The sequence below is a fragment of the Sphaeramia orbicularis genome, chromosome 24 (genome assembly GCF_902148855.1).
Source record: "Sphaeramia orbicularis chromosome 24, fSphaOr1.1, whole genome shotgun sequence".
NCBI lineage: Eukaryota > Metazoa > Chordata > Actinopteri > Kurtiformes > Apogonidae > Sphaeramia > Sphaeramia orbicularis.
The window spans coordinates 6173974-6462331 of NC_043979.1; the positions used below are offsets into that span (position 1 = coordinate 6173974).

At 37.9% G+C, this 288358-nt stretch overlaps 1 protein-coding gene and 1 non-coding gene across 6 annotated transcripts; one reads left to right on the forward strand and one right to left on the reverse strand.

The window, feature by feature from the left end:
- Positions 1 to 25840: 25840 nt before the first annotated feature.
- Positions 25841 to 147191, forward strand: epha7 (eph receptor A7). 5 transcript variants are annotated; one of them, XM_030128480.1, is made up of 17 exons: positions 25841 to 26022; positions 27426 to 27490; positions 28017 to 28686; positions 52078 to 52233; positions 65680 to 66015; positions 114026 to 114150; positions 118934 to 119108; positions 122148 to 122292; positions 124334 to 124389; positions 130251 to 130376; positions 130812 to 130997; positions 132177 to 132238; positions 132456 to 132665; positions 134147 to 134362; positions 140412 to 140605; positions 141251 to 141406; positions 142778 to 147191. In XM_030128480.1, the coding sequence occupies exons 1-17, from the start codon at positions 25929 to 25931 to the stop codon at positions 142890 to 142892; spliced, it is 3087 nt and encodes a 1028-aa protein (XP_029984340.1). In that variant the 5' UTR covers positions 25841 to 25928; the 3' UTR covers positions 142893 to 147191. The 5 variants fall into 5 exon arrangements, with proteins under 5 accessions (XP_029984340.1, XP_029984341.1, XP_029984343.1 ...); XM_030128481.1 differs by having other exon boundaries at positions 122148 to 122256; XM_030128483.1 differs by having other exon boundaries at positions 122148 to 122256; positions 134213 to 134362; positions 142778 to 142892.
- Positions 147192 to 162298: 15107 nt separating this feature from the next.
- Positions 162299 to 162409, reverse strand: trnal-caa (transfer RNA leucine (anticodon CAA)). Its single transcript has 2 exons — positions 162372 to 162409; positions 162299 to 162344 (listed from the first exon to the last, which is right to left on the reverse strand). It is a non-coding gene; the product is annotated as a tRNA-Leu (tRNA).
- Between the last annotated feature and the right edge of the window lie 125949 nt (positions 162410 to 288358).

Below are 288358 nucleotides of genomic sequence, written 5' to 3' on the forward strand. Positions count from 1 at the left end.
CTACATCAAATCAGAAAATAATGAGGAAAAAGTGACTTTTTCAGTCAAATATATTATAAACTGAACATAAACCAAGTGTGTCCATCCACTGTCATTTATCCTCGTTCACTATGGAACCTCTGAAAGTCCAAATGGGTCATATCTGATGGCCATGAAAAGACGACAAACTGCATTTTACACCAGTTATTTAAGTACTGATAGAATTAGTGGATCAACAGGTATTAAACATTTACATCAGTAGATGATTTTGGTCGATGGTGGATATTAATGTCTTTGAGTGTTAAAGAAAATATAACAACATAACTGATTATTTAACACAACTTTAACTAATAATTAATTAATATGTATCATCATCTTAAGTGATGGTTATTAATGCACTCTTACTGTCCAGTGTTGTGTATCTTCATAAACTGACTACGTTCTTCTTCTTCTGCTTTTTATGCTAATTGGCTACGCTAACTGTGTCCTCCTTCCTGACTGTATTTAGTCCTCTCCAATACTTTAGAGCCATGTATGAGTTCTGTCTCAATCAGAAGATGAAACGGAGCAGAGGGGCAGCGGCGAGATGTGGCCCGATCCCTTTAAATCTTACATAATCCCCTTTGTTTCCCTAAAGGGGAAAGAGAACTGAATGTGGAGTCAAAAGTGCACACCGGGCGTTTTAATGACAGAGATGAGCTGGAAAAGTTTGGAGCTCGCCAGTGGCGTCTCATTAATATATACACAGAGGCTGGAGCTGGTGTTAAAGGATGACTACCTGCTTCCATATGCCGCCTCAGTCAGTGCTGATGTACGGCAGCCGAAGCCGGTGGTGATGAGGAAGGCGTTTATGAGAGCCGAGCGGCGATTGATGTTCTAATGATAGCAGGTTTCTCCCAGGGCTGCTGCCTCGCTGCAGGAAAGCTGGAGGCCTGACTGAAATCTGCTGAGGATTTTACACTTTTCTCAGACCTGTCGAGTGATGAAGACATTTTTTTTCCACAGCTGAATTCCTGGCATAGAAGTAACATACAGATAAGAAAAGATTGCAGGCTTGTAACAGTAAAACTCTATCCAATTACTTTTAATTTATGAGGGTGTAATTGGACCAGGGAGCCGTCTTTAGCCATGCATCTGCCACTTTTTGCCAAAAGTGGTGGAAATTATTACTGGGTAACATTTCCAAGATTGTTTTATAACTTGAAATTTGACTCAATGCGGTCATCATTCCAACAATAACGACTTCTATGTATGAGTCTTAACTTTGTACCGTTTAATTAGCGCTGACAAGTGCAAAGGCCCTCGTGAAACTGGGTGGATCATTCTTCATCAAAATGAATTGCATTTTTGAGGGGCTACTTGAAAATTCATGAAACCCTGTTCATGTATTTGACATGACAAATAAATCATACTTAAAGGAATTTTGTCATCTATGGAACAAAAGAGCTCAATGGCGCCCTCTAGAAAAACTCAACTATTGCATCCTTGCATGAAAATTCACCTCTATTTACTCATTAAATTCCATTCCTTTGGCGCAGACATCGGCCACGTTGCCTGGTTTTTGCCATTTCCAGATATTCTATTTCTAGAGCGGGGGTTCCTAAACTTTTAAACTTGTGACCTTCAAAATAATGGTGCCAGAGATTGGCGACCCTGATCCCTGAAGTGACTGAAACATTAAGAAGACATGAGCACAGGATTCATGCAACGATACTGTGGCATACTTGCCACATTGCATTGTGGGTACTAGACATTTTACTCATTGTATTGTACTTTATGTGCAAGGGTCTCGGGGGGGGGGTTAATGTTTATGTAAGTTAAAGTCTCTGTTTTACAATGTTTACTGGCCTTTTTATGTTTATTTTTATATTTATTAATGTGACACCATTAGTCAAACCTGTAGGAACAGTGCCTTACCTGTTCGTCACTATGAAAATAGCGCTAATGTGCCATTTCAAAGTAAAAGCGCTTCCTTTGTTACTAACCCTGACCCCTCTTGATGTCCCCACTTTTGTGACCCCTATTCTAGAAAATTAACCAAATTGGGTTCATTTATTAAAAACCGTGATGAAAAATGATTGGAACAGTGAGTTTTTACTGAATTGTGTGGATATAACATAGTGAATATGGATGTTTTATCAGATGCCCCCCCCCCCACACACACACACACACACACACACACACACACGCCTTCACCCGTTGATAGCTGGAACAGGCTCCGATCCTCCTAACCTCCCCTCGACCCTCTCAGGGAATTTAAAGGACTTAAGATGTCTAGATGCCTTCAACAGAACTGCTAAAATACAGTAAATAAAACAGGTTAATGAATAACAAAGTATATTTGATTGACTGGATTGAACTTTATTACCACATTAAGCAAAAATATACAAAATGTCACATTCACAAAAGTCATTTTCTATTTTTTTGTAAATGCATTGAAGCATTATTATTCCTTCTGCAGAATCTCAGTATCTGTCAGCCTAGTGTGTGCACATGGCTTTGAGGAGCCCGACCGTTTTCAAGATTTCATGGTTATTAACAGCATTCTGAATAGAACATTTAATGTATTTTTCATTTATATTTCTTCTTACTAATAGGAATAAGATTGACAGAGCAGATGTGTGTGTCCTTCAAGAGGTGTTGAGAACTGTTTATTTCAGAAATAAAATTTAAACATTTTACTGTTGATCACATACCCATGACCCTGTGTCCTAGTACAAGGAAATGAATGCAACGGCTGCAGTACTTATACATATCAGTCGGTCTGACAACTGTTTCTTTGTCAAGCACAAGTAATTGAAAATTCTTCTTCAGATTTAAATCAGTTATTAAATGTCATAATCAAACACCAGCATGACTTTGTTGAATAGAAATGATATTCACAATTGCAAATATTTTATGTTTGAAACCTAGTACTGGTTCCATTATGCTTCATTTATACAAAATAATTATACTGTATGTTGAATAATATAATTTCAAAGTAACAAAAAGTGACACACAAAACCTAAATGTAAAGCTATTTCATTCCATCCAAAGGTTAACCGACTCCACTTAACTTGTAGAAAGCTTGTATTAATGCACCTTTGTGTGTCAGTTCTATGTGTACTTGTACATGTACATATACACGCTGCCACATACAGTTTGAGTTAGTGGCATTTGTGTCAATATGATTAATGTTGGCCAGGTTCTCACTCTCCTTTAGCTCTGTTTTGATTTCCACCAGGCATTGAAGAGAAAATATCAGGCTCTTTATCAGCTCAGTGTTGTTCAGAGCTCCTTCACTAAAGCTGGAAATGAGGTCAATTAAAGAAGTAAACGTTAAAGGTGCAGACTGTAAAAAAACACAATGAGCTGAAGTCATCACAATGCTCAGTAAAACTGCAGGAGCTGAGTCTTTCTATTGTTTTATTATTGTAATTACAGCTACACTTTTCGCATTACTTGTTATTTTTTTCCCTTTTTATTTAATGCCTGTGGAAATCTAAATGTACAGTAACATTTAGGGTCTTACATACATAATAGTAAACACCAAAAATGATTAGACAAGATAAATAATAAGATAAGATACACTTTACTGCTAAAGTGACTAAAAATGACATAAATAGTAATGACATGTAGATAAGTGACACTGACCACATGTAAAAGCCTGAAAATAAAAATAAAAAAAGTTTCAATCCAAATTTGATATACTACTACTACTACCACTACTACTACTACTACTACTACTACTACTACTATTACTACTACTACTACTACTACTACTACTACTAATAATAATAATAATAATAATAATAATAATAATAATACATTTAGAACATAACCACTGTGACACATACATTTTCTATCAAAGTTTTATACATACATATATATATATATATATATATATATATATATATATATATATATATATATATATATATATATATATATATATATATATATATGTATATATATATGTATTTAGGCATACATGGAATGGCATAACCAGGTAGCAGGCATAGTGTACAGGAATATCTGTACCGAGTATGGACTGGAGGTCCCAGGATCCAGATGGGAGACACCCCCGAAGGTGACAGAGAACAAACAAACCAAGGTCCTGTGGGACTTCCAGATCCAGACCGACAAGATGGTGATGGCCAATCAGCCTGACACAGGGGTGGTGGATAAACATCGGAAGACAGTGGTAGTGATAGATGCAGCAATCCCAAGTGATAGCAATATCAGAAAGAAAGCGTATGTGAAGCTCGAGAAATACCAAGGGCTGAAAGAGGAGACAGAGAAAATGTGGGGTGTGAGGGCAACAGTGGTGCCAGTAGTGATCGGGGCACTAGGGGCAGTGACCCCCAAACTGAGAGGATGGCTCCAGCAGACACCAAGAACAACATCAGAGATCTCTGTCCAAAAGAGCGCAATCCTAGGAACAGCTAATGCTGCGTTTCCACTATGTGGAACCGGCTCAACTTGGCTCGGTTCAACTCGACTCGGGTACCAGGTCCTATTCCTGGAGACCGTTTCCATTACAGGATACTGCCTACTTTACAGTACCTGGACGTCATAGCGATGTGGTGCGTTACTTCCGTGTTGTCTGCTCAGAGAGTTGCTGATAAACTCGCTCGTTGCGTGTTGTCTAGTCAAACTCTTACTGAATTATTACGTCTGAACCTCCTTGACAAACCATGGTGTAGTTTTGCGGGCTGTCATTATGTGGATTAACCTACTGCTATATTTACTGTAAACTTACGCATCTGTTTTTTGTAAAATGGCAGGTCACAAAGACGACTCTCTGACCAATCAGTGGTCTGCAGTGTTTACACATCATGTTTTAGTATCTGGTCCCCAGTCCTAGAACCTCGGTGGAGGTGATACCAAAAAACTAGTACTGGGTACCAGATTCCAGGTCCTTTTTCGTAATGGAAACGCAAAAAGGTAGAGTCAAGTCGAGCCGGTACCACATAGTGGAAACACGGCATAAAATCCTGCGCAGAACCCTCAGGCTCCCAGGCCTCTCGTAGAGGACTGGAGTCTGAAGGAGACACCGCCCAGGTGGACGAGAAGAAGATTTATATATATATATATACACATATATATATATATATATATATATATATATATATGTGTGTGTGTGTGTGTGTGTGTGTGTGTGTGTGTGTGTGTGTGTGTGTGTGTGTGTGTGTAAAATCATAGACTGTATTTTAACTGGATGTCATCCACTGGTGTCTGAACTGTTTTGAACCAGGAGTTTGCAATTTATCTGTCACCATGTTGGTGTTTTGGAGCCATAAGTGACCATATTTGGACAAAAGGGCAACTGACTGACTCTGATTTGGCCAGTGAACATATACACACCTGTAAAAGATGAAATGACTGAACACGGACCAGATCACTAAATACAGGGTTCTGCTAAAATGAATGAGTCCAGAATGAGTCCTGGGGGAAAAAAAAAAATCCCAGTCTTTATGCTGCAACATTAACATCACATTTTATGACATGCCCACACTTCAGAACATATCAGCAAGTATCAGCAAGTATGATCAGGTGAACGGCTGGAAAATGTGTAGATAGTTAATTTCTGAGGGGCTCAAGGATCTCTTTTCTTTTTATAAAGGAATGTGTCTTTTGCTTGAAGTAAACACTAAAAGAAGCACTGAAGCTCCTTTCATTAGAATTCAGAGAACATGAACCACTGTTCATTCATTCATTCATTCATTCATTCATTCATTTCGTTCATGGATGTGCAGTTCATCAACAGACATTCAATAATCATCAGGTGAACAAACATTTACACACCCATGCTTGAAAAGGAGCAGGATGAAAAAAAACCTTGTTGTTGGCCCTTCTTGGTCAAATCACTCATTAGAATCCAAACAGGACTGTTCATATGCATGCATGGTCCAATGGCAGAGTGGGCTGTTTCTGGACGGGGTTTTCTAATACAGACGCATTTGTACTATTTCACATTAAATTTCAGATGCTTTAATGGAAAGGAATGCTAAATAAACCTGTGACCCCCAAACAGCTGAGTAATAAAGGCTGGGGGGGGGGCATTACTCATTGGTCTTATGCCCTTTTTAAACTGCAGACCTTGGTTGAATGTTTAAGTTTGCTGTATTCTATGTGTGTATTACAGTGAAGACTAGTGACTTGAAGTTAATATTTTTGTGCCTCACCAGTATTTGTCAGTGTCTCTGAGCTAAAAGAACAGAGGTCATAAAACTGTGTGTGTTTTTGCTGGATGCAAGGACATTCACATATTTGCTGTTAGCAATGCTAATTCTCTGTGCTTCACAGCAATGAAGTCATTCCATAACCTTTTGCCTGTTGGATGTTATTGCAAAATAGAGAAATACACTTAAATTAACTTTTTTTCTTCCTCCAGTGGCAAAACGCCGGGCACAGAATTTAATTTTCCCATACCTCCAACAGCTTCAGCTGCATGTTAAAACCTCACCCTATTGTGCAGGCAGCTGATTAAAGAGTAATTGTATAGAAAAGAGGACATGTATTTCTCGTGGTGGGGGGGTGGGTGGGTAGACGGGCCAGGGGCCGAGGCTGGGTACAGACAGAAGCCAAACATCGGCAAAACCCGGGCGCTGTCAGCAGTTCAGCACAGGCAGCTGGAGAAACACTGAAATAAAACACCTTTCTGCGAGGCATCCTTTAGATTCAAGAGGGGCCGCCCTCTTCGTTTTCGTGACATTGAAACCCTGACTGACTGGTCCAGGCCTGCACACTGACGAGCCCTCCACCAAGACGGTCATTTATAGGTGACAGTTTGGTAACAAGACACTGTAGCTACATTTGGACCGGTGTGATGTAAAGTCTACCCAACAGGCTGATGTGTTCAGTACCTGAGCACCGTTAATCCCATTTCACTTCATAAAAAGATTTACAGCTGAAAGAGCAGCTGAACAATCCTGTCACGAAACTGTGTTTTCAGTTGGGCCTCGACATCTGCGGCATTATGGAATTCCAAAAGGACCAGTAAAAATACAGACACGAGACTGGATGATACAGCCTTAAAGACACAGTATATATACTTTATATAACATATGTAGACCTCCAACTATCCATTAGTTTTGTAATTGAATAATCTATCAATTATTTTCAATTATTCAATTAAATTTAAGGATTATTTGAATAGGCAAAAACATAATAGTTCAAATGTGAAACAGACATGTCTCAAAATGACAACTTGTCCTTTATTCCAGAACCAGCTGAAACAACCACAAAAAGTATTCATTCATTCACATGTTTATTTCAAACCTGCTACCAGAAAAGTAAAAGGATATATAAAAAATATTGACAGAGAAATAACAGTATAAAAGTATATATAAAAATATCTATAGATATAAACAACAAACAATTTAAATGACATCTACAAACAATATGTGCACTGTAGTCTTCAACACATTCGTATCCAGTGTACTAACTTACTAACAATTTAAGATGGAACAAACATACAACTGAAAAAAATAAAGTCAAATATTTGTAATGTTTGTGTAAAAGCTTAGCGTTTAAAGGAGTAAGTGATGGTTCTCCTGAAATAAAGTGAGCGTATAGATGTTTTCTGCCTTTTTGTCTTCGTCTGTTCTGAGCTACATTGTTTGTGTTGATCCTGGAGTCATGTATGTTACAATAAGCATCCGTGTGAAACACAGCAGTGGAACCAATGTTTTGCAGTACGGAATATAAGAAAATGAAGGTTTGATTCAGGAAAATTGTAATCCATTATTTTTTTTAATCGGTTTAAGTCAATTTATCAATTAATCATTTCAGCTCTAAACATTTCCACATGTTTTTAAAAAAAATAATTAATTAAATAACTAGGGCTACGTCATAAAAATTTTGTAGGCTGATTTAAATTCAGAGACATCAAGAACTTTATTCCATGCTATTTGTCAGCGTTAAAAATCATTTGCTGTTCCATCTTTACAGAAGGAAATGATACTAAATGCACAGAACTGTACACTTTTATGCCTGATGGATTTTCATCTCCCATGATTCCATGCTACTTCACACATCATTTGCCACAAGTCTTTGTCTTTTTCTAGCAGCAGAAGTCGCATATATGTAACAACTATTGCTATAAAACTCATGCTATGAAGAACTTTTTAAATTATACCTGTTCTAAATATTTTAAGAAACCTTTCCAATGGCTTTTTATTTTTTTTCTCTCTCTCATTTTTTCCCAAAGATAATGTAATGTAGATTTTTCCGAAGAGCACCATTTGCATTACTGCGTACATGTATATTACCATGTACTAGCCAGATAGTTCAAAATGTACTTATTATTTCCTACTAATAATACTTCACATGATGTTCGTGTTTGCATTAGTAAGGAAAAAAAGCATTATTGACAAATGACAATTTTTTATTTTTTAATTCTTTAAATAATGTTACCTAGACAAGTCAACAAAACATATCATAAGCTTGTATTTTTACACAGAAAAGCAAGAAATTATACATTTTTCTTAAGAGCAATATTTTATTGCTACTTAGTAACTGTCCTGTTTGCTTTTACTAGTTAATGTAGCTGCGTAGGTTGTTCAATAAGTTGTCATAATGCTTATTCAGTTATGTGACAGTGAACTATTTGCTTCAGTAAACAGGATGTATCTGGTGGAGTAGAACAATACTACCTAACCTTTCTGTACCTAAAATGAACCACATAACAAACTAAATGGAATTTTTACTTTCAGCTAATGGGAGACAGCTGACTGTCTCAGCAATAAGTCATTTGATGTATTGCATTTGTTAAAATATTGAGGCTTATGTTATGTATTAAAGGCTGCATGAATAGAACAGTTACAACAAAGTGTCATTTTAAGTTATGCCATGTCATCATAAAAGAAATGAGTTAAAATTCCTCTAAATTACCTTGCTAAAACATGTTAAATCTTCATTGATTTTAACCCAGTTATAGTTCAGGGGTGTCAAACATATGGCTGGTGGGCCAAAACCGGCCACCAAAGGGTCCAATCCAGCATGTGGGATGAATTTATGAAATGCAAGAATTACACTGGTGATATTAACAATCAAGGATGTTAAAATAATTTTAGTTCAGGGTCCACATACAGACCGATATGATGTAATGTGGGTCAGACCAGTAAAATACTGTAAAAATAAACTATAAATAATGACAATTCCAATTTTTTCCCTTTGTTTTACTGTGAAGAAGTTAAATTACATCAACATGTTTAAATTTAGAAGCTATCCTTTCATAAAAAAATGTGAATAAAGTGAACAAATATGAACAACCTGAAATGTCTTAAGACAATTAAGTGTAATTTTACCAATATTCTACCTGTGACTAAATGTTTTGTGTATTTGTGGATCCACTGTGATCTGTAAGTTGTAATGCACATGTGTAAATGAAAAACTGAGACACAAAACTATTAAAGTTCACTTATTTTTCAGGTTGTTCATGTTATTCAGATTTTTTTTTAAGGTGCATTGTCATAATGTAATTTTACTTTTTCACCGTAAATTATAGAGAAAATTTGGAGGTGACGATATTTATAGGTTATTATTGTACTGGTTCAATCCATTTGAGATCATATTGGGCTGAATATGGAACCTAAAGTATAATTACTTTGACAGCCCTAGTCTAAGCTTATCATTGCATTATGGTCAGTTTTGAATGTAAAACCCAGTGTTGGGAATGCAGCCAAACCATCTTGAATAAAAAAAATAATAACAAAACAAAAACAACAGTAATAAAACCCTGTTATGAATAGTCCAGTAATATTGTGTAATACTTTTAAAATTATGTTTTATGTCAGTATAGAAAATATGCAACCACAACCAATACGCCCCCCCCCCCCACACACACACACACACACACACACACACACAAGGGAGGAAGGAAGAAATTAAAGTGACTTTTCTCTTTATTTCACAGAAAAGTATATGCTTTTAATTTAACCCTTAACGCAGCAGATGTAACAGAATTTGCTGATTGTATACATACATATATATCAGTTGTTTTGTGTTTTCTGAGAGCTGTACCAAGATCTGTGCTGTGAAAGCAAAGCAAAAAGTTAGAAATGTAAAGTCATGTCTCAGACTATTAATGTACATGACGGCCTTGTGTCATACAGTAGCTGTATAAACTCAGTGCTGATTTATGTTCCACTGAATCCCATCATCCTTCATGTTAGCAGGGTGATTGTCGCTGACACTCGTGCATGAAACCAGAAGTTCCTGACTTCCTCCGGTGCTCAGGTTTCAGCGCCGTCACCGCGAGTCGGCTTTCAGCCTCGACTGTGGGATTTTTAATCACTGCTGAATAAACAAACACAAACACAGCGACGGTGGAAGAGCCCGTCCTGTCCGATGTGCATGGTCGACGCCGGCTGGAACTGACCACATGTTTTCTATAAAATGGAGATGTCTGGATATCTTCATTTGTCAACAGCCGTTTCAGCAAATCCCACAAACAGTCCTGAAAAGAGCCGTGACGCAGGAAAGGAAGCGGTCGTCAAAGCGAACACACTGCAGCGTTGTGACATTCGGCCTGAAAGCAGAAACGACATAGTGTTAGTTTAAAGAGCAGAGCAGGCGTCATCCTGGAATAATATGAAATCGAACTACAAAAGGAGTGTCGTACGCGTGAAAGGCTCACTAATTAGCTCTTTAATTAATTTTCATTTCCATGCTCATATAGAACTAGAATTAAAAGGATTGTCTTCACATGTGGTTTTCTTTAATGTGGATACATCAATTAGTACATTTTTGCTGTATGAATGCTGAAAATATTGAGTCATTTGAGGCTCCATTAGTCTTGTTTTGTGTCTCATTTTCCATTCTGGCTTCTGTTCTTCCTGTAATTACACCATGAAAAAAAAAAAAAAGTTTGTACTGCGGCAAAAAATAGTTGTGTTCACTCTGAAGTTGCAGTATCACACATCTTGTGACCCGTTAACTAAGATGTAACACAGCAGACAGAGCTTAATAAATACAACTGCGTATTTCTCCTTAATTGGATCACACAAAATTGTGGATTCGTTATCGTTTCTTGCTTCCTGATGAACTAGTTTTCATAAGCAAAAAGTATTCTGGTTTATATGTAAAATACACATCATGAATGAAACATTAAACAATAGCTGTATTTCATTACTAAGACTATAATATTTTAGTCAAAGGTTCAACTACGTAATTTGTTTATGCTCGTATGCTAATGCTGTTGGTCATTTGTTGACATTCCCGAGTCCATTTCTAGGCCAAAACTAAATAACACCTAAGGCTAAAAGTAGCAGTGACAGTACTCAAATATGTTTTATTTATTTATTGGTTTATTTAACCGCAACATTGTACATTAAGTCACTTGCTGTAAATGCACCAGTTGGCTATTTTTCATCTGCAGTACCTGCATATGTAACTGTTGCGTACGCTAATATGCTAATACAGAGATTCTGATGGGATCTCAGTTGTGCTGGGATCACTTACATTTAACAGGAGCTAAAACTGTGAGAATGTATTTTGTTAAAGTTTCAGTAGACATTTGTAGGTTCTTGCATGTTTGCATGACATGTATATTAGAGTGTATGTGCTGGAAGATGCTCATTTTTGGACATTAGCCAACTAAATTTGTAGGCTAACTAAGCAAATGGTAGTTGATGCTGTAAAACAAATAATGTCATTAAAGGTGGGGTCTTGCATGCTAATATGAAGTTTGATGCCAGGTGTCGCCGATGAGCCCTCTGGAGGTGGGCCAATCATCGAAACACCAGTGAAGGAGGGTGCCCACCTGATGACCCCAGTGAAGCCAGTGATTCCCTGCACCCAGCCAAAGGCCCCTAAACCCACAACACAAAGATCCCATCACCTCAGGCAACACTGGTCACAAGGTATTGAATCAACTAGTCCTTTCTTTGAACTGTGTCTGTTTTGTCATTTGTTGACATAGATGACTCCATTTCTCAACAAGTAGAAGCAAAAAAACCCAACCTGACCCAAGAAACCAAAGTTCAAGCCATTGCTAGCTAACAAACTAACAAATGAAGTTAGCTAATATCAAGTAGCTCCCAGCCCCCCATACAAAAACCCACTCCAACATGAACATGTGTAAATCGAACCTTCTGAATCATTCGATCAGTTTTCTAAACAGTATTTTCCAACTTATAGCTGCAGACATTTTGCTTCAGTGTTTGCATATGCATCTATGGGCTTGGACTGGTATTACTGTTAATATTGTGACTTGTAGTGGAAAATAACGTTCCCAGCATTCCCGGCTGCAGCTCTGTGTTCTAAAACAATAGGTGTGTGCTTTACCCTCTTTACCCTCGGTCTCCAGTGAAGGAGGCACAGCTGGAACATCTGTCAGTGTTAAATAGCATTATCTGAAGGTTTGAACCACATACTTCTGACATACACTGGCAACACAACATAAACACACACACATGCTGTCATTCACAATTTGACTAATTTGTATTTGCATCATAACACACAAACAAATACAAATGACCGTCTTATGAATGTTTCCTCGGCCCTTAAAATAGAAATTAGTTATATGTTATAATATATGTTTTTACCTGAAAAGAAAGAAAACTAAACAAATGTATTGACAATTATTATATCATAATACTTTTTGTATTTTGTAAAAAAGAAAAAAAAAATTAAATATTAGATGTGTTGACTGTGAACGCGCACTATCACAGATCTGACCTATTAAATGAGATGTAAAACTTTAGATGAAGCCACATTAACTAAAAACTAGAGCATCATTCCAGACAGAGTTAATAAATACAACTGCATATTTCTCTTTAATTGGATTGTACAGAAACGCAGATTTCTTGTACTTCCTCGTCTCCTGATGAACCAATTTTCATAATTGCAGCCCGAGGCATATGTGAGTTTAAACACAGGGGAAATTTTGTATGGAATGATTACTGTTTCTGCAGTGCTTTTGCATTTTCCAACTTCACCAGACTGACTCCGCTAGGAATGTGATTATAACAACAAAACGGTGTCAGGTGCAAATGGCTTTGAGCTGCTCCACAACAATACCAGTTGAATTTTCAACACTTGAGATTTCCTCAGGGACAGGCATTCCATATTGCCCATCTATAAAAAGAAGCAAATTGCCCGGCTACGCGCAACCAAACCGCCGTTTGACAGGGCCTCTGGGCTGCCTCTCACGGCCGCTATTAAAGCTCTGGGTGGTGTTTTTCCTCCGCGGGCCTGACAGGCAGAACCAGACCTGCCCCCACCCTGCCTGAAGTACAGAAGCGAGGATCAGCCCACCACGAACTGGTCCTGACACAGTCTGAGAGCCGCGTTGGATGAAGATAGAACTGTGTACAGAAGTATTTCCCAGTTCTTTACACATCGCAGTCGTCGCTGTAATCCAAGCCTGGAGGGAGGAAACACTGGCAGAGGAGTTAAGAGCTGCCTGCTGATGAGGACCCTGCATGAATGTTGAACAGATCTCTCCAGAAATGAATACAAATTATAAATGTGTCCATGTCTGCTGGTGTATTATCCATATGTTTCCTGACCTGCTGTCTGAGATGTCATTCTTGTGAGAGTAAAAAAAAGGCTTTAAATTACCCTGACAAAGGCCTTCATTCTGTGGATGTGGACGTGTCATGTATACATACTGCAGGGTCATAAACTTCCAAACCACATTCAGACATCTGCCTCCACTCCTGCACATGTGAACACCACGGAAAATGTATGTACATGGAGTGGATCAGGTTATTCCTTGACTCCACAGTGGGAAGGTGAGCAGTGTCATCATGAAACCTGGTTTATCACGATTGCTGAATAAAAACCTACTCAGTTCAACATGAGCTCACCAGTGCTAGTTTACATTTTACAGATTTACAATAAAGCCCATATTTATAATCACATAATTATAATTACACACAACATTTTTTTGCACACTTATTCATGTGCTTTTTTTTTTTTTTATCATATTGATAATATATTGTACAAATTGCTTGTTCTAATTGTGTTTCAATAGAGTGTTTTATTATGTATATTTAGGTATCTATAGATATTTTTGAGCTACATATCTGTATATCTAGCTGTATGTATGTATATATATTTTTGTGATATTGATAATGTCTTTCCTGCTACTTTTTCTTATACTTGCACAGAGCACCTGTAACTACACAGTCTCCTCTGGGATTTATAAAGTATTCTGAATCTATTTAAATACCAATTCTGGTATTTTATCTAATTTTTCACAAAGTAGGCATTGTGATTTTTTATTTTCTTTTTGAATCTGTTTAGCTTTATTTTACATGTGTAATTTTGGGAGAATTCAATCACCTGAGGGAAAGTCTTTATGTTTTTTCTCCTCTATTTAAACTCTACATTTTAAAATTCTGAGGGCTACAGCTTGAGTTTTAATTATTTTAATTAAATATATGCAAATTTCACATTTTTTGGCTACAACAAAGGAAATGACAAGAAGACAAAAAAATTTAATTAGCAGATTTTTTTCCAAGAACCATTACTTAAGAAAATGTATTACACACAAAATAGAAGAACTGAGAAGACCAAGGAGAAAATTCAAGTAAATACTTCATTTAAGAGTTTATTTTTACGTCGGACCTTCTGCTTGTCCTTTAAGGATGATTGACAAGCTAAAGAAATAATAGCAAAAATGTGAAATCAAAAAGAAAAAATAATTGAACAAAGTTTTAGAGAAGTTTTAAAATGTCAAGATGGTGAAGTAATTCAACTTTCTAATCAAAAGCCAGATTGCATGGGTATGTTTCAAGTTGACATGATTAAAAGTGTTGAAACTGTATAATATAATGTAATCTTAGATCACCAGGAAAAATTTCCGAGCAACCCAGACAGAAGCATCATAAAAAGCAGACTTAACAGATTATTTTAACATGGTGTATTTCCTTAAATATACCTTTTGTTCCCTCTAGGTCATGTGAAACTTTCGATAAACAGATTTTCTTTTTTTTTTTTTTATCTGTGTACAACCACACATATGAAGACGATCTGCAGTTGCTTCCAAAGCTTCATAATAAGAGAACAGAAGTAAACAGTGAACATATGCTGCAGCCTCTGGAGTAGTCATTATGGCTAAATGAATATAAGTCGCCATACGGGTCTGCTGGTTTGCTTACATGTGCGAGGCTCCGTTTTTATGGTTGTACTTTGTTCTGAACGGAAAAGCTTTGTGCAACGTTGTATTATCCCATGTACTAAGAAAGTGGAGTCCAAGTTATTTCACTCTGATGGCTATTTTAATTTATTCAAAGCAGAGAGACTGAAGAAAAGGAAAGAACTCACACACACACACAAAAAAAAAAAATGAAGAGGCCTTGGCAAATATGTTTCTGTGATAACACTGATCCCAGTTTTGTTGCTACAACCTCTGACTTTGTGGCAAATCAACATTAGCCTAGAGACTTTGTTGTACGTGGGCAAAATAAACTGGAGGAGATGATTAGGAAGGGGACGATAAGAAGCCAGAAACTTAAATTATGTATTTATCTGACATGACTTCTCCAGGCTGCCATACCTTTGGTGCTAAGATGCAAACAGTGGAAATGATTAATATAAAAGCCATGTTCCTTTGGACAGCTTCAGGAGGATATGTTAATTAACTAGTATCACATAACCAGAGTTATTTCCACACTACATTTGAGTGCTGTAACAGTGCCCTGTTGAACCCATTATGATTTTCTTTTTCATCCAACCTATATTTAATCAGATGAAGCCCCATGGAGATCAAGGTCTCTTTTACAAGGGCGACCTGGCCAAGAGGTCAGCAGCACATGCCATGATAATTACAAGGTCAAAAGACAGGTTAAAGGAATAAATTAAAACACACAATAATGTTGGAAATATAAATTCACAAATTATTACAGTGCAATAGTTGAGGTCAGCAAAAATTTAAACCACAGGCACTGACCAAAGGATTCTCGTGGTCTAGCCAATGGTCCTGGAGGATCCACAAGGTCACTCTGTTCATGAAATCCCCTCAGTTACTACTGGTCATGGATAAAATGTGTTTTCTCACAGTTACAGAGGACCTCTGGAACCTGTAATGGGTGTACTTTTAAATTACATCTCCATTAATAGAATTTTAGAGTTTCCATTCTGAGCTTGCGTTTATTAGATGTGTTCACGTATCTCTACAATAAAGATGTTTTATCTGTCCATGCTCATGAAGGACTGGACAGAATTTCTTCAAACTTGAGGTCAGAGGTCAAGGCCTCATACAAGATGATTTTGGCTCTAAATCAGGATTAGATTCTAATTCATGGAGAGCAAATACCTCTAATTTAACTTCCAGGTCTTGCAAGAAAAAAAAAAAAATCAGCTACACGGCTACAGTTGTCATGGTTACACAAAGAAGATCATCCAAGATTAGCTCAACTAATGTTGGGTCATCCCACCCATCAGCCCCCGTGCTTCCCCACCTTCATCTTCCCATCTAAACTTGGTCTTCTCGAAAAATCTAAGAAGATGCCGCTAAATGAAAAGTTAGAAATTCAAAGCAGATTTTCGAACATCAGTTTGTGGCATCATAGCGGTGTCGTTCTCAGACATGACCACATCAGGACTGATACAAAGAGACTTTAAAATATCCAAGCACCTTATGTAGTTGGACTACACCTACTTTTTGAACCACCATAGATCACTTAAATAACTGTTACACTTAAATCACTGATTTACTTTATATCACTGCTACACTTTATAACACTGTTTGACTTTATATCACTGCCCTGAAATGTGTAAATACAACCAGAAGTCTTTATTTACAGTATTGTACAGGAAGCTCTTTTAGATGTAGTTCTTTAGTTATTTATCAAGTGTCTTTTAGAGTATATAAACCTTAATGTTAACCTGGCTACTAACCCCCTGTTGTGTTGTGTTTTGGTCTGTCTGTTTTTTTGTCTTCTTGTGCTGTATATAAAGCTGCTAAATACTTGAATTTCCCTCGGGATTAATAAAGTATCTATCTATCTATCTATCTATCTATCTATCTATCTATCTATCTATCTATCTATCTATCTATCTATCTATCTATCTATCTATCTATCTATCTATCTATCTATCTATCTATCTGTCTATCTATCTATCTATCTATCTATCTATCTATCTATCTATCTATCTATCTATCTATCTATCTATCTATCTATCTATCTATCTATCTATCTATCTATTTTAATTGATGTTCAGTATTGATGGCAGTGTAGTGGAGCAGTGGTTAGAAAAGATAAAGTAAAAATAAGATAAGATAAGATAATTTTATTTAGCACTGTCAACCTTACAGGTGGAGAGTGTGTAGTTAACATATTATTATGTCATGTGGTTTCCATGTATGCTAGGTTAATTCTCCTCTAAGTGCCTTTGACCAAGGCACTGACAAATAACAGTGGGGTCAAAGGTCACGGTTGAATTTTATTTTTGGGGACAATAAAAGGGAACTTTATTTTATATTTTACCAAAAACAGAAATAACAGTGCACAGCATTAAATACATCTTTCTTATCTTCCAGGCAGCCCTTGATTTTCTAACCATCCTATCAATACAGTGAAATAATTCTTGTAAAATGTAGTTTCTAAGTTTTTCATCAGTATCAAATGTCCGTTTCAGAAGCATCCATAGTCCCTGTAGTGAACATGGAAACACCAGTGTCTTCTGCACCATTGGTTCAACAATAAACCCCATGTAATTTGACAAATGACAGTCTTTGTAGATGCTTGTTCTCCTGTAGAATTAATGATATATTCATTATTCTTCTTTTGTTTTCTCAGTTTTGATATAACCTTTGAATTTACTCTGAGCTTTTGCTAACATCTACATGGTCAGTGAATTAAATGTAGGAAAATATATGATTTACACTGAAAAATGCAAAGGATGATATTAAAATATTAAGGCTAAGTTTATACTTTTTCCTACTCCTTTTCAACCATGCAAAATTCAGACTTGCACGTACTTGAAGACAGATTCTGTTCATTTAAATGTTATTTTGTTTTTGTCTTATTTTGCTTTGTTTTGTTTTATTTTGTTTCTTTGCATGTTTGAAATAAATAAATAAAATATATATTTTTTATTTATTAATTTGGAAGTCACCACAAAAAATACTTCTGGGTCTTTATGGGTTAACATTAACACACTGTAAAAAAAAAAAAAAAAAACCCTGTCAAGTAGATAGTGGATTAATAAAAGGATTAGATACTGCTGAATAGTTGAGTGGTTAATCACTGACAGTAATTGATTCTAATGCTCAGGTTTCAAATCCATGATTGAAGCGACATGCAATTCCATTCATTCTGCACATGTGCATTCCTAAAACCACCAACCGAGTCTGTTAAGTGTCCGTCAGTCCACAGTTTAACTCAACGCTTCCTGTTACAACAGCTGCATCTCCCTGGTCAGCGCTGTTCATTATGACAAAACACCTATCGAATTGAAATTAGCTTGAAACAGGACATCACACACTGACGCAGAGTTTCACAGCTTCAGCTGCCGCTGTGTGACCTTTGACCTGTGGCAGGCTCATACTTTCCTCTGTTAGCCAGTCAATTTGGCAAACAACACGGGAAGACGATACCAGCTTCATTACTGTCAGCGCTGAACATAATACCTCTAATGCTTAGTGTCACTTCCATATGAGGATAACAGGGAAGCTTTAATTAGAGGACGCCATGGCAACAGTGAACACAGTTAGGTTAGCGACAATGAACTGAAACAGACAGCTTCCAATTTACATGGGGATCTCTCATTAGTTAACTGTTAGAGCTGCTGTTAAGATGTTTAGCGTGTTTACAGTAGTCTGGAAGTTTTTGTCCTTCAATGTCCCATATGACGACACAAGAAGACAATAGCGACTGGAAATCCAAACAGTACACTTCTATAACTTAGTTTAACATTATTTTCACTTCTCAAAGGTTGGACTTCAATTCGCTTAAAAGTGTAAACTTAAACATGGTGATTTAATGTTCTTTTCCACATGCTACCCTGAGCAGTCAGAGGAAATACTAATATTACAGAACTGGACAGTTCTATCATAATAACACAAGCAAAGCCTTGGGAAATGAAAATGAACCTGGTGTAAACATGCCAAAAAACCTGAAAATGTATAATATGAAAGTCAACCCCCATAGAACTCCAAGTAAAAATGAACTTTACAGCAGAAATAATCATGTTTTGAAGAAAAAAATTGTTTTGGTTCCTAGTTTCCCAATTTTTGACATCTGTGTTGGATGAGTTTTTATATAACTCACCAATGTTTTGTATTAAGGCTTAAAGTTATGTGTAGTCTAGGGTAAATATGGTTGTAGTTTATAAAGTTTACCACTACGTAATTACAACACCACAGTGTCGGCATACATTTGCTATTTTATCTAATGTTAGCATTCATTCAGTACTGGTTTGCATGGTCTGTCAGTTAGCCTGCTACATAAGCTAGTTAGTGCTAATCAGTGTGTTTTACTCTCCCACTTTCTAGCACAAGAGAACATATTAACATTTATAAAGTATCCAAAATGACTTATTTTTCAATAGTAGTGAATTAGTGGTGGTATTAGTTTCACTCTTCCCTCAGACATTAAACTGGTTTAGAATCATACACATCATGAACAAATGTTGAGGTTTATTCAAGCTGATCTAGAAGAAAAACAGAAGGTAAACAGTAAAATTAACCCAAACTGTCACAACAGTGCGTTATTGTTGTGATTAATGTTAATGTCTGCACTTACTTGAACAATTCTTTGTCCAAACAGAATGGTTTAGGAAAATTGGGATAGATTTCTGACTGCATTTTGCTGCTCATCATAAAAGGCAGAAAAACTAAAACAGGTGCGATTGAAAAGGGAGATTTTCACAACCATGCCACATTCTTTCATGGTTTCTTTGCATATTTCCTGTGAGATAAAGTATTAAATACAGCATCCTATGCTAAGAATATAACTTCATTGTTTTTGTTTGCTTGACAGTAATGCTTTGTCTTTATTGATCAATGACTTTAGCAAAACACATAGTTTGCTAATGTCAAGAAGTATCATGGGAGGTGTTTCTACCACCATCGCCAATGGAAATCTATTTGAGTCACATTTACAGACAAAATAATGTATTAAAGTCTAATTTGCATTGTGTTTAGTGATTTATATTTGCTTTTTGTCATTGTAATTCGTTAGACTCAGGTAACGTTAGCTAATGATACGACCAAATGAAATGTTACAATGTGGAAAACTAGATTTTTCTGAAACATAGACTGTCCCCTGATGGAGGAATGGTGTCATCAGACAGTTTTTCTTAAAGGTAACATTTATCCAAAGCCGTGCACCAGTGAACACTGATTCACTCCCTGTGCATCAAGGGCGTAAAGGATTAGCTCCAATCTGCATAATAAACGGGCCAAACAAACAAAATAAAAGAAAAAAAAAAGAAGAAAAGTAAATAAACCTTGAAGCGAGTCCTTGTCTGCCTCTGTCCATTTGTATGTACACAGTTTATTAATCAATATTTGTGGGCCATAATTACAGCTGTTTTCCTTGTTGGGAGGTAATGGAGATTAATTAGTGACCTGCAACAAATTCTGTATGTATGAAGGGATAATGAGCAACGCTTTATGCTTTAATTTTTAAGTGATATGCCAAGTCATCTGAGAAAGTGGGGAATTAACTTAAGACTTTTTAATAGTGTTTTTTTGTTGTTGTTTATCTGTCTTTGCCCCCAACCCCCACCGGCGCCATCTTTGCGGCAAAAGTCTCTCAAGCAGCAGAGGAATATTGAAAACGGCCGTCGCAGTGGGACTTCACTTTATTTAAGGAAAACTCTCAAGGATTTAAAAAGAAAAAAGGTCATACACACTAAAAGCAACACATACACATATCATTACACTCTTTTAATGTGGTTCTTTATTGTATTTCAGTCACCTTTTTCTCAGTGTCACTCTTCTCTTTCTAATGAAACGATTTTTGTGGAGTTTTACCGTGAAAACAGGGACAAAGGACACATTTGGTCAGGCACTGAACAGCTTGTAAACTCCCCTGAGATGACTTTGTCTCATTTATGAACAAATGTGTCATTAAAACAACATTACAACAAAATCAGTAAAAGAACTGAAGATGCTTGGAAAAAAGTGAACTACACACATTTATAGAACTCATTTGTTGTTGTATTTCACATCTAAAGACCAAAATTGTCACCTTGTGAATTTATTTGGATCAATAGGAAATCTAAAGGGTTATTCTGAAAAGAAGAGAAGCGCTTTTTCAGTCTTAGAGCTGTAAAATCATGACTTCCATTGTACAGGATGTAGATGTTGACCTTTAAACATCCACACTTCACACAGAACCAGAAAACTAGGATTAGAACAGAAAATGTGTGACGTCCAAATGCATTTTAAAGGGAATATTGTCAACATGTGACTGAAACACAAGCTGAATTATATTCTCAGATGAAACTCTAACCCTAAAATTGTACAAAGCAGACCAGATACACTCATCCAGCAAGTAAATATGTTGGACATTATCATTGTCTTCTTCTAGTGTTGTGTGTGTTTGTAATAATAATGTTCAAATTTCCATTTTGTTTCAGAGAAAGTCTTCAGCCACATATAACTTCATGTAGTTTGGGTTGTATTTCAGGCACACTTGGATGCCCCCCCATCTATTTGTTTGCTAGTTTGTTTAGTTTTTCACTTCATTTTCTTCATTTTCGTTTGGTTTTTAACGTCCACTTAGGAGACTACAGGTCACAGTAAAACATGAACATTTTTAACCATAACATTTTTAATTTTTAGTCTACATTAAAAATGTAAATGGACCAAAAAGACACAATAGGAAAAACTATCAATGTCAGTGGGACTTATTTATATTCTGTGACTTATTTTAGACAAACAATATATGTTTTCACACCAGAATCTCCAAAAGTCTCCAATAACTATAGAAAAAATTGATAGATTTGTCACTAGTCACTTTTATAGAATCTTTATAGAGTCTTTTATAGTCTCTAGAGGGACCACTAAATACACCAGTTGGAAACACTGACTTTTACAGCTACAGACAGACCATGGGTTTATATAACTGTGAGAAAGAAAATCATTTGGTGTTATTTAGAGGGACAATGTGTGTGTTTTAATGTTTGAGATAGTTTTCAAAAATTGTTAAAAGTTTCCCAAAAAAATTTCAAAGTAGCTAAATATGTTGCTAAAGTAATCTGGAAAGTAGATAAATATAGCAACAAAAGTGTTAAGTTGGCATCAATGCTAAGAATGATCATAGAAACCACAAAACGTCCATGAAGTCATAAACATCTTACTTTTGCCAATATATTCATTACAAGGCCTAGATTCTCCATATTTTTTTTGCATCATTGTGTTTAAGTTGCATTTTAACATTATTGTTATTATACATTAATTAATTCATAAATGTATATTGAAGTAACATTCTCATTATATAACATCTGCACTTTCTGAAGCCAACAAAAGAAATTAAATGAATAAATCTGTAATCCAAATCCATTTCAGTAATATTTTTTGTGTTGTGTAACTCTGGACTGTGGAGGACTAAAGACAAAAAGTAGAAAAATGAGGTCTGATACAGTCATTCTGATCTTGTACTTCCTCTGTTATAACCCTGATCCTGAAAAGCATGAATTAAATTCCAATTAATTAATTGCTTAAGTTGCAGTTCTAATGTTTCTACCACTGTATAAAACATATCATGTCATATTATATCATATAATATCATATCAGTCTGTGAAAAATAAGGTAAATAAACAGTAGTGAAAAAAGTATCCAGATTTATTTGCTTCTATACAATTAGCAAGTAAGTAAAAGTCTATTTTTATAGCGAGAAAAACACTTTAAAGAGAGAACCACAGATCACACATATTATTAGCATTATTAGTATTAAAGTACTAATACTTGCACAAACATACTTGTAAAATGGTGATTGTACAGTAAAATTGTCCCTGTTTTGGTAAGTGTTTTGATGTTTTGGTCTCATTTCATGTTCATGCTCCATTCTACTGCTGTTCATGGTTAATATTCAGCTCATTGGGACTATGTTATAAACAGATGGTAGTTTAATCTACAGCAGTGCATCATATTCTATCACATCAACATACGCCTATGGATAAAAGCTTTGTAATGACACAAATTTACCCATTGCATAAATGTGATTTATGTTCCAATAAAAGTCTTTGAAACGTACAAAATGCATATATGGGGTAAGGTTGCTGTCAAAATATTCATGTGGCTAAGATAGAAATGTGTGCATATTAGTTTATAGTTGTGCAAAAAATAAATATTTGTAAAGTCTTGAATGAGTTCAGTCGTACATAAAATGTGTTGTGTGAATTTTATGAGCAGAGGATACATCGATTCCACAGATAGTGTACGTGTTCAGGTTCCTTCTCCATGGTCAGAACAACGTACAAATGGTTTGACCTGACCTGATTTCGTTCTCTCACTTCGTCAGCCATCTTGCATAGTGATCCTGCCTTGATCTTGCCGCGGAAAGGGAACCTGAACTCACTCTGTGGATTCAATGTATCTTCTGCTCCATAAATAATGCCTGTGAAGTGGTGACTTATTTTTGACAGTAGAGTCACGTTGGTGAATTCGTAATCATGATGGAGAAAGCGCAAGTTGCTAAAGTTGCATTTCGTGTCTGTAATTGTTGATGTCAAAACTTTGTCATTCATATTCTGACATATAAAATACACACAATACATTTAATATATGATTGAACTCATTGAAGAATTTACAAATATTTCTTTTGTGCACAGCTATATTTATTTTTGCACAGCCACAAGCTAATATGCACGCATGTCTGTCTTATGCACGTAAATATTTTGACAGCTTCCTTACCCCATACTTTTAACTTTATGAAATATCTGGACAAAAATAAATAAATAAATAAATAAATAAATAAAAAATGAGTGTCACTTTCAATTTTCGGCTTTTTCATAATGCAAACTCAATTCACCCTAAACAAAATCAACACATTTAAAAAAAAAAAAAAAGAAAAAAAAAAGGATCTTCACTGAACTGACAATTACACTGAAGCTGTCAGAGAAGTGCAGTGGAGTAAAAAGTACAATATTTGCCTTTGAGGAGTAGAAGTATAAAGATGCAGGAAATGGAAGTCCACTCATTTTTCCTCTGAACACTCACAGATACTGTGGTAAAAGTAGAAACACTGACTCAACTTTACAACAGTGACAATTCTTCTGAAATGTCCAAGTATAAAAGTTCTGCCGGCTTGTGTTGTGTGTAAAATACAAAGAACCTCATGTCATAATTACATAAAGTGAAGACTATTAAACCAGGTTCAAACCAAAAACAGTAAAAAGTAATGAACACTGAATAAATCACTTTTCAATTTCCTCATGACACTTGTTCTCTGTCATTTTCATCTTTTTGTTGAATGTGAAATGCGCTCATTGATTCACCAAGGAATTGTCTTTTCTATTTGTTTTTTCCCCCTTCATTTAGGTTAAAGAAAGTCTTACAGTTGTGAAGACATAATGATAAAGTAACAAGGTAATGGGTCTGTTTTATGCAAGTCTGCACTTCAAGCAGTGTATTATTTCAACCCTTTTCAGGATTTATATGTTTGTTTTAGTCTGATGTAAAATACATTATCTTATTTTATCTTGTCTTAAACGTCAATAACGTTAACATACACCATTGTCATGGACGTTACAGTCAGGCTTAAAACAGAAAAATAAGGGTAACATACATGTAATATAAAACTAAATTAAGGAAAAGGGCACATCCATTTTCTGTGTTTTACATGTGGCTCCAGAAAGTTAAATGACATCAGTCCAAACAAGACCTGAAACAATTAATTGACTGACTAGAAATCGATTTAAAAAGATTTGATTCCAATTTTCCTGAATTAAAGCTGTGGTTTTTTTTTTTTGAATTTCACTGTCGCTAAACATTGGTTCCACTGCTGTGTTTCACACCGACACTTATTGTGATGAACATGACGTCAGGATCAACACAAAGTTGTATGTTCATTCCGTCTTAAGTTGTTAGTCAGTTGGATCCAAATATGTTGAAGACTGCAGTGCACATATTGTTTGTAGATGTCATTTGACTTGTTTGTTGTTGTTTATATCTATAGATGTTTTTTTTATATACTTTTATATTGTTGTTAATGTTGTTGTTATTTCTATATAGATATTTTTTTTTAAATATATGCTGTAACGTTTATATTTTTTGTGGTTGTTTCAGTTGTTTGTCATTTTTAGACATGTCTGTTTCAAATTTCTACTTTTTTTGGCCTATTCAAATAATTGCTTCATCAAAACAAATTTAAAAAAAAATATTGATAGATTAATCGATTACAAAAAGAATCGATAGCTGCAGCTCTAGACATCTGTGCTAAAATGTAGGAAGTAAAAATTATCAGGAAAAATGAAATACTGAAGAAAGGCCAGTACAGACTGTCATGAGAAGTCTGAGAATTCATTCAGACAGGAGAAAAAATGAACAAAACTTAAGTTTCCAGCTCATGCTTTACTACTTCTGTTACCCAGAATCCTCTTGGCAAACACTTCTGCGGAGAGAGTGTGTTTTGTCTGTGTGTGTGTATATTTGTTGAAGCACAAACTACACTCGGGCATCTCTTGCCCTTTTCCTGAAGAAACTCAAAAAACGTCTGATCCAAGTTGTGTGACAACAGTTCCTCCGCCGTGCATTCCCCTCCACAAAAAAAAAACCCTTCCAGACCCCTCCACGCTCCTATTGGCTCTGTACTACTGTGACGTACCCTCCTCTAGTGTCTCATTGGCTGCCTTCACCGCCCGTCTGTTTGACTGACATCCCCTGGGCCACATGCTCCGCCCAGTGGCAGCGGACTCTATTTGAGTGGGAACAGCGGATTGTTGTACATAGAGCCGGTTTAGTGTCGTCAATGGGAAGCACACACACGCGAGACGGTGGCAAAGCGAGTCTAGATTGAATCCACGGCAGCAGCGGCAGCGGTAGCGGCGGTTCCACCATGCTCTCCAGGTCCATTCCGTGTCTGTGGATTACATTTTGCCTTCATTTGTGCTGTTTCGTGGACGGCGGCGACGCGCAGAACGCGAAGGAAGGTAAGTTGGTAAAGTTTGGAACGCATCCTTTTACACGGACGGAGAGGTGTCCAGATCCGACGGACGGTCATGGAGCTTTTTATGTCATTTTTAAACCCCGACAGTAGAATGTGTCGGCGAGTAGAGGCCGGTGTTCGGGGTGACAGATCCGGACTGGTCCCGGAGACTTTTTCGGGGTTTTTACGCACGGATTACGCAGCGTCTTGTTATTTGTTGTTTTTTTTTTTTCTCTGTCGTGCGTTATCGGTCACGGGAGAAGTAGCCCCCCCGTTTAGGTATAGATTAACAATCCATCAGGGCTAAACTATGAGCGGATCGATCGTCCCGGCAGCGGCAGCAGCAGCGGCGGCGGAAGGTGCCCGCTCCGGCCGCCATCCGTACGGGCGAACGCAGCGGCAGCAGCGGCTTCATACGGTTCATGGTTTCTCCAAAGTGGCCTCGTCCGTTTTTAAAGCAAATACAGCAGATGGACGGTGTTCTGTCACCTGCCTCAGACGCACAAGTTACCTCTCATCTTTAAAAGGGACACGAGAAACACTGAGCATTCATAGAACTCCAAAGGGAATTTGGCACTTTTCACTCATTTAAATAAATGACATGAATGCGTAAAATACAGAACATGGCACACAATGTGTTGATTTATTTTTGAGTGTATTACCAACCGGAGCGCGTGTGGATTTTCATTGTAGATCATCGTGTTTTATTTTTTAATGTGGATCCATGGTCATCACACATTTTCTTACTTAACCTTTTTGAATTTCTGCGTTCCTTTCTTTTTCTCTGCGTTCTGTCTCCGTCTATGTCTGATGATGTTAAACATAATTAAAACAACTTAATTTTAAACGCCGCACTTGCCGTTTTGCGCCTTAACGTAATAAAGAAATAAAAATAATAAAAAAATGTACTAACACGGCCTTGTCTCATAATGACAACCTCTCCCACGCCGTCCGTTCCGTCGTTTCTTGGCTTGTCTGGAGCTGAAAATATCCCCAGTTTCAGCGCATGGACGCGCGTTGGGCACCGCTTTGACCTTATCGGATCAAAATGAGTTGTAAAGAACCAATGCGCAGGACAGGCAACGGAAACGCGAGGAAAGCCAGTGCGTAAAAATGAAAGGCTCCAGTCTGAGCCGCGGTTCCGTGTCCAGACGGTTTTATTTGGTTTTTTTTCTCCCTGTCAGTGTCTCCAAAGTTCATCCGCAGACATGTAGACCTGTCTGTCTGCTGCGGCGTCTCTCCGACACTTACTGCGTGTTTTTCTTTCTTTTGCCTTCGCTGCTGCCTCTAGAAATTAGGTCACGGGTGTATATATACTATATAAATGTGCGGTGTGTCAGTAATACCCAGTCACCGGTTCCCTCCGGTGAGATTTAACCACCTGCCTCTCGGTTCTTCTGTCACTAGTGATTCTGCTGGACTCCAAGGCACAGCAGACAGAACTGGAGTGGATCTCCTATCCTCCCAATGGGGTAAGTAGTCTGCACAATCCCTGCATCACTTGCAAAAAAAGAACAAAAAAAAAAAAAAAAAAGCACCTCTGAATCTATATATTTGTCCCCACGCAGCTGTCTGTGATGCCCCACATCTGTGATAGGAATACAAATATTATATTCAAGTAAGAAATATACATATGGATAAGAAGAAGTTGTGGTTGAGTAAAAGATAAAGTGCTGTTTTCAGCTGTAAACTCTCCTGCCTTTTGACATTCAGAGCACAAAGGCCTGAAGCAAACCACTTGGTAGTCTGATTAAAAGCAGGGGAGAAACTTTTTAAATAAATAATGCCAGGAAAGGCAGATAAACTGAGCACAATCATTCTTTAAAGATATTTATGTTCGATAAAAACAAACCAGTAATCTCCTTTTCATTCACTGTTTTACCCAGACTCTATCCTATTTCTGACTTTTGCCAGTGGTTATAGGACTCTATGTCAATCCATGCGTAACTTCAAGATGGTTCCTATATAAACGTGGTCGTCTTCTTCTTCTTCTTACAGTGGGAAGAGATCAGCGGCTTGGATGAAAACTACACGCCGATCCGCACATACCAGGTTTGCCAAGTCATGGAGCCCAATCAGAATAACTGGCTTCGGACTAACTGGATAGAGAAGGGCGATGCCCAGAGAATATTTGTGGAACTGAAGTTCACCTTGAGGGATTGTAACAGTCTACCCGGTGTGGTGGGAACTTGCAAGGAGACGTTCAACTTGTATTACCAGGAAACAGATTCGGAGGTGGGCAGGAGCTTACGGGAGAACCAGTATGTGAAAATTGACACGATTGCCGCTGACGAAAGCTTCACCCAGGGCGACCTGGGCGAGAGGAAGATGAAGCTGAACACAGAGTTGCGTATAATCGGGCCCCTGTCCAGGCGGGGTTTTTACCTGGCCTTCCAGGATGTCGGGGCTTGTATTGCGTTGGTCTCTGTCAAAGTCTATTACAAGAAGTGTTGGTCTATCATCGAGAACCTGGCAACGTTCCCAGACACCGTGACAGGATCAGAGTTCTCCTCGCTCGTGGAGGTTGAGGGCATGTGCGTGAGCGACGCCGAGGAGGAGGCCGACAACTCTCCCAAGATGCACTGCAGCGCCGAAGGGGAATGGCTGGTGCCCATTGGGAAATGTATATGCAGAGCTGGATTCCATCAAAAAGGAGACGCATGTGAACGTGAGTGGTTGAGCTTCCTATTTTTATCACATGGGGTTGGTAGCAGTGGATAAGATTTTTCTAGGCTGTTGTTTCACTTTTAATATAAAACTGAAGGTGCCAAGAATAAACTGTGTTGGAGGAAGTGTTCAGAAGCTTTCCTCATATGAACATATCCAAACAGGAATGAAAAAAAGTAGAGGTCGACGGATAATGAATTTTTAGAGGCCGACACAATAATGACAGTTCACAGCAGTGTAAGGCTGATTGCTGAGTAATCACCCAATATCACCCCATCCACCTTCTCTGGAAACAAGTTTGACATTGACAGTTCGACTTTATTAGCTGCTTTGAACATCAAACTAAAAGTAATAAATCACAACCAACCCTAACCCTGAAAAGTCAATTAATCTAAAAGTCAACATCAAAATGTCGTTGGGAGTGTTTTTATTTTCCCACACTGTTGAGAAGCGTAATGTCAATAATTGGCCAGAATCTATGACAGTTTTTGCCAATATTGAGTAATACTTTATGGCAGATAGTGTCCTGTTGGTGCCCAAAGGATTTAACCACTAAACGTGAAAGAGCTGCATTCAAATCCTACTTCAGTAAACACGCAAATGAAAAAGCACCAAAATATAGTTAAAGCATTGAAGTGAACTCCTGGTCTGATCTCAGATACATTATTATATATGATATTATTAAGCATCAGTGTTAAAGCAGCATATTCCTGTTCAGAGCAGCTGGAGGTTGAACTACTTTTGTGTCCAGTTTTACTACCTAAGAGGAAAGAAGAAAAACAAAGTTACCACACGCAGATCTGCAAAAAATCATACATATTGTACCAGACTGCAAAGGTTTCAATTTGTGGATAATGTGGTTTGATCTTTATATATATATATATATATATATATATATATATATATATATATATATATATATATATATGTGTGTGTGTGTGTATTTCCACTGAAATGAAATGAAATGTGATGAATTTATACGGGTGAGAAGACTCACTTTGGTGAAGCTTTTCAGCCTAAATGTACACCACTGGCATTAGAAGACAAAAAAGTTGGAAACCACCACTTTAATCTTTAACAGTGTGAACAGTTTGTTCCGTTCTATTATCGATTGTGTCAAACTGTACAAATGGACTGGAGTCAGACATACAGTATTCCCTCTAAAGTGGAGTAAGATTAGGGATAAAACCTTAAGTAAAATAAAACCAAAATACTCTTATCTCTAATTTTTACTTTCATACAGTACTTGAGCTAAAGTACTTTTCACTGAAAATAAACTGGGAGCAGATTTGATTATGCAAAATGGGTAAATGATGATTAAGCGTCATTGGCTGAATACTTGTGTTGGCAAATGGGATTAAAGCGGCTGATCTGACAGCAGCAAAGACGGGCGAAGCATCGAGGCCAGACATTCACAGTGTAATAATTGGAATCCCTGTTAATTGATTACGAGGCTCTTAATTTCTAGCACCAGTTCTGTTGACTCTGGGATTAAAGAATAACTCGAGTTGAGCTTCTCATCTTGTGAACGCTCCGTCCTTCTGGCTCTTAACCAAAATAATCAAACTATCAGAATGTGCAGGTCTTAGAGGAAGTCCGGGCCAGCTTTGGGTATCTGTCTGCGCTATGACCCTGACAGAGAAAGAAAAACAAACCGCCGCCGCTGCCACCGGCCATACTGTGGCGTTTCAGCCCGAGGATATTTATGACGGAGCCCAACAGGAAGGACAAATCGAACATCCAAGAGGCTCATTTTTGCAGGATTGCGCTGCTGCAATTAACAATAACCTGCTTCTTTGTGTCAACTCTAAACGCTTCGGGGGATTATTTTCAGTGGCCACCTGACTTGAAAGATAAAAATCACTGTGGATTAAACAGGGGTGACTTAGGTCATACAACTTAAGTGGCCTGCCTTGTCAGCCCAGTGTTTTTTGTTTTTTTTTTGTTTCCCTTGCAAAGTGGGCAACCTCAATCTAAGCAGCTTATGAGGAGCAGCAGCCAGTAATAATTGAACGGAATGCATCTAAGAACAAATTAGTGTCCCTGGCAGACGAGCTTTTATGCCACGCTGTCATCCATTAGGGACCCCACCAAGGGAGGGGTGTTAATGAAATATATTAGGCCATGTAATTTAGAGCAACACAGTCTGCCTGGAGTCGTGCTCTGTCTCTAATGTTAGCAGGCTATCGCTGTTTCAACCCCAACCGAGATCCCTTTTATTGTTCTTGTTGTTTTAATATGCACAGAACCACTCGTGGCCTTAGGTGGGAAAAGAAACCTCTGTTTATTTTCACGGGAAGACTGATGCAGCCGGGCTTGTCAGAGTAATTTTAGCTTGCTTTTATTGTCATGTATCGATGCAAAATGATCTGCATCTTTTCTATTAATTAATCTGTTCATATGGCGACTACAACTAATACCTATAGATAAAGGCAGCCTGTTAGGTTGTGTGAAACCTGGAGAAGAAGAAGAAGAAAAGGAGGAGATGCCTTAATGTGTATCTGGATCAGATTCTTGACACTGCACCTTTATGAGCTTTATCTCCACTGAGGCATGAGAAGCCTTTGTATTAAGGGGTAGTTAATCTAAATAAAATGAGAATGACGGTGCACCATCAGCACTTCTTCCACCGGCTCCACTGACATTAAATTGTCCATTCAGTAGTTTCCCCAAGAACAATCTAAAAGCTATTCAAAGTATTTCTATCACCTCAACAGCAGAGCAATAAGTCCAAGTGGCTGTGACCGTTAAAAATGCAACATCCTGCCTTGCCTGGACTTCGGACCGGCCTGTCTGCGCTGTAAAAATACATCTTCTTCAAGTGAGGTTATTTCCTCTAGTGGTGCCTCCCTGGTCACCTTTTCAACACCTTCCACAAAGAAGTTAATAAAAAGTAACAAAACACATAAAGGTGAAAGTTTACAACTCCAGATGACTGCACTTAAACGTCGAACAAGTACATGTGGGTCGCCCTCTTTGGTTTCCATGAAAAGAAACAGAAGTAGTTGGTAGAGGAAGTGACAAAGACTGGTGTCTCAGAATTAAGGAAAACTGATAAAATAGGAAAAATAGGCTGAGGTGCATCCATATGTATTTAAGAAGGGAAGAAGACTCATCAGTCCAGTATTTAATAAATGTACAATTACTGCCAATCTAACTATTGGCATCAGTGGAAAAACTAAATGTTGGACCTGAGAGTGTCTGAATAACAGGTAACAGAGAAAATGACATGCTACTATAAATGCTATTTGTCAAATTAAAACGAATGCAAATGCTGAAAAGGGTTGAAGTACAGACTTGCATAAATGAAATAATTAAGTAAATTAGTGATTAAACAGTTATAATAATTAAGATAATGATATATGCACTATTAGTATTCAAAAATTATTTATAGTCTATATCTCTTATAGTCTGTTAATGCAGTTTCAGTGGTTAAATGTAATAGATAGGCTAAACATGGTAAAAATTTGTTAAGCTTATGGATAGAGTGGTTAAAATGTACACCCAAATATGTAAAATATCTAAGAGAAAATATGACTTTATTGATCCCATCATGGGGAATTATTATTTATATTACTTGTTCTGTACATACATGCATACATATATATTATTTACATATTTGCATATAGTTGTTCATGATGTTGATACCGACATGATAATGTATGAAAAAATAGCTCAAAGATTATGCTAATGTTAAAAGTACATTTATATGGAAAGCATTTAAAATTATATATATTATAACGGTCCAGGCAAGCAGAGTTTGTGAGGAAAAAAATAAGCACTTAAATGCTAAAATGGACTAAATAGGTTGTTCAAACTGTAAGTGAACATAATTAGACTAGTAGCTGAAATAGCCTGATGTTTGTAAAAGACATTGTAACACCAGGTAATTTCCATGTTGATATAATTATTGAGCTGTATTTAGGAATTTTAAAAATATTATAAAATTATATTAGAATTATTATTATGTTCCAAATGAGCAGAATTTATCAGGTCAGTGAAGGTGCGATCAGCAGCATATGATCCTGTGCTGTTGTTATAGATTTTATCTCCTGACACCTGACAAGATGGTAAAAAAAAAAAATACGACTGATAATTTCCAACATATTTTTTTTACTCTAAAGCTGAGTGAAGTATTGAGCTGGAGGGTGGAGGAAGACTTGAGCTGTCACTCATGTCATCTGAGCCCCCCCTCCCCATGTGGATGCAAAAACGTGTTGTGATCCACTCATTCATCACCGTCAGCGATGAGGGACCCCTTGTCTTTCACATCTATGCCCCCACCTCTCCCTCCCCCTTTCTCTCTTTAACTCTTTGTGTGGCAATCTGTGGCAGTAAATGTGGCTCTTCTTCTCCAGTGTCCGGCTGCTGAAAAAGGCCAGTTGAAGTGTCCTCACAGCCTTGCGCTGCCTTCATTTTGCGAAGAAGTGCGTGTTGTGAAAATAGCAGCCATTCATCGTCCGGGTCCTGTTTAGCGCTGGCTACTGGTTGCACTGGAGCCACAGAGTCGTTTGGACAGAGAGAGGGCCCTTGTGGGAGAACAGTGGCATCTTTGTTCCGCTCAATCCCGGGAATGTATGTTGTCCGATTTTGACACATCGCATCATTGTGCCGCTAAGTAACCAGTGCCTGAGAAATGATTAACTGTTGACCCTCACCCAAAAGACAGGAGAGGCCTCTATGTGGTGTAAAACAGATAAAACCAGGCGGCATCTCGCTGCTATCAGCCCATGCTAACAAGAGAATTAATGAGAGGATACAGGATCCTGTAGGCGCTGGCACCATCCATCTTAACTGTCAGGGAGTTGGACAGAAGTTAGTTGGAGACTGATTGATGATTGAGCCCTTTGGGGAAGGGGCCGAGCCGTCGGGGTCTGACCACGACAGCTAAAGTGTATGATAGCCACCAGGCGGCCTTTGCAGCCCCCAGATCCAGATCCAGATCTAGGCCTGGGGGAGACGGCTGCACTTAGCATTTCAAATGAAGCCAGGAAGCCAACAGTCAGGAGGTCTTCATACATCCTGACGCTCCCTTGATTGATAAGGAGTGAGTTTAATACACCAAATGACTGTCTTTTACGACAGCTCCACAGCTTCATTATGCAAATGACAGGTGTGCTTGGAATCCACAGGAGACCCAAACGGACCTAAATCACTCAAGATGGAAATAAATTGGTGATGGATTGGAGCTTGTCCTGCCATTGCCAGTGAATAGCTGCATTCTTCCACAGCCCAGGGCTTTTCCTACTTGTTGTCGTGGTCTGGCAGGTAGCAGTCGCAGTCGCAGTCACAGATGTAGTATTCTTTGACCAGGATGTAACTATCAATACAGTTGGCAGTGTCCTGGAATTGATCACTTAGGGGGAGGACTCTGGGACGGGGAAACCAAAACCTCAAGCACTTTAGTCGATGAAGTGATTTATAATGCCAGGTTCTGCAGAACTAATGTGAGTGTTTCATTTGCAGAGGTGAAATCTCTTTACATCTTAGACTGTTGTTGGTTTAAACAAGTAATATGAATACATTACCTTTTTTCAGAATTAAAAATTGAATCTAGAGCTTAATGTAAGTATGAAAATGACATCGGTCGAACCAAGTACCATTTATAAATACTCCACATTTGTAAAGGTGTAAGGAAATATTCATCCATTCCAAATTCACAGTATTGTTATGCTGAGTGATCATTTCTGAAAAATAATATACCATTTTAATAGTTAATATTGAAAAATTTACAGTATGTCGCCTTACTATATAGTATAGCAACATATTACAATCCATCGAAACCCCTTTACCATGGTACGTTTATATCCCAATTCTTTCCAATGCACTTTCTCCAGAATCACACAAATTTTTAGGGTTTTTCTTTTAGTAGTTTCTGTATTTGATGCAAACCAAGCCATTTCAGTGCCTTCGGATGGTGTGTATTTTTTTTGATCAGGCTTTATTTCCACTGTCCAACATGCTTCCTGTAGATTCTATCCGATTACCAACATTAGAGGTTTTTTAGTATCATTCTGCAAAGCCTTGTCATGCTCTATATAGGAGGAAAAAACAATTACAGCAGTGTTTGCAAAGGTGCAGGAAAAGGAACAATGGCTGTTGAGATTACACAAAGAGCCAATAAATTTCAGTTGAAGTACGTAGCACTGAGAGGGAGGGAACAGATGTTGTGTTGCCTTCATGGCTGTTGGATACGACTGTACTCCTGTATGTGGTTCTGTCTAATTCCTCCTCATTAGTAAAGACTAAACCACAGTTCCTTCCTCAGATGAGAAATGGGAGGCCAAGCTGCTTAAAGTTGTGTTTTGGCAAGACGTGATAAAAAGTATTTGTTTTGCTTCCACACCCGGTGCCCCCTTTTAAATATACACTCACAAATGAGATGTAGACGCATGGAGGAGTTGTTTCCACAGAGACAAAGACAACTGGCCGACTACACTGCTTTCTGCTGCTCTGTCAACACATCAGATTAAATGCAAATGCTTCATTTGATGCACGGAAAACTTTCACCAGGACGCCCTTCCTCAAGCGGTTGTAAATATATGTTTCAGTGCTGAATCCATATGAGCCGCACATGAAAGAAGATAAAAGTTTGAACAGATGTGACTGGTTTTTAGATGGTGCTGATTTTAACCCTGTAAGACCAACAACTATTTTTGTCACAACTTCCAAATTACTTTTTTTGTCTTTGTGGAAGTGATATATCACCTTTATTATAATATCATCCTCTGCATTTTTAAGTTTTCACTGTCAATCATTTATTTTCCTATATTTAATTCACTGATCCTGTAGATATTCATAAAAGCTCACAGAAAATTCAAAGGTTATTAGATCAAAACAAAAAATACCAAATTACATTATGCTTAACAAATATGTTTTTCATAACAAATGTTCCCGCTGTTGCCTAGAATAGTTTTGTTTGATTTAGACATTTTTGCACATATTTTTATGTAGAAAATGATTAACCTTTGAAACATTTCTGTGGTTAAAGAAGGATGGGAGTTTCCTGTGTTTAGTTACTGGTAATAGGTTCATGTCTCACCTCTGCTGATAAACTACAGCAGCTGACTCATCCACACATGCATATGAAGCAGCTGATGGAAAAGTTCAATGCGCTCAACTGTTACGGGTGCACAAACCCAAAACCAGTATATAGCCAAAGCAAATGTTTGGGAGGATTTTCTCCTCCATATTCTAGCAACTTCACAATTCTTTGCGCTGAGCCCTTCGAACCCATTCTTTATTTACCGACTTGTATTTCCTACATGTCTTTGCCAGCTTTGTGGGTAATATGGGTTTGGTGTAATGCAGTAGTAGCTTGACTTAGCATAAAGAAAAAACATACAGGCAAAAATTACTTCAGAAACTGAATGGAATGTCTGGATCCAATGGTTCTGAGCCGAACAATCTGTAAAGTACACATACTTGTTTCACTGGGTTTCTTCTTCATCTGGTATAGACAGCTTATAGAGGATCTATAATATATAGACATATGGTATATAGAGACATCTGCACATTTTAGTTTAGAGGTGTGAGTGTAGACACTGATGAGGCCAAAGTTTAAAAGCTTTTTTTTTGAGGGGGGGGGGGGCAAAAAGCAAAAAAAGTGCAAGTGATCAGTATCTAGGTTCGTGGAATCTGACCTGCCAGGCTACCTCGGAGACCTATGTTGCATCACATGAATAGACAAAATCCGAGTAAACATTCCTCATTCTCAAACAAAGGCATATGGTGAGCTCAACTGGTACAAGACTTTGTTAAATCTCCAAAAGGGAGACCCCTGTGGACTTTGCTTCAGATAGCGTTATTTCTAAGGTGACACCGAGGTCCACATATGAGCATGCATGAGGTCAGTGGATATTAACTTCATTTACACATGGCTGCAGACCGGCATGGCACCACAATAGAGGCCTGCCGCATGTGTTTAGTAACGTGAGCGCCCTGGTTGACAGGACACTGTCAAGAAAGAAGATGGATGATCGTGGCAGTTGACCCCTGATCGCCAGAAGAGTCACCTCTCCGGCCCCCACTCCCTGCATGACAAAAGAGCCCCCCCCATGGTGCACTGGCCCTCATCTCCACTTGCACTAACAGGTTCAGACATCTCCATCGATCCCCTCTCCCATAGCTCTTGAATTTCTAAGCTTTTGCCCTTTTTAGCTATCCAAACTGTGGCACAAATGTCGTTTTTTGTAATCGCTTGCTCGCTGACTGTTTGAGAGGGATGTGATCAGACAGGCGAACTCCATGTCTTTGGTGTTGTGAGTCGTGTCCCTTTGGCATACGGGTGAAAGTGATCTGTGACCGGGGGTTTGGGCGGGGGGGGTTCGATGCCCCAGGAAGCAGCAGGCAGAGCTGATCCTATGGGAAGATTCAGACCACTGCCTCTGTACTTCAATCTTCCTTTAAGGAGGAAAATCAATAACTTATTACATAACTTCTCACTTTCCCCACTCAAATCCAGAGCAGAGGAAGCAGAACTTAAAATGTGCTTAGGATGGCTCTGTTGCAAGAAACTCTACTACTTTTTTTTTTCCAGAGAGATGGGTTAAAGTGAAGAGTACTGTGAAAGGAATGCAGGTGTGCAGTCTTTATATAACTAAGGTGGCAGAATAAGCACATTTTCGGAGTGAAATTAAATACTATGTTTAAGTGACATTTTATGAACTGCTGTGTGGTGTGCAGAAGAAATGTGTCGTAAAGCCCTCTAATATTCTGGTTTCTTCATCCAAAAATCAATACTTTTTTTTGTATTTATTTAAATAAGGTCTGTGGACTTGAGCTGACCTGATTACGTCACAATAAGAGGTTTTTTAGGTTTTGTCAGAGTCAGGAAGTGGGTAAAAACATATTACAAATCAAATTAAATCAAATTTTACTTAGATAGCGCCAAATCATACGGTAACAAACGTTATCTCATGACACTTTACATATAGAGTTGGTCAGAACCAGACTCTAAGCCAATTTACAGAAACAAACGAAGCTATGTATTGGTGTGGTCAAAGCCATGCAACTGTCGTGGGCATTTTCACATTTTTGTTCCCATTTACACTTCAAAAATCATTTTCATTTGAAGTTTATTGTCTGCTAACCAAAACCTGTTAGTATCATGAACTTTTTGTCATGGATCTTATTTTCATCTGTAACAGCAAAATCCTTTTTGTCAAAGCAAGTGAAGTGATGCTAACTTTCTAGGTCAGGCTAAAAAACTGCTATTGCTACAATACCATATAGTTTAAACATCCTTTCTACATTGTACTTATAGGCATTCCATAGGTACCACTTAGGATATTTTAACCCTTAAAAAACCTTAAAGATATTTAATTTAATCATCATGTAAATGTTCATAAAAGCTCAGTGTAGATTAAAAAGTTATTGTAACAAATCAATTGACTTCTAGGTTTCTAACAATTTAAAATGAGCAAAACCACTTTGTGTAAAACTTTGATTGATAATGTGTAAGAAAAGCTCCTGCTACAGGTTTTTAATCTGCAGTTACTAAAAGTAATAAAATCTGATGAGATGTCAATCTGAACATTTGCTCAATAGTGACATAAAAATGTAGGCTAAACATAGCTTGATAATGTAAGGTTTTTGTTTTTGTAGAGTAAATCCACCTTTAAGTCCTCCATCTGAACAGGCTTTGGATTTCAGACCAGTGTCTTTGTGCTGGGGGAGTTCCTCAGGGCTCTAGACTCAGCATTGATCAGAGACTGCTTTGACATAGTTCCACTCCTTTCTTTCAGAGCTCTGGGACCAGAGATGTCGGTGTAGTGGTGGTGGGGGTGCAGTTTTGGCGGGGGGTGATGGGATCGGGGATTGGTGAGGGTGGGTCAGGAGAGTTGGTGAACGTTGGCACAGTTCAGAGATAATGCTCAGTTGCTGACGGGGACATTTTCAGTGCTGATTTTGCTTTAGTTGCAGGGGCTTTGGAATCAGTCCGACCTTTGGACCCTCTGCTTTCATCCCTAGAATGCAGAGTCCTCGTCTCATCTCATCCCTTTTAGAGTTGACCACTGCATCCATTAAAAGGCAGCCGTCTGGATGGCCTTAAGGGCCTTCGCTCCTGTTTCCATGCGAGTTAAATGAACTAAACAAAAGACGATTAGACGGGGACATTTTCCATGTCAGTGAGGATCCATTTCACAAAACTCCCTCCACGTGATAACTGAAACAAGCAAAGACCTCTGAGGGAGACTTTACACTCGTGCTCAAATACAGTGAGAGGCTATAAATTCTCTCATGTAATAAGTTTAATCTTTAAATGTCCTTCATTTCCCACCCCCAAATCCACACAGTAAATCAGCCAGAGAAATGAAAAGGGAAACAGGTGTTCAAGTGTGTTGTTTGTCATTTGTACGGCTGTCAGTAGTAACTCTAATGCAGCTCAAACAATTGTCTTTTGGAAGCAAAACATCACATCCTCTGTTTCATTCCTCTCATAATGCAAGCACATACATTGATTCAATGGTCTTGGCTTTATTGTAATCTTAGCTATTATCAAAATTCCAGTTTATGGGTGATGATATTTTATATTTTGCACACAACATCATTCAGTAAATCAGTTGGGAACATCTCTTGTCAAATGCCACTTGAACATCAGGGAGTAGTGCATTTTAGGGGAGTTATTTTCAGTTTTCAGTGCATTTTTAGCAATATATTTGTGTGCATTGTAATGTCATATGATAATGTGTGTAAATTACAGTTTGTGCAATTATGACGATCACAACACAAAACTTAAAATAACTCATGCTGTTAGTAGAAATAGAAGTCCAAGAAATTTTATTTGATCCAGTAGCTACATTGCTCATCAATAACCTCATTATTCTACTTAATCCTGACCAAAACAGTCGATAATGTATGAACAGCTTTGCTATATACACTATAAATGTGTTAGCTTGTGTAAATGCATGACAGCAAACATTTCAATGTTGAAATTCTGTGAAATGTGTCATTTTACTCAGTGTAACACTTATTCATGTAGTTGCGTGTCATGTGTATCTTATAAGTTGATCAATAATAATCTTTAGTGTAGATTTCTATTATCTTAGAATTTGCTTTAAGATAGCTGTAGCTTAAAGTTATTTTATAATGAGAGCAGTCTGAGCCAAATAAAAGTGTAGCTTCAGCAACTCACTGTAACCTCGACTTAAACCTGATAGAGTTCTCAAAAGTCTGCTGTTTTATTCTGACTTGTCCCACTTTTGGAATTAACTTACTGGCTGTAGCATTACTTGTAGCACCCATAGCGTGAGCATTAGCTTAAATATAGTATAACTTAATCAGTGTGTGGCTTTGATCTTTTGCTGTGTACAACCGAGCAGCCACTTCCTTTGGGTTTTCGCTGCTTAGAGGGCAAAGCGCCGTGCCCTCCAACACAGTGTAAGGGAATGCTAATCTTCTCTTTGTTTCTCATGGAAAGCTACTTATCTCCCGCTAAGCACAGGTACCTCGGATGAATGGACCGGTTGTCGGTCTGTGTCGGTCTGTGTCTGTGTGGGTCTGTGTGTGTGTCTGTGTGTGTCTGTGAGTGTGTCTGTGTGTTTCTGTGTGTGTGTAGTACAGCAGCAGCCATTCCAAGTATGTGTGGGGTGGAGGCAGAATCCAGAACACTATGAGATCAGATTCTCTAACAGTCTAAATGGATATTTCTTAGTCTCACTGAAGCCGTGTCCTAGCTTTCCTCTTGTCTTCTGAAGCCCATGGGAGGTTTTGGTGCGAAACTCTAGCTCTGTCCCGTCAACAGACTTCTAAGTAGTTTTTTTTTAAATTTTCTTTGTGTGTTCTACCACTATTTGACAGAGCTAGGTAGACACCTCAGCTCTTTAGGTAGGAGATTAACATGTCTGCGGGCAGAAACCCAGCTGCCGGAGCATCTCTTTCTAGTTAAAAAAAAAAAAAAACAGAGATTTTGAGGCTACGCCTGAGAGTGAAAAATCTGACAAATACCTGCTGCTTTCTTTGTTACTCCTGTGATCACTCCCAAAAACTGCAAATGAAATATGAGAATCCACAAAAAATCTTAAGCATTACTTTAATTCTGGCAAGGAGTACTTTAAATGATGCAAAGCTATAAACATAATGTTCACGAGCGCTGCACTAAGCTTAATAAATAAGTCATGGCTTCCTTCGAGGTGCACTTGATTCCTGCAAAACCTTTGCAGCTATGAAAGTCCACACATCACCCACAAGATGAGATCAGCTGAGCCATCCTTTGGCTTCTTCAAAAAATACATCTGCATTTTTTTAAACCAAGGTCTGCCTGCACTTCTTTAAAATTATTCACAAGATGTACTGCCTCTTACATTGCAGGAGAAAACACCACAGGCTTTAGTCCATAAAAGAGATGCAGCCATAGTTGAGCATGCATAAAATGCCAGTAAACAGAGCCTGATGAATGTCCACGGTGAGGCCTACTATTTATTGAGGCAGAGAACATAAGTCACATCTAATCAGAGCAACTCACACACAGGCCTTAGGCTACATTAATGCATAAGAAATAAGCTCTGTGTGAGCTATTGACATCCTTCTCTATAGTCATAACACCCGGTCATGGTCGCTTATTGTACCGCCTGAAAGTAAAACCCAAAAACATAAAGCAGGGGTTGGGTTCTTAAATAGAATTTCATGGTTGTCTAAATATCCAGCTAGACACAAGGCATTTCACAATAGCTTGTGGAGAATGTTTGTGGCAATATTAACATTGGATTGCAGTCTAATAGGAATGGCCAGACACGATTGAGATGAGTGTGTCTGTGTGTGTGTGTGTGTGTGTGTGTGTGTGTGTGGGGGGGTTGTGGTGAAAGATGACACTTTATGTCTGCTTAGATTGGTCTCAGTTCATGTTGATGTACATACTTTAACTATACTTTCCCACTGTCTGTTTGGTGAAAGATTACTGGAATATGGAATATGTACAGTAGCAACTGGTTCAATATACACATTTGGTAACTCTAACTCTAACCTCCTGTATCTGTTGTCTTTAGTCGTGTATATATCAAAATAATTTAATGCTTCAAACGAGCACAAACCGGTTGAACACAGTAAAGCTGGATCTTTTGAGGGAGGGGGGACTTAGGGTTTTTTTAGCCCCAGAAGAGTTGCTGGGTATGCTTGGCTGCTAATCCAGCCTCACATCTGCTGCACATTTTGGCATCTTTTGTTATACAAAGAAAAGGCATTTGTACAAAAACATCCATGAAAAAATATTCCAAATCAGCAGATCTTTCATGTGCTTCTTTGGCAATCCGGTTACCAGAATAAAACGTCCCTATTGTATGTTTCTGCAAATAATGGACGCTTAAAATGTCAACATTTTTGAGCTGTAAATATGTTTCATATTAACAATTTGCATACATACAGTATATATCAGCACTATAGCATTTTAAGGTTTTATGCTGCTTTTCAGCCAAGTCTCTAGTTATTAGGGCTTGGTTTATTACAGAAAAAGTCTTCAAAGATGCGCTAAAAATTACTCACAATGTATTTCTTCATTTTAAAACCCAAAATCCAACCATGATGGTTTCCAAACCCTAAACCTGAACCAAAGTGCTTTAATTTGGTTAAACCTAAAAACTTCCAGGAGTCGCCGTGCATACTCTCATCTCTGCTGGTACTGGATTCTGTAAATCCACCATCCTACCCAACCACCAAAATACTTCTGACATCTGGGTTGGTTTAAAATTCATATACACATATTGAAAAATAGTGCAATTAGAAATAGACCAATGAATCAGTTTCACAGAATGAGTGGTTCTTGTTAAAGTGGCCTGAAGATAATATTAGGCTTCTGAAGTGGAATTAGGGTCTTTGAAGGGAAAAGAAAAAACTCCTCCCATCCTCATCTTACACAGATACCATCATTTTCAGTGATCCAGATTTATTTATTGAAGTCTTCAGTAAAAAATCAGGTATTGTGTTAAGTTCTCCAGTGCCTAATGAATTTATAGATGGTTTATTTCAGATGTGCATATACATTTTTCATTGTTAATTTTTCTTATCTGGGGAGTGATATTAGCTGCTTTACAGGCTATGCTCCGAACAGCTCATAAAAATGGACTACCAGTAGTCCTTTATCTGAAATTGTATTTATATCTTGGATTCCAAACACAGAAATTACACTTGTAGTTTATATCTGTAGTTTGCATCACATTGATATTATTTTCTTGGCGACAGAGTTGCTTGCTCAGCTAGAAAAGCCTATCAAAAGCCGGTTTCAAAGTGGGGGGAAAAAGCACCATCCACTGTATTTTAGTGTTGATATCTAAACTTTATCATGTAGATGAAAATGGGATTTGCAGCCCTAGTAGAAGGCACACATGTAGGCTGGTTTAGCACTAGATTTCAGAATTAGGCAGACAGAGGGAACGATGCTTGGAGGAAACGTATAAACCACAGGCGACAGGATCCACATCTGACCAGGCCTGTGTTTAGAGATGATATTTATAAAGACATTTTACTATTGGAGCGACTATTTCACAGAAAGCAACGGTGGTTATTTGAAATAAGAAAATAAAGTGTTTCCTTTATGGCGCTTGACCCGCTCCACCTGGCATTCATCAGCGGCGGGTTTGCATGTTGGTCCTGTCGGCTGCTCTCCTCCCTCGGCCTCTTTTATCACTCTAATGGGGTGCTATCTCCAGGCTGCTCTCTCTGGGTCTCCACATCCCTTCACCACGCATTCTTTCCACATCCATCCCGACACATGGGCGGATTTAACACATAATCAGGCCGGACGGGAGGGAAGTTAGAGGAAAAAAAATGGGGGAGGCCCGGCCCTGACAGGACCCATCACGCTGAGACCGAAGTCCTCACGAGTCATTCTCACTCTGGATTTGGCAACCTGCAAAAGATGGAGGGATCCTCCTTCATTACCACACTACAGCAGGATGGAGGCAGAAGAGATGAAGAGATGCTGGATATTCCAGCTGCTCAATGCTTAGACCAGTCGCCTCCACGGTCCGTCGTAATGAGGACAGTAACCTTGATTGGATTTGTGCAAGAGCAAGGGCGGGTTGTTGTTTTGCAGCTTCTCTGACTGCTGAGACAGGGCATCATTTGAAGGTTTTTGATTCAAACACCAATGTTGTGACATTTTCTGACATCTAAAACACAAATTATACTTTCCACATATACTTGAAAGTGTGTATCTTGCTTTCCATGTCCATGAGGACATATGCAAAACTCTTCACGGATGTCCATGTACAGCTAAAAATATATTCATGACCTTGTGGACTTTTCTTGGCAGCCAGAGCTTCTTCAAAACATACATCCATGCTGGCACCTACTTAAGTGTAAATAGAGGACACCAAGAATCAGGGCTGCAAGATATTGGGGAAAAAAACTGGCACTGGAATGTATGTTTTTTTTTTTCCTTCCGTATATGAGATGACTTTAAGAACCCCCCAGGAAATCAGAGTATTGTATTAAGTCTATTTGGATAGAATTAATCTCTTTGGAATAATTTTGCAGTGTGGAACATCTGCATGAAAAATAAAAGGGAAAAAAAATGCAGACTATCTATTCTTGATCTTCAGAGCTGTGTAATTGGTTTCAATGCATTTGTAACATTTTCTCTGCATTTATGGTAATTCTGAGAGAATTCTGCTTTTCTGTTAATCTGTAGGATTTTGAGTAAGTGTGTTTTGCTGCTGAAAAAAATTGATAACTGAAACTTATTACGATAATCTCTTTGAGCTGCTGGTGACTGCAGAAGTCATCTGAACTAGTAATCCTAGATGCAATAGTGAAGGAATGATGCAAAATACAAAGTTGGAGAGCTTTTGGATTATCATGACAAATATGTAACTACTTTTGGTTCATTAAAAAAACAATACAAACAAATTAAGCTATGATGAGCCTCTGCAGTTTAGTAGAAATACAGTAATGGCAAACACTCATTACCAACAAAGTCTGTGTATCCAAGAACCATTAAATGTGAGTAAATCATGTTTTGTCTGACAGACCTCTCTTTTAGATTAGTCACAGAGAAAATCATGCAAGTTTGCTTTTAGCATTAAGCAGCAAGCGAGTTACAGCATGACGAGCTGGAGTTAATTTGCCTCACTTGATGTTACACATCCTGCGGTGTAACTATTGCACATGCAAACATGATGATGACAATGACGCTGAAATATATCATAGCAGCCCAACCCCAGGATGTTTCATAGTTGGTGTTAAAGTTCTGTTGTAACACCACAGATATTTCTGTCGTGACTCCGAAAATATAAAGATTTAATAATCTATCCTATTTACTTGAAAACTTGCAAATCACAAAAGAAAATGCCAGTATCAATTTTGGAACCTAATCTCTCAGCAAATGCACAAGAATAACTTAATAAAAAAGTACTATCATACTATCAACAGAGAAGGGACAGAATTCTTTTTTAGTTTGTAGGGCAACTAATGACTATTTCATAAAAAAAGTCGCTCATGCAGTATTTCACTGCACCACCATTAAGTCCAGACTCTAATTTGGGATGTGATGGAGGCTTGATGCAGTGGTCCGATTCTCCATCAGTAATTAAAAATTAATGCAACTATGGATGGAAAAAATATTATAAACTTTGGTGTGACACGACGTAAGCATTATGTGGCAAAAAAATTTCACATTTTTTCCTGTAATTAAAACCAAAGGTGGTGCAGTGAAATATTGCGTGTGCAACTTTTTTTTTTTTTTGGCCGGGCAGTGTATATTAATTACTATTACTTATTACTAGTCTTTGACCCCTGTAGCGACTAGTCAAATTATCAACTGCAAAAAACAATACGAAACAAAACAATGGCTCTTATTTATATTTACTGCAGAAATAAAATATATTTAATTTCCTTTAACATGAAAATTTAGTGCAGAGCAATTAGAATGCATAACAAAGTTTGTTAAAGAAATATTTGATTCAATATTCAACAAATATTGAAGCAACAATGAAACAGTTTTTTCCTTTAAACAAAAGTGAATTTTGTGCATAACAAATGTAGTGTCTAAACTAAATACTTCATACTTGTAATCAGCAATAAAATAAACATTTTTTTTCCCTCAAACAAAAGTGCATGATGTCACTAGTGACCTGACAATGAATATATGAGTCATCGATTAATTTTGCCGTCAACTATTTATCGATTAGTTGACTAGTCGTTTCAGCCCCAATCATATTCATCCCAGACAAGGCAAAGAATTATTTCCTAGTTTGGCCAATAAGGGATTTGTCAGACGGTCATATAAGAGTAATCCCCCCTCTCCCCGTCCCCCTCCCTGTCCCTCACCCACAGTGTCATGACTTTGCCAAAGCGTGAGAGAAACTGGAAGTAATTCAAGAATGTTAAGAAGCTCAGCTTGCAGGAAAAAGAAACAAACTATGTTCTTAGAAAAATATAGAAATCCATTATTCCCAATTTTAGTGTGTGTGCATGTCGGCAAAAGATAAGGAGACTTTGTTTTACTCTGCGGGCCAAAGTCTGCTGTGATTGAGACGCCATCGTCACAGGGGCGTTCGATTATCTCTATCCATGACTCTGAGGACCTTTTCCTTTCTCAGGCTCCTCTTCCTCTCTGTATAAAACTGCTGACTGCAGCTTGTCCCCCCACACATCACTGCATGAAAGTGCACGACCACTGGAAGGAAATTACAGATGCTGCCTCTGTAAGCCTGCAGAGGAGCTGCCATAGAGGACTTGTCTGTGCTTTTTTTCTTAACCTCAACCCGCTTCTCAAAGGGTCGACTAATTTCTCTAAATAAGTCGGCTGTTGTGTCCTCTGCTACCGAGCTTTTCCAACGGAGCTCGTGTCAATAAGCACAAGCCATTAGTGGCTCTTTATCAGCGCCAGAGGAAGAAGCAGACTTACATAAACGGACTGACTCTTACACACTTCGTCCTTACAAATGTAATTACACGTTGTGCTGCAAGTCCTCTCGTCAAAGTCGTTGTCAGTTGTAAAGGTTTTGTGCGGCGCCCTAACATGTTTGTGCCCCAGTCATTATGTCAGGTAAAAGGGCCACTGACTGATCCGACAGTGTAATTGCTTTGTAGATATTTCCACTTGAAAGGAAAGTGTTGCATCAGGGATGGTCGACTGAGAACCTCTCATTCGCTATCAGAGAATTTTGTAGTGCAAGAGTCTCTTCAGTGTCTGGTTCCAGGATCAGAACCAGCCCGGCAGTGAGCAGTGGTTCTGCCGCTGGGACTGGAATGCCGACCCGGGACAGCTGTGTTTGTACTTGTCAGTCAATGCTTTGCCAGTGGTGGGGAGCGCTGAGCAAACACTTAGCTGCCTCTGTCGTTCAGCGTCGGATTCTGAGGCCTTGTTTGACGCCTTGTTGCCTCTGTAAACACCGTCAGACGCACTGATAAACACAAGGGCTGGCGCTAAAGAAAGCAAAGAGAACGAGCTGTGTTTTGATTCTGAACTTTAAGAACACGGTTGTTATTTTTCATGTCTTATCATTTCTATCAGATGTAATAATATTGTGCACTGTTGAGTAAATCCTGGGATATGGGAACATGAAATCCAGGTCAGGAAGCCACATGATCATTCAGGTAGTAAATGGTATCAAAATTGATCTTAACCTTCAGCATCCTCACACATGAGCGATTCACTGAGAGACAGTTTTATGTTGTGTTGACTTCAGTAGGTTTATCTGAAGAGAAAATACTGACCCCGAGCCAGATCCATCCATTTCAATAAGAAACTTTTTTTTTTTTTTTTAAACAATGATATTACTAATTAACAAAGTTTTTCATACTAAATGTTCCTTCCATTCCCTGGAACAGTTTTGTAGAATTTAGACATTTTGCACATATTTATATGTAGAAAATGTTTAATCTTTGAAACATTTCTGGGATTAACTAGTAAAGACCCAGAGATAATTTTGTGTCGATTTCTAAGTGAATTTTTCTCTACATTAACGTTTCCTGTTGATCCACTAATTCTATCAATATATGTAAATAATTGGTGTAAAATGCAGTGTGTCGTCTTTTCATGATCATCAGATATGACCCATTTAGATGTTCCGAGGCTCCATAGTGAACGTGGAAACACTGTCATCTTCTACAACATTGATTCACCAGTAAAACTCATGGAGTTTGATAAAGTTTGACAATGAACGGAAACACTTGGTTTATGTTCAGTTAATGATAGATTTGTTTTCTCTTTTCTGAGATAATAACCTTTGAATATACTCTGAACTTTTATGAACATCTATACGATCAGTAAATTAAATATAGGGAAATACATGATTAACACTGAAAAAAAAAACAAAATACAGAGAATAATATTGTTATAAATTGTCATAAATCACTGAGGAAAGGCTAAATGTTGAGTAAAAAATTAATTTGAAAGTCACCACTAAGGTAGTTCTGAGTCTTTATGGGTTAAAGAGGCAGTATGTAATTCTGGATGATATATTTTGGTGGAAGTAAATTTTTATACAGTTTTCTCTGTTTTGATGTAACCTTTGAATTTACTCTGAACACCATGGACATCTACATGATCTATGAATTAAATGTAAGAAAATACATGATTTATATTGAAAAATGAAAAATACAAGGGATAATGTTATAATAAATGGTGACAAATTATTTAGAAAGGCTAAATGGAGAGAAAAATTAATTTTGAGGTCACCATGAAAAATAGTTCCAGGTCTTTTATGGGTTAATGGTTTGAGATTCATGAGTTCAGTATTGTATTCTACCCTAAACTGTCTACAAGCATCAAATTCATTCATCGAAAGTCATAAAAAAAAAAAACCCAAAAAAAAACATTGACATCAAGACGAGGGATGAGAAGTCGTGAAATGCAAACTCATTCCTTCACAGCTCTATAGAATTTAGACCAGATTGATTTTTTTTATCTTGTTTATTTTGTTAAAGCTGTCGTCCATCCAAGCAGAGTTTCTAATCTTGCAGCTGCGTATCCCTGTCGTTTTCTGGGTGGTGGTCTCGATGGGAGACGGCGGTCTATCCCTTTCCACGTCGCGGCCACCCAGCAGATGAGCTCTGAGAAAAACCCAAAGGCAAACAGACACGGCTGCTTATCAGAGAGTTTAAACAGCCATGACGTGGTGTCTTCAACGGGATGGAGCTGGTCTTCAACCTGCTGGAGGAAGCCCTTCAGCCTCATTATCATCATTCAAGTGGGGAGTGTTTACACAGATACGGAATGGGACAGGGATGCTGTTTGTCCACTGTTATCGCTCATCAGGCCGTACATATAGGCCTATATATATATGTAAAAGCAGAACCATGAACATGTGGGCTCTCCTGTTTCCTCTCGGTCGGCCTTCGCTGATCGCAGCCTCCTCGTGGCTCTGTTTTCAATTACCAGCTGGAAAAGGTAAAGACGGATTAGAGATAAAATCATGTCTTTTTCCTCTTGAAAGAAAAAAAGCTCTTGTTTCATGAGGCAGTGGCAGCGCAATAAATGGAGAATGACAGGGCTTTCATGTCGCTGAAACAGGGATAGCCTCCGATGTATGCTGCAGAGTAAGTGTTAAAACCAGAAAACCTGCTTTCTTCTCATCCTGTCGTAAGAGGTGGCCAACATTTAGCTCATTTACTTTGATAATATAGCAGTAGCACCTGAACCTATATTGCTTATTTCCCCTTCAGTAGTTGATGAAAAATGCATTTTGGGTATAAATTGAAAATATGCAGAGCTGTTTACCCAAGTAGATTTTCTTGCCGATTGTTTAAGGAATCATGTGGCCTAGATCGCAGCATTTCTACCAGGCTTAGTTTTAGTTTGCACACACAGCCAGTCAATGCAGATTAGCCACTAGCTTGGAGGCTAAAATAGACCAATCACTTTACTACTGCTGTTTAACCCTGAAAGACCCAAAAGCATCTACTGATCTAAAATGTTTAAGTGCTCCTCTCAATACATGTAAATAATTCAGATAAAGTACAGTTTGTCAGTGTTTTCAGCAGCATCACGTCTTTTTCAGATGCATCTGTAGTCTCTGTTGTGAACATGGAAAAAACAACCATGTAGTTTGACAAATGACAGTGGCTGTAGATGCTTGTTTTTACGTAGAGTGATATATAATGATATATTTTTCTGAAAATAGTCATGTTTTCTTTAATTTTCTCTGTTTTAATATAATTATCTTTGAATTTACTGAGCTTTAATTAACCTTTACATGGTCCGTAAATGAAATATAGGAAAATACCAGATTTTCAATGAAAATTAATGTAAAGGATACTAGTGTAATAAATGGTGATAAATCACTTGGTAATATTTAAATGTAGAGAGAAATTACTTTTGACATCACCACAAAAATACTTAAACATTGGCTTGTGAGGCGATCCAAATCCCTCAGATCTGTTGGCTGTCATTGTCATTCCTCTGTGTTTTGACTTTTTGGGACCCGCACATGAAGTCTTTCTGATAAAATAGTCGTCGGCTTTGTTTAGCTGCTTGGTCAAAGGTAAATGTTGAAATGATCCATGTGTTTGTGCTCAATATATGGGCTTATCTCCTTTACTTTACTGAAGAATGTCTTCGCTCACAGATAGGACGCTGTTATAAACAAGGTAGACCCCTTTGGTGACCTGAGGATTCATCAGAATAAAAATAGCCTTGTTATTCTCCCCTCAAAGTGAGAGGTTGCATTTTTTTTTCCTACTGCCTGTACATGATATTTGCAGCGTAGTATCATGGCTCAGCCTGTTGATGAAGCCCGAGGGGGGAAAGGTTCAGTCAACTGCCGGCTGCTTCAAGGATGTGAACGCAATTGTTTGTTCTGTCATGCCCTCCTCATGATGGGAATTCAGCTGCGAAGTAAAACACTCTCCCAGAGACAGCCAGTGAGTTGTAATGACTGCTGAGATCATCAGCAGATATAATCATGTGTGAACTTGATTTAGCTGAGCTTTAGTAAATAACATCAAGCCCATAGATATCTTTATTTTTTGCTTTGAGTTGTGTAATAATGTGAATCTTTTCCAAACCAGCATGGCCGTAAGAACAGATTCAGGGGCCTGGGGGCCAAATTCAATGTGGTTCCCACTCGCTCCTAGTCCATATAATTGAATTACTATTATAGAATCTGATCCAGTGGAATAAACCTAGATCTATTTAGCAATGTATGCAAAGAGCTTTCACATATTGTCATATTAACTCAATGAATCAGTTTGGTTTGGTTGTTACGTCTGGGTATTTTTTCCTTATTGTTCATTATCTCCGCCAAGGAGGTTATGTTTTTGCTGGCGTTGGTTTGTCTGTCTGTCTGTCTGTCCGTGTGCAAGATAACTCAAAAAGTTAAGGATGGATTTGGATGACAATTTCAGGAAATGTTGATACTGGCACAAGGAACAAATGGTTAAATTTTGGTGGTGATCAGGGGGGCACTGATCTGCCTCGGCGGAGGTCTGCGCTCTCAGAGTGGTTTTCTAATTTAAAATATAATCTAATTGCAGTATATAAATGACACTTAAAAAACACAGTGAATTGTACATTTTAGTATTTTCTTGGTTTGGGTTTTTTTAATCTGGGGGCAAAATTAAATGTGGGGCTCAACTTATCTGTAAGTACTGAGAAGTTCAAGTACTAGCCTGTAATCTTTGGAGCAGATATTTATCAAGATATACAACTAACTGGCATATTTAACCAATGAACCAGTCAGTTCCTGCAGGATTTCAGTTTTTTTGATTGTTGCTGCCTGAAATGCTGGATTTTACAGTAGCTTGAAATTTTCATAGACTCACTTTTTTTTTTTTAAGTGAAAATTGCAAAATAACTTTTTAAAGAATTTTAAAGAATAACCAAACAAAATAATAATATAGAAAACAATGAATTTGTGTTTGTGTCTTTGAAACCAGAAAAAAGAACTAAGTTGTACAGCTCTCCACTTTGTGTGGAGGACGGCTATGACATTTTCGGTTTAATGTAAAAAAAAAAAAAAAAAAACAACATTATACTGAAACTGAAACACAGTGACTTTTTTGGTGTCTTTCCTTCTTTGGGAAGTTTTCATCCCAGAGAAAAAAACACATGGAAACAAATATTTCATACGTAACAAATGTGATGAGAGTTGATTCATTTCTGTGCCATAAGCATAAAAATATAGTGTAATGGGAAACAAAGCTAAGAATCCTCCTGCTGTTGAGTCTTCTTTGTGTAAATTTTTTTGTTTTAATGCTGAATTTCTGTCTCTGCCTCCGGTAAAGCACATCTGTCTTATTTTCATACTTCTGATCCATATTGCAGTTTGTCCAAATCATGATGATTAATGGGGCTGCTAAACACACGTGGGTTATTCAGGAGTCTCTATCCAAACTCTGCACATTTTTCTTACAATTTTTCAGCCTTGAGCAATGAAACAATGATTGTGAGGGTATAAAATGAACTCTGGGTCATCTTTTTCACCTCCCTTTGCCGCTGTCGTCTTTTCTACAGCATGTGGTCGTGGTTTCTACAAGTCTTCGTCCCAGGACCTTCAGTGTTCTCGCTGTCCGGCGCACAGCTTCAATGACCGCGAGGGATCGTGGCGCTGCGACTGTGAGGATGGATACTACAGAGCGCTGTCCGACCCGCCGTCAGTCGCCTGCACCAGTAAGTCAGCACATACACATACACATACACATGCACATACACAGCGTGGACGGACTACAGCCATGCATGCACACTGGGGGTGAAAACACACTCCCCACTATACTTGTGTCATGAAGCCCACATGTGTTCTTCTGCAGTTCCCTCTGTTCCCAGTTTGTCATTATAATTACGTTTGCAGGCTTTCATGTCTGTTTTGTGTGTTAGTCGGTTGCTAATGATGAGAGGAGCAATTTGCCGTTTCCCATCTGAAAGATTGTAATTCCATTCAGCAGCCTTGGCTGAGGCCTGTGTGTGTTCGTTTGTCCTGGACAGTAGAACAGTTATGATACAGCCGTCGATGGCTTATTTACACAGAAAACTTAAAAAGGTGTACGTGTTTGTTTCCAAATAGGGCAGCAACTAATGACTATTTCAATAGTCGACTCGTCATCGGCTACTGTAACAACTAGTCGACTGCTCAGATTATCAACTGCAAAACAAAAAACAAAAAAACAGTGGCCATTATTTATATTTATTGCAGCAATAAATACATTTTCTTTCCTTTAACAAGAACATTGGGTGCACAACAATTAGAATGCATAGGGAACAACAAATTCAATGTTCAGTACTATGGTAGCTAACTAATTTGTCGATTAGCTGACTAATCGATAAATAATTGACAGCAAAATTAGTCGATGACTAACTTAGTAGTCAACAGGTCATCAATGACAGCATTGTCATCAACTGTAACCATAACATTACATGTAATATTATGCACAAAATGTACTTTTGTTTAAGGAAAAATATTTCCTTAAAGAAAATGTTTGTTTTATTGCTGCAATACAATACTATAAATATACTATAAAATAATGTAATGTTATGCATTCTAATTGACATTCACAAAATGTTTTTGTTAAAGGAAAGAAAATATGTTTTATTGGTGCAATAAATATAAATAAGAGCCTTTCTTTAATTTAACTTGTTGTCTAGTTGTTACAATAATGAAATAGTCATTAGTTGCAGCCCGATTCAATATTCAACAAATAAAATCCTTTTTTACCCTTATGCACAAAATACACTTTTGTGCATTTCCAATTCCAGTGCCTAACAAACTTTGTTAAACAACTAAATACTCAAGAGTTGCAGTCAGCAATAAAATAAACATTTTTCTTTCCTTAAACAAAAGTGCATGACGTCACTAATGACCTGTTGCCGAATAAATAAATACATTTTGCTGTCTATGTGTTGACTACTCTAGTTGTTGAAATCCATTTCAAAGAAATTTTAAAGCGCTGTTGTGTTTTTTTTCCCCCTCCTGTTGCCTTCAGCTACAACAGCATCGTTGCCTTTATCTTTGGAGCTAAACACCACCTCGACACATACCCTGTATACCTTATCTGGGTGTCTTCATTCTACTGATTATGTATCAGAATCCTGCGTCATCCATGTGACAAACACCGAACTGTGACAGTCTTTTTTAAAGAAATAGAACAGATAACATTACAGAATGCTGTTGTATATTTAGTACCATTTTTTGTTGGTTTAAAGTGACATCAACTACTATGAATATGCAGTGAAATCAGCATGTATCGCTCACATCCTGAGCAGTGCCGCTGCCGTTTTTTTTTTCCCATACGCCCAAACTAGGCCAAGTTAGAATCCCTAATGTGTCTGTGTGTGTGTGTGTGTGTGTGTGTGTGTGTGTGTGTTGTGGTGAGAAAACTACTGTTGATGTTATGCAAATAATGGAATTTATAGAGCTGCATTGGCTTGTCTATGCATTAAATCAGAGAATCAAAAAGAGGATTATAAGGATTCGAGTTTGGATTTACTGCTGTACATATCATATGAAAAACTGCCTCTTTGTCGTTTATGAGTGTACGTAATGCAGCTGGTTGAACAACATATCTGTCTCTGCCTGCCCGACAAAATACTCACGTTTATTTTAAAATATCCACCATTTATTACCGTAGCATGTTCCTGGGTTTCATGTAAGTTTTTTTTCCTCCATAAACCTTTTTGGGAGAATTATCTGTTACAGCATCATAAGATAAAACATATTAATTGTGAAATATATTTGACTTAGGACACACTGAACAAGTTCTCATATAAAAGATTCATCCTTTATTTAGAATGATTTTCCAACGCACATTAGTTGACCATTAAGCATTTTTCTACGTTGATTTTTAGTGCATGTAAGTTAGTGAATCATCATGTTTTGTCTCAGGGCTGTGCAAGTGGAAATTACAAATATTTGCACACTTAATTCACGTTTTTGTTTTGTTTTTTAAATATAGCTTTTGTACTACTTCAGGAAAATGACCAACAATGTTAAAGTGTGCAATAAAATGGTAGACAATAAAATGCAGGTGAAACATCTAAGACTGTAATTGATGATGGGTGGTCCAAAAGGCTAATGCTAATGTAGTGCTAGCATTAGCAGCAACTTGAATTTCTGTGACTTTTCAAATGTTACTGGCATTAGGAGGTTATAAGTGAGGCATAAAAACATGACAGGTCCACACTGGTTGAACTAATAAGAAGTGGTTCAGTACAGACTGAGGTTTTCCTGCTTCTCATAGCTTGTTCTGGGTGTAGCTCATGGAAATATTAGCTAACGTTAGGTGTTATGTAAACTGAGGCAGTGAAACTTGGCTCATTAATTTTTTTGTTTTTTATTTTTACAATTAAAGGTTGAAATATGAACCACAAACTAAGCTTTAGTGATGTTCTGTACCTTCAAAAGTTTTCTTGCTAGATTCAGTCTGATAGTAGCTTCTAGAAATGTTAGCTCCTGTTAGCTCATATTTATAGTAAAGCTATGTAACTTATAATAATTAAAAAAAAAAAAAAAAAAATTAAAGCCAGAAATCATTAGAAAGAAAACACTCCTGCAAAGTTCAGGACATTATTTTGTTTTCCCTCTTGAGTCAGGCTTATGGTAGTAGTTTGTAGTGATCTTAACTATGTTATATGGCATGAATTAAAGTGAGGTTATATACATTAAAAACAAATAAATACAGTGACTTTTTCAGACATTAAAGGTTGGAGTAAAAATTTGATAATGATTTCCCAAAGTTATTCTTGTAGTACCATGTAACGTTAAGTGAATTTAAGAGGTTTTGAAAAACTACACTGGTTTATGTTTAATAAACTAAATATTAAAATTATCGGCAACAAAACATACCTTTGCTATTTGCGGTACAATCACAGGCTTTCTTTTTGGTCATAGCTTTGGTCACATTAGCTATGTTCAGCTAGAATTATTTTGCTTTACAGCTTGAAGTTGAAATGGTAACACTTGACCTAAATTTCTTAGTCAGGGGTTTCATAGGGTCAGACTTATTTTGGTAGTAGCTTGTGATAATGTTAGCTGTTGCTAGCTAACGTTCAATAAATGCTACTGACATAACAGTACAAACATTACATATACTTATGCCAAGTTTAGCATGTAGCATGCCACAGTGTAGTCTATTTATAAGTGTGTTGCAGTCTTGGCCAGGGTGCTCTTGCAAAAGAGGCTTTTAATCTCAATGAAAAAGATATTTTTAATCTTAACGAGCTGTTTTTTTTACCTGGTGAAATAAAGGTTAAAAAAAATAATAAATGAGGAATTTGATGGCCCAAAAGTATAACTCTGAAATCACTGACTCTTGGAAATGTAAATGATTATCCTGTAATAAGGAGACAATAAACAGAGCTTTTTGAGTCCAGTTGTGTGTAGAATGCCACTAGAATTACTGAATTACTTAGATACGACCAGTCCGATGCTCTTGCCCCCAGATTCATCTTTTTAACTTGTTTCCTTCACCATCTGACACCGACAAGGACAGAATTAAGGCTAAGCTGACCTAAGAGCAGCCAATGACCACAAACCACCAATCTTTGAGTGCAGCACGAGGGCGACGAAACAGATCCTGTTCTCAAAGACAGGTCCATTACTCACTTCTCCAACCATCCTAATCGTCTGTTAACGCTGTGCTCTAACATCTCCCCCTGATCAAGGGTAGGACTCACCAACAGCAGCAGAAAAGGAGGAAAAAGTTCCTGTTTCTTTGCGTGTCCTCTGGCTGCTGCCTTCACCTTGGCCAAGTCACTCCGTAATTACTGAAGTTGCCTAATGCACACTTTCCATTATTCATTTTCATTAACTAGGGGTCTACACTTGATGACCCCATACCATTATATGTAAATATGTATTTTTAACTTAGCTTTGCCTTCCTACTCAATTACCCGGTACAATTTTTGCGACGCCATCCTGACGTGCATTTCCTCATTCATCGTGGGATTAAGTCAGTGTGACCAATAGTCACTGTGATTTCCTTTTTTTTCAAGTCTTATCCAGAGCAGAAGTGAATAGTAATTGAAAATGAATTTGCACTGCCTGAACAAATATCTTGATTGACAGATTTTTTTTTTTTAATAGGGGTTTGTAAAGCGACCATAGTGTAGACCAGTGAGATGGAGATTAAGAATATGTCTATGAGGATTTGACAGGAAATGAGATGAAGATGTAATATACAGACATGAAAAGCTAAATCTACTCTGAATAAAGATGAGGGAAGAAGTTTCCAACAACACAGCATCCGAATGCATCTTTTCCCCCTGTGGAATGTGTGATTGGAGGTGGGGTGGGGGTGGGGGGGGCGGCGTTTTTTGTTTTTAAAGGGTTTGTCCAGGCCATTCATATGCAAACTTGAGAGGAAAATGAGATATTTGGGGGCCTGGGTATTGGGGAGCATATCTCTGGAGGGAGGGCATTGACCAGAGCTGTTGACAGGTTGGGGAGGGGGCATCAATCATACAACAGCTGTGAGTGATGTATGCTGTAGGCACTGAAAGGGCAGTCGCCTCCCCCTGCCTTCAACCCCCCCCTTTAAAAATGTGCCACCTCAACAAGTTGACATCGGACAGGGAGGGGGTCTGTCCTGCCAGGAGTTGAAGGGGGACTGAGGAAGGGGCCTTGGAACCAGTCTGTTCAGTATCTTAAACTGTTTTCCTGTCAGGCTGAAATTCACATCCAGATTTGTTGAAATGCCAAATCCTCCTGCAGGTTAGGTTTGAGTTTGGAACCAATACGGAACCCATTTTTCCCTGTTACAGCCTGTTTAATCCTGTGGAGCAGTGTCACCCTGTTCCCATATACTCAGGCCAGGACTGGATTAACCCATCAGGGGGTCTGGGGCCGAAGATAATCTGAGGGGCCCTGATCCCTGTTCCGTTCAATCAGACGTTGCACTTAGACTGAAAGGAAAACTTTATATATTTTCTGTTTCATTTCATATATTAAGGTCACTTTCTAGACACGATCTTAAGGAAAGGTGAACTATTCTTTAACCCATAAAGGACCCAAACATCCACCATCGACCAAAAGCATCTACTGATCTAAAATGTTTAATACCTGTTGATCCACTAATCCTATCAATACATGTAAATAATTGGTGTAAAATGTAGTTTGTCATCTTTTCATGGTCATCAGATATGAGCCATTTGCACATTCACAGGCTCTGTAGTGAACATGGAAACATGTCACCTTCTACAATATTAATTCACCAGTAAAACCCACGGAGGTTGGCAAATGGCAGTGGATGGAGACATGTGTTTTTATGCTGAGTAAATGATTTATTTTGCTGAAAAAGTTATGTGTCCTTTAGTTTTCTCTGTTTTGATCTAATAAACTTTGAATTTACTCTGAGCTTTAATGAACATCTGCATGATCAGTGAATGAAATGTAGGAAAATACATGATTTTTATTGAAAAATGCAAAATTCAGAGGATAATGTTTTAAAAAAGGTGATAAATCACTTGGGAAAGAGAAGACAATTATTTAAAAGTTGTGACAAAAATAGGTGTGGGTCTTTAAGGGTTAATAACGTTTTATTCGTCCTCACTACTTATTATACAACAAATTAACACAGAAATCTTGTCAAAAATTACCGTTAGCTAATTGGCTATTAAACATATGTCTGCAGTACTTGGTGTAATCCAAATGTAGAAGCTTACTGGCTAGGTCATAATCATGTATATGTATATTTGATATAAATTACAGTCTGTTTCATCCACATCACACTTAGATCAGCAAATGCAAATAATGTTTTCTGTAACTTGTTCCCTCACAACAAGATTCAAAGGATTTCTGCAGAGTTTTTGTATCGGCATCAGTCATAGTGTGACCATTGATAGCTGCTGTCATTGTTCTAGCACCGACTGTATTCCACAGCACTTTCATCAAGCTTCGGAACTTCCTTTGGGTATATTTTTGCATATATTTCTCTGTGAATCAGAATCAGTGAAAATATTAAGCTCCCAGCAGCGGAGGTGCACAAAATGTGCATAATGTTCTTCTGCTGTCGTGGTGATTCTTTCCTGCAATGTTTTATTCCTGCCCATGTGCCATCACACGTTCTCCAGAGACAAGTCTGAAGTGGAATTTTAGCTTGCAGCACACATTTTGTGCAAGTAGCAATTTCAATATTGAATTCAGTGTAGTATTGAATATTTGGTAACTGCAGTAGCAGCAGCAGTTGGAAAAAAAATCCTTCCTCTTCGAAGTCTTCGTGCCTGGATTTGCTGGTCCAGGTTCTTTTGCTGTAGCCACATCATTAGAAGCTGGGTCACGGGGTCACAACACACATTTGTAAAGTGAGGATTACCTCATGGGCCATTTGAATAGCACTCACCCCCACCATCCCCCTCCCCACAGCTCCCCAATTAGAGCACAGCCGGCTAATAGGCTGTGGAGGGTTAAGGCCGCCCCGAGCTCCTCTCAAGGCCGATAAGCGCTGGATTCTTCTCTCCTAAGCTTGGATTTACTCAGGTCTCACAACTCTACACAGCGCTGAGATGGGCTTTGAATCATGACCTAAAATGATCAGCTACCGTACTATGTTTTTGATGTAGTAGGGTGTTATATCTATGTTAACTTGTACTTTTGTAATGGACGTTACAGTTACAGTCAGGTTTAGAATAGATGAAAAAGGGTACAATGCATGCTAAACTAAATTCACAAGGGAACTTCTATTTTCTGTGTTTAACGTTTGGCTAAAGAAAGTTAAATGACATCATTCCAAGCAAGAGCTGAAATGAGTAATCAATTAAGTAGAACTTGATTAAAAACAAATTTTCTCTATTACAGTTTTTCTAAATCAAAGCCGCATTTCCTTACTTTTGCCGCTGCTAAACATGGTTCCGCTGTTGTGTTTCACACGGACGCTTATTGCGACACACATGACGCCAGGATCAACAAAAAGTTGTACGTTTGTTCTGTCTTAAGTTGTGAGCAAGTTAGTAAGTAGGACCCAAATGTGTTGAAGACTGCAGTGCACATATTGTTCGTAGACGTCATCGGACTTGTTTGTTCTTTATATCTATAGATATTTTTATGTATACTTTTATACTGTTGTTATTGTTTTTGTTATTTCTATATAGATATATATATATATTTTATATATCCTTTAGCTTTATACTTTTTGTGGTTGCTGTTTCAGCTGGTTCAAAAGTAAAGGACAAGTTGTTTGTCATTTTCAGACATGTCTGTTTCACATTTTTACAGTTTTTTTGTGAATTCAAATAATCATTTGATGGAATTGAAGAAAATAATTGGTAGATTCATTGATTACAGAAATAACTGATAGTTGCAGTTCTAAATGTAACTGTTGTGTCTCATGTTATGGGTCACAAACAAACTGACGTCAGGTACCTGACATTTCTGGTACCCATGGGTGGAGTTTTTTACACTTTTTTTTTTCTGATTCCATTTGGAAAACATTGTCACTTTGTATAAACTTACATCTTACTTGTGCCAATATCAAGCTAAAATATTGACATTACACACAAAGTATAGACTGTTACTTACTAGCATAAAATTATCTGACTTATTGGTGGTCAAGATCATCAACATGTACAACTATATGCAAATGTCTTACTGTGTCCAACCTCAGCAGTGACGGCTCATCACAAGAGGCCTTGTTTATGAAGCTCAATAATCCGACCATGTTCAAAGTGAGAAAGCTTTTTTTTGCCTTTGCCATTAGGATGTCATGACACTGTGAATACCTGACAGAATGACATTGAATCCACATTTTTGCATAGATTTTGTCTTTTAAAGGCTGTGGTCTTAAACTTTTGATCAGCTGATGAACAGCCTGTTTCAGTTTAATTGTTGTTTTCATTAAATTGCTTAGTCAATTTTTTTTTTTTGCCGCACTCCAATTTCTTCTTTTTGCATTTTGAAACTCTGCTTAGAACAGGGGTGTCCGATCCGGGTCCTTGAGGGCTGGTCTCCTACATGTTTTGGATATTTCCCTCTTTCCAGCATACCTGATGGTCGTTATCAGGCTTCTGCAGAGCTAGGCCTATGATGGGAATCAGGTGTGTTGGAAGAGGGATTCATCTAAAACATGCAGGATACCGGCCCTCGAGGACCAGGATTGGACACCCCTGACTTAGAACCTTTTAAGATCCAACAGTGCAAAATGTAAATTCATGTAATTTTTCTACTGGTCTTTAAATTTGGATCAGGAGTGTGTATATATGTATATATGAATATTTACATCTATATGTATATATGTTCTGGAATAAAAAACAAGTTATTTGTAATATTCAGATATGTCTGTTTCACATGTTTTGTATTTTTTTGTCTGTTCAAATTATTTTTTTAATAAAATTGAGTCGAAGAAAATAATTGATAGATTAATCAATAGAAAAATATAATTGATACCTGCAGCTGTAGTCCAAATATGGCTCCTATGGAGTCCTAAAATGGATTAAGGTTAGGGTTAAAGAAGTGTAGTTGCCAAAATACATGCATTAGCCAGTCTACATTTGGATCATGACCATAACTACATCAGTTAATTAAATCTAATCCTAACCCTAGTCCTTAAATGCAATGCTGGTGGATGCTAAAGGAGTGAGATTTTAACAAGACTTGTAAACACAGCAGCCTGTTTATTCGATTAAATCATAGATTTGGTTTCAGTCTGTTTCAGTGCCTTGTTAGCATGGCAAACATTTCAGAAGAAGACGTGTATGTTGAATATTTAACAGAAACAGACGACCACACAGGCTCAGCCAGGCTCGGTCACAGCGGTAGCGTTGGAGGGAAGCTAGCGAGTGATTGAGACGTTTGAGGCTGTGGGGGCTCTGGCAGGCTAATCCGTGAAATGAAACTTGACTGGAAGGAGGGGTGAAAGGAGAGGAACATGGGGAAGATAAGACAGAGTGGAGGAGTGAGAGACACTGGGCAAAAAAAAGTCCAAAGAAGGAGAGCGACAAGCCCTTGAGCTATAAGGATGAGCAGACAGACAGCCATGCTGCAGGTGAAGGGGGGTGGGGGGGGTGGGGGGGGTGGATGGGGGGTAGTTTCATATTCCTCCATCCAGACAGAGCATTTTGGGGGGAACAAAAAGGCGCCAAGGCAGAAAAAGACAAGAGGACAGACAGTCAGTAATACTTCAAACTGAAAAAAACAAACTACAGACCACTTGTTCTTTCTTTCTTTCTTTCTTTCTTTTGTAGCATCATTGCAGGAATTACAACTTTCATTGTGATGCAATTTTTAAAAAAAAACGATCCTGCCTACTTCCATAACTCTGCACACCTGGCTTGTTTCTGTGTAAAACAGTGTGGTAGATTGTGAATCATCAAATTTTCAACCCAGTTCCTGAATAGAAAATGTTGCATTTGAGTGTGTTTCTGCAAACCACAGATGCGGAGATAAGATCCATTGCACTGATACAGACAGGCCTGATCATAGGGCTTTAAATCTATGTGTGTCGGACGATACGTTCATATGGAATTAAGCTTTTTAAAGTTTACACATGGCACTTAGAAGTATCAGAGCATGACTCAGAACAGGAAAAAGATTAAAAAATAAAAAATAAAAAATGTGGGTGGTAAAGTCCTGCATTATGTGAAGCCATGGAATAAATAAAACACTAAAATAATCCTAATGTAGAGATGCAGTGTATTTTTGATTCATAGATTTTGACCCAAATTATGGTTTGCAGGCAGAAAAATGACATAAATAATAATAATAATAATAATAATAATAATAATAATTTAACTAACTTATGTAAATATGTATGTAACCTATAGAGTTTTATTACTTACTACTATTACTAATTATTTTTGTCTCTATCCTGTTGCTGCTGTGGGATCAACAAAGTTTAATCTACTCTAAAGTGACAAGTTAGCAGATAATTTGGTGTTTAGTCTGTTTCATGTCATGTTTCTTTTGCAGCACTATCAGAATGATAACAGCTTTTAAGAAACACTCTGCCGTGTGAAAACAGTAGCAATGTTGAATTTCTGAACTTCTAAAATAATTGGCCTTTTCAATTCTGCCTTCATTGGGGCTTTTTTTTTTTTTTTTAGCAAGAAAAGCAATGCAATATTTCGAGTATGTGAAACTTCCAGGGTCTGGCTCATCTAATTTCCTTTCACCTCTTCTTGCCACGAAATCATAGCTTTGATCTGCGGCACCTGAGACCCAAATGAGAGTGGCACGAGCAGCAAAATGAGATATTATCGTGGCTTTGCGGTGGCCATGGAATTGCTCGGATGAAACGTATAGCAGGTGTGTGTGTGTGTGAGTAAAACAAGCTGAATGAGCCGATGCACGTGGGTGTCGAAGTGTGTTTGGGCTGAGACTCACCTTCCCTTTTGTCCGTGAGGAAGATGGAGAATGCGGGTCGAGTGTCGGTACCGGGGCTGAAGTCAAGTGGCACTATCAGCCGTCACTCGCCTGCACTTCACCTGCCACAGGTGGCTCTTTCATCCTCCCAGGACTCCGTAGGCCCCTTATCTTACCTCAGTAATCATGAATATGGATGTCTCTGTTGAGCCCTCACTTCTAATGGCTGCAAACGGGAAAAACAACTAAGTGCTGTATTAATGAGCCTAATATTGCGATTCCAGTTTGGCTCCGATGCATATGCATGACCTATTTTGTTAGTTAATGTGACAAATTTAATGAGTTTAGAGGCCCCTACTCAAGATTCCCTCAAAGAATTATTTCCTGAGAAAGCAGAAGTGTTTAAATCTCCTGGAGAACAAAATGAAGATGTTCTTAAAACATTCATAAACAAAGAATACAGGCCATATAATTTTTATTGCATCGGGGGAGTTTATTTATATCAACATCTGGCCCGTAAAAGCCAACAGCCTGAAATCTGAAAGATTAAAGCAGCAATTTGTTATTCATTGTTTTATGAGGTGAGCTGATCTGTTTGCCATTACGCAGACGTTTTAAAGGGAAATGGTCTGTGGTTCTGTGCACTTCTGATGCCCTGGAACTAGTTATTGTATGTCAAGTGTTATTGTATATGGCAGTTACAGGGCGGCGATAATCCAGCTCTAAATCTCAGTCGTAAATTCTGTTGAGCTTTTTTTGGAAGACATTAACTTTAAGTGTCCTCTGTCTCTGTGATATACCTCTTGAAGCCCAAAAAAAAAAAAAAAAAAACAAGCTGAAGTCTCCAACTGGGATAGTGGTGTATTTTTGGAAAACGGCGACACCGACTAAATGAATGAACGCCTCTGATTCGCTACTGATTCGCTGCTTGGCGTTCCTTTGACCATGTAACCACGTCTCAATCATTTTCATACAGCTGCAGATTTTATACTGTTAACAACTGCCATGTAAATAAAGCTTTGGTCCATCTGGATGAAGCACCAACTGTGAAAACATGAGGCAGTTGAAACAAGTTGACCAGGCAGCACTAGTGAATATTGTATTGTTAATCGAACCGTTTTAATAATAATGAATACACTAGTTTGTTAAGAAACTTACTCTAAAAGAATGCTAATATCTCCCTGTGACTCTTTAATGCATGTATTAAAGTATTTAGAAAAAAGCAAGACTTCCTGGAAATATTACACTAAATTCAATGCAAAGTGAACATATGCATAGGCTCCATTTAACAAAGTTTAATGCTGTAAAAGGTATATATGCCTGCATGTTACCTTTTGACCAGTATCCAGCCCAATACAACTTCTTGGTGGTATTTTGTAGGTTATTTATTATTTTACCAATGAGCCCGCTAACAGTTATAGGTAATTATGGATATTGTTCCACAGGTGAAACTGATCAGTCAAGGCAGACATGACTTATTGGTTTTATTAACAAAGAAGTAAATGAAAAACAAAAAACAAAAAAAAACAAAAAAAAAAAAACAAAGAAGTAAATGTAATGATACTTCCTTATTTAACTTACTGTGTTGAATTATGGGGACGTACTTTTAAAACCACAACTGATAAAATTATTTGCAACAAAAACAAGCCATACATATCATAAATAAAGTAGGATAATTATGATCATACTAATCCATTATTTTTAAATTCTCATGTTTTGAAGTTTAGAGATTTGGTTTAGTATAGAACAATGCAAATCATGTTTAAAGCAAAAAACAAAACACTACCAGATTGTGTGCACAAGTTTTTTATAGTGTCTGAAACTAAATATGAGTTGAGAGATGGATGCAAATTTATGTTACAAAAAGCTAAAAAAGAAGTTAAAAGAAGATATATTTCTGTTAAAGGGGTTCAACTTTAACAACAAAAGTGCTCATTTAAATCTTAAACACTGTACTTCCTTTGTTATGCTCAAAAAAGCATTAGCCTATATGCACCTATATTTGAAAGTTGTGGCTGTAATTGAAAAATGAATAAATACATATATATATATTTTTTTACTTCTTTCTGCATGACACCATGTATTGTGTAGCTTAAGCTATAAAGCAGGCGGGCAGTGAAAATGGATTATTTCTCTTTTCTTCTGTTCTTTTGAAATGCATACATGACTGAAAACAAACTAACTACTAATAAAAATGTGTGAAGTAAAGTTTTTGTGATGATAGTCAAAACGTAATACATTAGCATCATTTATATATTTATATATATAATTTATATATACATTTATTTATATATATATATTTATGATGTTATAAACCCCAGAATGTCATTTAAAACCCTATTCTCAATATGACAGCCTGATGATTTTACATAACCTTGTAAAGAAATACTCATAATCACTGTAATTATTTCCAGTATAATTATGAGGATTTACAGTGTGAATGATGAATGGAGGAGGTATTGAAGCATTAGGTGGAGGTTCTGTCCTTTTAACAACGTTTCATATAAACAGTGCCATAAAGCTGTATGGCATGAATGATCATGACATTGTCCCTTTGAAACTGTGCTCCGTACTCTAACATTGACCTTGGTTCCTGCCAGAGCTGGCTTCTATTCACTGTTCCTCTACTATTTTTTTTTTTCTCGATCTGAATCTTATTATAATTGAGTGTCAGTGTTTGGCTCTAGGGCTGGAGCTCACTTGTCCCATAGTGTTACATTTTCTTTCTTCGAGAACAGTGAAATCACAGATCCAGTCAATGCACACTCTGGGCTGTCACTTTCCTTGGCACTCACTTATTTAATTCCGGCTTCCTCTGTGTCCACCTCTGACAGGACCTCCCTCGGCGCCGCAGAACCTGGTCTACAACATCAACCAGACCACTGTTAGCCTGGAGTGGAGCCCGCCGGCCGACACCGGTGGACGCAATGACGTCACCTACAGGGTTATTTGCCGGCGCTGCAGCTGGGAACCAGAGGAATGTGTTCCATGTGGGCCCAATGTGGGATTCTCCCCTGCACAGTCGGGATTAGTGGACACTTACGTGACCATCGTGGACCTGCTTGCCCACGCTAACTACACTTTTGAAGTGGAGGCGGTCAATGGAGTGTCAGACCTGAGTCGGACGCAGAGGCTGTTTGCGGCGGTTAGCATCGCTACTGGACAAGCAGGTAAGAGTTGATTCAAAACATTGGCTTTCACTTGGAAGAGCTTTCCTCATTGTGCTTCTGTGGAGTAAATGTTGCTTTTGGAGTTGTTTTAGAAGATGAAAACATGATTTTGTCCTCAAGTATGCTGTAATTAATGGCTAGCATGGTTCCGTCCGAAGGATGAGGATGGTCTTTATTAGTCTGACTCACAGGAAGTAGTATCGACGAATAAACCTGTCATTGGCCAGTTCTTTCAGGCAACATTCTTGTTACTGCTACCTCTGTGTTATTGTTATCAAATAACCTCTCAGACCAAACAACTACACTGGGTATTCAGAGTATTGATGAAGACGTGGATTAGTGTATCAGGCCTGTTTGGTTGTTTGTGGAATTTTTTTTGTTGCTGCAATTTTCTGTCTATTTAACCTTTCTTAAGCAATTTATCATCATTTATTGTAATATTATCCCATATATTTTTCATTTTTCAGTGTAAATTATGTATTTTCCTATATTTAATTCACTGATCATGTAGATGTTCTTTAAAGCTCAGATTAAGGTTGAGGGTTATTATATCAGAAACAGAGAAAACTGAAGAAAAAGTGACTGTTTCAGCAAAGATATCAATAACTGAATGTAAAAACAAGAGACTCCATCTACTGTCATGTGTCAAACTCCCTGGGTTTTATTGGTGAATCAATGTTGTAGAAGATTATGGTGTTTCCACGTTCACTACGGAGCCTCTGAACATCTGAACGAAAGATGACAAATTGCATTTTACTCCAATTATTTACATTTATTTATAGAATTAGTGGATCAACAGCTATTAAGTATTTTTGATCAGTAGGTACTTTTGGTTGCCACAGGCTCTTTAGGTCTTTAAGGGTTAAGTACCTGGGGTTTTCTCCCCATGTGCCAATGATCTACCAAAACACTGAAATCCTTGACTTAAAACCGTCTAAGAAAATAATCTTAGAGTTGGTTAAGAAATATTACAAGCAGACAGGTTTTTTTCAGTATTCCTGAACTATAATAGATTCCCAAAACTTTTTTTGCTGGTAGTTAAATCCACTTCTGTACTTGAGGTACAAGCTTTGATGGTTAATGTTCATATTCAGACTAAGTGAGCAGGGTTTGTCTATGTGTTGGCATTGAGTTCTGTCTTTGCTTCATTTCGGAGATCTTCGAGCATTAGCAACTTGGCAATTGACGCTTCAATTTTGAAAACCTCTCATATGCAAACTGAGGTAATGACTTACCATTAGCATTAATACCATAGCTTGATACGATCCATAATATTTCCTGTATGCATGTTACCCAGATTAATTTCATGCGTGTATCGGTGCTGTAGTCTCAAACACTGTAAGCTTAGCAATGATGACAATTCCCAGTGGTACCTTAATAGCGAGAGGTATATTTATAGCTGGGTCTAAAGAAAAAAGCTTAATTAAAATACTGTATGTTGCATTGATACACTCTTTTTATTCATTATTTCTATGGATTCATCCAACAAGATTTCTCTTTCACGCTCAAGCATCCATGAAATACACTTGGCCCAAAATACTGCTCTGAGAATGTTTATTAAAAATACGCCGGGTGGTAAAGAGAAGAGCTTGGTTAATGTTTTCTCCGAACCGCTGATTTACCACACATAGGCCCATCACATCAGTTTTGTCAGTTTTGAGCTTGTGAATTACGTTTGACATCAGTTATTACCACACCACCATTAGTCCTTGTGGCTGATCAATCAAGCAATTGATCAATGCATTTTCTGAGCCTTTGTAGGAGACAGAAAGTCAAAGAAAGGTGTTCATTTGTGAGTTCATGTTTGTAGGATAGGACGGCACAAAGGATGATGTATTTTGTGAGGCCTGATTCTTGACAGAGACGTGTTCTGGAATGAGCCAAGGCATCGTCCGTCCAAGGACACGAGGGTGACCTGCAGGAAAAAAATAGAAGGGAAAAAAAAACAATTAACACATGCTCTTTTAGAATCACTCATAATTACACAGGAAATGTTGACAACAGACAATTACTCATTTAACCCGGCTGAATATTTATCCATTAGCTATTGTGAAGACAGTGGTGTGCTTGGCCAAGAACGTGTCATGTTTTCTATTTTGAGTAAGTGGCATCATTTATAATGGTACAACACAATAATTAGTGTAATAGTCCAAGAAGGATTTAGTTGTTTGGTTGATTCCAATAAGTAATGAACACTATATTATGATAATCATCAATGTATGTGAATTTGAGTTGGTTTTTTTCCCCACTAGATTCCCACCAGTATTTCCTGATGTTTCAGTTGCAGAGCCTTTGCAGTAGTTTTGAGACCATTGTGCTTTGCTAAGACTCCTCGTTGAAACCCAAACTAATCAGATTCCTTCAGGGTTAGCTGCTCTTTTAGGCAGGACGACCCAGTCCATCTGTTCAGGCCTGGGATAGAATGATGGTTTAAATGAAGGCAGGATTCAGTCAAGGATTCAAAAGAATAAATCAGATGTGCAGAAGGAATATCAGCACAGTTTTGTAGTGTTTTCATTATGGACAGTGTAAGTGGCCAATGTATATTTAAAGGAGAGCATTGGCCTGAGGCTAGTCTAGTCAGGTTAGGTCTTTTTACTAGATCATCTAGAACTTCATGTCGTTATGGACACAAGTAGGGGTTTTGTGGCTGGTCCCTTACTGCTGCAGGTGTATGTCAATGGATCCTTCTAGAACTTTGACTTTTTTCCTGCTAGTGGTCACGGTTCATTATTCCAGCGTCAGGGCTGGTAATGTTAGAAGGAAACAGTGATACATAATGAATAGCTTTGACTATTTCAAGGGCTGATGGGTAATTTTTTTTACATAATGCATATGCAAAATTCTGAAACTCTGATTTGGACCTAAATTACCATGACAGCTTTTGGGTCAACACGTAAGTCAGACATAAATATAGAACCAATTCACATGTGTGCAGGTGGTAAAACTAACTGGTTTAGAAGAGACTGTAGAATATTTGGTTGTGGTTGCAAATTTTTGTCGTCTCTGTAAAACAGACCTAACAGATGGTTGATAAGGACTTGAGAAAGGTATTAAAGCTGCAGTCACACCTGTCCAGGTTTCAGATGACCAGTAGTCAGTTGACACGGTTGCTGTTGACCATGATGTGATGAGTCTTTCTTGTTTCAGATGTTAGCTGAGCTCAATGACCCAATCGCTGGACCCTCACAGTGTCCGGCTCCTCTGGGCTATAAGGAGATGCTTGAGCACTTTGTAATTGGAACGTCGGTGCTTCCTAAAACAATCGGTCCTTCCTGGGTGAGCATGCAGGACCACTCATTAGAGAATGACTGCATTATTAAAGCTTTTATGGCTCATCATTCAGAATTGATTAACCTTTGTGTGGTGAAGCAGTAGAGCCCCACAGCACTGAAAGAACCTTAAAAACTGAAGCCCCATCCTCCATCCTCCTGTATCTCTACCTCCTGCATGATAATGAGCATGTGCACGGACTCGTAGCTGGGTTCTATGGGGAATGAACATTCAGTATGTGAATGCAGATGGTGATCCATCTGATGAGGAATTCACACCTCCCTATTTATACCAAAGGAAATGTCTGGAGTGAGGCTGGAGCTACATAAGGTGCTGAGTGCTTATTGTTCCCAGAAATCTAATTACCTCTCAGCTATGTCTTAAATGAGTTTAAGTAGAGGCAGCGAGTTGGTGAGCTTGATTTCTCTAAGCTTGGTCCTTGCTGCAGTTGAATGGAAATCCATTAGATTTTCACACTGCCATATCTTGAAAGTTAAGAGTGTGTTTCAATCAGGACTCCATTGTGAGCAGACAGCGAGAGCAGAGCCGCCCTCGGAAAGCCCTCGGAGGCTTCCGTGCTTTTGCTTTTCCTCAAGCGCACTTGTAAACAAGGCCTTTTGTTCTTGCAGCACACTTGTGAGTGGGCGCCGCTCATAGAGTAACCATTAATATTTATTCAAGTCGGTGTTCGCATCTCAGAGCCAGAAAAATCACTGTGGAAAAGGGCACAGAAATAGGAATTTGAATTGGCTATGGGAAAGGCTACAGGACCTGTGTGTGTTCACATGGAGACCAGCGGAATGGGCTTTAGGTACGATCAGTGAGAGGTAGAAACAATACAATGAGCCGGGATGGGGGGGGTCGGCGTCTGTGGAAATTGATTTTAATGTTGACTGCGTGTTTTAGCCAGCAGCATAAAGCCTGTTACACTCAGATAGCAACTTTTACAATAGTTTAGCTGAGCGCTGAAGAATTCCCAGCCCTGCATGGGTGAGTCAGGCCAGAAAAAGGGGGCGTGACCCAGGCACCCAGGCAGATGTATTATTTATTCAGACTGTGGTTAGATGGACTAGAAACAGCCCAGAATGCAAAGAATGCAATGACGTGTCCTGTCCAAAAAAAGATGTCAAAGCCATTTGCAGACATGGAATTTCTTCCCAAAAATGATTGTTGTCTTTCACATATTAATCCTCCTCCTCATATCCACCAAATTATTTTTTGCACACTTATTCATGAATATTTCTTTATCTTATATTGATTATACTTGTCTAGTAGCCACATGTTGTACAAAATACTTGTTCTAATTGTGTTTTAATATTTCTATATAAATTATCAATGTTACACACACACACATATGTATAAGTGTGTGTGTGTGTATATATATATATATATATATATATGTGTGTGTGTGTGTGTGTGTGTGTGTGCAGTAATATTAGTAATCTCTTCTCTGCTAGTTATTCTTTAAGTGCATGGAGCAACTGTAACACACAGTTTTCCCCTGGGATTAATAAAGTATTCTGAATCTGAGTCTGAATTAATAAACATCTAGAGCTGCAACTATCGATTATTTTTGTAATTGATTAATCTGTCAATTATTTTCTTTGATTGTATTTGATTAAACAATTATTTGAATAGGCGGAAAAAACAACTACAAAAAGTATAAAAGTAAAAGGATATATGAAAAAATATCTATAGAAATAACAACAGTATAAACTATATATAAAAGTATCTATAGATATAACAACAAACAAGTAAAATGACATCTACAAACAATATTCGCTCTGTAGTCTTCAACACATTTGGTTCCAACTTACTAACAACTTAAGATGGAAGTAATCGATTAATTGTTTCAGCTCCACACATATCCCCTACTGAACGAACAAAGACTCATCACTGACTTTTGGGACTACAAATCTCTGAGGCTTTATGAGATGTAAACAGGAAGTGTGCCGTCACCATGGATTCACATCAGCCATTGTTTCAGTTGTTTTAGATGTGTTATTCAGTCATGCCAGACCTGTAAGGTTTGTGCACAAGGAGGTTCCACAGTGAATTTCAAAGCCTTGGTGCAGATCTGTCTTAAACTTCATTTAACGTTTTAATCCATTTCCATCATGAGCTTCCCCTCTGTCTCATATGGGCTAATTACATGTGTACATTTCATTCATTTTAGAATATGAAGTTGAAGGCTTTCATTATTTGTTTGGGATGTGTCATGGAACCTTCTTTTATTCCTGTTGTAGTGACACTTGTTGCAGATTCACTCCATAACATCCCAATTCATCTGATAACACAGATTTTGATTTCATCAATCTGATCAGTGTTTGTGTGAGATCCAAGTTTCACAGGTTTTACATCAGAGCGCTTTAGAAATCAGCAAAGGCGGGTTACTGGTCTGAGTTTATTTTTAGTCATTGTTCGCTTCATTTGTTGTGCAACACTGTGTGAATGTAGGATGATGTTACGGTCCCCTCAAGTATAAACCTACTTAAAGATTCAAAGAGAACAACAGGCTATTCCCTTCTGTACAATCTCTCAGTGTAGAAAGGAAAGCAAAAAAGGGGCATTGAGGCAGTCTGGAATGTAAGCTAAGCATTTTACTTTGATCTGAAAAGTCGCTCTGCCCTCGTATTGCGTGAGAAGCAAATATTGCCATTTTTTTTGACTCTTGTGTCCTGCAGCTGTTATCTGTCTGCAGCACAGAATCAACATAGTACAGTTTCATCATTATTTGTCCATTTAAGACAACTGGAGTAATAAAACCAAACCTACAAACAGTTCTAACAGGGTCCAAGCATGGCCCCTGCAAATGTCAGGTGGATCCAACTGAAACACTCCCATGTACCTGATTACAGTGGTTACTCAAATGTCTTGTCATTACATTACATTTTTTCACAGTGTAACTATGCAACAAGAAAGTCAAGAAAGTGATAAATAGTGTAAACTTTCCAAGGTAGAGACTGAAGTTGAATGAATGACATCAGTTTATGACAATTTAGCACTTGCCATCATCAGTATATATTTAAATAAAAATATTTAATTTTTTTGGGTTTGATTTTAATATGAGGGTGTGGGTCAGTTACAGTGTTTTATCAAAAAATGTCATGCTTCCATACTACAACAGATCTCTTGGCCTCAATATTAGCTCAAGAGATACTTTTTTGATGGCATTTAAAAAAAGTAAAAATAAATACATTTATTGCATATTATAGTACAAATCTTTAAATCTTTTACATAGGCAAAGCGGTTTTATGACCTACAGAATTTACTCCTGCTCTCCTAGTCTAAGAACATAAAAAATAAATACTTCTTAGGACTTGCAGTCCGACTTTGATTACTAATGATAAGTTTGAGTATTTTTCTCAGGGAAAAAACTAAAAGTTTCATTAATGCAGCTAATTGAATGTGGATATTTTTTTTCTTCTATGAATGTTGACTGAATATCTTTTGGTTGTGATCTCAGAACATTTTGGGCTTTGGGAAATACTTTTCTCAGCCCTTGTGAATTTAAGCAAAATCTGCATGAAAACTAAAGTTCCATCTCCATTGATGCTTGGACGCTTAGATGGGACTGTTGTGGAAGTAGGCGATAGTTGCGAACTGAAACCTCATCCCCCTCCATGGTAATCCAGATGGCCACTTTATTGACACTTTATCATTGCTAAATGGATATTGTTCGGTGCATTTGTGAAACTAACACTTGGGGAACAATAAGGCCATTGATTTATTCCTTTTTGTGTTCTAATCTGCCATGGTGGCCTTAAACAGAAAGGATTGATTGATTCGGAGGAGTCCCCACTGACCAGTGCCAGCCAGTGTAATTTTCTAGTTAAGCGGATCCTCCTTTGTAGCATTTGTCCCTGGTTTTACGTTACCTGGAAGCCCATTCTTTCCAGCCCTCCTCCCCTCGGCTCCACATGCTCGCAGTAATTTGATGAGAGCTGGGCAAAGCAGTAAGATTCAACAGCTGCAATAAAACTGTGGTGGTCTCAGAGCAGCAGCTCGGAGCACTTAACCTGTAGCTTTTCTGTAAATGCCTCCTGATTTGTCTGTCACCCAATCCGTCAGCAATGAATAATTTTCATGGAAGGTGCACTTTAATTACTTTCCCATTTAAATGGCATTATCGTGGCCTATCTAGGTAATTAATCTCACCAAGTATCCTGTTTCAGCCTTTTATTGCTGGCAGACGAGCTCCCTAAATCCCCCTGAATCTGCCGTGCTTGAATGAGCCCCCCCCCCATAGAAGCTGGCGTTGCCTCTTTCCCCTTCAGTTGGTCCCTATCGCAGCCGTTGGACGGTCCTTTCTGTCAGAGCAACGGCCTGTTTCACTGCCTTGGAAAGGACACAAGGCGACACATCCAAGCAGCTCCACAGTCAACACAGGGCTGAGGTTTAGCATCTGAGGCTGCTGACGCTCCCATGCACAAGACCCCACACAACAGGCAAGTGATTTTAATAATAATGCTGCCTTCATGGGCTATCGGAAAGATGATCCTTTCCACTTGTGAATTTGAAATTACGTGTGCGTTGTGTGCTTTTGTGCTTTTGTTGTCATAGAGAAATGAAAGATGGCTGACACGATTTATCGTGATCTGCTACTTGGGTAAAACAGTTTTGAACGTGTAAATTAATCTGATACAGCATTTTTTTCTTTTTATGTTTTTTGCTAATTGTTTATACTATAAATGTGTAAAATCGTCAGCTAACCACAATAGAATGTTAATAAAAACATTGTTTATCATTTGTGATTAATCCCTCATTGCTCTCTGCCATGTTGAAAAGTTCAAAGGTTATTTTCATCTCGGCAGCTGCAATGGGATGGGACATTCAGGTGCAACTTTCAGGTTCGTTCATTGTATTTATCATAATTCTCATAGCACATGAAGGCAGCAGAAGAGCACAAATTATGATGTATTAAACCAGGGGTGCCCAACCCTGGTCCTCGAGGGCTACTATCCTGCATGTTTTAGATGTATCCCTCTTCCAACCCACCTGATTCAAATGATAGGCCTATCATCAGGCTCTGCAGAAGCCTGATAATGACCGTCAGGCGTCCTGGGAGAGGGATACATCTAAAACATGCAGGATAGTAGCCCTCGAGGACCAGGGTTGGGCACCCCTGTATTAAACTCTGGTATCTGTTCCTCTCTTCTCCACCGAATCCAAAAACTATTAAAACCACATCAGCGAGCGTTGATGTTTCATTGGGCGACATGTTTCTTTATTCACATGAGCACATCCCCTCTAGTTTATTTTGACACAGTCATATCACAGACATGTTCTGTCTGATATAAATCCTCTCCAGAACACCAAATGTGGGTTCATCTGTGCCTGGTACAGCCTTCTGTTCAGTTGATCTCGACCAAGACCCCCTCGCCCGTTGGACCAAGACTCGACTGTTTGGTTCCCACTGGTGTCACAGGTCTGGGCCAAATGTGTTAGTTGCAAAAAAAAAAAAAAAAAGCCTTAAGATAAGGTATGACTTTATTGATCCCACTGTGGGGAAATTGCAATGTTTACAACAGCAAAATACAGAAAACAAAGTGTAGCAAGACAGGAAAAGACATTTTAAGACTGAAAAAGAAATTTAAAAAGAAAAATCTGCTATTTATATTGCTTGTTCTGTACATATATACATATTATTTACATATTTGCATATAGTTGTACATGATGATGATGTTGATGTTTAAGTCTCACCAAGAAGTCAGATTACAATTTTATGCTAGGAGGTAACAGTCTATATTTTATGTGTAACATCAATATTTTAGTTTGATATTGGCACAAGTAAGTTGTAAGCTGATAAAAATTGGCAATGTTTTCCAAATGCAATCAGAGAAAAAAAGAATGTGTAAAAATTCCCCCGACAGGTACCAGAAATGTCAGGTACCAAAAGTCAGTTTGGTCATGACCTGTAATACGAGACACAATAATTACATTTATAGCTGCAGCTATCAGTTATTTTTGTAATCAATTAATCTGCCAGTTATTTTCTTCGATTCAATTAACGGAGTACAAAGACAAAGAACTTGTCCTTTATTCCAGAACCAGCTGAAACAGCAACCACAATAGGTATAAAAGTAAAAGGATATAAAACAAATATCTGTACAGAAATAGCAACAATAACAGTATAAAAGTATAAATAAAAATATCTCTAGATATAAACAACAACAAACAAGTCAAATGGCATCGAGAAACAATGTGTGCACTGCAGTCTTGTTGATCATGTGCATCACAATAAGTGTCCGTGTGAAACACAACAGTGGAACCAATGCTCAGCCACAATGAAATTAAGGAAGTGAAGCTTCGATTCCGGACAATTCTAATCAAATAAATTGTTTTAATTGATTTAACTTGATTAATCATTTCACCTCTAATTACATTTGCCATAAATATACAGTTTACAGGAGCTTAAATCAGGTCCCTGAGTACATTGTCTCTGTACTGGAAAGATGGAGAGTGAGGGGTGGTTTTACAGAGGAAACAGAACCTTCTGGAACACCTTGAAATGATTGAAAACAGTAGAGTCAGCGTTTATGAGATCCTGTCCACACGACAACGAAATTATGTCAATCCGCAAAAGTTTAATACCGTTTCAGCCTTTCGTCCACATGGCACCAGCGTTGTCGGTGCCCTGAAATGGTATTTTTTGAGAACCAGTCCCATAGCGGAAAAGTCTCACAGTGCCCCCCCTCGCATTGATGTGTGGATAGGTAAAACACCCCTTTTTGGAAATGATGACGCCATACCATGTTACCAGAAGAAGAAAACCCTGGACGTAACATCCGGGAACAATAACAACAACAGTGGCAGATTACAGAGTTGTGTTTGTGCTGCAGGTGTTGCTAAGTTTATTAGCACTACTACAACAAAACATGGTAATGCAGTATCAACTCAACGACTAGCGGAGATGCATAAACAGACACACACGACAGGTACTTTTAAATCCAATGGTGTCCTGCTAGAAGGGCGACCCGGACCCTGCATTCTTCTATGATTTTAGTGTATCCTGTGGCTCTGTCTGTGTTTGTGTACAGCACCATATATAGGTGTGGCATACGTATTACACCGTTTTAACCCAGTTTTCCCGTTTCCATCTGGACGCTGATATTTCTTGAAACAATACATGTATGGATGCAAAACTTTCCGCAAAAGAAAATTGTTGTCATCTGGACATAGCCTTAGTGGACAGAAATAGGTCCTGAAAACATCTCTCTTGTTTTAACCATGTAATGACAACTGGTTGTTAGGCATCATCTTCATGCAAATATCTTGTTTTGAACATGAGACTGAAGCTGAAATCATGGGAAATAAGTGGTGAAGTAATTTTACCAGCACTCTAAATCCAGCTTGTGTACATCATTACCCACGGCAGGCGGATGTTATTATTTGTACTAGTACTTATTACAGTGATGGCCAAAGCCATTTTCATGTGTTCTTTTTTGTTTATTTCCCTCTCAGTCTCTGCTTGTTTGTGTTTTGGTTTGGTCTTTTTTATTAATTTGGAACATTTGCAGAGAACAGTATGATTTCTTTGTGGGAAGCATTGGAGATGTTGCCGTTCTGATGTGTTGGTTCTCAGATGCGAATGTGGAAGTTAAAAAGGCGAGCAGTGATTCGCAGGCAGCTTCATCCTATAGGCTGAGTTCCCCAGGAGCAGACACCGACACGGCTTTAATTATTCAGACCTCTGTGAGGCGGCAGAAAAGAGATTGAGGCGAGATTTTTTTTGGCAGTCGTTCTCACTGTTTACCTTGCACACGGCAACTCAGCTTTTCAGTCAGGCCCTCACCTTTCAGGAATCACTGCTTTATTTTTTCTCCCACAGACGTCAGCAGTACTCATTTATCAGCCCAGACATTTGACAACTTTTTTTTTTCTTGCAGAAGTTGGCCTGAAAACAAGTCCCCCCCTTCCCCATGCATTGTTGCGCTTATCAACATTTCTGGGGATATTAAATAATGTGTGCGTGTGTATTTTACGATATCTTAAACCCTCTGTAAATAAATAAGGATTTGTCTGGCTGTATAAAGCAGGAAGCCCAGACACTGAAGAATGTTTGAGCAGATTGTGGGGCATGTTTCCATGTTGGCGACAGACTGGCCGAGTGGATAGAGTGACGGACGGTCCGATGAGAGGAAGTTCAACTCACTGTTGATCTGAAGAGTCTGAGAGAAAAACTGCTGATCGTCTTTGATTCTGAAAGTCAGACATACAGAAGCCCAGCAATCTACATTTGAATGATTATCATCTGTAAAATGATGACATAAAATGCATTAACTATTGAGTGTGCAACAGGTAATTGTCGTCCATGTAAGGGCTCAGGTCAGGGTTATATTTGTTCCATGTAGTTTCAGTTGTATTTGGTCTTAACGCTTCCAAAGACAGACCATAATCCTTAACTAAAGTCAATGAAAGGGGAGAATTTTATAATATGACCATAATTGCCTAGATATCAGTAAATTTCTCATTTACATAACACATAACAAGTGTTTCTTGCTTTTTGTTTTTAACCCTTAAAGACACACAACTATTTTTGTCTCAACTTCCAAGTGATGTTTTGGTCTCTCCAAAGTGATTTGTCACCATTTATTATAATATTATCCTATGCATTTTTCGTTTTTCAGTGTAGATCATGCATTTTCCTATATTTATGTCACTGTTCATGTGGATGTTCATTAAAGTTCAGAGTAAATTCAAAGCTTATTATATCAAAACAGAGAAAACTGAAGAAAAAGGGACTTTTTCAACTAAATATATCAATAACTGAACATAAAGTGTCTCCATCCACTGTCATTGATCCAACTCCATGGGTTTTACAATGATGGTGTTTCCAAGTTCAAATCCAAAGTCCGTGAACATCCAAATGGGTCATATCTGATGACCATGAAAAGGTGACAAGCTGCCTTTTACACCAATTATTTACATGTATTGATAGGATTAGTAGATCAACAGGTATTAAACAGTTTAGATATGTAGATGGTTTCGGTCAGTGGTGGATGTTTGAGTCTTTAAAGGTTAAGTTCTTGATCTAATTTATTTTTTTTTTTACTTTTGTTAAAAATGTACACATTAGGTGGTTTAATCTAGAAAAATTTAGCACCTTTTTGAGAAGGTTTTAGCTACTTTTCAATGAACGTAGTTAGCGATACTGCTGACGTCTTACAGTGCATTGCTTGGTTTTGTTAGAAAATCAGCTTTATGGTCAGTCTTGTAACATTTACTCAATTTAACCGAGTAGAAGAACCCAACTTAAATTGATGAAAACAGCAAACTAAATAGTCAGTGCTGAATGTGTCTTTAATAATAATGGTTTGGGCTAATTGTGAATTGTAAATTAAACAGTTATTTTCCAGGTCATCATCTCCAGGTCATCATCTCTAGGTTGGATGTGGTATTCATCCATTATTTGACTTAGTAATTTAAGAAGACTGATTTGGATTTCCATTTCTATATTTTCTGCTTCATCGTCTGTTAAGTTTGTAGTCTGTTCCACTCCAAACTGCAGTGGTAATAATGCAGTAACTAACCCTAACAATTTTTCTAAAGATTAAAGAAGAGATAGATTTAAAAACCAATATCTTAAAAAAAAAAAAAATAAAAAATCAATATTTTTCCAGCAATAATTTGTCATTTATAACAAAATAAAAACAGTATTTTTTCTATGGGAAAGCACCCTTAAAATTCACTAGTTGAAGTGTGTAAGAACAAAGTGTGTACATTAGCAGCGTCATCTCAGTCGGATTGTATTATATATGAATACGTACCAGGAGAACCGGACTAGATTAAGGCGTGAGCGCCTGAACCTGCCTCCACCATGGACTGACAGATCACCAGCAAAGAGCGTTCACTCAGTGAAATTACAGACCTGAGGGGTGGTTGATGAGAAATGTCACTGTCGACAAAAATGGAACTCTAATATATTCCATCTCAGGTTTGTTGGACACTTATTAATGTCTCTGTGTGAGTGCCACTAATTAAAGTAGTCAGTCTGCAGCGGCAGATGAAGTGTGGGACAAATAACAGTGTGACCTGAGAACAAAAGAGCTGCAATGAGAATATACATATTTAGCACTGCTGTGAATCCCTCTGAGCACACCGTGTTCTCAAGTCGAGCAACAAAGCCCTCATTGTAGCTCAGAGATGCCCCAGATTATTCCTAATCTTTTCTTTAAAAGCTGCCGGTGAGAGTTTCATTTCTAACAAAGTCTAATTTGACATTTGGCAGCCAGCTGATTCACTAAATGCTTTATGTGCTGCTATGAATCAGTAAAATGCATTATGCACATCATCACACACATAATTAATCTATAATTAATAAATAATGAATCAGAAAATGACAAGTTTAGTATTTGAGTACATTTAGTCATTTAAAGATCAATATGTAAGATTTGCACGAGTACATACGCTGTTTGTTTCCCTCTATGATAATCACAGCCCATTAATATCAAGTTCTTCACTATAGAGTAGAGTAGAATAGAATAGAATAGAATAGAATAGAATAGAATAGAATAGAACCTTTATTGCCACTGTTCCAAGAACAATGAAAATCTGTTTAGCAGCAGATTCTTAATGTGCAAATAGAACACAAATTATACTGAAAATGCATACTGAAAAATACTGACAATATACAAAAATACAAAAAAATACTAAAAATATACAGAAGGCCAATTCTATACCAGAGACATAAGAAATATATGCAACATATAAAGGGACATATAAATTTAAAATAATGTGCTACATTCAGTGTCCAACATTAGCTAGCATTAGCTTAGAAATAAAGTTAGCCAACAACAATGACCAACCTCCCAGCACAATATGCTATTTATGAGGTAAAACTGTCCCATTGTTACATATGTTTTGAATATAACAGGTTGGTGTTTTTTGCTTTTTTTTCTTTCTGCACTTAAATTTTCATTTTTCTGCACTGAATGGAATTGAATGCATTTTAGTGTTTGACTCTCATTAAGGTAAGCATCAAGGCCATAAATTACTTATAAAAGTTGTTAGTTTTGTTGCTCTCTCTCCCTCTTTTTTTTTTTTTTTTTTTTTTTTTTAATAAAGCTGGAAAGGTATTCTGTAAAATGCTGTAAAATTTAATCACTGCATATTTTTATGCAAATGGAGAGGTGTCACATTAGAAGTAATGGATTCCAGTAGCTTTAATCACCCTTTATTGAATTGTTTTTTTGTATTGGGAGTCAATACAAGTAATACGATATAAGGTGATGCTATTCATGTATCAGAGGTAAAATGTTGCTGAAAACAAGCTGGTATGAGTTAAAAGAGGCTAAGAAAAGGCAGGTTTTATGCTGTAATTTGTCTTCCTGTGTTGCAGAATCAATACTAATTTCCATGTATATTACTGTGTTATGTAAAACTATAGACACGTGTGGCATTTTCAAGTCAAAAATATACACCCATCTGGAAGTTATCCATTTTTAGCTTTTAGCACAGGGACAGGCTGATCTCCCTGCTCCCCTGTGTGTTAAAGATGAAATGTGCCCTCTCAAGCTAACATGCTAATACTCTGTGGGCTATGAACAATCCCTCTGCACCAGCGCACAAAATACCATCGCCTGCAGGAAGCAGCAATCAAAGTTTAGCTATTGACTAGGGATCGCTCCTGCTGCTGTGTGTGTGTGTGTGTGTTTGTGTGTCTGTCCGTCCGTGTGTTTTTGTCTGACAGGGGGAATTCACTGCTATTGGGCACCTACGGCATGCACGGCTTGGCTTTTATTACCCTTGGAAGTCCTTTTAACTCCTTCAGCAGGAAATGAAACACTCAAATGGCTCTATTGCAAAGTGGCGGAGCCATTTGCAGCCGGGGCCGTGACATTCCTGAGCATGTGTTCCATATAAAGAGGCTGTGGGAGTCACAGGTGCACGCTGACCGGGAGTGTATGGCATGTGTGTCCATGTATATATGCAAGACGACCAAGCAGATAAAGGGGAGAAGGAAAGAAAGTATTTTGGTGTTTACTGAGGCCTTCCAGTCACCCGTAGGCAGTAAACACAGAGCGGCTGCATTCCACAGTTAAAGCTAGCTGCCTTCACTGACCGCTCAACGCATGGAAACACACATGCCACCACTTTAAATATGGAAGGGTGGCGTTATGGGAGGAAAACAGGTCAATTTTCTTACCGTTTTTGTTTGTACATATGTTTTATATATTACCAGTATTGGCAAAACCTGTCTCTGATAGTGGCTGACTGGAAAAATTTGCCTTCTCACCTGGAAATAATGACTTTGAGGGGAAATAATAGTTCCAAAACCTGCATAGATATTTTATAGTTTTCAGATATTCATATTCATCATTTATGTATGTCATGAATCAGTTGTGTATGTATGTACTTAGAAGTGAAATTAGATAGATAGATAGATAGATAGATAGATAGATAGATAGATAGATAGATAGATAGATAGATAGATAGATAGATAGATAGATAGATAGATAGATAGATAGATAGATAGATAGATAGATAGGTAGGTAGATTGACTTTATTAATCCCTGAGGGGAAATTCAGAACACAAATGCGGTCATCGCTCCACAAACACAGCCATACCACATCAACACTCAATAAATAAATAAATGCAGAGTATAAGTAGCTGTGAATAACTTAGATTAAAAAGAAGTAGACTTAAAAGACAAGATGTGTTTTCTACCTACCACATAACATAAAAACACAAAAGCTATAAAACTTATATGTTCTATACAAGCTGTGTTACGTTTGTTGCGCATGGGTGTTATCATCATATTTCCCTTTATAAATACAATATGGGTCGATCTCTAGTTGGTTAAAACTAAGACTTTTAAATTTAAGTCATTGTATAGAAACATGTACTTTTTACATAGCAAGATATCTTAAAATACATTTATTTTCTACTCATCTACTAATCTCAGCCATTAGTCGAAGTTGATGGATAAAGTTTACGTCTTTTAAATCTCTCGTTTCTGAAACCCCATAAACACAGATTTGTTATATGTTTAGTCCAGTTGTGTTCAGATGTGTTCAGATCTCCAGTCTAGATCATGTTTGTTACAAAGCATCTTCTTTCCAAACAGTTGCTCATTCGTCCTTTTCCAGAGCTCTGTGTAAAAGGTGTAGTGTGATTTCCAAAATGGCAGAGGTTCCCGTTGCGTAACCCGTGGTGGTTTCAGGGTGTGTGTTGGGATTCCTTGGGGCCTGTTAGCGTTGCACAGTGGAGCTTTGAGATAAAAGAATTGGGGGTGTGAAGATTGACAGCTCGGCTTTTTTCCTTCTTTCATTGTCTCATCAACATACTGTCTCCTGCAGTGAGGAAAACTAATTATGTCTTCAACCCCCTGCTTCACCCCCTCCCCTTTTATTCAGATCATCACACTTGGAAATCATAATGAGTTTGTGGCAGACCACTTTGGTGTTGGAGAAAGAGAGAAGGAAAAAAAATGGAGAAAGTCCGTTTGCCACCACTCAAACAGTCCGCTGGTAATCATGTCCAACCTTTTGACCCTGAAAACTGTCGCCTCAGATTCTTTCTGGTCCCGGACATTTTTTAGATGCGTACACCTGCCAGCGTGCTCAGCTGTACTTCATACGCCTTAAACCAGCGCTGGACCAAAACCTGTTTGTTATCAAAGGAGCGGCAGTGGATGACAGCCATCTGGTGGGCTGCTTTTAATTATTTGGTATAAAACAACAGTAAAAAGATTATGGCAGGCCAGGATCGGAGAGGACGTTTGGTATTGGCTGTGGAGCAGATGGGCTCCACATCTGGGCTGGAAGAAGTTAGTGAGGGCGGGAGGGACACTGCGACACCGTGGTGAAGCCTCTGTCCTTCCCTTTGAATGAGATGATCTCCTTCAGTCGTCCGTCCTATGGGCTCATCCTCGGACTGGGAGTCCTGCTGAGTCCAAATAATCACCCATTTAACCTTGAGGTTTAACAGACTGTTGAGAAAATGCAAGAGAACAGCATGTTTTTTGTAGAAATACAGTATATCTGCTGCAATAAAAAAGGTGGAAAGAAGCAGTTGTGGAGTAAAAAGTTTGTTTTCTGGAAATACTTTGCTTAGATTAAATTAAACAAACATCTCTGGACAGATTTCAATCAATGTGATTTTGCATATTTTCCGCAGAGTTTTGCTTCTTTCTTAGGTACCAACTTTCTCTTATCACTTTTTCTTATATTAATAAAGCAAAGAAAAAGCTTATTTTTCAGAAGGACTTCTTTGTATTTATTTAAGCCAGATGCTGTTTGTAGGTTTTCTATATTGTTGGGTGATATTTACAAAGCTCAGAGGCTGGAAATAACATTGTGACAAGGTCTATTTTGACCCAAATCATGGTCTTTTCCAAAAATCCAGTGAAGTAATTTTTGAGACTGAACTGAAACAAACTGCAGGACAGATGAAAATAATAAAAGAAATCTGAAACCACCATTGAACCCTGTATGTGGTTCAGGTACATGTCCAACCCATTCATCCACCAGAACCATCTCACCTTGGACAAGGACTACATACGACATTATTTATTTATTTTTTATACATTATTTTGATAGTATTTTACTTCTCTGACCAACTTGAGATCATATTGTTCTGTATGTGGAACCTGAACTAAAATGATTTAAACAGCATTAACGGTTAATATCTTCAGTGTAATTTTTGTGTTTGATAAATTCATCCCAGGGTCCCAGTCAGACCCTTTCAGACCCTTTAGTGGCCTGTTTTGGCCCAGGTGCCGTATGTTTGACACCCCTAGTTTAGAGCAAAGCAACATGTTAACATTTTATCTATATTTTTTTAGGGCTGGTAAATATGGACTATCTCATTTTCCAGTGTATAAAAGGCACTAAGTGCTCAGTGCTGCGTATTTGTTTTGCTACCAACCCCGGTGAGCATGAAAATTATTGTTGAATTAGCCAAACGCACTCTAATCAGGTCAGTGTTTAAGCGCTGCAGGGCATGCTGGGAGTCTGAACATTTTTGCAGTAGGGCAGTTGTTGGTTTGTTGGCTTTTCCTCTTTCCTTTGGAACAACTTTCATCCACATTAATGAGCCAAGGGGAATCAAGAAACGCAGAAGAAAGTGAACTATCACAAATGTTAAAAGCGACAGAAGCTGCTATAATGTACCTTTATATGTAGAACCTATAAACAAACTCAGGCTGTAATTATCTAGAAACTGAAACAGTGCCATTTTCACTCATGAAACACTTCCGTTTTTTTTCCTGTATTTGTGCTGTTTTCCGTTGCCAGTCCACTCGCTCATCATCTACAACTCGTCACAGAGTGCTGAGACCGAGCGGAGCTATTCTTCTGTGAGCTCAAACGTATTCTCTGAAGAAAGATTACATCTAAATGAAAGTTGGAAGAGCCTGTATCCTTAGAGACCGAGCTAATTAAATTTGTAAATTCCTCCCAAATCGTCTCCCTATCATGCTGGTGACTCGCTGCCGAGATGCTGCCAAAAAGTATGTCACAATGTGTTAAGACCAGTATAGTTTGGCAGCAGCCATGTCGGTGAGAGATGAGATGAAATGAAAGGCCTGCAGAGACCCTGGTGTTTTTTTTTTCCCTCGTAAAAACATTCCAGTATCGGGCAGACAAGATAATCGCTTATTAATGTCATGACGTTATTTGATTTTGTCTACTATGCAAAATTAAATTACATTGAGCTTGCAAGATTCAGTGACTTAATGCGCAGACTGGATGTATTTCAGCTGTATGTGCTTGTTAATCTGACATATTAGAGATAACATCATCTGCTTTCTGGCTGAAATGAAATGGCAGCTGATAAAACCAGATGAATTAAGTGAGGAACTCCAAAGTAAAGCCAGTGGAGACAAACTGTAAAGTCAATGCCTCCACACTCTGAAAGCATCAGTATGATACTGCAGGAAAAGAAGTCTATTCACCCATGACAGTCTGCTTGGTTTTTTTTGTTTTTTTTGTTTTTTTTTTTGTTTTTGTTTTTTTTTTATTTATTCCTCTGTCCCTTGGAGAAAGCTGAAGGTAGCTCACTTTAAATTGTGTGAACATGTCCTGCATTAGCATTAGAATAACTCACCGTTCTCCAATTAACTGGTGACAAAGTGGATGGGAGATACGCTGAGTAAACATGCCGGACGTCTGACACAAAGAGGCAAAAGCCGCTGTCTGTCATTGTCCCAGAGGTAATTGGGATGGGGGGGTTTCTTTACTTGGGGGTAGCTCAGCGCCCTGAAAAGCAAACGTCTTGTCCAGGAGCCCTCCCACTAAGTCTTAAGCCTTGTGTCACACAGAAATCACCAATTACAGTAATGGCAAACTCTGCAAAAAGGCTGACAATGATGTGACACCTTTGGAGCAACTAATCAGGATTTCGGGAGTCATCTCTCAATTTGCTTCATCCCTCTGTCATCGGGTTGGGTTTGCAACTTTTAAGCTGCTTTGGCCCATTTTCACGTTTGGACTTTGTTAGTGGAGAAAGTGTGTTTGTCTGCACATCCTCACAGACATTAACCCAGATTTGGACTTTTTACTTAAAAAAACCTTGATATTTATGTGTGTTTTTTTGGAAAAACTCACAAAATATCTACTTTTCTTCACTATCTGCCCTAAGCTACTGTTTTACAGTTTAACTCTTAAAAACTAAAAAGCATCTACTGATGTAAAATATTTAACACCTGTTGATCCACTTAACCTATCAATACATGAAAATAATTCAGGTGAACTGCTGTTGCATTAGGTGTTTTTCAGATGCATCCATAGTCTCCATAGTGAATGTGGAAACACCATCATTTTCTACAATTTTGAGTCACAAGTAAAACCCATGGAGTTGGATCAATGACAGCGGATGGACAGTTACTGATATATTTTGCTGAAAAAGTCTATTTTTCTTCAGTTTTCTGTTTTCATATAATAACCTTTGAATTTACTCTGAGCTTTTATGAACATTTACATGATCAGTAAATTTAATGTAGGAAAATACATGATTCACACTGAAAAATGCAAAATACAGAAGATAATATTGTAATAAATGGTGGTTGGAGACACTTGTTTTCCATGTAGAATTTTTTTTTTTTTTTTTTTTTTGAAAAGTCATGATTTTCTCAGTGTTTTCTGTTTTGATATAATAACTTTTGGATTCACTGAGCTTTTATTTACACCTACATGGTCAGTTAATTAAATATAGGAAAATACCTGATTTTTCACTGAAAAAAAGTGAAACACGCAGAGGATAACATTAAAATAAATGGTGATAAATAGCTTGATAATGGTTAAATGTAGAAAGAAATTCATTTGGACATCATCACAAAAAGTAGTTCTGGGTCTTTATGGGTTAATAATGTCAAAGTTATTGTTGTATATTCAGCTTTTTTAGAAAATATGGCTAAAATCAGTTAAGTCTGTATGGTATGATTGGACCAATATTTGTATTTCAGAACATAAGATAAGCCAATGCTTTTTTTTATTCTTGTCTAATTATGGATTATTCTTAGTATTTCTGTGTTTCTTGCTTTTTTGCTCTTTTCAAAAGTCATTTTGTCAAATATTAATGCCCAAAAGAGCATAAAGTAGCAGAATCAGTTGGTTCACATAAAATATTTTCATAAAACAGATGCTAACTCAGGCTATATTTTGATGACATTCAGCTCAAGCATTCAGGACGTATTTGGCAAGTTAGTTCCCAGAGCTGTTTTGTCAGTGTGATATTCCTTGTTTGGCTAATGCGCTCATTTTAACCAACTACATAAACTGGTTCGCTGTTAACTGTAATTTTGCATCCATGAGCTTTGTTGTGTACCCTTCTGTTATATCAATATAAACACAATATCATCACAAAACTGAGTTTTAGTTAAAGTTTTCACCTCTGGTTTCATTTCATAAAAATGATGGATGTACGTAAGTAAAGGATATGTGTACTTATTGCATTTTCAGATGATCTAGAGAACAGCTATAGTCAAATTCTCTTAAATTTTGTAGAAAAATGAACAAAATGTCATTGATGAGGCAGCAGAATAACAGGATTGAATGCGATGAATGTGTTGAGTTATTTTTCGAGCATCTCTGACATGTTTTTCTTGATTCTCAGTGTGAGGAAGACATTTCAGTTGCTGTGTGAAAACTATTCTGAGTTAAATCTCAAACCTCCCCCTGTCACATCAGCGGTGGTGGTGGAGGTGGTGGTGGTGACTGGCTGATGTACGATTGTTACCACTGGTCTCGGCTTGATTTACCAAACCTGCAGGCATACTGTACTACTACTACTACAGTTCTGCATAGTAGTGTGTCCCCCTGCTCCGCTGGTGGTCCTTCTTCTAATGGGTTTGGGAATCTGCATCACAAACAGCCATCTCCCCCATAACTCAACCCCCCCCCCCACTTTAGTACACCCCCTGCTGCTTTTTGAGCCTGAATCCACACATCCTTCCTCTGCAGCCGCCGATGTAGATATGAATGGTCCCACCAACTATTCTGGAGTTTAATAGGGAAGGATTAAGGCAATTCAGATAGATTTACAAAGAACACACTGGGGCAGGTTTTTTTTTTTTTTTTTTTTTTTTTTTTTTGTGACTAAAGGCAGTTGCATTAGGCCTGGCATTTTAGGACAACACATTGTGTTTGAGGCATTGACTGTTGATTATTTCCATGTGGAGCATTAGAATTTCTTTGACCACAGTGAGGTATTTGCTGAAAGAATAATAAATAGCTTTCCTTTGTGCCGTACCTGCTTCTTTCCCCTCTTAAAGAACTTAAAAATATGATTCTAAGCTGTAGAAAAACTACAAGATTGAGCTTCTGTGTTTTTTTTTTTTTTGTTTTTTTTTGTCTGGCCAATCTCCCAACTGTAATCACTCAACTTCAAGGAGCTGCACCGCTTCCCACAGGCTATTTTCTTACTCGGTAGGGAAAGCGATTCGTCTGCTCATGCCCACAGTTTTATTTGACCGTTTGCGAGCTTCTGTCGTCTCTTAAAGCAGCTCGCCAGAAAAGCCATGGAACGGCGCTAAATGAGAAAACATTACACATTTAACAGAGCCGCTACACGCACACCAAAAAAAAAAAAAAAAGCTAAAAAAACCAACCTTTCAGGAGTGTTTAAGGCCATGCTGTGCCACTGAGCATGCTCGGTGTTATTATGTGGCTGTTTTGATGTCCCTCTCAATATCGGTGCTATTTTTCTCTGGTGGCTCTACTGATGATCTCTGACATCTCATTAGAGCGTCTGTTATTCGTATTACCAACACCGAGGCAAAGTGATCACGGTGGATATTGTGAAGCAAATTCCTGTTACCAGCCAAAGAAGAAAAGAGTCATTATCAAGTCCAGTATGGATCAGGTTGGCAGCAAAACACAGACACTTTGCTCGCAGGAGAAAGTACAAGCTATGAGATTGTTTCCCAAGATACATTTTCAAGGCTAATTATCTTGCAATAATGACATCATTATAATGATAGTGTACTGAGGCGCAGACTGTCGAAGACTTGATGCTTTGTTCACACCACGTTAATTTATTTCACAGATAAAAAATAATCTCAAACAGCGGTCCGCGAAGATGCAGGCGTTTGTTTTTTTTCTCCTTCAGATTTATGCATTTAAACAGGAAAATACACAGTTTTCCTTCAGTCCATGTGATTTCCTACAATTCCCAGGGTTTGACAGCTCCACAGAGGTGGCGGCGGTGGTCGTGGTCGTGGGGGTGAACTGTCAATTGTGGGGTTTTCTGCACAGGTGGAGAGAACAAAAGTATGCGGGGAAAAATAAAGTCCAGAGAAAAGGAAGAAGTACTTCACAGAAACAGGTTCAGATTGAATCAAATGATCAACTTTGTGTGGATTTTACAATTAATTTAGTGAATTAATTCAAGTACTGGGTGCAGGTTTCTTATGGTTTTATATAAAGAACTTTATTTTATTTATTTATTTATTTATTTATTTAATTTAGAATAGAATAGAATAGAATAGAATAGAATAGAATAGAATAGAATAGAATGCCTTTATTGTCATTATACATATGTACAACGAAATTGTAAGTGACAACTCTCTGGTGATGCATAGTGCAAAAGTTTAAAGAAGAAAGGAAGTGTAAATATATATACAGTATAAAAACAGACATGTCACCAATCGAGAAAAACAAAACAAAAAGGAAACAGTAGAGCTAAGTATATATTGCACTGCATTTAACTTTATTTTAACAAGGTTATTTACACTGATGACTGAATTATACTATAATTCAATGTTTAATTTCAATATTCATTTCAATATTCAATATATAATATTCAGTATTTACTTATGTCACCAGAGCAGGAACAGTGCATGTTGCATAATCCCCTGATCTGCTCTACGAGTTTTTTTAGCACAAATATAATACATCTTCATGACTTTTAAAGGCATTTGTAGCATTCATAAGAGTCATATGATGCATTTTACCAACATATTGTGCTGTTGGTAGATAACTGGTCTGAACTGCATATCAGGAGTCAGTAATTCCACTTGAACAACTAACACAGCAAAAATATTCATAATGTCAGTACAATTATAGTGTTAGCTTTGTTTATAAGCTATTGCTACATAGCTAAAAATATTGTTCATTTTCCAAAAGGTTCAGCCAATAGCCACTTTTCCACCAGATTCTCAGGAACTTTTATTATTGGGAACTTATCCACACTTATCCATTCAAAGTTCCTGGGTAATTTTGGTGAAAACGCACCAAGGTTTTTAAACGTTCCTGGTACAGTAAAATTTGCTACAGTGGAAAAGGGGCTTTTGCTGCCTTTAAGGAGGCTTTTCCTTTCATGTGATTAGCAAAATGATTAGCACTACATGTTGAACTGGATGAGCTACTGATTAACAAGCTTCTTTTCAACACAAGACATTGGTCTCTGGGACATAACATTAAAACTCTTGTTTGTTACACTGTGTCAAAACTAACTAACTAACTAACTAATTTTAAAATGGAAAATATGACAAATTGACCCATAAATTCTGTAGATTTGCATTTCTGATTAGTTTCTCTATCAGTACAAAAACACTTAAAAATTCACATTTTTAACACTATTGAGTTAGTTTGACGAAAACTGGACTTTATAAGTACATGGAAACATGTTAGATTGACTGAATTTGAAGTTCCAATACTGGGACTAACTCCCCCAGACGTTGTGATTAAACTGTATCTACTAGTGCATGCAAACAGACCACTCGGACTGGAACCAGACCAGGTGTTCTGACCCAAATCCTGACCCGGAATCCAACATCATTCATCTGATCTGCACTAAAAGTAGAGCAGACACAAAGTGCCATATGTCCAGATTTGCACCGTTGTCCATTGTGGTTCCAGTTTACCTCTGGGTTGGTGATTATTGGTAACTCACTATTGACTATTGTGTCTGTGACGGCGTAGGCTAACAAGCAGAAAGAGCGACTATCACCACCTGTAGAAGACATGATTTAACAATAAATCGATCCCACTCCTGTGTATGTAGACTGGAACAAAGACAGCAGAACAATTTATCGGTTTAATTGACCTGTGGTTGTAGCTTGACTAATCCGTGCATGTAAACATACTGAATGATTCCATATGTGTGGAACTGCCTTCCCAATGAATGTTGGCGTTGAATGTTGACTTACTGTTTTAAAACTCAACTTATTTCATTGGTCTTTTAGAGACTTAGCTGAATGGGGCTCGACTACTGTTGTATATAGTGTTATATAAATAAAGCTACTTTGATTGATGTGATTTTCTTGAGCACATTTGTTTCAAGACTTGAAATTCTCAGTCGATGATTCATGATTGTCTTGACAGGATAATGATTGGCAGTATCTAGATAGTTTTGGTCGTTTATAATCTCTGGCAGCAAATTGACTGTTTGTCTGTTTTTCTTGTTGTTGGACAAGGTTTTGGACTATTGATGAAAGAAAACACTCGCAGATGTCAGCTTTAATTTGAGGAAAGTGAGACAGATGATTTCTGTGGCAGCAAAAACATTTTTGTAGATGAAAGCAAGAAGCAGCCAACAGGTGAATAATTACCTGTTTCAGTTCTATTGAGAATGTCAAGATGGAAGAATTTTTAACCCATAAAAACCTAGTGCTACTTTTGTGGCAGTTCCTGTTTGAATTTTTCTCTTTATTTAACTTTTCTTAAGTGATTTAGCACCATTTGTTAAAATATTATATATCTTTAATTTACTGATTATGTAGATGTTCATCAAAGCACAGAGTAAATTCAAAGATTATTATATCAAAACAGAGAAAACTGAAGAAAAAGAGAGCAAAATATATCAATAACTGAAGATAGACAGTGTCTCTGTCCACTGTCATTGATCCAACTCCATGGGTTTTACTGGTGAATCAGTGTTGTAGAAGATGACAGTGTTTCTATGTTCACTATGGAGCTTCTGAACGTCCAAATGGTTCATATCTGATGACCATGAAAAGATGACAAACTGCATTTTACACCAATTATTTACATGTATTAATAGGATTAGTGGCTCAACAGGTATTAAACATTTTAGATTAGTGGATGCTTTTGGTTGTTTTTGGATGTTTGGGTCTTTAAGGTACATCTGTGGAAAATGCTGTAAATGTTTTATTATAGATTAAAGAAGTGATTCAATAAACCGTCCTGCAGTTCTGTGTCCTCAGTCAAAGGTCACTATTGGTTCCTCTCTGACGCTTGGCATTTGTGCCATCCTCCAAACATAGAAAACAGAAAAAAAAAAAAAAAAGATCTGGAGTCACTTTTCTCTGGGAGCCCTGGTGTATCCAGCAGGTGTTACAGCATTACTGGGCTTCTCTCCATGCCCTGGATCTGACTCTGTGCCCAGCGATTATGGCTGGTCACCCCCCAACCCCTCCCCACCTCCCCTCGAGGCCGGCGGTGACAGAGGACAGTGCACATGCCATTATGGTTGGGTACAGAGCTGATGTGAGTTCAGCTGAGCAGCCGATCACTCAGCACAGCTCCAGTTCGAGGCCGGGCTTCTGTTCGACGCTGCTGCTTTTTAGCACCGGAAACAGCTTTTACATGACACTTGATAATAAATCATAGTTATGAATTTGATCTAAACAGATTGTTACACACAGTGAGCTGCAGCAAAGCAAAGCCCCAGATATTATTTCAAAAATCCCATGATATCCATAAATCCCACAGAGATGGAGCCACTGCTTGTCTGCGTCTGTGTTTAGTCATTAATCATAATCACTCTGCTGGTTCCATGAGTTAACAAAACATAAAAAGCAAAGATGTGGCGCAGGAGGTCATTGTCCCTGGAAAGTCAATTCAGAGATTTGCTGCTAAATGCTTTTTATCTGATAGAAAATAAAGCTGAAAATATGTGGAACAACTGAACTATGGGGTACACTATGTGGTGTGTTGTGTTTGAATTTTTAAAAAATGGAGCACATTAGCAACTGTGTTTTTCTTATTCAGCTGCATCAGTGTAATAAATTATTACCATTTAGCATTTCAGTATAGTAGTTAAGTTTGCAGAACGCAGAAGTTTGGTGTTTGAAAGTAGTGCTGAAACCATTAATTGATTAATCTATTGGAATCAATTAAAAAAAAAAAAAATTCCCGAATCAAAGCTTCATTTCCTTAATTTCGCTGCCACATTGGTTCCACCATTGTTTCACTCAGACACTTATTGCAACACACATGACACCAGGATCAACACAAAGATGTATGTTAGTTCCATCTTAAGTTCTTAGTAAGTTAATAAGTTGGATCTAGATGTGTTTGTAGATTTGACCATTTGATTTGTTTGTTGTTGTTTATATCTAAAGATATTTTTATATATACTTTTATACTGTTGTTCTATACAGATCATTTTTATGTATCCTTTTACTTTGATACTTTCTGTGGTTGTTGTTTCAGCTGGTTCTGGAATAAAGGACAAGTTGTCATTTTTAGACATGTCTGTTTCAGATTTTTACAATTGTTTCACCTATTCAAATAATTGTTTAATTGAATTGAATACAATATAGCTCAATAGCTGCAACTCTAGTAAAAACTATTTTGAAAGGAAATATAAGTTTAATATGGGCGTAGCACATGGAATCAGTACAAGCCACTTTGTAGCGCCCCCCTACTTTCACCAAACCACATGAACTTTAGTCACATTTGTGTCACATGTAGAATATAAATAAAGTACAAAGCACAAATGAGTTCAACCCAACAGGAAGTGCACTATTTTGAATTCCATGGCTGTTTTTGTCAATAGAACTACTTTACATTTCATTGTCAATAGAACTACTTTACTTTTCATTGTCAATAGAACTACTTTACTTTTCATTGTCAATAGAACTACTTTACTTTTCATTTTCAGAGTTTTCCACAACCTGAGTCAAATGGATAAACAAGGTCATGGATGTTTGGTTTTTTTTCACCCACTCAAATAATTTTAATCATTAAAATTAATCTTAATCAAATAAAAGAAAATACTAGATAAATTAATCAATAACAAGAATAAGAGCTGCAGCTCTATTTGAAAGTGTTAGTTAATGGGTTTAAGGTGGTAGCTGCTGGTGAGTTTGAACCAATTAACCACTAACTTATCACAGTATGAAGCTTAGAAATGGAGTCAGTTAATATTCAAAAATGACAATGACAACAAAACCTCATGTAAGCACAGGATATTGAACCTTTAAAAGGAATAATAATTTTTAGATATTATTATTTTAAGTGGCTAAAATACAGTTTTCTGCTTCCCCTGTCCATAGCAGATTCCGTGCCTGTATTTTTTTTATAGTCTGGGATTTTTTAATCATTCATATTTAACTGACATGTAGATAGACATAAAAGTATTAACCCTTTTTAATGTAGACCATTTTGTTTGTGTGTTTGCGACACACCCATCCATAAGCACCGCCGTCTGCTTCACTTCACATCCTGTCATTTGCTTTTTGTCTGAACATAAAGAAGACGTCAACTGAGCTCATGGCTCCGACAGATGACTGATACGACAGCTCAGCGCCGCTGACAGACACAGAAAAGCCAATCCCCGAAACTACAGTCAGCCACTAAGTGGGCTTTTGTGCAGTGTCTGTTTTTTTCTCTTTTTTTTTTTTGGCTTGTTCCTCATACCGTCTGGAGGCTGGAGGCCTGTCTGGAGTGTCTTGCCTGCGGTTACTCATCACCAGTGCTGGGGCGTCCTCCTGATTACAGGGGCTGTGTTGAGTCGGCTGGGCGGTCACTCTTATCCCTCATCACCAGGTGCTTTTACTCTGTGCTCTTTCCAGTCAAATGAGTTCTCAGCTGGTGTGTAAGGTCACTGTCACTGTTCTGTTTCTGTTTTTCTCTGGAGGATTTATTGTAGGTATTGTAGGAGGAGATATTCATTGACTTTTTTTTTTTAATCAATCCCACACTGATCCAATGTATACCTCAGAGCTACCAGCGTGAATGTGACCTGATCATTAAGTCCTTCAGTATCACATGTCTTTTATTGTGGATTGAAATTCACTCCTACTTTTATGTGCCCAGAAGCCAGGACAAGGCATCTTACGTAGCTGGAGAATCCCAGTTCAGAGGGTTTTTAAATGGCTGAATGTACCCACCAGGGGGCCTCTAGGGCACAAATACACTCTGCCCCCCACTCCCAGCAAGCACAAGTCCATAAATGAATGGACAACAGATGACTCAAAGCATCAGAAAAATGGTACAAATAACACTTGTAACAAGTTTATTATTTACCTGTTATTCTTGTGTATGTGTGTATGTGCATATTTTATTCAGTACTGTTTAGTTAATTTTTCATCATTTTTTAATTATACAGTATTTTTAAATGATTTTATGTCAGTTGTCCTTTTGATAACTCATTATTAATACATTTTTCCTTTTTATTTGTATTAAATTATTTTAGTGATTTTTGTACCTGTATGTGTGACAGGACAGTCATTTATCAAAAAACATGCACATCTGTTAAGTCTATTGTAGACACATATATGTTTCCATGAATCATTTGATTTGTTAATTCTGGAAAATAGTTTTCCAGGTTTCCATAACCCATACTGATCATACTGATGATGACCGTAGTTAAATATTGAAGACGAAAAAAACACAAGTAACTTGCTAGAACCAGTGAAATTGAGGTATTTTTTTGCATTCCAAACAATTAACAGATAGTGAAGAATAGGTTTAGTGACACATATTTTCACTTGTGGAATCTGAATTATAATTTGAAGGGCATTAAATTATCATAAAGTCATGGACACACAGTAAAGCTGACTATAAATTCCTGGCATTTTTGCTAGGTCTACTTTGGCTGCTCTGTTCCACTGCATTATTCCCCAGAAGTTTCAGTTGGCATTTTCGACTTTTTGTGGTTTTTACTGAGGCTGAGTGTGTTTTCTTATCATCTTCAACTATTTTCTTTTTACTTTGGACATTGAGGTTTACTGCTGTAAATGTGTAGAATATTTTACCCAGTGTTTAGGCTTCAGATTGTTTGAAATATCAAACCGGTTGTAATCTGGATTGCATGAATTTCACATGTGCGTTGCTGTGTAGTGAACTTGTAGAAGGTGTTCAGTGACCTGACCTGCAGCACTGGGGGAGGATACCTGCTGATGCTGATGCTGTTGCTGCAACAACTGTTCATGGCAACACAATCGGGGTCATTTTCAGTGTTTGTCAAATTTGTTTGCAGCAGATCTAATGTGGATTTAACTGTATGGGTAGCTGACTGCAGACATGGCCTAGATCTGTTGGCAATCAGGACTAGACTGTTCCATGCAAAACTACAGAGGCAGCTGGAAGGGGCTGATGGGTGTGGGGGGGGGGGGGGTAGGGGTGCTCTGGATGTGATTTCCCTGAGATGGAGCCTGTCCAGGATTGTGATTAAAGAGCATATGAGCAATGATTAATAAGATCATTTTCCTGATGATGGAGATATTTCAATAATAAATGGGCGTTTACGATGCCAGCCCATCATGTCCCCACTTTCTGCAAAATGACGGGGTAATTTCCATTTAAACTTTTAGTATTTCCTGTGCTCTGTGCCAAACATTACACTGACAAAATCCCATTTAAAAGCGGTTATTCAGTTTGCCATCAGGTTAATATGCATGGCTAGTTCTAACTTTTTAACTGTAACATGTCTCTAGGCACAACTGTTTGATCTCCAGAAATTCTAACAACTATTTCTATTTTTAATCAGAACTTACTGATTTTCAAAATTTTCTTATGGATCGACCTAGGATCAACTTAACATCTGAGTATTTCTTGTGTGTTAGCATGATTTTGAACTTACATTCTCCTGTTGCATTTAGTTACCTACTATGTAGGTATTTGTGAGTATCATTTAAGTATAGGTCACTATTTTTTTTACTGAGTTATTACTGAGAACTAATTATATGTACTTCACTGTTTTAGTCAGCAATTAGTATGTATTCATTCATTCATTCATTCATTCCTTCATTATCTGAACCCGCTTTATCCTCACTCGGGTCACGGGGGTCACTTGGAGCCTATCCCAGCTACTTGCGGGCGAAGGCGGGGTACACCCTGGACATTTTGCCAGTTCATCACAGGTCTAACTACTATGTGTTTATGCCATATTATATTTAATAATTAATTTGGCAAAGGAATATTGATAATATGTGCAATTTAAAATTACAGTTAAAATATGTTTTGAATGCTAGTGTGTTTTTTTATTCACATACTTGCTGAGTATTTTACTGACAATTTGAATTAAACTAGTTAACCAGGTGACTCGGGTGGTGGAAAGGCTGAGAATTGAAATATAAAGTAGCTAGTTGTACTGACAAAAACAGCCACAGAATTCAAAATAGTGGACTTCCTGTTGGGTTGAACTCATTTGTGCTTTGGACTTTATTTATATTCTACATGAGACACAAATGTGACTAAATTTCATGTGGTTTGGTGAAAGTAGAGGGCGCTACAGAGTGACTCATACTCCTCCATGTGCTATGCACATATTAAACTTATATTTACTGCCAAAATAGTTTTCATTAGAGCTGCAGCGATTGAGCTATCTTGGATTGGATTCAATTAAACGATTGTTTAAATAGCCAAAAAAAAAAAAAAAAAAAAGTTAAATTGTTAAACATACATGTCTAAAAATGACAAGCAACTTGTCCTTTATTCCAGAACCAGCTGAATCAACAACCACAAAAAATATAAAATTAAAAGGATGTATAAAGAATGTCTGTATAGAAATGACCACGGCAACATCAGTACACACACAACAGCGGGACCAATGTTTAACAGCAGCAAAATTAAGGAAATGAAGCTTCAATTCAGGAAAATTGTAATTGAATGTTTGGTTTTTTTTTTACATCACTTTGAGTCAATTAATAGATTAATTATCTCAGGTGTAGTTTTCATGCAAATAAAAATAACACTATAATTTACAGATGCAATAAAGCCTTGACTCCAGTTTTTCTCTTCCGAATACCACATTTCCATAAAGCTCAGATGTGTTTTCCAGTGTCGATGTATTGACTGATAATAACAGAATGAGAGCTGGAGCTGGATCAGCGTGAAGCCACAGATAAGTGTGACCTCAAAATAATAGCAGCGCCTGGAGATTGTGACCCCGTGTGCACCGCTGCCATGCATTTTGTGAATTATCTCACTTAACAATCGCCATAGAGCTGAGACGTCCAATCAGCTTTCAGATTGGAGCGCGGCGGCCTCAGGCTGTGCTTTGACATTTCGAGGAGAAGTAAAAGAGGTGGAAGGCTGTTTAGCAGCTCCTGCAAATATCCACAGTCACCGCGTCAGGCTCTGTCGCCATAATCGGTTTCTGTGCATTTTTTTTGTCACTCCACGCTCTTTTGTTTTATTAAGATAAACGATAAAGTCACAGCACATGCAAACGCATATCTGTGCTTAGCCTCGCTCATGTATTTGAGAAGACATGCCTCGCAGCTGCTCGTAGCAGAAAGGTCAGTGAGGCAGCGGAGAAGCAAAGCCAAGCATGTACATTATAACAAGTACCAGTGCTTTCATTTCTCATTGGGCCTGAGCCTGTTTGTTTCACTGTGGATTCTGTCTGACAGTGCATGTGCTCAGGAGTTAGATAGCATCATTACAGCACAGCTCCGCGGCAAAAAAAAAGGAGAAAAAAAAGGATTTGGACAGGCTTGGCATATTTTTATGACTTCATCAGGCTGTCTGGGCAATGGAATCTGCAGATCTCAGGAAATTCAGCAATTAAGAATGAGGATATCAGGCTTTATATCATGCAGCCAGGCACTTCGCTGAGATTTACTCTGATTAAGTTGCCACGGATGGAAAAAGGTCTGTGAACCAAAAGCGAGGTTTATTTACAAACTGCTGTGTTTTGGACCCTGTCATTGGTCTGAAATGAGTCGGCCTCTCACATCACAGTGTTGTGTATCGTTTCCATGATTACAGCTGCCAGAGGAAGTCAACAAAGCAGCCTGGGATGTTTATTACCAATAACTGTGTTATGTATGTTAAAGGTGTCAAATCAGAAGGTTCAGTTCAGTCAGACAGTTTGGTTTTTGTTCCCTTTATTTTTCTTTAGCAAATGAACAAAGAAGTAACATTACCCCAATCCTGGCAGAAAAATACAAATCCACACATACAGAATATACATACCTAGAAGTAATAAACATAAATTTGAGGATTTCCTAAGTAAATAGAAATAATAGAAAAAAATAAAAAATAAATGAAACTAAATAAATGAAATGAAATAAAATGGCAATGCAATTATAAAGTTATAAAATCAGACCATAGTAGTGTACAATTGTAGCACGGAATAGGAAGTCAAGTCATACAGAGCTGTGGTTTTCCAAGAAAGCCATATATGGACCCCATAAACAGGCAAATTAGTCACAGTTTTTAATACAGTGGATGATCTGTAACAGCAGTGGACATACAGATGGGGATTTATAGTTTAGAAATGTCACAGGTACTACATGCTTCAGATGATTTATTTAACTGTCAGTCTGTAGAGGCATAAATGATGCAAGTCCAATACTAGACCCCTTGATATGAGGCTGTTGGGTACATCCATTCATACTATGAATGTATTTGTATATGGTGTGTTTGACTACAGCATTATCAGGAAACACAGTCCCTATGTAGAATTAACCAGATCCTTCCATTGGATAATTACTGCAGTGATTAATATGATTCAGTTACAACAGGTTCTTTAACTCTAACTGATGCAGTGAGTAGCTTTGTATTTCTTAACCATCTGTCAGTTTGATGGAAGCATAAAGATTGAATGATGTCAGGATTCATCAGGCTTGAGACCAAATAAATGTTGTGACATGTATTCTGACATCACATAAGCACTGAAAGGCATAAACGATGCAGTAGTGAATGCGTTGACCAGTCAAAGCTAAAGGTGGTCTAAGGAAATATAGTATGTATGCGGGGTTTATGTTTTTGGACCAGGTTTGTGTATATTTACTGTCCATCTGGGGCATTAATGTGCTTTCACTGTTCTAATATTTTGGGATGCTACAGTTTGTGTCCAATGACAACAGTGTTAAAAAGCCAATACTTGGGTAGCAAATAAAGAGTGCTTTTGTTGAAATGATCAACTATCTAGTCATGTTGCATTGATGTAACCTGGATGGTTTTTTACAGTGGTGTAGACCAGAGCAGACTTGTAACTTGCTTCACAGTAAAACTTTGATCCACAAAGAGTTCAAGAATAGGCACTTGTAAAGTTAGAGCTGAATCTAGAATGCTGAGTACCAACTACCTGTTGGAATTTCATTTATTATTACACACAGCAGTTAAATATCTGCTAGGACATGTCTATGCAACCTCATCACACATCAACACAACAGCTTGTCCGTTTGTTTAGATATAAGCAAATATCGCTCATGTTGTAAATGTTTGAATGACAAATCGTGTTAAATTATCAGAAGCTTCACTTCAGAATGCTTGATGCTGATGTATTTTGCTTGTTTTAACAGTTTAAACGGTGTTTTGTTTTGTTTTGTTTTGTTTTTTTTGGGGGTTTTTTTGGTGACTGTGTGTAATGTTTGAGAACTGAATCAGTAGCAGATGGATGTAAAATAATCAGAAGTAGGATGCACTGATCTATCAGCAAAAGTTAGTGGCAGAGCAATGTGAAAACACAGAAAACAACCAAAAAAAACCTTCAGGTTGATGTATGCAAATATAACTGGGACAGGGAATCAATAATCAATAAGAACCACTATGGATACACAGAGTTAGTTGAACATTAATATCTACTAGAGCCTAATGGATTAACCCCCCACACACACACACAGACACACACACTGCCAAACATGGACCGCTATCCCCCCCGCTCCAAAAATCATGGACCGCTATCCCCCCTGTCTTACGAACTATTCCCCCACCCCCCACCCCCATCTGTGCACTTCCTGTGGACTTCACACTTTCATTCTGCAGGCGTGCCTGAGTATTAATACTGTATATTATTTGTCACTTACAGTTTAAAGAATGATTTACCAACAAATGAATTTTTATGTCACTATTTATTAAATATAGACACACCTTTTCCCAAAAGTCTCACCAGCACAAAAACAACCACATCCACAACCCTTGGTTCCCCACGGGTCACATACTTGTCTAATATAAGACTATTATACAGTGTTTTAAAGTTGTGTAAATTATCTTTGTGAGATAAAGAAAGACAAAGACTATTAGATCCTGTGTATATCAATGTTCCTATTTCATATATTGGCCAATATATCGGTTATCAGCCAATATATTGGATATCTGCTGATATATTGGATATCTGCTTATTTTAGCCCCCAGTATCGGTATCTGCATCAGCCCCAAAAATCCCATATCGGTCGAGCTCTAATATCTACCCATTTAAAATATTGTTATACTCATAAGTGGAATATGTGACACTGATCAGTATCAGCCAAACGTGAAATTATCAGCATTAGTGACACATTGTAAATATGTAGAAGCTCAGCTCAGTGGTTCAATGTATCATGGTCATATTTTGAGTGCATTTCAAGCTGTCTACCAGTGAAAAGACACAACTCAGATACATTCTAATGACTAGTATTAACAGGCCCATAATTTCCCTTTCTTACATAGCCATTACAGGCATAAGATTATGTAAATCAGAACTGTAGAGGAAGTGGGTTGGGAAAACTCAAATCCTGCCCCACATGAGGTAAAATAAATATGGCAATCGTGGACCCATTTTGAGCTGAGTTGAAGAAATCAGGGAGTGTGCTGATGATAGGCTGCCAGACACTGACACTGGAAATGGGAGTGCTTCCTGGATAAGTAGAGTCCCTGCTGGCTTAACAATTATGTAACAAAGCTGACCAATGATTTGTGCATCCGTTTCATTGCTGAATGGCATTTGGATATTATATGGGAGCGGAACCATGTGGAACACCAAATGAACTCCCCGTGAGGAGGTGTCGGAGGCCCATCACGCACCGTCGCCTCATATGTGCACGTCAATGTAGCATGAACGCAATTTCCCTTCACTGACCTTCCTCTGTGATTCTGATCGGTGGCTTCGCGGTAACACACAGGGCTGTAGTTCAGCTGTGAGGTGTGGCTGATGCACTCAGCAGATCACACGTCAAAAACATTGACTTTCTAGAATGCAGACAGGACTTGAGGAGGGATGCTATTAAGTGGAGAAACTCTCATTGACACCTAATATAACCTTCTTTTATGGCCAAACACATCCTGCAGTGGTGTGATGAGCATGTCTCAATCAGATTTCAAAAAGCTCTGAGGCAGAAAGAATTAGATTTGATACCTCGCTGTTGATCCAGAGAATTGATGTGAATGTATGATGGTGAGATCCTTGAACTGGGAAATAATGAGGGGGAATCTGATCTCCGTGTTGAGCTGTCAGCACTGAAACATATTAATAATTATCCCATCACCTCTGCCGCTGTCAGCCCCGTAGAACATAAAAGACCCAGCCTAGGTCTCCTTTAAATCAGGCCTAGCTAATTGCTTTCAAACGGCGCAGCCTTTGACCTCCTCCGCATGGTCGCTAAAGGTGTCCCCGCCTCCACCGCCATTGTTATGCAGCGAGCGCTCCGTCCTCTACCGGGCTCTTTTAAACTCTATTTTCAAACACGCTCGGCTCAAGGGTATTTCATACACCTCTGCCCCAAGTGTTGGTGGTGAATAGGAATCATCAGGCTATCAAAATGTTCCAGGAATGGTAGTGTTAGCCTTTGATGGGAGGACCTGCTGCAGCTTTAGCCGCAACGTCAAAATCCACATGATCTTTGTAACAGATTGACTGAGCAGGACTGAGATGGATCAAAATGGACAATGTAATTCTGACCTGGGACAAAGGCAGTGGAATATGGCACTTCATAGAAAACTTAAATACAATTTATTCTACACTTACTTATTCATTATATGTTTATGACAGTTAGGACTGCAAAAACTACTCAAGTAGCATTGAAAAATGTTTATTTTATTGCTGATTTCAACTTAGTTATTTAACAAACTTTGTTAGGCACTGGAATTGTTCTGCATGAATTGCACTTTTGTTTAGGGAGGGGAAAAAAAGGATTTTGTTGCTGTTGCAATATTTGTTAAATATGGAATTGAAAATTTAACAAGCTTGGTTATTCAGTCTGATTGTTGTACAATAAAAGTTCTTGTTAAAGAAAAGGAAATGTAAATGTATTTTATTCCTTCAATAAATAGAAATAAGAGCCTTTTTTGTAGTTCATGATCTGACTAGTCAACTAGTTGTTACAGTAGTCAATATGATATTGTATAAATTACATCCATATATGTAGTTTAGTATTACTGTTTCACTGCCTTACATAATTTTTTTTTATTGGCTGCTTGAAAGAAGCAAAACAGACTAGCACTTGAGCCAATTCCTGACTTTATTATTAAAAAAATAACCAGCTAAAAGAAGCCAAATGCTACCTACACTGAGATGTGCGATAATCATGAATTCACTGTTCACAAAGTGTTCTGAAACACAACCTCCACTCACTTTTTTTTTTAAATTTAATTTTATTTTTTTTTAATAATTGCAATTTATGGCCTTCAGAACCAGCTAGCACTTAAGGAATTCTGGTTATTGAGTTAAATGCTACATACAGTCCACTGTGGGAATGAATAACAATAACAACGCATTGTTACATGTTACATGTTTATTTTATTTGGGGAAAGTGCAGTGTTTATAGCAACAAAATACAAAAAGTTCAAGAGCAAAATAGAAAATATAAAAGATATTTTTCTATTTATTATTTGCCCTGTACATATATACATATTATTTACATTGTTTTTAAAATAAAGAGGGATATCAGCTTTAGATTTTTATGAGTTTTGTGAGTGACTAACAAATTTAAGTCCAATACTCATGTCTGTCTGTACTCTATACTTCTTATTTCATCTGAATTTTTAGCAAACAATTGCCTAATAAGCAGCAAAAACAGGCACTACATTAGAATTACAACAAAACTAGGTCCAATATTCAGTTTATTTCTGGTCACCCGTGAAAGTGATAAAACTGAAAAAATATGATCAGTATAGATTTAATGACAGCTTACTGTATATAAATATATATCTTTACAAAAGTAACACTTTTGGAAAGTTTTTGGGCCTGAAATAGTCTGAAAACCCTCAACTCCAATTGTTCTCAGCTTGTGAAACTGTTGTTGGATTATGGTAATAATTATTCTTATTTTGACAAGCCAGTCAGAGGCATCTTAATCTTTATACATAGTGAATATATCAAGTTGATGTTGTCTGAGTGTATCTTTCAATTAGGCTCCGAAATTCTTCTCTCTAGAAAGTTTCTTTGTGCTCGTTGTCCACATCTACATTAAAGCTTCACAAAACCAGAGGTGTCAGGGACTGCCTGAGCCTTGGTCTAAGCAGAGGGTGACAGGACAGTGGTAGCGGCGGCGGCGGCTGAGACTCGCTGTCATAGGGTCTGAGTAACGGTGGCGAGACGCTGCCTTCATCGGCAGTGAGCGGGTAAGTTGTCAGAGCAGCTTTGACAGTTCTCCACACATTAATGTGAGCCCTGGTCTGTTATTGTCCTCCATCTGCTCGACTCTGACTCACCGAGCACCGATGCCAAAGGGAGTTCTGCTTTTAATTCGAGGATGCTCAAGGTACGTCGGCCACTGAGCGCGTGAACGGCCTTCAGACCAATGCTGGAGGGGAATATTTGTCTTTACAGGGAGACAGGTTTGGAGAAGCCGTTCCAGGAAAACTAAACAGCTCAACAACTTACACAACTAAACCACATAGACATATATGTATCCACAGCTGCAAAAACCAGCTGCAAAGGACACACGAAATTCAGTGGAAGGAACACATTGTCTTAAACCCTGTAAGGACTACCATTATAACAGGGCGCGTAGATTTCTTTGTGTTGTTTTGGTAATAAGTGTCAGAAAATGTCTTTTTTGCCAATTATTTTGCACCTTTTTTAAGGAAGAACTTAACTTTCAATATCAGGCCGATTATTATGTAATAAATGTTTAAAACTGTGTTTTAGAGTAAAAAACGTGGACTTGAATTTTTTTAATCTTATTTATTATGAAAAACAACTATAAATGTACATAATGAAACTGTATGACATTACAGAAAAACATTTTCAGCTATTTTACATGTGCTCAAATATTTTTGTTTGTCTAGAGCATTATATGTCCATGTTACAGCTTCTTTTTTTCTTGTTTAATAATAATAATAATAATAATAATAATAGATTTTATTCATAGGCGCCATTCAGGACACTCAAAGTCACTGTACAAAGTTGTTAAAATAAATAAAACACAACTAAAATTACACATACACATATAAAACACATAGGTACAAATGGCAGCAGATAGTAGTGAAATTTGGAGGCATTTCTTCGCTAAAATGTTGATAAAAGTAATAAAAATCTTCCATCTCTTTGACCAACTGCACTCTACTGCCCTCTGCTCCCCACAATTCCACACTTCCCCCTCAGTTTTTTCAGGCTTCTACCGTAACGTCTTTTACAGTGTTCGAAAGCTCCCAATCTTAGCTTTCAGATGCCATTTGAATTTTGTCAGTAACACAAATGGTTCAGGAGTTATGGTCATTTGAATGATGGTGTATGCAAAATTGTGGCGCTGGAGACATAATCGTCTATAAATGCATCGTCCATGCAGGGGGAGCCAAGCGTTACCTCCGGATGATGATTACAATGAGAAAACACTGAGCAGACAGTAGTTTACCGCGGAGGCCGGCGACGTGGAGGCAGCGCACATCTTCAGCTTCAGCTTCAGCCGCCCATGATTCTCAAGGCGCAAACAAATCCTCTCAGACTGAGTGAAGGCTTTATTTTTCAGCTGAAGTGGTTTTTATTGAGTGTAGGGAAAAACTCAACTGAACTGCGTCACCTTGAACCTAGAGAGTTCTACCGCCATATTACATAATAAAGAGTACTTGTCTGTCTGTTGAAAAAGCTCCTGAAGATGCTGTGAAGGTTATTTATCACATATGCTTTCAGGCAGAAAATAGAATAAAATAGAAAACACATGATCAAGTGGTTTGGGACCATGTACCGAACCAGGGGAGTCAAACTCATTTTAGCTCAGGTTCCACATTCACACAATATGATCTCAAATGCACCGAACCAGTAAAATAATAACATAATAACCCATAAATAATGTCAATGCCACACTTTTCTCTTTCTTGGGTGTGTAAAAATTTAAAAAAAAAAAATACATGATGAAAATCTTTACATCTACAAACTATCCTTTAAAAAATGTGAATAACCTGAACAACCTGGAATTTCTTAACACAACAAGTGAAATTTTAACAATATTCTGCTTCAGTTTATCATTTACACTTGTGCATTACAACTTACAGATCACAGGGGATCTACAAATACACAAAACATTTAGTAACAGGCAGAGTATTGGTAAAATTCCACTTATTTTTTCAGAATAAATTTCAAGTTGTTGGTTGTTCAGGTTATTCACAATTATTGTGAAAGGATAATTTGTAAATGTAAACATTTTTGTAATTTTATGTAATTTTTTACACTAAAACCGAGAGATAAATTTAGAGTTGTCATTATTTATACGTTAAGATATGTATGTTATGTTATTATGGTATTTTACTGGTCTGACCCACTTTAAATCATATTGGTCTGAATGTGGAACCTGAACTTAAAAAAACATTTACACTGAAGATATTAATAATTAAGGATGATTTTAACATTCTTGATTGTTAGTATCTTCAGCGTAATTTTTTTTCATTTCACAGATTCATTCCACGGCTGGATTGGACCCTTCGGTGGCCGGTTTTGGCCCATGGGCTGTATGTTTGGCACCCCTGGACTTAACTTAGATGTAAAAGTCATGATATTTCAAATGTCTTGATTGTGCGACATCACCAGTTTGTTACCAGGTGTAGTTTCCAGTGAGTTGGTCATTGCCTCATGTTGGGTTTGGATACAATACTTGTCATAATTCATTCCGTTTACACCTAAAGTTGGATTTCATGTCACATGAACATCACCAGCCTGAGCTTTGAAAGTGAGTTTTTGTTTTATTTTTGTCTTGTTAAATTAACACTGTGCAAATGCCATCTATAGATTTGTTGCTATGGTGTTTGTATGTCCAACCTACAGTTATACATACATGTGATGAATTCAGTCTAGGGTAAATAACCATCTGCATCATTGGAAGTGTGGAAGTCATTTTTTTTTTTTTTTTTTTTTTTTTTTTTTATCACAATCTGGTATTTTTAAGACGGTAGTCAAATGTGGAAGTGTGAGGAGTACAGTTTTGGGTTTTGCCTTACTACTTTAAATTGCTGGATATTTCAAGCGTTGCAGTGTCTCATTTCATTTTTTGTGCCAGAGCTCCAGCTTAGCACCTTCAACTTCCTGTCTTGTAATCCCCTTTTAAGGATCTCATGCAGAGTCCACCTTTAAACCATCCATTCGTCTTGAACCGCTGCTGTACAGTGAGTTTTTCCACTGTTATGAGAGACTCAATGTTGAGTCGAAGTAATCTTCATTATGTCGTAGCTCATTAGTGTCAGCGCAGACTGGGACCGGAGTGTCACCAGTGTTTTTTTGTTCTAGTCTAATGGAGATGATGTGTCTGACCGTGATGGAGGAAGTAAAGTTGAAGTTTGTGAAAGGCATCAGTACCTGTCAATGTGTGAAATACTTAACCCTTAAATACCCAAACATCCACCATTGACAAAAAGCATCTATTGATATAAACTGTTTAATACCTGTTGATCCACTAATCCTATCAGTAAATAATTGGTGTAAAATGCAGTTTGTCATCTTTTCATGGTCATCAGATATGACCCATTTGGATGTTCAGAGGCTCGGTAGTGAATGTGGAAATACCATCATCTTCTACAACATTGATTCACCAGCAAAACCCATGGAGTTTGATTAATGACAGTTGATGGAGACACTGTTTTTTATGTTCAGTTAATGATAGATTTCGTTTAAAAAGTCACTTTTTCTTCAGTTTTCTATGTTTTGATATAATAACCTTTCCATTTACTCTGAGCTTTAATGGACATCAACATGATCATTAAATTCAATATTGGAAAATACATGATTTTCACTGAAAAAATGGAAAATTAAGAGGATAATATTTTAATAAATGGTGATAAATCACTTGGTAATGGTAAATTCATTTGGATATCACCACAAAAAATAGTTCTGGATCTTTATAGATTCAGATTATCAAAGTTATTGTTGTAAATCCCAGTATCTCAGGAAAACGTGACTGAAGTCAGTGAAGTCTATAGGCTGTAGTATGACTGGACTAATATTGGTATTTCAGAACATAAGATAGACTAATACTTATTTTTGCTAAATCAAATTATGTATTATTCATAGCATATCTGTGCTTTTTCCTTTGTTTTGCTCTCTTTTTTAGATCATTTTGTCAATTTTTAATGGCCAAATTGCATAAAATAGCAGAATCTGGTACTAAATGTGAATAAATCACTTTGTAAAGGTTAAATGGAGAGTAAAATTAATTTGGAAGCTGCCACCAAAATACTGTTTTGGTTTTCAAGACTTAAAATGATAGAGAGCAGAGGTTTGTAAGTATGTTTAAGATTATACGGCCTCTTAGTCATGTGTTAGATTTGCTTTTAAGGTCTTGAATTAGGAGCCCAGTTTTAAAGTGAAAACTGAAAATTCTATTCTATTTGTCCAACTATTTGATTTCCACTCAATGAGAGCCACTGTGTGTTTTTCTCTGTGCCTATATCAGGTCCAAAGCCTCTTTTTTTTATTAATTTCTCAAAGAGATATTGCATTGTATGAAAATTAAAAACCTGTTAAAAACCTTTAGAACACTGTTAAACACCAGCAATCTTGTGCATTTCAACACAGATGGTGCTGTAGGCGTTAAGAGACACAGGCACATCTTGAAAACAGCAGTAATTAATATATGAGTTTATGGCGTTGGTACGGTCCATGAGGCAGGCAGGGAGGCAGAGAAAGACGCTTATATAATGAACTACCTCCGCTCTGCTTTTTTTTTTTTTGCCTCGCAGTCGAAATCAGCCAGCTGAGTGAAAGAAGAGGATATTAAAAAACGCACCGTCTAATGTATTCATAAGATATTCAGATGCGAAGCATGCCAGCAAGTGGCTTCTGGATCAGTTAGCTTTACAGGAGAAGGTGTTCAGGGTCACTAACACATTTTCTAATATTGCAAAATGAATGTGCAAATGGCTGCCAAAACAGTCTCTTTAAGATTGGCAGGACAATTATGCCGTGTTCTGCTGTGCGAAGCCCCACAGGTGTGTTGGAGGTGTACAAGCGGCTGAGTGATTCTGTTGTCCGCGATCTAAAATCAGTCATTAACGGCTGATCCACAGGGAAGGGGAGGGGAAGGGGGAGAAGGGGGGGAAGGGGGGGGAAGGGGGGGGGGGGGAAGGGGGGATCGGCACCACCACATGAGATGCTGTTTCTTTGAGTTAATGCTCAAGAAAGTGAACATGCCTGCTTTTTTTATGGCCTTGTAGTTCGTGGAACACCCCGTCTGCTGATGCCCCGACCTGACTGTCCGGGGAAGGGGGGTTGTTAAAGGGGGTAGAGGTGGTGCGTCAGATTCTGGAGGTGAGAAGTGTGTGGGAAAACAGCTCACTGTACGCACTGTGGCTTCTGCAGCTCAGCCCCAGTGTCTGTGCTGCTGGATGGAGTAGTACACTTGTATTTTAGATCGTGTGTTTGATAGTTTGGAACCAGTTTTGAAGCTTTACTCACACGGGGGACTCCATTCCTCAAGTGAGATAGCGCTTGGCCAAGACATTTGATCTAAGACACAGCTGAGTTGCATCATGGGAGTAGTGAGTTTTTTTGTGCTTCCTCAGACTACAAAACTAAAACAGTCTATCTCAATCATCTAAGGGAAAAAGGTTGGTATGTTGACACTACTCCTTTAGGGATGAAATAAATGTTCATAGACTTGAGTAGACCTGCAGGTATTGATTAATATTGTAATTGATTGATCCACTGATTTATTTCCTTTGATTCAATTAGATTATTATTTAAATAGCCAAGGAAAAAATATAGTAAAAATGTGAAACAGATTTGTTATGTTATGACTTGTCCTTTATTCCAGAACCAGCTGAAACAACCACAAAAAGTATAAAAGTAAAAGATTTTATAAAATATAGAAATAACAGCAATAACAACAGTATTCAAGTATAAATAAACATATTTATAGACGTAAACAACAACAAACAAGTCAAATGACATCTACAAACAATATGTGCACTATAGTGTTCAACATGTTTGGATTCAACTGACTAACAACTTGAGATGGAACTAACATACAACTGTGTGTTGATCCTGGCATCCAACGCATCACAATAAGCATCTGTGTGAAACACAACAGTGGAACCAATGTTTAGCGGCAGAGAAATTAAGGAAACAAAGCTATGATTCAGGAAAATATTTCAATTTGTTAATCCGTTTCATGGAAGTAGTCGGATTAGGGTTTGAAGGTTTGAAGCCATGATACATATGTTAGACTACATCTTCTACAGTCTGTGCTGAACATTTCACTAAAACTACATCAGTTCAGACATGAGTAGAAGATAACCAAGGGTGATTTAAAGAGTTTTAAGCTCAAATGTGGTCTATTGTTTAGTTTGTTGAAACTGCTAATTAGATATGTAAAAGTAAATTAATAGAAGAACACACACACACACACACACACACACACACACACACACACACACATATATATATATATATATATATATATATATATATATATATATATATATATATATATATATGTATATATATATGTATATATATATATATATATATATATATATATATATATATATATATACACACATACATACATACATACATATATGTATGTATGTATGTATGTATGTATGTGTGTGTATATATATATATATATATATATATATATATATATATATATATATATATATATATATATGTGTGTGTGTGTATTTATTTATTTATTTATAATGTGTGTGTGTGTATGAGTATATAAAGTTCAAATTTTATTCTGATTTGATGTACAGTATATGCTTGTGTGTATTCTGTTCAGTGACAGTTTAACTAGAATTACATCAAAAATCATAATCACTTTTGTTATAAAATTGTAATTTACTTCCCTTCAATCCTTATATTCCCAGAGTCCTCCTGATCCTCTGTTCTAGTCCGATATGACCAAATTGTGATTAGTATATTCCAAGCTTGACCAGAACTTCAAGTCAGACTGTTTTACTCTAGTTCTCTTTCCTTTCAAAAATTCTGACAGTGTCTCCAACTTCAAGCAATAGCAATTCTAAAGTAAAGTACCCCTTTTACTTTATAGTCTTCTGTGATCCTCTCAAGGGGGAATTATTTGCATCCGCAGCATTTTTAGGTTATGACAGGCGTGGTATTTGAAACTTTTTCAGTAAGTATGATGCCAAAGTTGCAAAAAAAACAAAAACAAAACAAAAAAAAAAACTAGTGCAACCATTGGAAATAGAAACCTCAGTACAGTACATTGATACATTGGTGATTCTCATGTTGTCAACACAGAATGAGAAACATTTAAATTTAAATTGAACTAATGCTGCAATGAAATACTCAGTCACAAATTATTGAATGATTCTCCCAGTTCAGTCTGACCACTGGGCCGATAAGAATGTCACCATTTGAGTTCCTAGCGGTATAACTCTAAAAGCAGTGTTTCTTCTATGCACGTATAAGGCAGAAAAAGACATCTGCAGGGGATGAAAGCAAATGTCAAATTAAAGCAGTAAACACAGACAAGAAGCATCATTTAGTGCCCATAAACCCAGACCAAAACTGGGATCGGGAAGAGAACGGTCCATATTTCAAGGACGCCGTCTGGATGGGGGCAGAGACAGCAGCCAAATTGGATGAAGTTAAGCTGCACTAACTGCTTGTTGTGACTTCGGAGAGAAAACTCAATCGTCCCTTTGACCGGCCGACTGCTCTGGAAGAAGGATGCATTGTTCCAGTGTTTTGGGTGGATTATGAGGAGACATGTCACAACAACAGGGTTTTGACCAGGTCTTTGCTGTCTGCTGTCGTGGACATTACTGTGAGGAATGCACGATGAGGCCTAATGAGGTTTTAATCCAGCTGGAGTCATTAGTGCAAGGTCATCTTAAAACAATCAGGGGTCAGGTGGTGTTGGGGCTGCAGAGGTAACCCCCTCACAAACCCCCACACCGGGTCACTGAGCATGGACGCACACTTCAACAGTTTCATCTCGGTAACACTGAAAAAATTGGACTTTGTGCACATTCACATCTGTATTTAAAAAAAAAAAAAATCTGATTCCAGACTAATCTCATGAAATTGCTTTGTATGTCATGCCAGTTCTTATAGAATTTGGCATGCTATACGTACACATTTTCGTCCTTTTGCATGTTATTCAACGCCATTTGATCGTATGTCAGTTTACGCCAAGCTCTCTGGTTCATATAATCCTAACCGTAACCCTAAACCTAACCCTAACCCTAATCGTAACCCTAATCCTCAGTGAGTGGTATTTGAACATACACGCGGAAAGCTTATAATGCGTACAGATAACACGGCAGTTAACGCCAATTAAAAGTGGTGTGTATATTTACGCGATTTCATGATATCACATTGCTGATTCAGAAAATGTCAGTACCAATGCTCAAACGTAGTTCCTGCATCCTCTGTAAATTACTGAAGATAATATAATCAAGTGAATTCACAAATACAGTCCCATTTAAGAAACTCTCATCTTCCTCTGTGCTGTGAGTTCTTCATTCACGAGCTCCACTTTCATTCGAAAGTACTTTTTGGATGGGTGAAAAACCTGGGAATCCAAAAATCAAAGCACAGCTCCCGACAAGTGGCTATTACTTTAGAATGGAAGGCATCCCCTGGACGGCTTCTCAAACTTTCTAAGATGCGTTAATTAATATGTTCCTCCCCTAGAGCAGCATGAGTCATCACAATTTCACAGTATGTTTACAGAAAAGATAGTTTAGGGGATGAGCGCAGATCTGCAGTAAGCACATTTTTTGTGAGCATCATCTCTTCGGGGTGAGGTTTAGTTTAACCTGAAGAGCTTTAACTTTTCTGACTTTAGTTTTTCAGAAAAGACCCATAATCGATGGTGATTATAACCTTAGATAAGATGAGGATGATGATGATGATGATGATAGTTTCATTTTCAGTGAGCTTAATACCATATATTAACTAGATTGCCATGCTTGTAAACCTTGTACTTTATTAGCCATTTGCAAAAGACACATTTGACTGGTTTTATACGTGACCACAGCTTCAGTTTCAAGTTTGATCATGTTGCATGTTTCTTAATAGTCTCACATATCCAGACCTGTTTTCACACTTCTTTAGCCCAGTTTCAGAGCTATGGAAACATCTGCACCATCCACTACTGCTTCATCATGGGGCTAAAACTCTCTGAGTGTGTTTGGCGGTTTCTTAATATGAATCACACTTGTTTTGAAAGAAGTACAGGGCAGTATTTAACCAAAGCTGAATTTTCAGCTTGTAGTTGCAACTTGGAGGTTGTTCACATTAAGGATGATGACCATCCGCTGCATAATAAATAGTCCCATTCATCACAGCAGAGGTACATCTTGTCACCTAGACTAAATTCTGATGCTAACAAACCTTTGAGAAACCTTCTGGTTTATTTGCCAAACAAAGTAAAAACAAAAATGGACTTTCATCTAGTAGGAGGACCAAGTTAACTATGGCCTGTAAAGTTAGGGGTGAATGCAGTCGTCCATCAAAGCCAGGCATCGTGTTGATCCGACTACAGCTAAACCCCTAGTTCTAGTACATGTAGCACCAGCTAAAGCCCAGCCTCCATGAAGTAGATTTAAGTGTAGGCAGGAGGCAAAAATGCAAGTGTGTGTCACTGTTTAGCAAATCTGAGTGTGGTAGTGCTTAATCCAAGCAGGCAGACACTTAAGTGAGTCATGCGAAGAGCTGGAGATAATTGTTGAGCATACGTCTGGTGTCAGAGGGTTCCAGGTACAGCCCTCAAACACTGAAAGGCTTTATGAGGAGATCTGCCTCTGCTTGTTCCTCTGCAAATGTTGGAATTAATTGAACTGAACTGTCACTCATCTTGTACATGTTGCACTTTTGGCTATCTTCTGCTGTTTGCACTGTAATTGAAATTTCGATCATGAGTTGTAAACATTTGGAGGCGTCCCTGTGAATATTCATCAGACCGGCTGAACCTGACGTACGCTTCTGTGATATGTTCGTGTATGCAGGGGAGTTTACCTACGGCTTATCGACGTGTTCTTGTCTAAACAGCTCCGTCCCAGGTCAGCGAGGTCATCAAGGAGAAGGTGCAGCAGCGAAGCGTCCAACTGTCCTGGCAGGAGCCTCAGCAGCCCAACGGCGTCATCACCGAATACGAAATCAAATACTACGAAAAGGTGAGTTTGCACTGCTTTTTGGTGTCTTTTTTTCCCCTCTCTCTGCTTCACATTCACTTTTGCAAAGTCTTCAATTTGTGATCTATCTGCACGCTGCAAGATTCTGCGAGTACTGTCTTTGTCTCATAAGTGCAATAATGAATGAAATGCTCATAAGATTTTAATCAGGCTGTAGTCCTTCACAGCCGCCCCCACGCACATGTTAGCACGCCACCACGCACCACAATTAGCAATCTGTTACTGTTATCTCCCCTTCCTCTTCTGCATAGATTAAACTGGTGCTTGCCTGCTTTTCAAGTCTGAACACATCAGCTTTTTACGGCGAGGGTTTAATGGACCAGATTTAACCCAGCGAATCAGAGGCAGGGCAGCTCAGCTCTGATGCCAGTCCTGCCGGCCACAGACTGACAAATCAGCGTCCAATGTCACGTACTGTGGCTGTGGTCTGCCCAGCTGTAAAAGTGGAAAATTGGAAACAACAACTACACCCCTAACAGTCCCTGGCATTCCATTTGGGCTTTAGCTGGGCAAAAACATTTACAGATCAACAGAAAAGCACACAATGCATGCAGCCTGTGCATTCAGATGGCTTCTACGATGGAGAGGATATTTTTATGTGTTTGTCGTCTGTGTGGCAGCTGCGTGATGCTATGAGAGGAATTTTAACATTTTTGTCATCCACCCTTTTAGAGAGGAACTGTTGGGTCAAAATACATGTACTAGAGTCCACTGGAAAGGGAACTTTGTGCACATGAACATTTGGCAAGGGGTGGGCGATGTGGCAAAAATGTCATATCACAATTTTTAAAAAATAAAATTACAATCGCGATTTTATCTCGATTCTTTACATTGAGCTTTGAGACTAATTTGCATATCTTTTGCCAGGTAAAAAGTCACTGCTTCCATTACCTCTTTCCACTGTTTGCTGCTGCTCTCATAAAGAGTGCCTTTACTAAACGCTTGCGTTAAAGTTGTTTGCTTTTGTTTAACGCTACCTGTTGTCTCTGGTTGTGGTGTGGCTGGTCTTCTAGTAGTTAGGCTCTTAGCATACTGTTTGGGCACACATCAGTTCAGGTTTGACAGAGGACTAATAATGTTGTGAGCATGCACGTGCAAAGCTTATAATGCCTACAGATAACACGGCAATTATAAGTGGTGTGTATATTTACGTGAGTCATGTTATCACGTTGCCAGGTGATTGAACAGATTGGTAGTTTTGCCATCCACCGTTGCAAATTACTGTTTTTTACGCTTTGTCCAATTCCATATGATGGAAGTGGAGTTCTTTTTAATTTGAACTTGAATTTAAGTTAAATTTGAAATTTAATTTGAATTTGAACTGACATGATGCATCTGTGCGTCAGGGTATAACTACATCCAGAGCCGTTGAACTCTATGGCTCTGACTACATCATATTAAAGGTCAAGGGTCAAGGTCAAGGTTACTTTATTTATACCAGGAGGTAGATTTGTTTTGCAGCCTAGGTGATTGCCTTGGCATTACAACAACGCATACATTGAATATGCAAGACAGGCACTTGATCACGCTTACAGTCAGGACAAAAAGACAAGACAAAAAGTGCTCAGTGTTCCACCATTCATCAGTATAGCAGCATGGATAAGTAAAAGAATAAAATAAATAAGATCAAATAAATAAAAACAAGATGCAATAAAACACAATAAAAACCAGAAAAGATAAAAACAATCCGGGATAAAAACCAGGATAAGAACATAAAATGTAAAAAAAAAAATAAAAATTTGGAGTCACAATAATAATAAATAGAGCAAAGAAATGGAATAAATAACTAAATAAGTTAGTAAAGTGCAATGTCACTATTTCTTATTGAGCTCAGTGACGGCGACAGGAACAAAACTATTTTTATAACGCTGTGTCCTGCACCTTGGGACTAAGAACCTCCGTCCAGAGGAAAGGAGCTGAAATTCGCCTCGTAAAGGATGGGAGTCATTGTTAAGAACTGATGAAGCCATCCTCTGTACCTGTTTAGTGCACAGGGAGGCGGGACAAGACTGGGACTCACCAATCAGGTGACTGGACCATCTCACTATTTGATTCAGTGAGTTTCTCTCTGCAACTGAGGTCTGACCGAACCACGCCACCAGACAAAAAGATAAAACAGACTCAATAAAGGAACAATAAAACAAAGTTAAAATGGTTTGGTCAATGTGGAAGTGTGCCAGTTTCCTAAGGCAGTGGAGGTGCTGATGGCCCTTTAAAGACGATTCCACGATCTCTCTGCTTTGTTGGATCATCGATATGTTCTAATCCTTCACAATCTAATATCGTCATATCCCACACCCCTACAATTGGCTAAATGTTGAACAAACATGTGGCTGAAGCCTAAACTATATTAAACCCTAATCCATAAACGAGCCACCGGTGAGCGAGTGAATGCTGAAAGGTCAAATAACACAATAAGAAGAAAATGTCTAGTTCCTCTTACAGATATATGAGGAGGCTTCATAAAGTTTGTGGAAAAGGACAGTTGAAAAAAACAGTTTAAATTATAATGTTTATTTTTCTACATATGCTCCATCTAGGTCAATACACTTCTGCAAGTGTTGATACCTGCCTTTAAGTCTGTCTGTGTACAGCTGAGGACCATGTGATTTAAACCATGTCAAAGCTATGTTCTTTTTTCTCTAACTTTTTGAAGCCCCCTCAACACACAAGTCCACACAAGCACATCATTGACTCATTAAAGTGTGCAACCCAGTGTCAAGGCTTTTGTTTGCCTCCAGCTTTACTTTTTGTATTTCCCTACCTTTAAAATTAACTCCATAGCCTAGAGGTGTATATCTTAAGCCTGATGTCATCCTTCATATATCACTAGTTTTTTAATGAAGATTACTGCCAACTTTAACTGCCTTCAGTTTAACCCATAAAGACCCAGAGCTACTTTTGTGGCAGCTCCCAAATGAAGTTTTCTCTACATTTAAAGGTGCCCTGCCGCATTGAATAGCTTTTACTTGTATTTTTTTGAAATATGTGAGCTAGGTCCATAGGTGTTTGTGTTATGTAGTGAATTTGAAAATGAACAGCTACTTCCTTTTGCTGCTATTGCCACCGAAAAGAAATAAGTAGAGAAATCAGGTCAATTCGAATAGCTGGCCAGTGTGACGTGTTAATTCCTGAGCTCATTACTATTCATGAGCTCGCCCGAATGAGACCACGTCCACAGAATTCATCTAGTTCAGTGACAGTTTTTGTATACAGCAAGCTGGGGTGCCATAAAGGAGGGGTAAACATGACAAATTCATGGGACCCTGCATTCCCAGGGGGCCCACAGAGCAGTGGAGGGGGCCCAGTGGGTACAGGTTTGAAGTTGTGAAAATTCCGTGTAAGGTCCGCCGTACAAGTGAGGCATTGAACCCAGCCTCTGAACGTCCATATGGGTCATATCTGATGACTATGAAAAGATGACAAAGTGCATTTTACACCAATTATTTACATGTATTGATAGGATTAATAGATCAACAGGTATTAAACAGTTTAGATCAATAGATTGTTGTTTTTTTTGCCAGTGTCTTTTGGGTCTTTGAGGGTTAAGAAGGTATTCATTTTAATCCATCTTTTGCTGCTTAGTGGGACATCCATGTATCCATGTATATGCTCTGAACTGAAAAAAATCATTTTGCTTCTATGTTATTGTTTTCTACTGCTGTTTGTGTCAGTTGTACTAAAAATACATTTCTCCTTTTCCCTGTGTTAATTATTTATTTTACATTGTTATGTAATATACAGGTATCAACAATAGAAGGTTGCTTTTGAAGTATCTCTATTTTTCTGTCACTGTAACAGTAGTAGTTGATGTTGAACTCATGGACAGTTACATAAATGTGATTTGAGCTGATTTTCTAATCACACTGAGTCTTATTATTAAACCCAACACTGACCTTTTGGGCGTCTAACAAGCAGAGCATCCTAACAGCAGGGATTATACAGGAACAGTCTAATAGCTCTGTTTTGTTCTGTATTCACTGTACCACACCCACAGTTGAGAAATCCAATCTCATCTAAAAGGATTTGATCTAAATCCCCTCTGTAATACAGTCGGCCCACAAACCCAAACACAATTTCAGCGCAGTATAAATAATAATAACTCTGAGCTACAAGTGCAACTCAATACTTCCTCTAGACTTTTCACTTTAAAAGCCTTAAAAGGAGAAGCAGGGATTGTGCTCTGGCTTTACTCTGGACAAATGGTTATGCTGCCATGAACACAAATGCAAAGCAGGACTAGAAATAAAGAAGGGAAACATATATTATTAAATTAAGTTACCATGATGATCATTTTTCCACTACTATGGAACCAGTGTATTAACAGTGGAAAACATTCATACCTAAACGTACATGTGATCATAAAAGAACATATCATGAAATATGGTGTTAAAGCAGAGGTAGATTATGGAGAAGCCTGTTCTATATAAAGGCTGTTTGTTTTTGTAATAAGGACACAGACCACTGTTTGCAAAGCTGTGATACACAGCTTGAATACTAAAATTACTACTAAATGTGAATGTTTTTATCACAATTCTGTGTATCTGTTGGCTGAAAAGTGGTTAAAATCCTTTCATTTATTCACAAAGCTCAGGTAATTACATCCTCTGAAGTCTATCTGCAGTATTTTAGCAGCAAAGGCGTTCAGATAGCGGCACTTCAATAGGACTCAATAATAACCTGAGTTCTCAGTCAGTTACCGCTGTGCTTAGTTTTGACTGAAATATAAAAAAAAAAAAACCAAACTGTTAATTTCCCTGAACAGGATCAAAGTCAGAAGGACCGGATCTACTCCACGGTTCGGTCCAAGTCCACGTCGGCTACCGTCAACAACCTGAAGCCCAGCACAGCTTACGTGTTCCAAATCCGGGCCTTCACAGAGGCTGGATATGGAACCTATGGACCCAGAGTGGAGATCACCACCAAAGAAGAGAACACAGGTACACACACATTTACACACACTTACCCATCACCTCTGCTAGACATTACATTATCATCATGGCTGATGTTATCACTGGTTCAGTTTTTTACCTGCTTGATAAAACTGGTTTCCTTTTCCCATTTTCATCATTTAAAATCATGTTTACATCAGCCTTCTATCATTTTCCTTCAAGATTTCATCAGTGTAATGATTTTATTTTGCATAATGGGATTCTAATCCTCCCAAATACTTATATTTAGGCAGAATATAAATGAAAGTCAGAACATGTTTGTGCAAAAAGCTTTCCTGAAATGGATATGTCGCAGTGTTAGAGGTTTAAAACTGTAGTGGATTGAAAAGAAAATACAAGTATTGTTAGGTTTAGGTTAAGAATGAGCTGTATGGATTGCCATGTGGTTGCATCATATACAAGTTCCATTTAATAGAGTCCTCATCCTCACTTTGCTGAGTTGCGTCTGACCATCTTTTAGGTAAAAACCCCCACCGAGGGTATTAGTATGTCTCATCCAGCGTAGATGGGGGGGTTGACCACAGCTCTACATCTGCACATCATTTTGGAGCTCAAATTTATGCACAACCTGTTAATGTTCCACAGCTACTCTGGTAATAGCCTGGGGAAATTATTTGCTTTCAAGCAAAGCAAACACAAATTGCTTTGACTTTATGCTGACAAAACGTCAAGGGAAAAATCACTAAGCACAAGGACAAGCTACTGTAGTATCAGGAGGATAAACTCAATGAAATTTAATCTGTTATATTAGCTTTAGCTGGAGTGTCACACTGTGTTATTGTGAGGTTTGCTGCTGTGAGGTGCTTGTTATGGATCATAAGACAATCCAAGCATTAGAAGCTAGTGTTAAAATTGAAACATATTGTTCCCTGATTGCCTCTGTCTATGTTTAGGCTAATTTTTTATGATGATGTTTTAGATATGCTTTTACAGAATGTTACTAAGGCATTAGAGTTATGAAATACTCCCATTCACTTTTGCTTGAGAGACTGATATAAGAATTAGAAGCATTCATTTAGGGAACAGTGACAGCAAAGTGTGAGTATGCTAACCAGCGCTTCTGGAAATACTTATTTAACACGTTTTTGATTTATTCATGACGATTTGTGAAAGCATTAGTTTGTGGTTTTAAAACAAGGTAAACATCTTAACTTATTCCCTGTTGGCATACAGATAGTATAAAACAACACTGACATCAGGAATCTGAAAAACTCCACAAAGTCACTTCATCTGGTTATAGTTAGCTTAGCTTAGCTTTAGCTTTAGCTTTAAGGAGAAGAAAAAGGCTTGCTACCAATACCTGTGTTGTGTGTTGTATCATAGTTCCCTTTTTTCAGATGAAACATATGTAAGCATGTCATATGGAACCTTTTTAATTACTTAGGAAAGAAAAATAGAAATATAGAAATATAAAAAGAGCTAAGGTAGCAAGGCTAACTACACACTAACTCCAATTTCACACCAAATGCATAGACACAAGATTGAGACAAATTTCATCTCATCCTTGTGCAGTAAACAATAAAACATGTGAGCTAGAGAATAAAAAATATATATATATATATATATATATATATATATATATATATATATATATATATATATATATATATATATATATATATATATATAAAATATATTCATCTTCATGAATTAACAGGTCAAGTTATTAATAAAGTCTTTGTTTGCTAATGTTGATGATGAATACATTTCCATCCAGATGCTCTGCAAAACTTAACAAGATAAAAAGTTAGAAAGAAAGAAAGAAAACAAGCTGCCTGAATATTATTCAATTGCTTCATTAATAAAAATATCTAGTTGATAATTGAGTTTGTGATAGTATCATAATCATCGTTATTCACCAAGTATGTAAGCAAATACAATGAATTCGTGGCTGGGAGATGTTGCCTCTCTGTTAAATTATAAGAAAATAAGAAAATGTCATATAAGCTCTATATACTTAGAGTATATATGCAATTATATGACTGTATTAAAAATCTGTAATAATAATATGGCAGTATATAAATGTAGCTAATAAATCCAGTTTTCACTGGTTGATGAATAATATTCATCACCTATATATTATAGGTATATATTTTACATGTGAATATGTTTAAACCCAAAGGACCTTTATTGAAAGAGTGATGCTATTTTTACATTTTTCTTCTTTCTTTACTTTTCTTTTAAAGTCACGTAGTTATTCATTAAGGCTTGTCATCCACACTCTAACCCACCCACCCATCATACATGTAAATTTTTTTCACCACCGTTTCTGCATAAAAGAACACATTAATTACTCATACACATGCAGAGCGTGTCCTGTGACAAGGTAAGAAGTTTTCAGTCCAGTCAGAGTGTCCTTGACCAGCTGACTAAAACCTCCATCCTGTTCTGTTCCAGCCTCATGGGGTGAACCTCCGTGTAATGTGACAGTCGAGTGCTGTTAATTTTTTTTCCTAAAATAGCCGATTGGTGCAATACTCAGGCTTGATTGAGTAACAGCTGATCAAGTGTTGCCACATATTCCAGATGAGGCCCGCAGCCCCCTCCTCCTCCTCACCTAAGAAAAAAAAACACTCCCAGTATTTCTACAGCGTATATCCACTTGATTTAAAATGTATGAAATTCCCTGCCTCATACACCGATTGCATTGACTTTATCCGATGCTGTTCTGTGGAGCAATCAGCAGTTTGTCAACGCAAACAGTGAGCTCTATGAGAGCTGTGAATGGGAAACAATCCAACCTGAATGTGTCTTTGTTTGAGATGAAGGGCATCGCCGTCGCCGTCTGGGACTATTAAGCCCACTTTCTGAAACAGTAGAGCCGTGTGTTTAAGGACGGCTCAAAAATAGAACGGTCCCTCCTCCGCTCTCTGAGGGGAGTCGGGGGGGTGGGGGTTATCAATCTCCATGCTGCTCATTGGGCTCAATTATGTCCTGCAGATTGTGGTGTTTGATGTGAAGCTCAAACTGGGCTTTTCTGTCTCTGTGTGTGTGTATGTTTGATGTGTGTGTGTTCCTCTTCATCAGCTACGATCGTGTCCAGCGAGCAGAACCCCGTCATCATCATCGCCGTGGTGGCTGTGGCGGGGACCATCATCCTGGTGTTCATGGTGTTTGGCTTCATCATTGGGAGAAGGTACGCTCTCGCGGGCCCCATTGACTCTCCGCTCCTGTGAGTCTCTGCTTGACCATTAGCCTTTTTGTCAATCACAGGCGTCCACGTCTGTGGACTCGTCCACACTGTCCACACCTGCACCCATCGTCCACTGGCATGCTGTGATAATGGCTTGTGATGTTTGTTTTTTTTTTCCCCATGTCCAACAAATTTTGAAGCCATTTTTGCAGAGCTGTTACAAGAAAAAAGGGCTCCAGAGACATTAAAGCTTGGCTCTACATATACATACACACCATACATACATGTATATGTGAGTGTGAAATCCTGTAAAACACCGTCATTACAAAGCACCTGGACACATGTGCAGCACTGCTTCATGCACTTCATCTGCATGCCATCATTATGCATCTACGCAATTTTTGCTACAAAGGTCAAACCAGAATAAACATATGGACTGAAGAATCAGTGGGACATCTGTGTCTCTTCGGACTGTCTAGAAATAGGTGAAAAAGGTAAATAAAGACAGAGATACACCTTAAAAACCAAAGCTCTACCTTTTAAAATAATCGAATTTCTGCCAGAAGTGGGTTTTTTTAAAACAATCACAAAATATGTAGGTTGACGACATTATGAATGAACCATGGGACGTACTGTTTTCACTATTACTGATGAAAGTACACATGACATGACATAAGGTTATAGTTAAATAATTAATTTATTACATTTAGTGGCACATAATCATGTTATGTTTTTTTTCATGCTAATGAATTAGTTGTTAGTGAAAAATACATCCCCTTTGACCAATGAGCAAATAAAAAGAGCCTTTAAACTGCACTCAGTAAAACTGCAAAGGATAGGACAAATGTCAGCTAAATATACAACACAGGCCTAGTTATTTTTTATTATTTTTATACAGAAACGTTACATTTTATACCTTAAAGCATTAATTGTAACACTTCCTGTTTACATGGATTAAAATTTAAAACTGTTGTGCCAAATGTAAACCTACAAATTCCAAAAACTAAAAAAACAGCTGATGCACTGACAAGTATAATTGTTCAGTTTGTACATCTTCATCTAAATTCATGCTTATGGTCCTTAGCACAAAAACACAGTTATTATTCATCTTCCATTTAGTTACAGAAACATCTCAAAAGCAGTTTGACATTGAAATCTTTAGGTTACGCTTCAACGAATTAATGGTATTTTTGTAATCATCATCATGTTCATCATCCTATCATAGGAAATACTTTGCAGTAAGAAAAAGTATTTGAAAAAGTGACTTGCATGTTCTCATTGCATATTTGCACTTGTTTTATATGTGATCATGCAATACAAATAATTCACTTCTGGCCTTAACAAAGCATTGCAGTTTAATTTTATCAGATATATTATTAAATAAAATGAACTATCCTCCCATGTCCCTTTTCTACTGTTATGATTAGAACCAGGTGAAGAAAATACCCAGTCCATGCTGAAAGTGCAGAAAGTGAACCTTTACATTCGGTCATTTCCTTATGGTCAGTATGGAAGACGCTGTGATATATTTAAGAGCCTCAGGACAAGTCAGGAAGTGTGTCCTGAATATGCATATTTGAGTGTCCAGCTCTAAAATTAGCTTGTAAATGAGTGAAAACCGAGTGATGAAAGGGTTAAATCCATGCAGTAGCAGAGGTTTAGGCTCAGTCCATGTGTTCCTTCATCTACAGTAAGTGCATGTCCATGTCTCATGTCCATCACTGGTGGATTATTTCGCCGTCCCATGTCATCGCGTTTCTTTTTCATTTTGCGCTCAAAGCCGAACCTTCAACATGTTAATGTCACGTATTAATATTCCAAGACATGTTGAACAAGCCTTTACAGTGCATGTATTATTTGATATGTAACATGATTAAAGTCAAGATATTTTCCCATGAGGCTTCGAGGCTGTTGTTGGGTTCACAAAGGCCGCGCTGCTCAGCTGGGGTGTTTTTAGATTTGTCATGTGCGGAATTAAAACACCGCATTTAGATTGTTATTTCCACCACACAATCAGTTGACTCTGCCACTCTGTCAACCCCCCCAAACCCCCCCCCCCCCCCCCCCCCCCTTCTCACAGACACTGTGGATACAGCAAAGCCGATCAGGAGGGAGACGAGGAGCTCTACTTCCAGTGTGAGTAACCAAACCTGCAAAACACACATGAACTAAAATGCTTTCACTGCACATACAGTACAGGTTGGTGTGTTCACCCCTCAGCACTCACAGAACCAGATCTGTTGCATTTTCCTTTAGGGTTTAGGGATATAAGATCAAAATGTAAAAAAATATAAAGTGAAACTGTGCAGCAGAAATATTCCACAAGTTAAAGTTATGCATCAATAATTGCCTCTAAAATTTAGCAGAGTAGAAGCTTAAAACACTTTTTAAAAAATCTGTTTTACTCAATTTAATGTTTGTTTGTTTTTTGTTTTTTTTCTTGTTTTTTGTGTTTTTTTTACTGGTCCAGCATCCTAACAGCAGAATGGTAGTCTGGCTGCCTTTTGGTGCTGAACAAATTTGCTTTGCCAAGGGTAACTTCGTAAAGCTCCCCTTGATATTCTACTGTGTTTATTATGAGTTTTGTTGATCCACATTTCGATGCCGGACCTGACATGTGGGGGGTGGGGGGGTTGAAGGGGAGAGAGCAAGAGAGAAGAAGGTGGCGAAGACCCTCACAAGGAAGTATCAACAATAAAAGCAGTAACAACCATGGTGATAACTATAATGGTAACAGTAACTACAACCAGAACTGAGTAAACTGGGCAGAAGAGAGAAAAAACAAAACAAACAAAACTACAAAAAAGATACAATAAAATACATAAGACCTATTAAATGATGAATACAAGAAAAGAAAGCATGAACAAAATATCGTATACCACGTTCGCACAAATAATACCTGTAACAAATAATGGCAGTAACAAATCCACACATCAGTTGTTCACAGTTGTTAATGTTTGTTTTAAAGCTTTGTGAAGTTCGTTTTCTTTATACAAGTAGAGTTTAAAGAACACAATTGTTAGAGGGAAAGCTCTAACAGAGAAGGCCCAAAGATGAAAATGTGAATTCTGTGGATTGTAGTGAATAACTGAGCTTATGTTCTGTCACTGTAGGCTACATGAACCATAACCACAGTGTTCTGTTTTCATCTCAAGTGGCTGTGGTTTCTTTTCTCAATGATGGGACAGAGGAATAATACAGTTTCCTCATCACAAACTGTTGTTCCAGACATGTTTTATATTGGAATAGCTTTGAAAACAGCTGATAATCATGTGAATTAGATGTTCACTATATTAGAACTTATTGGAAAAAGGTGTTTCCAGTTCAGCCATGTGTAAAACAAAAAATCTCAAGTGAGTGAAACAAGTTTTTGGCAAAATTCTGGAAGTTTGTTTGAATTTTGCCATTTCCATAAATATTTCCCAAGATAAAATGGAAATGCACACATCATATTTGCTCTATAGTCTTAAATTAACTTTTATAATTTTTTTTTTTAAACAAAGTTTCACATGTACTCCTTTGACAACCACTTGTTTCATGCACCTTTAAATATCCTTTAAAAAAAAAAAAAAAGAAATTAATTATAAAGAGACAAAGAACAACTGGAACTAACATGTCTGAATGAAATATATTTTATAAAAGCAGAAGTGGTCAAAATACATGTATTAGACTTGACTTGTGCTTTTAATCGATATGTTGCTAAAATTAAACCCATGCAGAATAAGGCCTGTATTAAACATGCATTATGTGCATGTTAAACCTGTGGATGAAACTCAACTGAAACGACATCAGTAAATATGTGACGCAGCCCTTGGTCTTAAATGTGTTGTTACTGTCGGCCTGGGACACGTTACGAGGTTAAAACTATCAACATCCACAGATATGACATGGTTTATCCCAGTGCATGTGATTTTCCAGAGAATAATGGTTCTAACATCTGGAGCTGATAGGATAGACCGACAGTGCAGATGAAGAAGTCAGAGAACTCCAAACACTAAAATATGACAGCTGTCGAAGAGGGAGAAGCAGAGTCTGACCCGAAAGGAAGGAGTGTTTCAGACAGTTTTTAGCTGGTGACAAACACAGTTTCTAGTGTACACACAGTTTGCTCTGTCGCTCTATCAGAAGGTTTTTTTTTTTTTTTTTGGTCTTTTTTTTTTTTTTTTCCTAACACCGATACACCACCCCTAATGATGCCCCTGGAGATACAGCTGCAGACAGATTCCCCAAGTGGAGCCGTAATGATCCGCGCTGTAGGCAAACTGCTGATTTGGAAACAAAGGGTCAGGGGGTGTCACGAAGCAGAGGCGGCGCCGGTGAGGCCGGGTTGGCCGCCGCTAAGTATCTGACAGATCCAGCTCAGCAGAACCAGGTCCACCTGCTGAGGAAACGTGTATAAAAACCCAGGAAAACACAAACAAGGCCAGGCTTAATAGAGGGAGCCTTTGCACAACATCAAACCGCCAGCGCGACAGAAGCCAGATAGTATGAGACGCCGACGTAGAGGCCCAATTTGTCTGCCATGTAACGCCGAGGAAGTGGCGATAAGACGTGTCCTATCAGATCCGCTGACATCTCGGATGGACGAAGCAATTATGGGAGCAAGTGGAGGGAAATGTGAGCTGCAGCAGCACAATGCATTTGTTGTATTTACACTGGATTGGACCACATGCTTTATTTCAATACACAGAATAAGTGTGTCTCCAGCTGGGTGCACTTGTGTTGTGTGTCCAGTCCACACTTTTTACACACTGTGCTATGATTGTACACTGCAAAAGGAATTTAAGGGATGTTAAAACTCCTTAAGTTTGAGACTTTAGTTGAACATAATCTCATCAAGCTTGTTTTTCATTAGAAGAGTAATCTCAACTCAATATGATGGGTTAGGGTTACATTTGAGGGGTTGTGTTTCAGCCACATTGTCCTTTTCTAATGAAGTCTAACACAAGTATTTTGGCCGTACAGGTGTTGTGTTGTAACCCGAACCCTAGCTTCCATTAGGTTCAATGGAGAGTCCCTTTTAGATTTAATTGGGTGTCGACTGTAGATTTAACCACTGAAAAGCTAAAACAATAGTTTCCATAATATCCCAACAGGTAAGAGTGAAACCACAGCTTCTCAATGTAATAATACTGAGTCTGTGTTAAAGCTGCGTATGACTTTCATCACAAATTATTTTTCACATTTGTAAAACCCGAGTGATAGCCTAATTATCACTAATCCATTTTTCTTTCCGTGCTTATGCACCTGAATCACTTCCCTCATGGTGAACAACTTCGTAGATGACTCCATCATAAACACAGTCCACTTTGTTTACATAACAAACCAAAACGTCACGCTGGCCTTTTCGGAAATTTTGTCGCGAAGTGCATCATGGGAAGCGAAACGGTTTCTCACAGATTCAGCAAGAAGACAACCTAGATTGCTACAGCGTAAAATTATACAGTTCATCAGGGTTATTTTAAAGAAAGAGTGTAGTCGGTGGATGGAGGTAAAGGTGACATTTGGGTTCAGCACTCAAGAAGAGACGACAAAATTGCTGCTGCATGGAATTTTCATTCCCACAGTGCACTTTGCGACAAAATTTCCGAACAAATTTGAAAAAACTATCTTTTATGTTGGCATTTTTTTGGTCTTAATTTAGCTCAGATTAAAATATTTAATTGTTGTTAATCCAATAGCAATATATATTTATAATCAAATCTCGAGTCATTGTTTCATTTCAAAATAAGGAACTGAAAATCAATAACAGTGAAATTTTGTTTTACTGTTTGTGAAAGTTATTGTTGGCTTTGTTTCCGGATCTGAAACTGCAATTAATGTTAAATTTTTTGTAAAATAAAAAAAAAAAAAAAAAATCTGTTTTCACTTTTACAACACTATGCTTACATAAAAACAACAGTCACTGCATGTGATTTTTATTTTTTTGTTTGATTTTTCAGTGGTTATACTCATATTGTAGTTTAAAGAAATCTTCCCCAGCAAAATGTGTTTACGCTCTGTGCAGATTATTCTTATTATTTTTGTTTAATGCAAGATGGTTGCGTTATATTTAGCTTCTTGTATTAGGGCTGTTTTTGCAGTGCAGAATGAGTCTCTCCAGCGTTGTGCACTGATGTTGTTTTATTTGCCCAGTCCAGCCTTTACACAGTGTGTTATGGTTGTAATATCTCATTAAACTTTAAAGTTGACAGGTTTTATTGTTATCAGTAGAATTTAACATTCATAGTGTAATGGCCCCACGAGTGGCCTGTTAACTTAATAGTGCATAATGCTGTAATTTGCTGTTAATTTGGTTCCACTGTGTTGACTGGAACCCCCTACCCTTTCCCTGGCCTTTCTCTCACCTTGTTTGTTTTCCCTATTTTCCTCTAAATGTTTCCACTCTCATCTCATGGATATTCATGAAGTGTTCCCATATCATTGTTATTTGAAAATGCATGAACTTTTTTTCTTTTTTTAAATCCCAAATCTCTTCCCTGAGGCAAACAATTAGAAATGCTGCACCCGACTCTCCAACAAAATCTCATTTAGCTTCATTTATAGACAGACTATATGATAGCTATTGTGTTTGTGCTAAAAATACACATTCCTCCACAACCTAATCTTTGCTGGGTATTGTAATTACACATAGTCAATTATAGATTAACATATAGAGGCAGTAAGCCACATTATGTTTTTCAGCCTTGGGAATTGTTTGCAGGTAACAGCAAACCCACTGCAAAAACAGCCATATTCGGAAAAGGTAAAATGTTCTTGACCAAAGTGTCTTCTATTAAGAAAAAAAAATTGCTAGTGGGGTAAGCACATCTTGCTTTATAAACTGGAGTAAAAGTCTAATCAGATGGGCTTAATAAGCTCCTAAAGTGAGAAGTGATGCATGTGGTTATTTCCCAGAATTATCCAAGTTTGTGTTTTGTTTGTTTTGGGTATTTTTTTTCACTTTCTTGAAATCTTTTTTTTTTTTTTTTTTTGTAATGCAACCACAACCAAATGCAAAGGAACTTCCACATAGCCTGAAAGAATCTATCGAGTCAGGCCTTTATTTGCTCCAAACAGAATTAATCTGACCAATCAGGTTACATTATTTTAGTCACATGATCAAAAGAAAACAATTTAAGTTAGTTAACTGCAATTTCAAAAATACCTGCATCGACTTTTTTTTTTTTTTTTTTTTAAATGATATTGCTCGAAACTAACTGTGGGAAACAAACACAAATTATATTAATCGTCAGTTCAGAGTAAAATGTTTCTGCAATATAATTCCAACAGCATTCAGAAAATAATTAAATCAGTTATTCAGGTTAATTTGTTTCAGTGTTCAGAATGATGCAGTAAACATTTATTCACACTTTTTTTTCAGTGCTACCTTAAAAATGTGTGTCTACTATCTGAGAAGATTATTGTTGGGTTTATTCGCTATTAATATAGAGATTATGTCAACTTTTAAAATAAGAAATAACAACACTCTGTGCGCATTTCTTTATCACGGGCTGTTAATTTTAGTCAGAATTAAAACTGCATAGATTTCAAAATGTGTTTATTTCATTTCATTGTACGGGTGGAATATTTGATCCGTGAAGTGTCACCTAGTGGTGTGATGGAGAATAGCGCTGAGACATTCAACCAAACTGAAATGTTAGAAAATTAGAAACGAACACATCAAGGTCTTATTGTGACATCCTTGTTTGGAATCCACATTGGAAAGGTAGAATTTGGAACATGATACGGTAGCGTAGCTGGTTAGCCCCATTATACTTAAAACAGGAGGTGAAAGGTAACAACAGCCTCATAACAGCTCCTGCACAGGTTACTAAAACCTGGCCTTTTCCTTTTGTGCTGAAATTTCCTGTGTAGAAAACCCCTCTGACACGGCCGCCAACTGTTCAGCAATTCCCTCTGAATCACTGGTCTTAGTAATCGTTTGCCTGTCAAGCACCCGCCGCTGCATACTGTGCATATTTAATCGTAACAGTAATCCTCTTACCTTTCTACAGTTAAATTTCCAGGCACCAAAACGTACATTGACCCTGAAACCTACGAGGACCCGAACAGGGCTGTCCATCAATTTGCCAAGGAGTTGGACGCCTCCTGCATTAAAATCGAGCGGGTTATTGGAGCAGGTGAGCCCATCCTGTGTCTCTCATATATCACACTGACAGCTAAATATTTACACCTTGAGTAGGGACACAGCTTTATGCATTGTATATTGATAGTGCAATTGCAAAGAAGGGAAAAAAGTTCATTGCAATTAATGTGTGGGCTGTGTCTCGTGGAGGCAGTTGCTGAGATTCCCACCGCTGAAAAATTGCTGCCACATGGGTTTTACAGAGGCGGTCAATGACAGTATCTATGCATCTCTAGCATGTCTTATTATAGGTCTCGGTTACACTCCCCTGAGTATAACAAGATGTCGCACTCCAATTTGTATTCCACCTCAGCACAGCTGCTTTGTCTCAAAATACACTAATAAATTTGTCATTGTGAAGTGCTTGATTTTTTTTTTTTTTCTGCTTCTACGCCCGCCCCTCACTCATGGACGGTTTCATTCCTCACAGGAGAGTTCGGGGAGGTGTGCAGCGGCCGACTCAAGCTGCCTGGAAAACGGGACGTGTCAGTCGCCATTAAGACCTTAAAAGTGGGCTACACGGAAAAACAGAGACGGGATTTCCTGTGCGAGGCCAGCATTATGGGACAGTTTGACCATCCCAACGTGGTCCACCTGGAGGGGGTCGTGACAAGAGGTAATTGCAAACATAGACTCAGGACCAAGTGACTGGCATCGGAAAGACTCAAGAGCTGGACTGTAGGAAGGGCAGCCACATTTCAACATCAATGATATGTGAAATTACACTCCATTAACATTTACTGGATGTTACAGACAATAAAATTTCAAAATGATAAATGCACAGTTCCTCAATTTGTTAAGTAATAATTTTATTAATTTGCAGAAATGATGAAAAACTAAATTATATGGTAAAGGTTAGTGCCAGTTAACATTACAGCTTGAATGATGTATAAATAAAAGAATACACGCTAGCTAACCTCATTAGGCATAACAGAACAATTACAGTGTCTAAAAAAACGTGCAAGAGTTTCAATCAGCAATGAAATAAAAAAAAAAAAAAATTCCTTAAACAAAAGTGCATGACGTCACTAATGACCTGTCAACTCAATTATTTTTGGTGTTGACTATTTAACTAGTCAACTAATCATTGCAGCCCTACCGATAACTAAGAAATTTTAAGCACCTGCTAAATGTTAACTTGTATATTCATACTAAGTAGCAGGCTACTTTATGCTAATACTAATTAGGACACTATGTGACAGACCATATAATCCAGTGCTGAATCTATACTAACATGACGTAATGTAGCTAATTTGGTGTAACAGACCAGCTGTTTACATTCATACAAGGGTCTTGTCAAGTGAAACATCTTCCACAGATACTGTAGAAGCAGAAGCTCCAAAAGTCTGAATTATTTATAGAGACTAAAACCATATTTGTAGTGTGTTTTGCTCTGCATTTTGCTGTGGTGGTCTATGGGATTGACTCGATTCCAGTCCTTGAATTATACTTTTCTGGCTCATATTTGAACTCTGATACTTATATCTGGAACTTGCTGTTTGATCTCACAGACAGGAGGGTGACATAAAAAAAATGAAAGTATACTTAGCTTTGGGAGGTAAAAGCGCTGCAGCCGGAGTGACATTCTATCTGATTAAATTAGCCACACTCCCTGTTTAACATTTTCTCATTTAGACACTGTAATAAAAGGAGCAGATGGTAAGTTTTAATTAAAAGCCAATGAAACAGGCTGCTAAAAATAACTGGGAAGCAGTTTCTCTATTTATTGTATAGCATTTTGTAAGCAAACATAATTTAAGTATCAATTAATCATGTCTTTTTTGTCTTTTTGAAGGGAAACCAGTGATGATTGTCATAGAGTACATGGAGAACGGCTCATTAGATGCCTTCCTCAGGGTGAGTATCACCTTCGCGCGTCTTAAAGCTGCCTCTTTTTAAACTTTTCTACTCATTTTCTAAAGTGTCCCATAGAGCAGAGAGTCTGCAGCAGGATCTGTGCATTGCATAAATATCACAAATCTTGTGCTAGAGCTGCTGCAGTGCTGTGACCTACATTTCCCTCATGGTCAGTGGAGATGGCTGACCCGCTTGTGTTTCTTTGTGTCCCTCGCAGAAACACGATGGTCAGTTCACAGTCATCCAGTTGGTCGGTATGCTGCGGGGCATAGCGGCCGGAATGAGATATCTGTCCGATATGGGATACGTCCATCGAGATCTGGCTGCACGAAACATCCTTGTCAACAGCAATCTCGTATGTAAAGTGTCGGACTTCGGCCTGTCAAGGGTGATCGACGATGATCCTGAGGCCGTCTACACAACAACTGTGAGTCAATTAACGCTGCTGCTCACTCTGAATTCACTCATGAAAACGAAAATAGAAACACCAGTGCACACTCATGTGGTCTGCACACATCTGAACAAGTAGCCAATATGTCAGAACCACTTCCTAATAAGACCACCTTTATTAGAGGTTCATAAAAGGCAACTAAATCACATATTGCACATGATTTACAATAAAGAAATCACAGATTTTTTCCTGTAAAAAAATAGTCTTCTTGACTTCTAGTTTAAGTCAGCTCACTAAATCATATTATAATTAAAAATTGTTTATATTCTGTAAAACTCAACATTTACTTAAAAACAGAGAACAAGAATATGTTATGTTCCACAGAAAATAGATGGAAATAGAGGGGAAAGAGAAAATAAATAATATTAGTCCATTTGTTTCTGAAGTGAACTAACAAATGCTAAAACAACAGAATCATTGTCTAAAACTATGCAAAATCTGTAAAAATCTGTGAAAAGCAACAAAAAAAAGCAAAAAAAGAATGAAAACTGCAAATGCACATTGTTATGAATTGTGAAGTTATCTTGTCAAAAAATACAAAAGATATGAGGTCAGATTTCCAAATAGCACTTTTGTGTTTTGTAAAAACACATTGTTTCTTATCTTCTAATTAAGTCGTACAACTCATTCAGGATATCATAAACTGAAATATGACATATTATAACCAGATAATATGACATTTCACATACAGCACATTTCTTGCAATTTCAATAAATTAATATGTTATTTCAAGTAACCACATGGAAAGGCCCATTTACTTTGGAAATTATATTCAACAAATAAATGTTGTTATACTTCATTAGTATTAATAATTCTAGTGTGATCATAGAACAAAATAATCATGTGTGAAATATAAAGAAAGTATATATAAAATGGAACATATGAGGCCTAATATATTATATGACATGTAACACAGATAAATAACAGAGCAGCTGCATTATTATTGCAGCAAACAGCATCCCAGTGGACAGTAAATATTTATAAAACGTTTTCAAATTTAAGCTATAACAGCCAAATAAGAATGGAACATTGAAAATATGGCACAAAAAGTGTGAAACAACACAACAGAAGAAACTATAATAAGGAGCATAATATGAAACTATCAGTCCCACATTATACATTTCAGCATATTCAAAGTATCAGGTAGATGTAAATTCTTACAGTAACCAGGTTTTTATGTGTTTTGTGTCTCTGTGGTCCGGCTTTTTGTGATTAATGTACCTCTAGTAAGTTTTGTTGCCACTACGACCATGCCTCATAAAACAGATACTGTTTCTCTAAAGACTTCCTGTTTAAATAAAGGTTTTATAATCAGACAGGACAGTCTGGTTTAGTGCAGTTGGTCTAAGCAGTGATAAGGTCATCACTTAAAAATATTCACCCTTATTGACGTGTGTTATGAAGCAAAGTTTTCTGACTCTGTGTAATTCTAAAACTCTCTCTAATTGATGTTTTAGGGGAAGATGCAGGATGTAATGAATTTGATGTTTACTCCAGCCACTGACCTGCATTTTACTGAACAGGGCGGAAAAATCCCCGTCCGATGGACTGCTCCAGAAGCCATCCAGTATCGTAAATTCACCTCTGCAAGCGATGTCTGGAGCTATGGTATTGTCATGTGGGAGGTCATGTCGTACGGGGAACGGCCGTACTGGGACATGTCCAATCAGGATGTGAGTTAATCTGTCATTTGAAGACATTCACTGATCACTGGGTTGAATTTGTGACTGCTTTACTATCTTTTCATTGTAGTTGGACTTAGGGTTAAAAACCACCCACACAAACATGAGTTTAAACATGACATAAATATAATCCTGACCCTTTGGGACCAGCGACCTGCTGAATGTTAACAGGTTAAAAAGACATAACTCTAATAATATGAATTAATTACAGGAATTATACCCATGGAAATGCCCATCCCTACTCATCCTTAATGAAGTCATCCCAAAATGGAAAATCAAAACCAACTTTTCCACTTCTTTTCGAGTCTTTCTCACACTTACCCTCGTGAGAACGGCATAACCTTGGGCTTAATTAGTTCAAGAAGTCCTGCTCTAATCATCCAGTTTGAATGCATTTGAAGGGGAAACAGTCCTGAAATGGGACACGCATAGAAATGAAGTCCTGAGACCATGGATTTGATGGCAGTAATAATCTAAACACCAGGAATGGAAAAACACTCGTCATGCATAGCGCTTTTGATCCAAATGTCTTTAAAACTTTATAATGACTTATGGTAATGCGTGAGTATTGGTGTCGAACCAATTACACAGCAAACAACTCATGCATATTCTGCAGCTTGCATATGCTTTGTTTTTGACGTTTAGGTCGAGAATGTAAACACATGAATCTGCTCTGATCTTAAAAGACAAGTATTTAATGTTATCTCAGCTTGGACGAAAACTTTTAACAGAATGTTTGACAGAACTGGGTATGTACTTGAAACGGATCGGTGTACATAGAGATACTGGCAAGTTGCATAGTGGGAAATGTAGGATGCCCCATTTTTCCAGTTTTACTGACACTAGAGACTATAAATCTAGTTATTCATTTATTAATCTTTCTCTAATGAGTCCCTAAACTTTATGCAGCCAACTGCAATACGAACAAAAACTGCACCTCTTCAAATCTCTCTGTTTCCAAACATAACATTAGCATTTTTGTACAAAACCATGGTTGTATTTATATCTGTTGGATCTACTCAGATCAAGTGGGAACAACTGGATCTTGAAATTGAAGCCAGTCATTGTGGAAGTATAGTGTAACAACGACAACACTAACAACACCAGGAACCTATTGGCTTTCTTTGAAATTATTATTTTTTTTCTGGGCTCATTGGCTTTATTTTGATCCTTTTTCTAATTCTAACTTACATATATTTACTCATGTTATTATAAATTCAGTCTTGTATTTTCCCTCCACATCTGTCTGTCAGTTTTGCAATTTGCACGTATGCATATGTGTTTAAACATTTAGCAAATGGCTGAAAGTTACTTGGTAGTGTTTAGCATGATAGTTGCCAGTTACCAGTGCGTCTGTTTTTTTTCCAGAGGTTCGCCATGGCAGTAGTGTTAGCTTCCTCAGTGCCACCCTCTTTTTCTTTTTTTTTTTTTTCTTTTTTTTTATATTCTCTTTTTATGAAAGAATTTAGATTTTTACAAACATGGAAAAATTAGACAGGTACACAAATACATCCAGAGAGTAGGTGTAAAAAACAAAAACATGTTGCAGTTCATTATTGTCTTGGCATACAGGATTTCAGAGTAAAGAATCAATATATAAATAAAAACAGAAAAACATATTTCCTTCAGGTAGAGGATTTTGGGTCCATATTTATGCAGTCATCGCAGCAAAATGGGGTCTCAAAGACCTCACATATCTCACCCATCCCTTCCAGTGTTGCACCAAAAAATCCACCTCCAAAATTACAGTAAAGGTTATTCTTTCCATCCTATAAATTCCCATGGTTATGTCTGTCCAACTATTTATTGTCGGTTCTTGTGTCATCCATTGTTTAGGTATTGTTTTTTTTTTTTCCTGCAGCTAGTAATATGCTGAATAAGTATCTATTTATGTTTTTGACCTCTGGAGAAATGTATCCCAAATACATGATTTTGAAATCAAAGGGTAGATAGGTATTAAGAATAATTTCTATTGCTTTATGTATTTCTTTCCAGTGCCACCCTCTTTTTCATGTATGCTCTGGCTCAAGATGGCTGCAGCTTAAATGGTTACTCAAAGCTTTGAAATGATAACCTGCAAACCGGCAGATGAAGTCATAGTAGCTATCTCCATTTTTTTCTTTTTTTATTACATATTTTCTGTTAAAAAAGATAAAGCCAGCTAATATCAAATGTAGCTTTGTAGCTATAAAACAATGTTACTTGCTCTGAGGCCAGAAAAGTAGTGATGTACACTATAAAACTGTACAGAGTTTGTGTTTACACCCCCCACCACTGCCACCACCACCACCACTGCCACCACCCACTGATGTAAATAAGGAAATAACCTCAAAGCACTTGACCTTGAGAGTATAATTCAGACATTTTGGAGCTCTGTTTAGTCTTATAATCAAATCCACTTACGTCTTTTTAACATGAAGACAGATATGACTAAGTCCCAGACTACTTTTTAAAATGTCACAAATTGCTGTAACGATCGACTCACCCACGGTTCTGAGTGCTGCTGCCTGCTTTCTGCCAACTCCCACTGTGAGAGTCCAACTGAGCCAGACCACTCCAAGCTGTTCCTTATTGTCGGACACTTGACACATCTTTGATTGATGGTGGAAGGCGAGTGCGTTTTCGCTGCAGATTCCTCTATAGTGCCCAGTGTTTAGCACCCACCGTATCAGGGCAAAGCGTGATTAACATTCTCCTGGGCCGCTAAGCACAGGCCTGCTGATTGAACAATCAGATGATAGAAATGCTAAACAAGACGGCTGGGCAGCGAAGTGGCGTTTGTGGTGTTTTGACGCTCCGCTACTTGACAGACATCAATGTCAGAATTTTTTGCGCTTTGTCAAGACGTCAGCAAACATCCTCCGGGGATGCAGGGAGAACATTATTTGCATTTTTCGCAACAGTTTCAGTGTTTTGACACTTTTTCCCCTCCATGACTCATTTTTGTCTGAGCAGTCCTGACAGGAATAGCTGATGAATGTATGCAGGAACAGCAAAGCATAGCCTGTCCGCTCAACCTACTGTTCTCATGCCTCTGACTTTTAATGAACTCTGTGCTAAACTGCATGCATGATGCCAAATGACAGTAAATTAGTTTTAATGGCCATGCAAGAAGGTCTTTTCTCATTATTTATTAGAGCCAGATAAGTACAAGGTTTTGTTTAGACATATGAAAACATGTGAAATGAATCTCAGGAAACAGCAAAGTAGAATGAAAAAGGAGTATCTCAAATGTTGACAGAAGGCTTTAACTTTTAGTTTCCAAAAAGGTATCAATAAAATCTTGAAATTCCTTGTGAATCTCAACCAGTGAAGAAAAATGAGGAATGGAATGTGCTCTCACTGTTAAACAGCTGCACTATGTGTTGCACTGACAGGAGACAAAAGACAAACGCATAACCTGATTAGTGCCAGTAAATGTTAAAATGTACTTCATTTTTTTAACATGTCTAGTTCTGAATAAATTCACTCAACTTTTAAATGGGAACATCACATCAAAGTTAACTGATTTTTTTATGTAATGAATTATGGATCAGATTTCTCAGACTGGACATGTCAGTTCATCGTAGGGTTACCATATGTATATACACGAGCAACCATTCACTTTAATATTTTAGATTAACCCAAATTAGGTGCATGTGTTTGGACGCTCAGAACCTGGACAGAACCCAGTGCTACTGTGCTACCTCCCCGCCCATACTTTAACTCAATTATCTTAACTATTTACCTAAAAATGAATGTAAGGATTAACCTTGTAATGCACATCATACTTGCTAAATTAGGTTTTTTAGAAATACTTTCTCATTCATCTTGGCATACAGTCTGCAAGTGCAAAAAGCTGTACCAAAGACTTGCGGACCAGTTTACCTTCACACTGAGTATGTTCACACGCACAGCTGCAGTTGTAGCTATGTTTGTACATCAACTAAGCTGTTAAATTGTTCTGTTGTCTTTGTCCCGGTCTACACGCAGAGGAGTGTAATCGATTTATTGTTGAAATCATGTCTCCGCTACGATAGGAGTAGATATTTACTCTTTCATATTGTTAGTATTGGACCATTTCCGGTTCGCCAATGACATCACAGACACAACAATAGCCAATAGTGAGCTAGCAAGTTAGCAACTCAGAGATAAACTGGCACAACTCTGGACAACGTTGCACATTTGTACAAAGCTTACTCTCTGTCCACTCTACTTTTTGTGAAGATGAGATGCATGATGTTGGTCTGAAGGGTCAAGACTTGGGTCAGGGCTCCAGAGCATGTGCCAAAAACCTCGATCCACTTTAATCACATTGTCTGGTTGTGTTAGTCTGACTTTTTTTTTTTAATTAAAACTTAGATTTCAGTTGAGCTAACATGTTTCCATCCTCTATTAAAGTCCCATTTTAGTCAGACTAACCTAATCATTAGTTTTTTTAGGTGTCATTTAAACCTACTGATTGACTTCTAAAAACCTGCCTCTTAAACTTTGCCCTCTGTTTGAGCAATTACAGTTAAAGTGGCACGTTGACCCGTGAGGAAGCATGGGTTCTAGATGTGGTAGTTTTTATGCTGGGGAGAGCTGACCTTTGGGAAAAGATGTTAGTCTATATTTTTTAAGTACTGACATAAAAATTGTTTGGTAAATCATTCTGTGAAATTTAAACATTTACTATATTAATACCAATGTCTAGGGATTGAAGTTAGTAAATGCGTCGTTCTTGTTTATACCTTCATTTCCCGTCATGCAGCATGGTACTGCGCTTCCTGTCAACCGTCATGAGCGTAGCAATGTGATTGTAAGGCTATTGTATTCCAAAAGTACTAATCTCCCAAAATATTGGTCCTATCAACTTGTTGTTTTTGATAGTCATACTAAAGTATGCCAAACTGCAGCAGTCAGCTGTTTCGAGATTTTGTGATGCCCGAGACACACACTCAGACACACACACAGAGTCCGCTTCCCGTTTAGATATTTCCATCTCTGGTCTGTTAAAAAAGCAGTACCTCATTTTCTTTGAGGTATTTTTCCTAATTTTTCAAAAAAGGAGTTAACGCTAAAAAATAAAACTATAAACACATTTCTGACAAAAAAATTGACGGTGCAAACATTTAAGACCCAGAACTGATTAGTTGTTTGTGGAATGTTTCCTGGATAATTCCCTTATGCCCACAAATATGCTTGGTCTCATCCATGTGAAACGGTAACACAAGCATTTTAGACAGAAACAGAATACTTTACTTCTATTACTCTGTTTATAACAGCCATTTCAGATGTAGTCTGTAGCGCCACCTTCTGACAGCCTATTTTTTCGCTCTAAACCAGTTGACATAGATGTGACTAGTTGTGTGTTTGGAATTTTTTTTCTTTGTGACATTTCAAAAATTTACTTCAGATTGTGATTAGAAACATAAATAAAATAACATCAACCAATAAGATACAGACTGAGTATAAAATTCATAAGTAGATGTACTTTATTGATTTCAAACTGGAAAGTCAAAGCACAGATGCTATAGAAAAAGGGCTGGTTCCTACATTTCCCATATTTGACACCATACTTAGATTCCCATCTGTCAGACATCACAATCCCAGTTTTGTTAATTGTGTTCAAATCACCAGTATTAACCAGCAGGTCAAGTGAGTTTTTGAAGACATAAAATGGACATAATCCCCTTAACTGTATTAGTAAGTAGTGTTCTGTTAAAAGTACCCACAGATCATTAGCGGTTCTAATAGAAGCTTCATGAAACACTTAATATTTCCTAGATTGGAATGGGTTATGATGAGAAACCTGTTTGAACACATTTACTGCTCAAAGCTCATTAGTGTTGCTACTTGCAGACGGCTGCCCATGATCCAGTTCAGTGAAACAAACCTGGCACAGAACCATCCAGTCTGGTTAGATCATTTCTTCCAACAAACCACATCTGACTCCATGATTAAAGGATGAAATATGCATAAACAGTGACTTATTGACTTTGCCAGGGGTTACGTTAGGGTTGGGGTTCAGGGGAGTGGTCAGTGTGTGCTAATGACTCCATCTGTGTTGTATTTTCAGGTGATAAAGGCGATAGAGGAGGGCTACCGTCTTCCAGCCCCCATGGACTGTCCACCCGGCCTTCATCAGCTGATGCTGGACTGCTGGCAAAAAGACCGGGCAGAACGTCCCAAATTTGATCAGATCGTCGGCATCCTCGATAAGATGATCCGCAACCCCAACACCTTGAAAACCCCAGTGGGAACATGTACACGGTAAGGCCAAACAAACCCAGAAGTCATCAGGTTTTGAAACACAGCTTCATACAGTAAAGAGTTTTACCTTTTATTTCAGCACATTAAGGGGATGATCCAAAGCATCCAGCGGATGATTTAGCTCCTGTAGTTCAGAGATAAAAGATAAATCCCAGGGGATCGATAGCCCAAAGCAGCTTCTATGGCTTTATGGTCAATAGCAGAGCTTTTAAATCAATCTCTATAATGAGTTCCTGGTACTTTAAAGTGCAGAGGGAACTCCAGACCTCACTCTGACGTTTGTCAAATGAATTCTATTTGCAGTCAGAACATTCTTTCCCTGGGTGAGATTGAGACTCAGAGGGTACAACTGGTTAAAGAGCGCTTTAATATACGCAGACTGCATGGGGGTGAATGCATTCAGATTGAAAAGATATTGACAAAAATATTTTTCACAAGCACAAAGATGACATGCTGTATCTGTTTGTGAATTTGGTATTGATTGAAGCCTCCAATCAGCTGCATTTTTCTCTTCTCCTGTTGTAATTTGCCTCACTGCTGGATACCTTTGGTCGCCTCTTTGTCGCATCTCCCGCTTGATTGTGTTTTCAACCAAACGCTTCCTTTTCACATACGACGTAAACATGTTCTGTGCTCATCCCGCAGACCAATTAGTCCACTGTTAGATCAGAGCACACCAGACTTCACCGCTTTCCGCTCAGTGGGAGAGTGGCTGGAAGCCATCAAGATGGAGCGATACCGAGACAACTTCACAGCAGCTGGATACAGTTCCCTGGAATCTGTGGCCAGGATGTCAATCGAGTAAGTAGAAACAAAGAGTCTCCAGGAGTCAAGCATCAGTAGAGAATATTAACACCAGACGTGTTGGGCTGATCTCACCTGCACAGCCCTTTGCTTCAGACAAACCACATTTCAGACTCCGAGTACTCTGAAATGTAATTCAGTGATTCTCAACTATGTCCACCCCAGAGGGTACACAGAGTGGGACTTCTAAAGGAGATTTGATCAAAAATACACATCTACATGCATCTGTTTAGAGCAGGGGTGTCAAACTCATGTTAGTTCAGGGGCTACATTCAGCCCAATATGACCTGAAGTGGGCCGGACCAATAAAATAATAACAGTGGGAAAAAGTTTAACTACATTATAATAAGGTTTACGTCTACAAAGTTTCATTAAAAATGTGAATAACATGAACAACCTGAAATATCTTAAGAAATATAAGTGCAATTTTAACCATATTCTGCCTCAGTTTATCATTTCCATTTACATGTGTATTACAACTCCCAGATCACAGTGGATCTACAAATACACAAAACATTTTGGAGCAGGCAGAATATTGTTAACATTCCTCTTACTTCTCTTAAGACATTTCAGGTTGTTCATATTTGTTCAGATTATTCATATTTTTGGTGAAAGGACTGCTTCTAAATGTAAACATTTTCATGTCATTTTACTGTTTTTATACTAAGACAAAGAGAAAAATTTATAGTTGTCATTATTTATTGGTTATTACAATAGTATTTTACTGGCCTGATCCAATTTTGATCATATTGGTCTGTATGTGGAACCTGAACTAAAATGATTTTGACATCCTTTTGCTTGTTAATATCTTGAGTATAATTTTTGCATTTCACAAATTCACCCCAGGGGTCAGATTGGATCATTTGGTGGGCTGGTTTTGGCCCACGGGCCATATGTTTGACACCTATGGTTTAGAGGGAAAAACAGGATTTTTCTGGCTTGTTTTTAGTAACTGTACAGTGTCTGAGTGTGTTTTCATCATCTAGCAAGCAAAGACATTGAATTAGTTAAATGTAATAGACTTAACCCTTTAACACCTGAATTTATACACAAGTATATTTTTAAGTTAATTATTTGTATTTTTGCTTTCAAGTAGATTTTAAATTAAGTGGATATTTTGACTATAACACATAAAATACATCAAAATTTGCAATTAACATCCACATCCATGTTCCCAGTAAACCAGCAGTCCCAGGTAAAGACAGAACTTTTTTGGTCCATCATCTTTGAAATGGATAAATGGATCATATCGACAAGCTTAAATTTATAGTTGAGGTTCTTTCCTCTTTACTCCCAATAATGAAAAAACCCAAAGGCTGTAAATCTCTGCTGTTTGTGAGCATTGATGGATGTGTCATCTGTTTCCAGGGATGTGATGCGCTTGGGGATCACGCTGGTGGGCCATCAGAAAAAGATCATGAGCAGCATACAGACGACCAGAGCCCAGATGCTGCATCTCCACGGCACCGGTGTCCAGGTGTGACGGACAGCGAGCTCGGAGGGCTGCCTCGGACAAGGGCGGGTTCGAATGAACATCAAAAACTGTAAAAAACAGAACTTATCTGGAGCAGCGCCTGGGATGCGGGCGGGATAATCGTCATAGTAACCGGACATGTGTTGTGTCTGGAGTGAAACCATTCCTTTGTTCCTCAGTGAAGGGTCGTGGTCCGCTTCCTCAAAGGGCACGAAAAAGACGAAAAGGGCAAAAATCAACAATGGAAAAAAGAAACTACCTGAACGTGACGACTTTTCCTTTAATTTTTCTCTTTTTGTTTCTTTTTCCTGAAGCGCTTATGAACACAACCACATATCAAACAGCGCTTTGCAAAGGAGGTTTCTCGATGTTTCTTTAACTTAAGTGAAGACTTTGCTATGGATTTCCTTTAAAAGAACGAAAAATGTCCTCTTGCGGTGTCACTTCTCTCTTGTGTTGATTTGTCTGCCACAGTGACATGTTGTGGCACTTGTTTTTATCTTTTTTGGACTTGACAACAGGGTAAACTCTTTTGTCTAAACACAGAGGGAAACCTTTTTGGGTGCAGAATCAGAAGTAATTTCTGTACTTTCCAGACTCATGGAAAACGTCCATTCAAACTCTACACCAGAGTTGGTTTTGACAAATTTTTTTAACGAGGAATTTTTCAGAACGGTGCACCAACAAGGAGATGCAAGGAGGCTGAATTGTTCTTTGAATCACCAGACTTTTATATCAAGAGTAGCAATATCCTTTGTCCTAGCGTTCACTAAAGGTTGGATTTTGGGAATGTTTTCAGCACTGTTGAAAGATTGTATTGAAACCGCCGCTAACTGTTCTGCCATCATTTTGCCTAAAATGTTGCAAACAGTGTTTTTGTTGTGCAAATCCAATTTCTAAAGGGTGGTTAGAAGAAAGGTCTTGTCGTAATACTGCCTTAAAATGTGTTGGGAAAAACATTGCTGCTGTTTTAGGCACTTCAGTGGCGATGCTTTCTGCGGTTCATTTCAAGGGTGGGTAACAAGACTGAGCTCCCTTTTGTTAGTTTTATTTTTCTTTCCTTGTAGTGTGATGTCTTTTATATCTGGAACTTGAATCAGTGAAATTAAGTGCATGGACACGGTTTAATGCCACGAGTGACACAGTTAGGAGATGGACTAAACAGAGCAATAATTACCAGGTAGAAATGGTCCTCAATTTTTAAGGTGCTAGGTTTTCATGCATGTCGAGTGCTGCACAGACAAGGAACAAGGAAAAGAGAGGAAAGGAATGGACTTCTTTGACCTAAAAGAGACAGTTCTAAAGAGCTCCGAAAACTGCCGAGCCAAGTCATCAAATAAATAATCATGTCGTGTTTTGCTGCTATGATAGGCTAATCATTTGACAGAAATCTAACATGGCGTAAAAATGCTAAATTGAGCGGCTGCACAGATATGAGAAGTACCTTTGGAAACACTAGAAAGGTGCTGGTTATCCACGCCGACGTCATGCTCTGGCATCGATGTGGAATCAAAGAGCGCCTTCGGGGTTCGGGTATGAAAAGGCAGGACCAAACGGTGGCGGATCATGGCGTTAAATCCAACCGCCGCCGCTTCTGGAGGCAGCGACACAGACTGGCTTGTTTATTCATGTGTCTCGGCGGCTCATCCCTCACAGGCGTAGATGTGACGGAACATGCATTAAAGTGTCTCTTAAGATTGTTCCTCTGTTCTTTGCATGAGAAGCAGAGATGAGTTTGGGGGGGTAGTAGGGATGGGGGGGGGGGGGGGGGGGGCTTTGCACAAGACGTGCTAAAAGCCAATCAACCTATTTGGTGCCATCTGTCTACATTTCCAATGCAAAGCGGAAAAAAGAACAGAAAAAAGAGAAAGTTTCAAGTATGTTTGGGTGCAGTATTCTTTGATAAGAACATACAGTTATTCAGAAGTGGTGTTCACACAAAACCATTTTATTTCTCCTGCTGCTGCTGTAACCTAAAAGGGAATTCTATATTTTCAAAGACCTTTCCTTTCCCTGTTTTTGTTGCCCCGTCCACACTCAGCTGGTGTATAGTGGTGTCTACTTCGGAGAATCAGATATACTGCTATAATACTTGATAAAATTTGACTTTCTGAGACTATTTTGGCTGATCTGTTTCACAGATCACACAACACATTTGTCATGTACCTGTTTCCCTAATGTATCTGGATTTGCAAAGAGACAATGTGATTAGAGCTGCAACTGACAACTGCTTATCGCCCAGTTCTTTCTTAGTATTTCCTTGAGCACTTGTCTGTATAATATCAGAAAATACTAACAGGTCCATACAGATTTTGAAGAGTCCAAATCTCAAAGAGTGTCACAAACAACTGACCCTTTGTTAAGCCCTTTCTAAGAATTTCTTATTTGGATGCACACAGACTATCCTCAAAGTCTAGAGGTGGTTGTCACGTTTAAGCCGAAAGGGGTTGGATGTAGATTAGACACTAATGACTGAATCTATAATATGACATATTTTATAACTGACCTTGGCCTCACATTAATAGAGGAAATAAACCAAATGTTTAGGAATAATGTAAAACATCAGTGAGAAGTAGATAAACAGATACACCTGCCATTGGTGGCTAACAACTGTTTACTAAGCTAGTTAAAGTTAGGTAGCATTTGACCTTCGAGCAAAGAGTTTTATCTCAATCAAATTAACTTTGTATCACAGCTCTTAATACATTGCAGTCCATTTTGTTTCCTTCTTTCTGATGTCTCACTTCTATTAGATTATCTCTGGCTAGAGACATGTAGAGAGACATACTAGTAAAGCTTGAGGCCCACCAAAAGGATGATGAGACTTGACAAAGGGTCAATAGTAACAGCATTTGCAGCAGCTGGAAAATGTTTAACAATTGCATTTGTTGTTAATATATCTGGACTGACTGATCAGATAATGATTTTAGCATGTTTGTGAGCGTCACTTTAATCTATCTTTGATTGTCTTAGCGTATTTAAATCTTTTACAAACAGGGTGTCGAGCTGTTGTTAGTTAAATCATGGTTAAGCTGGTTAATTGGGAGGGTGTGTTAAAGAAAACAACCGTAAATGTTCTAAGGGCGTGTTGTTTTCACACTGTGGGTTGGAGTTAACCGGCTTAGTGTGGACACAGAACGCTCAGATCCATTTTCACAGCAGGACTCACCTTTGTGAGAAGACACCAGGAATTAGTCCTGACCGCCTCTGAGCCCCCCCTTCCTTATCCATACAGCAAAGCTCAGCAGCTGGGCCTCAGCCAGACCTTTGAATTACATAAAGTCATACAGTCAGCACAAAACTCCCCAGTTCACAGGCAGACGCTGGCCCCCCCACCCACCTCCTCTCTGCTTGGATTTAAAGGGTTCCTGGCCCCCGGGGGCCCCCCCTCAGACCCCACCTTATAATACCTCTGTCCCTTCTTCTTTACTGTGCTGGGGAGACAGCAGTTTGAGCCAAATTGAGATTAAGGCCAGGATACAATCGATCGAGTCTCCACATCATCTCCAACCTTCACTAACACCAGTCACTCGCTCACTTCATCACGTTTTAGCCTCGTTCATCCCCACGTCTGAACTTCAGGTTGCTCAACTTTGGATAAAAGTTTTGTTGTGGCTCTATATCAGCAAAAAACACAAAAAGAATAAAAAATTTAGAAAAAGACAAAAAATAAACGGACTAAAGTCTGGAGGATGTAAAGGCTGACTGGAATCAGGACGAGCAGATAGAGTATGAAGTTATTTTTCCAATCTTGCCGTTCAGGAGTTGTGTTTCACCGCTTTGGCAGGGTGATGGATAATTCCAAAGAAAGCAGCACTGTTGATTGTTTCAGAAAGAGCCTGGATTGGAGGGAATCTTTGTATATGTTCTAATTGTAAAACTTGTACATTTTATTTATATTGTTTTTTACACCTATTACTCAGTAGAGAGCTCTGAATACATTGAAAATGCACTATATTTTTCTATCTTGCAGAGGAATTATTGTCACCCACAAGATTTCAGTTGTACATAATTTTTCATTTAGGACCAAAGACGGCTGATAGGATTTCCATCTTTTCTTTGACTTTGTCTTTTCTTTTGCCGTTTAGTTGACTGTACAGGAATACAAATTGTTGATTTATTATTTATTTTTCTGTGATGAAAGTATTGAGAATATTCACTGGTCAAAAGTATTTTCCCCAACAGCAGAACTGTAAGATCATTTAATTAGATAATTTCTTGTTACATAGACAATTCTTTTTGCTTTGTAACCTTTGTAATAGACTGTACATATATTTTTGGAAATATAATACAATCTCTATAGAAGTTTGGAGTGTCTTTGGTAGTGTTTTATCATTTCACATATTTCCATGCACACAGGTGGTGTTTTTTTGGTGTGTTTTTGTATGGCGTCAAGATGAGGCCAAATAACATTGTACACGTACGTGAAGTATTGTAAGTGTAAGTGAAGTTTTGTAAACCAAAAGTATATATTTATTTTTTAAAATGCACCTACAACACTTATTTTGCTCCTACAAACCTGTTGTTTTGCTTTTATGAAATGTTTTCTGCATTTACAAAACTTTGTCTGCATTTACAAAACTTCTCTGCAGCAGAGTGAAGTTGGTTCCATTCTTGAAACCAATTCAAAGATCTGTAAATGGAACCAGTTTTGTTTACAGAACTCAGAACCAAGCCGTGCTCTGAGCTCCAAGCTCCGGCTCAAAGCTGGCCATAGTCATGCAGAACCCAGATGTGTGCACAGCAACCCATTGGACTTAAACGGACCTCGGATCCATTTCCGAGTAAGGCTGTTCATCAGCTCCCAGTTACGTTTAATGTAACTGGGACTCATGTGCACGGTGCTGCCGGCTCAGAGCCCCGACTCCCAGTTACGTTAAATGTAACTGGGAGCTCATGGAGAGCCTTACTCAGAACTGGATCCGAGGTCCGTTAAAGTTTCAGTGATTTTAAGCTCTTTTGCAGAATGAACATCAACAACAAAACATTTAGAAGAGCTAAATCTAACATCATTATAATCAAATATAGGCAACACTGCGTGACCTTTGACCTTTGCCCTGCACACTGATTTCTATTAGTCACTTTAACATACAGATTCATTTTCTGAAGAGTAAACTTAGGCAAATCCTTTTGTGTCAAGCTTTTAAAAACTGACATATGCATCATATGATGCATTTTAAAGTCATTTCTTTGTCATATCTTCAGTGTGTGAAGGCCTTTATAAACATCAGAGTTTTAGTCTAATTAAATCTACATCTTGAGATATTTTAGGAGATAACACAGGTATTTTGTGTTGTGGTTCACAAAAAATGTTGTGAATGTGAGGGTGAAAAATTGCTTGTATGTCATATATGTGGGTAAGAAGATGGATGAATGGATGGATGGTTCACAAAGACACTTCCAATAACTAAGTCCACGTTTAGAGAATAGATTTGCGTTTGTTTGTCCGACAGGCCTTGACTTGAACATCGCTGCTGTCGAGTCGACATGCTTTTATGGGTAAAAGAAGCAGCTTCACAAGCATGTGGTCCTCACATTCACCCACAGATACTCAGGTATTTCTAACTCTTACTCTCTGATATTACTTCCATTTTTATTTGTATTTTTAGATCATCAAGAAATGGTTCTTAATACAGTATTGAAATATTGCTAAAATTGTAAAAGATTTATAAAACACTGCAGATGTAAGATGTAAGTATTATTATGACTGTATTTGTTAACTACAAACAGAAAATGGTGCATAAATATATTTATAATATTTGTTCATATATTTGTTCAAAACTGTTTATTACATTTAGCTTTAAAAAGGTTTTCCTCACCGTCTGTTGTGGTCAAGCTCCAGATGTGGCAGAATGCCTGGAAGTCTGACTCCAAGCTTTTACATTTACACCTTAAATACCTATGTCTTCCTACATGACGTTTGATCGTTTTCATGGGTTAAATAATGCTTGGTGATGTTTTGGCCTCATTTCTCATCAACAAAATGGCATCTTGTCCTGGCTAATGGTGTGTTTTCAGTTCTTTATCTCCTCATGTAATATGGTCACAGCTACCACAGTGTGGACATGCTTGAAAACGTGTTTGCACATGCATACATGATAAGATAACCAACAACAGTCCACTAAAACTCCTTCAGTTTTCATTTAATCCTCCAGAAATTCCAATTCAGTGAAGGAGCTTCCATAGACATGTGAGTTCTAATATTGACTTTGGTAAGTCCGATGGCAGCTCACCATGCTGTCGTCAAGGAAACTGTCTGTCAGTACAAAGAGAAGACTTTGGTTTTCCATCAATTTGGCATCTCTCTGTCTTTTATGGTGAGTTGAGCCCTCTGTTTGCATTGAGTCTGTTTCTGCTTCTTTCTGCAATTAACGTCAGAATATTGTGGAATCCACTGAAAAGTTGTGGCAACATCAAATCTAGCCGTAAATGTGAACGTCATAGTCCCAATGGGAATGAGTCATTAAAACCTCTTAATATCAGCTGGGTTAGGATTAGATCTAAAATAAGTGGGAAATAATGCATGTCTGATGCAAAATGTGAAACTTTGCAGCAGTGATTTTTGGGGATTTATGGAGAAAATACAGTTGCAGAAAACATTCTTAGACCACATCTCGGTTTCTTCAATTTCTTGTTAATTTTAATGCCTGGTACAACTAAAGGTACATTTTTTTGGACAAATATAATGATAATAACAAACATGGCTCATTGTAGTTTAATTTCAGAGCTGATATCTATCAATTTTCCATGTTTTTTTTTTATAATAACCAAAATCTGTGAAGCCGGTTACCGGACGTTAGTCTGGGGTTGTCTGTCTTCTATGTTTGTCTGTCATTTCCTGTTTTATTTTGTTAAGTTTTCCTCATGTATCTTGTCTGCTGTCTTTACTTCCCTTCCTGTTTGGTGTTCACCCTTACCCTGATTTCCTGACTCCGCCCTAATTTGTTCCACCTGTGTCTCGTTGTCTTCCCTCCCTTTTGTGTATTTATACCCTGCCTTTTCCCCTGATCAGACGCCAGTTTGTTCTCTCTTGTAGATAACTTACCAGCGTTCTGATCCTGTTTGTTCGTTTGCCTTACCGTGTTCGACCTGTTTTTTGTCGTCCGTTTTACCTGTCTTTTGCCTGCTCCCTGTCGGTTTGTCAGCCTCTATCTGCCTTCCTGGTTTTTTGACGCCTTCGCCTGATTATTCGGTACGTGAGTTTTGCCTTTCCCTATGTCCTGTCGCCTGTCTGATTGCCTTCCTGTGCATGACCTGTTTCCGTCCCTGACCTCCCTCTGCTGTCCCCTAGTCGGCGTTCCGGCAGTAAACCCGGTGCCGAACCGTGGGTTCGTGTTCGAAACCCGGTGGACGGTTCAGACGAGGACTTCCTTGCCCGCTGTCCTCAAGATCCTGTTCTTTATCATTATCGTACTAATTGTATTCAATAAACCCTGTAAACTTTTACATCCGTCTCTGCGTTCTGCATTTGGGTTCTGGGTCTGTGCTGAAAGCATTACAAAATCACTTCAATTCTTACATCAATATCTATGGCATTGTACTGACAAAAACAGTGCTTTTAGGCATTCCATGTTTTCTTTTCTGTTTTAGTCACATGATACACACAGGAGTTAGTACTTTATTGGATAACCATTGTTTTTGATGACTTTTGATGGTCTAATAATTTTTTCTGCAACTGTACTTGATGTGGATTAATGATTTCAAAGAGAGGATTTATCGGACCTTTGACAGAACTCTGGGACTGTTTCTTTTGGACTTCTGTGTTTTGGTGGAGAACTATGAGACTTCATTGGTGAGTTGGATTTGTTCGTTTGTCACTGGTCTAAAAACAAATGCTTACTGATCCTGCTGCTATGTTTGAATATAGGGTTAACAGGTTTCCAACAGAAATATACAATAACAAATAAAGTCTTACCACCTATATTTTAGCCTCACACATTTTTTATAAACGTTAAACCTAGTTTTGGGTCAAGCTTAGGCTTTATAACAGAACTAGTGGCTGGCCAGACTTCACTAGACTCACTAGAGTTGCACTGGCTCTGAGTCTTGAATCTGAACACAAGTGTTGTAGCACTACAGCCTGGTCTTTGTCTTTAGTCTAACCTAAAGGACGCTTTTTGAAGGTTTTCGCCTCAGCTCAGTCTGAGAAGTATTATTGTGTCATCTTGTCTCATCTCAGACAAATAAAACCCAGGATTTTAGGTTAATATCAATCGAGTTTTCAGTGACTGGACATCCTTCTGAATTTTTGGTCCTATATCAGATTTATTTGTAACATGTGTTGTGAAACACTGTGGTGTGAAAAGATCAGTGAAACTTTAATCTGTTGTTTATTCATGTTTCCTCAGGCTGGTAACAGGACTGATCCAACCCTCATACCTTGTCAAGCTGCAATATTTTAGAAACTTGATTGCCATAGCGGTCTTGTTGAATCCCTAGTCTTGTCTGGGTCTTAGCTCAGTGTCATCCTGCCTTGGCCTTGGTCTTGACTTCAGTTTAACTGGTCTTGACTACAACACTACTCAGGACATTAAATCCCAGAATGTGAACTTGTTAATCCAAACTGGATCGGCTTTATAGACCAACTAATAGATCAACCACAATAACATCTTTACTTCTGGACACCTGAAGATGGTAATGATGAGCAGTTGATGCGTTTGAAAACTCAAAATCACCAAAATCTAAGAAATCTGAAATGCTCCAGTCTAAACCATGTTGGAATATTTTTGCTTCTGTTATTGGTGGGATAATACCTGGCATGGAAGCATGAATTCAGGAAGAAACTGTGGTGGTGTGGACCAGTGGAGATTTCTGTTAAAGGTTCATTCACTGGTGACACTAGTAGAGTTAACATTCTCATGCAGATCCCAGAATACAAAGTCCATTAAACCTGAGGTGTTCACCTGGTATTCTGGGTCATATTGAGGTCAGACCAGACTTCATTTGAACTTCATTCCACCTCTTCTAAATTGTTTTGGTCGACGCTAAAATGCAGTGAGTGAATTCACAGCTTCTCAAAAAGAAAAGAACCAATGGGGAATAAGGTTTAAAAAGGAATGGAATAAAAGCAGCTGTGGTGAAAACATCTTTACAAACTCATCAGATCTGTTTGATCCATTAAAACACAAATCTTAAACAGCAGAGTCAAACCTCTGAAAAACATTGAATGTCTGAAGAAAGGGTTTAAAACTTTCTACCGCAAAGAGAAAAAGGCTCAATGGATTATTTTAGACAGTAGTTTAACCTTATTTTTAAATTTTAAATTAGTGTTGTCAAACAATTCAAATTTTGCGTTAGATTAATCACAGGGTTGCTGTGGATTCATTTTGATTAATCAAGATTAAATATCATTCATTTTTAATCTATATTAATAACGTTTCATTTTGCATGTGCAAACAGACTCAAGAACGAAGAGAATATATATGCACTTAATGTGTTTATTAAACACCTTCAACAGTTTCAACAAAACAACTTGAAACAACTGTTCTGTCTTGGGTTTTTTGTTCTCATATTTCCATCCAGAGGGCCAATGTACTGTTTAGCGTCTTCCATCTTTATGGGCTGGTTCTGCTGCCTGTCACTACTGGATCAACTGACCATTTGGGCATGCACGACGATAACTCTACTTGGACAAAATGCCCCAAATGCGTTACCAGAGACGTTCAGAGTCATTCTGCACTGTAGATGGGTTAATTATTAATTAATTAATTAGTTAGTTAGTTAATTAATCAATTAATTAATTAATGCATTAATTTTGACAGTCCTATTTTAAATCTATCTTTTGAACAGTGAACCTTTACTGGAACCTTTCAGAGTCTTTTCTTTTTTTAAAAAAACAAACATGTCCATTTCTGAACTACTTTGGAATGTTAAAGAAAAACAAGTTGAGACAGATAGAGGGAAAGTTTGATTCTGATAGACTGATGACAGTAAATGAATGGATGGGAAACTCTAAGGTAAAAAAAAACAAAACCTCTAAGTTCCTGTTAGAACTCAACATGACTGCTACTGGTGGGAGTCGGACACGAGACCAGGGTCTAAACACCAAAATATTAACAAATGTGTCTATCCTGTACTGACTCTGTACTAACAGACTGAATCATGCTCCAGGTTCTTTAGAGAAGATGAGTTGAAACACATCAACAGAGACAAAAGCCTTTCATTCATCCAAGGCCGTATGTTACTACAGTGACATCAGCACCTGTAAAAACTTGGCCAACAGTGACAGAGTTACCTAAAGCTCTAAGAACTGGAGCCACGTCCAAACAGCGCTTTGTTAAGATTTATCTCATGCAGATTGAGAATCTGATTACGGCCTAATATTTCATTGGTGCTTCCCTTTTGGCTTCAGGCTCAACACATGCACTTTAGCAAAGTGTGATATGTTACAGATAATGAAGCCTCAAAGCCACAAAGAAATCCCCCAATCAACTGTTGTTGAGTAGTTTTGGCACAAGGTTCCACACATATCCTGGACCAGAGGTGTCTAAAATACAGCCCAAAACCGCCCATCCAGAGGGTTCAATCTGGCCCCCGGCATGAATTTGCAAAGTGCAAAAATTACACAGAAGACACTGACAGTCAAAGGTGTTACTAAGTCTTGACAAGTTGTTATGATCACAAAGTTAAATGCAATATTTTAATGTTCCAGATGCCTGCTACTCAATGTTCTGTGACTTTGTAAATCCACTGTGATCTGTAAGTTGTAATGCACATTAGGGATGGAGAGAGTCACCGATTTGAATCGGTGATCCAAGACAGACATTTGCAATGTGACTGCACCGGTAGCTTCTGTGTGCATTGGATACAACTGTCGGCAAAATGTGCAGTGTACCTTTCTGAGCATGTCTGCATCAGTAAAACCCATGGTTACATCAATTATTACATTGTTTATCTCCTCTGCACCTGTGTTTTTGAGGCGCCTTGAACGCACCATCACTGTCTTTTGGCGTTTTGTTATTAAATCATATGGGAGCCGGGTGGCACAGCTGCAGTTAGTAAACAGCAAACAGAGAGAGAAGCAAGACAACAGGTGAAGAGGAGATATTCAGCGTACCTCTGAAGACACACACAATAAACATTTTTTACTTATGATTTAGTGTTTATTAGGAGGAGAACAATCCTCAGTACCATATTGAATTGCATCTTCTTTTTGAGTTGGTTTCATTGGTTTGCTTTATAGAAAACAATCAAGTATCAAGTCCATCCTTCACAGGGAAAGAGAGAGGACTAAATAATTGTGATGCTTAGAAACCAGATGTGGCCTTGTAAATTCTTTGTACTGTGTTGAATCGTTTTGAATTGCATCATGAATCGTATCGACCCGAATCCCAATGTACAAGTTGAATCGTTGTCAAATCATTAATGAATTGCATCGCATCGTGAACAGGGGTGAATCGTATCACATCGTATCAGCAGGGAGTTTCACTGTATTGTTAATGTTTTGTATCACTGGCAGCGTATCGAGATGCATATCGAATCGGCCTCAGTGGTGGGGATTCACATCTCTAATGCACATATTATGCCTCAGATAAGCTGAGGCATAATATTGTTAAAATTGCACTTAATTTCTCAAGAAATTTCAGGTATTTCTTGGACGTTCACATTTTTCACATTTTTTTAAGGATAGTTGGTAAATGTAAACATTTCCATAATGTAATTTTACTCTTTTGCATCTAAAACAAAGACAAAAATTTGGAGTTGACATTATTTAGAGGTTATTATGCTCTTATTTTACTGGTCTGACCCACTTGAGGTCAAATCGGGCTGGATGTGAAGTAAAACAAGTTCAACACCTCTGTCCTAGACCCTGGTGATAGTCCTAGAAACAGCCTGTTATCATGCAGTGACCAAATGTAAAATGTCCCAGTTAGTACAACATCCTAGACACAATCTTTAACTTGTGAATAATGGCCAGACTTTGATATGAGTTCTATCCTTTAATTTCCAAAAGGCAGTTTTATAGTTACTTGCCTGTTTACCTGAACCCCTTCAACCTTTTGTTTTTCATACACACTTTTTAACTAAAACACAAAAACTGAAAAAGACAGAAGTGGAGCTGAAAAAAACCATCTAGAACACTACTTCATATCAGCAGTTGGGTCACATTTAACCTTTAACGACCCCAAAGCATTTACCGATCCAAAATGTTTAATTACTTTTTAATCACTAATCCTGTCAATACACTGAAAAAATCCAGATAAAATGCAGTTTGTCAGCTTTTCAGCAGCATCAGATCTCTTTTTCAGATGCATTCATTGTCTCTGTGGTGAACATGGAAACCGTCATCTTCTACAACACTGATTCATCTGTAAAACCCATATGGTTTGATGAATGACAGCAGATGGACACAATTATTTTTATGTTCAGTTAATGAAATATTTGGCAGAAAAGCTCATTTTTCTTTCAATTTTCTCTGTTTTGATATGATAACCTTTGAATTGACTGAGCTTAACATCTACATCAGGGGTGTCAAACTCATTTTAGTTCAGGGACCACATACAACCTAATATGATCTAAAGTGGGCCGGACCAGTAACATAATATAAATAACAGGATAAAAACTTATAAATAATGTAAACTCCAAAGTATTCTCTGTGTTTGAGTAAAAAAAGTCAAATTCTGTAATGAAAATGTTTACATCTACGAACTGTACTTGAACATAAGATGAACAAATATGAACAACTTGAAAATTCTAAAGAAAAATAAATGCAATTTAAACAATATTATGCCTCAGTTTATCATTTACACATGTACATTATAACTTACAGATCACAGTGGATCTACAAATGCACCAAACATTTAATAACAGGTAGAATATTATTAAAATTCACATACTTCTCTTAAGACATCTCAGGTTGTTCATATTTGTTCTGGTTGTTCACATTTTTTGTAAAAGAGCTAGTCTAAATATAAACATGTTTGTGTATTTGACTTTTTTTTTTTTTACACTAAAACGAAGAGGAAAATTTTTGATTTTCATTATTTATAAGTTATTATTATAGTATTTTACTGGTCTGACCAACTTTAAGTTGAATTGACCTAAAATTATTCTTACATCCTAGATTGTTAATATATTGAGTACAATTTTTGCATTTCACACATTCATCCCACATTCATCCCATCTACATGGTCAGTAAATTAAATTTAAGAAAATATCAGATTTTCACCGGAAAAAATGCAAAGGATAATGTTATGGTGTTAAAATCATTTGATAAGGGTTAAATGTAGAGGAAAAATCAATTTAGTCCCCACAAAAATAGCTCTGGGTCTTCATGGATTAAAAGTTAGTCAGCTCTTCAACATTTTTATGGTAGCTAGGATCAGAAACTTTTTCATTTTCATAATATTGTTATAGATCGCCTGTCTGTCTAAATCTGAGTTTGTTAGCTGTGGTGTAGCTAGGCATCTTTATATTTCTTACTTTAAACAAAGCGACATACTAGTTTGGGGCTAGTTTGAGGGCTAGTTACTGTTCATTACGTCCAATAGACAGCACTTCCAATGGTGGAGATTTTATAGGCTTGTTTCTTTATTCTTTTTGCTTTTTAATAATTATTAGAAAGTCTCTGAAAACAGACAGAAATATGCACAAAATCAACACAGAGGGCAGACAGATGGCTTTGTTTGTATCTTTATCTAATGTTGAGCATAAATGAGCTTTTAGACAGTAGGTGGAAGGCATCTAAAACAGCTCTTATTTTAGACCTAAAATATCAGATTTTTCCTGTTCTAATCCTTTAAAGACCCAGTGTTACTTTAGTGTCATTTCCCAAATGAATTTCTCTCTCTGTTTAACCTTTCTTCAGTGATTTATCACCATTTATTGTACTATTATTTTCTTTATTTTGTGTTTTTTTTTTTTTTTTTGTCAGTGTAAATCATGTATTTTCTTATAATACATTCACTGATAATGTAGATGTTCATAAATCTCAGACTAAAGGTGAGGGTTATTATATCTGAAAACAGAGAAAGCTGAAGAAAAAGGGACTTTTTCAGCAAATATACCATTAACTGAACATAACAAGTGTGTCCGTCCACTGTCATTGATCCAACTCCATGGGTTTTACTGGTGAATCAATGTTTTATCATATCATATCTGATGACCATGAAAAGATGACAAACTGCATTTTACACCAATTATTCACATGTATTAATAGGATTAGTGGATCAGTGGAACAGTTATTAGACATTTAAAACAGTAGATGCGTTTTGTCGGTGGTGGACATTTGGGTCTTTAAGGGTTAAGTCACCAGATGAAAACAACCTCAACATATCTCCATGATGACATTAAACCACAGGTGTTAGAGTAAAACCCTGCTTTAAAGAGATTTCATTTATATCATATTCAGTATACATATTTTAAATTTTGGCAACTAAACAAACGTGATTTGTTGTGGCGTTAGACTCCAGCTGATCAGATCATAGTATTTTTATAATCACCAGCGTGTACTGTACAACAACATGGATCTTTATGTATCAGTGTACAACACGACTTCATCTGCAATAAACTGATGCACAGAAAAAACAGCAGGATGTGGCCGACTGCCAGAGGAAAATAACAGCAAAAGAAAACATTTGCATTTGGTGATTCTGCAATAATCCTGGGCCCTGCTTCTCCATTATTACAGTATCTGACATTTTGCATGTAATATAGAAGTCAAACAGGGATATGGAGATGAATGGTTTTAAACTGTGTAAATTGATTAGAGGGAACGTTTCAGGTCTGACTAATGGTTCGGCTGTTGGACTCCACAGGGAAAACAGATCATGACCCATTTACAAAACAAAGGCTTTGCTTTTCACAGTTCAGGTGTATCCTTTGGGGAAATATAATGTGGTATTTACAGATTCAACAAAGTAGACTTTTCACGCCTAATCTGTTGCTCTTGTCTTGAAGAAAAATTGAGGTGATTTCTGGAGAAAGAGGCCGTAGATCCTAAAAATGGAGTTGGTGCTTCATCAAAAGTTTCATCATTGACTCGCCAGTAACAGGAGAACATAAGTCCTCTCTCACTGGGTTGCAGATACTATGCAAAGTTTTAATTGCTAAGCATTTGCTGCTGTTACATGGACAATGTTTCATTAACACAATTAGAATCATTCTAATCAGAGATTCTAATTTAACTGTTTACAAAGACGCTGAATAAATGGGTCTGATGAGGTGTGTGTTTACATGAACCAAAGCATTTAATCAGAGTTGAACAGTTTTTAACATGTGCAGAGTGGTTCTACTTCTATCCAGGACCAAACCTATAAAAGAAAAATAGGACCAATGGCCCTGTAGCTTACAGGCCAAATCAAAAGCTTTGGGAAATGTATCCAGATGCCATTTATTATCACCCAGTTATGTGTATTTATTCTATTACAGAAATAGTCCATGTTTTGGTCATATTCCAATCAGATCTGTAAGAAATTCAAATTCCAACTTGATATCATTGATACTTACCGATTCAATCCATGTCCTGTCTCTTATAATGGGAACATCTTTCAAAGTCGCACCAAATCCAGAATCGCACAAAATCCGAATCCAGATCGAAATAATTTCAATATCTTGTGTTGACATCATCATACAGAAGCTGTATACCAAGTTTGAAGTCAAGCAGAACTGTAGTTTGGGAGAAAAAGACGATTGAAATTTTTTCCCCATAAGAGCCCATGTTAAATTTTTCGTAAGTTCCCGGATCCAGAAGAAGATCCTGATCAGTATGTGGACATTATGTTTTGGTCATCTCCTGATCAGGGCTGGACTGTAGAAATTTACTCTGGATATCATTTATATTCACTGAGTTATTGCATGGATCCACTTCCTATCTCTTATAATGGGGAAATTTTTCAAAGTTGCACCAAATCCAGAATCAGATCCGGATCCAAATAATTTCATTAACTTTTTTTTGACATCATCATAAAGAAGCTGTATACCAAGTTTGAAGTCAATCGGAATTGTAGTTTTGGAGAAGAAGACGATTGAAATTTTTGTAACGGACGACAGACAACGACGACGACGGACGCCACATGACAACAGTAGCTTACGGCCTGTTGGCCGGTAAGCTAAAAAGCACTTTTTCCCCCATGACGTTATTGGATAGATTGGACGTCTTCCCTAACACTTGCATCACATACCGATGCTCAGTCAGGGTTTCACATTCCTCTGCATGGGGAAACACTGTGGATTTAGGCATTTAACTAGAACTGCAGCTATTGATTATTTTTGTAATCAATTAATCTATTGATTGTTTTCTTTGATTTGATTCATTGATTATTTGAAAAAAAAAAAAGTAAAAATGTGACACAGACATTCTGAAAATGACAACAACTTGTCCTTTATTCCAGAACTAACTGAAACAACAACCACAAAAAGTATAAAACTACAAGGATCAATAAAAATATTTATATAGAAATAACAATAACAACAGTATAAAAGTTTAGATTAAAACATCTACAGGTATAAACAACAAAGAAGTCACATGACATCTACAAACAATATGCTCACTGCAGTCTTCATCACATTTAGATCCAACTTATAACAACTTAAGATGGAACTAACATACAACTTTGTGTTGATCCTGGTGTCATGTGCGCCACAATAAATGTCTGTGGGAAACAACAGCGGAACCAATGTTTAGTGGCAGCGAAACTAAGGAAACGCAGCTTTGATTCATGAAAATTGTAACTGAATAATTCTTTTATACAATTTAAGTCAATTAGTCAATTAATAAATTAATCGTTTCAGCTCTAGTATGTCAGCGACCCAGTCCAGATACATCATGATCTCTTTACGCATTAGAAATAAAAAAAAAGTGATTAATAAGTTACATTTAAATTCCTACACATCTGTTACATATTCCACTTTTAACTCATGCCATACAGCATCTGCTCTTATTAAAGTTAATTATTTTGGCAAAAAAAATTCTTGTGTATGCATTATTTGTTTATTATCATTTAAGGTTTCACCATTTGTAACTAACTGCTACAGAGCTGCTTTACATAGTGAATCCAAGACCAAACTACAGTCTCCAAAAACTAAATAAATCAGCACTAAATAAATCAGCAAATTACTAAATTGCAGGGTAGCTGTGGCTGTGTGTAGCTGTGTCCTTGGGCAAGACACTTGGGCAAGACACTTCACCCTCCAGTGTATGAATGTGTATGAATGTTTGGTGGTGGTCAAAGGGGCCGTTTGGCGCAGACTGGCAGCCACTCTTCCATCAGCCTGCCCCAGGGCAGCTGTGGCTACAGATGTACCGTACTACCATCACTGTGTGAAGGTGAAAATGAATGAATAATGGATCAATAATGTAAAGTGCTTTAGGTGCCTTGAAAAGCACTATAGAAATCCAGTCCATTTTTATTGTTATTATGAATAAATTATTCACAGTCTTCAACACCTATTATTGAGTTTTTCTGGGTGTTGTTTGCACTTAATTTCTTGACCATAGACTTCATGTTGTCAGTTTGGTTTTTCTGTAACTTAACTTAAAGTAAGTCTAGCCATAAAAACCCACACTTTAAGTCCACAACCTGCTTAAAAAAAAGATTATAGCAGTATTTTGTGTACTGGGCGGCTGTGGCTCAGTTGGTGACCGAAGGGTCAGCGGTTCAAATCCTGGCTCTGACTGTCCACATGTCGAAGTATCCTTGGGCAAGACGCTGAACCCTGACTTGCTCCCAGTAGGGCCAGGCAGCGCCTTGCATGGCAGCAGCACCCTGCTGGTGTATGAATGTGTGTGTGAATGGGTGAATGTGAGGAATTGTAAAGAGCTTTGGGCACCATGAAGGTGTAGAAAAAACGCTATGTAAGTTCAGTCCATTTACTGCTATCTTTTATTATTTCCTCTACTGTGCAACCATGGTCAAGAAAGCAAAAACAGAAAAGTCCCCTTAAACACTATTACTGGATATATTTTCACTTTAAAGATATACTTTACACCACAATTAATTAAGATCTTGTCAAACACTGGAACAAGAGAAGATGAATTTAATGACAAGAACCCACTGCCAAATACTGAATATATGTGGAACAGAGTTCTGGTCAAAGGCCTTATTAATGGTGCAGTTTTTTCAGATGCCTTACATATGATCTATTTCTTTTCCAGATCTTTCTAATATCAAAGAGAAATGGTCCAAGAGATGCACTGTACTGCATATGTATTCTCAGTACTCCATAACAAATACATCTCTACCTTTGCTTGTACTTAAATTCATGCAGAGCACTGATGCTGATGAGGTGCTTCAGTATTTTGGAAAATAGCAAAGGTTTGTCCTGATTTTCCTTTAAAAGTTGTGTGTAATCCTGAATAAAACCCCACTCAGCCTCCACGTGTCAGATGTCAACAAAATAATCTGAAAATCAAACACAGCCTCTGCTTAATCTTCTTTTTGGTTTCATCATTAAGAGCGTAAACATCATATTTTCAGTCCATGCGCCTCTGAAACTGCACTCGATCGACAAATCGGGATAAATGATGATGCCGGAGGTAATTAAGAACCCTGAGTGACAGGTACAAGGGCATCCAATGGCAACTTTAATAAAAAGGAGGGAATAATGAGTGGCTGAGTTGCATCAGCAAATCCAATTTCTAAAGAGAAGGTTGACGACTGTGACATCGACACAGCTTGGATATGAATTCAACTCTGAACAAACACCATTACAAAGAATTAAGTCCAAGTATAATATCCTCATAAATGAAGAACAGCGAGGATAATGCAGCCTCGGGTCGTGTGATTTCTCTGAAAGGTTTCATTTATATATTTGTAGACCACAGATATTATTGTAGATATTAGAAACATTCAAGTAAAGCAAAGCACTGGTTCTGTTCATTTATAGATGGCTATGCAGTACATTTACTTCAGAAGTTATGACGAGTGCTGTTACTTCTTAAACTCACAAAACACTGAATTTCCTGCATCTCTGTGGAGTATTCAAGTATCTGTCAATACCACAGACAGACAATAATACAATAATAACAATAATATAATAGTGAAATCGATATAGAATGGAAAGGCAATAACAAGATACCTGATATAATACTTTAGTTCTCATGGCTAATGGAAACAGAATAAAAGAATAGAAAAAAAAACAAACTGTAAAGTCAATAAAATGCATTGATTAGTCATCAACCACACAGACACAGCAGCATTTACTTAATACATAATAATGTACTGACCACAGTTGAAATCCATACTGAAATGCTGTGTGACTGATGGCTGTGATACGAATTAGCTTTGTTTTTTTTTATTATTATCTGCACGAGCCATCAGTCAATAAGATTAATGGAAAACCAATTGTGTTGATGCTGAGATGGAAGCTGTCACTCACCTCAGTTATCCTGTCATTGTTATTATGCAAAACCAAACCTGGCGTTAGAATCAGAGTACTTTATTAATTCCAGGAGAAGTTATTGAGAAAAACAGACATGTCAGGAGTGGGATTTGAACCCACATCTCCATTTGGAGACCAGAAGACCCACTGATTTGGAATGAGTTGATCCTTGAGTCTGGCACCTTAGACCACTCGGCCATCCTGACGGATCAGTGTTCATGTTAGCAACAACAGCTAGCCAGCACTTGAAAGTGAAGCTAATGCAGGAGTGACTGAAAGTGTAATACCACCATTAGACGCTGCTCTCACAGACTTACATGAAACATCTCTCTAATAAAAGTACTAAGTCAATAACTTTCATCCAGGAGTCATTCTGGTCTCATTCGTTTTATTTTAGAACCTCAAATAAGTGATCAAACAAGGTGATCAAATTGTCAGTTATTGTTCAGTTGATAACATCTTTACTGTTAATAAAAGGCTGCAATGTCTGTTGTGACAGGCTTAGATTTTCGAAGTATTGATAGACTGTATACTCACCTACTGAGTTGAATTTTAAGAGCTTCTGGTTATTGAATAAAGCATGTTATATTTCCTAGGCAGCCTAAGTGTACTGTTGGTAATTCTATATAGATTTAAAAAAAAAAAAAAAAAAAAAAAAAAAAAAAAATATATATATATATATATATATATATATATATATATATATATATATATATATATATATGGTTTTACTTTTATACTTTTTGTGGTTGTTGTTTCAAAGGATCTATCTATCTATCTATCTATCTATCTATCTATCTATCTATCTATCTATCTATCTATCTATCTATCTATCTATCTATCTATCTATCTATCTATCTATCTATCTATCTATCTATCTATCTATCTATCTATCCAGATCAGGGGTGTCAAACTCCTTTTAGTTCAGGGGCCACATTAAGCCAAATTTCATCTGCAGTGGGCCAGTGAAATAATAACATAATAATATATACATAATGTCAACTCCAAACTTTCCTCTATGTTTTAGTGAGAAAAAAAGTAAAACTAGAAAAGCACTTGGAGAGCGCAGACCTCCGCCAAGGCAGAACAGTGCCCCTCGCCGATCACCACCAAAATTTAATCATTTGTTTCTTGTGCCAGTATCAACATTTCCTGAAATTTTCATCCAAATCCGTCCATAACTTTTTGAGTTATCTTGCACACGGACAGACACACAGACAAACCAACGCTGGCAAAAACATAACCTCCTTGGTGGAGGTAATTATGCAATGAAAATGTTTACATCTACCAACTATCCTTTAAAACAATGTGAATAACATGAACAAACTGAAATTTCTTAAGAAAACTAAGTGCAATTTTAATAATATTATGTCTCAGTTTATCATTTACACATTAAATTACAATGTACTGTGGATCAACAAATACATGAAACATGTAATAACAAACAGAATGTTGGTGAAATTACACTTCAGACACTTCAAAATATTCATGTTTGTTCAGGTTTTTTGCATTTTTGTGAAATGTTAGTTTGTTTTAGGGTAGATATAGTAAAATGACATGAAAATGTTTACATTTATAAAGGAAAAAATTGGGATTTGTGAGTAATTATAGGTTATTATGATAGTATTTTACTGATCCAACCCACTGGAGATTAAATTGGTCTGTTTGTGGAACCTGAACTAAAATGATTAATATCTTCAGTGTAATTTTTGCATTTCACAAATTCATCCCAGGGGCCAGACTTAACCCTTTTGCGGGCAGGATTTGGCCCCCAGGCCGCATGTTTGACACCTGTGATCTACATGGTTCTGGAATAAATAATGGATAACTGCAGCTCTACTCTGCATCTTCTTAAACATTGGACCTTAAGCAGGAATTCTTGCAGTGGACAAACGCTTTTCACAGCTAATTCAAATAAACTTGATAGTTTTCAGATTAATTTTAGTTTGCCTTCTACTTATTTGGAGTAAACACATTTTTAAAATATTCAGGTCAGGTTTCTCACAGAATTGTAACTTATCCTGTAAAGTGTCACATCACTGCTATCAGGTTGTACTCAGTTCTAGTTTCTAAACCGGTTGTATTCTAGTGTTCTACGCCTACGAGGGTCTGATCTGGACCTGTATCAGCCCTCCGTATCCACACCATCTCTGGATGCTTTCAGCTGATTGAAGCATGGCCTGACCACTGGATTCATGGAGGGGCTTTTATTGCCGGGCCCGCGGCACCCTCCTGCATTAAGTATTTAAGGAGGTAGTAAAATATGCCCCCCAAACCCCCCGCCCCCACCTCACCACGCTTCGTAATCCCCAAGGCAGATGATCAGTTTCACAGGCTGCCAAATGCCTCTGTGGGAAAGGCTGATGGATTTGACAGATACAACGGTTTCTTCAAAGACACACTGCAGTAGAATGAGTTATAGTTGTGCTTCCATTAGCTCAGTGCAGTTCCACAGAGGATCTTAGCGGATACTAGCTGCAAACCTTAGCCTATGCACTTTGTCTTATAATTTGCAGAAAAAGAGGTATTTGTATTACTGAAGAATATTTTAATGTACATGAAATAACTATAACATATTTTGTACATCATGAACTTCCTATTATTGCTTTTTTCCCCCTCTTTTTGTCAAGTGCTTTCTTCTGAACATTAAAGGTGTTAAAGCTAAAGGTACATTATTATCACATTTATTTTTTATGTGAAAACTCGAGGTAGACGTACGCTGACCTTGGTGTAGCTGTTGTTCTGTCTGTGTTACCATGGTAATACAATGTGATGCTAGAAGTAATGTAGACATTCCATGCATCCATGTAGATGAATGTCACACTGTAAAAATCAAAATCTTACCAAGTGTATTTTCCTAATTTCTAGTTAAAATATCTCATCACACTTAAAATAAGACGTAATCACCTAAACAGTAACTTTCCAGCGAGATATAAAAACTTATTTTTAAACAATAGATCTTGAAAATCTTATTTCAAGAAATCTTACCAAGATAATTTTCAGTTGTTCCATTGGCAGATTTTTTGCTTGAATTAAGCAAAAAGAAAATCTTGAATTGAGCAAAAAAAAAAAAAAAATCTGCCAATGGAACAAGTGAAAATGCTGGTGAGTCATAGCTCTACAACCTACACCTAAGTGCAAAATTCGGTGTGGTTCAGAGCAAACACTGTTTTCAGCCCTTCAAAAATAACTGAGATGAAAAATTCAAAGTTCCTTCAGACATAATGGTCTACAAGACCTGGTGCTCAGGCCTTAATAATACAGTTGTGGCCAGAAGTTTTACTTATTTTTTTTCCATGTGGTATTTGAACAATGATTAAAAGCATTTCTGTTTCAAAGACTTTTATTAACAAATAAATCACATTTAACCTCCTACGACCCGGGAAATGTCAGCAAAGTACAAGCTTTTTTTTTTGTTTTTTATTAAATAAGTGCCTATAGTGGAAACATTATGATGCAATAGGTTGTTTGTTTTTTTTTTCAGATACAGTTTTTAATTTTTTATGGAATGTCCTTTGTGGTGGACAGTTTTCCTTTCTTTCTTTCTTTTTTTTTTTTTTGTATAAAGTTGTGAAACTCTTGTCCACAAAAGAATCAATTTGTGCCAAAACTTCTGGCCACAACTACAGAACGTCAAAACTAAACAGAAATAAATGAACTCCAGGTCCCTGAGTCACATGGTTGGATGCAGTAGATGTACAGCATGTGACCCAATATCATTTGGTTGATATTTGGTCAATTCCTAAAGCTTTGGTATATTTTTATATTTGTGTTTCTTTTTTTTTTTTTTTTTTTTTTTTTTTTTGGTATTTCTGATGAGTTCCTGATTTTAGATATATTTTATTAGCTTAACTGCAGCTGCTCTTAATACTCTGGACATTTTCATACCCATCAACCATGGATAGTGACGTCGTCACACCAATCAGGGTTTTCCACTCTGTAGAAGGATTTGGATCGAAATCTAGAGTTTTGACCATCTGCCAACTATTAGTTTGCACTGATGCAGTGGTTCAAAATCTTTTTTGGCTCGTGACTCCATTTTAACATCACAAATTTCTGGTGACCCCCGACATTCAAAACAGAGACATTTTTTTGCTAAAATTAATTTATTTTTGATCATGTAATAGTTTGCTATACTATGTTGCAAATAAACATTAATTTATACGACATTTAGTCTGTATAATGCATATTATTATGGATGGAGTCAGAAAAGCCAAGTTGAGATTACTGCACAAAGAAAGAATTTTATTTTCCTTGGTCAGGATATGTACAGTCAGTCCAGCTTGTATTTACAAGGCTGACAATTAATACTGAATAAACAAGAACTCAAACTATGAATTATGAAAGAGCTGCAGCATCTGAAACTGACTACTATGAACATTTGAAAGATAAACAGTACCACAGTGCTTCAGTTATAGCTTCAGAGTTTGTCATGTCTTTGATGTATGTGATTCTTTCTCAACTCACCATATATTTGTTTATTACTAAGTTGTTGTTTTTTTTGTTTGATTTTTTTTTTTTAATTAATAACTAGAAATTTCAGGCTACCCTATTTGAATTCCAGGTGACCCCACGTGGGGTTCTGACCCAAAGGTTGAAAAACACTGCACTAATATAAATGTAGGTTAGTATGGCAAGACGTTGACTAACATAATATAATCATGAGGATCCTTACTAAGTGGAATGGCATCTCATTATGCATCTTTGAAAGAAAGGGCTTCCCCTGTCAGTGCTGAAACCCCACACCATTTTATTTTTTATGCTTTTACATTGTAAATCTAATCACATTGACAACACAGCAAAACTGGGACAAGGAAGTAATCCAAACCTGTGCACATGGGTGACACATTTGCAGAAAATGGATATATATTAATATGGACCTGCAGTTCAGCCCTTTAGCTGATGAATCCACAGTGAAATCGAGGTAATGCACTTCTGCAAAAGGAGCTCAATGCAAAGGCAGTAGTGCAGAAGGTAGACAGTTGGGTAATATCATTGATTGATTTGTTTAAAGCCTGTTTAAAATAATGAAAGTCTGGGTGTATTGTCAGTAGGTACACATATACTGCAGCCTTCATCAAGTGCTGCCATCTTTACTCACGTCAACAGCTTGCAGAGCAGCCGCCTGTGTTGATGATCAGACTGAGTGACTTTTGTAATACCACCGAGTGAGTTTTTAGAAAAGTTCAACAGATTCACTCGGGCAGCGACGACGACGCACTGACATTTGGAAAAACAGAATGGTTTATGTGTTAATACTGCTGTAACTGTAATTAGAAGTGTTTGATTCAAAGGGGGGTGAATGACTTTTGGAGGAACTTGATTCAGCTGGAACTGTGTCATTATTGAAAAACAGGATAGAAAGTCACGTTTTCAACACAGAACAGGGCACCAGAATGAAACTGAACATCAACAGGCTGAATATTTTAACATCTCATACCTGGTGAAACATTTATAGAGATGGAATGTCTCTCACCCTGTGTTTTCAATAATTTACAGAGATTTGTGCTCCTATTTAAATGATACTGAAATCATATTTCTAATCTTTACCCTTGTCAATATGAGCTATGATGAGTCAAATACAGACTCCTATGGAACTGGTATTTGGTAGTGTTGGTGACGTGTATTGTGTTCCTGCTATGTGTTGGTGTTTGTTTTTTTTGTTTTTGTTTTACCACAAAGTAAAACCAATGAGTGTCCGTAATTAGTGTGTTAAACATTTTGTCGGTGTAGCTACTTATAAGTTGAAGCAACACATTGGTCCAAATGTGTGTCAAGAACCGCCAACTTCATTCATGACCACTAGTTACAAGCAGCAAACTCTGCACTTTATTACAGATATGTTGATGTTCCCAAGCAGGAACTGTTATTGGATGGATCCCTGTCTATATCTACTGTGCAGAACGGTCAAACACTTGTTATTGATATATCGCATCATTGCATATGGTGTAGAACTCTATGACTCTATGAGCAGGAAGGGTAAAAAAAATGGTAATGCTTCTAAATGCAAGTTTTTGTGGTGCTGTCTTTATTCTAGTTGTAGTTGAGTTCATCTGATTATATTGTTTTTACGCTTGGCCCTGCAGGGTATCGTCATCAGTTCGTCTGTCTGTCTGTATGTGCAGAAACTTTGGCGTTGACTGAAGGCCGAAGGATTTCAAGTGCGGGCATGTTATATTTACCTTCAGTGAAGCCTTTACACCATTAGTGAAAACAGTTGCTTGGCTCAAGGTGACTACTAATTTTGTTTAATTCCATGGTATTTTACATATTTGGTATTTTTCCAGTTATGAGTATCCATGTTTTGGAGAGTTTTAGTAGAAATATATGTTTATATTCATTACTGACAAGGGTGATGAAACTAGAAGCATAGGCTACATAAGTATGCAATGACTAGTCAACAAATAGTCGACAACAAAATTAGGTTGTTATTGACATCATTGTCATCAACCCTAACATTGAATGTAATGGTAGACACTAATTGTTCAGCACAAAATGCATAACATTTTGTTAAAGGGAGAAAAAGTATTTCATTGCTGCTGCAATGTTTGTTGAAAACTGAATTGAATATTTCTTTAACAAACTTTATTAATGCATTCTAATTGTTGTCACCAAATATTTTTGTTTAACATAAGAAAATGTATTTTATTGCTTCAATAAATTTTAATAAGAGCCATTGTTTTTTTGTTTTTTTTTTTCAGAAGTTCATAATCTGACTGGTTGACTAGTCATTACAGTAGTTGATGACTACTGAAATAGTCAGTAGTTGCAGCCCTACTCTGCAGTGTGTCTGGAGGTAGAATGATGCTTCCAAAACATTGCCATATTCTCTTGAGACCCATCAAATTTCACAGCTTTAGTTAAAAAAAAATTTCAAAAAAATGACACGTCCACTGCAAAAGATATTCCATGATTTTTTTAATTTTTTTTTTAATGTACCTGAAAAAACGGTTGCATTATGCTGTTGTTTTCTTTTCTTTTCTTTTTTTTTTTACTTAATGTTAGACATCAACACTCCAAATGGGGAGTTACATTTTTCTCTAGTCCTTTGTCTTTTTTACCAGACTCTAGTGAACTCCAGCAACTCTCGCTAAATATATGGAGTCCAGCATGAGGGAGTATCAGTGGCTTCTAGTTGTCCCTGTTGATTTAGCAGTATTGGTCTTACAGTAGTCAGGGCAGACTTCTCATTACATGTTCCTTTTACCCAAAAGTCCACAGTGCCTGTCAGACGTCCTGCGCTTCCCCCTCTCCATCCTCCTCGTACTGATGGAGCCCCTTGTTATCATGATGACTTCTGAGCCAGCTCCATTTTCAGCTGCAGCGTTGAATCATAAAAAAAACTCACAAATGGACTATGAGTTGAGATATTTCTGCACATTCACTGGTCTCACACTCAAGAGGGAATTTCCATGTTTTAGAATGGAGGCAGTGAAGGCGCACTTGTGGGCTGAAGGCCTGGGGTCAGATTTACTAAGGACGACAAATTAGTGTGAAGCCACAATCCAAGAAAAGTACAGATGAGAGAGGCCAGTTCTGTGGCGGATCTATGAATAATGTGAACATTTACACAGATGCAGTTGGCTTGGCTTACATTGCTCTGAATACATAGGTGATCGTTCCATGAGCAAAAATGCAAATTAAAAAAGAAAACGCTGATATACTAATGCATTTTGACATATATTTTAGCACGGACAGTGTGAATACAAGCTGCAGCACATGCACAAAAAAGTTGGAACAGGTGCGATTTAAAGGGTACCTGTAGTGAATTTTCATTGCTAACTATTTCAAAAGATACTGGTTCCATCAGGTAACTTTAATCATAGCCCACTGTCAACTATGTGCGAGTACTAAGTCACTGCTCCATCAGTCAGGCATGGTCAGTGACATGTTGCCTCCTTCACGGGTTGTTCCTGCGCTGGCAGACTCGTTGATATGTCCAATTACCTGTGCTGTGATGGACTGGTCACTGACCCCATGCAGCAGACACCAGTCTAAGATGACACATTATTGGCCAGTGCTGGGTCGTGTCCCTAGGACAATGGCAGAATGCAAAGCTAACGGCACCACAAACTACCTGTTTACTTGCACTCCATCACCTGGAATCAATGTGGGTACATCATTTCTGGCTGGCAATGGCTGCTCACCCACAGGTTCTGCCCCCCGCACATAATTCACATAATAAAAAGGTCCAGTGTGGCGCATTTATGGCGATTTTTTACTGAATTAGCGCCTCTCTTGCTTAAAAGTAATACACAAAGTACATTTAATGTCATGAGCATAACCAGTACAGGTACACTTTAAGGTTAAGGGGAATTCACTTCATTATCCTCATAGGTAAGTTCAGTGTTTGCACTTTATTTACCCAAACACACACCACACTTGGTATTAGCATTAGCATTAGCACACCAGAAGCAGTGACCTGCCATTGATGGTGCTCAGGGACTAAGTCCAGATCTTCATCAGTATCTGGGTCAAGGGTATTGACTGGTACAGTAAACTGCCTATACTTGTTTTTGAGAAATAGAATCACACACAGAATCATCTTGCTGTCTTCTTGCTTCTCTGTTTGTCCATCTTGTTAAGTGGAGTGCATATCATTATGCAAACCAAACTGCTCAATTTGTCAAAATAATAAATGAATATTTATTAATAATAATATAGGACCGAATTAAAAATAATGAAAAAAGGGTATGAAACAGGTGATGTCAACAGCTGATTGCAATCATAGCTCAGTCCAAAAGCAGCTTCCAGTAAAGGTCTGGTCCCTTAAGAGACCCGCCAGTTCAACAACAAATATGTTCCTCAAAGAAACGTACAGAACAGAATGAAAAGGCAAATACAAAAGGTGAGCAAGGCAAGCAACACCTCCACTGAGAATCACACTGGTCAGGATTACTGCGACAAACCTTTGAAAGCCTCTTCAATATGGAGCCACAAATGCCAGTTATACAGGATGTTTGACACTGGATTGAAGAATGGTGACTATTATTTTCCCCCCAAAAAACAGTATTGCTTCATCTGAGTATACTTCATATTTCCACTGAATGCTGGTCCATTCCAGATGTATCCAAGCCTAGTAAAGGCCATTATACTTCTGGACATAGTTAACTTTAGGATTTCTTTGGCTCAGTGAAGTTTGACCTTTCAATTGTGACTCTAACTCCATATTGTAAGATGACCAGCTTTCATGTCCTGATTGCTGTGTTTGGTTTTTCTCTTCCTGTCTTCAGCCCTCGCCCCAAGCCTTTTTTTACTTACCCAAAATCTGATGATGACCAAAAGTTTGTATGTGATGAATTGGGCAAATCTTACACTGGACCTGAACTGTAGTTGCCTAATGTTACTAATATTTCATTCAAATGCATCATTTTCAAAAAAATTTGCAGTCTGAAAAGAAGTCTCTTTCAACAACAGAACAGTCCAAGCTGGCAACCTACACTCTACATATCACATTTTCAGTATTTAAAAGGCTTAATCTGTTTTGTCTGATGCAATTTTGTGAAGTCACTGTCGCTGCATCCTGGGCTCAACATCATCTACAACAAGTGTAACTAGATTAAAGAAATGCAATCATTATCAAAGTTTTTTCCCCTTTTTCAGACTGATAATGCTTTCTGCCAGATCTTTCAGATGCACTGTATAGAGCTTAACGTGTGTGCATCTCTGGTTGTGCTCCAGGAACTACGTGGTGCCAGATCCCCCCAGCCTGTTTGATGGCCACGTCTGGCCCATGTACCTGAAACACAAAAACATCCCAACAGTACCTTCCCATTGCCGGAAGAGGTTTTGCACTATTGCAGACTAGCAAACATGGCCACAAGATGATGAAAGTAACAATGGAAAGATAAGAGTTCCGAGATACATGGACGAAAAACGTGATAATGGTACCATGAGGAATATTGATTCCATGTGCATCTCTGTATAGTCATAATTTCCATATCATAATAGTCAAGACTGTGTTTCCATTGGATAGCAATTTGCACAATTGGTGGATCAAGAGCATAGTTTATTGACAGTGAATGCACTAAACAGTGTGAATTCTTCCCCTAAGCCAACACCGTATCCTGCATTTGGTTCACTGAAAAGCATGAGAACCAGTCCAATCAGAACTGATCAGTAGCATCCTACCAGTCAGAAGTCAACAAGAGTGATTTGTGTGGGTGTATGCCTGTGGAAGGTCAGGACGAGCTTCTCTGCAAATCACCCTCTTACTGAGCAGCAATGTGAGGCATGAAGTGCAGGGAAATCACAGAATGGCCTATTGTAAATTGTGCTGAGCGGGAGATGTGGGGGCCAGCATTGTGACACCATTATCTTTCCATCTGACATGAGATGTGCCACATTATTCATGGTGAACGAATAGATGAAAGATCCCAAAGGCTTGGCTGAGTGGAGACAAAACAATAGATGAGTATTTATGCAGTGGCTGCGGTGGAAGCACTGCCTGGAGATTACTTACAAACTGATCTATAACATGCGTGATGCATCCCTTTAGGAGTGATTAGACTCTGCAGATTTGCAGATTTTCATAAAACGAACAGCAATTGTTAACATCTGTCCCTTCCCTCTTATATTGCACAAACACATTTGCAGATAACATTTGAATGCCTCTGAAATCAGCGATAATTCATTGGAACTCTTACATTGAATCTATAATAGTCTGATGCTACTGGCAAACAGCTGCTTGGCTCGCATATTGCGTGATTTCAATAAACACAGCTGATAAATGCCGTATTCAGTAATCACTGCAGCAATAATAGCCCTCCTGAAGAAGGCATGAAAGCCTAATGCACGTGATGTACCTTTATACTCTGGAAATGAGGGTTTCAAAGGTGTTCTTGAAGGGCTGAGGTTATACCCAGAAGTGTTTACCTCTCAAAGTTTGTCAGTAAAGTTCATGGTCCCATTATAAACCATTTTCTTCCAAAAAAAAAAAAAAAGCATTTTGGAAGAAATAGTCTTTCAAGGGTTCCTGAAATAATTTGTGTTAAATGTTACCCAGTGTCAAATATTCTGATGTTTTACATGGTTTTGTAGCATCCCTGCATTATGGATATACCAGTTTCTGTAACTGAATTTCTGGACAAGAGCAAAACTATTGTACATACAAGTGGATGATTTGTGTTTGCAGTTCTGTTTTACATTATGTTTCATTGACCTTTATGTTCAATTAGTGAAGTTGTAGTATCACCACTACAGTCTGTTTTGCTCAATTAAAAACAGTGCTCAAAAAAGCACCAGAGGTTCTTGGTGGAGCCCTTATAAATGTGGCCATACCCAGAACCAAGAAAGGGTCTCTTATATGGACAAACCAAAGAACTCTTCATGGGTCTGTTTATCACCTTTTTTTCATAGTGTGGGTTGGTGGAAGTGGAGCGGCGAGTTCCACTGCAGCAGCCACTGAGGCCTGTAGGCCGAGGGGGGGTGGGCGGTCGATGCACAAAAGCCAGACCCAATGGGGGTCCCTAATAGGACCTGTATTGATCCTAGCGTGGTGTTCACCCCGTGGGTCTAATGGAAAGAACTGCTGGGGGAAAAAAAAAGAAAAAAAGAGCACTCTCCACGTTCTGAATTTGGATCACATACAGGGACAGAAGTGCTTACTTTGTTATGCCCTTGAGATTGACAAAACTATCCTGTGATGTTTATTTGAAGAGTTGATGCTCAGAGGTGAGCTAATACAGTAAAATGGCAGCAGAGGAGGCTGATGCAGGAAAAGCAGGATGCCCTTCAGAGCTGTGATGTATAGTCTACATGTCCCCTAATGACCATGATGGGATAGAGTAAATGTAAGCCAGGCTTCAGCTTATGTTTGCACATACAGTATGGAACATGATGTTAAAGGGTCATTGTCTCCAGGCCATTTAAACAAACAATCCTATTTTGATTTTAGTCTGACCTGGGTGGAAAAAGATGCAGGCAAAATATTTTGTTTCGGACCATATTATTTGTCTTTTGCTAACATATTACACTTAATGTGTTTTAAACCAGTAAACACTGAAGGGGGGTGGGGGTGGTAGTCACTGTTTATGAAACCTCAAATAAGAATCAGGTCCAGGCTATGGAGTCAGCAGTTAACACTAAAGTCAGACCAAGTCATACACATTGTGTTTTGAGTACTGAACAAGTCACACTGCACACTTCAAACTCGATTCAGTAGAGTCCAGACATCTGATTTAAATACCATTAATTTGGAAGGAAAGCCATTATTAAACAGAACACACCAGTTTCACACAAAACAGCTTTTTTTTTTTTTTTTCCCAAAATCTCATATGCAAACCTTTTGTTTTAGTCAAAATCACATTGGTTCTAAAAAAGTTCTTGACTTCAATACAAGCAGTAGTTAAATAGCATTAACTCAAGCTTTAATCAGTGTTTTGTAGGGCTGCAACTAATGGCTATTTCAATAGTTGACTAGTTATTGACTACTGTAACAACTAGTCAACTAGTCAGATCATGAACTGCAAAAAAAAGAAAACAAAACAAAACAATGGCTCTTCTTTATATTTATTGCAGCAATACAATACATTTTTCTTTCTTTTTACAAGAACATTTGGTGCATAACAATTAGAATGCATAACAAAGTTTGTTAAACACATATTTAATTCAATATTCAATTCTCAACAAATATTGTAGCATCAATAAAATACTTTTTCTCCCTTGATCAAAAGTGCATTTTGTGCATAACAATTAAAGTGCCCAACAAAGTTTGATAAACAAAAAACTAAATACACAAAATTGGCAATCAGCAGTAAAAATAAATATTTGCCTTAAACAAAAGTGCATGATTTCACTAATGATCCATTGACTACTAAATTAGTCATCGACTAATTTTGCCATTGACTTTTTGTCAACTAGTCCCCCAGTCGTTGCAGCCCTACTTTTTTGTGGCTTTTCTATCTAACAAAGCTGGAAGTGGTTGCTTCTCCATCTGTAATCTTTGGGCTACATGTGTTGCATGTTGCTGACTGTGTTATTTATCTCAATCTTTAAAATCAACCTTGATAATGTCTGCAGCCAGGTGATTTACACTGACAAGTTGTCATGAAAAATGATGTTTGTGTGATCTGTTGGAGTTGGGGAAAATATCAAGTTATTTAAAGTTTAGAGAGAAAAATTATGTCATGAGTTAGTAGTGCTAAAGTCCAAGGCAAGCTTGTCTAGTTTTCTCCAGTTATGTAGTCATCTCATTTGGGAGTCCACATGTCTGTATGCTAATATACATTAAAATGCATTAAAATTAATTAAAAACTTCACTTAACAAATGGTGAGTTTCTGTTCAATCAGCTTCAACTCAGAGTCCTTTTGTTAACTTCTTATTGAGCTTTCCCAGGGCTCACAGCGGCCTTCAGCACCAGAATGAGCTCCTGCGAGACCACATAAATATTTATTGTTACAGTATTATAATAATTTAATCCTCACCATTGATATTTCCAGCACAGAATATCTTTAGTTATGTTTTTGGGAAGAGAAACAAGGTAAACTTCCAACGTTGTGTAACACTGGAGTTAGCCAGGGGTGTTGTTTCTTACCAATTCTCTTTGATTGCAAGAATGTGAATAGTCTTTGCAATAGATGGAAAGTTTACTGCTGTTACTTGAGGTGGTTAAAATGACTTTATTTAAATATTTTCCTAGTTTCTTGTTCTTGTTTATGACTTTTTCCTTCAAAGTGCTCCTGTTCATGTTGTCTAAACGCTCAGCTGGGAAACATCCTTTTCTTTGAGTCAATGATAAATGTCTCCAGTTGTCATAATTTATTGCGACTATCATTACTGCAGATTCGCTGATTACCAAATTAACCCTCAGATCACTATTCAACTGTAATTGTTAACAAGAAATGTTTTCCTGCAATTGCTCATTCCATCTGAGGCGGCCATGCAGCTGTCAGCTGTGTTGCACATCTGCAGGGAAATTGAGTCTATAGGAGAAAGAGCACGAAGCAGCCACAACACAAAATAAAAGAGGACACACTGCATTTACACCGCAAACTTTTTCCAAACCCTGCCGAGTTCCACCAGATCACTCAGCTGTGATTTATGGGAAAGGTCAACCCAATACATGATAAAATGATTGCCTGCAGATTAGAGGGATATTCTGTGGATGTTTCCTAAGTCCGGAAGCACACGTTTAACTCACTTCTTTGCAGTCCCAATAAAGGCTTGGTTACAGCTATGACAGGTTATTAATTGAGGATACTGCATCAGCAGATAGTGGTGCAAGAACCATGGACGCATCTGATGAAATGTGATTTTTCTAATATATGTATGTCAGAGTTCCTACAGGTTTCTTCAAGTTAAATTTCAGACTTTTTAAGAACTTTTTAAGACTACTTAGAACAGAATTTAATGTGGTGTGCGATACTGCATATGTTGGCATCAATCCAATACCAAGTAAATACAGGGCCAATATTGTCGATATCAGTACCGAAACGTTTCATTAATTAAGGTGGATGCATTATTGAATTGCTAATTCTCAATTCATTTTTATGACCTTTAAGGGTTTTGTGATGGTTCCTTTTTTTATTACCTCGCCAAGGTTATGTTTTTGCTGGTGTTGGTTTGTCTGTTTGTCTGTCTGTTTGTGTGCAAGATAACTAAAAAAGTTATGAATGGATTTGGATGAAAATGTCAGGAAATGTTGATACTGGCGCAAGGAACAAATGATAAAATTTTGGTGGTGATCGGGGGGAGGGGGGGGCACTGATCTGCCTTGAAAGAGGTCTGCGCTCTCCAAGTGCTTCTAGTTTGTTTGTATGTCTGTCTGTCTGTCTGTGTGCAAGATAACTCAAAAAGTTATGGATGAATTTGGATGACATTTTCAGGAAATGTTGATACTGGCACAAGGAACAAATAATTAAATTTTGGTGGTGATTCGGGTTGGGGGGATCACTGATCTGCCTTGGTGGAGGTCTGTGCTCTCCAAGTGCTTCTAGTTATTAAATAGTTAAAACCCAGGACAGAATTAGGGCAAAGTTTATAAGTAAATAGAAAATACTTTATTATCAAAATAAGTTTTTTTTTCGGAAACAATAGACCAAGAACAAAACAAATTTTCCCCATACATTGTCATGTCTGGATTTTTTTTTTCTTAAATTAACAAAGTGCACAAAATGATCACCAGACAACAAATTAAAACAAGTATTTTTTTTCAGGTAGTGTTCAGAAACTGCAACACAAAAATTAAATCAGAATTATCTGTACCTTATAGCCTTTTTACAAATTATTCAGCTTGCTGTTTTCTCAGTTTTGGCATCAAAACTCAAGAGGGCGGAGGAGAAGCAAACTGTGCCTGCTCCGCACTAAGAGAGAAGCAGCGAGTCCGACATCCAGGCTGTCACCTCTTTGACAAAACTGCAGCAATGTGTAGAAGACAAAAACTCAAACTAAAGTACCGATCTCACCACACTAATATTGATCTGATACTGATACCGACTTGGTATTGTTACAATCGATATTTGGATCGATTCGCTCACCATTAATGCCCATTTCAAAAATCATTCCCAAAGTCAGCTTTCTTGGGCAACGTGTGAATGACTAACGGCTGGACGTGTGTTGGGCTGAATGTTCTGTGATCATTTCTCAGCGGAGGCTGCAAAGTTAGTGATAATTGGTTCCTAATTTCTATATAAATTGTTGGGTTGGAACAGGTGGAACCAAGTAGACTAACATTACTTTCTTTGCAGCTTGGACATTTAACAGACACATTTAAACACAATACAGCCAACAAGTTTATGGCAACATAACTTAAGACCTACCATCTCAAATGTAATACCTTTTAAAGACTTTTTTAAGGTATTCAATGCAAATTTGTAAATTCAGAACTTTTAAGACTTTTTAACCCCACGGGAACCCTGGTATATATAATACCGAGCATTTTCACCAAGTCATTTTGTCAGCCTTATTTTACCTCAACATTAACAACTAGATGTCCAGTTGCATGCCATTAAGAAATCTTTATCACACATCTCTATTATGGATATTCTATAGAAAATCCACATCCTGCCAAAGAAATGTTTGATGATGGTTGGGTTTGTACAGAATTAGCAGGTGATGCAGTTTAACTTCATACCTGTTAAACAAACCGGAGTAAAATTTTCCACCAACAGCTGAACTGGAACATCCACAAGGGTAAAAACAACACATATAACAGCCCATAAACAGCCCATAAATGTAGCATTCATCAAGCACAAAGGGTAGAAAATGATGGATGCAGTGTTAGCAGCAGGGAGAGGGAAGTAGCTTCTTCCTGATCAGGGTGTCAGACCATCAGAGGAGCTGAGGGATGGATGCAATTAACACTGTGTCATTGGTCGCATTATCATAAATATTGTAAGGTGAGAGGTAATTTGCATGATTGATAGAAGGGATGTCTGACCAAAGACTCCTCGAAATATTAGTTTGCATTATAGGTGGCTTGACTTCTAATTTCTTAAACTCAACGAATGTGTTTTGAAAGTTGATCCAACACCGTCAACGTCATCAAAAATACGAAACCACGCTGGACACGTGAGAATTTACATGTCAACAAACATCCAGCTGTTACATTAATCTTTTACAGAATCGACAACAGTAGCTGCAATATATTTAATGAGTTTAAAGACCTTATGAGATCATTGTGGGGAAAAAGAATCGCTAATAGGCCTTTGGAGGCAGCTTACATGTGGTTCTCGAAGTAGTTCTGTTCAGGATTCTTGGAACCTTTGTGCCATCTAGTGTAGCAGCCCACGGTTCCAACTTTTGGGTAGAACTTTTCTAATGGAGGTTGGGTCATTAACGGAGGGTGGTCCACACTCGAACATAATATGAGAGCACACGACCCTGTCATGTCTTGGTTATCCTCACTCGTTCTTTTAGTTTCTTTCTGGTTTGTCAGTCTTCTGCTTTGTTGTCAATATTTTATCCTCTTTTCAACAAACGCAATACGACACAACCACATAATTCACACTTCAAACCTGCCATGTTTTGTTTGCAGCTGGGAACCAACATTCAAGATTCTTAGCCAGGTTATTTTCAGTCAAAACAACCCAAGCAGCTCCAAATTAAGTTTGCAAACTGGAAGGCGAAGTGGAAACATGACACTGGATGACAGACCTTAAAATCTTTCACACCTTAAAATCTGATCCCAGGTCTGCAGGTGGGGCTTTTCTGTCATAGTCCAGTTTTGGGAGTGGTCTTATATATCCTCCCCCTATGGACAGCTGTGTCTGAGGTTAGTGTGTTGCTTTTTTTTTTTTTTTTTGCCTCTGTCTTCAGTTCATTGCTGTTCTGTTTGTTTTTGTGGTGGTGGGGCAGCGGAGATGTAGAAGTGGGTTTCATTTCCAATAAATATGAAATTATAAATAGCTGACATGAAAATCTCCTAATTAATATACAATCTCATCCTTGACACAAAGTGGGAGGTTTTAAAATAATTCCCCTAAGTCTGAGAACAGCCTGTATATGTAAAACTAACACTACTATGTCTTCTGCTGTGTACTTGAGCCCCCTCAAGTTTTATATAATGCCTCTGTGCATATCTGATGAGAACATCTTGATATCCACCTGAACACGAGAAAATTGCGTCATCTCTCACTGCACGTGTTGAAGCTTGCAATTAATCCTCCAAATTTATTTCTGTACATTTGCATAAATGATTACGTTAGTGTGCAGCTCCCATATGTTCCACCTGTGCTAATAGTATAATATTAGTGTGAGCCCCCCCACAGAAAAAGAAAGATGCCCTCTTAAGGGGAACCTCCTGTGTTGGTGCTGATGGTGTCATCTCCAATCAAATGTGGTATTTCCTTTTCTTTTTTTTTTTTAAATACAAGGTCACTCAAACAGCGAAGCCAAGATCAATTGTATTCAAGTGATTTGTGCTGATGCTACTGTTTTATAGAAGGTCTATTCATTGTCTTCTTCAAATGTACACATTCATCTACATTATTCCCCTGTTGCTTCTGATTTGTTGCCCATAAAATAATCACTATAACAACCTACACATAAAAATATCATATATTATTATATGCGCCATCATTTTCAATGCTGTTCAAGTAAAAAGTGGAGGTATTCCAGGAATCCAAAACTGGATTTTTATTATTATTTTGGAATTCATCTCAAAAGGTATTAGTGTGTTAATGAGCAGTTAAGAAAAAAATACCTCGATCAGTAGAAATGAGCACATATTTTATTGATACTTATCAGCCTTGAGAAAGTGAAAACAAAATACAGCTTAATTGCGTAGCCTGCATTTTTTTCTTCCAAAATGAAAAAAAAAATAAAACAACTATCCAGCCCAATTGGCCTTGATCAGTGTGACCCAGTTACACCTGCCATTAGCATGACATAATACACTGACAACTTATTTTTAAAAAAAGCCTTACATCTCTTCATGTCAGTATGGACATAGAGTTCAAGGTTCAAGGTATCTTTATTTTCCCCAAAGGGCAATTTGTTTTGCAGCCAGCAGAACAATCACCAAGCAGAGAACAAGTCAAACCAAATACAACAAGAAAAGCACTGGAAGAGCGCAGACCTCCAAGACAGATCAGTGTCCCCCCCCCCACACACACACACACACACACAAACACAAACACACCCAATCACGACCAAAATGTAATCATTTCTTCCTTGTGCATCAACATTTCCTGAAAATTTCATGAAAATTTGTCCATAACTTTTTGAGTTATCTTGCTAACAAACAAACAAACAAACACGCACACACACAAAGCAAAGTGATCACAATACCTCCTGGTGGAGGTAATAAATACAACAATACAGGTATAAAGAGTACACAAAGTGGTAGTTTTGTTACTTAACAATACCTAAAATAGAAAAGAGCTACTGTATTTATTTGTCATGTAGCGGAAATTACACATGCATTCACTTTTTATAACACAGTACAAATGTTTTATGTACAGGTTAGCTAACAGCTCAGCTTCACATGCAGCACTATGCATTTGCATTTATGGAAAACTGCAAAACTGAAAGTGAAACAAACTGTTTTCTGCTTATATGAGAGGCAGTTGGAATCAGCAGTAATTCTTAAAATTTACCAAAGAAACCAGTGCTGCATAGACAATGATATGACCAGGAATCAGGTTTAGCCTACTCACATTTATAGTTATTTTAAGGCACACTGAGGCCTTGGTTATATTCATCTTGACATTCCAAAAATTAGAACATAACATACACTATTTATATATTGAATTATTTCACACCTTTTATCTACTTTCCTACATTTACTTTAATCAGTTAAGTTGCAGCTCAACAGTTTTTCAGTTAATTCAAAAGTGCATATTTTAAAATTGAGACATAAAACAATTATCTGTGACACTCACCACAGCATAAAGCAAATGAAATGCAGATATTGATGTTTTTAAAAAGTATCTGTGGAAAAAAACAAAAACAAAAACTGACTAACCATGATGCCTTGGGTCTCAGGCTGACTTCCAAACAATATATTAGACAAAACTTCACTCTTTTTACTTTCATGTAAAACATACGTGTCAGGACAAACCAACTAACCCACAGTTCAGTCGTCAGATCCACGGCAGAGGTCATGCACCAGGCCATAACCTGAATTATGAGGAATAATGTGGTTTAATCGCGGTCGTTTAGTTTCTAATGGTGGATATCTCATTTAGATAAGACATGCTTCATTTTAATGAAATGTTGTGTTAACCTGATATCTATGTGACCACATGTTCAGCCCAGTTCAGATGGGCAGAACAAATCCATGAAGGAATTTGGACACATTTGGAGGTCAGTGTAGACACAGAATTCCCCTTTAACTGACACAATCACATGTAATTCATATTTAGAGGACTACACATTCTTAGCAGAATATTTTAATAATGCCAAGGGAAATTGTTGTGTGTTACAGCTGCTCTATTCAAGTAAATATACGTATCAAAAACACTTGATTAAAACAGAATTAGAACAGCAATTTGTACAATATGTACTAGACCACATATTATCAATCTGACAATTAAAAGAAATAAACATAAATAAGTGTGCAAAAATATTGCTGTGTTATTAAAATCCTGTGCTTATACTCAATGTTGGGGAAGCTACTTTGTAAGGGTAAAACTAGAAGTGGTTCAGCATGACAGTAGTTCAAATAAACTACATTTCTACCCCTGGAGAAATGTAGTTTGTAAAGCTATGTCTACAGTAAAATAAAAAGTAGCTGCCAAAACTAAAAAAAAAAGTACTTTTAGCAACTACTTTTTATTTTAAAATAAAAAGTAGTTGCTTATAGTACTTTAAAGTACTTTTTATTTTCAGCGTTAAACTGAGAATGTACATGTGGGTGTATATGAAACAAAATATGGCCATGGTTGGGGTGGCATGTCACTTTTGCAGGTGGCGCTGGTGGGAGGGTTGTCCATGGTGATGATGACCACACGACGTTAGTAAAGATCCCACATCTGCAAAGCATTCAAGTGCTGTCAGGGCAAACCAATCAGAGGCAGTGTTGGCTGTCGTGTCATGACATTGCAGTGAACCTCAGTGAGGGGTTGTGAACGCAGCCCAGGTAGGCCCCTCCCTTAGCCCCTCCTTCTGCCCAGGTGCTGTATAAAAAGGCTGCACGTGACTCAGTTCAGCCTCTTATTGGCAAAACAGATGGGATACAGGAAAAACCGGATGACATCTCTCTGCAGTTCAGTAGCAAGTGGGAACGGGGAGAATAACCAAAAGGAGTACCAAAGAAGAGAACATCTAAACAAGGCTGAGAGTAGGACATACAAGACTGAACAAAACAAGGAAGCTGATAAGGAAGCATCCTACAGGATTATGTAATTTCTGCCAAGAAGAAGAATTAGTTAAACATGTTATTATTCACTGCCAAAAGTACACCCAAGAGTGAAAGATATTCAAAAGGAAGATGAGGAGACTTGGTATGAAACACTTTAATCTTAAAAATGCTATCAAAAGATCAAGGTTTTTATTTCAGTTTGTAGCAGACACGGGGTTGATCAACCAGATTTAAGATATGGAATTTCTTTTTTTTTTTGATGAAAGGGTAGTAGTTAACTGTGGTCCACACTCCATCATACTAGGGGTGATAATGCACCTTAATGCTAGGTGGCACCCGCCGTAAAAACAAAAGAAGAAGTTCAGCCTCTTGCTGGTCCCTGGTGGTGATTGCCCCTGAAGGGGGTGCGTAGGGTCCCCATTTTGTTCCTGACTGTTTTAACATGTGCTTCCTCCCTCAACATGTGCTTTCTTTGTGTTTTAGGTGCACCTGCTGCTGTTTTATGCTGTTTTGTTCTGTTTTTTTTTCTGTTCTTTTCTTGTTGTTGTTTGTTTGGTTTACCGTGTCCTTTCTTTTTGGACCAGCTTTTTCATTGTTTTGGCCGTATTTACACTCCTTGGTTTGTTTGGAGTTCTTTTGTTTTCTTTTTTTCCTAATGTCTACTAGTTTTGATTTGCTCCTTTGGTCCAGAGTTATTAAGTTTGTTTCGTTTAAGTACTGCTTTCTTTGATTCCTTGTTGTTGAGTTGTATGTTGTTTAATTATTGTTTAACTATCAATTGGGTTGTTGTTTTTTGTTAACTTTTTTCCCCCTTAGCTGTGTTTGTTTTGGAGTTTCTTGTGTTCTTTGTTCCGTTCTTTGACTCTCAGTGTGGCCTGGGTGTCGTCAGGTGGGAGACTAGGCACTGTGGTGAGGACCTCACTCCTGTTGCTTGCAAGTAGGTACTGGGGCACTTTTAATACATGTTTTGTAGTGGGGGTTTTTTGTTGTTGTGTTGCACCCCAGGCAAGTGGGAAGGAGCACATAATCCATAGTCTGCCTCCCCCTGAGGCCCCAGTTCAATGATTTTTAGTTTTCTGTTGAATTTATTAGAGTTTTAACATTGTCATAGCTGGCCTTTTAGATTATTTCTGTTAATTATATAACTTCTTGCATATCTAACTTGTGTTCTTTTTTTCCCTTAGTAGTTCCAGTTCTATCTTGATTCATCGTTACTTCATTACATTGGTTTATTTTTCTGCTTTTCAGGTGTAAGCCCCCAGGTGGTGTTGTCGGTCCCTCCTTTGTGATCTCTAAACCCCCCCCTTAATTAATGCAGAAAACTCCACTCCTTGACACAACATGATCATGCATTCAAAGCAATTCAGGATAAAAGAAAAAGGAACTGTCTTGCGATCAGTGGTGAAATACAATTTATGTTACAAACATAAAAAACCTTAATTTTATGTTTTTCAAAATTGTAGTTCGCAAATTGAGTAGTTAAACTACAAAAAGTACTCGAACTACTTGACACAGCACAAAATATGACTGGTTTAACTACCAGCAAGTTACAGCAAAATGTAGTTTAACTACATAGTTCTACTACATGTAGTTTAAATCTCCCCAACACTGGTTATACCGTTGAATTCAAACATCTGATGGCTGCAAAATTCCAACTGATTATACAGCAAAAGGTAATTTTCCTTCTAAAATTACATTATTTTTTAAAGTACTTTTTTGAGGTCACAGTTCTTGTAAAAAGAAAAAAAGTTTATTTAACCTTGTTGAACAGTGAGCATGTTTTCAGCACAGATATTGCAAAAGAACAATTTAAAAAAAAAAAAAAAAAAATACACCAACCAGGTGATCGCAACTGGGGGTTACCACGTTGACACCTTGGCTAAGGTCCAGTATCGATGATGTTCAATGCACTTCAAAACAGTGGTCCACAAACTCTGTGAAATCACAGTGGCTCTATCTAGTTTTCACCATCTAAGGTCTAAGTTTTCAGGTTCAACTGGTTTGAATGATCTGGTTAGTCATTTTTCTCCCACGTGAGGTTGGTTTACAAACTATCTCCATGTTCTCAGTTTGTCCTTATGTTGTATTTGCTGCTGATCCTGTTACAGGTAGAAGAGGCTCCATCTGAAGGTTTTTAGTATCCCCATTCTCAAACCATTTAACAGATTAAAACCTGTGGAACTACATTTCTGCTGCAGAAACTGGATATTCTGGATACTTTATATGGTTATCTGATGGACACCTCAGATGTCAAAGGTATAGATTTAAAGAAAAAGTAAACACAGTTGTATTGACACTTTGATTGAAGGTAAATGACAAAAACTTACAAATCTTTAGGCTGTGATAACTTACTGTCTACCACAAATGCCTTTAAAAATAGACTGGATACATTAACTGGAGGTTGTTTTAACTGATTTAGTTCAGTGACACGACTGTACATGCAAAACCTCCCACATGTTGTAACAGGTCATTTACCCTGAAGTTCAGCAATGAGAAAACTTTCCCAATAAATCTTTGAATCTTTGACCTAAAGTCTGACAGGTTTATTTCTATATTCATAGAGAACACACTTGGTGAGCCAAAGCAACTCAAGCATATTTTAATGATGATGGTATTTTAAGTCAGTCCTGGGAACTATTTTAAGACTGATTTAGTTTGGTGTGTTCAGCTATGTTTGTGTTCATACCCTTGTTCAGGGGTGAGCAATCTGAGGGTCTGGGGCCACATTTGGCTCTTGGGCCCTTTTCAAGTGGCTCCATGGGGCTATGGAAATGAATAATATGATCGTTTTGCTATTATTGTGGCAAACATAGTCATTCTGATATTATGCAGTTAGCAAAAATCTGACTACACTCCAAAAGAATCAAAAAATAGAAGCAGTAACAGTTGTAAAAGTACTTATTTTATGACACTACAATGGAGTATTCAGATAAATACCTTCAAAGAAAGCCGTCACATACCAATCAATTGTCTGTGTTTTCTTTAGTGTAGTTCTGTAAATGCACAGAAACTTTGATTTATTCTCAAAATACAAACAAATCCTAAAGAGCTTCTTAAACAGTTACCACTTTGAGGTAAAACATAAGGATATCTTTTGGCTCCAGACAGTTTTGTTTTTCTATTTCTGTCTATGGCAAAGGTTGCCGACTCATGCCCGAGTTGATTTGACCATCGTTTTGTTTTTTTAAGGCTTTACCTCAGTCCAACACACTTTGGTAAGCATCCACTGAACTACTATTTAATAAACAGCAGCTAGAGTTTAATGTTGTACAATATATGACATGTCCTGCGCTTCTGGTACATAACAGGTGCAATAGTCTCAAGTGTAAGACATGGAGCCTCTTTGATAAGTCAGCAACTTCTATAGAGTTTAAAATGTCATTGTGTTTCTCAGCGGTTGATAAAAACTCACCTTCACAGTTGTCATTTAATGCATTAAATATGGATGAAATTAGTGACAATCAACTTTCCTGGCATTTCTTTAAAGTACTTTTACATAGGTGAGTCAGAGCTGCTTTCACAAAGAAATCAAGTTATGATAGGTGTTTTGGTTGTTCTCAACTTATTTACACGATTCCCAGTGAGATATTGGCTTTATAATGCAAGGGTTAGGTCTATGGAAAACCCAATTTATTAACTTCTTCTGGTGTGAAGACTATTTGTGCTCCTAAAATTGCACACTTCTGTAGTGGCACAGGTGAAAACAGCCTTTATTCTGGCTCAAGTTGGAGGACTAGTCGGCATAGATTTTATAAACTTGATTTTAGAGTTTGAAACCAGGTTATCAGGAAAAAAATTACCACGTGTGGCTGGAGGATGAGGTGGCACTTTGGGGGTAAGGCAGAGGGGCAGTTGGGGTTGTGTCTGGGCAGGAACTGGGACAACAGCTGGTTGGCTGGTTACTGTGCTTCCGTCAAGGCCAAGGCATTGGAACTACGGTGCAGGGCCAAAGATGTCGGCGGTGCAGGTCTGATACCAGCCACAAAACCATACAAACAGTGCAGCATTTCCAGTCTTTAACACAGAGAGAGACAGGAGGGCTTCCTGCAATGACTTAGACAAAACCTATTAGTATAAATTGGTAAAAACAAACATTTGGATTTGGGATTTCTGGAGTGTTCAGGACAGTTATAGAGCTTTGAAACTGACCTACCTTGGTACCGGAGTGTTATAAGAGTCTGATCATATGAAAAACCAGTAATACAGGAAAATAATCCAAACATGGCGAGCGGTAGGTGGACTAATGTAGATGGTGGGTAGAAATTTGGACTGGACTGGGCTGGATGCTTATAAATTCAAGGTGAACACCTTAAAATCCTCTAATCTCTGGAGGATTAAATTGTTAAAGGAGCTGAGTTTGATGCTATATAGATGGATTTGGATGGATTTACAGTTGGCAGGGTTAATTTTACTTGTGTTTAGCAAGAGTTTATTGTTAACTTTTATCCTCTTCATTCCCACCTGATCACCACCTGATCCTGTCACCATTTTGTATTATTCATTCCTTCATTCATCTTCTGAATCACTTTATGCTCAAGACTGTTGCGGGGATGCTGGAGCCATCCCAGCTATGTTTCTGGCAAAGGCAGGGTACACCCTGGATGTGTCGCCAGTTCATCACAGGGCTGACAGAGACGAACAACCATTCACTCTCACATTCATATCTGTGGGCAATTTTTACATTATCCAATCAACCAATTAATGCATGTCTCTGGACAGTTTTCGTAAGAGAATCTGGAGAGAATCCACACAAACATGTAGAAAACATGCAAACTTCGCACAGAAAGGTCCCACCCCCATTAACTTAATCAATCAAACTTATTTAGTGTCACATCATAACAAAAGTTATCACATGACACCTTACATTTAGAACTGGTCTAAACCAGACTCTTAAGCCAATTTACAGAAAACCAACAGACACATGGATGCACTGCAAACTGCACAACAACTCTTAAACATAACATGCACACTTTAAAACCCTCGGCCTGACTTATCAGGTACATTTCTGCCCCCAGTGGCCTGACTTATAAGTGCATGGCAAAGTTTTTGGACAGACGGACGGATGAATGACCAACTGATGACAATACCCTGCGGCCACTGTGGCCGAGGGTAAAAACTAAAAAGCTAGTGCTAGTATAATTACCAATAGCTAGAATTGATTAATAAAAGTATTAACAGTCCATAACTATTAATACTACTGCTCCAAATACAAGTATTAACAGTGGGTGTACTACTACTGAACCTGTTAGTACAAATAACAGAAACCTCTACCATCTGTGTAACTATATAATAAACATTATTACAACTACGTATATGGACTAATGAATTATGATGATGGAAGCAGGAGAGAAGCAGGACCACAGTAGCAGGTCCAGAGATGATCCAGGGAAAACCTGTGAGGTGACAAAGCACAGAGACTCCAGGGAAGTAGTCAAGTCAGTTACATATATTTGCTGCATATGAAAAATGGCAGTTCCAGAGATCAGTTTAATGTGTGAGTTACATGATAAACCCTGATCGAAAATAACCCATTCACAGGGGTTTTGGGCTCCAGGATAATGCAATCCATGGTGACCATTTTACTAGACACTGCATCCCTAAAAGTTTTTGGGCCAAGCACAATGACTTCAGTTTTGTCTGAATTTAATAGCAAAAAGTTGTTGGTCATCCAATTTTTAATCTCTTTACCACACTCCTGTAGTTTAGTTCGCTAATTGGCTTCATCGGGTTTAATGGATAAATATAATTGGGTATCATCAGCCTAACAGTGAAAGTTAACAGGGTGTTTCCTTATTAAGTTACCTAAAGGAAGCATGTATGAGATAAATAATATTGGTTCAAGAACTGAGCCTTGAGGAACTACACAACTAATTGTGGCACACTGAGAAGATTCATTATTAACATTTACAAACTGCAAATGATCTGTTAGATGAGATTTAAGCCACATTAATGCATTAATACCGGTGTTAGAATTGAACCACTGCATCACCGTGTTGCCAAAAGCACCATTCCCTGACTGGGAATCGAACCCGATAAAGATTAAAGTTTCTATAATAAAACCTTTGTCAAAATAGACATGTTATACCTTGTTAGAAGGCATTGATTCTCCACAGTTTAGTCTCTACATTTATTTTACAGTATTCCAGAGCAACAAAACAAAATTAGAGAAAGAATCACTCGGATAACAATCAAAGCTGATAGGACTTCATACCTGTTTGGTGTCATGAGGTTTCATGACTGGTCCATTGCATGATTAATTGTATTCTGATATAGTTCAGGTTGTATTTCATTAACAATAACTAGAAGCTGTTACCTTGTAAATGAGGCGTTACTGATTAATTTAGTCCACGTGATTCTTTAATTATAAGCTTTAGAAGATGGTCAGTAGGTGAAAATTAACACAAATTACATGGGAAAGAACCAGTTAAAGTACAGCTGTTGGGCTGAACCAGTCCAGTTGAACCACTGTCCAGTTGAAGCAAAAACTACTGCACTGACTTTCATGAAACTTCTAAGAACATCATGGGCCAAAGTTGAACATTATATTCAGATCTTATTGTTTGAGCACATGGGTGTTTTTAGCTCATTTTTGGGGTGCTGAAGCACGCTTAACTTGATTCCCAGCACCCCTAAAATATTTTAAGGTTGCTGAAATTTTTCTTTTTTCTTGTTTACTTTATGTCCATTCTTAACATGCTAGAAAATGTCAAAACCATATACAGTACATGGTTTAAATGTAATATTTTAACTAAAATACAGCACCCCCCTACCCATCTAGTCTTGAAAATGGTTTGATCCACTCCATCCGTCTTCCCTTTCCCTGACTTGGCCTCTGGGCTCCACCTGTGTAGAGCAGTGTGCAGGTGCTGCCTTCTACAGTTGGGTTTAGTTGTAGTGGAAGTACCTGGTTTAAACCAGGACATTTGTTTACTTCTACCACTTAAAGCTATACCTACCGATGTGGCATTTCTCTCAGCACTTAGTGAAAGTATGAACATGAACAACCCGCCTCCCTCCAAAGCCCCGCCCCCTTCCCTCTGCCTGAGCTCTGAGGCTCCTCCTCTTCTCTCCTGATGCGCGATGGAAACAGGAGGAAGCAGAGGTGGAGGTCCGGTCCGTTTTGGCGTGTCCGCGGACCCCTCCCTCAGTAATCAGATGCATCATCCACCTGCCGCGGCTCCTGTTCCATCAGTAGACCTGTTCCATCAGTAGACCTGGTCTGTGCAGTACTGGGTCAGGGTCTTCACTGCAGTGCCCAGGGGATGGGCGCGCGCACTGTGAACGCGCGGCCTCCGCGAATTTTCCGTGGACATTTGAGGTTTCATAGTCCATACAATTATCATCCTACATCATCTTACATGTGTGACACCATGTACATGTACCTGTATGAGTCCCACCGTCATAAAAGCTGACCTTTATGCAGACCTGTTCAGTCCAGTACAGCTGACTTCCGGACTTTTATCTCCATCCTTCATTCATCAGACTCCCGTTTGTGCCCCTCAGTTGTCGTTTCTGTTCATAAATCCGTTTAATCCCTTCCACGTGTGCATGTCAGTTCTATCCATACACATCCTAGACAGTAGACTGTGGTCAGTGACAGGAGAAGCAGCGCGAGTGAAGTGTCAGATTCAGAGGGACACATATCGGATGTGAGACGGAGATAATGGATCGGATGCTGGACGGCCGTAATGGATGATTGACAGGAGGCTCAGTCAGGTTCGGCCAATTATTTTACTCGGACCGACTAAAATGATTGGTCTTTTATTAGAAATATATGAGAATTAAACATTTTTGAGTTTCAATATCTGGTGGATTTCTTTTACATTTTAGTTTGACACACACTTATTAGGAGCATTTTAAGATGACAAAAGAAAAGTGTAAAAATGCCACATCATACGGTATAGCTTTAATACCAACACATTATTATCATCGCCAGGCCATATTTTACTGCACTGAAACGTAGATCACTGTTTGTGCTATTAGGTGGGAGTTAGCCGATGTTTTTTCTAGCTAGGAAATGTTCCATGTGGTTCAGGCCACCTCTGTCCTCTGAACTGGACTGAGAGAAGCTGCTGTTGTGTCTGTGCATGTGTTCAGATTAAAGACAAGGTGCTACTGTCTTTATCCGACTGGCTAACTGACTGGATGCCCAATAACTCCTAGTGTGTGTGTGTGTGTGTGTGTGTGTGTGTGTGTGTGTGCGTGCATGCGCGCGAGCGTGCGTGCGTGCCAGCCAGATTCAGGTAAGAGTGTAAGATCAACTTGTGTAACCTCATTTTCCACAGCAACCAAATATTCTATTACAATGATGTTATAAGTTGAATAAATGTACCAGTTTATATCTCTTATTAGATATAAAACACATTGTGTGGTTATTTGCCTTTTGGTTAAAGCACAAAGAGAGTTAAGGGAGCAGAGAGACACTTAACATATACACTGGTCTACAATTTTGTAGAAATTATCTGAGAGAGATTAAATGTGCTAAATGTTACATATTTTAATCAGATAAATTGGAAAACAAATGACAAAAGTGCTGGTTTGCTGATGTTTTGACGGTATATAATGAAGTGATATTCCACATATATATTGGTTTCTGTACATTTATACAACAGATTTATAAATGTTCCACTGACAGAACCTGTAAAGTGAATGTATTGTCGTGTGCAGACAGTGTTTTGTAGTAGATTTGGAAGCTCTGAGACTAATATTCCTCTGGAGTTAAACCCATTCTCTCATAGATGTATATGTTGAGGAGCTGCAGTATCAAAATGGAGGATTGCCTTCCACCAGAAATTAGGGTTTGGGTATATTTCTTTTATGATTCAAATCCATTCCTCTTTTACTATGGCTCAGCATTTAAATAACTTTTATCTGATTTGATGGTTTATAGTCACAGAGTTTGTCATACCCAAAAAATGTTATGCTTTTCTTTCACAAATGTGGGAACAATGGTCCAAAATTGCATTAAAATGTACACAACAGTGAAATTTCTCTAGCCTGGCCAGCCAGCACTCTGGGTGCTCAGCACCCCTAAACCTCTGATCCTAGAATCGCCCCCGTTTGAGCATATTTTACATTAAGGAGATCGTCTTTGAAGACTCGTCTTACTTTATGTGTGTAATGCATCCTGACTTGAAAATTAGGGTTTCACTAGTTGGGTCCTTGCTGTGATCATAGTAGCACATATGCACATGCCCTCTGCTGTGACATGTGGTTAGTATTTGCAGTCATATTAAATGCAGTGACAGTTCGTAAAGTCATTGCTTATGGACTTGTACCAGTCTCTACAACCACATAATATGGGATAACAATGTGATTTTCAAATTTTTATTTGGTTTTGCAACATAAAGAGTGTGTGTGTGTGTGTGTGTGTGTGTGTGTGTGTGTGTGTGTGTGTGTGTGTGTGTGTAGGTGTGCGTGTATGTGTGTTTGTGTGAGTTTGTTTGTTTGTGTGAGTTTCTATGTACTTGTTATGGGTGTAGGTGTGTTACAGAGGAGGCAAAGCAGAAGAAAAACTTAGACTGTTAGACAACTAAATCAGACTTTACATTTTAAGGTTGCAGCCTGAAGATACACTATAGAAAAACTTCCCAGCTCTGCTGTACTGTTAAAGCAGTCAATATATGTGGCTTTAATAGACTCTCATTAAAGGCAGTGTGGTTTCATCTAAAGTAAGTGTTAAAATACTACAAGGCTAGTGCTAGAGTGTGTTAAGAGATGCAGTGAAAGGGAGTCTGTGTCATTTTTTTCCCTCTCAAAGTCCTTCATTGGATGCACACAGTTTGTTCTGGATACAGATGCTAATTGCATTTTAATGTGTCATTAAAAATAAACCCATAAATCAAATGGTAGCACAGTAATTGAGACTTAGCAGCCCCTTAGGAGACATAATCCAGCTTCCAGAGGAGGGGGATGCTTGGCGGGGCGGTGGACTTGTGCACAGTGCTGGATTTTAAGACAAACCCGGATAAATGGCCGGTCTTTCTGTCCGACCACAGTACATTCAATGAGGTGCTATTCGTTGTGGGGGAAGTGCACAGCGGAAACAGCATGGAGATGATCCAGAAGCCACCTTATAGACAATGGAAATGCTTTGACCATGGATGGATGAGGTGACGGCAGTTAATCTATAAGAGAATGTTCTGTTAAACCAACAGGAACTTGTAAGTTAGACTGAGTAGAATGTATGGCTTTGAATAAAGCTAAAAAAGTGTGTGTGTGTGTGTGTGTGTGTGGCCTGGAAAACTTATGTTATGGAGATACTATTTAATGCTGAATTGGCTGATGTAAAAGTTAAAACTTATCTAAAAATTTATGAAATCTAGACCGTTTATTTATTTGCTCACTCAAATAAATTTGTACATAACCTTTTACTGTAGGTTTTTAATCATTGTGTCACACAGTTGAGCCATAGTTTTAGCATTTTGTCACATTTTTGTTCCTTACCTGCTATGAAAATCTTAGGTGAAAAATGAAAAATGACATAGAGGTCTGAAAGTGTGCTTCGGATATGGCAGAATACCTTTTACCTTTATTTGACTGAAGCAGTGGAGAGATTCAGTTGAAGTCATAAAGAGAGCAGAGCTTTCACAATTTTTAAAATAAATCTCTGTTCATTTGCTAACATTTTCCACGTTCATCTTAGTTGGAATCAATTAAATTTAAGGCTTTTTTTTTTTTTTTTTCTTGTGGAAGGACTAACACTAACGAAACCACAGAACCCTAAAACCAATTCAGCTCTACAGAGTCTCACTTTCATTTATTAAAAAGGCCCATTTAACATTTAGCTTTACTCTTGCTTCTGTTGTCTGTTTTATTTTCATTGCATCAGTAAAACATTGTAAATGACCATAGGACAGTTCATTATCAAAAAAGGTGACATATGCAAGCCATAACCACAGAAAATTCCAGTTATAATGATACATTTTATTGATCAATTGATTATATGATTTTCACATTATAACAAAGTCATGATATCATTTTTACCCAATTTTTACACTTTAACACATGAGGGTCTCTATTAAGGCTATTGAGTTTTCATTCATTTTTATGGAAAACCTAAAAAAGTGCAGCTTGCATTGCTTTTTTTTTTGTTGTTATAAATGTGGGGTGAAATCAGGTATTTTAGGCCACATAAATCTCTAATAAAGCCCTGACATTGAAGATAAAATGAAAGCTACTCACTACTGTAAAATACCCCCAAAAAATAGAGTAAAGAAGACTGTCTACACAAGTCTCAACGTGCACACATACATAATGAAAGAATCCAGAGGAAAGCAATATATTTCACATGTATCAGTGGAAAGGTGGAAGATAAGCTGGTGGAATCTTGCCGTCAGACGTGGCTGCCCTGATCTGTTGTTTTAACAGAATTAGGAGGATCTGAGGTGGATTATTGTTGGGGCTGAACCAACACTGTGTAGGACTGCCGCGCTCTGCTTCAGTCTTCCAATGCATTTTGCTCTGTTGTCAGAGTGATGTGACGGGGAATGAAAGGCTTTTCTATGCACACAGGCTGAGACGTCGGAGGAGGAATGTAGCATGCTATTGAACTCTGCTGGAGACACAATGATTAAGAAAAGACATATTACTATTCACCCTATGAATCGCGGATTAAATAAATTCCAAACTGATTACATTTTGGCAAGAGAAACTTTTCCTCTGAAAACTCATGTTGCGTCGGTGCCGTGTCAAGCTAACCCCGTCACGCAACTGTTGTTGAGTGATTTGTCATACAGGCGTTCTTTGGCAGGCCTGCCGTGGAATTAAAACTAATCTGACAACTAACTTCTATTTTACACAGGCACCTGTACACTGTTGGCTTAAGGAAAAGGGGGAATTCCAAAAAGCTGTGCTGCTCTGAAAAAGAGTTATAGGTGACTTACTTAGAATTCATCTCCCTCTTTGATGTTTTTTCTTTTTAGTCGTTGTTCTCTTATATTTGACTTTAATGAGGACAACTTCATGCAGTTGTTCACTTTTCTGTCTTCACTACATCAAAGACAGGCCCAAAGGTAAAAGGTCCTCAAGACAGATGAACGAACACAAAAAGTGTAATTACAGGAGATTTCACTGGATATGATGGATTTATTAAAGACAGCGTTTGTGGTGCAGACTCACACTCCAGGGATGGTATGGACGAAGCTGGATCAAGTCCTAGCAGACCAGTCTGGGGTCCTTGGTGGAGGGTGGAGTTGGGTCAGGGTGAGACAACCAAGATGGACTATGAAGGACGGCTTTGATTTTGATTGGCAGGAAGAGGCTGAAACAAAGACAAAAAAGGTCCCGTCTCATCACTGAACTCCAGCATGCTCTAAAAATGACTGAATGAGTACAGCTTAAAATCAAGAGATTTTTCAGAATTAAAAAGTTGTAGTTCTAGTCTAAATTTTTAGTTCTAGTCTAAAAAAGCTTCTAGTTTTTAACAGTCCCAGTTCAGTTTGCCATTTGTCTCCCCCTATTTTTCCTCTCCCCAATCTCTCTCTCTCTCTCTCTCTCTCTCTCTCCCTTCCTTTAACCTTCTCTCTTTCTAGCCACACCTGGTCAAGGCAGACATCCGTCTTCCAGTAAGGATCTGCTCGATGTTTTTGCCTGTTAAAAGGAAGTCTGGTTTCGATCAGCTCTGTGTGTAAAGTGTCATGAGATGACTTTTGTTACGATTTGGCACCAAATAAATAAAATTTATTTGATTGATTGATTGATTGTTACATGTATGCATTTTGGTTAGTTGATAACTTATTTTTATTTTATTTTATTTTATTTTATATTTGGGTAGGAAGGTAGAAATACCTGGCACAGCTGTGGTTCAGGTCCTAGCTACATTATTTAATAGATGTTTCTTCATATGAATAGTTCATCCACTGTCTTCTCACTTTATCAGGTTTATAAAATATATAAAATACTGGATGTTTGCAACTCTATCTTAGTTGAAGTCATAAAAAATGATTGTGAGAGGACACAAGTCATGGCAAGTAGTAAATTATGTTAAGCCCTCTGGCAAAAATCTTGGTGTCATTCTTGATATAGATTTGAATTTCAAACCTCCGCTAATGAAAGTTGTTCAGTCTTGTTTTTGAGAAATGCAGCAAAGGTTGAGTCTTTTATTTCCCCTGCAGATCTGCATGAACATATTCATGCTTGGATTCTGTCATTCGTCCATCACTGATATACCCTGTACACCTGTCTGGGCCCAGAATCTATCCACCACCTACACTTAATTCAAAATGCATCACCTTGTATTTGAATTCAATCCATGTAAGAGCCATCAGAGGATGCATATGCCCAACTCCCCCAAAAGTGACACTTGTTAGTGATGATCGACTTTTTACTGCAGAGGACTCAAGAAGTATGTTGAATAGTTTACTGGGAAAATACCAAATGTTCTTTTATTAGTTCTGCTCTTGAAATGACATGACAAACGATATGATGAACTCTGCAGGTTTGTGGACAATGCTTTCTGCCAAACTCTCATTTGTACAAAATTTTTAAATACTATAGGAAGAAAACACACAATGCAGCTCACCTCCAAATGCAAGCAGGTGGACTATTACAATGGGGGCCGTAGCAGCGTGTAAAGACCCCATGTAAGGGGCTTCCCTAATCCGAATGACAAATGGCATGGAATAACGAATGACCACTAGAGTTAGGGTTAGGGTTAGGTGTAAAGTTAGGGTTAGGGGTTAGGGTTAGGGTTAGGTCATTTGTCATTCCATGCCATTTGTCATTCGGATTAGGGAGGCCCCCATGTAAACTCCGATGTATAATAGAGGCACATACTCCGAAACCACCACCCTGGTTTACAGATTGAGGTCCATCGTGTTATAGAGGCATATTCACACACACACCCTGTTGCAAATTTGTTTTCGGGGGGCAGCAGGTGGGAAATGATGAGGTGAGAGGGGGCTATATCTACAGAGCTATATAACCCACCATGTGTTAGTTGTACAATAATGTACCCCCCGCTATGAATCAGTTGAGTGTTTGTATTAATGCGCTACACGGTACCTAACATTACAAATGGGAACAGACAAAATAATCTTTTAAGTTTTTTTAAGTTTTGCCTTTAATGTGACAATTTCTCTTTAAATAGAGGAAATTGATAGTAAAGGCCTGCCTCTAATACAAATCTCCTTCAAATAAAGGCCTGGCACCCTCTATATCTCAGAGAAATTAAGGCCTGTGTCAAAGTAATTCTGGACAATTTCATTGCACTGTACAGTTGTATTTTTGCAATGACAAAAATTATTCCTATTCCTGTAATTCCTATTTGAGGAACTACAGTAGTACCATGTTATGCCTCATAAGCATGTTAGTCAAAGTTGCTATGACATTGTATATCCAGAAGTTCAGCGCAATTACTCAGTTGTTTGATGGTGTGTTGCATTATCTTGCTAGATCACATTAGTTATTTCTGTCTGTGGTCAGAATAAGTATAAATGTTGGAATTTATGACTGAAAAACTGCCTGTTAAGCTCTCCTCCTCTTCATACAAATTAATTTATTGTATGCTATTCTCTCAGTGATGTCTGTGTGAGAGTTTCAGCCTGTTTTCACATCCATGCACTGAAAAAAGAAAATATGTGTTTTTGAGAATGTGTCTTTGAGTAGACTGTGGCCCATCCAAATCCAATCTGCAATCCAGGCTTTCATCACGTCTTTCTTGCTCTGTACTGGCAGCATGAGCAGACATAACATGGATGCATACGAAACTAATTGAAATACTCGTTAAAAAAATCCATCTTGAAACATTCTAATAGTTGATATTGGTTTGTTGATATAGTGCAATAATGTCTTTAAATTAGAATTAAATGTCGCTTTAAGTGCATATCTGTGTATTTTGGAAGGAACACGATTACCTTGTGGTTTCAGTTCCATTATGGTTGTGAAGCAGGTGTTCAGTGTTCTGTAGCAGATGACACTGTAGAAGTAGCCCTTCTTAACCCTCATGGTGACTAGTCTGGAATAGAATGAAGCAATACAGCTAATGTGGCTCTTTTAATTCGTAGCGTTTGTTGCATGATGATTTTAAACAATAGGATATAACCTTAATGAACAGCATTAGGTGGTAATGTAATGAGAATTTATGGAGGGTGGATGAGTGAAAAGTAGTCATCTGTGAAAGAAAATCAGCCAAATTATGTCTGAGTGAAAATAAGGATGGAATGATTCACAGAGAGTCTGCTAATGTCTGTTTCTGTGTGACTTCTTCTCATATCTACTTATTTGATGTAAGATTTAAGCAGCAGCGGAAGTAAAAACTGAAGAAAACCAGGAGGATCATACCAAGACACTGTGTAGCTTTAACATTCCAGTGGTTTTCTTTGTCAACTTCCAGTGATATGTCATTGTCTAAAGCTTTATCTGTCAGCTGCACTCTTGTCCACAGTCGGCCCTAGGGGTGGGTCTTCTTCATGAAGGCTTTGCCCCCCCTGTTCCCCTCATGTCAGTCTGTGGCAGGTGTGGAGTCATCACAACTCTATTAGCAGCAGCATGGCAGTAAAAACACATGAACCTGCTCCTGACAGGACCGTGGTCATTACCCTGCTGTCAACGGGGATGGGACAGATGATAATGGAGGGTCTCTGACTCCCATCACCTGAGAAAACATAGAGAAAAGACCCAAAGGGATGACCCAACAGAAATCAAGGAGAATCTAGAGTGATCCAAAAAGACGACATGACAGGTCAGAAAAATAACCCGACAGAACCTAGAGAGATCTGAACACATGACCCGACATAACCCATGGGTCCAACTCCACTGTTTACTTGTTCATATCCTGGATTATAGGATGAACTAGCAACTTGTCAGACTACCTGAGCAACTTTTTTTTTTCTTTTTCAAAAAGCACCTAGCAACAAATTTAGCAACTTTAAAAATTTGTTTTGAAACTTTTTGCAACTTTTGAAAATGGTCTAATACTAAAACATTTTCCCTCTAAATGACACCAAATTATTTTCTCTGTCACAGTCATATAAACACATAGGGCCTGATTTACTAAAGGTTTGTACCAGTAAAAATGTGTTCAAACTTGACTACGATACGCAATATGGGCATTTCTGCCAGAACATGGAAAATTACTGGGAGGAGTAGATGCAAATATTTATCTAGTGCACTTTTTGTGCGCTAGATACCAAACCTGAAACTGATTGCGGTGGCTGATTTTGCGTCTATATTTATCACATCTGAAAGGCAGGTTTTAACTAGCACAGCCCTGTGCAAAATTGGCTGCAATTGTTGTGGTGAGGAGGCGGCATAGGCACAACCAAAGGTAACGCAGAGAACAAATCTTTTCTGCTTGCGCCAACATTTTTGGAACGATGGAAGAAAAAATAATTGCGACATATCACCTACCTAGCAATGCTATGAACATCTAGATGATCAGTGAATTATATATAGGAAATACAGGATTTACACTGAACAAACTCAACATAAAGAGGATAATATAATAAATGGTGATAAATCATTTAAGAAAGGTTAAATATAGAAGAAAAATTCATTGGGAAATGACACAAAAGTAGCACTGGGTCTTTATGGGTTAGAAGAGGGCGATTGGAATTGGGACATTAAAAAAAAAAAAAAAAGACAGTGTATAGTTCATTTGTAGTTCTAAACATATTTAGGGTGTTTTTATACTCAGTTTGGATCTCTCCCACAATGTAATTCCTCTCTTCTACATTCTTCATTACAATTGCATGCACATTTACAATTATGCAAATTAGGAGATGACAACATTTAGCTTCTAACTTCTATTGACTTTTAGGACAGACAATACTTTCTCAACTGAGGAGTTAGAAACACGGTCTTTCTCCTGCCATGTGCTATCTGTTACTAGTTTTTGTTGTAAATACAGTCCAGGTGTTAATGGTTTCCCCTTTCAAACAAACTCTTATACATTCCTTTGACCTTTAGCTCTTCTGCACTAAGTGAAATGGAACTTTCCAGGGTGCCATGTAAAAGGTGGATCTTAAAAGCCTCAGCATCACTGTGTGTTATTATTCACTGTTTGCTGGTGTATTTCACAGCCTTTTATCATTTAGGATAAAGAAACTGACAACTAATCTTAGAAGCTTCATTGAAGCTTGGCAAGACATGAACGGTTTCTGCTTAACCTCCATCTCCAACAACATCTTGAGTTGTTATTTGGCTGTGAGGCTTTGGATTCCCTCCTCCTTTGGAAAAAAAAAAGACCAGAATTAAAGTTGCGACTGTGTAATGTGCTGTGAACCCTTTCAAAACTGGATTCCATGTCCTTTGAAACTGTTCAGTCTTGTCCATTCAGACACTAAGAGGCCTTAGATATGTCACAGGTACTATTGTGGACGTCTAAAGGCCTGTGGTATTAAACGCTCAGCTGGAGTTAGATCACACTCTGCTCTGAGTCCACGTCTGCTTTAGAAAAGATGAAATCCGCTCTCGTTGATATCCCCTCCACAGTCGTCCTGTAACAAAGGACTACTATAATAGGTTTCTCATACCACGGTGGAGTCTCTGCAGGTTTTCCCATCCCACACTGATAAAGACGCCTATTGCTGGACTTGTTGCATGAGGTGGGGGCCAGTCTGGATCACCACAGGGGGTTTGTCCATGTTGCTTGTTGTCCTCCATAATCCTGGACTAATCATAAAAAAGCCCGGCAGGTCCTTCAAGTCCACCCAGGTCAGGGATAATTTGCTTGTAGATTCCTCTTTCACATCTGAGAACAGGCTGTGTAACATTGGCTGGTTCTCAGTGTAATTATGGAGGAACAGAATTCAGGGGTGGGGTGGGGGGGTGTTTGAGGTCAGTGTCCTGTGTCCCCCCACCCAAGCCACCACATCCAAATATTCACCCTTCTTTTTTTTTTTTCCAGAATCTTCAGTGTGTGCTTGGTGATTTGGCACTAATTCCGGTCTTTGTTCTCTTTTCAAACAAAAACACATCCTACTAACATCCAATTTAACACTAACCTGCTCAGTCCTAATCTACTAACTAGTTAGTAAAAACCCTGTATTTAGACATGAACAGGGCTTTGGTTCAGAATATTTTAGTTTAGTTAAACCTTAAACCTTTTAGTATCACTGGAATTGAATGGTGCCAAGTTTTTGGAGCCTAAAGACCATAAAATTGTACATGACCAAAATGTCAAATATTATTGATTTGCTTTAAAGTCTATTACACTGTTTATATAGTTTATATGAGCTTTTAACCCTTAAAGACCCAAACATCGACCTGTGTCTAAAAGCATCCCTTTAATACCTGTTGATCCACTAATCTTATCAATACATGAAAATAATTTATGTAAAATGCAGTTTTACATACATTTAAGAGTTTAGAGACTCCATAGTGAACATGGAAACACTGTCATCTTCTACAGCATTGATTCACCAGTAAAACCCATGGAGTTGGATAAATGACAGTGATCAAGACATTTGTTTTTACGTTCAGTTACTGATATATTTGCTGTAAAAGTGACTTTTTCTTCAGTTTTCTCTGTTTTTGATAAAATATCCCTGGACTTAATTCCAAGCTTTTATGAACATCTAAATCAATTTTTTTTCAAATTGAGAGTTTTGGTTGCCATGATGGTTTTATTATGGGACAGACTTAACAAACAGAATTATTAATGAAAAGGAATAACTTTGGGTTGATTCTATATAAATGATTGATGGTTATACATTTTATTACTTTTTATTATAAGCTTCAGCTAAAAACAAAAGATTAATCATGGTAAATCACAGGAAAGTGTAATTAAGTACTAAACGTTTTTAATTAAAAGCTCTAACATATTATTCAACTGCCACTTCGGGGTCTTTGATTTATACAGTATTGATTGTCGCTAAACTTTTTTTTTTTTGCCAATTGTTTTTTAACTATAACATGTTTTATTTATCATGTTATACGACCACTTTCATTTCAGCTGACGTTGTATCAAACATTTAACCCGTCAGTATAAGTTTGAAGCTGTAGCTGTAGGTCTACAGTGGAATTGATGCTAAAACACTGATAACTGCTCAAACCAACAGTACAGTGCTGAAGCGTAACTCTGCTGTCCAACCATGCGTCTATAGCCGTTCATTCAGCAGCACTAAAAGGAGGTTATTGAAGCTACATTAGTGCTGCTGATAGGACCCCACTCCGAAACCCCTACTTCATCCCCCACCCATTCAAAAATCGCATTAAGGATGCGGAAAGCTGTTCTATTGCTTTTAGCTTTTCAATTAGGCTGGATAATTTGTGTCCACCTCCTTTAGATTAGATTTTAAATGAGAATCATGTTGTGCCATTAATTATCACAATTCTTATTTTGTGGACAAAGCTCTTTAACACTCGAGTTGAAAAAGAAAAGAGGAGAAAAAAAGGGGAGAGACAGGAAAAAAATGCTAATTTGATGAGAGCACAGGGGGCTGCTGGGTAGTGGACAGGCTAAGTGATTAGCTCAGTCATAAAGGGGGGAGGGGCTATGACAGTGACGGCCTTTAAACAGAGGCTACGTCACCCACTGTTGCATCTGTCAGCCTCCACCCAAACATTTAACACCAGGAAAGGAGATGAGTGTAACTGTATGTGTGAGCTCTCAAACATGATCTAGAACTGATGAGATAGAAAGGACAGTACTTCCTTCATCTACTATTATTCGTTCACCAATACCTCTGACCCGCTGAGCAGCAAAATGTTCCAAAGGTGGCTCAGTCCACCTTAAAATGACTTCCAACCTACCTCCACAGCAGCCTCTTGGCTGTGTAATCAGACATGTTACAAACCTAAATCTAGTATGATACAATGATGATATAACTTAAACAAAATTGAGTTGGAATTGTGAACGGATGAAAAAGTCAGATGATTCCCTAAATCAGCTACTGGCAAAGTAGGTACCAACAGGTAATAGCTGCTAGCTAATAATTAAAACAAACTGTGAAATAAAGTGTCTCCATCCACTGTAATTTCTCAGACTCCATGGGTTTTACTGGTGAATCAATGCTGCATGTAACAAACAGCTGTTTGTTACTGTTGAGTATAAATACAGGCATCTTTTCCACTTGACCACTTTAACTTGCACATGTAGTTTTTGATAGCACAGCACTTTAAACAAACATATTTGCACATACAGAAATAATTGCACATGATTGGTTTTAAAAGTAGTTTATTGATGATTTTATTGTCTTTCCTTTTCAGTTTTTACATCCGGTGGTGCTAGCATTTTAACTGATGACTGCTTGGCCCTGGAGAAAAAGGGAGATGTAAATTAGATCCCAAACAAATGTGATGCAATATAAATGTGCAGTATTTAAGTTTAACTTTGTTTAGTGTTAGTGTGTTAGTGGATTTGAAAGTGTTTAGTGAATGGTAGTGATGAGTCCGGCAACACTGATGTGTCGGTGCATGCGTCAAGCTCATAGAGCAAAACCCCGTGTCAGTGCGCGTATCACTTTAAGAAAGTCACGTGACCGATACAGGCACGGTTTCGAACTGACACTGACGCGCCAAACTGTGTTTATAAGGAAGTGCATCTGTCAACAGGATGCATCTGCCAAAAGAATCGCTGATCTTTTCCCGTTCATCATTAATTTCATCATGAATTATGGAGCAGCCTCAAGCGAAAAGAAGGGTTTCTGCCATGTGGGACCATTTTGATGTCATATCAGAAAATAAGGAATTTGTTTTAATTTCCTTGTTGTTTCATCCTGTTCCTCTTAGAGTTTCCACTTGATCTATCTGAATTCAAATTCATTTCAAAGTGACTCTTAGTTTACTATTCATATTATTTTCTGCAGGTTAAATGTTGCATTTGTTCGACAGAACTATCATATTTAAACTAAAGCACCTCCTCAATGCTGAGGCATTCTAGGGCCAGGCATGAGAATGAAGTCCCAGATACACCCAGGATAAACTCAGGTATACAGCCATTCTACAACTTACTCATAGTTGCTTTATTGATAATTAGTTCTTATTAATTTGTTCTTTACTTCATTTTTAACCATCAAGCTTCCAGGAAGTAGATGCTGGATGAGGCTCTGCTGAATTTCATCCTGAAGGACTGCCAGCCCCTCAGCATTGTGGAGAGTGAAGGGTTCAGGGAACTGGTTCAGGTCCTTGAGCCCTCATATGTTTTGCCAACCAGAAAGGTTTGTGTGGAAATTATCTAAAGTAGTAGTTGATATATCCAATTTATTTAATCTTTAATTTAAATATATTGATTTGCTTTTGGTTTGACGTGGTATAATTTTCAGACCATCAAACAAATGGTGGCCAAAAAGTACAAGGAGGAACAGAAACGAGTGAAAATAAAAAGTACAGCGAGCTGTGGCAGTGAGTACAACAGCTGACATGTGGACATCTGTGAACATGGAGGCTTCCTTGGCTCTTACCTGTCACTACATTAATGAGAATTTGCAGTTGTGTGCATCTGTGTTGGGAGTGCAATACTTTCCACAAAGTCACACTGCTGACAATTTGGCCCAAGTCAAAAGGGGCATGATGGAGGACTGGGCCATAACCAATAAAGTAAAGTGTCTTGTGACCGACGCAGCACCAAACATGATTGCATCCACTAGACAGCTCCAAATTCGGCACTCAATTTGCATTGCACATAGTCTCAATTTATTAGTTAGAAAATCATGTGATCAGATCCCCACACTTACATCCATCAGACACAAAGCTAGGCACATTGTCACATACTTCAGATCAAGCACTACAGCCAAGGAGAAGCTTGCTCAAGTGCAGCAACAGATGGGATGACCAACCCTGAAACTTATCAATGAGGTGCCAACACGCTGGAACAGCACATATGAAATGCTGTCAAGGCTACATGATAAGAGGGAACCAGTGTGGGTATCTCTGGTCTCTCTAAAAACAGATTTGACTCCACTTACAGCTGATGAGTATACCATCATAGGAGAAACACTTCTTGTGCTTGCTCCTTTCCATCAAGCTACAGTGGAGTTGTCTGAAGAGAGGCGAGTGTCAGGGTCAAAGGTCATCCTGATGATGAAAATGCTGTATCTTGCACTAGAGCGTAATGCTTCAACCTTGCACACACAGGCAGCCATACACCTACACGAACACCTGAAGCGTCGAGTCACAGACACTGCTTCCAGTCTGGAGTCATTAAGTGTGTTGACCCTAGCAACACTTCTAGACCCCAGATTTAAATCACTCGGGTTCCGCAGTTCCTCCAAATGCAATGAGGCCGTCAGTAGATTGTGGTCAGAATGTGCGTCTGTAATCGGACACACAAATGAGCCCCAGCCGGGACCATCTTCACAACAGCTGTCTGCACCCACTTCAGGTATGTTATTCAGCATTATTTGTTTATTTGTTTGGAAATCATGTACTAAAATGCCAATTTGTTGTTTTTTAGATGACCTTTGGCAACATCTGGACATCGAAGTAGGCAGGCGCCACAAAAGCTGATGCGCCACAGCTGATGCCATCCAGGAGGTGCAGAGATACCTGGCAGAGGGCAATATTGCCAGGTCCCAGGATCCAATGAGATACTGGGACAACCAAACGACAATCTAACCAAACCTCTTCCGGCTTTCCTTACAATTTCTCTGCACTCTAGCCTCATCTGTGCCGTGTGAGCGGGTGTTTTCTACAGCTGGAGAAATTGTATCAAAAAAGCGGAACAGATTCAATTTCAAAACATTGGAAAAACTTATTTTTTTGAATAAAAATTTGTAAAAAAAAAAAAAAAAAATCCCAGTCCACAAGCATCCTCATTCACACCACATTCACTTAGATTTTCACGTTATGATACATGTTCACATTATTTATTGACTGTATTTTTCCACCACACTATAAATATCAAAGATAATTTAAATGAAGATATGAAATAATACAACATAAAAAATGCAATGACTTAAATTATATTATTGTATATTCTAGGTCATCAAATCAGTGTCAGTTCAGTCTGTCAACTAGTTTGCCTGTAGGGATTTTTAGGTCCAGCAGGTGTCAGTATTCAGTGACACAGTATCGACACAGTATCGATACAGTTTGGCAGTGTGTCGAAACGCTTCATGACGCCTCATCTACCCATCAGTAGTGAATGGTGTTTTAGTATTTGTACTTACCCTGTCCTTGTGTTCAGGTCCGTCAGTGAAAAGAGTCCCTGCAGGAACGACAGCCTTAAGAAGGTTCCGGCCTGGACCAAGGCAGGGAAATGTGTAGGGGAGCCAGGGATAGTATTTTATTGGTTTACGGATTTCTGTTTATCTTTGGTGTTTGGGTTTAGAGTTTTAAGTATATAGCTTGGGTTTTATATAGGTTATGGTTGTGGGTTTTGGTTTATCTCCACAGATTTAGATTAGTTTTAACAATTTATGTAGATTTGTAAATCCCCTGGTGAGTTGTATTGGTTTTATCCAGTTGGCTGAACAGTATAAAAGGTGCCCATTTCCATCAGTTGTTATTGTGCTGCTGGAGAAGACACTACTGCTCTGACCTCCAGCTGCACTTGCATTTTTTTGGCATTTGCACCTTTTAGCTCTTGCACTTTGTTTGGAAATAAGGATTATTGAAAATATTTTTAAAATTGTGGACCACGCCCAGGGATGGGAATCATTAAGAATTTAACGATTCTGATTCCATTATCGAGCCGAGTCTATCGATTCTCATTGGGTGAGGGAATAAAAGAGTACAAATGGGTGTGTTTGCATTAACTGTCTTCTATATTTCCATCTCTGCACAGAAAATATAACATATACAGTATGTACAAATAATAATAACAGATGACGCCGGGCCCGGCAGTGAAAGTGAAACTAAAGACGCTTTACTAATTCCTCTATTGCCGCATGTCCACTATGTCGAACCAGTTCGACTCGGCTTTGCCGGTCTCCTGTTGTTGTGCACCTCATTTCCCTTCCCCAACTTTCAGAAACTTGAATTTGGGTACGACATTTGTTCCCTGCACCGGAACCGGAACAGGACCCGGCATTCACTCTGCCACTACATTCACAAGCGTCGCTAAATAATCAAATATGTGACATTCCTGTCAATGAATCACATGCTGTGGACAAATGTTTGAGCATACACCACCCTTTTGAAGACATGGGAGCTTTCCCAGTGTTATAAGTAGACCTGGCATCATCTTTTTAGACCATTTCTGCCTCAATGCCATGTTGGCTATGTTCTGACCAAAACAATGAAGCGTATGCATGACGTCAACGCGCACACACAATGAAGGCAGAATCGATAAGCAGAATCGTTAAGCAGGCAGGCAAACGATTCCAAGGAATCAAGCTTCTGGGATCCAGTTCTCAAAAAGAACCGGTTCTCGATTCCCATCCCTAACCACGCCATCTCCTGCCTCTGCCTCATCTCCTTCCTCATTTCACTTATCTCCAACCACTAAACGACCAGCCTACGTCACACTGCAGAAGATGACAGTGTTTCCAGGTTCACTATGGAGCCTCTGACAGTCTGAGATGAAAAGATGACAGACTGCATTTACACCACTTATTTACATGTAGGATTAGTGGATCAACAGGTATTAGATGGTTTTGGTCGGCAGTGGATGTTTGGGTCTTTAAGGGTTAATGACAGTTTACAACCCTACAATACAATGTGTGACATTTTATAGTCGATCTATGAATGAGAACATTTTTCCTGCCAACAGAACTGATGATTTTTCTGTTTTTCAGTATTTACAGCCTTAACAGTATTGTACTTAAAGATATATTTGAGAGAAGACGCAGCCCTACATTATGTGTCTTTATGCATATATGCTGTCATTTACTTATCTTTAGAGTCCTTGGCGTCTTTACATGTGATAACAACCCCGATGCTGCCACTGGAATTTCAATCAGACGACTGTTGTCTGGAGATGTTCCACACTGGACTCTCCTTTCAAAAGCCTCCTCCTCTTCCTCCTCCTACAACTGAGGAAAAGGAGGAGATGCTTGGGGAAGTCATCGAGGTCTGTTATCTCTGATGTGTTTTTACCTCTAAGGACGTGATTCATGTATGTTTGGGTTTAAATGACAGATACAGATAGAGACCAGCCTCATGTTCTCATCATGTAACACATGGAACATAACCATCCCCAAATCAACGCCTCGTAATGTGGAGAAAATACACTCAAGGGTACACTTTGTTCTACTTAACTGACTAAAAAGAGTTGCAGTAAATCTTTTGTGGCATCTTTAGTTATTGTTACTAGTTATTATTAGAATTTTTAATTATTATTAAGTTCAGCCTTATTCACTAAGCAAAAAGGCCATTAGAAGAACTACACTGGCTTTGTTTTACACTATAAATCATTATTTTACTATTATATTTCCTCATAGAGAAGACTTTATTTTATAGACTTTATAGAACTGGTTTATATCTGTTGCTATGCTAGTCTTTTCATTTGCATTGTCGTTCCCTGGTCAAGGTCTTATGTGCTACCTGGCAATGAGAGGATTAATGTGTATGCTAGTCTTTATAGCACATTTCAATAAACTTGAAGTGATAGCCTTTATTAATCTGATTATTCCTGTAGCCTTAATACATATCGGTCCCCTTTCATCTAAAATGAAGCAGATTTTTAGATAAAACAAACAGGATCATCCACTAAATATGGATACATCCACCTCTGAACACACATTCTAATCCTGTTTCCTTCTCTTGTAATCTTTGTTAGTTTTAGGAAATTACTTTTACCACATAATAAAAAATAGGACCAATGGCCCTGTAGCTTACCGGCCAAATTAAAAGCTTTGGGAAATGTATCCAGATGCCATTTATTATCACCCAGTTATGTGTATTTATTATATTACAGAAATAGCCCATGTTTTGGTCATATTCCAATCAGATCTGCAAAAAAATTCAAATTCCAACTTGATATCTTTGATACTTACTGATTTATTGGATCAATCCACTTCCTATCTCTTATAATGGGAACAAAGTTGCACCAAATCCAGAATCAGATCCAAATCGAAATAATTTCAATACCTTGTGTTGACATTATCATAAAGAAGCTGTATACCAAGTTTGAAGTCAATCAGAACTGGAGTTTCGGAGAAGAAGACGATTGAAGCTTTTTCCCCGTAAGAGCCCATGTTGAATTTTCCGTAAGCTCCCGGATCCAGAAGAAGATTCTGATCAGTATGTGGCTATTATGTTTTGGTCATCTTCCCATCAAGGCTGGACTGTAGAAATTTCAACTTGATTTCATTTATATTTACTGAGTTATTGCATCAATCCACTTCCTATCTGTTATAATGGGGAAATTTTTCAAAGTCGCACCAAATCCAGAATCAGATCCAGATCCAAATAATTTCACTAATTTTTGTTGACATGATCACAAAGAAGCTGTATACCAAGTTTGAAGTCAATCGGAATTGTAGTTTGGGAGAAGAAGACGATTGAAATTTTTGTAACGGACGACAGATGACGACGACGACAAAGGACGCCGCATGACGACAATAGCTTACAGCCTGTTGGCTGGTAAGCTAAAAAACATTAAACATTAAACAAGTGGCGCCAGGCACAACAAACCCCACCCCTCACACGTATTGTAGCTTTTTTTTGGCATTGATCCAGCCGATGTCATCATGTTTATATGCATGTCTGCATAGACATAGACAGCATAGAGAATTTTCAGCCATTATAAGTAAATGGGGAAAAAGAAGGATTTTAAAAATTCATACAAAATTTTACATACTTTTTCCTAAATGTAATCACATCTTTTCTGGGTCACTGGCAATCTATAAACCAAATTTGGTATGAATTCAACCAATAGTTTTGCTAATAAAGTGCTAACTATGAAACAAACCAAACCAAAAACAATCCTCCTTACCTCCCCTTTGGGGGGACGGGTACAAAGGATTCACAATCCTGGGGCTAGTTTCTGCACTCGCTCGTTAAATTGTTAAGCCTAGCGCAAAGCAAAATGCCTCCATTTAACGCATTTTGCGTTATCCCATTTCTGGGCTAGCTGGTTAAATGTCTGCACTCGTTAAGCTCCATGTTACAGGGCTGATTTTAATGCGGACCTTGGAGGTCTGCGTTAGAATGAAGATATATTCTTGTAGCTTCATTTCACTTTATTTATGTCATGTATTTCCTTTGAAATATTATTTACATTTCTAATAAGAAGATTTTAAACAGAAGTTTGACAATATCTTCACATTTTTCCCCTGGACATTTTGCATGAACAAAAATGAATTTACTGTGTGAGGATTGATCCACTCACTGAATTTTATTCTCTGCATTAATTTATGGATAGCAATAGATTACTTCATGCTGTTTGGTGTGGTTATGGCCAACAGTAACCATTTAAAGGTTTGTTAATAAAGTCACCAGTGCGGAATAACTTGGGTCATCCTTAGACGTCCAGTTGGACACACGATATATGTAAATAATTCAATACAATTCAGTTTTATTAATCGAGCCCAAAATCACAACAAAGTCACCCCACAGGGCTTTACAGAAATTGTTGAATTGATTTTATAAAAAAACACCATAATGAAAATAAGCAAACAGCAATCAGTTAGTCAGTGACAAATTAGTGAAGCAAATGGATCAATGTCCCAGGCATCCCCTGTCCTTAGACCCTCCTTCTCAGCAAAGAAAAACTCCAAAAAAAAACCCAGTGGGGAAACAGAGAAACCTCAGGGAGAACCACAGTGAAGGAGAGCTCCACTCCCATGGCTGTAGACGTGACCAGGACTGACGGATATCCATTTGCTGATGTAATTCCACTCTGTAAGGATGCAGCAGGGAGGGGGGACATGCAGACAGCTGAGGGGTACAGATGAGGGTGAAGAGGTCCATCCAGACAGGTGAGGGTAAGGGAGGAGGTCCAGGGTCACAGATATCCTATAATAATTCTTTATTCTAACCATAATGCTGACAGATGAATGGAAACAGCGGGCGTTCATTCTGGGTTAAATAGTGAACACACCAGCATACGCTTCATCGCAAATTGTGAGCTAACAATGGTTTAGCGAGTGCAACGAGCCCAGAAACGGATTGTGTGTTCGTTAAGCCTCTGCATTTGCTGACCCATCATTAGCTCACTATTTGCAATGAAGGGTGCGCTAACAGGTGCGTTCACTGTTTAACCCAGAAACGAGCCCCAGGTCTGTAATAACAGCCAGAGAAAGAGTTGATATGAGTAAAAAATGATACTAATGAACTTACTCATGTTATGTCCTGCAACTTAAACACAACGTTATTCAAGTTTAATATAGGCAAGAATATAATCCGTCTTCAACACTCAGTTGACAGTTGTGGTCACTACAGGTATGTGTAGTACTTTAGCTGAAATGGTACAAGGCTTTATGGAAGTTTTTTGCAGAAAGTATATTGAAAACCAAACATGTGTTGTTGTGAATGAGGTGCTTTATACAAACATTTCTATGTATTAAAGCGAGGAAATAAGAAATAAAGACCTGACTCTAATTCAAGGCCATGGTACCTCCTGCGGCTGAAATAAAGGCCTGGACACTGTTGGAAGAGATGCATGGATTTATTATTAACTATGCCTTAGTCTTATAATTGTATTTCCATTAATTGCCACTGAGCAGTCTTAAAAGGCAGTTTGAGGAGTGGGAGTTTAGGAGCATAAAATAACAAGTAAAACACAAAAGCTACACTTAAGAAATATATAAATGTAACAATACCAAAACCTGAAACCATGCAGGTGTTACCTGCATTATTTTATATCTAAATTATTTTATTTAGATTATATCTAAATATCATTTGCATGACTGCATATCTGACAAAGAGTGATGCCAAAACATTTCAATTTCTGTTCTTTTTGCATCAATCCACTCAGCCTAAAAATCTTAAGCAAGTGAATGTTTCTGCAAACCAAAGATAGACTTAATGTTTATGTGTCTGGACAGAATCAACATTTATGTGGTATTACAGTGAACCTGAACCCAAGTCCATGAACTGTTTTACTTTCCCTCAATATACAGGAGGTAACAAAAATCCAGGATCTGGACACTGAGCAGGTTTTGCATCCCAGTATCCACAAGTATGTAGGTGAATGAGGTGCTTTGTTTAGGGTCACAGAAAGGTCATGGCTTGGTTTAAATGTTGGCTTTTGTTACAGTTTTTCCTGATTGTTTTGAAACCGTCAGCCCATTTTTGCAAAACTCTACACACAAAACCTCATAATAAACCAACAAAACATATTGCATTTCTTGCAAAAGCAAACAGTTTTTGAAAACCGCTTCAAGTGCCTCAGAAAATAGGTGTTTTTGTGTCAGTACATTATCAGCAAAAAACACACAAAGCCATAACTGCACCCTGACACTTTAAATGAAAAACACTTGTGTCTTCTGCTTTTCTGTGCATAATTTAACTATTTCATGTATTAAGCACACACCCAAATGTGCAATGCATTCTTAAATCTACACCCTTTTTTTACTCTTCAAACAACAAAAGCATAGTAGAACAAAACTAAACCATTCACCTACAAAAAGCACAGAAAAATGTAAAAATAGCTTAAATTTCACCTTTGTGTGACCAAACATTCATCCACATGTAATCCACAATAAAGAAACAAATCAATGTTACTGTCGGTAGAAAAATACGAGAAACCCAAACCCTGGCCATTTTTTTTTTTTTTTTTTTTTAAATTGAATCCTATTTATAAACAGTTTAATAATGTTGTTCTGAACACCAGCTAATATTATATTCATTACTCATGCACCTTGTTTCTTTCATTTTACCTTGTATATATCCCATATCTTACATGCATTTCCTCTATCTGTGGTATAGAGTTGGCATTTTCTATATTTTCAGTATTTGTAGTTTTGTAGATTGTCAGTATTTTTCAGTATATATTGTCAGTATAGTGTTTGTGTTATAGTTTTTATATACAATCTTTCTTTTTGCACTTTAAGAATCTGCTGCAGAAAAGAGCTGTTAAATTATTTTCATTGTTCCTGTAACAGTTACAATAAAGATGTATACTTTTCATTGTTATAAATTGGGTGTAATTTTTGGCAATATCATTATTATGTCATCAACTCTAAGACACAGATATGATGACAACAACAAGCAACAACAACAACAACAACAAAACAGCCTGAAATTACAGATGGTGGAAACATTTGATATAATGTGAGTCCAAAATACAAGCTATAGCCCAGCTGTTCAATATTTCATTGTAGAAATGTTTCTAATTTCATGTTTCAGCCACTATGACCTGAACATAAAAAAACACATAAAAGATGTCCACAGAAATACCCAACTCATCCAGAAGACCATTAACATAACTGAGTTCCCCAGACTAAAGATTATCATATGACTGTTTAACTGGGTAAGGCAGCAAACACTTCACTTATTTTACCAACACTCCCAATGTCAGGACCTTAAGGGCTACTCATTTAAAATATTTTAATGTTAATCAGATGGTCAAGACCTCTATTTAATGACCACTGAATTAAGTGATATTCAAAGTCCCATCTAATGTTAGACAGTGATACAAACCAGTACTGTTAAATATTTAATATGATGACAATGAACACTTCAGATACTTCAAGGAACAGATGAATGCACAGGAATTAATGAAGGTCCACTGCAGAAATTGGAATGTTTATTCATATACCCCTGACAGCACAATATTGATCACCAATCATCCTGTGCATGAAAATTGTGGTTGAGAATTGTGTAAGAGTTGAATTTAGGCCATGACATTGTTACAGTGAAGGCTTGGGTTGGGTTTAGGCACAAAAACAACTAGTTAGGATAAAGAAATGACAAATAACAGAACGTTTACTTTCGGTTGGAAATGGGTCATGAACATTTACTTCCACTGTTCAGAAAATCAGCAATCTCTTATTCTGGAAAAAGTATCCCTAGCCACTTAGTTCCAAATGGAAGGACATGACCAGACCTGCTATTGACATTTGAAGGAACAACATCAAGAGTTTACATAAACCCCCTAAATGACCAACTAGCATTCTCATTTTCCCCTAAAGAATACCCTCAACATACCCTCCCTACTCAGGCTTTCCTCATATTCACTTGGGGAGAAGGACAAATGTTCAACTTGACCGCAAAGACACCTTCTATACAACCCCCAAACTCCTGGAAACACCACTAGTTGTAGACACATTAAGGCAGTCGAACCTGAGATTCAGTTTAATGCTCCCCATAAAGAGTTCAAGCAGTTTAATCCATGTTTTGTCACTTTGGCAATCCGGCGTCCAATCAAACACCCCCAGTTACTGGTAATTACTGACAATAATTGAGTTTGTGTCGATGTGGAACTCAGCTTGGGCTGTACGGGGCTGAGTGGGGGGGGGGGGGGGGGTGCATTTGCTGTGCTTGTTTGGCAGATTGACAGTGATCTAGAGCTGCAAAGACAACAACCACAGCACCTATTCAAATGTTTGGTAAAATGAAATTAAATGTGACACAATGAGAGGAAAAGGGGAGTGGACCCCTCAGCCTCACCTGGGGGGGGGGGGTTGTAATTAACTTGCGTGTGCCAGAGACACACAATTAACACACTGCGGTGCTCATGACAGTGCAGTTAGCATTGTGATGTGCCACATTTCCATCAGTAGCCAGTTGGGGGGGTCAATGGTTCACCTGTCGGCTCCTGATTGGGTGAGTCGACCTCAAAACATTCTCTCATTACAGACTCTGCAACTTTTGACTTATTTGCAAGTTCTGCAAGAGACTCATTAAATCAACAAAAGCAAAAACATCCTAGACTCTATATATGAAAGCAGACAAACCCAACATTTCCAGAGTTTCCCTGTTGTTTTTTGGAGTCATACATAATCAGATTTGGAGCCAAAGTCGTGGTTCACTACTGAACTGGTGATTGTTACATTAGCTACTACTTTGCTGAAATATATGCTAATACTGCTAGCATGCAAATCACAACTATTAACCTGCCATAATGCACTATATCTTGCTATCACCTATAATGCACTATAAGCAGAGGTAAAATAAACACACAAGTATCCGAACTGTGTGTCAGGTAATCCAGGAACGTTTTTGCGAACTGCTTATTGAGGCTTATATGTTGAGTGATGTCCTCAATGATGTTTGAAGCTTTGCTGCATGTAGTGACTCATGAAGTGGTTCATGATTTGTTGTAGGCTTCAGTAAGTTGTGATACACGTAAACACATGGTGCGATTTTAGCAATGTCTAAGTCATAGTATATGAGGTGTAGTCTCTTAGCTTGGTGACAACAGCACATGCCAAAAGACTGTAGGTTTGAGACAGGCTTTGTCATTTTCTGCATGTCATATGTCCTGTCTCTTTATTTTTTATTTTTTTAATCATCAATACATCTTTCAAAAAATGCTAAAATTACCCCAAATGAAAAATATGTACAATGTTCCAATGTTTTCAAAGCCACCTTTCATACACATTCATAACTCTTCCAAACTAAATAGTTTCCACTTCCCTCACTGTCGCTGATATTGTTGTACCACAAAAACAGACACTTTGTTTATTGGCATTACCATTTAAGCACAATTCAATTCAATGTGAAACACACCAAAGCCATGGTTTCATTATAGTCACTGCCTGTTTTACATTTATTGTCCACTTGATGGTAAAGTATACTTTAAGTAAGTATACTTACTTAAGTAGAGCTCATGAGCAAACCAAATGGATGAAAAGCTTCAGTGCTTCTTCTCAAAATCATCTCACCATTACATAACTTTAGACATCTCACCGCACGACACAAAGCAAGAAATAAAATCAATCTAGAAGGTTGCCTTTGGCCTTGCAATCATTTTCACTCATTGTGTCATGAACTTTATCATCAGATGATGAACTGATGTACATGCAGAAAAGCATGTAGCATAAAAAACATAACATGCCGACACTTGAAAACCCTCGGCCTTCAGTCCACACCAAAGTTTTTGCACATATTGACGGACAGACGGATGGATGACCATATCCTGCAGTGAGGGCCGAGGGTAAAGGGAACAAAGAAAAGTGATTCTTTAGGGTCCTTCAGTGCTAAAACTTGTTGAATCACTTGAACCAGTAGGAGTTTATGTGATGTGTTTTGATGGTGATGCAAAGTAAAACAAGTTCAGATCACGATCAGCTGCAGATATGTTGCCATGTGGTGAATCGTGGGTGTGTCAGTGTTTCAGCTGAGATATGGTGTGAATAGAATACTCGACAGTTTAGAACAATAAGGACTATGATGAGGCGATGTTATTCTTATGTTCCTATAGGAGTAAACTAATACCCGAGAGCAAGCATCCATATAGAGTGGGTAAGTCAGTGCTAGAGCCAACATAAAAGAGTAGCAGCCTCACTGCTGTCACATAAACACTGTTATGCTGAATGTCATCAAGTATTTTCAGGTAACAGATCAATATAAAAACATTTATAAAAACGGTATGATACCAGTAATGCCAACTTTGTGTGATATTTGCTACAAAAATGCTAATTGGTACTGGCTGGACTAATTAGCAGGTTAAACAGACCATATACTCCAACTCAATACCAATTAAGATTTAACATTACCTAATGTAGCTAGGTTATCTGCTTTAAACTATTACTGTGACAGAATCTTCTCGTTTTGTTAGTGTTACTTCTTGCAAAGTTAGAGGAAAGTCTTTGGAGACAAAAAGTTTTGAAAATGTTAACCCCTTGAGGAGCTCATAAAATTAACTACAGGGACCAAAATAGTTCTTCTACCATGCATGTGCATGTATAATTCTGCTGTAAAGATGGAAATTTTCACACTGGGGGTTTATTGGGGTTGGTGTCTCAAGTAGCCATTCGGGGAACTGCAGGTTTTGGCATTTCTTTGTTGGCTTCATTTTTCAACCTTGGAGGTTTCCTCTAGGGATCAAACCATTGGTAGTTTGATTCTTTTGGATAAAACAACTCAAGACAACAAACCTGCAACTGCTTCTGTAAGAAAAACAGCAAAGTATGAAAAGCATAAAGCAATGGCTGTATCAGGCAGCTCCCTGATGTAATTCTGTAGAACAAAGTGAGTGTGTACAACAGGCAAGTTTGTGCTCAGCAGACCTAGCACGTGTAAATACAGGTAAAAAATCACAGAGGCGTTGGGTTGCTGGATCTGGCATCGTCCTTGTTTACTCTTACATTTACAGTATGTTTTTAGAGGCTCTGCTCTGCTGCAGCCACGACATCTCTTGGATTTCTGCCTGGACTCTGAGCAGTAGTGGGGCCAGGTCTGGGGGGAGTCCATGCAGGGCCACAGGTCAGAGCTTTGGCCGACCACCGGGCCGGTCCCGGTGTCCTCTAGAGCTGTCCAGCTGTGCAAATGAGCGCCAGAGCAAGACTGCCAACAGACAGGCCTATTTCCACAGATGTAACCAATGCAGTGTCCTTCCTTGGTGAGTGTTTGTTCTCAGGCTTTGTCACAGCCAGTTTCATTTGTGTGATGTGTTGCAAACAGCTTCCTCCACTGGAGCCATCTGTTTGGCCCCGGCCAGCTGGAAGGACGGGAGCCAGTGAGGTGCAAACCCGGACCGCCGACCTCTGATTCATTCCCTGAACCTCTGCAGGCTGCAGGGGAACAGGAGCAAATCAGAAGGGAAACCTGGAAGTGAGCTCCAGAATATAGGGTTTGTGTCTGTATGTTCACACAGAGAGCCTTCAATCCCCCCCAGGTGCAGCTATTGTGCATTTTCAGCCAGGGCCTCTTAGATCTGGAACAATGTCTCTGTTGAAAATCTCCTCACAACCTCAGTCATTTTATGTTGACAAACTGCTTTTTATTACATGCATTCTCGCAATAGTGGACATTTTTAATTGATGCTTTGACAGGTCTACCACCTTTATTAGTCTTGCCAAGCCTGTGGAACACAATAACAGAACTGCTATTGTATTTCATAACTGTTAATATGCTTACTTATAACTTTATAAGTAAGCATATTAACAGTTATGAAATGGTAAAGAAAGATCCATAAATAGGACAGCAAGAGCTACATAAACAAAATATGTTATAACAATATGTAAAATGTTTTTTTGGTCCACAAAACATCTTTTGTTTGTGCATTAACTAAAGTTAGCAAGATTAGTACACATTATCAAACTATTCACCTTTTTTCCTCTGATAATAAAATCTCAGTGCAAATAAAAACTATGATGTTCTTCAAGTTGAACTTTGACAGGTCTCTTTGATAGATTGCTCACCTGTGAAGTTGGACAGTTTAGAGTTTTTAATAAAACATATTTTTCCTGACAGACTGTGTGAATAGCTTCCACTAACGAGACCGTAAAATGAGCACACACTAAGTTAATTGTTACTGAGTCAGTATGGCAGCACTAGTACTACTATTTTATGGATGTTTGACAAATATGGATCACATTAAATGAAGTTATTGACCTTTTACAAAATCAAAATAATATCAGTCAGAGTAATTCTAGATAATATGTTTATTTTTCTTGAGATTTTTAATGCAATCACTCCTATTTTTCCACCAGTGTAATTACTCTTGATTGGACTGGCCTTTTATATAATGATAACCTTTTTTATACTTAGCTCCAGTCATACATTCTCTCTGAACCTGTGCAGTACGTCTGTGTGATCCTTGAGGGGCTGAAAAGTCTCGGGCCTGTCATATTTAGTCCATCTCCCATGGGCTCTGATATTTTTTGCCATGTGCTTCCTGTGTGTAGGGTATTAATCCTCATTAGGCTGTAGTGAGGCTCCCATTGACTGCATCCAGGATCTTTGAACCTGGGGGATACCTTCTGTTTTCTGTGGTTGTGGAAATCGGCCCAGTTCTGTCCGGGGAACGCTGCCCTGAGGAGACAAGATGAGAACAGACTGGAAACACTACTTTTCCACTGAGGATGTACTCACTACTGTCCAAATAAGGATCCGGTCTACCTCATTTATATTATGTATTTGCATGAAAATAAAAGTTTTTTTTCTGTCAGTACAGCTGAAGTTCAACTGTGTATGTACTTCTTTTAAAGGTATATATAATATTGAACTTTACTCACTTAAAAATATATATATTTCTAAAATTGTGTATTTATTTGACTTGTATAACTGCCAATATTTCCAACAATGGTCAGATTTAGAGAAATCCATCATTCAGAGTACCAGTTTCATTTGGTCATCTGTCATGTCAAACACAAAAGACGTCTAGCTTATTATGTCATACAATCAACTGATTATGCTACTAAATTATTGTGAACTGTAGCAAGATGTTAAATGCTATCTTAACATAAAAATAAGACAACTAATACTGTTTATTTATAAACTATTTATTTATATCCTATTTCTAAGATGTGCATTTTCAGTATTAGGTTATTACAGTTACTACAAAATTATTTCATTGGGACCAGCTACAACAAACACGAGTAATTAATTAAAAAATAATGCAACATCAAATCATTTTCTGCAGTTATAATATTTTGATATTTGAAGTGTAATGTGTGACAGGTAGTAACATCTAATGGTGACGTTGCATTATTAATATAGATGTAGATTAACTCTGAGGGGAAATTTACTTTTCTCATCAGCTCAATATAAAAAGAAAGAAAACCAATCCAAAAATTATGAATGAGAGAGCAATCGTCAGACTGCGGTGTAGTCAAGATGAAGGATCTTCTAAATCTCTCAGTCCCGAATCTTAATAAGGTAAGTCGTCCCCTGAAAATACTTCTCAGAATTGTCAGAATAGGATGAAGAGGATGATGTCCTCCATCGTCCACAGTGTCCAATTTCACTCCAAAAACAGAAGCAGGTTTTATTCATCAGGCCATTTTGAGTTCCTTATTCAAACCAACTGAATACCGCTGGTTGCAGTGGATAGCGCTGTCGCCTTACAGCAAGAAGGTCCTGGGTTTGATTCCAGCCAGGGTTCTTTCTGTGTGGAGTTTGCACGTTCTCCCTGTGTTTGTGTTGGTTCTCTCCGGCTTCCTCCCACCATCCAAAGACATGCACTGATAGGTTCATTGGTTAATCTAAATTGCTCATAGGTGTCAATGTGAGAGTGATTGGTTGTTCGTCTCTGTCAGCCCTGCGATGAGCTGGTGACTCGTCCAGGGTGTACTCCGCCTTTGCCCATAGGAAGCTGGGATAGGCTCCAGCACCCCTGCAACCCTAGTGAGGATAAAGTGGGTTCAGAAGATGAGTGAATGAATACCGTTTAATACACTGTCCACAAAACTGAACTGAGTTGAGCGTGGAAGATCCAGGGAAATAACATGACTAATTAAGCTTTAATCAGGAGCTAAAAGTCTGGAATATTTGAACTTTGCTTCTTGAATCATCAAGTTGCTACTTTAATTTCTCAGACCGAAGAGCAAAGAGAGTTCTCAGAGAAAAGAAGCTGTGTTTTTAGCCAGGAAAAGGCTGCAGGCTTCTAACAGACTTTAAAATGCTTATCTTGGCTAGACAACATGTTACAAAAACCCAGTTTGTTTGATCCACACTGAGGCCTTGAGGCTGATAAAAGGTATCAAATGAACTGTTTACAAAAATCCTAAAGAAAGGCTGTACCAATGCTGAACTTTTGAGGGCTTTCAATGCCATTCCTGTGCTATATAATTAGGAATTTGTTCATTCACAGGTCCCTCAGAGACTCATGTACCTGTGCCCAAATCCCCAGAGGGGTCAAGGCGACCTTCTACCAGGACGGTCAGTCCACCCACCTGGGTATCCCGCTATCTGCAACCCCAATTCAGACCTGGAAATGTAGAATAAGTCTGTAGTATTTGGTATCTTCCATGATGCATCAGAGGTGAACTGACTGTGATGTTCATCTCTAGAGGCAGCTGAATCCCTGGGCCAGAGAGCAAAGTGATAATTCACTTCTATAGCCATTTTAGCACATACTACATTACTAGGCTGAAAAGATTGCTATGTCCGTCTTTGGGTCCAATGCACCTAGACAATTACAAAAGTAAGCCATGCATATCAGTCATGTGCTGGCTTGAAATAAAGCCCAGCCATCACTTCTCACATTATGCACCCATATAACCTTGTTTGGGAAAATGGACAGTGTGGCAGTTATTTATTACTCATCACAGCTAACTCATTATAGACTGGTGTCACCTTTCATTTATGAAAATCTCCATATTCTATTTCACTTCATAATACAATGATGAGCATGGGCAGGGTGGTCTGTGGACGCATTCAGATGCTGTTTTCACTTTTTTTTCCCTCATACTTTGTGTGTTACAAGTAATGAAGCAGGAATGCCTGACGGAATATATCAGCATCCTACTGCCTATTGTCACAATTTCAAAAGATGTGGTTGTATTGAAACACATGACCTTCTACATGGGTCTTGTTCTTCCATTATATCCGAGGACACTATAGGAACACATACAACAAGCTTTCAACAAAGATACAACTCTGTCAATTTTGTGGTTAATATTTTTAATTGGTAATGAGATTAACAGCACCTTTCTGAAGTTAGTACTGAAGGAAGAAAGACACTTGTGCAAGTTTTTTTTTTTTTTTTTTTTTTTTTTAACATTGAGAACCCAACCATTAAGTGAATACTGTTTAATGTTAAAATGGCTAGTCATTACCTCTGAAAATATCCTTTATAAGAGTAAAAGCAGCAATTCTATGTAAAAAGGTGAAACTATAAAAAAAACAACAACTTTGTATTAACTGGATATATTTTAAATGTTAATATTGATCATTTCTTCCCTGCTGCTTGTTCTTATGCTTGGAACAACTATCATTACACAGTTTCATGTGAGGTAAATAAAGTATTCTGAATCTGACTGAGTATTTAAAAGTCCAGCATCTAACATTTGGGAGGATTCAATTACAGAAATGGAATGTACTATTTATAGTTACGTCCTTATTAATAAATAATTACATGAAAAAGGACCAGCCCTGTTTTCTTTGTCTTAACCCTATAACACCAAACATATCATATTTGATACATGAGTTTTGAAGCCCTCTTCATGATTAGTGTGATTTTTTTTCTTGAAAAACCTGATGCATACAATTACATACATGCAATACACAGATAATCCACCAGGGGGGAGGAATTCATTCACCAGAGGCCTTTCCAGTGACACTACAAGATTGTCATTAAGGAGGAAGGAGGCCAAACTTTGCCAATTTTTAAAAGGAATTACCAATTTGTTAGACATGTTTGTGTTATATTATGTTTTAGTTTGTTCAAAAATAATAATGTTTGAGCATTGCGACCTGATGTATCAAATATGATACAAAACCGAAACTCATACATGGAAATTGATATTTGAAAAAAAAAAAAATGTTTTGGTTGTTTAGAAGGACCAATAAAGGCTCCAGTTTCAAAGAACTTGAATTTTCTGTCAATGATTTAATGGTTCAGGCTTTACAGAGTTAATATGAGCATCTGAAAGACCATCCAAAGAAAATTTACTGTGGATTTAATCAAGAAAATGCTTGTGTGATTAATGTTTCAGTTGTAACAGGTTCTTTAACCCATTAACTGATGCAGTAGCTTTTCATTTCTTAAACATCCATCAGTTTGATAGAGATCATCAAGACTGGACCGTGTAATGGTCATGCGGTAAGATGAGTCCAGACTGACCCTGCTCCAGAATGATGGAGGAAGTAATTACCCATCATGCCTAGTGCCTACAGTCCAAGCCTGTGGGGGCAGTGTTATGATCTGGGGTCGGTTCAGTTGGTTCAGGTGGTCTGGTCTGGGTTCAGTAACGTTATGTGTCCAAAGAATGAGGTCAGCTCGACCTGAATGTATTGAATGATTAAGATGACAACACCAGGACTGATCAGGTTCCAGTAATGAAGGAGTGGTTCAGGATTTATCATATTCTGCTTCTTGGTTATGAGCCTTTAGCGTCAGTTTTAACACTTCAGAGTCCCTGGACACGCCCTCATGTCCAAATCATAAACTGATTTAAGATGACGTATCAGCAGACAGAGCCTCGCTGAGTCTTCATCTCAATTTATGCAGATGTCAAAGTAATACTGTGAAGTCAGTTGTGTTGAAAGGCCAAGTAAAAAGCAGACATTTTTATGTAACTAGTTGTACATGATTTAGTTATTCGCTAAATTTGTTTTTTTGTTTTTTTTTAAGTTTTCAAATTATATGCTCATTCTAAGTTATAAAAATTGTTTGTTCAACATGTTTTTTAGTAACAAACAGTAAAGAATCTCTTTCATACTCAGATTTCATGTTTTTTTTGTGTGAGTTTAGGTTCAGTGTGTTAATACAGCATGTCCAATGAAAAAAATAACTGGAAAGTCACACAGATGAGGTTGTGCTGGAAAAAAGTGATACCAAACAAGCCAAGGAAAACAGTATTCAAAAATGGTCAAACTATACTCAGACTCTTAAGAGTTAAAACTTATTTACTATTTTGGTGCAGGTATCATTTAATTTTCACTCATCAAGCTTTAAGGTTATTCATCTTATATTTATATCCTGATATGGTCATTTTGATTGTAGGGTCGTTCTCTTCCAAGGGGAAAGAACTTGGCTCTAAACTGAAGCCAATTCACAGGTATCTTTAGTACTATTCATGACTTCTGCTGCTGCCCCAAAAAGACTAACATTACATTCTCTCTAAAGATTCTGCATCAGTCTTTCTTTTCCAGGAGTTATTCTGTACTCTGTCATTTTGTTTAGACCTTCAAAAAGTGCTCTGATCCATCTTTCAATTATTCCTCTGTTAATAAGATTTTACGATGAATATAAGTCTTTGTTATGTGCTGTGTCAGGCTTTGACAGATTGACAGCTGGTATTCCTGCCAATTCTGAAATTAAACATGTTTTTTCATGATAGGTGGGTTGATTGCAATTGTGCTTACAAGATGCTCCAATGACTTTGTTGTGCAAGTTTTTGGATGAGTTAGACTGTTTAACTGTTTCAGTAAGTTAGTGTTTAACATTAGCTCACCCATTACCATTAATTCTCCCTATAAACTCCAGCTAGAGCTTTGTATTTATAACTTTAGGATTTCCACAGGCTATGCTCAGATGTGATAATGTTTGATTCTTTGTGCTAGGACTGTATAGGTCCCTGTACATTGGTAGAGTGGTATCCTTATAAAGCTCAAACTTAAACAGATACAGAAAATAATAATATGAGGTCATTAGCAATTAATCTATTGACAATGTCCTGCTGCAACTCATGTCTGCTAACTGAATTGCCCCAAGGGGATAAATAAAGTTATCTGAATCTGAATGTGAATGTGCTGAAAAATTTAAATGATGGAATAAAGCACCTCTGAGATATGACAGAAAAGAACCCCTCTGGGTTCTATCACTTGGTAGGGTGTTTCTTAACCTTTTTTGAACAAAGGGCCACTAACGTCATTATGAGCCTCCTGCCCCCCCCATTGAAACAATGGGGACTGGGGGTTTATTCTACAAGTAGCGAATGAGACAATCCTGTATGTGGAGGGTGGAGGACATGGTAGGTTATATATGGAACCCGCTTAGTAAGGGTTAAATGTGTATTTTTTATGCATTCTCATCATTATTTCTTTTCATTTTAATGTTTATATGCAGTTTGGCTTTTATTTTGAAAAACAAAAATTTATTTTGGCTGAAACCGGAAGTGGAATGCTGATAGTACTCATCGAACTTAACATGGGGAATTGACGAGTTGAACGCCGCATCTTTACTTCCGTGCGTGGCAAAGAAAATTAGGAGAAAAAAAGTATGAAAACCTGCTTGTTTCACACCCGAACTAAGAAATTATTTAGGAAATGATAAAATCTGATGAAAATTTTGTTTTAGAGGGTGGAGAACAGTCGAGAAAGCACTTGTATTTGTCCTGACTTGTCCTGTAGGAAACTCTTATTGGTAAGCTAGTTCTAGCATGTTCTTAATGTGTGTACGTGGTGATACCACGAGGTGGTTTTGCTAGTCACACTTGAGTGTATTTTGTACAATTTGTTTGTTTCAAAGGATGTATTTTACTTTAAAGCAATTAATTGATTGGTGAAAAGGAAATTCATATTGATATGTTTCATTATAATAAGCAGTGTGAATCTTTTACACTGTGAAGTGCCTAGTTCCACATCTGTGACTGGGGTAAAGTAGCATGCATTTGAGAGGAAAATTGTCATTTTAAGTAAATTAAAATGAGTAGAAAGCAGCAAAGCTGCAATTTACGTTGGTGTTGTTAATTAAAACAATGTATTTCAATTATTTTGTTTAAAATCTAAATCTTAAGTTAAATAAGGTAAAAAAAAAAAGAAAGAAAGATAGTACCCATGAAGAAAATACAAGTTATGTTTTACTTTAAAGGGTAATGTGTTCGTCATGAAATGAGTGAATTCATTGGTAAAATTTGGTCATATAATTGCATTTCATGTAGTTGTAAAGAGTTAAAATGATATATTTTGACACTAAGACTTTTATTGTGAAGGTATCAGTAGTAAACATAGTTTTACTATACTAAACTATTTTCCTAATTGATAAAATACAATGTTGTACAGCACTTTGAATGAACCTGATTTACGTGATTAGATATTGTATCAGAATATATAAAAATGTAAAATGCAGGTCAGGTTTTTTGTGATGCGAGGAAAAAAGTAGTCTTCAGTCCTTATGTTCAACAAGGAAGACCATTGATCCAGTTGATGGCGAGCCTCCCAGTTGAACTTTGAGCCTCCACCCTACAACACAGCGGATCCTGCGGGAGGATTGTATCTGTCTCTCTGACAGATACCAACGAAAGTCCCCTTTGGACATTTTCCTGACTTGACTATTTCCCTGACTTACTGACTTGAACATTTATTGGATCCACAAAAGAACATTCCTAGAAAGGAACATCTTTAAAAGGACATTTCACTTTATTTTATTAGGTTGTTGGGCCCATAGGTATTGTATTGTATTGTGTATTTTCTGAATATTGTTCTAACTAAAAGTTCACAATAACTACATTTACCTGTGTCTATCGGTTATTGATGTAACTCTTAGCTCCTACGAACCTAGGTAGTGACATGTACACACTCAGAAGTGGGTTACATATAGCTCTATAGGAAAAGTCCCCCCCCCCCCACCACCACCTCATCCCTCCCCATGACCTGTGGGGGGGGGTATGTGCCTCTTTTATATGTCGGAGCTTACATGGGGTCTTTAACATGGGGGGAACTGCCCCCGTTGACAAACACTGTAATAGTCCTACTGCTTGCATTTCAACATGGGAGGAATCTGTTGAATCTCTTTTGTACTAACAGCCAATGAGTGATTGTGATTTTTGAGAACCACTGGACTGACCCATAAAGACCTAAAAATCTATAGTTATGAATAACTTGGCTTCATTTGTACATTTGTTGATTTTTTTCCTCTCATATCTTGATTATATATGATTTTATTAATAAACTACTTCAAAATGAGTAGCACTTTAATTCATAAATGTGATCTAACAAAGACAAAAGGCAAATATTAAACATATATGCTTTTTTATATTGCTTGTAATTGGGATGAAGTAAACATCTGTTGAGTATTTTTACAGAAAATTGTTTGATTATGTTAAATTAAAAACCCACAAATGCAGCAGGTCCACCATACCCACCAACACTGGCTTAATAACAAAAATATGAACACCACACAAGGATTAAATATTAGAATTACCTGATTTTCACTGAAAAAAGATGCAAATTCCAGAGGATAATATTGTACTAAATAATGATAAATCATTTGAGAAAGGTTATATATAGAGAAAAATTCATTTGTGAACTAAAAAGTAGCAGTCTTTATGGGTTAAAAATGGGAGTCACACTAATTAATTAGTCATCCCCAAACCCCTCATCACAGATAAGTTAGACTCACTTTTCATCTACGAGAAAACAAACAGTCTCTATCTAATCCTCCAAGTACAAAACAATAGCAGCAGCACACCAGGAGTGACCCATGCAAAATGTACTTAAATAAAAATATGACTCAATTAAGGCATAATGGCCACATCCCCCAAACCATCCTTGACATTCAACTGAGCTAAAACTGGAAGCATTGTGATAAATCCTATTAGCTCCTGTTCAATGCTAATCCATGAAACCAATAAGCAGCTATTAAAAGTTCAAAAATTCACTGGCATGAAAAATAACGGGATTATAATACATGTCAGCTCCACATGTTCACAGACGACCAATGGTGTCAAGCGTTCAGCCAAAAATGTATGTTTAAAGGTCAGAATAGATGATTTAGAAAGAAAAGTGGGAAAAGAAAAAAGAAGCATATCGTATATACACACACAGAAACAAAGCCAGGAAAGAAATAGTTGATCTGACCTGTGTGTGTGTGTGTGTGTATATATATATATATATATATATATATATATATATATATATATATATATATATATATATGTACGTACGTACGTACGTACGTACATACACACACACACACACACTGTAGATATTTATGTATTTATTTTTCTTTTAATTGTTTAGTTTTTTTTTGCTGCTGCATTACATCACCTATGATATCTCACATATTTAATACCAGTGTGGGTTGCCCTTTGGTAATACATCTTTTTTTCTTAATACAGGAAAATTTTAAGTTTTGCTGCACAATATTTTGGAAAGTGAATTTAAAACATAGACACAAAATGACTACAAAAGCAAGAAAACAACAGCTATGTCCCTGTGTTTACCATTCTGAGACTGACAGATGTCTAGTTTTGTAGCTAATGTTTATCCCACATTGAACAAATATTACCAGTGAAGTCTGTTGCTGTTGTTGTTAGTCAATATCTAAAAGAAACATATTTTCAGGAAGAATTATAAAATACATGAAAATATGCATGGTTCCTTCACTGACTTTGACAAACCCAGTCATATTTTTGGGGAATAATAATATGATTTCATTGCACTTATTGTAGTTCCTGCGTGATCTGTCACACCCTGACAATTAGTGCCAATAGAGCCCTGGTCTAATTAGGCTGTCAGAAAGCATGTATTCATGATTTGCCAGATGACAGGCTGTGGTGTGATTTTCCGGTGGTTTGACACGGCGTGTGCATTGCAGACCTCCTGGGAGGACGGCGGATGGAGGCTGCCAGTGTCCTCGGCCTCGGTCCGTTTGCTCACTGTGTTCAAGCGTCTGCAGATGACGACATGAACGGCTTAGCTCCATCACTGATGAACTGTTGTCACCGAGCCATTTAAACGGATGCCCCAAAACAGAGACACATGATTTTAGATGAGTGCTAATGTTACTGCATATTACTACACATTGATAGTCTGCATAAATAGTATAGTAACTGTACTGCACCTAGAATCACTTAATGAAAATTCAAAGTGGACATGAAAACAATTATTTACAGGTACATTTCAATACTACATTTAATTAACTTTCTTTTGTATATAATTACCATTTCAGCAAATTACTTGAGCAAGTAACTCATAGTGTCACTCATACTGACTGTTCTGAACAGAAAATCGAGCCATTACATGCCAGTGTGTTTGGGAATAATCACCAGTGCATCTTCTTTTAGATTATTTGGAACAGTAATCTCTGTTTGATTCTAAACACCAGTAAGCCATCTTCACTTTGTTTGTATGAAATCATTTCAGGGACATTACTGCTTGGTTTCTTTCATTACTTTCCACCAGTTTCATCTGGTCCTCAGGGGTAAAAGCAGCCACAGCCCATTCTCGATTCTGTATGTGCTTTAAAATTGATAAGTGAATCACAAGAGTATTACATATTAATTATTAATTTCACAATGTGAGGCTGGAAAAAAGAACCCTTGGCTCAAACTTGTTTAACTGAATCAGAATGACTGTGTGTTGGTAAATGAGTGGCCTCGGTTGTTTGTCAGATGACGGTAACTTCGTATGGGCTGATGCTTCCTGTTCTCAGCTTCACTGCAATAAAAGAAGGAGGGGGGTGGGATCTGGTAATAGGGTTTTTCATATATGAGACTGGGGTGTAGTTTTGGTCTCCTCATCAGTCCAAACCACTAGTTGTTGTTTGTTTTCTACTTTTTGTGGAGATATATTATGCTGCAAAATGTCAGAAACAACTTCTTCTTCTTTTTGAATGAATGAATGAATGTTTATTTCAGTTAAATACAAAATACAAAACACAAAACACATACATATTAAAAACAACAACAAAACAAAACACCTACATATTAAAAAAACAAACAAACATAAAATTAACACATTTTGTAACTGAAAAAGGAAGAAGCTGAAGCCGGAGGCTTATTTCTGCTTCTCCCATTTACATCCTTAGTCCATGTTCACACCTTAAGTTGCAGCAGATAAATACTTAAACTTAAATTATACTACATTCAGTGTAATAAGTTATTTTGTAATCATATTACTTTCATAGCCCTTCATAATTTGACCAATTAAATTCTTTTTGAAACTCAACAGTGAGCTACACAATTTCACTTCATCCTTCAGTTCGTTCCATAGCTTGACACCAATAACTGAAACACTGTGATATTTAACATTTGTTCTTACTTTACATTTTTCAAACACAAACATCCCTCTTAAATTATAATGTCCTTCTCTTAAATTAAAAATTTTCTGAATACAAAAAGGAAGGTGTTTACTTTTAACGCGAAACATAAATTACATTGTTTTTAAATATACAATGTCAAGAAATTTTAGTAAACCAGATTCTACAAAAAGTGGATTACTTGATTGGAGATAACTAGCTTTGTTTATGACTCTAATAGCTTTTTTTTGGAGTTTAATTATTGGGTCTAAATTAGTCTTATACACATTGCCCCATATTTCCACACAGTATGACATATATGGCATTACAAGTGGACAATACAACATATGCAAACATTTTTTGCTTAACAAGTCTCGAGTTTTATAAAGAATTGCAACAGCTTTGGACGTTTTGCATTTGATATATTGTATTTGTGGTTTCCAACAGAGTTTATGGTCAATAATCACTCCCAAAAATTTTGTTTCATACACCCTTTCAATTTCAATTTCATTAATTTTCAGTTTTATATCATCACTTCCCCTAGCACCACCAAAAACCATAAATTTTGTTTTATCTTCATTAAGTGATAACTTATTAACATCAAACCATTTTTTTTAACTTGCTCAATTCCTTTTTCATTTTCTTCTTCTTCTCTACAGTTGGGGCCAAAAGTTTTGGCAGTGGCACAAATTGATTCTTTGCTTAAATGTGATTTATTGGTCAGCAAAAGTCTTTGAAACATGTAAAATGCTTTTAATTATTCTTCAGTGGATCTCAGAGACACATAAAAAAAAAAGATTTTACAAATATGTGCAGCTTTCAAAGTGTTTGGCCATGACTGTAAACTGTACTGATGTTAATTTATTGGGAAACCGCTGTGGTTTTCTGTTGTATTAATATCACAACTCTGACAACTCAGAATGAGAACGTCGTTATTTACAGAAAAGTACTGTAAACTTTGGGAGGGTGAAAGAAAACTGTTTTACTATTAACTGACATGAAATTCTTTTACACATTGTGTCAAATTGAGTTTGTTTTGTTCTTATGTTTCCAGTTAATTTCCTTCATGCTCAACTGGTAATGTTCTGAATTCATGTGTCCAGCTGTTCTTGGGCTGATGATACTCAATAGAACCCCATCCAATCATATGCGACCCCCCCCACACACACCACCACGACCCGTACTAATGCAAAATGTAGGGAACTAGATTGGTTTCTCTACATTTTGCAAATCTGTAGATGTAAGACAAAAGAAATAAAAGCTGCTATTTTTTCATGTCTGTGTGGACTGGGAAAATGAAGAGATAAGAAAATATTGGTATCATCACACCCAAGTTCACACATCTATAGGCCCTTCCCCACTGCAGGAACTTTCTGTATTACCCTGAAATTTCAAAGTTCCCGGTGCGTTTCCACCGAAAATTACCCTGGTAACTGACCCTCCCCCGGCCCCGAATTTACCCCGAAGAAGTTCCTGGTTGGGAGGTAGTACTTTCCAGATTACCAGGAACTTTAAGGGGCGGAGCTATGTGCTGGAGAAGGCTGAGTGGTGGACTAGTCTAGCAGCATTTCCGCATTCTGTTCACCACCAATATTTAACTCATTTAATTTCCACAAGCTTTGTATTTTGATAATTCGGAAAATGGACCAAAAGAGAAGCTACAACAAGTGGACAGACGACGAGGAAATTCAGACAGACTTTGAATCGCAGACATGAAATGAGTGAGTAAAAGCTGTCGGAGCCAAATATAAGATACAAGCCTAAAGAAATACGAGAAAAAAAGAAGAAATTTATGCAGGATTAAAAGAAGCTAAAGGACCGCAACGGTTGCAGTGGATCTGACTGTCGAACAAACCAGTGGTATGTATATGACACAAATATTCACTGTTTAGTTGGTTCCATGCTGTAACAGTATCAGCGGCATCAGCTGTTTAGACAAAAGTGAAGTCCGGTTAACCTAATACTAACTCGTCAACAGTCTGACACTAAACCTAAATCTGAGAACTGGATGTATTCGTGTTGTCGCCGTGAGCTGAACACTGATTTATTCTGTACGTTTGTGATTTCCACCTGAAATGGACCGGACGGACTCGCCTCTTTTTCTGAACCTGCTTGTGTCCTCGTCCATCATCTACTGCTGTTTACAACGGCCCAGGTCAGACATGTCACGTGTCACATCACACTGGTAGGAATCTGTCATGTGTTCTGTGATTCATTTTAGCATTTTTATTACTCTTCCAGTAGGAAAGCGAAAAAGGGACCAGGACCATGGAGTTCCAAACTGGCTGTCCTGGACTAGCTGGACCACACACTGATCCAAAAGCCTGAACCTTTCACATGTGTTTATTTCCCTTTAAATCTCAAGGCACCTTTTCTTTTGTTTCAATTTCTAATAAAAAAAAAAAAAAAAAAATCTAACCTAATACTGTCTGTTCATTTACAAGGCATCAAAATATGAGTATAAGTACTTTTATCAGTAATATGCAGTCAAATTAATGCAGGCATTTGGGTAAATGTGTGTGACTTTAGGGTTGAACCTGGACTATATCTGTAAAACAATAGAAATGGAACAGAACCATCCATCACACATAAAGTTAGATGTGATTTAGTTTCAGGAATGAGAAGTTGAAAATACATGTTCTACCATTTTTAAATACAAATTAAGGATATGTAATGATGGTTAACTTCATTTAAAATGTATTCCAGATGGATTAAGTGATTCAACAACCAGTAAAATGTTAAACCCAAACTGTCCACTTCCGTACTGTGTCATTTTATTGAACTGGAGGTTAGTTTGTACGTGAACTGGACTACAGGTTCTGTTACTGCTCCCTCATACATCATCAACCTGATCTGAATAAATTACCCTGAACTTTCGGGTGCGGTGGAAACGCAGTTACCAGGAACTTTTTTACCCCAAAAAGTTCCTGGTAAATAACTTCTTGTAATAAAGTTCCTGGGCCTTTTGGTGGGAAAGGGCCTAATAGTAGCTTTGTGTATGACCATACACTTTGTTGTGGAATTCAAAAGTGTTCTTAAAGTTGCTAAATGATATCATTGCCTAATTTGCATAATTCTATATGTGCATGTAACTCTAATGAATGATGTAAGATAGAGGAAGAACATTGTGTTAGAGACAAAAAGTGAGTATAAAAACACCCTAATGTTTATAACTACAAATAAACTATACTCTGTCAAATCTTGTTTTGTTTTTTTTAATGTTCTTATTCCAACCGTCCTCCTTTATCTGGGCTTGGGGACCGACTAAAGGGGCCCGAAAGAAACATTCTGGAGGAATCACTTGTGTTATAGGCCCTTTATTTATTTGTTTGGTTTTTAGCTTCATTTCCTTCAGTTTGGTTCAGTTTTTAACCTCAAGGTCCACATAGGAGCCGAGTAAAACATTAATATTTTTAACCACATATTTTTAATGTGCAGTCTACATTAAAAATCTAAATGGACCAAAAATAGAAAAAAGAGAAAACTGTCAAAGCCAGTGGGTCTGATTTATATTCAGTGCAGTGATTTGTTTTAGAAAAACAACTATATGTGCTTTTGCATCAGAGTCTCTAAAAATATTCAGTAACACCAAAAGTCTCCCTGTGAGTTGCTTGGGGGCTGAGGTGGGCCCACCGCTGGGCCCCAACTCCTCCCAGTCTCATGTTAACCCATCATAGACACACTCACATTTACACACACACACATCACTATGTTGGCTGCCCTGTGGTTAGACACCCTGGGTCAGTCAGCCTGGCTCCACAGCCTCTGGTCATCCGGCCTGGGGGCTACTGGAATGGTATGAGGGTGCTGCCCACTTGTGAGAGGGAGGGGAACTGGCCTGGCACCCCCTCTCCTAGTAGGGAGGGAGGGAGGGTGTTAAACGGATCGTTTTAAATGGTAGTTGAATGTGACTTTAAATTTTACAATGTCAGGTGAATATCATACATCATGCATCATGAACCAAAATTGAGGAGAGGAAAAGTATCATCATTAGTTGTCTGCTTAATCTTTACATTACAAAGTTGTTTTGCTTGAAGAGTCTTTTTATTTTTGCAAGTCTTCAGTTATATTCTGAGTTATATTTTCCAACTATATCTTGTATTTGTATTTTAAGAGGTACTGAACAGTCAGGTTTGATTTGTGTGTGTGTGTATGTGTGTGTGTGTGGTTTTGATTGAACTAACACCTGCATGCGATGAACTCAGAGCAGAGGTCAGATTCTACCTAAAAGATCTATTTTTACATCTTTAGAAAGTAGTTGTGGTAAAGAGAGCGTAGAGCGGAAAAAACTGAATACGAACTAGGCGATTTTTGTGGTCAAGACATGCTAGCCTAACAGTGCAGGTGTTGAGACTTAGATCGCTTTGCAGTTGGACTATGTAGAAAGATAGTTATTTTATGGGTTTTTTGGGCGTAGATGCCTAACCAAGGTTGATTGACAGGCGTACACAGCACACGCTGAACTTAGATGAACTTTTGTTATAAGCTTTTCTTAGAAATAATGCTGAACAATTGACGTATAACGGATATGCTTTGCCCATGTGTTATTATTAACCAATTGTGAGTCTTGTATTAATGAGGTCACAGAGAAAGGGGAGTCTCCAACAGTCACTAAAGACTATAAAACGTAATGAAGGAGACGCCCTGGGAGGTTTTTTCTTGTTTTGACAAGTGTGTGTTTTATAGAGATACTAGTGGTAAACTGCCTTCTCTGATAATTCACAAGTTTTGATTTTTTGTAAACTTTTGCTGTTTTTTAATAAACCAGATTTTGGTAAACTTTTTTTAAACTCAACCCTTCTCTTGGTGAATTTTTCTTCATTCTCCTGTTGTGTTCCCCCGACACCGACTTCAAGTGGTAAGTCCTTTTTAAATTGGGGGGTACCCCCCATTCCCAGCAGTTGGGGTCTTTACCCTGGCTCCTTAGATTCTATGGGGCTCCTGGGCAGATAAAGAGACACCGTTTTGTCCTTTGCATCACGTAGACGTATTCCTAAAATAGCGAAGGTTACACTTTCGGTGGAACAAATATGAAAAATATTGGAACAACAGTCTCTTCCTGAGATCCTTGAGTCTACGTGTTTTTACAAGGGAGGGAGGTCTGGATGCAGCAGTGTGGATGGCGTTGGGCATGGCCGATGTTGGTTGGTCTGGCAGCCTGGGGCGGCCCGCGTTTTTCTCCTGGGGCGTGGTGTCTGGGGGGTGGAGCTGGTCTCCTTGGTGTGTGGGTGGATCTTGCGCCTCTGGCCAGGGTGAGCCCCTCATGCGATGGCTTTATGCCCATGGGCACAGCTGGCCCTGCTGGCTAGTTGATTGGGGGGTGGGGCTTCATCGCACCTGCCCTTGGACCCTTGCCCTGCATGTGTGGATCTCATAGTGGCTCGGTGCTTGCAGTTCTGGCTCTGGCCGTGGAGCTGTGCTATGGGGTGTGATTTTGGGTCCTTTTGGCTCTGAAGGCCGGTGGTTGCCTGTGCTCTCCAGGTTGTCCCTGTCCTGCTGCCGACGACGATGGGCAGGTGTGGTCGCAACTTCCCACACACATATCCACGCACACATGCTCAAACATGCATCCAGATGTACACTTAAGGCTCTCTCGGGCGTACTTTGAGTGGCGTGGACTCCGCGTGCACTGTCTGCAGTCATTTGAGGTTTCATAGTCGAGTGTACCAATTTCCTACATTTTTCGTGACAATTTACTACCTGCCAAGCAGTCTATTGTGTGACACCGAGTACACATACGCGGAGTCTACATGGTTGTAAAACTTGAGCTATGTGCGGACATCTGCTTCGGGTCCACATTGAGTCCACCTTGAGTACATGCGAAAGTCCGTGGAGTCAAGTACGCCCGACTCTGTGGGGGCCTTTACTCTTGACTGTTGTTACCATCGGGTTATACTGCCTTTGAGTAATTTTGCTTTCAAGCCACCAATGTTTTTCTGTTGCTTGTTTTTGTTTCTTCTTTTTCATTTGTTTGCCACTGGTTATTTTGGTATTGAACTATTCTGTTCTTAAATTCACTGATGTTCTTCTATAGTTTTTACCGTTTAGTTTTTGCCGGTTGTATTTTTCTATTTCAGGGTTTGTATCAATGTTTGTGTATAAACCTGTCTTGTTCTCCCATAAGGCAACATCCGTACAGTAATAAAATAATTAAATCCAACCAACAGGGGGAATTGATCTAAGGTTCAAAGCCCTCTTAGATTAAAACTGTCAAGCAACTTGGCACCCAGTACACTTATATTGGAGGCCAAATTGCTGAACTGGACAGGTTTAAAAAATAAAAAAAAAGAGAAAGAGAGAAGAAAATAAAAATGAAATCCAATAAGAAACTGGAAAACAAACAGTACTTTGCAGTTGAAGCTACTGCCACTTAATAACTGCAAATTAACACTGAAAAGTCTTACAGACTTTCCTTGTTCTTCTGTTGTATTTTCAATAGAAACTACTGAAAACACATCACTGACATAAAATGTGATACTGTGTTCATAATCCAACAGACTTGTGGTTTCACAAACAAGTGCATTTGTTCCCTGATAAATGCACTTATATTTGGCTACTATAAAAAAAAAATCTTTTTTTTCCATTATCCTTCTCATAGGACCCAAATCAAGACAAGGTGAAACTCTTTGGCAGTGCGTGTGCTTCCATATTGGCCATTGTCCAGATAAGCCATTAGGATTTGATCTTCAGCTGTTTGATCTGTCACACTCACATCCTTCAGGGAGACATGTCACAACAAAATACAAACCTCAGAGGCTTTGCATTTTCTTGTAAATAGCAATGTTCTAATAAGGTACTCCTGTTGTATTCTATCACAGTATCTTTTATTTGTACAATTAGATAAATCACTGAGGAAAAATGGTTGATGTAGTGCAGCTGAGTAAAAAAACTGCTTTCTTTTTTGGATCAATGGTATTTATTTATATTTGTACATAATATTTAAATTGGCAAAAAAGTGTAATATGGTTTCTTTTTTCTCACAGTGCCACAAAAATGTCTGTCAAGACCAGTCAAATTAAATACTGTAAGTGAGTTTCCTTCCCAGGGTTTCTGTTTCCTTTTCCACCCACATAAGTGAAGGTGGCTCTCCTTCCACTTGTGTGCAGCCCCAATGCTTTTTTGGCAGTAAGACGATCCATCATCCTTGAATCATTCTAAGAGAAAGAGGATGCAAGCGAATCGGAGTATGCGGCACTTTGAGAGAGTGGGCGGAGAGAGGTCAGCACGAGGTTAGCGCTGCAGATGAATGAAAGTTGTGGCGCAGTGGTGACGTTCTGCAGCAGAACAGACATATAACTGGGACCATAGAAGGTAGGACTGGTAGGTTTACCTCCAGGGAAGTAGACGCCCGGAGCAGCACCAGAGGGATAGTTGTTCATGGTGACTAATTCAATTACAGGCTTTCAGGCTAAATGTTTTGCCTATGCTCTTGTAAACTTTGATCATACTTTTAATGTGACACATTTAAAACTTAATGTAACTCATAAAGACCCAAACATCCACCGCTGACCAAAAGCATCTACTGATGTGAAATGTTTACTACCTGTTGATCCATTAATCCTATCACTACATTGATGTAATTGGTGTAAAAAGCAGTTTGTCATTTTTTCATGGTCATCTTCCCCTGTGTGACATATGGTCATAGCCACATAAACTAATCGCAATGTCTTGTTCTGTTGTACTTAAACTTCTGTGTTTAAAGGTGCGGGAGACTTTCGTGACCAATTTTTCATCAAATCTGTAAAACCTCAGTCATAGCCTAAGTATCATGAATCTGTAAGTCTTTCTGTGATTACTCACCTGAATCTCTTGCTTCAAGGTGAACAATGTTGAAGTGCCATCCACCATAAACAAACCATTTGTTTACAAACAGAGCCGGGAGGTAACTCGGGCATCTTTGGAAATTTTGTCGCGGCGTGCAATGTGGGAAACGGAGGTTCGCGCAGCCGCCAGACAGCAGCAGCTGCTACACACACGACACGGCAATGGCAGGAGCTCCCTTCCCTCTATGCATATTCCTCCAGCCGTTTCAGTGTTTCAGGCATTTCCGTGTCATGTTTGTTTCATCCATATAATATCATATGGCTGCGCTGCCACTGCTAGGCGGCTGCACGAACTTCCGTTTCCCACAATGCACGTTGTGACAAAATTCCGAAGATGCCCGAGTTACCACCCGGCTCTGTTTGTAAACACATGGTTTGTTTATGGTGGATAGCACTTCGAAATTGTTCACCATGAGGTAAGTAATCACAGAAAGACTTACAGATTCGTGATACTTAGGCTATGCCTGAGGTTTTACAGATTTGTTGAAAAACTGGTCACGAAAGTCTCCCGCACCTTTAATTACATGTTTATTCTACCCTTGACCTGTTGATTCAGCAGCAGAAATTAATATATAAACAAGTGAATTGGTAATGAGTGAAAATGGTTAAAAATGCAATTCATGCGTTAATGTTATGTAGTAATCTAGTTTGAAAGGTACTCCGTAGTTCTGAAACAAAATGTTTGTTTTTGAAATGTACTGATTAAAGTCAGGATTGGCATTTGTTTGTTAAAGTCTACATATTAATACTCAATTTGTTTAAGTTTGCATTTAATCAGTCAATCAAATTTTATTCATGTAGTGCCAAATCATAACAAAAGTTATCTCATGACACTTTACATATCGAGCCGGTGGAAACTAGACTCTCAAGTCAGTAATTTATTATTGGCTTGAGAATCTGCATTTTAATACTCAATTTGTTTAAGTTTGTATAATACTACTCAATTTGTTTAAGTTTGCATTTTAATACTCAATACAGATGAGCGAAGGCAAGAGCAAAAGTGTGGTTCCCTCATTCTTCTCTCACTGCTATTTCCCCTGTTTAAGGGTACAGCATATACAGCTTAAAAGGCGAGGACTTTTGTCCATTTGTTAATACTGTACCCTGAGGGTCCTTGTAAAGTAATTTAATCCATCTAAGAAATGTATTTTTTATGCAAAATCTTTGAAGAACCCTGAACAAGAAGGGCCGATCAAAGGCCTTCTCGGCATCTAGGAAAAAATAGCAATATCTGTGCTGCCAGAATTCTCAAATACAGTATTAAACACTCAGCGGATGTTATGAAAACCTCCCTGACTAAAGCCATTTTGATCAGAATGCACTGTTTGTGGTTACAGTTTGTCTAAGCATCAGGCTAGTGCTTTACAAAGAATTTCTAAGTCATTATTGAAAAGGGATATTGGTCTGTATGATCCACAGGAGGTGGAGGCAGAAAAAAACCTAAACCAGACCAGGTCCATGTGGTCTCTCCTTGCCTATTGCTGCAGGGTCATGATCCTCACCTGGATCCAGAACCTTCTGTACCTGTAAAAACTCCCCAATAGACAAATACAACAAAGTAATTCTGAACGCAATATCTACCTTAACTCACTGTTTATTAACTACACAGTCACTACATGAAATTACAAATTCAGTAACTATCATTAATATCTGAAGTTATATGTCAAACAAAATGTATTTATTTAACATTGTCTTAACATGTATAGGCCTGAACTCTCCTACCTGTCTCATCCATATTACACGTTGTATGCGTAGCTTACATCATACTTGGTAGATTGCATTGCTACCAAGCATGCAATCTCCCACCATTTAAGAAGAGCTGCAGAGAGAAATGTACCACCAACCACCAAAATTGGCAGAATTTTGCCAATTTTGAAAAGGAATTACCAATTTGTCAGACATGGTTGTGTTATATTATAATTTTGATTGTTCAAAAATAATAATGTTTGAGCATTGAGACCCGATGTATCAAATATGATACAAAATTGAAACTCATACATGGAAATTGATGTTTGAAAAAAACATTTCTTTGGTTGTTCAGAAGGACTAATAAAGGCTCCAGTTTCAAAGAACTAGAAGTTTCTGTCAATGACTTAATGGTTCAGATTTTGCAGGGTTAAACAACAGCTCTTGTATGAAATATTCCTTTAAATGTTTAAGCTATTAATATTTGCATAATAGAGAATCAAGACATGCATACATTTGTATTTTGTTTAGCTTTTTTCTCTGATAATCCACATAAAATTTGTGCTGACTGTAAAAGTGTTCGTTACAGGTTTCATTGTACACCTTAATGGAGCCCTGCACCTCAGAGAATTATCAACATGAAATGGATGAAGTGCATGTGCTCCACGATTACTGTAGCAGATGTACAGATCAAAAGGCCACCGCTTTCTGTGTCTGTGAGAGGAAGTCTGCATGTCAGTTTGATTTTCTATGAACACGTCTCTTTTATTGCAGTAAGTTCTGCACAGTCCGTCCAGCAAAATGGAAAGACAGCTGAGCACGGCATGAGGCCAGACAGTTAAATAAGTTTGAAGCGTTGGTTTCTGGGAAAGTCACTGATGAGAAACTAGGTCTTCAACTTGTGACACGTGACAAATTGAATTTGTATTGGTCTGAGCATTATATCGTGTCGTACTTGCCATGGTGTATTTGACTAATTTCAAAATAAAGTGCATGGAAAAAATGTACTGTAATCCCAAATTGGTGTATATATTTTACATCAATTTAAGTGCTTTGATGTCTGAAGATCTGCACGTCATTATTGCCCACTGAATCTAAAAATAACAATGTCTTCAACCTAACTTTTTTTTTTCATCAGTTTTCCATACTTATACACTGCAAAAATCAAGTGTATTTTTCTCATTTCTTGTCAAAATATCTCATTACACTTTAAATAAGACATAATCACCAAAAGACTATCTTTTCATTGAGATATAAGAACTTATTTTTAGACAATAGATCTTGAAAATTTTATTTCAAGAAATCTTACCAAGATAATTTTCACTTGTTCCATTGGCAGATTTTTTGCTTAATTCAGGATTTTTTTGCTTAAATTAGGCAAAAAAAAAAAAAAATCCTGAATAAAGCAAAGAAATCTGCAATTAAGCAAAAAAAAAAAATCTGCCATTGGAACAAGTGAAAATTATCTTGGTAAGATTTCTTCAAGTAAGATTTTCAAGCTCTATTGTCTAAAAATAAGTTCCTATATCTCACTTACAAGTTACTCTAGGTGATTATGTCTTATTTTAAGTGTGATGAGATATTTTGACTAGAAATGAGAAAAATACACTTGGGAAGATTTTGATTTTTGCAATGTAGTACTATAATGAAAACTAGAATTACCATTCTGCAGCAAACCAGTCAAATCATCCCTGACTTAGACATGTATTGAAGACTTTGAAGGAATTTAATCAGAGAAAAGTGTGATTTTTGGTGAAATGTAAGTTGCCATTTTGTTGACATGTAGTCTGCGCTCAAAGACTGATATTCAACAGGGTTGGTGTTGAAGCTACAAGCATGTGCTGTGCCTAAAGCTTTAGGTTTAGGCTACGTTAAGACGATAACAATTTGAACCAAAAACGCAAAAGTGGTGTTGCATTCAGACTGCATGCAGATGGACGCACAAAAATGTATGAAATTTCCTATTTATTGATGTACTATGCACACCAGAGTCTCATCCACACCTGTCTGGTTCGCCTCTGCTGTACTGGTGCATCAATAATTTGCTGAAGGTAGTTAGTGCACCTTCTCTGCTCTCTACTATTCTCTATAAAGATTTGAAACAACTCTTGGATGTACATTAGAGGGGCTAGGGCAACTTGAAGGTGCGTCACAGGAAAATAATCCATCATGTTGTTTTCCTGTACTAGCGCATGCCTGTGATGTAAACTCTACGCAACGAGAAGACAAGTTTTTTTTTTTTTTTTTCTTAATTTACACAATGCAGTATACAAAACAGATCAACTGCAATCAACAACAACAATAATAAACAATAACATGTAACAGAAAATGCAGTTTTGCGTTTTCAACCCATTAGACATTAATGCAAAAGTGGAGCGTTTTTAAGATTTCTACTCTGGTAGGTAGTTTCACTTATTTGCGTTTTCAACCCCCAAAACATTGATGCCATCTAAAGGAAAGGAAAATCTGAAAAAATATTTTGTCGTTTTCACCCGAGAGCATTGTTGTGTAAACTGGGCCTTAGTCATTTACATGAAAACCAAAGTATTCGATGTAAGTCAGATTACATGTAGTAAAATGGAGGACCATGTACTTCACATGGGTACACCTGAGTCTATGATGCTATTTTCTTTCCTCAACTATAGCAAACAGGGTAGGAGCCTTAAGTCAACCTATCAGAATAAGTGACCAGTTAAAGACTGTAAGCAGTCTTACAGATGCTGGCTGTCAAAGCTGACATAGTGTACTGCATATGACAAGCACAGTGATGGCGCAGTCAGAATGATGTAACACCAGGTAATGGGGTGCAACTTCTATGTAAAGACTTCATTAGATTGTTTTTGTCTATAAATTACAGGTAGTGTTGTGAGTCTGCAGTTTTCCACTCATACAGAAATGCAATTTATGCCACAAATGGCTCTCTCTGTCTCTATAAAGTGTATATATGTCAAGAGTGAGGTTATCTGGAAGGTAAAACAGTATTAACATATATTATACTATGTGGAAAAACCCATTAAAATAAGTTTAGACTTTTTCAACAATGTAGTGAATAGACATAAGTCGGGCATAAGTTCTGTTTTAGTTTCTACATACAGTTTTTCACCAAATAACTATAACAACACCCCTTAGCTGTTAAAAATCACTGCAAAGCATGACCTCTTTGGACTTACTCTTTTAATAGAATTACAGTTTTACTAGAAACTAGAAAAGCACTCGGAGAGTGTAGACCTCCGCCAAGGCAGATCAGTGCCCCCCCCCCCCGATGTTTGTCTGTCTGTCTGTCTGTGTGCAAGATAACTCTCCAAGTGCTTTTCAAGAAAAGAGAGCACAGACCTCCGCCAAGGGAGATCAGTGGGCCCTCGTGCCCCCCCACCCCCAATCACCACCAAAATTTAATCATTTGTTCCTTGTGCCAGTATCAACATTTCCTGAAATTTCCATCCAAATCCATCCATAACTTTTTGAGTTATCTTGCACACAGACAGAAAGACAGACAGACAGACAAACCAATGACGGCAAAAACATTATCTCCTTAGCAGATGTAATTACAACTGAATATAGAATACTCTCATCTTTGTCTGAGAATGAAAGGTCTTAACTAGAACCAGCAATTCTTTCACATATCCCTTTAGGAGAACCCGATTTACTTCCTGATTCAATCCAAAACCCAACATTAGGGTTTTTACCTGTAACCATCTGGGAAAGGTTCAATCCTATGTCAGATTCCACAAAGAACCCTCCTTTGAATATTCTAATCAGAATCTTTACACCTCGGACGAGCAAAAACATCAAGCTAGCAGACAGTTCTACTGAGAACCCTTTTATAAGAGCTTCACTTCACTCAACACATAGGTTGTCATCAATCCAGCTACTACACTGTAAAAACGATAACTAGTAATTGTTGATTTCATTAAAGTTTTCAAATTAAACTGACTCAGAAATAAAGCTTTCCATTTACAACTGACAAAAACTTGTCTGCCCAGCAAATTTCTCTCATTGTTGTCCTAACTAAGATTTTCTAAACAGCACAACAAAGATGATCAACTTTTGAGTAGATTTGTTGAGTGAAGTTGGGAACCAGTGGGAAACCTCATAGATGACTGACGTGTGCGTGCACACATGGTCTGAACAAGTTTGAACTAGACCAGGGGTCACCAACCCTGGTCCTGGAGAGCCACTATCCTGCATGTTTTAGATGGATCCCTCTTCCAGCACACCTGATTCAAATGATAAGCGTATCATCAAGCTCTGCAGAAACCTGGTAACGACTGTCAGGTGTGGCGGAAGAGGTAAACATTGTTTTTACAGTGTGCTGAAACTGTACCAGTCTAAGAAGGGAGCTCTTGGCACAAAATAAGTAAGATTTCAGATAACATTCAGTTGTGGTTTGTTTCATTCAATATCTATTTATTGAGCATTTTTCAAATATAATTACAGCAACATTTTCCTTTATTTATAGTAAATTTTCAGCTCACTGGAGTAAGACTTGTATGATTATTTAACAAGAATATCTGTGCTTGGTGAATTTAGGAATACATGGCATTGAGGGAATAATTGTATGTTTATTCAACAAGAATATCTGCATTTGGTCAAGGCAGAAATACATGGCATTGAAACCAGAATTTCTTCGGTAGCCTTCCAGGATTATCCTAATTAGGGGAACAAGAAGATCCAAGTTGGCAGAACTCTTGTCAGAACTTGTAAACCTTAGTTAAGTCAACAACAGTAGGCAAAAATTGAGAAAACTCAAAAATCTCTTGCATCACGTTGCCTTGATATTTTACGTTTTCTCAACTTTTTCTTTTTTACAGTGTACTGCCCTCTTGGTGTCAAGATGTTACCAGTTGAACAACAAGATCAATGAAACACAACATGTGAAATCCAACTTAATAAATCAAAGCACATATGAATTTAGTTTGACGGAGTGTGAGCAACAGTTTTACAGTCAGTGTAAATTTAATGTGGATTATCAGAGAAAAAAAGAAAAAAAATGTTTATGCATCTTTTGATCCTCTATTATGCAAATATTAATACCTTTGTTACATGCCTGAGGGCATGAGTATGGATATGTGTGTGTTTCTCCTCCCCTTTTGTTTCTAGGTCAGGGATGGCCTGGTCGTCGGGGTGTGACCATAGCTCTGGGACCTCCTCCGGGGCTGTACCTGAAGGGGCCGGCCCAGGTGAAGGAAGGAGGAGCAGACCAATCCTGATCAGCCACAGCGACTATAAATCTACCTCTGCCTCTCTGTCTGTGCTGCTGCTCTTGTCTGTCCATGCTTAGTCAGAGCCATTTTGCTTTTGTGTTCTACCTGTGTTCTCCTGTGGTGAGTTGAGTTGGGTTCAGTTAAGATGGGGTACCCTATACACTGCACTGAGTATTGTTTTATGTTATATACACTAGATTAGTTGGTGGGTGCCACCCTCTGTATTTTTATTTTGGGACTAGTAAGGAGGTAGATGTTTTTTTTTGTCCCACCAGTTTCTTTTGGTAGTGCGGGGGTCACCAGTTAGTTTGGTTTTGTTTTACTGAGTTTTGATTTACTTTGGTACCACCTTGTCCAACTGCACTCACCCGGATTACTTTGTTTCATTTTTGTAAAAACCTTGTTTAAAGAAAGCAGCCTTGAATAAACTGGCTTTATTTTAAACCTTTTTTCGTTCTATGCTTTTGAAGACTGAAGAGGTGTGACACCCCTCCCTCTCCTGGACACCTTTATATTGGGGGGGGGGGGGGGGTGTAACAATCTTAAACATTAAAAGTTGTATTTCATACAATAACAGTCTCCAAGAGCCAGACAGGTGACTGAACCATTGGCCTGGATCGTAGTGACTTTCAGAACGTTTCTGCATTTCTTTCTGCAGCACTTCATATGGTGGTGTTTTGTTTTTTTGTTGTTTTTTTTTTTTTTTTGCAGTTATTTGTTCTAATAAAGTATTTGTTCCTTTTACTAACTAATGTGTAGTTTCATAATCAGTCAAAACATGCAGACAAACATGCAACAATTCAATAAAATTGTTTCCATTGCAATTATTTGCACTGGACTTTAATTTTTTTGCACACTGTTCAGTTTCTACTATGCACAAATGATTTTTGTAATATTTCAGTGGTTTGGCTAAGACCTGAATAGAAACCCACCTATTGGTTAAATGTATTTTTTTTGTGATACACTTTTTAGTCACATTCTCATGCATGTGTAAATTATCAAGTGGTGTAGGCTAATCATGTTTTTGTTTTTTGTTTTGTCTCCCCAGTCTGCATTATCATTTACCGTAAGACATTATATGGCATTAATACAGTTGAGATTTCACTGTAAATTTACATCAGAGACTTGCACTATAGGGAGTCAGTATACCCACTGGTTCATCTTACCCCACTCTCACTGGAATTCATCCAGAAAACACAAATGTCATACAATAACTCTTTATGCATGTGTTTAACTTTCTCAGAATTAAATCAAACACTTACAAAATAGGATGCTTTACCATTTTAGTACATAATTGTGTGGGTTGGGATGCTCTGACAAATTCAGCTGAGGCTCCCAAAGGCAGAATACAGCCCGCTTTACTTCAGCAGGGCTTGTTCCAAAAGTTGCTGTTTTTCTCTGTTTTGTTTCCTGGTAGGTTGATCTTGGCAAGACAAATAAAGGCTAAAAAAGTCACAGCTTATATAATGTACTGACTAAACAAACGTGATAAAATCCAGACTGTTCCAGCATCATAATAAAACCACCTTCAATGAAAACTAGTTGCTTGCATATTCTTTGTCAAACATTAACCATGTGGAAGAGCACTTTGCTGCACTAAGGTGTACTGAGGAAACTCTTCCCTGGTTGAGGTTTGTCTGGTCTGATGTTGCACTTGTGACTGCCAAGTGCAGATAGTGACCGAAACAACTCAAGCATGGCCGGCCTTCCTGCCTCACAGCCTCCATATAGTCGCCTGTCAGGATGCACAGCATTTTCTTTTCCATCCTGTTGTCATACCTCTGCACAATCACACAGTCACAACTGCAAATCCTGGGGGCTCAGACGAATTATCTGCACCGACTCTGACAAGAACACACTGTCTAGGAACTGTTATGTCAAACACTACATGTATTCTTTTCACATTCATGTCGAGGGCCATGTCATGTCACAGTTACAGTTCTCTTCATTCTCATGTAAACCACACTGAATAATATTTTAAGAATCCAATCTATTCTCTCTGAACACATTATATTTATTCTTCAAATATTTGTGTCTTTCAGTTAGAGGCTGTAAATGCAGTTTAAAAAAAAGTCTTTGGTTTTCACCAAGCATCTAAACACAGCCATAATAATGATTTCTTCTCCACGTGTTAATTTACAATGTGGTTCTGAACTGCATTTGAACTCGTACTTAATGAGATTGTGGTTAACTGGGAAATAATTTTAACAGGCTTTAACCGTAGTTGTGCTGCTGTGCAGATTTAATTAGTTAAAGCTGCATTAATAAATATTTTAGTAATTAGACAGGATTAATTGACTTCCATGTAACGTGAAAGGTCATTCCTACATACAAACCCGCAGAGCATAAACATCAACACTATCTGTTCCTTTAGCTCTATACAGATTTTTGCATATTCAGCAAATTATTTTGGTTTTCCTGCACAGGCAACGTACGATTTTTTTTACTCTTCAGGCATCAGATTGATAATATTTATTTTAAAAGTGGGCAATAAGTTCCACAGACTCTATAAAAGAGCCTTGTGTTAGGCATTTTGAGTACCACCTTGCTTCTTTGGAGCCACAATGTGACTATATTTGGACAACAGGGCGGAACTATTGATGAGTGAGGGTGAAACTGGCCATGCTAATGTTCTACCAACTTACTGAAAACACTAACCAAAGACTGTTTTAGTTAACCCCCCCCCCCCCACTCATTTCACTTTCTAACACATACAGGTGTCTGATAACAGTAATGTCAACTTTGCATAATGTCTAAACACACTAATTAATGCTAGCTGGCCAGATGAGCTGCCTAGCTGACAGAAAACATAACCAAAACCCAATGGAACTGTTCTCCTCTATACTGATTTAGTTAATGAACAAACATTAGGTTTCATCTCTTATCAATAGCAAGCATGTACCTACATGTAAGTGTACTGATGCTAACATGCTCTGTTTTTTCTGTTGTTACAGTATTAGCGGGGAGGTTTTGCTCACTGTAGCTTCACTGTGCCATTAACCCTATAACACCAAACATATCATATTTGATAGATGAGTTTTGAAGCCCTCTACATCAGTGGTCTCCAACCTTTTTTGTACTACAGACCAGTTCCATGCATGAAAATTTTCCGCAGACCGGGAAGAGGCGCGGGGGTTCCAATAACAAAAACCTTTGTCAGTTCAGAGCATGTGATCTGAAACACTTGCACTGTATTTCAGGCAATTACAATGATTCTATAGTATAATATCAACTCACCCTAATGTAGAATCAGTCGGAACCCTAGACTTGTTTCCCTGCAACTAGATGGTCCCATCTGGGGGTGATGGGAGACACACACAGTCCAATTGTGTTCCGTATATCCAGTCTACTCTCAATTCTTGTCTTGGTAACTGTCATCGCAGAAAACCCAGCCACACAAAGATATGAGGTTGGAAACAAAAGGACTATCAGGGCTTTTGTGGCAATATCCACATATTCTGCTTTGACTTTAATCCAGAAAACAAAGAGGTTTGAAGTTGTCTCAAACATGGATTGATGTGCCAGAGCAGTTTTGAGGCGCTTATGTGTCACCTGTTGCGATGAACCTGTAACTTAGGCAGGAATCATGATATTTCCTTCTAAATGCATCTTTCTGTTAACAGGCAGTCTGTGACCCTTCTGCAGCCTCATCGTTTCCTTGTTTCTACACAAAAAAGTTCTCCAGTGAATTTTGTTTTTGGCTCATTTCTTTAGCTTGTGTTACTGATTCATGAAATGGCGCACCAGAGTCAAGAGCGATTGTGAGGTGAAATAAAATCAAAATAAAAAAATAAAATCTCTGCAAGACTAACGGAAAAAAATTGCTTTAATATTAATCACATTTTTTTTTTCCTTTGCAGACCGGTACTGGTCCAGGGGTCTACATGATCTATGTGATATTTTTTTTTCTTGAAAAACCTGATGTATACAATTACATAGATGGAATATACAGATAATCCACTAGGAGGGAGGAATTCGTTCACCCTTTCCAGTGACACTACAAGATTGTCATTAATGAGGAAGGAGGCAGAACTTTGCCAATTTTGAAAAGGAGTTACCAGTTTGTTAGATATATTTGTGTTATATTATGTTTTTGTTTGTTCAAAAATAATATTTGAGCATTGAGACCTGATGTATTAAATATGATACAAAGTTGATGCTCATACATGGAAACTGATATTTGAAGTATTTTTTGGGGGGTTATTCAGAATAACCAATAAAGGCTCCAGTTTCAAAGAAATTGGATTTTCTGCCAATGATTTAATGCTTCAGGCTTTACAGGGTTAAGCCACCATTTCTGTAAGGGTCTGAGTATGGAAACTGAACCCAATTGCAAGACCCAGAGATGGACGTAAAAGTTCACAGTGTTTATTAAACACAATACACAAACACAATAAAAACTGACAAGTCACTGATAGTATAAATAAGAAGATCCTTGAAGACACTGAGTCCCGGATTCTTCACAGGATCCAGAGACTGGACTGGAGATTGGACCTCACAGCCTGGGCCGGTAACATGCGTAGGTAACCCGACTAGGGGGAAAGCAGAGGACAGTCAGTATTCGAACCAGGTCATACACGGAGAGGCAAATCGAAAGGCAACAGGACATAAGGAACAGGCAGGCTCAGTTAATCAGGCGAAAGGTCGAACTCATGTAGAATCGTTGGAGGCAGAGGTACAGACAAGGGTCGGGCAAAAGGCAGGAGTCAGAAAAGGCAATCCGGGTCAAAAACAGGCAAACAGACAGACAGGATCTAAAAAACACTGGTAAGTATCACATGGAAGAGAATACGAACTGGCACAGGACAAGGGGAAACACAGGGCTTAAATACACAAGAGGGAGGGAAGAAAACAAGACACAGGTGTAGCAGATCAGGGCGGGGATAGATAATCACACAGGTGAGGAAAATTAGGAACAGGAAGCAAAGACACCAGACATGATACACAAGGAGGACTTAACAAAATAAAACAGGAAATGACAGACAAGACAGACAAAACCAGACTAACGTTTGGGGGCTGATGTGACAATTTTTCACCAACCCAAAAAGTCCGGGTCTAACTCCACACTACAAAAACAACCATAAAGAAGAGACAAACAAAATGCCACTAAATTTTCACAGTTTGGCCCTGTCCCACACTCTAATATTTCACGGGACCACCTTTAGTCCTGATGGCCGTATGCGTTCACTGTAGCATTGGTCCAAGCTTATACAAAGTCACTACGTTAATTTCCAACAATTTTTGGACACGTTAAATTGTTGAACCTGGACTTGAACAACTGAACCAACCCCTGATCATAATACTGACCCCACAGCCTTATACTGTAGGTACTAGACAGGATGGGTAATCACTTCATTACTCTGGAATAGGGTCACCCTGCACTCATCAGACCACATGACCTGTATCCACTGAAACATAGTCCAGTCTTTATGCTTCTATCAAAGTGATGGTTGTTTTATTAATGAGAAGCTACTGCATCAATTAAAGGCTTAAATAGCCTGTTGCTGCTAAAACATATTAATCACTGCAGTAATTATTTAATGGAAGGATCTGAACATTTCTTGAGTTAAATCCAGGAGACTTAAAATTAAGTAAATCCTTTGCCAGTGGGTAAACAAATATTACGTGGAAAGATTTCTCCAAACTATAGATTAGTTTAGTGACTGACAAAAGAAACTAAAAAACAAACAAAAAAAGAAGTAATTTGCAAGCTGTGCTTATTAACAAAAACATTTAACATTCTTCCTATTAATATTCTTAAATTGAGAAGTTATGCAAATAATCTCACTTTCAAAATAATAAACACTTTTGTTTCTCTGGTGGGATATTATGCAAATCATTGTTTTAGTTAATTACTGGATAATTCTAATGCAATATTATGTAGACTATGTTATTAATTGGGCGACACGATGGTGCAGTGGTTAGCACTCGTGCCTCACAACAAGAAGGTCCTGGGTTCGATTCCAACACTGGTCGAAGTGGGCCCTTTCTGTGTGGAGTTTGCATGTTCTCCCCGTGTCTGCGTGGGTTCTGTCTGGGTACTCCGGCTTCCTCGCACCACCCAAAAGACATGCACTGATAAGTTAATGGGTTAATCTAAATTGCCCATAAGTGTGAATGTGAGAGTGATTGTCAGCCCTGTGATGAACTGGCAAAATGTCCAGGGTGTACCTGGCCTTCGCCCGTAAGTAGCTGGGATAGGCTCCAAGCAACCCCCATGACCCTAGTGAGGATAAAGCGGGTCCAGATAATGTTATTAAGAAAAAAATATTATGAGATAAATCATCTTAAAATTGGATAACATTTATACAGCAAAATATATTTAGCAAAATTATGTTTTTATTTGCCAGAAACAAGACTTTTTAACTTTTAACCATTTTTTTTTTTTGCAGGGTACCACTAGTTTGCAATCTTTTCAAAAGCTTTCAGCAAATATTATGCATTTCGAAACAAATCTCTGATTTAAAGGGGAACAAATGACAGCGTGTCAAAGCAAACTGAAATAAGACCACATGTGAATCATTCAACAGCAGATTGCTATTTACCTGGTAAACGTGTTGGAGCGCTGTGTTTACAGTAATAAACTGACTGACACCAGTGCTGAGCAGCTGTTTGGTCAAACGTGCCAACCATCAATAGGAACTCTTTGTTTTGCTCTGCAAACTGAGTCCCTGAGTGCCCCCTCAACCCCCCATACAATTTGGTACATATTTGATGTGCTAATATTGTTTTGAGTGATCATCATTTCCACTAGGACCATATAAGTGGGTAAACAAATATGAGTTCTGTGTGCCATATAAACAGTTTGGAGAGTCCTCAGGAGGTTCCAGTGATACTTAACGCATGTCCAAACTCCATCCTGATTTACCCTCTGCAGACTGACCTCAGAAAGCTCTGTGCACATCAGACAAACACAGTAACAGTACAATTATAGAATCTGTCTGCATACTCTTGAATACCTCCTGTTCTTGGATAGTTATCATAAGATTCCACATTTCGGTATGTTTTCTATGCATTTCATTTTGACACAAGGCTGCTGGTGGAATCCCAATGATGTCTGCGTTGGCTCATTTATGTTCAGCTGTACTCTCACTTGCTTGCTAATGTCTTACAAAACCAGTTCCATACTGTACGAGCTCCAAATGGTGTTTGCTATGAGGTGAAGCCAAACTGGGTGTGTGTACCAAAATATTTTTGGCTTCAGCTTCTGGAGCCAGTGTTTTGTGCCAGTATAGAGAATATTTAAATTTCATTCCTCGGTCATTTTAAAATAAGAACTAGTTTATTCTTGACAGGCTGGAAAAGATTTTAACAGACCATGATGGGAAAGCAAAATGATCAAGTGAAAATCAGATGTAAAAACTTGCTGCATGCACTTAAATGCAACCTGACACAGCCAGATTAATCATTGGCGTTGGATCTCTGAGACATGTCAGACCTCTGAATAAAGCATGACTGTGGGATGATTCAATCTTTTAACATCCACCCTTGTCATGGAACTTTCACTTATAACAGGAGACTGAGTCCGAAATGCATGGATTAGACTTTTAGGGAAATGTTCTAGTTCATACGTCTGTGTTTAACGTGAGGCAAAAATAAAACCTACATCATCCTCAACTCAGAGGTAGCTCTAATCTATACTCCCCACTAGTTCTCAAGTGACCTGTTGAATGCTAAATGGTTTATTTCTATTCAGTCTCTTGCTAATTCAAAATGTACAAATACTCATTCTTTGATAACAAATCTTAAAACCCCAGACAAAACATTCAACAAACTATTTGAACAGCTTACTGAGCTATCACTGAATAATTGTTTGAATAAAGAAAGAAGCTAGTTGTGGTCTCCTTTTGGGGCAGCCAAGTTTTACATTTAGGCCTTTGCAAATCTGTGTTTGCCTGGGAACCATTATTTTCCCAGGAAGGTTCATATGTATTGATTACCACTTGGCTAGGAACTACTGAACCAATGAGAACATAGGTAGATGGATGGAATGGGCATTTGAAGCCACCTTTGCATGATTTGATTTTGCTAAAAGAAGAATAAACTGCTCTTAAGGGCTTCATGAATAGGAAAGATGTCTTAGCTTGAGAATTCAGTAACAAAATTTCCCTGCTGGGATAATGAAGTGTATCACCCTTAGCCCTGGTGTGAATAAATGCCCTAAATGCCAATATGACCATTTCAACCACTCCATTGAAGTATTTAAAAAATGCTGATGAATTTCAACCTGATCATGTGAGCTGCAGATTTTCTCACTTGCTGGAAGAAGTGGTATAAAAAAGGTCAGTCCAGAGCTCAGGGAGCCCTTCACCTGACACATTCATAATATATCTCTCCAGGTTTTTTGGAAATTTCTGACCTCCTTAGATCCTTAGAACCCTTTAATGAGATGCTGCTGGTTGTAAATGTATTTTTGCTTAGAGGACATCAGTTGCATAGTCCTTCATGTTGACCGTGGACATATTCTGGGTCACACTGAGGACCATAGATGGCCACATTCTTTTCACACCACTCAAATATTGTGGCCCAGATCACCTGTAACCTCCTCAGACCTGGTATTAACAATCTGTCCAGGAAAATCCAGTCCCCTGAGGACAGGACTAATACAAGGTCTCAACATATGCATTTCAGGACATATTCAACTCCGACAGGTCATTATACAGCCACAGCAAATCAAGCAGTGTTTATTTTCTAGAGCTGAATTGTTGAGTGTTGATTTGGGTGTTGTTTGTACTCTCCTGCAGTGTTAAAGAGGTATGTGGGCAGAGTTAATTTCACAGTCTTAACACAGTCTCATTGAGCCAATTTTCATGATAATAAAAGTCCAATAGCTGTTAGTAATCAGATCATTGTAATAACTGTATCGGACACATTTACATGCACTTCCGAAGTGTGATGATCCATAAATCCTGGTTTAGACGTTTCAGTGCATTATTGGATTTCTTTCAGGGTACGTACATAGTGATAGAACAATCAAACTTCCTGTTATTGTCTTCAGCTCACGTTTGACTACGTCACCTCTGATTTCTTTAGTTTTACACATGATCAGATGTAAAAGACTGCAATAAATCAAATTAACAGGTATACATGCTTGATGACATCAGAGTATCGGGGATAAATCCAGGTGTGTTACACTGATTTCTCCAAATGAGATAACTGATTACTATCTGATAAAGTGTACTATGATGATCACTTGAATAATCTGATAACTTCAGAAATCAGATGTGAGTGTAAACAAGCTCATTGTTTGAAGTCACGGGGACAGTGTCATGGATGTCAGGTTGTAGCAGCAAACTGTTAAATAAGTAATGTTTTAACACCATTCAAAGATTGGAAGCGTTTTATTGCCATGTGCACAGTAAAGAAACAGGTTTCCCTGAACAATGAAAATGTTACTTTGCCATCCACACTGATGAAAGCCGAGAGTTTTAGATGTATAAAAATAGAAATAGAAACAAAAGTCAAACTATGCTCTTCTAAGTCTTTTTAAGGCCCCAGTGGTCATCAGGAAGAGGAGACTGAACACAACATATTAATGGAAGGGAAGACTGGGTGCAAGCTCACAAACATGATACATAACTATTAGTGTAGTCCCAAACTGTCTCTGTTAACATAGGGATCATCACTCATGATGTCATGGCTTTGCTTCTTGACCAAACCCACTCAGGACATGGTTGGACATATAAACTTATTTTATGTCAAACATCAGGATTTTATAGCACCATCAAAATGTATGTCCTGCAGTTTAAAGCAAAGTAAACTGTAAAAACTCCAGAAAAAAGAATCACTATAAAGACATTTTAAGAAGTTTAACAATAGTAATACTGATTGCCTGTGATGCACTTCTCTGTGTACAATTCTAGACTATTGAAGAGTTAAAAATTAAATATTAACTGTTGATTGTACACTTCAGTAGTAGTCCCCATCATTAACACCAGGTGATTGTTGATTTTATCTCTGAGGGTGTCAAAATTGTTTCAAATTTGCAGTGTAGGAGGTGGTTTATTATTTATTCTTTATATCCTGGGATGATTGAGGGACTGAATACTCAGCTAACAGGCTTGACCCCATCAACGCCTCATATCAACATGCATCTGTAGTGCTTAATATGTGTGAGTTGCCTGTTAAACCTGACCAACACTCAACGACTGTGGTTCAGTTGGTAGAAACCAGAAGGTTGGTGATCTGACCCCTGACACCTTTCCACATGTTGCCATGTCCATGAGCAAGACACTGAACCCTTAGTTGGTGCCAGTGATTGTCTGATTGATGTGTGAATGAGTGAATGTGATGCAGTCTAAAATGCTTTGAGTTTTATGAAATGTTATAGAAAGGTGTTCCATAAGTGCAGGCTCATTTATCATGACAGTTCACATAATCCAGTAAATAATCCTTCAAAAAAATGTTTGAAGTCCTTGATTCAGTCCTTAATTCATCTCTGAAGGGTGTCATGTCAAAGAACCAATAAAAACTTTAGAAAGGTTAAAGTTGTAATGTTGACATATGTGTATTGATGTGTTTGGGAGAAAGACACAACGCTAAAAGCTGCTAGTGACTTAAACTGTGTTTTAGGTTATAGTTATTCTTATACTTATGTATGATTTCTCAGATTGGATGTTAATGCAGGTTGAATGACTGGATCTGAAGACTTCCTGGGTGTGTTCAGATTTGCACATAGAACTACCAGCTTGTGACTGTTCAGATGTTTCACTGAAATGTGATGATCCATTGTTTTATTTTATTTATTTATTTATTTGTTTGTTTATTTAGCAGGGGAAGTACACATTAATGAACATTTCTGTAAATGTGCCAGTATTAGCTAAAAAGCTATTTTTCATCTGTTGTCCCTGGGTAAGATGTAAAGTGCCAGCATTCATAAAATTAGAAACATTTTAAAAATTAAGGCTACACCCACACATTACATAGCATTAGTTCATACACACATTACATAGCATTAGTTCACATATACAGTTAATTGAATAGCTTTTGGAATTAGAGCAATGCAATGAAATCAGGATACCACAAATGATGTTTGCTTTGATAATTTGCCTACCTATATACGTATCCACATCTTTTTTTTGTTTTACATCAGTACCTTTTAGAAAAACATCATCAAAACTGGCCAAATTTCCCATTTGTGGTCATTTTCCTAAGGTTAGTTGCAAAATCATAATTCCGTCTGAGGAGAGCATAAATAGCACACTTCATGACTTTTTTGGTCAGAAGTGGACAATATACTTTGGCTTGGTGGCACTGAAAAACCGTCACATCAGCGGTGTATGTTCACAGCAGTGTTGGTTCAGTAGAAAGTCAGTATTTCACCAGTTGCTGGAGGCGTAGAAAGCCTGGGCTGGTGGTGGACATCAAACCCTAGCCTGTCTCTTTGTGGATATCACAGCGATGAAAGATAAAGTAGACTCATTCATGTCGAACTAATGGACAGGTGGGGCTGAGAGGGGGGGGCACAACACCCCCACAACCAGGAAAAAAACAACACGACAGCACTGACATTACATAGACAGACAGAGGCATAAAACCCCGGGAAAATAGAGGAGGAATAAGAGGTGAACCAGTAATCAGAGAACACTTCAGCAGCTTAATCAGCATTGCTCGTCTGATGAGGAAGAACACTTCTGGTTTTTGTGGGCAGGAGCCTTCATTAATCATCCTCTGAAGAAACACCACTCTACCACAACTCGAGCTGAGGACCCTCTGTTCAGCTGCAGAGCTGGAGGGAGGCTTGGAAGAAGAACAGGGAAAAAAGCAATTTGTGCTCTTTCTAATCAGTCCAATCAGCTTCGGTCAGCTTCAGTGTCCAGGAGTTTAATGTTTCAAATGAACACCAGACATCTACGTGTGGTGGCTAGATTGTTTTGTGCTTATTCCCATGCCATATTTCAGAAGAAAAGTCTTTCCATTACACCGTTGTCAGTTACACACATCACCACAGACCTTTAGGCTAATCTTTTTCTGAAGATAAATATATAAAGTAACTCCCAGCACACTTTGTGGCAGGTTATCTGTGCCCATCACGACAAGTCAGAACTAAAAAACATACAAAAAAACCCCATTCATTTGGCTTTTTCATGTGAGTGAGATTTCAAAGAAAATTAAATCCTCTTTGACTTGCAGTAAACACATTCAGATGACTTAGGGTGGAAGTTTGGCAGTTCATCCATGACTATGCAGTCATTATATTTCCAGGACACGCACGCACAAAGAGATGCAATAATCTGATTTAACCAGGGAATAGGCTATAATTAATATCACAGTGTTATTTAATTAAAAGCTGAGCATGAATAAAATAAAGATACTGATGATTATTGTTTGCAAGTGATGACACAGCCTAAATTTAAGACTGGCTGTCTCCAAGACTGGACTGGTTTAACCCTGAATATGACATGTGTCATCTTCCCTAAAGTACGAAAATACAATATTTCAAATGGATGAATGTCTGTTGACAGGTTTGTATTAACATAAAGGTGCCCTTGAGCAATGAACCCTGGTTTACTGCAGTTGGACTGCTCATTGTAATATACAATCATTCCACCAATACCAAACATAGACAAAGACATCACTGTTGGTTTGTGGATTGATGTTTTGAAGCCTTGTGGTTTGGTACTTTGGCATTGTCAAATTACTGAAAACATCAACCATAGTGCTAACACTGTTACATCAATCACTACAAAGTAATTTCAGTTTGTTGATTAAAGTTATTAAATGCCATTCCATATTAAATTAACCAATGGATCCCAGGTCCTCCCACTCTAAACGCATGGAGAAATCCCCAAATGTTTAGAAACTACAGCCCTTTGAAATCAACCCCGTACTGTAATTTATGGGACTCTTACAGCCTCGATAGGAGTATGTGTTGTCACTAGTTTGTAAAAGTTAAAATGGAAACAGATCCATGAGTCATGAGTCATTTTAGAGATTCGGGTAAAAGATCCATGAAGGGATTCACTTGGCTCCATTCCAGAGGCTTTAAAGTGATGGAAACATCAATACAGCATGCTCTTATAAACACATACATTAGACACATACTGCTGAAAACAGACTTTGATTATCTGTTTATGTGTGTGATATCGCTCAAGCCCAGTATGGAAAAGAATCCATATTCTCTCTAAAAGCTGTGTCATTTTGTATTGATTGCACTGCATCCTGGGAGGACTAGTTAAAGTGGTACTCATTGGTTACGCATATGCTTGAGGGCGGCTGAATAAATCACAGCCTTCAGCTTCATTTCCACTCAGCCTTTGGACAACGTGGGAACAGCAAATATTGATCTGTAAAATATCAGCTTGTCGACTAATTCAGCCCATGTGTCCTGTTGAAAGCCTCCACACACCTCTGCCAGGCTGTTTTACGCTGCTACAACTTCATCATTGCACAGAAGCTTATGTTTCCCTGTGAGATTGTCAATGAGGCAAAATGTAATCAGAAATTTGATTAAAATGTAACCTCAACACACCATTGAATCTGAGTCTAAATGCCAAAACACTTTCTCTATGATGAACTATAAAAGAGTTTGCTGTCTCATTTACAAAGGTGGCATAAGTCCACACATTCCTTACTCCAATAGTAAAACAGATGCTTGTGTAAAAAAAGTCTGTGGTGGAAGTCGTACCACTAAAACCCCTGAAATGTCCTCAAAATATAAAAGTTGTCAGTCAGTCTTTGAAGGACCTTTCTAGTGGCTGTTTGTGTTTAAAGTGAACTGAACATCGTGTCATATTAATATAATGTTCAGATGTTTAAACCCAAGGTGTGATTTGTTGGGGTCTGGGGTCTTGTTTGTCTGGTTTTTACATCCCTACTTCTGCTCAATGAATTTCATCCTCGGGGGGGACAACCAACCAGTTGAAATAACAGGCAGGTTGTGACAGTTTTCTTCCACCTATATCCTACATTACTGGCATTAACATTCACCTGAGCCGAACTGTTGGCATTCTCAGAATTTGCGAACGTCCCCATGCACTGGGGTGCCATAAAGTGGGGGTAAACGTGACAAATTCATGGGGCCCAGCATTTGTGGGGGGCCCATAGAGCAGAGAAGGGGGTCCAGTGGATACAGGTTAGAAATTGTGAAAATTTCATGTAAAATCCACTATATAATCGAGGAATAGAACCCGAGAGCTGGACATTGAAAGTATGTAAAGTTTCACTTTTGTTTCACAGCATCAGTTACCTTAATTATGGACCGCACTCCCATGTGTATACCCCCCCCCCCCGCCAAAAAAATAGTAACAATAACACCCCTCCCCATCTGTTTTTTGACAAATCACACCCTGCTTATTAAGTCAGAGACAACAGACTGCGAATAATAAACATTAACTTTACTCCATCATGCAGAGTAGAACTCCAACCATTAGACTCTACTTATTTTGTGTATTTTACATCATTTTCAGCTTGATGCATCTTTCATTATTTGTTGGGAGAGTTGTTACATATTATTGGCATTTATTGAGTCTATTTCCTGGTCCAGGATGATGGAAGGTTGCACTGGTGATGACAAATGAAAGTTTGGGTGGATAATGTTGTAATATACCATAGCTATTCCCTGAAATAGCAAACCTCAATCCTCCTGAAACTGGTGAGATGACTGGCATACATGACGGGAACATTTTTCTGTATTTTAACCCTTTAACTGCCTGTTCGACCATATGGTTGAGTTACTCATCAGGTTCCTCTTAGTGGGGTAGTTAAAGGGTTAACAACTATCTGTAACTTGTTAACTTGACTTTGACATCAGAACAAGGACTAATGTTGGAAAATTTGAGTAAAAAACAGATTTCCCTCGTTCTGTTTGAATTTATCACATGAAACACAGACGTGAGGATGTTCACAGGTTAGAACAGGTTCTGTTAGTCCCGTGGGAGTCGGGCTTATGCTTAAATGCATCTTTAATGCTTTTGTCATGTTCCTTGTTTCTCATGTTTTTTATGTTATTTTCATCTTGTCATGTTACGTCTTTTAGCCGTTATTATATCTTTCATGTGTAGTTTTGTTACATACTTTTTAAATGTTTTTGTCTCATGTGATATGCACCAGATCTTCTCTACAAGTGATTGTTTCAGTCTTATCTTGATGTTATGAAGACACAAAGTGACCCAAAAAATAAGTAAAGGTTGTCTCTGCTCTTGCATTAACACCAAATCAATGTGCCAGTGTTGAAAATGTAAGAAGAAGGAAGTGAGGTTTCAGTACAGACAGCTGAGGATTCTACTTAAGTATGGTTTTTGGACTTAGTGCTTCCTATCTGTGAAGTCTGAGCATGTGCAGTAGTGTTTCTTGAGGCATCTGCAGGATTGACCTTTGACCTCAGGTTCCTTTGAGCTCCACATAACCTGCATTTATCGCTGCTACTACTTCATATTCATGACACAGAACAATCCTCAGCACATAAATAAGACATTCACTTAAAACACTGAAGCCAACTCATATTTCAGCCAAACTTTAACCTCTGTGACCTCTCAGAACGATTCTGTTTGTTTGTCTGGGCTTTTCAGGCATAAACAGGAAGTTGACCACCTGACCCGTATGGATTCGTGAATAAAATGAGGATTGTTTTGATGAAAATAACAGCAATATAAAGTAAAACACAAAGGAAAAAGTGACCAAGCAGGGGGTTGTCACAGGCTACCATGGGGAGGGGGGTGGGGGGGGTTCTGCTGTGATTATGCAAAGGGAAGGGATCAACCTTAATACATCTTGGCTTATATTCTAGGGAACATGAAAGAGCCTGTCAGTTAACTGGGTCGATCAATAAACGGATCATAAATACAGTATATCTGGATGAACTGCCCAGGGCATGAACGCATGTTATTTCCTGAACACCTCCATGCCAGATGGACACATGCATCCCTGATAACCAGCCAATCTCACCTGTACTGTTATCTGTTAAATATCAACTGCTTTCATCTGTGGAGGATGGACTGTACCTGCATTTATACGACTATTAGCTCTACCTCCACCTGAACGGCAAAATCAGTGGTGTTCATTTTCCAATGTTGATTTGGATGTTTTTGTTTTAGCACTTTGGTGCAGTTGTGCTTGATTCCAAGTCAATGGGATGTATCAAGGAAATGTGCACAGGAAGAATTCATACATCTGAACATTTCTGGATGTATGTACTTTCTGTGTTTCAAACGTATGCCATTTTTTAGAATGAAACCTGTGCCATCTGTTGTACATAAAGCGCCAGGTGAATGTTATCCCCTTAGCATTGACTGTCGCAAATTTGCATCAGCCACAATCAGTGTATGTATTCCCCCAACGCCAGCTCAGGCATATTCTATACGTACCTCGTCAGACACTGAATATAATGTTGTAGCATCAATAAAACCATCTCCATCTCTTAAGATGGGAAATCTGTTTTCTTACTTAAAAAAAAAAAAAAAAAAAAAAAAAATTATGATTGATCATTATTCCTGTTGATGCAAATTTTCATCATACCCAAATTTCTATGTATTTTATATCATATAGTCAAATTAACAATCTCCTCTTAATTTAACATCTGTTTGAAAGCAAAGACATATTTTTAAAAAAAATATATATACATCTATGTAAATTCATGTGTTAAGGGGTTAATTTGAATTCCAATAGCATTAAAACTGTTTTTTCAAATGTACAGGATGCCAATCATCAGTCATAAAGGACTGGAAACTGACTGAATTGATCTCCTTGAATGCTTTTAAATCCAAACTCAAAGTCCTAGAGACTAACTTAATGACTTAAACTTGTTTTTCATAGTTTGACTTGTCCTGTAAATTATTGTATGTTGTAACTGTGTGTTGTATTTCATGTTGCCTCTTGGCCAGGACTCCCTTGGAGTCTAAATGGGACTTTTTTTTTTTTTTTTTCTGGTTAAATAAAGGTTAAATGAGAAAAAATCAGCATGGTAGAGCCATGTGTATCCATGTATCCATGCATTTATCTCTAGCAGGACTACTGTAATGGCCTTCTCGCTGGACTCTTTAAATGAGCTGTAAGACAGATGCGGTACATCCAGAACGCTGTTGCTCAAGTCCTGACTAGAACCAGGAAGTGTGACCATCTTAGTCCTGTGCTCAGGTCTCTGCACTGGCTTCCGAGAACAGATTTTAAAACAGCTCTGCCCCTTTATAAGTCTCTCTATGGTCTAGCACCAAAGTATATCTCTGACATGTTGATCCCCTATGAACCATCTCGGACCCTGAGAACCTCAGGGACTGGTCTCTTGCTGATGTTCAGAGTCAGGACTAAACACAGTGAAGCTGTGTTTAAGTTCTATGCAGCTAAACTCCGAAAGTCTTCCTGATGATGTGAGACAGGCCTCCACTCTGACAATGTTTAAGTCCAGGCTGAAAACGGCTCTGTTCAACTGTGCATATAATAACTGAAAGGGTTCTATCTGCACTCTTCTCTTTTACTTTATTTTAATTGATTATTATTCATGTGTTATTGATTACGTTTTAATTGTAACTGTGTTTTTAACTTGTCTCTTTTCCATTTTTATAAAGCACTGTCAATTGCCCTGTGTATGAATTGGGATATACTAGTAAATCTGCATTGCCTTGCCTTGCCTAGAGCAGAATTCCAGACACTGCATCAAACTTGGTGTGTTCTAACCACAAAAAGTCCTTTCTATTCTGTCTGAATTCCCTTCAGACCACACCTCTGGCACAAGGAAAAGGTTTATTGATTTAGATGGTGCACATTTTAACTTATCCATGAATACACTTGTGTAAGTTTGCAGAACAACCCTTAATTCCCTGATTTCCACATAAGTCCACTGAACAAACCTTTCTTCCCCTTTAATGTTGTATAATGTTGAAGAAAACAACACTACAGCACAGGTTTCAAGGCATTTTATTCCCTAAAAGCTGTAGTCCAAAGCATTGAATACATTTCCTTCCACAGCACACAGGAAAACAGTGGAAGTGCCACAAGGCATCATTTGAAATTCACCATCAACATGACAAACATTTGATCAGTGTGACACTGATTAAAGTCAAATTTCCTGACTTTGCAGGAAGACAAAGTGCACCCTCAGCAGACTCCACAGATAAGAGGCTTCATGAAGACACGTCAACATATCAGTTACATAGTTACACAAACTGCAAACATGACACGTCTTTACTGCTTATGTCAGATGAAGCTGTGAAGAGAAAATGCCTCCAGAAAGCAACACTTTTAGAGTCTCACTCAGACTAAACTATGGTGTTAATGGTTTGTAACATTTGAAATGATGACTGCAGCCTGACAATGTTCATATGTAGTGTCTTCAGTTTTTCAAATCTGTGACTTTTAGTTGTTCTGATGTTGCTTAACATACCTTTTGGTTTAATTGTTTTTTCATTTGTCACTTGTTTGGAATTAATGTAAACACATTCAGTTTAGCATTCAGGCATTAGTGAGGGTATTTCAACAAGGAACCGATCGGAAAAAGGAGTGAACAGTTTGTGGTTTTCCCAATCTGGTACTATTTCCCGTTATATACACTGGTTCATTATAACTGGTTTATTAATGATCAGATGGTTCCCTGTTGGATAAATCGTTTGCAGTGTGTCTCATGGGGCAGCTTTTTTTTCAGTGTTCTGACTGTTATGTAAAAATGTCAAAATTATAAATACCTAAAGAGATTTTAAGGTGTTACGTGACAATTTAAAGGACCGCTATTGAATAGAGATCTCTCTTCATATGTGTATATACTAGCTTGACCGTAGTTGTATTAAAACTTAAGTCCAGATTTCCTGTCATCACTAATGTACAAGATTAAGAGAATTTACACCATGTTTTTAGCTGTTGTTCAATAATAATAAAAAGGTGTCAGCTAATGTAGGTAGGTGTTGTTTTCCTAGTGAGAAAATTTAATGCATAAAAAGGACATTTACCATGCTAGCATAACGTGCTGCTAAGCTGCTCTTTCCTTCTGTTTGTGATGACTGTAGAGGCTCAGTCTGCTTGAAAATTCAAAATATTAGTCACGTAAGTGTGTATGAACTAGTGGCCCGAGGAATTGCAATGTAAGTAAATATAGAAAAATACATGATTTTCACAGAAAAATGCAAAATCCAGAGGATAATATTGTAATAAATGATCATAAATCACTTAAGAAAGGTTAAACAAAGAGGAAAAATTCATTTGGGAACTGTCACAAAAGTAGCACTGGGTCTTTATGGGTTAAACCTAACCTGAGGAGAGAAGATGATAAATTGTTAAATTAAATGAAAATGTTTAAGCAGCATTATTGTGTTGAAATGTTTTTCCAGACTATTAGCATGTGCTTGTTGAACTCTATTCAGTCTGAGAACTAGTAGTATCCCATCACTTCCACCGCTGCCTCCTCCTGCTCCTACAGCTCGACTCACTCGCCTGAACATTAGTGATAATCCATCACTCTCCAAAGTGTCTGGCACAAACATTTAAAGTGTACCATTTCAAAAGCACAACTGGACTTTGTTATTTGCTGGCAGGGGAGATAGGACATCCCTGGAATTCACAGAGCGCTTGACTGACTTCATATTTTACTACAGCTCATGCCAATTTTTGCTAATTCCTGAGAAGTGTCCAGTTAAAGTCGTTATTTAAAATCACATGTCATTAGAGTCAGCTCATCCAAATATATGTCTTAGTTTGGATGTGAATGTTGAAACTCCACCCAGTGTTTAAGTACATAGACCATGTTGGTTTAGAAGCAACCGCATGAATCTATGTTCTATAAGATGTGCATAAATATGACCAGCACACACAGACACTGAAGAAGATGAAGCCAGGACTCATGAATAATAATGCACAGTGAACACAGGCAATGAGACATTTGTAAGTGTGGGGTAAATTCATACTCTAAGCCTTATCTGTAAGGAGAGCCAGTGTCATCTCTAATAATTTATAAATGCAAAACAAAGGAAAACATGAATCGGAAATTTACCAGTGACTACCAGCCTCGCAGATGCTTTACTTCTAAGAATCAGAGTGAGAGATAATAAACAACAGCAAAAAGTACATGGAAAACACCCTCTGAAGATTCAAAACATTTTCCTCCTTTTTATGGTTGTTCTTTAAATCCTTAGTTGAATTCCAATTTCCCCACTGGTTGACATAATGAAATAAACATGTTTTATCACTCTGACATTGACTGATAAGCCTATGATATGCAGGGCTGCCACAGCCTATTGGATAACCATGAATCTGCTACATACATATTTTGTTGACAGTGAAGTGAAACAGACAACAGTACAAGAGCGTTCACAAACCGAATTCACATGGAGCTTTACTTTGGCTGCAGTTTTTTTTTTTTTGTTATAGACATCATGTAGCCTGCATTACATTTTATTTCGACAAGATAATTAAATGTGGTAAAAGGTTCAGTATGGAAGATTTGGATGTGCTTGTGTTAAGTTTAACTCTTTCTCGAAGCTAACGGTAACATGTGCAATATTGCTGCAGAAGCCGAGCAGAAATGAAGCAACGAAGAGCTCAGTGTACGGATTTTCACAGAAAAGACCAAAACACCTCCACAGAATGGATCACAGATAACATGACATCGCATATATAGCAAAATATAATATAGTAAACATATTCCCTGGACATCAAAAGTTCATCTGTATCTGTATTAGTGTTCTCACACTGCAACTAGCATTAGCAACTATTTTTTTCTACTCATCTTTAACCCATAAAGACCTAAACTTCCACTGGCGACCAGTATCATTGATATAAAATGTTAAATAGCTGTTGATCCACTAATCCTATGAATACATTTAAATAATTAATGTAAAATGCAGTTTGTCATCTTTTCATGGTCATCAGATGGTCAATGGTCACCCATTTGGACGTTCAGAGGCTCCGTAGTAAATATGGAAACACTGTTACGTTCTACAACATTGATTCACCAGTAAAACCCCTGGAGTTTAATAAATGACAGTGGATGGAGACATTTGTTTTTATGTTCAGTTAATGATATATTTTACTGAAAAAGTCACTTTTTCTTCAGTTTACTGGGTTTCTGATATAACTATCACATAATTAGAACTTTTATGAGCAGCTACATGATCAGTGAATTAAATATTGAAAACATGATTTTGAAACAAACAGGATATTACAATAAAATAAAGCACTTTGTGATTTTATCTGTGAAAAGTGCTACATAAATAAAATTTACTTACTTACTTATACAGGGTGGGGAAGCAAAATTTACAATGAACATTTAGTTGTTTTTTTCTCAGCAGGCACTATGTCAATTGTTTTGAAACCAAACATATATTGATGTCATAATCATACCTAACACTATTATCCATACCTTTTCAGAAACTTTTGTCCATATGAGTAATCAAGAAAGCAAACGTCAAAGAGTGTGTGATTTGCTGAATGCACTCGTCACACCAAAGGAGATTTCAAAAATAGCTGGAGTGTCCATAAAGACTGTTTATAATGGAAAGAAGAGAATGACTATGAGCAAAACTATTACGAGAAAGTCTGGAAGATACTATTAAAGAAGAATGGGAGAAGTTGTCACCCGAATATTTGAGGAACACTTGCGCAAGTTTCAGGAAGCGTGTGAAGGCATTTATTGAGAAAGAAGGAGGACACAGAATAAAAACATTTTCTATTATGTACATTTTCTTGTGGCAAATAAATTCTCATGACTTTCAATAAACTAATTGGTCATACACTGTCTTTCAATCCCTGCCTCAAAATATTGTAAATTTTGCTTCCCCACCCAGTAAATGGTAAAAAATGACTTAGGAAAGGTTAAATAGAGAGAAAATTTATTTAGGAATTGCCATCAAAGTAGCACTGAGTCTTTATGGGTTAAAAACACTAAACATCTAACATGTGGTGCTAAATCAAACCAACTTCATGTAGAATCAGTGTTTTAACTTTAACAGATACTAACGCTATGTTCACACTGCAGGTTAATGCTCAATTCAGACTTTTTTGCTGAAATCTGACATTTCTGCGTGGTTCACATTATAATGCAAATGCGACACCATCAGACCTGCGTGAACAGTTTATGGTCCTGAAGTGACATCTCATGCATCACACTGTGTTTATTGAAGTTGGTCTTGTCAGCACAGAATTATGACGTCTGCTGCATTTCAGTGACGTAAAAGTTGGATAAAATATGATGGTTCAGACGGAAGTCACATTGAAAATCATCAGATATGAATCTGATTTAGGACCAAATATTAAAGTATCCTGGATCTGATAGGAAAAAAAAATTGGATTTATGCTGTTTAGACTGTCAGAAGAAAATCATAAATGGGACGCATCAGTGCACCAGATTCTATGTTCTATTTTTTATTTAATGCCACAGCAGAGGAGTAGTAATTAGTTTTACTCTGCAGAGATTGGTTTTGTTTTGTCAAATAACAAATGCAGGCCCTTTATTTGACCTGATGGGGAGGGTCCTAAGGGTCATGTCATAGAAACTGTGGTAGAAATCTGCTTGATTAGCGATGTTGCAACACTGTAAAGTTGATGACTAAACTGAATCTTTGACTTTCTAATGACACTATGACTAGCAAACTATCACTTAAACATTACAAAACTTGACCATACTGTCCATTTGTTGCCCCAAAGTGCACAAACCACATTGTGACCCACTACATACAATGAGACTCCAAATATCATTGATGACATCACTCACCATGCAAACTTCTATATAGACTTCACAAAAGTCTGCCTGTATTATTCAAAACAGATGCTGCTGTCACCACAGACAAACAGAACATCTTTAGTCTACTTTTATATGCCAATCTATTCATCTGCTGATATGTCTCGTCCCACTCCATCTCTGCTGATGCTGTAATGGTCACTCATGGCGCCATGGTTTTGACCACGCCCACTCGAGACCCAGACTCACTGCATGGTCAGACATCTGAACTGCTTTCACATCAATCATCATGATTTTACAGTACTAACAAAACACACCTCATAAACTCCTGCAGTTTAGAGTGAATTAGACTCCACAGACCGTTAAAAGAGCTTGGGCACAGATTTTATAATAAACTGTTTGATTGTAAAACTAACGGGATGATGTTCTACTAATAAAGTTCATCAAAATAAAAACTGCTGTGGTATTTATTCTGTACTGGCTGAGTTGGAAATACTTAAAAACACCAACATAAACGGTTTCCTTCATTTTTTGAAGAGTTATTTTTTTATAGTTTTTTTTTTTTTTAGAGTGTAGTAAAATTGCTTAAACTTAAGAGGACCTTATAGTTTACCAGTGTTTGGTTGGAATTGACTGATGGATTAATACATCTGCAGTAATGTGTCTGCAGAGGAGGGAGCGGAACCTGAGGCCAATGTTCTTAATTTACTGGTCAGTCTGTGTTGCATCCATGTGCTGAGCTTTAGGCCAAAGAACCTTAAAATGAGGTCACAGGTACAAGTGGTCTAAGTCTAATCCATCATGGTCTCTGGTGTTACCCTAAGGGACACAATGAGTCACCTGGACATTAGAAAAAGAACTCCACATAGAACAATGTCTTTATATTCCCTGAGTTACTTGAGTTTGACTGGACATTTGATTAGGGCTGGTTTCATTTTACTGTCTTATCTTTTAACCTTAACTAAGTGGTTAACACTCCTTAACACTCACGGTTTTACTATCCAAAGTTGAATGAAGCATTCATCCTGAAGGCAAATCTCCAAGTGGACAAAACTAGTAACAAAATGAGACTCTATGGTCAATGTTCAACCACTGAAGTGAAGATAAAGAGGATAAACAGTGATTCAGCTGGCCTGTTTTAATTGCTTAAAGTAGAACTTCTAAATTACTGCATGTAATATGTCTCAAATGATAACTAGTAATAATAATAATAATGGATTAGAGTTCTATAGCGCTTTTCAAGGCACCCAAAGCACTTTACATTATTGATCCATTATTCATTCACTCTCACATTCACACTCTGGTGGTGGTAAATTACATTTGTAGCCACAGCTGCCCTGGGGTAGACTGACGGAGGCATGGCTGCCAATTCGCGTCAAACGGCCCCTTCAACCACCATCAAATATTCACACACATTCATACACCAGTGTGGGCGACACTGGAGGCAAGGAGGGTGAAGTGTCTTGCCCAAGGACACAACGGCACATGACTGGGACGGAGCAGGATTCCAACTGCCAACCCTTCAGTTATTGAATGACCTGCTCTACCTTCTGAGCCATGGCCGCCCCCAATATGTACACACTAAGTTCTACCATCCAATAATGCAAATACCATTAGTTTAAAAACAAAAAAACAAAAAAAAAACATAATCCCTGAAAATTAACCCCTGAGGTCTGAAGTGATTCGTTTTGACATTGAATGACTAGTGATGCTAGTTTTATATTAATCCAACCAAATAGTGAATTGATCATTAGACTCAGTACTAGTCACAGTGTTTTAATTGTTACTTACAAAGTAAAGATTAGATTAGATATTTTAAAGATTTTATTGATCCTACTACTCTCATACTTTCTGTGATCACTTTGGATGTGTGTGTCTAATGTCTTTCTTTTAAGCTTTCATTAATGTATCTCCTTTATATTTCAAAGGGATATGGAGTATCAAATATATTTTCCTGTATTTTAATTGGGAAAAAAAAGGATATATGATAGAATTGTTACATCATTTACCCATTACCCAACACATTTTGGGTCTTGACCCTAATTAAGATAGATTATTAAATATAAAAAGCCAATATAGTTGAAGATGGCTAAAATTAGCAAAGTGCTTTGTTTCTTAATAATGTGTAATAATAATGTCTCTTTTTAAAAAATCTTTGTTATAATGCGTGATGGGGTGTACTTGAATTTTAGGATCTAACTCACTACTTCCTGTCCTTGAACAGTGCCAGTTTTGTACTTGCCTCTTTTTTCTTATAATAACTAAGTAGAGTTTGTTGTTTGCCTTTATTCTCAGCTGATATTTCATGAGGACAGTCTTATTGCCTTTTGTCTTTGCTGAAGGTGGTGCAGACATCATCTGCAGTATGTCAGCTGTTCCTTTAACATCCACTCAGGTCGAGGTCCTGATGGATGCTGGTGCTGTTAATGACCCCCACGTTGTGCATGACAAGGGCTGAGCTGGGGCACTGAGACCAGTACTCAGGCTGATCTGGGGTCTGTTCAAGCACAGGTGACAGCTCCCGCCTGCAGACACAACTCTCATCATCTCCAAGTTATCCTGGAACTCACTCAGACCATCCTCACTGTTCAGAGGTCGAGACACTGAAACCACTCAGTTTAACACTTCAGATGGATCAGTGTTTGGTTCCAGTACAGACACACATAATTCATCTGAAGTGCTCTGACGGGAAGGCCAAAATAACTAAAATGTTAGAGTAGCACAGTTTTCATTTGATTTTTATTCAGAGTATAGAAATAAATATAAATTGTTTGGTTTATTACTGTGCTAACCACTAAAAATAGCATTATGCTAATTGTCAGAACACAACAGAAAGATATGTAAGTTGGAAAAAAAAAAAAACACAGTTAGCCAGCTTTAAAAACTAGCTATTATATTAGATACAGTATATGCAAATGAGGTAGACATTAGTTTAGAAATAGAGTTAGTTAATGCTGTTAATGTTAGGGTATGATGTCAGATGTAGTCAAGTTAAGATCCTTAGCAGCCGACCAACACCATGTCATGTTGTGTTGTTAGTCTGCACTGTTACAGGGATTCAATGCACGAATCCATCAAATAGCTGGTATGCTACATGAAGTTAAATCCATCCATATACACTGAACCATTTAACATTCATAATAATTCTTTCATTCGTGTATATTCATAGTATATAATTATTGGGCAGAGAAATTTATGTCACCCATTGATTTCTGAACTTATGCTTGCTATTTGACCATTGTCATCTTGGCTTTTTGACCATTCTGGACAAAAGGGGAGGGTCTCCCTGAGCCCAATGACCTCTAATTTTTTTGACCTTACAGCCATGACTTAACAAACGCATGTCAATCAAAGTAAAACAGCCTTGTTTGACAGAGGTTTAATTTTGTTTGTTTGTTTCCTTTTTTCCAAAAATACTAATCCTGTATGTTTTTCATTACAAAAGGTAATCTAACTCAAGAAAATATATCCAGCCTCATCTTGATAGTATTCCTACTATAACAATGGTTTGCATAATATCCCAGAGGAGGAGTGATAATATTTTCCATATGTAGAACAGTGAGACCACTTTCACAATTTCTCTATTTAAGAATATGAAATTATTTTTGTTCCACTGTGGTCAGTCAGTGGTAAGATCTTTATTGAATTTTTTAAAGAAATCTAGTCAAGCAAAAAGTGTTTACCCCAATAGCAGAGATAATTTGGTTATTTGAGAATATTTGAGTTTCTTTCTACTGGGGCTGTTTTACAGTGTTTGTAACCCAGGACCAACTGATCTGGGCTGATGTGGAATTAAGAATAGCCAAGAGAAATGTTGAAAAATCAGGTCAGTTTCTAAAAGGTTTTTTTTTTTTTTTTTTTTCAATTATTATTATTTATTCAGTTCTGCCCACCCCAAGCAGAAAATCCATGACCCCGATGATAGAAAAGCGCAGGAGTTTGAACCTGAACTCTTGCACAGATCTGACTTCCAAGTCCAACCTGTTTGACCTCATTCAGATCCCCCGTTGGCCTTCAGTCCTTCACCATGATTTATGCACCATCACAATAATGTGAAGGGTGACGCCTCTGAGGCCCAGGGGTGGATGGGAGTAACAGATACCCCCACCCCCACCTCCATTCGGAAGTGTCTCCATTAGCGTTGTTTTTCACTCTCAGCCCAAACATGTTCAGTGCTACAGGCTTTCAGAGCGACGGCAGCTACAGTGGAGGCAGTGACAGACAGACTTTCTCCTGGACGCTCTGGTCTGCATGTCTGTGCTGGTATGAGGGTGACAGATGCTGAAAGAAACAATTGAGTCAGTGTTAAAGTGATGCACCACAGTTTTGTCTGCCTGAGGCTGATGTTGGCTTGTAGATATGTCAAATTCCCCAAAGCTTTCAGTTTTTTGTGACCGTTTCACCCTGCTTCATGGCACATTGACAAAATACTCCATATGGATGCTGAGATCAGAGTTAGTATCTTAATTAAACCTTTTAATGCCCATTCATGGAACACACTGTTAAGGTGAGGGTTAGATGAACCTAGAGCTGAAGTGATTAATCAACTTGAATCAGTTAAGAAAATTATTCAATTACAAATTTATGTGAATCAAAGCTTCGTTTCCTTAATTTAACTGCTGCTAAATATTGGTTCCACTGTTGTGTTTCACACAGACACTTACTGACACAAGGATCAGCACAAAGTTATATGTTAGTTCCATGTTCAGTTGTTAGTCAGTTGGATCCAAATGTTGCAAACTGCAGTGCACATATTGTTTGTTGATGACTTTTTGGTTGCTGTTTATATTCACATATATACTTTTATACTGTTGTTGTTGTTGTTATTTCTATATATTTTCGATATACCCTTTTACTTTTATACTTCTTGTGGTCACTGTTTCAACTGGTTAGTGAATAAAGGACAAGTTGTTTGTCATTTTCAGACATGTCTGTTTCACATTTTTTTCATCTATTCAAATAATTACTTAATCAAATCAAAGAAAAATAATTGATGAATTAATAGATTACAAAAGAAACCAACGGCTGCAGCTCTAGTTCATTTATTAAATCTTCTGGATTGAGTTTAAAATGACTAAAATAAAACCTGACCTACTTCAGTTGACATGTGGTTCTAACCCTTAACCCTATATGAATCCCAGTGACCTGGCACCATTAAGAGGTTAAGATCCCTTTTGAGATCCACTTTGGGGAAAAAACAACTTTGAAAATAGAAAACTGTTGAAAGTATATCATCTAAAGTGATGTTGCCATTTGTTTAAATAACTGCTACTCAGATCACACAAACAAATACATCAGAACCAAACACACACTGTTCAGAGTCCCATGAACAAATACGCTCATTATTTTCTAAAATGATTTTTAAAATCATTTTAAGATTAATTATTGTAGTTTTGTTATTTTGGGGGGAAATGCTAATATAAATGGCAGACCAAAGAGATGTATTTCTTTTCCTGAGAGTATTAAGAGTGAATGCTTTGAAATGTATTTCAGATGTGTCTGCAAAGTAAATAGAAATCATAGGGTGAATTAAAATAACATCAAATAAGAGGTAACATTTTAATTTTTTGAAACAACGAAAAGGCTGGAATTTCTTCTACTCCCTGAGGTAAACTGGTTTGCTTTGTTCATTTTTATCCATATTAGTGTCAGTATGAGATTTCTTAAGCATGTTTACATATACAGCATAGAATGTCTAATAAAAATAATGTCACACTGTCTTCATACATGCTAAACTAATGACAACAGCAAAGGACAAGATTAAAACAAAATATTTCAGCAGGCAGCTTGATGTTCATCTTTCTCGTTTTAATAAGTTATTGAGTGTCATGAGATACTTGATTCACAGCCGTACTAGCCAACTGCAGTCCTCAATCCATGGCTGAGAACCAATCAGGTGGTCGACAGGTGAATGTGATTTTCCTGTGTCTCTACTGATCAGAATCCACCTCCAACTCCTGTCACATACGTAACAGCTGGATTTTGGCTTCATTTTTGCATAGTGGCTAATGGTCACAGTTTCATATCCATCTTGAGTCTAGGTAAAAAAAAAAATAAAAAAAAACGGTCTCCACAGGGAGCCATGGAGAGAGGTTAAAGACAGACCCCTGTCATAGGTCAACAGATGCAGTTCAATTGGATGTTTCACCCTTTACCATCTTTACCACAAACTCTGACTTTCTTGGGTCATAAATTTGTCTCATGTTATTGACCACTGTTTATAATTTTTCCAGAGTTAGTCCCATGAGGCACAGCGGATGGGCTGAAATTCTGCTCTTTCAGCAAATACAAAACAACACAAGTATTTATTTGAAGTAAAGTTTCTGTGTACTTTTGCCAGATAAGTCAAAGGTTTACTATGCTGTTTAGCTCTAGTTTGGCGATCATTTGCCTTTTTTCATGCCAGGATCTTCTTGTTCTTCAACAGAAATGTGCTAATTCTGTTACTTGACACTTTCACTGAGTAGTTACATGTCAATGCAATCTATGTGGACGCATGAGGAAGTATAATACCACTGGCAACTGCTAGAAATTTACGACAAAAAAAAAAAATAAATAAATTCTAGCATTAGTTTTGTGTACATCCTGTTTAGTGTTACAGGGATCCTTTTTTAACTTATTGCTGTGTTTATGAGATTTTAGGGCTGTTAGAAATGTTTTATCAGCTGTTCTATCAGTTTAAAACATAGTTGACTGCAGTTGTGGTTTTGAGTTTACACTTCAATCAATCAATCAATCAATCAATCAATCAATCAATTTATTACAAAATTATTCCAAACAGTTAAAATCAACAATTCATTAACAAGATACATTTTGTAATAGAACACCCCAGAAGCAGTCCTCAGATTATAAATGGGGCCCTTAAACATGTGATAAGAGACACAGTTATAATCCTTAGTAAATTAAAATGTTCTAAATAACTACAAACATATTCTAAAACATTTGCCTGTCTATCTAATGACGTCTTCACTTCTGTCAGGTCAATATAACTTGAAGTTCTCCTCTTCTGCCATGTCAGTGAACTAGTGCTAACATTAGCTTATCCCATCATCCTTTACTCTTCTATGGTCAATTCTGCCTCCAAAAAATGAAGATGTCAATGTCCAAAGTGACACCTGCAAAGGCTTCAGAATCCCAGTGTTCATTTGAGACTTGTGTTACTTGTGGATACCGCTCTTCAGGCCTTAGAGAAGCTGCAGAGTTGAGCATCACCTTTAACATGATATGAAGTCATTTAGTCAATTGTTAATAGCCTATTATCAGTGGAGCTATGTTCTCTGTCAAAATATCAGATGAGGCAACTGCAGTTCCTGTTTACTGAGGCGCTGTGGACCACGCACTTTGGAGAGCTTCTCCAAACCATGCAAAATTAATGAATAGCTCAGCAGAGATAACAGCACTACATTTTTAATGCACCTTGTCACCAGTGGGGCTACCGCAGCATTCTCCAGAGACATTGATTAGCAGGAGATGGAGTGACAGATGACACCCCTGGGGAGATGGGTGGAAAAAAGAGGGAGTGCTGTTGCGGCTGTTGTCCACTGAACACACTCATCGATATGTCATTAAACAATGACAGCGCCTCAGGCTGTTTAATGAAGTGTTTGCAATGTGATTTGGTTCTTAATAGCAGGGGCATTAAGGAGTATCAGGTCCTCACTATAGCTGCTGTATACTAAACAGCACCCTGTGCCAAAGCCTTATAATGCACAATTACCAATAATGTCAGATAGGATGGGGAAGATGAAGCTGCTGAAAGCACTGAGTAGGCAAAGTTGGCTGCTACACTTTGAGAAAAAGAAGACACTGCATAACTGTTTCACCTTCAACTCCTATATGTTAATTATGGTCAGGGAGCGAGCAATAAACGCCTACCTGTTGGAAATGCAACACATAAGCAAAGCTGACATTTGGTTTAATGCTGGTCACACACAGCAGGACTTGATCTGAAGCCAAAATCTCAAGGTCCACAAAAGGGCAACATGAACAATGGCACCTGTTCTGCAGAACTGGTTTGTATCAAGATAAAGTTAGCAAAGATTGTGCATTAGTTGAACACGGTTCTGTGCACCAGGTGAAGTCATGGAAAAGCAAAAACAAAAGAATGGAATAAGGTGTTCCTTTGCAGATAAGGAACTGTTTAGCAGAAACTGCATGTGTGAATTTCTGTGCCGATGACTGATGTGTGGTTTTCATGCAGCTTCATTAGTCTTTCTGCATGGGGCACGGCAATAGCACAGTCTGCAGGCACTACATTAATTTAATGGGAAGAAAAGACATGATGCATTTTGCTAAAAGGTTGAAGAAATAACGAGATCACAATTCCATACTGAACTAATTTAACATCGTGTATTGGCCAGGTTTGTTTTCTTCTAGTGGTTCATACTGGACCACAGTTACAGAAAAAATGGTATATGAATCTCAAACTGACTCTTTTAATCGGAAGAGCAGCTTGTTTGTACCAGTCAGTCTAAACCTGTTCAGAAACATGGCTTATGACAACATGGGGTTCTCCTTCTGCCTTATTTATTTATTTATTTGCTTATTTATTTATTTCATATATTATTGTAATCAAAAAGGTACTTGCTAACAAATCTACAAAATTGCCATTTAAGGTATGTGAAGTTGACCAGTAGTGACTTAAAGTTCAAAAAACAAAGTCATGTGGATGACTTCTGAAAACACGATGACACCAGTAGTTTAATTTCTTTCCTACCACATGACAAAGACAGACACTAACCATTCTATGACAGAAACCAGCTGCAGGTTTCATCCTGCAGTAACTGTGGTCACTCACTTTCAGGTCTTCCCACTCTGTCGCTTTGTCAAAATTTAAGACTTGTACAGAAATAGAAAATGTATGCCAGTCATTGCAGCTGCAATGCTATATTATAATCCTCATTCTAATCCTGTAATATATAATGTTATATATAATGTTGTTGGTAATATCGATATTATTACCTCCACCAGGAGGTATTGTGATCACTGCTTTGTGTGTTTGCGTGTGTGTTTGCTTGTTTGTTGTTAGCAAGATAACTCAAAAAGTTGTGGACGGAGTTTCATGAAATTTTCAGGAAATGTTGATACTGGCACAAGCAACAAATGATTAAATTTTGGTGGTGATTGGGGGTGGGGGGGTGGACAGATCTGTCTTGGCGGAAGTCTGCGCTCTCTGAGTGCTTTTCTTGTTCCATTTGTAGAAACATTCATTTTGATAGAACCAAGATGACCTCCTTCAGGTGTTCTATAGCTGGTTATTGGGAACTGAATGAATAATACTACTCCTACTGAACATTTTGTTGGAGGGATACTATGGCCCAGAAACAGGGAGATAGGGTCGAAACATAGCAGGATTTTTTTATTTATTTATTTTTTTAGCTTTTAACCAACTCCTCATCATCCTTTAGTGGTAAAAAAAAAAAGTGAAGTAAAACAGTGTGAAAGCAACTGATGTGGCACGAGTAAGAGTATGTTGACTCCATAACAGAGGAGCCATTACAAAATAATGAAATATGAAAATGTGCTGCAAAGTCTATTTAACAGTGCTGCTTGGTAGTAGGAAAAAAGCAACCAGCTGGGGGTCCCATAGAAAAAATATTTTGTTGGACCACCTTCAGCCATGGCATCATTTTGTTAAGATTATAATGCTGCCCCTACAGGCCTGTACTGTCGGCACTAGGCATGATGGGTAATCACTCTGGAAAATGGTCTGGACTCGTCAGACCACATGACCTTCATCCATTACCACAGTCTAATCTTTATGCTCTCTATCACACTGATGGATGTTTAAGAAATGAGAAACTCAGTCATCAGTTCAAGGGTTAAAGAACCTGCAGCTAAAACATATTAATCACTGCAGTAATTATTTAATGGAAGGATCTGAACTATTTAAGTAGTTAAAGCCACTTTGGTATGGTCAGGCTCTATATTTTTGAATGCTTTAAAGTATAAGTATTAAAAATGAGACTTCCATATAAAGTCACAAAATAGTCATCACATAGAAAAAAATGACAATTTAATGCTTCAATGAATTACACATATCTACAGAGCTGATAAGCAGTGTTGTGCAAGTTACTTCCAAACTGTAATACATTACAGATTACTTATTACTGTTATTTAAAAGTAATTCCTTACCTTACAATATTACTGTCTCAGAATATTAATGTGTTACATGACTCCTGTATTACTTTTGAGTTACATACAGACTCTCATCATAAATGGTGCATGTGCAGTAGAACCCACCCGAGGTTAGGGTTAGTAATGACCATATGTCCATGTCGCGAATGTACTGTCTTCTGCCATTGTCTGCCATCACTGGCAGACCACGAACAGGAAATAGAACATTCCTGCGGCATTTTTGACTCCTTTACCCTGTAAAGTCTGAACCATTAAATAATTGGCAGAAAATTCCAGTTCTTTGAAACTGGAGCCGTTATTGGCCCTTCTGAACAACCAAAATGTTTTTTTTTTTTTTTCAGATATCTATTTCCATGTATGAGTTTCAATTTTGTATCATATTTAATACATCAGGTCTCAATGTTGAAATGTTATTATTTTTGAACAAACAAAAACGTAATATAACAAATATGTCTAACAAATTGGTAATTTCTTTCCAAAACTGGCAAAGTTCTGCCTCCTTCCTCATTTATGACAATCTTGTAGTATCACTGGAAAGGCCTCTGGTGAACGAATCCCTCCCCCTAGTGGATTATCCAAGTATTGCATGTGTCTAATTGGATACATCAGGTTTTTCAAGAAAAAAAAAATCACACTGTTCATGCAGAGGGCTTCAAAACTCATGTATGAAATACGTTTGGTGTTATAGGGTTAAGGTCTCACGGTCTTGCTATTTTGTTTTTTCATTTGAGAAATTAAATTATGGGTTAAAAGTGTGTTGTAACGCAAGCACTGTTGAGCATGTTTAGAGTAAAATATTACTGAACATTGATTAGTAATGCCTTACACTACAGTTACAGTAAAAAGTAGTCTGTTACTGTAATGCATTACTTTTGTAACATGGTACTCCCAACACTGCTGATAAGTTAATATAAAGTCCGTGTGGCATCTAGTGTTCCCTATAATAATAATAATGATAATAATAATAATAATAAGTATAGACATGGTTGGTGTTGGATGGGATCAGAAGAAGAAACACTTTACTCTTAAGAATATAATTTTTGCTCATAACTATGTCTGTTACTTTATGTGTTAATATCATCATCACACTGATACACTAATTGTAATTAGCGCATCACTTTAACTTACTACATCTTGATGAAGCAGTACAAAAATATACACAGATTTTACCATTTTTGATTAAAACACTACATCTGTCAATATGTTGTCATAAAAGACAGTATAGATCAAACTCTCTGGACAAAAACAGTTTGTTAATTTAAGCAAACAGAGCAAAAAGTTTCTGGTTTACTGTTGTATTGATGAGTATGGTTGAAGTTTTGGATTCAAAATAATGGAATGTGAAGAGTTATGTGTGAAATGGTCATGAAGAACCTCAGGGATTCATTTGTTCTGTGTAAAGTCTTAAACCCAGGTAGAGCATACAGCATTCATACACAGCAAAACAGTTTAGTAAAATGATAAACAGCAATAGTTATTTTTTTATTTTACAGATTACAAATTGTACCTCTGACTAACATCTACTTACGATCAATACCAGACTTATACATATTCGCCACTGCATCCTGTTATCAAGGTCTGGGACTTTTTAGTGTTGGATTATGTGACGTTCTATGTCCTTTAAACACGGACCAGACTGGAACTGTCAGGTATTTGTTAGACAGGAAAGAAGCCACATCAGTCATAACACAGCAGAGCAAACCATTGTCTGGGTCAAACCTGCAAAACAACCTCCCATGATGCTGTTTTACTTTCCATACTTTAAAGAATCCATTTCTAAACAGAGACAATGAAATGCACATACCACAAGCTAAACAACTCTGTATGAACACAAAGAAGACTGGATTTGTTATGACTTATACAGCCTATTAAAACATTTACTGTTGTGCTTTGACACATGTGAGACACTATAAAAAACCTTTATTGCAACACTTTAACAAGACAACATGAATCAGACGACGGACTTGAACACATGCAGCCATTTTATAGACTTCTGTATGTGTGTGTGCGTGTGTAAATCAGATCTGTAAGTATGACATTAATACTGCGTTGTTCCATCTGGAGCCTTCAACTGCTGATTTAAATGTATTTCCTTTTACATTATCAAACGCAAACAAAAGATGCTGAGACTATAATGTTAGCATAGTAGTAAGCAGCACATCACAAATATTTTATACTAAGGCTTTATGTCAAAATTGGTAATGCGTTATGGTGTCACCTACTGTTGTAGACTTGTTTGGTGTTTTTCGGGATGCACCGATGCCGATACCAGTATCGGGTATTGGCCTGATACTGAACATGTGTACTTGTACTTGTAAAAGTACTCCAATACAACCGCACCGATAAAACTTGCAGCAGCATGATGTTCACAGTTAAGTGCAGCAGGAGGAGTAATGTCAGCAGTGTAGAGATTTTTCAAAATAAACGAGGGTGACAAAAGTAACACTGGCTGTAAGTAACGTTAAAGACACAAACGGATACTGTCCGTCCTCTGCGTATATTCAGTACGTAATTCTGTCCGTTTTCCAGGTGCTCATAGATGCGTACCCAGATGGAGAATACGACCAGGAACCGTGGAGGTAGCAGATGTGTTCAAAGAGCGACTGTGTGAGTTAGTGAAAAACTACTGACATATTTATGACAGCTGCCCTTATCAATATCAATATCATCATTAGTATCCACATTAGTGTTACCTCTGTCAGCTCCATGTTTGTTATTACTGACTTTCTTCTTCTTCTCAAAAAAACCTTACATTTTTTTGTGGTATTTGGCCAGTATTGTTAATTAAGAGTGGCGCTCTCAAGGAGGAATACCCTTTGACTGGCCATGGCTGGTCTTGTCCTTGGGCTGTGGTTGTGCTGCTGGGGGTGCTGGGGGTTGTGTAGGGGGTTGATGGTGTCCTCCCCTCTTTTGACTCTGCGTGCTGGGCTCCACCCCCCCACCCCCCCCATAGTCATACTAATTTAAATTGATTCATATAAACTCAAAACAGATAGTAACTGAAACAAATACATTGTTACAAATATTCAATTATTTAAGTAGTAGTATTGTGACTGCCTCCGCCGCTACCACTGCCACAATAATTGTAGCAAATTAGGCTACTGGTATTATTAAATATTTTTGGATTATTACAACAATTATTATTTTCCCCCTCACTCCCCCTCTCTCTTTCTCACTTTCATTTACACCCCCCTCTTCCCCTTTTCCCTATCACCCCTAACCAAGCTATATGGTTTAGTTGCTATATACATTTATGATCTTTTTCTTTGTAATATGACGTTGTTGTCGTTGTTGTTTGTCAATACTCTGTCATTGTTGTTGTTTTTGGTTTGTTTGTTTGTTTATTTGTTTGAGTTTCCCTTTGTTTATGTGTTGTTGTTTTTCTGTCCACATTGTCTTGTTAACTATCACTAATTTGAAAAAAAAGAAAAAAAAAAAAAGAGTGGCGCTCTCTGATGGATTGATTGAGAAATGCTCATTCCAATGCATTAAATGTCAGTAGCAGCACTTTGTTACAGTCAGACTAATGACAACGACAATAAAGCACATTTTCAAAAGTAACTAAGAACTGTAATGGTATTATTAAGTACTCATATTGGTACTCGGTATCGACAAGTACTCAAATGTACTTGTGCAAGTACTTGTACTTGTAGTCAGTCTGGAAAAAAGTGGTATTGGTGCATTCCTAGGTGTTTTGCTTGTTGAGATCTTAGTTTATGGAGCCAGAAGTAACCATATTTGGACAGGAGGTAGGAGCTAGGAAAGATGTTCTTCTTTTAGTGTTTCAGGATTAAGGTCTATTATACACTTTTCACGCTGATAACAAAGCTCGCTAAAGGGTTCAATCATCGGTCGTTTATGGCCTAAATGACTCTGCAGATGTTTAGATCTGCGGTGATGGAAACAGGACATAATGCAATGCTTCAACTTCCTGACACTGCAATGTAAATTACATGTGGTATGACATGCACTATCAGTTTTGTTGTTTGTGTCGTGGAAGAAATCCCATAGACAGTGAAACAACAAAACTTGTACAGTAAGTCAGTGGCCGAGCAGCTCGTGAACATAGCACTGTTCCTATGATGAACTGAGGTTTAATTCGCAGTACTACATCACAACACAGATGCACTTCATCAGTTTGTGGAGGAAGAAGCTGACAGCTTAATTAACCACTTCCCCTTTGCTCCATAAATAAACAATCATTACTCACATATGCATCTGGATGAACATGAGGAGGGGCAAAGAAAACAAGAAACTACAGTTTCAGAAGTTACACAGAAATTAAAGTTGATTGTTCACATGATATCCGAGCTTCCTGAATCTGTTTAGTCCAGTTGGTGTCTGTGTGAGGTGGAAAAACACTCCAGCCACACAATTGTGCAACCATCCCACATTCTGCCAAGTTACACAAAAGCAAACACTAAGTAAGCACATTCAGTCTGGGACGCCTGCATTCAATTTGTCCTGCGATAACTGGACATGTTATCATCTGCAATACAAGCTTGTATTTCTTTATAAACCTATTGTCTCTATTATCACACACTGACAAGCTGTGCTCCAAAAGAATCATTTACATTTCATATTTCAGATCATTGTCATAAAAGTACAATGAGAGGTACAGGTGGGCGTACAGAATGGAACACCTGGTGGGGATTTTGAACATGCACAGTATAGCGTACACATGTCATATATGCATCCGATGTGCCAGCAGCCAACTCTGCACAGATGAGGCAGACATTAAATTACCAGCTGTCAGCCTGTTGCCAGGGTGAGATTGTCCAGCATCCACCCACTTCAACTGGTGGATAGCCGTAATGTGAGCATGCAGCAGTTGTTATATTTAGACCAAACCAATATGCGGTTTTATCAGACATCTTGAAAACCACCAACTTACATTTCCAAAGCAATGGGGAAACAGAATGTAATATAATTAGAGCCACTGTTGGTTTAATGTTGTAGGCTTTTCAATTCATTAGGAACAGGAAATAGTCAGAGCCTCAGGGCAAGTCAAGAGGTCAAAGGTTGTTACAAATGTGAAATGAAACCACAACAACGTGAAAACTATAACAGGACTTTTCATGTTAAATGTAGTCATACAAAAACTAACATCCAGTGCTTTCACTTCAGTGCAAGAGTGTCAAACATATGGCCCATGGGTCAAAACTGGACTGCCAAAGGCTCCAATTCGGCCCATGGGATGAATTTGCAAATTGCAAAAAAATACACTGAAGATATTAACAACCAATTGTGTCAAAATCCTTTTAGTTCAGGGGCCACATATAGACCAATTTGATCTCAATTGGGTCAAACCAGTAAAATACTACAATAAGTGGTGCCAGGCACATCAAACCCCACCCCTCGCATGTATTGTAGCTTATTTTTGGCATGGATCCAGCTGATGTCATCATGTTTATGCATGCGGTGTTGTCAGCATATCAGTTGCCTCTATACATGTGCCAAGTTGAGGGAAATTGAGACAAAATTGATGTATTTATAGACATTTGAAACTTCGCCCATTATAAGTAAATTGGAGAAAAAAAAAGATTTTAAAAATTCATTAAAAAATTTCACTTTGACCTACTTTTCCCCAAATGTAACCACATCTATTCTGGGTCACCTGCAATCTATAAACCATGTTTGGTATGAATTCAACCAATAGTTTTGCTGCTAGAGTGTTAACAAACAAAGAAACAAATAAGTGGTGCCAGGCACAACAAACTCCGCCTCTCACACATATTGCAATTTATTTTAGCATCGATCCAGCTGATGTCATCATGTGTATGTGTGTCCTGATGTCAGCATATCAATTGTCTCTATACATGTACTACACTATATTGCCAAAAGTATTCGCTCACCCATCCAAATAATCAGAATCAGGTGTTCCCATCACCTCCATGGCCACAGGTGTATAAAATCAAGCACCTAGGCATGCAGACTGCTTTTACAAACATTTGTGAAAGAATGGGTCACTCTCAGGAGCTCAGTGAATTCCAGCGTGGAACTGTGATAGGATGCCACCTGTGCAACAAATCCAGTCGTGAAATTTCCTCACTCCTAAATATTCCACAGTCAACTGTCAGCTGTATTATAAGAAAGTGGAAGTGTTTGGGAATGACAGCAACTCAGCCACGAAGTGGTGGGCCACTTAAACTGACGGAGTGGGGTCAGCGGATGCTGAGGCGCACAGTGCAAAGAAGTCGCCAACTTTCTGCAGAGTCAATCGCTACAGACCTCCAAACTCCATGTGGCCTTCAGATTAGCTCCAGAACAGTGCGCACAGAGCTTCATGGAATGGGTTTCCATGGCCGAGCAACTGCATCCAAGCCATACATCACCTAGTGCAATGCAAAGCACCGGATGCAGTGGTATAAAGCACGCCGCCACTGGATTCTAGAGCAGTGGAGGTGCGTTCTCTGGAGTGATGAATCGCGCTTCTCCATCTGGCAATCTGATGGACGGGTCTGGGGTTGGCGGTTGCCAGGAGAATGACCGGACCGCATTGTGCCAAGTGTAAAGTTTGGTGGAGGGGGGATTATGGTGTGGGGTTGTTTTTCAGGAGCTGGGCTTGGCCCCTTAGTTCCAGTGAAAGGAACTGTGAAAGCTTCAGCATACCAAGACATTTTGGACAATTCCATGCTCCCAACTTTGTGGGAACAGTTTGGAGCTGGCCCCTTCCTCTTCCAACATGACTGTGCACCAGTGCACAAAGCAAGGTCCATAAAGACATGGATGACAGAGTCTGGTGTGGATGAACTTGACTGGCCTGCACAGAGTCCTGACCTCAACCCCATAGAACACCTTTGGGATGAATTAGAGCCTGAGAGCCAGGCCTTCTGTCCAACATCAGTGTGTGACCTCACAAATGCGCTTCTGGAAGAATGGTCAAAAATTCCCATGAACACACTCCTAAACCTTGTGGACAGCCTTCCCAGAAGAGTTGAAGCTGTTATAGCTGCAAAGGGTGGACCCACGTCCTATTGAACCCCATAGACTAGGAATGGGATGTCATTTAAATTCATATGCGAGTCAAGGCAGGTGAGCAAATACTTCTGGCAATATAGTGTATGTTTGAAGTAAATTGAAACAAAATTGATGTTTTTATAGACATTTGAAATTTTTGCCATTTTAAGTAAATGGGGGGGCTATTTTAAAAAAAATCATAAAAAAATTTTACTTTGACCAACTTTTCCCAAAATGTAATGATATCCATTTTGGGTCACTGGCAACCTATAACCCCAATTTGGTATGAATTCAATAGTTTTGCAACCGAAGTAAGGATGTAAAAACCAGAGCCAACAAATTGCCACCTGAACACACATACATATATACATACATATATATGCATCACTACTAATTTCAGCTGGAAAATTATTGCTACATTATTTTGTCAATACATTTCATGCAGTTTTAACCATAATGTAGTCTGTGTCGTAAAGCCTTGTTGAGTTCTGTGACAGTTGTGATTCTTTACCAGCATGTTGTAATTCACCACAGAAACCATGCTAAGGAGACACAAAGAGGACATGATGCTAACACCTCCAGCTGAAGCTTTATGTTGCCTTAGCTGAGGTTTGACTTATGTCACATTAAAAGATTTCTAAGCAGCCAATATGGAGACCAATAACAGTCTCACCATGCACATAAGTATTTTATGAAGATAGATAGAATATAGTATTCAGTTCATTTTAAAGCTTCCTTAGTGTTCCAATATGTCACTACTTTAGAAAACAGCTGTCCTTGCCTGCATTCAGTAGATTTTATCTGTTGCCATTTTCTGGTGCTTCCAGTTCCCACAAATTCCTCTTAAAACCCACATTTCTGGCTGCTCTCTTAATCTTGCAACCCTCAGTAAAGCATTTTCTAGAGAACTGTTTATTTTTGGAAACTAAAAGAGGCTCATGCTTGTGACTTAGATCGCCTTCTTTTCAACACTCAGAGCTATTCAGCTGTTGCTTTTCTTTCTTGGTTTTCTTAGCGATCTGTGACCAAACTCTCATCAACCGCTGCATTCATATCCTTCATGTCCTTTGACAAATAGCTCTGATCACATCGCGAAAGGTCTCATTTGGCAATTTAGAGCATGTGGATGATTGATTATAATGATGGCTAAATTGCAAAGCGAAAGCATTGCAATCCTGAATGAGTTTTGATGTAACCTTTGTGCTAAATCTATCTTCCTTAGAAGTTGCCCGTGGGGGAAATGAAACACTCTTTTTTAGAGCTCCTGAACCTTTCAGATGAAGACGATGGAAGCACTGCGGTAGATACAGTTTGAAGTATTGCACTTGCCTCTCAGCAGCTGTGTTTTTTCCATTATCAACTCTTAAGAGAGAAGCAGAAGTTTGGGGGTTTCCATCCAGGTCAGTGCTTTTGCATGCATTGTCTTCAGCACTGATTGTTCAACTTCAGAGTTTGTTGTCTCAGCCTGACCGCTAACGCCTGCCTTCATTTTTTATAAGACTAATGGACTCCTGTGCTGCCTCTTTCCTTGTCAGTATTACCTTGCGTGCTCGCTGCCTTATTTATAGGCATATGCTGCCTCGGCTAAGGTCCATTGTCTTTTCAGAAGAAGCACGCTAACAGCAGAACGTGAACATCAGCTGCAGCTCAGTTACACCCCTCCCTCAGCCTCTGATTCAGCCTTTCCACCCCAGCAGTCATCAGAGCTTCACCACACTCAGTTTCTCAGCTCTTCCTGACCAAACACCCACAATTGACCCAAAATGTCACGGGCCCAGGGCTTTCCATCATGGTTGACCATATGAAAACACATTTAAGACTTGTAAAGTGACCTCAGCAGAGCTTTTACAACACATGGAAGCTAGATTGGACTTGATATTTTTAGCCATATGTGACTGCTGCTCTTAATGCAGTGGTTTCACAGTTTTGCACAGTTTCAATGGGAACATGGGTACCACGTTTGAATACAACTACAGTTCTAAAGGATGGATAAAAAGCTAGGTTTAATTAATTAGGTTGTAAATTCTTTGTGGGTCATTAATAATCTGTGCCAGAGTTTACTGGTTGCTTATTTTCCTTTATCTTGTCCTTTTATTAGTCACTATATTAAAGCATTTATTTGTGTCATTTATAACTGGCAAAAAGTCTGTAATTGTGAAGTGTAAAATGCATCTCAATTTATTGTATAAATAAGTTCTCAGTGTTCAACATAATCGACCAACATAAAGCCTCACATTGTACATAATAAACCCCAGTGAGTTGAACAACCTCAGAGCATCTGTGATAATAATGAGGACAGATGCTCATAGAACTCTGAAAATGTCATGTTGAACTAAACTGACAAAGCTTAACCTTCGATGATCTTGAGGTTAAGTGTACAGGGGAAGTACAGCTTCATCAGTGGGTATTGATGCTTTGGTAATGAACCGATTCAACAAAGTATGTACGAAGGAAATAGTCAGAGCATTTATCCCTACTGTTATGATGCAGAACAATTTAACACTATTCCATTCAACGTAATGATGTTATATGTGGTAAAATAAAATTTTAAAATGTGGTTAAAAAAAAAAAAATTCCACTAACCCTGAACCTTGTTGAAGGTCATGTGTACACATAGTCCAGTATTTAAAGAAACTGTTATTTCCCCACCTCCACTGTCAATAACAACATTGCACACAAGAGACTGTTTTCAGAAAAGATTTCTTCAACACAAATCTGCCTAAATACATCATAGAGCACCATCATGGGGTTAGGGTTAGGATAAACGAAGATTGTACATTAAGCTGTTACATTTTTTTTGTCAAATACTGTGATGTTTGAGTCCCTAAAAGGCTGTTTTTCCCTGTATGTTTCCAATATCTCGCCTTTGGGCAGAGTTTTCAGAAACAATCCTTTTAGGGGCCCATATCTCAGTACTTTCTTACTATAATACTATTATTAAGCTACACATGCAACTCAGGTAACCCCAGAAAAAAAAAAACAAAACAAAACAAAACTCTTTTAGCTCTTAATGGACCATCCCAGATGTATTAGTTCCCTATGAAGCATCCAGACCCCTGAGGTCATCGGGGACAGGTTTACTGTGTGTTCCCAAAATAAGAACCAAACAAAGTGAAGCAGCATTAGGTTATTTTGCTCCTCACCTGTGGCACAAACTTCCTGAATACCTGAGATCTGCTCAAACTGTCAGCTCATTTAAATCAGGCCCAAAAAGATTGTTTATTACAGCTTCCCCTTAAACTCTTAAATAACGTCTTTTAAATTAACTTTAAAACCACATTTTATTGCTGACGATTTTAATGTCTATTTTAATTTTAATGTTTTTATATTTTCATCTTAAATGTATTTTTATGTCTCTCCTGTGATGCTTTTATGTTTTATGTAAAGCATTTTGAATTATCCTGTACCTGAAATTTGTTATACAAATGAACTTGCCTGGCCTTGCCTTAATAGAAAGCACATTTGTTGTCGTTATAGAAACTTGAATAAGGATTTAACAGCTTACATAGAGCTAACAACAAAATTCAAATGTTTCAGCAGCACAAGACAAGAGGCATCAAATACAATAGAAATTCTACTTTTATGTTTTTCTTTATTTTTCTTAAGTGACTAAAAATAAGACCAGTGGCCCTATGTCTCACCGGCATGTTCTACCAAGAATGAATAACAAGTTGAATTTGTGAGGTTGTCAGGTTCTGTCTCTATGTTAGAGTCCTGTGGTCTTGATGCAGGAGATCAATCAACAGAAGTGGGTGGTACTTTCACTGGAGGATGACTCAAAAAAAAAAATGAAAGTCCATATATGAGTTCCTATCATTGCTCAATAGTAACTATATAGACATTGCTAATCATTTCCATGTTATAAGCCAAAATATGGCTTATAATTTACTTATAATATGGCCTTTTATAAGCAAAGGCAAATGTTTAATAATTCAAATATTCATAAAAAAAAGGAAATCTAAATTTCTTTTTTTTTCCAATTCTCTTTTTATTGGCATTTTCCATGGTTCTCATATTTATTCACATAGCAATTCACCATTCTCATCCATTCATCTGAAAATTACAATTGAATCTCACAGCCATACTTCTGTGACTCCACCGACAATACAAATAAGAGTGATTGGTCCTCTCTCACACAACACTTTCACAATAGCTTTTGGCCTATCGGTTGGTGAGTTAGAAAAAAGTTACTAATTAGTGACTAATGGCTGAATTATTACATTTGACAAGAAACAGGTCACTACTGTCCTTTTTTACAATATGTTACAAAAGCTTACTAATTTACGTGCTTGAATAACCTAATTGTAAACCATTTTCTCTAAACAGAGTCCTTTTGTAAAATGACATCCATATGGTCTAATCTGATTAATATGAGGCAATTTCTCACTTTTTTGTACTTGTGGTTTTTGTTTCTTTTCTCTCTTTGTTAATTGTATTATTGACTTCAGATCTATGCCAAGTGCTCACACTTTTAAGTCTAGAAAAGACAATAGTGTATTTTCACTACAAACCAACCCTCCCTCGCCTTCTGTCACCCTCCCACCTCCTCTTCCCAGCAGATTTCCTTGGACATTATATTTGTTTTTGGCTGCCATCTTTCTGAGGCCCTGTTTTGACTGTGTAATTGTTTTTTATTTTTCCTAACCTGTGAGGGCTCTGCTGCCTCCTTAGCCTCCTCCTCATCATGGATTCTGAGCGCGCCCAGGCCTGCCCTTGTGT

Bases quoted from the DNA above. Each gene is read 5' to 3' on its own strand.
- epha7 (XM_030128480.1), top strand. From the start codon at position 25,929: ATGCTCTCCAGGTCCATTCCGTGTCTGTGGATTACATTTTGCCTTCAT. The intron at 130,377-130,811 runs GTGAGCCCATCC...CATTCCTCACAG, and splicing joins CGAGCGGGTTATTGGAGCAG to GAGAGTTCGGGGAGGTGTGC. The intron at 141,407-142,777 runs GTAAGTAGAAAC...ATCTGTTTCCAG, and splicing joins GTGGCCAGGATGTCAATCGA to GGATGTGATGCGCTTGGGGA.